Genomic DNA, 279214 nt, shown 5'->3' on the forward strand with positions numbered 1-279214 from the left:
TTTTTTGGGTAAAAACATATTTTTTATATTTATACACCCCTAAAAAGATTCAAAATAGTTACATGTCGAATTTCCAAAAACACATGAACTAAAAATCAATAGGAAAATTTTTTATCATATATCATATATTATATGGGTTTATCTATATTTGGGTAATCGTATAAGTAATCATATGGGTAAAATAAACTTAGAGTGTATTTAGTAATGATTTTGAAAAGTATTTTTAGTATTTTTAATACTTGAAAATTTTTATTTTACAAATATTAAAAATGTTAGAAATACTTTTTAAAATAACTGACAAACGCACTCTTATATTTCTTTGTAGTTGTTTTATTTTATTTTGATTTTGGACATGGAAAAAAATTTACTGATACTATATATATATATATATATTCTCATTTTAGTTAAATAGACACATTTTAAAGTGATAAAATCCTCTATGAGGTATCTATCTATTTGATCTTATAGTAAGATATAATGAAAATATTGTATTTGTACGAGGATAATATGAATTTCCTTCAATAAAATAGACGATTTTTAAAATCGTAAGACTTTTTTTAGGCTTGAAATGGATAATATCTATAAAATCAAAGGGGATGATTGCTTTCTTTTTGTATTTATTTCAACCGTCCAAATTACATCAAAATATAAAATTCAAAGTTGGCTAGGATAGCATAAAGTTTTTAATATCATATTATATATATATATATATATATATATATATATATATATAGATATACCCATGCTCTTGGTTGGAAGAAAATGTATAGTCAATTGATGAATGTGTGGGGTGTGACCTAGGCCTAGAGATAGAAGAAAAACTGTAGGTAGTGGGCAAAGCTCAAATCCACAATCATTGCACTCGTGGGTCTCTTCAACTTTTGTATACATAAAGAGAGAGAGAGAACGAGTATCTATCTATCCATCCATGACACCAAAACAAAAAACAAAGAAGATTTGATTTGATCGATTTAGTTAAAGAAAAGACGATTAGGAAATTAAAAATTTTAAAAATATTAAAAAAGTGGGAATTAATTAAAGAAGATAAGAATAATGATAAACTATAGAAAAAGAGTGAATAAAGCAACGTCCCCGTGTGCATTGCCCTCTCATTTTCACATGCATTCTTCACTCATTTCATTTGCCCGGCCCTCTCTTCTTCTTCGCTTCAATCTTACGACAAATCTACACACTTGGGCTTCATATTCTATGCTTTTGTGTGTAAATTATTATGGTGTAGACACCCACTTGATGCATGCTTTCTCTAAATCATTCGTACCAAGTCATTTTACGAACTTGTACCTGTCACCATCATTCACATCCTTTCTCTGAATTATTTTTCTTCTTAGATGGGTTGAGATTGAGGCATCCAAGGACGGGTTTTACTCAAAGTAGTGTTTTGTTTATGTCAATTTGATATATATTATTCCATCGTTACTTCATGGTTTTAGATTTTAAGTTACGGTACTCATTTTATGCATTTTTAGGGTTTGTTTGGAAGTTGATTCTTGTAAAAGTGGGTTTATAGAGTTTTTACTATTAGTATAAACGTTTAATTTATATAAAAAAAAGTACTTTCAAATATTAGAAAATACTTCTGATAATCTCAAATTATGTCGAACAGAAGTTATAGAGACTAGTTTAAGGTAATTTCAACTACATAGATTAATTACTATTACGAATCGACAAACAAAGAATATTTCTTAATATACCTAAGCAAACAAACTTATTGAAAGAAAACGACACTACTTAAGAAATTAATCAAGTCCATGAGATGATGTGAGATTCCTTCAAATTGATGGAGGCAAGAAATGAGAGAAGAGATTCCATTTACATCATGGATAGCCAATTTGGGGACCAAAACCCTACTAAAAGTCTAGAAATGAATAATTGACAAAGTCCAAAACCAAGGAAAAAAAAAAGGTGTTTGCCCATATTCATTCCTCATGATCCCAACTAAGAATGTACGCTTGGTGGGTGGATGTATACTTCATACATCTCCTTCACCACCACCACCACCACCACCACTTAGCTACCACCACCATCACCACCACCACCCACTATACTAGACAATACTAGACAGCATATAGCATCACATGTAAGGTATAATATTAAAAGCTCATCAAGATTTAAAAGACAAATGCCTAGAAATATATTCTCTCATCATTCAATCTTTGCTTACTCCCAATATTGTCTCTCTTGTCCCCTTGTTATTAATTTCTTCACCATTTTCTTCTTCACTAAGTTCTCATTTAATTTACTTAACTCACATGATTATGTTTAATTTATTTTCTATTATATATAACACGTACATTAAAAAAAAAATACTATAAAAAACATTTTCTCGATCGGGTTGTATCTAAACATAATCGATTTTCTATTAAAATTTTGATGAAAAATATGCTATTAATAAAAGCTATGCTTTTAGTAACCATGCATTATTAGAATAAATCTACCAAAAAATTCTAAAAATTCTAAAACTTCTCCTAATAATTTTAATATATGTGGTATATATATATAAAGAGGTTAACTTAAATCCACCCATATATGCACAGTGGCATACAAAAGCTTCAAAGGGTTTTACCAGAATATACTCAAAAAGAGGTGGCTTTAGGGTTTCTTACAAGCTCTGATTCTTTTTGTTTGCTTTCACATGATCAAAGTTGTCCACACCCACACAAGTATGCCTCAGCCTAACCCAAATGAAAAACACCAAAACCCATCAAGAAATGGCCACTGAGGAGTCAGAACTAAGTGGGAAGTGGGAAGTGGGAACACACAGAAGGGAGTGATATATTCACAAAAGTGATGATGATGATGATGATCACTTTTTCTGTAGTAGCAGTAGGAGTTGTAGTTGTTAGTTTTGATTGAGAGAGGTCATGCATGTGCCCTTTTGCCTTTGTGTTTGAGGTACACATCATGTTGTATAGGAGAACAGCTACTAGGGTAGGTCAAGGGTGGTGGTGGTGGTGGTGGTGGTGGTGGTGATGGAGGAGGAGGAGGAGGAGGAGGGATGGGTCATGGGTGGTGGGTGGTGGGTTTGATGGTTTCCTTACTAGAATCAAATTTCATTGTCAACTCTAAAAAGACCTAAACCTAAAAGATGCCTTCATTGAAGGGACTATGCTCTTTTGTATTATTATCCTTGTCTATCCCCGTTTCCATGTGTGGGTCACCCAAGCTTAGCCCTAGCTAGTTGCCGAAACCCTAATTTGCTGTCATGGGTCTTGTGTTCTTTTTTTTGGTCTCTGTCATGATAAAGTAAGAGTTTGCATAACTTGTTCAATTTTCATTGGCTCTTTGAAGATTAACCTATTTGTGGTTCTAGAAAAGACAAAAGTGAATAAAAAATAAATTTAAAATTAATAAATTATTTTTATATTTTTTAAAAAAAACTTGAGAAAAGGAAAAAAAAATATTAACAAAAATTATTTTTTATATTTTAAAAAAGCTTATATACCATCTTTTATTTTTTAAAAATATCAAAATTAATTTTTAAAAAAATGCTTTTAAATTTAGACCAAAAGTTGTATAATGTTTAATAAAAACCTTCTAATATGTTCAATCCATAAAGTTTTTATTTCAACTTTAATTTATTTTTTCAAATTTTTACTATTAACTTGTGTTTGGTTTGTAACATATAACACTAAATAATATAAGAGATTAAATAACGTATCTTATCTTACGTTTGATATAATAAAATAAATTATTTTATCATCCATTTAAAAAAAATAGTAATTTTTTTATATGAAATATAGGATTTGTTAGATAATATTTTCGAAAGCCATTCTCAAAAATAACTTTTGTCAATCATTTAAAAATTTGTTTGGGAATTTAAATATAAATTATTTTTTTGGCTTATTTATCATAAATATTATGTATATTATATATAATAGATAAATTTTAAAGCATTCGATAAATTTTAAAGCATTCTTTATGTATGAAAATAAAAATAAAAACACTTTAAATTTGTTAGTTAAATGTTTTTTTGAGTTAGAAAATTATTTTTTATTTTAAAAAATAGAAATTTATTTTCAAAAAAAGTTTAATAAACAATGATGGGTTTGTTTAACAAATACAAAAATATGAAACAAATTAATGAAATTGTTAAACATGTTTCCTTAATTAAAATAATAATAATTTTTATTTTTTAAAAAAAATTAAAATAAAAAGTATTTAGAAAAGTAAGGAAAACTGTCAGTGAGTTCTGAGTTGTACGGTGTGTGTTTCCCCAAAAATTTAAAATAAATAAAACAAAAAATGAAAGGTGGGGCCCAATGAGAGGTGCACGAGTGCCAATAATGAAGTGTGGTTCAGGTGTTCCCTCCAATAGAGGACTCCCACCCCCACCATCGCCACGTGATCCTCTGCCACTTGTCAGTTCTGGCACGTGCTCCTCTTCAGTTTTGGCCCCACCTCTTTCGCAGTTACCCACCTATATTTTTCAAAACCTCAAAAGCCTCGTCTCTCATTCAGCATGGAATATGACTTGTACCACCATATTTATTATTTACTCCTATTTTTCATTTTCTTTTTATTTAAATTTTATTTTCTATCTTTTCAATTACTATTCAAAACACTAAATTACAACTGAAATCATCTCAAAATTATTCAAGAAAAAATGTTTTCAAAAATAGTTTCCAAACAATAACATTCTCTTGCTTTGAGGAGTTTAAAACCCTAAAACAACTTTCAAAAATAAGTTTAAAACCCTAAAACAACTTTCAAAAATATTTAAATAAAACCTGTAAATTGATATGGGCTTTTGAGAGAAAGAGACACACCTGCTTTTCTCAATGCAATGGTGTGTGGGTAGGAGATTTGAGTTCAAATGAGAATTCTGAAAAGGTGAATGGAAATGAGATATGAAATGGGCATAGCCGTTGGGTAGAGCCAATGAGAGACAGAAACTTGAGAGAGAGAGAGAGAGAGAGAGAGGAAGAGAAAGGAAGAGAGACTCACACATTGTGGGGCTGTATAGAATTAAAGGTGGGTGTGAAGTGAGAACAGAAGAGAGCATGAAATCATGAAAAGGGGTGTGGTGGTGATCCCTAGGGCTTAAAAAAAAAAAAAATTAACATCTGCAGATACCTATAGACAACCCCCACAACCCCAGAATGAGACACAGATCAAACCCTTTCTTTCTTTCTTTTGCTTTTTTCTCCTGTGGCAAAAGGGGTTAAGGCCAGCATCCATATCATCCACAACCCACCTCTTATCTTTACCATTTCTCACTGGAACAGGACTCAGAGACCCAGATACCCATGTGGGTTAATATCAAAAGTGATGAAAGAGGGAAGGGAAGCAGATAACTTAATGGGAAATTGAAAAACATGATGCATTTAAATAGAAAAAGATGATTATGGGTTTTTCTCATTTCACAAAGTAAAAAAAAAAAACTAGCAACTTCTATAGCTAACACTTCTTCAGTCCCTTGGCAAGGGATTTGGAGACTGGGTGAGGCATTACTTTCTTGGTATCAGAAGTTTGTGGTCCAGTTGAGATGACCCAGCTGAGGCTGCTGATAGGCACCCACCTGAGGGCCGGGCGCTGCTGCTGCCACCCCAACTCCAACGTTACCACCCATGGGAGGGCCTAGATGGTGGGGGCTTGCCATTGCAGCAGGCTGTGGAGGAGGGTGGTACAGCCCGGGGAACTGCATGTGAGAAGATTGGGCTGCTGCTGCAGCTGCATTGAAGGATGCATGGCCTGTGTGGGAAGGCATATAAGCAGCATGAGGGGTTTGGGCAGGCATGTTGTAGTATGGAGCAGATTGAAGACCCGGAAGCTCCCTCGGGTTCTGGATCCAAATTTCCGATGTCTCAGCCTGTTAGGTCAAAGAACAAGAAATGGAGAACTAAGATTTATCCTATCATAGATCAAATTACGATATACAAAGAGAAATATGACAACTTCTAATTGGCTTATTAGTTCAAACTTAATTGAAAAGCCCATTATGCTCACATGCATATGCTGCTAGAGGCTCAAAAATACGTTCAAAAAAGCATGCTATTTTACTGTTTTTTCTATAAGAACCCAACTCAAATGTGATATATGGAACCATTTGAGTAGGGTGAAGTTCAACACACCATCTATGACCTAAGTGATGCAAAAAAAATACTAAATCGATGGCTATAGACACACAAGATGTGATTTTACCTGTGGATTTGGAACGTAAATGTTGCCATCTTTGTACTTGAGCCGGGATGAATCTTCAAGTCCAGTTGCACTGCCAACAACACCAGGAGCATTAATAGCATACCCAGTTGGATTAGTAAAATTTCCAAACCCTGTGGGACTGCCAGCAGGAACAGGCTTTAACTGCTGGATTCCATACTTGAGTCCGTTTGCACCAAGATGGGAGCTCCCTCCAGGCATCAGCAGGTAACTGTTGGCATTTGAAGGATGAGTGTAAGCAGGGTTACTAGAATAGCCAGGCATGGCCATTGGTGGGACGTAAACTGGTGAGAGGAACTGGCGATATGGCATTAGATTAGCAAAATGAGGAACATGAACTTGCTGATACATCTGGGGCACTGGTGGTTGCTGTTGCTGTTGTTGTACCATGGCTATTGATGATGCCGGGATGCTGTTAGCTGTATGTGAGGCTAAGGCCTGCAAGTGAAAATACACCATTAAATGGATAATTATTGACAACTTAATCTGCCAACTGTGACACACAAAATAATGCCTAGGGTGTCTCCCTTTAGTAGAACATTTTCCAAGCCAAAACAGCTAATACACAATTTTGAGAAGTTAAAGACATAATCCAGAGAATTAAAAACCAAACTTCTAGTCCAATGACGGTTTAAAAGGTTGAATGACACCAGTGCAAAGCATGAGGCAACTTGCCTTTGCCCGTTCAAAGCAATAGAAATTACAAAGGAAACACAATGCACAAGTGTCTGTACATGAAATAGGAAACAGACTATTTTGAAAATTTCAAAATAACATTGGGTTGCATGGAAGTTTTGTGGGTCAGGCACAAGGTAGACCTGGAAGATGACTCTTTAATGTTTGCTTTCTGACCATCTAGCAAAAAAGAAAATATTTTTAAAGTTTGGTGCAAAGGTTTGGTAATGGATGATCATTCCTTAAATCTTCATTTGTGCTATATCTCATTGATAGTTTAGATTAGTATAGAAATATAATTTTCCTTTCAAAAACAAATTCGAAAGTAAAAGTAACATGATATTCTAATTTACCTCCTGGGGAGATGGTAAACCCTGCCCTCGTACTGTTTCATCCATTGTGGGTCTGAAGTACGGAATATCATAACCAGCCTGGGGATCATATGCATGCTACCAAACAGATAGCAAGTCAGAATGTCTCATCACAAGAACCAGGATAGAATAAAAGAATTATTAATCATTGGACTAAACTCACAGGAAAACTCGGCAAGACATGATGTTCTTGCTGCTGTTGTGACTCTGGAGTATAAGATGGGCTACTTTCTCGAACCAATCCAATATCTGCATAGTTTTCCAAATTTTGAGGACTTGAAGACTCCTTTTTATCAGGCAATTGATGCTCAGAAGCTTCGCCAGATTCAGGTGAAGCAGTCCCAGAATTTATATCAATGGCAGCCAGATCAAACTGCTCGCTGCCATCATCACTGGAAGATTCTGGTGGTGATGCCGATAAACTGCCATTCACATTACCATATTATTCTGAGCTCAAGTAAATTGTTTGCAAAAAATATCATAATCTCTTAGGAAATTTTGATTAATTTTTCTATATAGCTAAAGTATGTGTTTATAAGCATTGTGGTAAAATTCACAGAACTAATATCATGATTTATGCAGTGTTAAGCCTATAGGATTATATTCAACACTGTATCCACACATACCTATCTTATTGTAACATCTAAGTCAGTCACTTATGATTCCTAAATTCACAGAATATTAAGGACAATTCTTAATTCCCGAAAACTTGAGATTTATACAGTACCCAAAAATCATGCTTATGCAAATCATGGTAATAACACCAACCTTGCAGAAGGTTCTGCACTTGGTTCATCTGCATTTCCAACAGCTTGAAACCCAGATGCAAAATCTGCTCCAAAGCTACCAAAGGTAAGCCGGCAGCGATCGGTCTCGGGGACTCGAATATGCTGTGCAATGATTACATTCTGATTCTCACTGATGCTTGCTTGTGAAAGCTTATCTTGTAATTTAGCTGTCTCTGATTCCAAGTCCTTCAAATTATCAGCACGAGGTGAAACAGATTTTGCAGGAGTTCCAATTACCCCAGGGATGATGTGACTTGACTTTTGACTCGATTTTGGTTTCCACTCCTTATTAGGCTGGGGAGCTGCATCAAAAGCTCATGTCATTTCTGCCTCAAAAGATTTAGAAACAAGCATAAATGAAAGGCAACAGTGATGAAGATAGATTTTAAACGGCTGGCAACCACTCTGGTTTCAGATACACACAATTAGAACTACAAGATTTCCGATCAGTATAAATTAGTGCACAAAAACAAGTTTAATCCAAGATCTATGCAAGCTCAACCTTACGAAAGAAATAGAAACAAAAATCCAATCTCTAATCTTATAAACAACTGAAAGATGAGAGACTTAAAAACTGTATTCCCAAAACCATCAGAAGTTGGCATATTATCATATTCAATGACCACCTCAGTAACATAAAAATTCATGGTTAACATACCTTTCTGATGACCCACAGGTTGTTGATGAGGCCGGCTACCATACTGATTACCCAAGAAAGATCTGTTTACTGGCATGCTGGGAATAACAGGATCAGGAACAGTTGTTTGCCTTGGTTGGTCACTCTTAGGAATTGCATTAAAAGGACGAAATGGTTCAGTAGATGGGGAATTCTCTCTTCCCAAAAGTGAACTGGGCAACGAACTGCTTGGTGCGGATGAATGTTTAACAGAGTTTTCAGTAGATTGTCGGCGAACACCCACCACCCCAACTTCACGCTTAATAGCCCCAACAATAGCAGATGATCGAGAGTCTGGAGATGGCACGTGAACTGGATCCGATGAAGAAGAATAAACCCCTACAACAGAACTGTTTGAGGCAAGTGATGCTGAATATGGTTGAGAATCATTTGGCTTCACTGCCTGCACTCGCGAAACTGCATTTGGAATGGTTGCTTGCCTCTCCTCTAATAACTCTTTCCTATTAGAGCCACTTGAATTAGCATCTTGTGGAATCCCAGGACGTGCATCAGTTGGCCCATTTAAAGATTGCGATGACTGCCGTCCACTTGAGGGCTTCTGATTGTTTGAAGTCCCTGTTGAGTTGCTGGAAGAGTTAAACAAGGAGCATGATGAGTCAATTTACAATGCATAGTATGCGCAAAAGTAGCCACTGAAAAGAATCCAGTTTCACAGAAAAAGTAAAACTGGTCAATGTTTTCAACATAAAGGTAAATAGTAACATGATAATTGAAAACATTGCCACTGATACATAAATAGAACTACAAAGGAAGAGCCAGACTATATGACAGGCATTGAAGTAGAGGGCCTTTTTAAACTCCAGGAAATTTCAAAATACCCTGTAGGAAGGCATTCATTTTATTTTCAGGGCTCCAGCCAAATATCAGGACACAAGCATGAGCACTATTTTTAAGTGGAAACATTTTCACAAGGAAATAACAAAGTGAAAACAACTTGTGCCCTATTTTATTTTATTTTCTAAGTCTGTAGAAAAAAACATTGGCAAGGTTTTAGCTGGGATAGTGCAACACTAATAACCAATACTCAATACCTCCTCTAAAATAAAGGGTACTTTTAACTTCAATGCTGAAAAACAAACTTGAACAGAATGTCATAGTTTCTGCAATATGAAGTTGATTTTCTGAATGCAAAACAACTTTATTTTTATATAGGACCTAAACCTAAAACCAGGACCTTGAACATAGATAAAACAAAGAAAAAAACATACCCCTTTTCAGAAATATTTGAGATAACTTGCTCATTGGCAGATGTAGCCAATTGTGGAGAAACAGGTTTCATATCTCTATTTGTAGTTTGATTAACTCTGTTGTCTCTCACAACACGAAACTCCCGGCCAATTCCTGCATCTAGCAAGATTCTAACCATCAGCTAGGGCACCAATTAAAAATGATTCCAGATGTATAGTCAGCTAACCATATACCATTATAAGGAGCTGACACAATCAATTTACAAAAATAAAAAATTTGGAACAAAATGTGCACAGGAAATAGAAAACATATAGCATGGAGTGAATCTGAAGTTGTGAAAATACAGTATAAGAAACATATAGCATGAAGTGAATCCTAAGTTGCAAAATCACGATATAAAAAGGCTACCCCTAAAAAGACAAGAAACGGAAACAAAAATTGTGCTTAATCAAGCAAAATAGAAACAAATACTAATAAAAAGGAAGAGGAATTGAATTCTAAAATAATGCAGGAATAGAACAGAGAAAAAAGATCTCTAAAACTATGGCAAGAAATAAGCATCAGGAAGCATCAAGCAGGTCAAGCATTTTATCAAGGAAAAAGAAATAAATGGAACCAAAACACTTTTAATAAAGCCGGGTTGAAAATAAAAAAATTTCTGAAATACATACTAGAAGAAATGCAGTATTGCTTTCTATATAAGATATTGGAATACAATCTAGACAGATTTTATGATCCAGATGAAGGAAACTCTAAGAAGCAAGATTTCAGATAGCTGAAAATCATTTTTCTTTTATTGCTCTTATACCAAAAAGGTCAGGAGTTCTGGATATAAGCGTATGATGCAATCCACCCATCTATTATCCCTTAACTATGCATATTTGCATTGAGCAACAGATGGCTGGTTTCCTTATGGAGATCGGCCAGTATTGCCGAATTGCAGCAAAAGGAAATGGCATGAACATTGATTGATACTTAATACCTCGCTTAGAAGGAAACATACAGTCAAGTAAAGCAATTCCAAGACAAACGAATGATAAAATTGATATGTTTTTGCATTACCAGGTACAGTACTTCGAGAGTAACCTCCCCTTCGAACATTACGATCAGGGAAACTACGAAATTTTCCTTGACCTACATTCTCAATATATATTCTTGGCTCTGTGGGACGCTTGTACCCTGTACTCTGAGGTCATAAGCATATGGTTATTTGTTACTCAAATGTCAAATTGAGATAAATTTCCTTAAATAATTAACATCCCTTATTAAGTTTCAAATATAACTTATATCTAAAAGAAAGCAGCAGCAGTAAAATTAGTTTGCAGAAAAAAAAGGTTATACAACCATTAAGGATATTACACGTCTTGCATAGAGATAGAAAAAAATTCCCTTGAAACAGGGAAAATGATTGTCTAAAACTAATTCTTAAGTCTCTGTCAAGTTTTACTTTACAGAATAATCTGCTAGTTTACTTCAGCATTCAGAAGAAAATAATTATCATGATAACTTATCAGTCAAATAAAGTGGTTCAAAGTTCCTAGAATGCAACAGATTACCAATTTCTTGCATAAAAACATAATCTTACTAAACTTGAAACAGTTGACTCGATTCCACTAATACAATTGATTTTGAAAAATATTTCAAAGCATTTTAGAGCTTGATCGAAGGATAACAGTTGAACAAAATTTTCATTCAAGTTGAAATATTATGTATTTCATATGAGAAAAAAGGAAATGCTGATCAACACATCCCATCTACAGAAATAACTAGTTAGTATGAAATAGTAAAACAAAGTTACTAAAGAGAAAAGGTAAAACCGAAGGAAAAACACAACCAATATCAAATGGTGCAGTACTTCTTCACATAAAGCAAAAGGCCAAGAAGATAAAAAAATTCACACAAAATAATACCTCTTTCTTCTTGTCCCTTTTTCTCTTCACCTCGTGAAATGGATCTAAGCAAGAGAAAAGAAGAGTGCCCACATTAAGATATTGCATGTATATAATCTGGTAAAAAGTTAACAAGAGAAACTTGAAAGTATCAACCAGAAGTAAAACAAATTAAAATTAAAAACAATAACAACAATAATAATAAAAAATATAAAACTATTAACAATATGCAACGCAGGCTTACAAAAAAGAACACAGCATTTATTTAAATAAATGAAATTTTATTAAAGAAAGATAAGATCACAAGATAGGAAATGGAAGAATGACCAAATGTGAAAGGAAAGACAACCTAAAGAATATGAGAGGCAACGCCTCAATTAAGTTTTAACCCCATTGTCTTAGAACTCGACATTAGCAGTAGCTGATAAACGAATCCATTAAAAGGCATCCTAACAACATAATCAATATCACCATCCCATTAAGGTGCACACATGCACCTTTTTCTGCATAGCCCTGCTCTGTTCTCCAAATTCCATCCTTACTACTACTCAAGAAAAGCACCAAATACTCATGAGCAAAACAATCAAGCAATAAGTTGCATTAGACAAAGTTGTCTTCGGAGTGTTTTTTTTCTTTTCCCTAAGTCCTAAACAATAGCACATCCAATGTACAAATTTCCACTTTTTTCTTTTCCTACATTTTTACAGCATCCAGAGACAACATTAAGCTAAAACTCAAGCACATAATTACCTTTTAATCACAAATATCAAATTGAACAAACTCCGCACATGCAATGAAAACCAACCAAGCACTCCCACCACACATTAAGCAATCATATTACACACAAACTAAAACCCATTACCAAACTGTGAAATTGGACAAACTCAGTGCACCGCTGACTATCAGTTCCACACTTCCTCAGTCACTATCCCACATTCCAACCAAACCGCATTTACCAAATAACACCGATGCACCAATTCCAGTCAAAATCAATTCAATTAAACAAAAACCGATTTATTACACACACCAAGTAATACTAAACAAACAAAAAATAGTATCCGTTCAAAGCACAAAAACCAGTAACCTTGATTAAGCAGTTTCTGGGCAACCTCATTAGGATCCATGTTCATCTCTCTTAGCATCACATGGATATCAAGATCTGAATGATCACCCACTACCTATTTTATCATTTGGATGGTTTTGCAGATGCAACCCGAGAAAATTTGTATCCCACCTTCAATTCTCAAACCAGACACCATTCACCTATTCTAGCAACACAACAAACCCAAATACACACCAAAAAAAGGGTAAAAGAAAAACTGAGAACACCACAATCAAAACCCTAATCAAACCAAACACTAATGGAAGAACAAAGGAGAGAAGGAAGAAGAAGGGCTAGAGAGAGAAGAGTCAGAAAGCTAGGGTTTTGAAAACTTCTACTTCTGAGAGACTTATAAAGATGCTTTGGAATTTCCGAACCATGGGTCTTGGGTTTCTTCCCCTGGTTTTCTCTTAAATTGTGAAAATACCCTTTTGTCTACTCCTACGTGGCGAGTTTTGACTCTGTTGATGCAAGTTTTGGAAATTTGACTAGCATATATAATTTGGGAAGGATTTTCATTAAACACAGATCACATGTTGTCTTTTTCAATAAGAGATAGACTGCATCCACAATTTTTAGACTTTACTAGTAATGTCATATAGTGCTTTTTTTTTTCGCATGGCTGAAACATCATTATAAAATATGTTTTAATTGAAAATGTAACACGCACAGACGAGATTATTAATAATACGAATTAGACATCACAGAACAAGAAAAATATGCCATTGACTATTAATGTTATCAGATACGATATAATTTTGGGTTTCTGAGTGAAGAAAGCAATCCAATAATAGATAGACTGAATCCACAATTTTTAGACTTTAATGGTAATGTCATATAATGCTAATTTTTTTTTTTCACATGGCTGAAACAACATTATAAAATATATTTTAATCAAAAACAGTAACACACACAGATGTCATTATTAATAACATGAATGAGAAACCACAGAAAAAGAATATTATGATATTAACAATTAATGTAATCAGATATGATATAATTTTTGGGTTTCTGCGTAAAGCAATTAAATTATTGGTAAAGAAAATAAATATGAATATGAAATATAAGATACTATAAAAGAAGACACAACCGGTAATATGGAATCCCATAACTTTGTCTGCAATAAATATACCAATTTTAGTGAAAATTTTACAGTGAGGTGTGATTTATACAAAAGTCCATGCTTTTTAAAGAAAATAAAAGAATATAAGATAGGAAACTAAAGAAAAACCAAAGGTAGAAGGAAAGATGGCCTAAAGAATATCAAAAGCAAATCTCAACATTAACATTAGATGACAAATAAATCCATTAAAAAGCAGCCTAGGAACATAATTGATATCTCTAATCTCTCATAAATATGCATATGCAGCCCTTCTCCACATATTGCTGCTCTATTTTCCACACTCCAACCTTACTACTACTCAAGAAAGCACCAAAAAGCTCATGAGCATAACAATCAGGCAATAAGTTGCATGAGGCTAAGTTTCCTGGAGTACTTTTTTTATATTTTCTTATTTTCAGTCCTAAACAATAGCATTTCCAATGTACAAAATTTCCAATTCTTTTTTTTTCCAACATTTTCCCAGCAGCCAAACACAACATTTTAAGATTAAAAAAAAAAAGCTCAACCACAAAATCATCTTTCAACCACGAACTTCAAATTGAAGAAACTCAGCAACTGCAACAAAACCAACCACTCTCTGCCACATCACATTAAGCAAAACCCAGATATCAATTCCACATACACATAAACGAAAACCCATTCACCAAACCCCCAAATTGGACAAACTCCAGTACATCCCTGACCATCAATTTCACACTTCCTCACACACAATCCCCACAATCCAATCAAACCCCATTCACAAAACAACACCTATTAACCAATTGCACAGCCAAAATCAGTTCAAATAAACCCATTTATCACACACCAAATAACACCAAAGCAGAACAAAAAACAGCTGCCCAAAGCAGGAAAAGGAGAAACCTTGATTAAGCAATTTCTGGACAGTCTCATTGGGATCCATGTTCATCTCTCTTAGTGCAACATAGATGTCAGCATCAGAATGATTACCCACTATTTCTTTGATCAATTGAATGGTTTTGTGGACCTGAGGTGGAAGAATTTGCATCCCTCCTTCCATTCTTGAATCAAACGCCATTGCTGACTTTCAAACCCTAATCAAACTCACCACCAATGGAAGAAGAAGAGAGAGAAGGAAGAGCGGCAAGAGAGGGTTTTCAAAATGTTTTACTTCTGAGAGACTTATAGAGGCGCTTTAAGATTTCCTAATTATGGATTCTGGGTTTCCGCCCCTGGTTTTCTTGTAAATTGAAAAAATACCCTTTTGTCTATTCCTATGTGGCAAATTTTGATTGGTGGTTGACGCAATTTTTTGAAATCTGACTATAGTTTTTTAGAATTTGGGAAGGATTGCAAAATAACCTGAATCATATGTTATAGACTAAGAGTCCATCTATGATTTTAAACTTTTTATAGTAATGTCATATAATGCTAGTTTTTGAAACACTATTATAATATATATTTTACTTCAAAATAGAAACACACATTATTATTAATGATAATGATAAGAAGTCGCAAAAAAATATTAAAAATAGTATATTGACTATTAATGTCACCAGATTTGAAATATGAGATATTGTAATAGCAGGCACAACATTTTGAAAATTTTACAGAGGCATAATTTCTACAAAATTTCATGTTATATAAAAAAAAATGCCAGAATACGAGATAGGAAACAGAGGAATGACAACATAGAAGGAAAGACTAAGGCCTGAAGAATATCAAAGACAAAACCTCGATTAAGTTGCAACCCTCTTGGCTAAGAAATCAACATTAGTACTAGCTGATAAATAAATTCATTAAAAGGCAACCTCCCGGTGTAATAAGTTTTCCACATAAGCCTGCTCTATCTTCCAAACTCTAACCTTTCTACTAGTCAAGAAAGCACCCAAAGCAATCAGGCAATAAGTTGCATGAGGCAAAGTTGTGTAGACTTTTTTCTTCTTCTTTTTAATTTTTTCCTGGTCCTAAACAAAAGGATATCCAATTTACAAAATCTCCAATTCTTCCTTCCTCGTGTTCCCCACCAGCCAAACACAACATTAAGCTAAAACTCGCCCCATAATGATCATTTTAATCACAAACTTCAAATTGAAGTAAATCATAAGATGAACTAAGCAAAACCCATATATCAATTCCATGGTCAATATCAATTCACATAAACCAAAACCCATTTAACAAACTCCCAAATTCGACCAACCCGGTACACCCCGAACCATCAATTCCACACTTCGCCACTCACTATGCCCACATTCCAAGCAAACCCCATTTACCAAAAAACACCTATTCACCAATTCCACAGCCAAAATCAGTTCATATAAACCACAACCCATTTATCGCGCACACGAAATAAAACCCAAACACAAACCAAGAAACAAAAATCACAGTCCGAGACTCGAAAAAAGAGTAACCTTGATTAAGAAGTTTCTGAGTAGTCTCATTAGGATCCATGTTCGTCTCTCTTAGCGTCACATAGATATCAGCATCCGAATGATTACCCACTATTTCTTTGATCGATTGAATGGTTTTGCGGACACGAGCCGGCAGAATTTGCGTCCCACCTTCCATTCTCGACCCGGACACCATCGCCGACTTTGCAACGATAACAGACTCAAAATACACTCAAAAAAAAAAAAAAAAAACAAAAAAAATACTCAAAAATACTAGAGTCCAAACCCTAATCGAACTCAACAGCAATGGAACACGACGAAGCAAAATAAGAGGAGAGAACGGCTAGAGAAAGAGGGAGAGGGGTATGGGAGCGAGGGTTTTGAAAACGTTTTACTTCAGAGAGACTTATAGAGGCGCTTTGAAATTTCCTAATTATGGTTTTCGGGTTTCCGCCCCTGCTTCTGTCTTAAATTTCGAAAATACCCTCCCTTCATTCCTGCGTGGCAGGGTTTGATTGGTTGTTGATGCAATTGTGGGAAATTTGACTAGGGTTTTATAATTTTAGAAATTTGTGATTAAACCCTAATCATATTGTTATCTTTTGAATTTGGGAGGATTGTGATTAAACCCTAATCATGTTGTTACCCTTTTTCACAAGAGATTGACTAAGAATCTATGATTTTTAGACTTAAAGTGGTGTCACATAATCCTAATTTGTTTCACATGATACATATTTTTAATTAAAAATATAATATGTATTTTACCTAATTTTTCTTTAGTAACTTTGCCAATATTAATGAAACCCTTATTGAAATATCATTTTTATTGAAACAAAACTAAGCATTTGTTCAATTGATGATATTGATTTTAATTGGTTTTGATTGGGTTTATTATTGTCCTTAGAAATAGAACAATAAAAATATGATTTCATAAATCAAATGTACAAAAAGGACAACAAATTTAGTATGAATTTATCTTGATAAGGTTGGCCCAACTCACCTTGGCTTTTAGATAGGTTTAAGCAATTAATTTTAGTAGTCTAGTTGGACTCAAGCTTGATTTAGGTTTACCAATTTATAATTTATAATCGTATTATGTGTTTGTTGTTTTATTTCAGAAAAAGATGAACATATTTATTTATTTAAAGAATACGATTATGAATCAAACTCAAAGTTTAAAAATTAAATTTTATGGGAAAGACTTCGAGTTAGAGATCAGATTAGATCGAACTTCGGGTTGATCAGCTTAGTTATTAGTGAAGGAATAATGGACTAAATTGGAATGGGGTTGTTGAATGTATTACTACAAGATCCAATTACAGTATAAGTCGACTTAAAATTTTGATTTGACAAAGGAAGAAGATACCATTAAGCTAAAGAAAAGGTTTCTTAAAGGCAAAAGCTTCATGAATCTTTTACACATGCCTCATTCTAACCCAAAAGTAGAAGACATTATCCTCAATTAAATTCCAAAAAGAATGTACTTTTTATGGAAAAACCCCTCATACCCACAAAAAGCAAGGCAAAAGGAAATGAACAAATCAATAAAATATAATAAATACTAAATAAAAAGTAAAAACTTGTACAAATTTAGCTTTAGAAGTATGAAGGTGACATTCCAATACATTTTCTAATTTTATTTTTAAAAATAAAAATTATTACACAAAATATAAGAAGTCTCGTATCAAAAGAAAAAATTTAACCTTTTTCCTTCTCTGTTCGATGTGGAATATCATGAAAAGAGATAAAAACTAGAATTTACTGTAAATTATATTTTATTACTATGATTAACATTTTACCATCATATTCAACTTCTGCAACCAATCACCAAACCCTAAAGCACCCAGCAGTAATGAACAAAGTCCACCTAAGAACAATAAAGGAACAAAGCCCAGAATTCACATGTTGAGTCCCAATGACACTGTGGGTATATGACAACTTCTATCAATGCTGCTGTTTGTACCCTGGCACATAGAAATACATAACAACACAGTATGATAAGAGGAGAGGGAGGAGGAGGAGATACAATTTCCAGGTGCCATCATCTTCTTCTTCCTGTAGTAGCTCTGCTAAATCACAAGTATTGTTCTTGTATCCTGGCTCGGTTCTCTTCCCACCACAGCCTCGCGTGCATTTCCCCAAACCTTTCTCGGCTGCATCAAAAAGAGACCAAATTAAGGACATTTATATTCAAGTCAATCTGACCCAGATTCTGATTAGTACATGAAGCTTGAATTAAATAACTAAGCATGGTTTAAAAATTTTGATTGCAGGCAGTGAGAGGTCTGGGTCATACTGAAGAACACAAACAAAGGCCTCATTTCAAGGGGGAATGTCAGGGGGGACCAGCTTCAGGCTTCAGCTTCACAGGTCAAACACAGACCTGCAAAGGCGTTGGGTTTTTGGGGAATTCACGAGAACTGAGTCCGAAACCATGGAAACTGTTTTTTGGATCAGTGTGGCTCCCATCAATCCTCATTTCTAGCCAGTCAGTTGCTTTTTGTTGTTAGTGTGGCATCAACCAAGGAAAAATATCTACCCAAAAGGAAAATGCAGTACAACTCGAGGAACATTGACATCCTCCATGTAAAGTTAGGTTCCAGCTGAGTGTAAGTCTGGTAGGGTCAGGAAGGCATGAAGTTATACTTTCCTTGCATTAGAAGGCAGCTCAAAATTGAGCTTTCTCAAGGAAATTGGTCAGCTCTTGAGATTTTGAAACCAAAAAATAAACCTAGATGAAATGAAAGCTAGGGCAGAATTGTTTCAAAACTATTTTTATCCAAAGATAATATGGTATCATCTCATTCCTACTCCAATGGCAAAAGCAAATTTCCTTCCAATGCATCCTATAAATTATTAGTATGGTCCTTTCCACAGTCCATAATGAGGGTTAGCAAGTCTATAGAGCTTGTAACAAAACTGTGTCATGGCCAATAACCTAGTTGAGGTGTTGTTCGAGTTTTATTACTCCATTAGAGGATTATGAATTGCCAATAAAGTCTACCAGTAAGGTATTGCAAGATTACTTCACGGCCAAATAAGTTCCATTGATTGTCCACATCTCAGAAACTGACTTACCTGAATCGGACACGTCTGAGCTCCCGAGTGCCATCTGGCAATGCTCTGATGGTGATGTAGACTCCTGGCTCGTCCTGCTCAACCCATTCAGTCTCCATATCACTGGCGTTGCTTATGGAGAGCTCTCCTGAGCGGTCTGCCTCTCTCGATGAACTAGTCCTTACCGAAGCATCCATTGATGATGTCTCGGTCTTTGCCCCGCTGATGCTGGAGAGTTTTGGTGTTGAAGCAAGGCCAGCCGAGTCATAGTAATGTCGGGATTGTAAAGGGTGGTGGTCAAGTGAATCGGATGAAGAGTAACCCATTCCTGTTGGGCGGTGGTGGAAGTTGCGGGGTAAGCGTTCTTTGCTCAGTGGCGGTGTCACAGGGCTGTTCTGTATAGATTCCATCCTCGAGCTCTGAAGGAGGAAGGAAAGTTTGTTTAGTCATTGAAGCATAATCACCCACAAAATGATTAAGTTTTGCATAAAATTTGAAAGCACAAATCAATCCATGAAATAGACTTGACATAAACTGATAGTAAATTGAAAACAAATATTCATTAACTCCTTGGCTGATCCTTTAGATGCAGTACGAATAAAACTCATTTTGATGCCAAATGGCTTGTTTTGATTTCTATGTGAAACAGGAAGGAGGGAATTCAATTACAAGAGCAATCCAAGCCACAAGTCTATCCCATGCGCCAAATTGAGTCAAATGACAATTTTATTGGTCTCCTCAACACAATGGAAGAAACACATCACTGGGGCTGTTAAATATCTGATTACTACCCGTGTTATGCCGTCAATAGTACACTTTTTTCACTGTGGATAGGGAAGAAGCTCACCTCATCTTCAGATCTTGGCGGTGTTGGAAGGGGGACAGCTTGGCGGTTGAACCTCTGAACATTGTATAATTCCATGACTTTGTCATAGTTCTCTGCCCACCACCTTTGGGCTTGCCATTTGTTAAAGATCTCACGACTGACCAAACAAATTAAAAGGTGATCAGGACTCATAACCATCTATTAAACAGTCACTAGAAGAATGCATGACAGATAAGTAAGTCACCAAATTCCTCCAAAACTCCATTTTGATCACCGTAAAGTGATGGAAAGGCAAGAAACTAAAATTTTTAATACATATATTCTCTTGATTTCCAACAAATTATAATAAAATTATAGTCTGCATCACTTGTGATAAAAGAATTTAAGTAAACCTAGTTTGGTTTTATGTATGCCCAGACAATGCAAAGTATAAAGCTCACAACTTTATTTTCCTAACTTCCTTAGCAACCAAATAGACTATAAGAGAGCTGTCTGGCCCCTAGAAGAACCTTATAGTTACAGTATAAACAGGTCAACTTCTACAATTAATCACGTGGCTAGTGCTCAAGATACTAGTATATGCAAATATGTGAAGTAAATACCCCTTCATCAACGGGTGGAGTGCACAGATTGGAGGCCCTCAACCTTGCAATCTCAGGACAAACAACTAAGCTTCTAGATTACTTATATGGCTATCGCCCAAGATACTAATCAATAAAAACAAGTTATAAATGCTATCCAATATGTAGTCAATAATCGCAATTCATTAATAGCCAACAAACTAAGGCCAACATGTTTCTTACCTAAATATAAACTAACAATTAATAGACTAAATATCAAATATAGACTTAATAATCACATGCAGTATCCAGGTATTCATGACTCACGAGTTAGTAACTGAAAATTACTTTTTCAGGAATATTTAATTGTAAACTTCAGAATATCAAGCTTGATGATCTATTTGAGGACAGATGTTCCCACATAATGCCCAAATATAGCTTTTCATATAACCATCATCACGATAATATTCACACATGTTTGGCTGCATAAAACACATAAGTGACTAGGGCCAAACCATGCAAGGAGTTCATTACTTTTTGCGTTGAGGACACCAAGATTGCCATATAACTCACACAAAATTGAGCAAAATGATTTCCAATCCTAGCTTAAAGAATGCAGTTAATGTTACTAAAATAATGGGTGCTGCTAATGAATGAGGTACCATGCAGGGAATCAAGGAGCAAAGAAAGTCATTTTCAGCTCTACTTTTTCAAGATTGGAATTCTCATATGATAATTTTCTCCTGCACTGTATCACCAGCTGCATTTTACTAACTGTAAGCCAAGAACTACAGTAGATTTTTCCCTCCAGGGGATCAAGGAACAGGGGAAGTCATTATCAGCTCTACTTTTTCAAGATTGGAATTCTCATATGATAATTTTCTCCGGCACTGTATCACCAGCTGCATTCTATAAGCCAGGAACTACAGTATATTTTTTTTCCCTCCAGGGAACCAAGGGGCAGGGGAAGTCATTATCAGCTCTACTTTTTCAAAATTGAAATTCTTATATGATAATTTTCTCCTGCACTGTATGTCTATCACCAGCTGCATTTTACTAACTATAAGCCAAGAACTACAGTAAATTTTCCCCTCCTTGTTCATTTCCAATTTAGGCACCTCTTTTTGTTGTCACTTTTCCGGGGACCAAGCCTAGTACGACTCTATTTTCCTCAGCAATTACAGACAAAAATGGCAGACTATTATAGCAAACTGACAAAACCACGTAACTTGGGCACAGAAAAAGACAAAACATAATAATGATGTAGTATATATTTGCCCATTCAGATCAGTCTGGGATTTTGAAAGCTGGTACCAACCAAAATTATCCCTTCCACTGGTTAAATAGATGGGCAACTCCACACAGTTTCCTCATGGACAAATGAGAAGATAGTAAAATGACTGATGTTACTTGTTAGTAATGCTTATGTAAAAATACAGATAATCCACCCTATGGTAACTTGAAATCCGCTGAAATAAAATACCCAGAATCATGAAATCTGGTCATATGAAAACCTTCATTCAAGAAAAATCAAATGAAGCAAAACCCAACAGACAATAAAGCCATACCCATTGATCCATATAAGAACAAGAAAAAGGACTTGGTCCCCAAAATTATATAAGCAACCAGACCATGCAGCACAGGTATACAATTGGTCCATATAAAAGAAATGCCGGTCCATAAGCAAAACCTGACTGGTGGTAAAGTGGGGGAAATTCTCCATTGACCAGATGTTCCATGATCACTTTTATCAGATGATGGGATATTTGCCAAGGGATTCCAGACAGGACCCACTTAATGACAAGCACACTTGACCAACAAGACCATCAAATGTCTTTACTGCTTTGATGTGCTTAATATACTGACAGTGTCCACAACCACTGCCTTCAGAAAATTGAAATGGAGTTCAACGCTGAATAGTGTCTCATCTCTCAAAAACGGGCTCAAAATCTGATGGGGCACTAATATCATCCCCATATCACAACACCTACCAAAATTCAATGAAATTCTATGGGGGCGAGTACCCGCTAAGAATGTTCAAATTTACCAATCGAGCTGGGTTCGGGTACATTTTCTCCAACCACATAGGCTTAAAGTTTCGGGTCACAATCCCTTTTCTTGATGGGAACTTGACGATGTTGAACTTGAACCCCAAGTACACTGTACACCAAGCCATTAATGAAGGCCCATGTAAGAGGCTAATAGCCATTTCCAACAGCAGCTATAAATGCAATGGTAAGAACTCACATGCAAATTCAGGGCAACAGTACATCACCGTAACAGCGAAATCTAATTGCAAAACGACATTTCACGATGACCCAACTCAAATTCACCCAAAAAACCCACTCGAATGTAAGCATTTTGATCACTCTCAAACAAATCAGAAATTTCAGAATCGCTTGAAAACAAAGAAAGTGGAAAGTACCACCTGAATCGAATCCGCTTGAGATCGTTTCCACCCTGAGGCATGGAAACAAAAGTGATGAGGACACCAGGCTCCACTTGGGCAATCCACTCCTTAGGCTCATCTTCCTCCATAAACACAACCGACTCCGCCCGGCCGCTGACCGAGGCCGGCGTGCCTTCTCCGCTAGAAAGCCGCTTCGATCTCGCCTCCATTTCCTTCCCCAACAGCCTGGGCGTGGAGCTCGAGCTGCCAGTTCTCCGGTACGAGCAATGGAACCTCGCCGAGTCCGACGCGGACTCGGAATCGGCATAGTTCCGGTCCTGGTTTTGCCCCGATGACCCAGAACAAGGCTTGCAGTTTCTGTACGCCCCGGAAGCCTTCAACGCCATGTCCTTGATCTGATACATAGAAATGGGTTACTGTTCCGAATCGGAAAATTCTAGAACCTTCTGAGAAATGACGACTGGGAAAGGGATGGAAACCTCAACCTCCGTTTGGTTGCTGAGAAAATAAAATTTTCAGAAAAACAAAGAAAAAAAAGAAAAATGTCCAAAAACAGAAAAAACTAAACTGAATTAATCCAAAAAAAAACCCGGAATTTGGCTGAGTGCAGTAAATTCTTTTACCAAAAAATAACATCCAAAAACTCATTCCTTTTATTTTCCTTCGTTTTTCTCAGCAACCAAACAGAGCTACTCCATTACCTGAGCAGTAAGGGCCTTGATGGCGTGCTTGGTGCTTGGAGTTGCAACAGCCTCTCCCTCTCCCTCCTCCTGTTCATGGAGAGATCTACCATTCACCTGCTTGGAACAAGCTATGCACGTCAACATCTCCAGCCCTCCACTTCTCCACCTCAAAACTGAATAATCACAAGAACCCACAAAAAGAAATCACTTCACATGGAATTTCTAACAGTAAAATTCTTGACCCATTTGCACTCAAGGGGTAGACGAAAGTCCAGATGCGGCTAGTGGTGGTATTGGGATCAAGTCAAGTGGGATGCCAAGTGATGAATATTTATTATATATGTTTGTGTGGGAAGTGAGTGAGTGCCAGGCAGAATGAGTGTGGAACACTCACTCTCTCCCCCCCGCACTTTGCTTACTCTCCCCTTGATCCTTGATTTGATTCTCCCCCCTTACAGAGACTACTACTACTACTTCATGGCTGGCTGTTTAGAGTATAAAACGGGGGTGGTGGGGGGTTGGTGAGGAGCTGTGGTAGGGGGGATGTAGGGGATGGGGTGTAGCGGTATCTGCGCGGGGCTTGTCTTGTGGGGTGTGGGGAGGGCTTTGGCGTTGGGGTTGGGGTTTTGAGATGGTTGCGCCACCCTATTTGTCCCCAATGGAAAAGCTGTCATTTGGGTGTAGTTTGTGGGGCTAAAAGGGTTGGTGTGGAGTTGTTGTGGGCCTAACGGGTCCTTGGTGTTTTTTGGTTTTCGTAGCAATGTTTTTGAAAATAGTTTACTCTTTGATGAAAATTTTGAAAAATAATTTTTAAAAACTATTTTACATGCTTTATAAAACAAATATTTATTTAAAAAATATAAAATATATTTTAAAATTTTAAATATATTTTTTACATATAATAATTTATCTTTAATCATTTTTCATATTTATATAATTATTTTAAAAAATAATTTTCTATCAATCATTTTTTATTTAAATTTTTTTAACTCAAAAATTAAAATAAGCATAAATAATATGGGCATGGTTGTGGTCATTACTTGTGTTTGGTTCTTGAAATGTGAGAGAAATAAAATAAATTAAAAAATAAAAACTATATTTAAAAGTTAAAAAATTATTTTCGTATATTTATTTAAACTCATTTAACTTATTTAAGCATTGAATAATTTTAAAAATATTAATATTATTCTTATTTTTAAAAATAAAAACATTTTAAAATATAATTCTCAAACCTAGTATTAGTAAAGCATAATAATCACTTTTTTTCTTTTTACACTTATTCATATTTTGACGTGGAAAGTTGAGATTTTGAAGAATTATTAAAGATGATAGAAATGCGATGTTATGTCGTATCACTTAAATTTACAAATTAAGGTGTGGATGGAATATAAAAGAAGATTTGGAATTGACATGTACGACATTTTCTTTTCTTCAATCATAAAATATTTTGGAAGTCAAAATGACTTTATCAAGATTATATAATTACAAGTAGAAAAAGTGATTCTATGCTTAAAAACTTTTTTGATTAAGAAAAAATAGTTCCCCAATTAAAAAAAAAAATAGAAAAGTGAATTTTGAAATGACATTAAAATTGCCCATTTCTATTAAAATTTTGAAAAATAATTATGACATTGATGTGACATTACAGCGAACCTTTGATTGGAATCATTGAAAGTCTTTGATTAGTAAAATTTAGGTCGATAAATAAAAATATAAAGATATAATATGGGTTTTTTTCTTAATTACAAGATCGCTTGAATGGATGAATAATTAATCCGAACAATATATATCATTTAGTTTTATATCTAGTTTATTAAAATCATCAAATCAGCTAATAAGCAATAATAAAAAAATAAATCGTCATAATTTGATATAAAAAAACTTTTACAAATGTAAAAAGAACTATAGCTTAAACGACCACAAATCAATCTACCAAATATAAAAGGAAAATATATGGATTTAAATAATTCGAATATACACTCTTAAAAGTATTACACCGATCAATATCTACATTCCTCTTTCACATTCTTAACACAATGCCTTATATCCTTAGGTGATCATCTCAACACCATATTGGTGGTAGCAAATTAATGCACCATGCCTTTTCACTAAAATAATTTATAAAAAGGTTCTTAAAAGATCGAAAAGTTAGAGTACTAAGGTTGAATAACGATGATCATTTCACACGCATGAAATTAGATTTTTATATCAAAACCTTTGATGAATATTCAATGAAAAGAATAACCAACTTTCAAATGTCTCTCAATAGAACGTTTGAATGTCCACCTATAATTTCCCGTACCATAGTCATTTCTTACATAGTAACATATTCAACACATATGTACTTTTAATTAATTTAATTATTAAGTGCCTTAAAGTCCATTATAATTGGTAAAACCCTCGAATCACATCATAGGTTGAATTCAATGTGATAATAGAACAAAAATAGTAATCTAATTCAACATACCAACATATGGGATTAGCATCAAATAAATGAAACAAGTGAACACGACAATGAGATTATGTACAAGGCATATAGTAAGGAAATTATTTACACACATGTACAAGGTATATTTTTTCAGTATAGTATCGAAAATGTACCTTCGATTATCATAGCTCGAACCCTACATTTTTCATAAAGATGTAAGTAAAAATTTTAGAGTATGTTTGAGAATTATTTTTTAAACTCAACACATTTTGCAATTTTTTGTCTCTTAACAAAAAGGAAATTTTTAAGAACTTGTGTTTGAAAACAAATTTATTTTTTATAACATATTTTAATTACTTCCATTTAAATAAAAAAAACTATCTTAAAAAGTAATTATACAGATATAAAGAATGATAAAAAATAAAGCACTAAAATTAAAAAAATATTTCTAAAAATTACTTTAAACCACAAAAAAATCTATTGAAAAAAAAATTAAGTTGCTAAATAGAACTTTGTTTTCGAAAACATCAAATAGCTATTAAGACCATTTTCAAGAATTGTTTTGCAAAAACGTTGTCAAATAGTTCCCTATCTTTTAGGGTTGAATTCATAGATGTGTATTCTTTCGCACATGCCAGTCACGTGACTTGGAATTAATGACATTAGGGGGTGCATATGATTGCTCCCATACTTGGTTGCATGAGGGTCTAGGCAAGATATCCAAGATCATCTCCTTGATTAAGCCACATGGAGGGCCTGAAAATGCTGGTGCGCCATAATCTGGTAGGACCCACCTCACAGTGACTGGTCCCCCCAGTGGGCCATGACCCAACCGAGAGTTAAGTTTATTAAAATATTGGGCTGGGCCCATCTCCAGTTATTTTCTCCTCAAACCCTGGAACCATTTAATTTACCATTTTACCCTTATAATTACTAATTAAATTTATTTATTTATTTACTTTTAATCCTTACCTTCGAGTTAATCCTTGCTTAATTCAATGATAAAAGAAGTGGAAGTGAATAATTATTAGATCGAAATTTTATTTTTGAGAATTATGTATTAAAAATATTTTTATAAAAAATAAGTATAGTTGAGTTAATTTAAAATTTTAATTAAATAAAAAATTTACTTTTTGTGATTTGTCAAAAGTTTAAAATATTATATATATATATATAATAAAGGAATTTTTCATACTCAAATTCTTAAGATTTTTTATGAAAACTAAAACTCGTCCAAAACAATCAACACTGGATAAATTCAGGGTATTATCAATGATAGGATTCGATCTTGATACTATATACCACATAATAGAACCACAAATCATTATAGTAAACAAACTACTAGTATTACAACACTCCAATTTTTTTTTTTTTTACTGCAAATTATTTATTTTTTATTTCAAATTATATAAGAACTATTTAAAAGGAAAAAATTATTTAGGATTGCTTTAAAATTTAAAATATTACTTTTATTTTTAAAAATAAAAATAACAAATAAATTCATTTTTTAATCATTTTCCATCCTTTATTTGTGATTATAATTTAATGATAGACTTTAAAGTTAGAATTAAAAGAGATTAAGATTATGTTTGATAATTGTTTTATAAAATAGTTTTTTGCTTTCCAAAAAAAGGAAAATATAATATGTTAAAAAAAAAAAACTTAGTATGGGGACGCGAGTATAAATGCGAGTATGAAAATGGCATGAGTTTCACAAGTGGACCCCGCAAAGTGGCGCGGCGTTGGTAACCGAGAACTCCCATAAAAGGAGGGCCGTTGTCTTCTTTTGTAATTTCACCTTTTTTTTTTTTTTTTTTTTACTTTTAGTTTATTTCATTTTAGGTTTTTTGTTAGGTTTTTGGGTGTTTGGCAACAAGGTTTCACTAATCTGTCCCAACTTCCAACATTTCGACCCCTTCCCATATTTGGCCAAACACGGCAATCACTCGTCTTGTCCCCCCCAACTTTCTATATATGGATTTTGGATGATATTTTAATTTTTAAGTCAAGGTTGCTTAATTAATTAACTAATAAAGGGAAAATTACATTTTCATCATCGAAAATTATTAAAAATTAGATAAACATACCCTTAATTTTCCGATATTACATTAACATCCCAAATGGTGAGGATGAATATGATAAGTAATTAGCAAAAAAATTATTTTTTTATTTAATATTATTTGATAATTTATTATTGTTATTATTATTATTATTATCATTTACACTACTTTATGATTTTAGTTAGCATAATACGAGATTAATTAATATTAGTATATTAAATAATAAATTTAATAGAATGATATTAATTAATTGTATATTAAATTTTCATACGATATATTTGATTTTTTTATTCAGTTAAAAGTAACATGTTAATCTCATCTAATATAATTAAATAACTTGTTATCAATAAGTTTTGTTGAGTCATATTTATTGATATTAACGTGTTAATATTTGACTTTTTATATTAAGTCAAAAAACAAATACCACCTAAAACTATATGTAATTGGTTGGATATAATAAAATAAGATATATATATATATATATATATATATATATATATATAAGATATTATGAAATTTATGATCATATGATATCATCCGTCCCTGCATGGTTACTAAATACCATCATCTATCTTTATACAATTATTAAATGGATATAAGAGAAATGATCGATAAGTTATTCTATTGCATATCTTATTCTATTATTAATCAAATATTACAGATTAATAGCATATAATATCTTGTTGTTGACCAAATGCAGAATGTGATATTTTGTCCTAATCGAGAAGGTGAAAGTCAATCAAATGTAGAATGCGTTATTTTGTCCTAATTGAAAAGGTGAAAGCCAATCAAATGTCGAATGCGATATATTGGCTCATCGATTTTTAAAAGAGATAAAAGTTATTTTTATTTTTAACCTCAATACAAGTTTCTATATATGTTTATATAATTTTATTCAAATAGCTTATAACTTTAATATATATATATATATATATTATGGAGAAAAAAAAATTGTAGCTTATCATAGAATATCATTTTTTACTTATACAAAAAGTTATTTAATGTTTAATAAAACTTACAATATCAATGTTATCAAACTTCAACTTTAACTTTTAATTAAAAAAAATGTCGAAGTTATACTAAGTACTTTATCTCACCTCGCATGTTAACCACCAAATTTGCCTAAACTTCTACAAATAAAAAGTCACACATCTACCCAAATCAATACCTATTAGTGGGCCCTCCTAAAGTTTACCCGCATGACTCGAATCACTATGAAAGATGTAACACTTCTATCGAATAAATTCCTTGAAATGCTTTTTCAATCAAAACACAAACCCTAAAAGTCACTCGGATCAATCTTTTCCCTCTTCTTTACTTTCAAGTTCGACTTATGAACAAAGATGACCTATATAGCTAAGCAACAAATGCGAGGAAGAATATGATCATACATAAGAGAATGGAAAAAGCTCCATAATGGGAATGCTTTTCTTTTTGGTGACAACCCTCCAATGTGCCAAAGTGATCCTTTTATAATAAGGTATGCATGAGTATGATAATATAGGCATATAGGCATATAGGCATACTTGCCTTGGTTTCTAGGAGTATATAATATGCTTTGTTTTCCTTTTTTGTCTCCTTGTAAACTAAGAATGGGGTAGTGGGATGCATGTCATGTGGGTTGTTTGTGCTTACAAGTAACCTTTTTTTTTTTTTTTTTTTTTCCTTTTTTAAAGTTTTAAAATTTTTCTTTTTCCTTTTTCTTTTTGGCATATTTTTAAATGAGGGCTTTATGGGGTAATATATTCTTTGCACGGGAACTCATTGCAAATGGAAAGGTACTAGGGCAATAGGTCCTATTGTACTTTTATGAGGGTGCCTTTTGCTTTTGGGTAAACCAATAGTTGTTTGATACTTTGATCTAATAAGTCGCATGTTGTTTGGGGTTTACAAGTGGGCTCTTTTATATTTTTTAATTTAGTTGGTATTTTTTTAAGGGTTTGTTTACTAATCTCAATGTGGAGGGGAGAATGAAAGGAAAAAAAATTGATGAGAAAAGGTAAAACAAAAAATAAAATAAAATAATTATTTGTATATATTTTTAAAAATTAATTTCACTTATATTAATTATTTGATAAGAAGACTAAGTAATTTAAAAATGCATAATTTTTTTTAATTAATTTAAATTATTTTTTATTTTATTTGGTATTTTTCAGAACACTTAAATATAAGAAAATTATTTTTTTTAATATTATATTTATTTTTAGTAGTATTTTTTGATAACCAAACATAACTTAAATGATTGTGCTTTCATATAAATTATGGGGTACTTTTCAATTGAGAGATGATTTCTTTTATTTTTTATTTTTTTGTAAAGAATTGTGAGAAATAGGTGAAAATATAAAAAATAATTTAAGAATTTTTATTTTATATGCAAGTGTGATGAGCTAATAAAACTATTTTTCATATTTGATTTTTTTTAACATAATTTTGTTATTGAAAATAATTGATAAGTGTTTATAAATACTAATTATTATTATTATTTTTTAAAAAAAAAGTTATCAAATGAACCCTAATTTTCATTACACTTGTTCTTCCCCTTTAAGATTGTCATCAAGGTGACACGCCATGGGCAAAAAGATGTGAGACGTCCATCCCTTGGATCTCACTGAATATAAGCTTTTCACTGGTCAAATCAAAATATAAAATAATAATAAATAAAAATATAATGTAATGGCAAATAATTTTATTATTATTACTTTAAAAAAAATATGGGTTGGTTTAGTGACCCAGCCCAAAGGGCTAAACTCTTTAGGCAACTGTTGTCCTTTAATGGGCCTAGTATCAGACCCAGTATTTGGTGGGCCTGCAACTCAGTTAGCATTATGTTACAAGCTCTCTAAGGTTTCCTTTGAATGCATTTATATATATATATATATATAGAGAATTTTATTATTATTATTTTTTAAAAATAAGAGAAAATTTAGAAAGGCTTTTAAATGCACTCCCCCTATTCGACATGGGATATTACAATCACCCATCATGTAGACACACCTAACAAGGTCAAAGGGTTGTAAATTGACTTTAATATAATTTGTAACGGTTTACATCAAATCATATAAATATTGTTTGCTTTAAATCTAAAATGGTCATCGGGACTTTAAAACACGTCTATGGGTTCATGAAAAGTTTATACTTATATAGTGTTAAAAACTTTATTTTATATCTTATGTGAAATATCAAGTCACTAACGCTAATTTTTTTATAAATAAATTAAATTATGTCACTTAATATGATTTTTTAAATTATTCTTAAAGTTCAAAGTTAAAAAAGCAAAAACAAAAACAAAATTTGGAAACTTGAAAACTGTTTTCTATATTTAAATTATCAAATAAAATATTGTTCTAAAATATGATTAAGAATTGTTTTTAAAATCTACTTTCAAAAATTATTTTAAAAAAACCATTATCAAAATAGCTATGGAATAAGCCAAAAATACCATAAAATATTCATTTACATGTACCATAAGTTTTTGATGTCTCGAAGACATGGGCACAAATAAATGTTGTGTAGGCCAAAATTATGATACTCACATTTATAACTCATTAAATAATATACATTCAAATCATGAAATGGTGCAATAAATTCTTCATCATGGCACTAGTAGGAGGGAGACGGAGACATTAATTCATGTTGTTCCTACTCACCTAATATGAAAATCATATATATGTGTCGTATAAGAAACAATATTTGAAATTGCTCGGAAAGTGTTTATATTAATTACACATTCGATCTTTTTTCAATGCCGCGAATGATAACTTTTAATGATAATCAACAAATTTTAGTGCAAAGTGATAAAAATCATCTTAATTTTGATGGGTTGGTCTGACCTAACCCGATGTTTATGTGTGTTTTGACAAATATTTTTAATATTCAAGTTGAGTTTGAATTTAGTTTTTTTTTTTTTTCAAGTTGAAGTCAATTTGGATTTGATTTGACTTAAATTCAATGTTAACCGTTTTCACTTTCTAAAAAAGACAAGTTTTTTTTTTCTTTCTCATTTACTGTTTAAATATTGGTATAAATAAACAAAAGCAATATGTTCTTGAAGAAGAAGCCCGACGAATTTTTGAAAAATATTTCTTAGAAATGATTTGTTAAGAGATATTTTCAAAATCTTTTCAAAATTAATTTCCAAATGAATTTTCAAATCAAAATGAAGTTCCAAAACTTTATGAGGAAAGCCAAGATTTTTAAATTTCTATATTTTCATTTTTCAAGCAAAAGATTTTGAATCTTCCTCAAAACATTAGACAGATGATCAGTGAAAAGGCTCAAGCTACAGGGGAAGCAAAGGAAGATCATATCATGCAATTTCTTGTTGACTGTAGCACTTTTGGAATTATTATTCAAGGGATGAGTTTCGCTTGGATTTCTCATTATGACAACACTTACAATAATTGTCCAAAGATCAATCCCTTGTGTAAGGAAATTCTATTAGAAAGGCATGACTGTAAGTATGCTCTTACTTACAGTATTTGCGAAGCCAATATTAACCGAGACAGCTACAAATCAATAATCATTAAGTTCAATAATGAGTCAATAGAACTAACTCCTTATTTTCTCATGGATTATGGAGTTCTTTATCAACTAATTTTCTCCCATCCTGATCAAACCGATGGATTTTGAAGAAAATTAACAATCTGTGTTTTAAATGCCTTCATCATAGATTTTAAATCAGTTGAACTCATTATAGAAAGCAAACCTCCAGAATGGTTGAATGATGGATGAGTTTACCTTACTCAATACCTCATCCTTCTCAAAGTCAATCAAATAAAACATCAATTGTTTGGTACAGAAAGCCCTTGGCCTTGTACTAAATTCAGCCTCAAAAAACAAATCAGACATTGAAGGTCAATAATGATTTCAAGAAATCTTGATTCTGAGATTTATAGTTCTTCTAACTATAATCTCATTACTAAAGACCACATTCAAAAAATCATTTTTTTCAACTAATCTTCCAGAAGTCCCTCTTCTTTTCCAAACTCAATTTACTTATCTTGTTGATAAGTACAAAAATGAATATGTTCTTGAAGAAGAAGCCTGACAAACTTTTGAAAAATATCTCTTACAAATGCTCTGTTAAGAGATATCAAGAATCTTTTGTACATTTGTATTTATCCAATAAAAAAAAATTAAAAAAAAATGTAAAGTCTGAAAGTGTGAAAAGTTTGTAAAGTAAAAAAAAAAAATAATAATAATAATAATAAGTCAAAAGTCATGAATAGTAGTGAATAGTATAATTTGTCTAATTTTGTCTACTACTTTATTTTGCAAGCAACATAGAGAATGGGAAAGCAAAGAGAATTTTTTCTCTTCTCAAGTCTCTGACAAGGAAAAGAAGAAATATTCTCCCTCTGCAGACTTCATTGCTACAATTGTCTCTACACGTGATGGATTTCAAAATTTTCAAGATTGAAGATTCAAGATAGATTCAAGTCCGACTTCATCATATATAAATAGAGTCACATCCCTCTTCATCAGGTAGAGTGCAAAAGAGGTAAGAGAGCTTGGAGAAGTGAAAAAAGAGAGAAAATGAGATAGTGAGAAATTGAGAATTCAAAAAAATTTCTCTTGTAATTTTTTTCCTTCAGTCTGTTGTATTCATCAATCTGAGTTATCCCTTTGCTGTCAACCAGCTTGTATTTATCAACTCTCTGTAATCAAGGTATATTTTCAATAAACAAAATTTTTAGATTCAAATATCTGTGTTTTTATGTTTAAATTTCTGCAATAAATTAGATAGAATTAGACGTTAAATATTTCATTTTTTATGCTTGGAGATCATTAGACATAATTAATTATTGCGTGCATGAACTGTTGTATGTCTTGTAATTATTGCGTGCTTGATGAATACGAGCTGGTTGACAACAGAGGGATGACTCAGATTGATGAATACAATAGACTGAAGGAGGAAAATTACAAGAGATAAAGTTTTTAAACTCTCAATTTCTTACTATCTCAAGCTCTTTCTTTTTCACCTCTTCAAGCTCTGCCTGATGAAAAGGGATGTGACTCCATTTATAGATGATGAAGTCGGACTTGAATCTATCTTGAATCTTTAATCTTAAAAATTTTGAAATCCATCACGTGTAGAGACAACCGTAACATTGAAGTCTACATATGGAGAATATTTTTTATTTTCCTTGTTAGAGACTTGAGAAGAGAAAAAATTATCTTTGCTTTCCCAATCTTCACGTTGCTTGCAAAGTAAAGTAGTAGACAAAAGTAGTCAAATTCTACTACTATTCATGACTTTTGACATATTGATTTTTATTTTTTTATTTATTTTTTTTATTGGATAAACACAAGGGAACAAATTTACAAAGATACAGATGCACAAAAGATTATTGAAATCTTTTATTTGGATTGACCCATAGGTCCCCCGTAAATGATTAACTCAAGGTCTACGTATGAATCATCTGATAAAACTGCATCTTCAGTTTCTTCATTTCTTGATCTCCAAATTGTTTGAGGGTTTGAATGAGTTCTTGACAATATTGCTCTAAATTAGTAGCGGCTGCTAATGAAGCTTGACATTTGCTTTTCAAAGTTAGGAATTCTTCTTGAGTCGGCCCTTGAGAAGAACTAGTCGAATCTTTTGAATTTGATAATCCTGGCCTTGTTGAGATTAATTGCAAAATCTTCTGTTGACATACAAAATCATGATTGAATTTGTCCTACCGTTTGATGCTGAATTTTTTAGAAAGAGATAATGGAAAACGAGGAGGTTGTTGTTGCTTCTTGATAATTTTCCATGAGATAATCCAAATTTTGATATGAAATCTCTCATGAAATATTTTTATGATAAAAATCATCTTAATTTAGATGGGTTGGTCTAACCTAACGAGTGTTTTGACAAATATTTTTAATATTCAAGTTGACTTTGAATTTAGTTTTTTTTTTTTCAAGTTGAAGTCAATTTGGATTGGATTTGACTTAAAGTCAATGTTAACCGTTTTCACTTTCTAAAAAAGACGAAGTTTTTTTTTTTTTTCTTTCTCATTTACTATTTAAATATTGGTATAAATAAATGAAAAGGGGTTTTGAAAAAACTACTATGCATTGATTTTTGAATAATACACTCTAATAAACTTAACCAACTCAAATCTAATCATATCAACTCAAGTTTAATCCGATTAACTCGAACATAAAAAAATAAGGTTGAGTTAGAGATCGAGTTGAGTTGAGTTTTGATTGATTGTTTTTTAGAGCGTTTGAGAGTAATTTTAGAAAGCATTTATAATATTTTTAACACTTGAATGATAAAAAATTTTAAGTATTAAAAATATTAAAAACACTTCATAAAATCACTACCAAACAAACTTTTAATTCGATTTGAATTCGGATTAGCCATCAACCCATCCAAATTACAATCCTATAAGAAATTCATATAACAATTACGTAAATAAACAGAACACTTTTCAAATATATTACATAATATATACTATGATTATGATACGAGTTTTTTTATTAATTTTTTACAAAAAAAAATAATTGAAGGAATTATTTAACATAGTTTAAGGATAACATTATTTAAGAAAAAAGTTAATGAATTAAATTGAAAAATGTTAATTTTATTAATTAATTAAAAACACAAACATGATGAAAAGTGAAAGTATTTCATATAATGACTAAGTTTTTTTTTTTAATTAATTATTTATTTATTACATAATGCGCTGAATACGGTAGATCAATGCTGAAAGGAAATATAATTTAAAAAACAAAAATCCAACGTGGCGAAATCCGATTCGTGCGTAGCGAAGCGAAGTCAAACTTATAATCTCCTGCATCGCCATAATTCACTGCATTTTCCGACCGACCAGTCAGATTACATACGTTATCCGACATTCAACCCAATTAAATGATGCCACGTACTCAAATAATCTATACTCTCTCACCCAGTGTCCCACGGCCATTTCGTACCACCCATTCTCAATAAAGACCACCTAACCCCACTCTTTATCCACCCCAAATCAACGTCCACTCCACACTCTCACTCGCCGTAAAGCCTTCACCGGAGAAGGCCGGCGTCAAATAAAGTACCGGAAACAAACACTAGAGCTATGCTTTTGTCCCTGGAAAATGAAAAATATTCCTTCTTTAAGGCTATAGAACAGTATCTGCTTTAGAAATTGGACTTCGGCTTAAGAATCTTTTCGTTTTCTCGGGAAAATAAACGTATAGAGCCACTGACAGTTTCGAATCACGCAAGGCCTAACTCGCCATTAATGTTCTGGTGAAGCCGATATGGCGCTTCTTCGAAGAAGAAAAGCGTCGGAGGCTGAGAAAGCTCAGCATTCGGGCTCGAAATCGGACAAAGAAATCGAGAGAACAGACGAGGAAAATGATAAGAATATTAATAACAGGAAGAAGGCAAAGAAGGCAAAATTTGAGGGAAAGAAAAAGTGGTCCTGTCTTGATAGCTGTTGCTGGTTCATAGGGTGCATATGTACGGTTTGGTGGATTCTGCTCTTTCTGTACAATGCAATGCCGGCGTCGATCCCTCAGTACGTCACCGAAGCGATCACCGGGCCGTTGCCGGATCCTCCAGGCGTGAAATTGAGGAAGGAGGGATTGACGGCGAAACATCCGGTGGTGTTCGTGCCGGGGATTGTGACCGGAGGGCTTGAGCTGTGGGAGGGGCATCAGTGCGCAGAGGGATTGTTTCGGAAGCGGCTGTGGGGTGGCTCATTCGGTGAGGTGTATAAGAGGTATTGAACCACTGATCGAATTTTCTGTTGTGGCTTTGGTTTTTTTTTAGTGTCTGTTTGTTTGCTGAGAAAATAAATCAATGTGGAGGAAAATTGACCTTTTAGGCATATACCTAATCAGCCTTGCAGACTTAACTGGGTCAAATAAGTTGGATCGATTTGGTGTTAGGTACCACAAGGTGAGGGTGGTCAAATGAGAAACTGCTTAAATTTTGTTGTTTTGTGATCCACAGATTTCCAGTGAGGCAAACTGCGATTTAGAATGATAGTGAGGTTATTGTTTGGTTTTGTGGTTCAAATAATGATTTTGTGACTGTTATTGTGTTAATTGCGAGGGCAAGGATGATTTGATGCATTGGAAATTTAGTAATTGTGATGGAAGTGTGATCAATTTTTTAGTGTAGGACTGGTTCAATTTGTTATGTGTGCAATGGCTTCAGTATAGGTGGGCTTGTATTTTCTTCTTTTAGTTTGAATTTTTACTAGTGTATTAGTCAATGTGTTTGTTCTTTTCTTCCGGTAGCACTAAACTGCAGACACTAGTCAGAATTTGTAATGAGGTATAAGTCCACAATTTTGGCAAGCCTATGGAGAAGTTCATTACCTTGAAAACAGCTTCTACCCTTTTGAGTATGTACTACAAGATGCACCAAACCACAACAAAAACACAAAACTAGATCCTGTAAGTTAATTGTCAAGAGAAAGAGGTGTCCTGCTTACCACAAATCTTTAGTCAAGTAAATGCACATTGATGTTCGAGGATACACTACATCGATATATTTAAACTATTGAAAACAAACTCTCATGATTTTTCCACATTGATATGAACATAGTCCTTAATCGATGTGCTGTCACCAATGAACAAGCATTGCTTTTAGTCCTTGTACTTATCGCTTGAAATGAATGTCCGGGTACAACTTCCAACAGGTACTATAATGGGTTCTCATTGTACTGAACCCTTTCCTATTCCCAGTTTCTCTCATCTGTAGATTTTACTTATGGATGTTAGAAATGGATAATAAGGTGGTTATATCATTGGAACATCTCCTTCCTGCAATTATTTATGCTACTAGGTGCATAAGTTCCTTTCTGGTTCAATCTTTTGCAGACCTCTATGTTGGGTGGAGCATATGTCACTGAATAATGAAACTGGACTGGATCCTTCTGGCATAAGGGTCAGGCCTGTAAGTGGACTTGTGGCTGCAGATTATTTTGCTGCAGGCTATTTTGTCTGGGCTGTTTTAATTGCTAATCTGGCTCGGATTGGGTATGAGGAGAAAACCATGTACATGGCTGCATATGATTGGAGACTTGCATTTCAGAACACCGAGGTAGCACTGAGACTTCAATTTCTTATTTTATGGCATACTATGACTTGAATTTCTTTGAAAATGTTAATCTTCTTATAACTCTAATAAACGATTGCTTGCATTGGCTTTAATGTTTCTTCTAAATTACTGATCAGGCGCGAGACCAAGCATTAAGCCGGATAAAAAGTAATATAGAACTGATGGTTGCTACAAATGGTGGCAAAAAGGCTGTCATTATCCCACATTCAATGGGTGTTTTATACTTTTTACATTTTATGAAGTGGGTTGAGGCACCAGCTCCAATGGGTGGTGGGGGTGGATCAGATTGGTGTGCAAAGCATATAAAGGCTGTGATGAACATTGGTGGACCACTTTTAGGTGCTCCAAAAGCTGTCCCTGGGCTTTTGTCTGCTGAAGCGAAGGATATTGCAGCTGCCAGGTTTTCTTTTTCCAGCTTACCTTTACTATAATTGACTTCTAACTAGGCAGTTACACAGTGTCTTTTGATGGGTTCTTTTGGAGGTGTATTTAGATTTTTCAGAGCAATAACTCTTTTCAATGTGGAATCTCCTTTCATAAATGGTGTGAGTTACTTCTGAATTATGAGCTGCCATCCATTCAATAACTTGTATTTATTAAAGTCCAATCACAATGAAGTGAAACATCAAGAACTCCAGTTGGCAATTTATCACCAGTCCATGCAGTAAAAGCAGGAATGTAGACTATCACTAAAAGTTGTGTTTTATAAAAATAATTATTTCAATGAATCATGCATTTTCTTGCATCTGTTAACTTTTTGAGAAAATTCATTTGAAATGCAGGGCAATGGCACCAGGTTTTTTGGATAATGATTTATTTCGAGTCCAAACATTGCAACATGTGATGAGGATGACTCGCACATGGGATTCAACAATGTCAATGATACCAAAAGGTGGGGACACTATTTGGGGTGATCTTGACTGGTCACCTGAAGAAAGCTATGTTCCCAGAAAGAGAAAGCAAAGGGACAATGATTCTCAGACTGCAGAACAAACTGACACAGAAACATTGGATTCTCAAAAAAAGAGTATTAATTATGGAAGGATAATATCATTTGGGAAGGATGTGGCAGAGGCACCTTCATCTGAGATTGAGAGGATTGACTTTAAGGTAAGGTTTGTTGCTCCATTAGAAACATCACATCTGAAAAATGTATTTTTGTAAACCCCTTTCTTTGTTACTTATCTAATTTCTCATATTAAGTGATTTGAAAAATACCTGGAGTTCAAAATGTAATGATGGAAAAATTCTACACGAACAGCTGCTAATGAAATTAGCAAATAAGAAGAAGAAGACTTATATCAGCTGGACTGGATTAGGAAAGCAATGCATTGAGGTGGTGAACTGTTGATATTGTGTGGTATAGATCAAAATTCAAATAAACTTAAGAAAAATAGTGTGTATGAGAAGCTGGTAGAAAAAAGAAATTACGTACTTGTTCTTGCATCATATCCTGCCTTCACTTAGTTGAAGAAATTAGGAGGATTAAGACTTTTGATTCTTTAGTTGCTTTACATAAGTATTTCGTCGGTAGTAAACCATATTGGTGAACTTTTGATTGACAGAATTCCTTAAAATTTATTCATATGACAGCCTTCATGTGCAAGTTTTTCAGTAGAATGCTCGACCAACATTCAAAATGTGCATATTATTATGCAGTTGTGCTCCAAATATACCTTTTAAGTTTATGGATCAATCTTTTCTCACTCCATTTCATACTGATGTGTTAAACTGACATCTGGCATGCTTACTACCAGACATCCATATGGACTCCTTAAGAAAATAGTAAATGTCTGAATGGCTATTTGTAAATGTGCAGGGTGCTGTTAAGGGTAATAATGTTGCAAATATTACTTCTTGTGATGTATGGACGGAGTACCATGACATGGGAATTGAGGGTATTAAAGCTGTTGCAGAATACAAAGTTTACACTGCTGGATCTCTTTTGGATCTTCTTCATTTTGTTGCTCCAAAAATGATGGCTCGGGGTGATGCTCATTTTTCGTATGGAATTGCTGACAATTTGGATGACCCTAAATATGAACACTACAAATATTGGTCAAACCCTTTGGAGACAAAGTGAGAATTTCTTTAATTCATTATTTCAAGTTATTTTTACTAGTCTCAATTTGAAATTTCCTTCTCACCTCACATTGCAGTATATTGTTGATCAGGTGATTACTTGATTATTTAATACACTCTCTTATTCACTTGTCTTGCTAATTTTCATAATCAAGGTTATTTCTTTCTGTGAATATGGAAAATAGCTTTAATTCCTAAGTAGAACTTGATTGATGAGAAAAATACTGGTAAAGTATCTTAAAAAATTACTGTTATTGCTGCAGCATGAGAAGATTAATATTTTCTTAATAGCAATTTTTTATGGTACAACATTTCCACTGGAATCAATCTGAACCCTGGATATGCTCACTTTGTTCACCTCATAAAGTGGTAGTACTTCAATAATACAACTCCAACTTTGCAGACATAGCAATTGACACCTCATCCAAATTGCAGATAGCTTGATAAACTTTACTTTTCCTAATTTTTTTTTTTCTTATTCTAGTGCATATATTGTTGTAGCATTTGGCATTATGTTGTCCCAGCTATTTTCTTTAGTTTTAAGCCTCCTCTATGTCACTTTTTTGCTATGTTAGTTTAGACATTTGAGTGTGACACTCCAGGAACTTGGTGGCTGGTCAAAGTTCATTAAGTTCATGCTTTAAAACTGCTGCTTCATCCATTGTCTGGTTCTGCAGATTACCAAATGCTCCTGACATGGAGATCTATTCTATGTATGGAGTCGGCATCCCAACTGAAAGAGCATATGTGTACAAGTTATCTCCTTATTCCGAATGCTACATTCCATTTCAGATTGATACCTCAGCTGATGGTGGAAAAGAAGATAGCTGTCTTAAAGATGGGGTCTATTCCAATGATGGGGATGAGACTGTGCCAGTTCTGAGTGCGGGCTTCATGTGCGCTAAGGGTTGGCGTGGGAAAACCAGATTCAATCCTTCAGGAATTCAGACTTACATTAGGGAGTATGATCATGCTCCTCCAGCCACTCTTCTGGAGGGTCGTGGCACTCAGAGTGGTGCTCATGTTGATATAATGGGAAATTTTGCATTGATTGAGGATATTATCAGGGTGGCAGCTGGGGCCACAGGAGAAGACTTGGGAGGTGACCAAGTTTATTCTGACATCTTCAAGTGGTCTGACAAGATCAACTTGCCATTATAATGTCAGATGGTATATGCTTTAAACTTTTAACTATTTGCCCATCTTTTCAAAATCTAGACTAGTGCCTTACCATACATTGTCTTTTAAATGTCGGTTTTTGAATTCTCATATCAGAACCTGTTAAGTTTTTCTTATTGAAGCCAGTATCTATCTATATTTGCGTTGCTTGTATTGCAATCCCATCTTCCCTTTGTCACTTTTTTTCCACCAAAAAACTGGCTGATGGTTTCATGCTTGTGTTGCAGATAATTGCACTTCTGGATGTCTATATCTATTTTCTAGCATTTGTAAACTAATTGACATCAGAGACCATGAAACTGGTTGCCAGCCAGGTAAACTACTTAGTCTCCCTCTTCTTCTTCTTGTTACCATTCTTATTATATTTTTTTTCTATTTACTCCCGTAGATTATTCAAAGTTTGTGAGATAGAACTTGTATTATTATGATTTTTGGAAGAACTTGTATCATTATGGTTTTTGGATGGTAAGCCAGCTTAGAGCCGCTCCAGACATGTAGATATGGTTTTTCTGGTTGTTGAAAGAACCATTACTGAGCTATATTTTGTTTAATCGTTAATGGATTACTATGAACAAAAGGGTACCTATTCTTGGTGATCTTGCATTTACCATCTCCATTGTAATGTCATTATGCTTCTCTATTTATACATGTGGATGACAGGAAAAACAAAAAACAAGAAGCTTTCCATTCCCCATAAGCTATATCTACCTTCTTCCTCTCCCTTCCCATGTAGATATTGTTGATTAGGGGCCCAATAGACCCCTATGGCTTTAAAACACATCTACCAATTAGGAGGAGACCCACTACATATATAGTTTTAAAGACTTTTTCCCTTAACCAATGTGAGATGTTACAATTGTCCTTCTATGTAGACACAACTTCCTCATTGTGTTCCATGGAATTGTTGGGCCACACGAACAAATATCCCTTGTTGGGTTGGATAGATAAAGTAAGGGATTGGTTTTGATACCATTCTATAATGACTTACTCCATCCTGTGTAGATATTGTCCACTTTGAGCCCAACAAACCCTTGCAACTTTAAAATGGATTAACTAGCTAGGAGAAGCCCACTGTATATATATATATATATGGTGTTTTGATATATCATAATCACCCCTCTTTAACACAATGACATCCTCGTTATATCCTATAGGATTATGAGGTCATACACATCCCTTATGGAGCCACTCAACATGTAAATATCGTCCTCCTTGAACCCAACGAAAAATGTGTCTACCTAGTTAAGATAATTCCACTACTTATATAGTGGTATGAATTTCTTCCCACATAACGTCATAATCATCCCCATGCAAGCACAACGTTCTTGTTGTATCCCATAGGATTGCAAGGCCTACTACATATATGGTAATTTATAAAAAATATAAGATAAACTCATACTTTTTATATAAAAGTTATTTTATTTTACATGTAGAATTGTAAAAGTTCATTGGTACCTAGAAACCAACTGTATGTTGAATGATTCCTTAATTTGAAGGATCCTTGGTAGAGTGGAGCATCTCATAGCTTGGGTTGAAGCTTAAGACTGAAGACGTAAACAAGATTGTCCTAAGCCACATTAAAATCATTGTTTATACTCTCAGACCCCAACTCTTTAATATTTTCTTGCTATTATTATTAGTTATTGTTTTGTATTTTTATTGCATATTATCTTGCTATTTGGTAAAAAAAATTTAAAGGTGACCATCACTTAACTCACTCTTCATATTGGGTGATTGACATAGTTTATTATAGCGGACTTTACAATTTAGACTTAGAAAAGAGGTTAGCATAGAACATAAGGAAATACCATTTCTAATAAAAACTTTCTTTTGACTTATTTTAGAAGTTATGTCATGTATAATAAAATTTTTAAAATTATAATTTTGGATTAGGTTATAAATAAGTTGTTTCATGTTACTTAATTTTTTACATTGCTTACACTTTTCTTTTAAATTACGGCTATCAATTTAGCCTTAGCTATTTGTGGAAGCCAGAAACAAAAAACTATCTTGAACATGACTTATATATATATATATATATATATAAACATCTCATAATAAAAAATAAAAAATAAAAACTAGATGGTGTTTATATATGCTTCTTATTTTTTATTTTTAAAAATAGAAACTCCTCTATGAAATATAAGAACTCTTATATAAAAAGAAAAAAATTACCTTGTGTTGTTATTTTTTTTCAAAAAAATTGTGGAAATGAAGACTTTTTACTTCTTAAATTTCAAAATTTTAAAAATGTGTTCTTAAGCACATAAGGTGTGTGCTTACTTTTTTTAATAAGAATTCTTAAATTTTGTGTCAATTTTTTATTTTTTAAAATAAAAAAATATGAAATATATCTTAACATACACTAAACAAATCTATTAATTATTAAAAATTAGAAGAAATTTTTTTTAAGTTGTAATTCAAAAACAAATAATATTTTTTTTTACATATATATATTTAAAATCTTAAGCTACTTACACCCATGATAATGTCAACTCGTACATAATTGAACTCAACCTATTTATTAAATAGGTTATATGAAGTCGATTGAACATAATTATTAAATACGTGGTGGTTGAGTTGAATAAAATTTTGGATATTTCTTATTTCACTGTGATATAAATATGATACAATGAAACATCGTCGCATTAAAAATATGTTTCTATTTTGAAATGTCTATAAAAAAAAATCAATAAATCATTGAAAAAAGATGAACCATTTGTGCTATTGGATTTCATTTGACTTGAAGTTGTTTTTATTTGAATTTTATAACACTTGAACAAACTCAATAATTAATTGAGATTATTATTAAATAATTAGGAAAAAAAAAAGAAGAAGCTTACTAATAGGTACATTTAATACCGTATACTATATGTGAAGACTAGTTAACCCAACCTAGGTGTACACCTAAGAGGGAAGCGGATGAATTAGGGGTTAGTCTAATTTTAAAATTTTTTAGCAAATTATACATTTAATAGCAATTAGTAATACAATAACAAGTAAATGGATAAGAGGGAAAAAAAGATGCAAATACAATTTTATAATAGTTTGGAAGGAGATCTTAAAGGAAAAGTGCTGGTGCTGGAATAACATGAAGTTCAAGGTGGGGAGGAGGAATAAGATCAGGTTCTGGACTGATCATTGGTGCGGCACTGAAGCGCTGTCCAATGCATTCCCCCTGATTTTTGCCCTGGCTGTGTGTAGTAATGATCTGGTGCACGATGTGTGGGACCCAAGGCTGGGCCATGGAGGGTGGAATATCAGGCTGATTAGAGACTCTAATGACTGGGAGCTGGTGCTAATTGAATACTTGCTCCTATTGCTAAGGGACATCAGAATTAGTCCAAAGGAGGACTGTGTGCTATGGAATGGAGGGGGTTCTGCCAGTTTTAGGATTCGGGAAGCCTACAATTTGCTGGCAGCCCCTAATTCTTGTGTTTTTCCCGGTAAAAATGTTTGGGTGGATAAGGTCCCAACCAAGGTGGCTTTCTTCGCATGGGAGGCTACTTGGGGAAAAATTCTTATGTTGGATAGGCTGCAAATGCGTGGTTGGCAGCTTCCAAATTGTTATTTTTTGTGTGGTTGTGAAGAGGAAAATGTAAATCACATTCTTTTACACTGTACAGTGGCTAGGACCCTTTGGGATATCGTCTTTGCCTTATTTGGGATCCAGTGGGTGTTTCCAAAGAAGGTTAAAGAGGCGTTGTTCTGTTGGCGGGGTCCTTTTGTGGGCAAAAAGAGGAGGAAGATCTGGAAGACCATTCCGTTATGTTTATTTTGGACGGTGTGGAAAGAAAGAAATAGGTTAGACTTTAGAGGGGGTATCTTGGCTATTCAGACTCTCAAGAAGTTTTTTGTAAGTAGTTTGTGGAGTTGGGCTAAGTTGTATAGGGGAGAGGAGTCCTCTTCGCTTATAGGCTTCTTGGAGTGGGTTGCGACCCCTTAAGGGCTGGTGAGGTGTTTTTTTGTTTTTGGTTCTTCGGCCGTGTGGCTACTTTGTATATTTCCTGTATGCGGTGCGGCCTTTTGGCCTTCTCTAATATATTTTCTGCTGTTGCTTATCAAAAAAAAAAAAAAAAAAGTTTGGCAATTACTAACGTCTACTTATGCTTCTTTTCAAGTTTAATGTTAACTAATTTGAGGCATTTTTGAATGAAAACCTTCAAATCCTTGTACACTTTGATTTTATGTTTCGACTAACTTTTATAATACTTCAAGAAAAATTATTATCTTTATGGGGTTATTGATTTATCGAGATTTTTTTTTTTATTAATTTAGCAAAAGTATTATGTTTTTATTGTATTACATACATTTATGACATAAAAAAAATGTGATAAAAAGTTAATATATAAAAACTTAAAAAACTGTAAAAAAAAAAAAAAAAAAGAGATGATTATTATCCATAAAAGATAAAAAAAAAAAGTTTTAAAAAGAATAAATGTAATATCAAAACTTAATAGTTTAGAAGACAAAAACATTTAAAGGATACAATAGTTTCGAGAAATAATTGAATCGAGAAAACTAGAAATTATAAAAAAAAATGCTTAATATTATATTATGAATTTTTGTTCGCCATTTCTTATGTACTTCTCCGATTATTAATCTATGTTTCCTTAAACTCGTAAGAATTTCAAAATAAATTATTATCTTATATATTTAACAACATTATTAATTTAGTATACTGTCCCTATTATTAATTTATCGAATATTTATTTAGGTGAACTGTGCACTCAAATAAAGTAATAGAAGCTCTTTAACGTGGGGTATTAATGATTTTTAAGAGTAAGTAATCTAAAAAATGAACTCCATGAGCTTAAGTAGACATTTGAAGTTAAAACTAGTTGTTAGACACCATTAAATTCAACTAGTAGATCAGATGATCGGTAACTACCCTTTAAGAGTTTACAAGTGACTGTTAGAGAGTCAAACTTTTCAGTTATGTTTGATTCCCGAAAAATGCTAATGAAATAAAAAAAAATATAAAAGAAAATGATTTTTTTATGTTTGGTTGTCATATGAAAAATATATAAAAAAAATCAAATATAATTAAAACTAATTAAAAACTTATGTATTTTTAAATTATTTAGTTTTTATATTGATAAGTTAAAATAAATAAAATAAACTTGAAATAACAAAAAAACAATTTATTAACTTTTAATCTATTTTTTATTTTCCTTAACTTTTTCTTTCTTTTTACCTTTCCTTTATAATTTTTTTTCTTGCATTTTTCTTCGAATTTTTTGGAACCAAACTCACATTCCATTTGTGATTTTCCATGCTTTTTCACGTATTAAAAAAAAATAGGACATTTGTTGTCCTATTATACATTAACTACGGAACTCATTAGAATCAACCCTAGATCAAAATCAAATCAATCTTGTCCATATGTCTTACCATACACCCTCCCACATAGAAGAATTTTTATTTATTTTTAATGGTTTTTTTCTCTTTATCAATAGAATAACTTTTTAGTTTTGTCGGGTTGTTGGCTTCTACAAAGCCAAAAGCTTTTTATCAAATTTAATAAAAGCTTTTTGTAATCATTTGGCTAATTTTATTAAAAGACTTTTTAATTAAGAATATTAATATTCACTTTTGAAAAATGAAAAGTTATTTTTTAAGTTTAATATGCTTTAATTAAATTTATTAAACGAGTGTATGAATTAAATAATAGCTTATTGTGGAAGTCTAAAAATTGTACTTCCTATTAAAGCTTTTATTTGATCCATATATGAAGTCATATAATGTTTACAGTTCTTATTATTGTTTTTTGAAAATTAGGAGTATGTTTGATCATGTGATTTAAATATAGTTTTTAAAAATTTATAACAGTGTTTCATATTTGAAAATACTTTTTAAAAATAAAGTGAAATAAATAACAATTTTTATAAAATAAGCAATAATTGTTTTTATCGTTTTTAAAAAAGAAAATATAACCTTATTTCGCCATATTTTTTAAAACTTGTTTTTAAAAACTGTTTTTAAATTTAAAAATAAAAAACATGTTTCAAAAAACATGGTCAAATAAGTCCTGATATTTTAATTTCAATTACAATTTTTAGCTAAAGAAAAAAACAAAAGTCACCTCAAATGGTTCGAAAAATATGTTTTTTCATAATATCTTCAACATCAATTTTATTTTATTTTATTTTTGTCTCAATAAATAATAATTCCGAATGAAGTTAGTCACATGTTATGGAAGTGCTTCCACGAGAAGTCGTGTTATCACTTTCTTTAAAAAGTCGAAAACATTTTTTTTTGTTGGAAGTGTTTGTACGAACTTATCCAAAGAAAAAATAACTTATCCAAATATGGGTTTTGGATTACGGCTATTATTTCTTCAACCACATGATTATTTAGAGAAATATTTCAAATAGCATATGATTTGTCGCTCTAATGTGACAACCACATGTTATGGAAGTACATGGGGTCGCTTTTTTACAATACTTATATTCAATTAATCTAATGCGACCATCTAGGCTATATTCATTTTTTTTTTTCCCTAAAATTAATCAATTTTAAGTTCATTTGATATTGTTATTTTTTATCATATATATATATATATATATATATATATATATATATATATATATATATATATATATTAAATTTAAAGGTTTGTTTAGTAACTGTTTTTGAAAACAATTTTGAAAAATAATTTTTAAAAATTGTTTTATGATTTTTATAAAACAAAAAACCTAAAATATTTTTAGAATAATTTTTATATATAGTGTTTTATTTTTAACTATTCTACATGTTTGTATAATTATTTCTTAAAATAATCCTTGAAAAACAAGTGAAAAAAAACTAAAATATATTTTCGTAGTTTTTTTTATTGTCAAACGTGTTTTCTATGTTTTTTTATTATGGAAGATAAAAAAATGTTTTCAAAATAGTTTTCAAACAGATCCTAACCTTGTCATTATTTGATAACCCTTTTAGTCTATTATTTTTGTCTCATTGTAATAACTATAAATTTGTTAATTTTAAACTATAAAAATTTAAGATATTTTACCATTTAACTAATTAATTAAAAGACATTTAATCTTTTTATAAGCATCTTATGTTTAAAAAACTATAATTAAGTTCCTTATAATTTTAAGAATAAGGTTAGAAGTTATAACTCAAAAACAATGAAAATAGTATTTAAGTATCTATTTCGGAGCTATTTTTCAGAACAATTTTTTATTCTATATAACAAAAAACATAAGAGATACGCTTGACAACCAAAATTGTTTTCTATTTTTTGTTATTAAAAATAAAAATATGTGGTTTTTTTAGATAATATCTTTTAATTGTTTTCACTCGTTTTCTAAAAACTGTTTTAAGATATAATTATACAAACGTATAGAATGATTAAAAGTAAAACGCTAGATATAAAAATTATTTTCAAAACATATTTAAAAATATTAAAAACAAGATAAATACACTCTAAATTTTCAAACAGATTTTTGTCCTACAAAAACTATAGAACAATTTTAAAAAATTGTTATAAAAAACAATTTTGTAAAATTATTTTCTATCACAGTTACCAAAGAGACCCTTGGTGACTTGATATTGAGGTTTTAAAAATATATATTATCAAGTTAGATAAATTAAATTAAATTTAACGATAGTTCCAACCTCCTTTTTTCTTTTTGGGTCTATTCGAAAGAGAATCTAATATTTCTTAATTGTAAAAATCCGAATACGATTAATCGTCTCGTGAATATCTTCGCTTCCAAACAATTAAATTACATTTTTCACTCCATATACCACTCTCAAGCCATACGTTAAGATTCAAATTAATTAAGTGAAGGTCGTGTTAGTTAAAACCGACTTATAAGCTCAAAATAAAAGTTATATATGAGTTTTTAAATCCATCCAACCTTAGTAAACTTCGATCTGAACTCATTAAACCTTGACTTGAATAGGTCGAGGTTCTAGGTAGCAAAGTGAAGGCTGTTTGGTCAACCTAATTTGCAAGTTCAAAATAAAAGTCACAAGAGTTGACTAGTTGATTTTTTTACTTTAACTGCGATGCATTGAAGTAGAATATAACTAACTTTTTAGAATCCATTGGAGTTTACCAATTATCACTATATCAATCCATTTTAAATTTAATAAATTAAATTGCATAGGGTGATATTTTAGTAAATTAAAATCTTATGATTAAAAGCACGGGTTCATCAGCTATAAAACCCATCAAATTCTACCTAGGCCAAAACCAAATCAATTGATAGTATCATTGATTTATCTCGATCTGAGATGATAGGATGACATGGAATAAGAGCGACATCATACATGGTATGTAAAAAAAAAGTGTTATGAATTTTTCTTAATTATGTAAACGTGTTTTAAAGTAGTAAGAGTTATATGAATATAAACTATATAATATTTTTACATGATTATGAGTGAATCGTTAAAAATAATATCATAACTAATCTATGACTTTAGTGTAGTGATTTGAGTTCATATGATTGGGGGAAATTTTTTTGATACGTTTTAAAGTCATGATGGCTATTTGGGCCCATAATGAAGAATATTTACATAATTATGAATATATTATTGCAATAAGTTAATTCGATTGATCATTATACGACATTTGAAATGCTTAAGAGTAATGTCATATTAGCTCAAACAATGGTGAGCATGTCGGTTTAAAGTTACGAAAACTCTTTAGGTTAAAACGAATGTTACTACAATAGGTTAACCTAATTGATTGTTATAGGATATTTGATATGCTTTCGAGTAATATCATATTAGCTCAAACCGCGGGTGAAAATGCATAATAGGCTCCCCCCTCTTTCATTACCCACAAACACCACCATAAATACTAAATACATAATTTTTTTCAAATTTAACAAATGCCTATGAAAAATCTCTAAACATGTTAGTGGATCACCGACACAAATTATATTCCAATTTATCTAAGTGGTCACCCTTTAATTGATTAACATTTAAACAAACTCAATTAGTTACACAATTATTAATTTAATAATTTGAATTAAACAAAAATTTGTCAAATTCCATGATTAAGAGTAGGGTCCCATGAAACCCTAGATTTTTTGTTGCAATCCTAGATTTTCCCAATTTCCTAATGCTACTCACAAAGCCTCGTTGCAAACATCAACTACCAAAAATAGAAAAAAAAAAAAAAAGAAAAATGGAAAAAAAAAAAAAACCAAAATAGACGTAATGATCAACCCCAGATCAACGACCAATCAAGCTCGGCCCATGGTTTTTACCATACACCGCAGCGCACAGGACAAGTCCCCCCTTGTTCCTCTTCACACAAACACCGCCCCCTATAATAGAAAACACGAAATTTTCTTTTTTCGATTCTCTGAAAACACTTTCGAAACCTTTCTATCGATCACATCCCTCTTTCTCTTTTTCTCTCTTCGATTTTCGCTGATTATCTTCGTTTCGGGTGTGGCATTGGATCCTTGTGATTCGGGCATCTGATCGTCTCCGAACCCTAAAAAAGCCCTAACTCGAAAACCCTAACTCACTGAGTCCGATCCCTTAATTTTTTTCTTTCTGTGTTCGTGCCCGGAGGAGGTTCAATTAATTATTGGTTGATACAGAGGGTGCTCGGTAAGGATCATTTTTGGTTTGGTCTTCTTGTTTTAGGGTTTAATTTCGTTGGTTGTTAATCGCCGATTCTCTGTTTGGTTGATGAGAAGACTAAGGAAAGGGGAGTAGAGGGAAGGAGAATTTTGAGGGTTAGTTTGATTGAAATTGTCGATGGAGCCAAGCAGTGAGGGGAGGTTTTAGCCTAAGGTTTTCAGAATTATGATTTCTTTTGTTTTCTTGCGTTTTCTCATTGACCAAACGGGTAAAGGGGTTTGTCTGCATGCCATTATTTTCACGAATTAAGCTCACTTGACTGAAAACAATTTCATGCATGTTCTATTGAATGTAGGGTCTGTCACAGCTTCATAGGAGCTTTTGGGCATAGCTCCTGTTGAAAAGGTAAGGTTTTTTGGTATTTTTTAAGCTTATTTTTGCTTTGATTTGTTGAAGTACACCTGTAAATGATGTGAAAACTTTTTGAAATATTATTGTTTTTGTTTGTTTATGTTTATTATGTAATTGTTATTTATTCAGAATCCACTGTAGAAGAAAGATGAACTTTAGTCGAATTTAGAACTTCTAACATCATTTAGAGCTTTGCTGACGTGTCAACATCTTACTATTGGCTTGGATAAGGGCTATTTGATTGAAAGGGATAAAACAAAGATGTATTTGGAAGAATAATCTTTATCTTTTAGAAGCATGAAATACCACCTTTTTATGGATGGAAACATCCTCCATGAATTTTTTTTTATCTCCATCTCACAGTCAATCACTTTTTGAAAAAAGTACAAGTGTAATTATGTCAGACTGATGTTATATTTACAATTTTCAGTAAGTAGAATTTGTTTTTTCAAATGTGGGGATCATCTTGGCACAAATATTTCTTCAGGTAATTAGCTACTATTTTGGTTGCCTATGCCAGAAAAGATGATCACATGACATTGGTCTTTCACACTTGTTCTGCCTTGGTTTATGGGATCATATATTATGAAATAGAGATTCTTGACAGGTGCCTGCCCTTTGTATGCTTGATAATTATTCTATAATAGTCTTTAGAATGAAAAATCATTCTATACATAGGTCACAAAAGTCATGATGCACTGTGATGCTTACAAGTTATCAATTCATGATAGAATGTGGAAATAGGCTCCTTTCACAAAGGGAAGCTGCTCTTACAAAGGCCTCAGATTACTAGTTATGGTGTAATTCTCTTGTCTGGATGGCTTCTCACCATGGGAAGGAGTAGTTTTTCATTTTCCTTCCCTCTTTTTGGCTATCTCTTGGTGGCTGTTGTATATGTTCTGTATACTTTGGTGCACTCTTTTTGGCTCTTCTAATGCATTTCTTGTTTGCCTGTAAAAAAAATGTAGTTCTCTTGTCTGGATGGCCTCTTGGTTTAGGCAAGTAACTGATATAGAATCACAAGTCAGTAGTTATCAAAGATCTCTGCATTCCTGTAGCCATCTCTTCTTATGCAATACTTACTTACCTATCAAAAAAAAAAAAAAAAAAAAAACTAAAAATCCTGTAACTATCTCCTCTCCTCAGAAGCAGGGAATAGGGATGCTAAAAACTCTTCATCATTTATTTGACTAGGAATTTAATGAAATTGAGAACGTATTCATCATGTTGCAGAGTTGCAAATACATGGTTAGAGAGTGATATGAATATTAGGAACTGTTTCATTTTTTTTTGATAGGAATATTAGGAACTCTTTCATGAATTCACCTCATTATGAATGTCACTGAAGATTGAATTTATGTTAGACAGTTAACTAAATAAATAGACATGAGTTATTTAACTTATATGAAAAACTGGTTAGAATAAAGATTCCAAACAAGAAAGGAAGGAAAAATATACGAAGGAAGGAAAAGATATAAAAAGGAGTGCAGAGCTAGGTTAGAAATAAAGAATTTAAGCCCATAGATATAAAAAGCAAGGAAAAGGTATGAAGGGAAACCTGTTCTCAATGTAGGCATTGTCTGAGACTTACGTAATTTTTATTCTTCTATTTGAAACTCCATGGTTTTTTCCTCCTTTTTCAATCAATAAGAAAGAGCCTTTCCCAACCCAAATTTACTTAATATTTTACCTTTTTTTTTTTAATTTCTTTTTTGGCGGAAAAGGAATGATGACGAACTTGAAAACTAGAATTTTGAAGATGACACATAAAAGCATGTATATATATAACACAATAAGTGCATATTGTCACGGACTTAGTCGTTCACTAAGCTCGTGCGGCACTTAGACAAGCCAAGACGCTTGACCTTGCTAAGTCAGCCTTGCTCCCAATGCTTAGCTTGCTAGGCTAAGACACTCTCGACTCAAAAGCTTAAGAAGCTTGGTAGGCAACTCCTTAAAGAATGGAAGCTCTTTATTACTCAAAGAAGCCTTTACAAGTGCTTGGAAGCTCACTTGCTTGGTTAGGAAGTGATTTGGGTGGTGCCTTGGCCAAATGAGGCCCTCACCTATTTATAGGCACCAAGGGAACTCTCTGGAACCTTGGAGGGTTCCTTACAAATCAAGAATATTCTAGAACTCCCTACACTAATCTAGGTACATCCTTATGTACAAGAAATCTCTAGAATTCTCTAGAAAGCCCTGGACTTCTCTCATGCCTTCCACCATAGTGTAGAGATGTGTGGACATCTCTAGGCATTTCTAGAACCTTCCACACTCTTCCCACTAATGGCTTAGTGTAGATGGCTCCAGGAGTCTCCAGAAGCTTCCCTCCTCCTATATAAGCTCATGGGGAGGGTCATTTGAAGCATCCTGTGACACTCTCCCCCACCGATGCCGTCGACGTCCTCGTCGTTGCCTCGTTCTGAAACCTCTCGATGTGTTTCCAAAACTTTCTCAAGGCATCTGCATGTTCCCAGCTTACCTGCCTCTTAGGTAGTCCTTTCCATCGGACTAGATACTCTATCACAGGAGGGACCCCTTGTCTCCTGGTGACCCGTTCAGCCAGGATATTCTTCACCTCCTTCTCCCGTGAGGCTCCAGATGGATGCAGACCCGTGCGCTTTCGATGCTTAGAGTGCTGCTTCCTCTTACCCATTGAGTTCACCTTTCCCTTGGTGACCTCTTCCATGTGTGTGCGGGCTACCTCAGTTTACTCCCCTTTTTCCTCCTTTACTTGCACCCCTGCTAGTAAGGAGGTCTTAGGCGTACTAGGCTTCGGGTTGAATTGGAGGGCACCTAGTAGCTGCATTGAGCCCATATGTGCTTCGTCCTCCTGCTCCCTCTCCTCGATCATGGCACTAAGCGCCTTCCTCTTTGGGCAATCCCGTGCCCAATGTGGACCGTCACATAGGAAGCATTTGGTTTTAGGCGTGAACTCCTTCCTTCCCGCCTTACCCCTTCTTTCTTGGACGTTAGGCATCTTGCCTGATCCCTTTTGAGGAGCATTGTGGTCCCTTGAAGCCTCGTCTCCCCCACCCATGGTGTGGCTATCCTCCCAAGACTCAGTCTTGGGGGAGTCTTCCCTCTTATAATCTGTTAAAGACTCTGCTACTGCCATGGCAGTGGCTAAGTCTTGAACACCTCGGCGTCTTAATTCCTGCTCGGCCCACCCTTGCAGGTTATCCATGAAGTTGAATAGCAACTCCTCCTCAGTCATGTTAGGAATCTCAAGCATGAGTGAAGAGAATTCCTTGACATAGTCGCGTATTGCGCCTATGTGCTTGAGACGCCTCATGTTCTTCCTAGCCAGGTAAGCCACGTCCTCGGGGTAGAACTGCCTCTTGATCTCCCTCTTGAAGTCCTCCCACGTCTCTATGGTGCAAATGCCTTTCTCCATATCGGCAAACCTTCGACGCCACCATAGAGTAGCTGTGTCAGTAAGGTAGAGGGTCGCAGTTCTTACCTTAGCCGCCTCATCCGTCAATGTGATAGCCTCGAAGTATCGCTCCATATGCCATAAGAAGTTATCCAACTCTTTGGCATCCCGTTTGCCACTAAACCCATGTGGCTTCGGCACCTCCACCCTACATGCCTCATGTGTGGCCATGACCCGTGCTGACACAGCAGCCTTGTAGATGGCCAACTCTTGCCTAACCTCCTGGTCTCGGGACTCCATTCGAGTGGCCAAGGCCTCTATCCTTGACTCCATGCTAGCAAGCATGCTCAAGACCTTTCCTTGGAAGGACATGAATTCCTCGTGTGACACTGGCTGAACTTGTGAGACTTGCACCCCCTCACGAAGGTCTTGGATCTGCTCCCTTAGATCCTCTAAGCCCTTCTCTATGCCTTGCTCGATCAAGTCCAACCCCTCCCGAGTGTCCGCCATGGCTAGCTCCACCTTGGCTAGCCTTGCCTCCATGTTGGCAACGGCATCACGAGATTTATCCTTCTTGCCCCTGCCCCGTGCAGTAGGCTCGGTCTCCCTCCCACGGGTTTGCTCGCTAGTCTCCTCCACGTTAGAGCCCGACATGCTTCCTTTGATATGCCCACCTCTTAACGGCGCTCTGATACCACTTGTCACGGACTTAGTCGTTCACTAAGCTCATGCGGCACTTAGACAAGCCAAGACGCTTGACCTTGCTAAGTCAGCCTTGCTCCCAATGCTTAGCTTGCTAGGCTAAGACACTCTCGACTCAAAAGTTTAAGAAGCTTGGTAGGCAACTCCTTAAAGAATGGAAACTCTTTATTACTCAAAGAAGCCTTTACAAGTGCTTGGAAGCTCACTTGCTTGGTTAGGAAGTGATTTGGGTGGTGCCTTGGCCAAATGAGGCCCTCACCTATTTATAGGCACCAAGGGAACTCTCTGGAACCTTGGAGGGTTCCTTACAAATCAAGAATATTCTAGAACTCCCTACACTAATCTAGGTACATCCTTATGTACAAGAAATCTCTAGAATTCTCTAAAAAGCCCTGGACTTCTCTCATGCCTTCCACCATAGTGTAGAGATGTGTGGACATCTCTAGGCATTTCTAGAACCTTCCACACTCTTCCCACCAATGGCTTAGTGTAGATGGCTCCAGGAGTCTCCAGAAGCTTCCCTCCTCCTATATAAGTTCATGGGGAGGGTCATTTGAAGCATCCTGTTACAATATGCTTAGTTAGAATTTAGAACTAAAAATCATGGCTAAGAATTGAAGAAGTTTATTTTTGTGGATTATATAATGAATCTATATATTAAAGTTATATTTTATTAATTTGAACTTGTCAAAGCTTTAACATTCAATGTTTTCTTATGATATGATGTAGTTTAATCGGTTATATATACTCTATACTTCATACTTTCAATAGATATACACTTGTATATATATTTTTTCTATTTATTTTTCACCATTTAAAAAAACTTACGATATATGATACAGAAAAATAAGCCTATCAAAAAAAAATAAAAATGATACAGAAAAATAAAATACATTTTACGAGTTAACAACTATGGTAGCAGCAGTAGTGGGCAGTTATGGACCAGTAGTTGCTTGGATCTGTTACAGTATTGTAATTGCTCGCTGCAGTGCTTCTATGATGTGAATAGTCCTGGTATGTTGTATTGGTCTGTGAAATGGAATGGGGCTGAACTTACAGACAGCCACTGTTATGTGGAGGTTGTAATGCAATGTTGCTGCAACTTTTAAAAGGCTGCATAGTGTATGGATGATTTTACTTTTTCTTTTGGGGTGTAAAAGAAGAAAAGGTTTTTTTTTCTTTCCCTCTTGTAATTGGTTTTTTTTCCTTGTCTAGGGGTTTTTCAATTTTTATTAGGTTCACTAAGAAACTATTAATGCATGAACTTTTAGATCTTTTGGTTGGGTGGTTACATCCTTCTCTCTGATTCATGGTGAGTGTCTGATGATGTAGGATGTCTCAGCTCTGCTTTCTTCTGTATTTCCCATGCTTTTGTTTTGGTTTTTGTTTCAGTTGGATTTTCCTCTCTTCTCCTTCGGTAGTATTTTGAAACCTAAAAAATTGTGTATTTATTCCATTTTTGCTGTCTTTGATCAGTTTGGGAATATTTTTTATCATTTTGTCTGACATGATAACAGCATGCTTCCGGTTTGATTATACTCATGTTACCTTCTTTTCTTTTTTTAAGAAAACAACCTTTGTGTGCTTTCAGAATGATACTATCTTATGTCTTGCTGTTGGATGACAAAATCAGTTCGAAGCTTTATTTTTACTAGAGATATCTTCTGAGGATGAATCTGCAACAAGTTGCACAGCCCAGACCTTTTGCTAACGGATTTGGCCGTCGAAGAGAAATGGGGAGTAGGCAAGATAACAAGTTGCAGTCTGGAAAATCAAACCCCAGCAGGTTACCAAATGCAGGTGAAAATCTGACCTTATTCTTTGTATTGTGTTGTTTTTTTTTTTCTTGTAACAGTCATTGTTACAGGTGTTTTTACTGGCACTAAAGGTGGAGGATATGAAAGCTCGTCACGTGATCGACTGGTATATTTAACAACATGTTTTATTGGACTTCCCGTGGAAGTCCAGGTCAAAAATGGATCTATTATTTCTGGAATATTTCATGCAACAAACGCTGACAAGGATTTCGGTATGGTTCAAGAGATTACACAATTGTCCCTTGCATCATAATTTTGTATTGGTTCCCTTGACCTTCTTTCAAAATCCAAGCAATTCTGTTTTCAGCCATTTGCTCATAAAGGTTTTAGCATTCACTTTGCTCATAACTTGCAGGTATTGTTTTGAAAATGGCTCGTTTGACAAAGGATGGTCCCGTCCGTGGACAGAAGGCTATTTCAGATTCTGTCAGCAAGGCTCCTTCAAAGATTTTAATTATACCTGCTAAAGAACTTGTTCAAGTTATAGCAAAGGTTGTGCTATATTTATACATTTCTTCATTCTGGTATACTCTGAATCAAATAAGGTTTTTTCCCTTCTTTTTATAGGCAAACAAAAGATATATTAAAAGTGCCAACCAAAAACAAAGGAGTGGACTCTATGTACACATGGAGACACAAGAGGAGTAACCAGTAACCTAGACAAAAAATAAGCAGCACCGACTACAAAAACAAACTAAAGCTGCTATCCACAATTTAGATCATCAATAAAGTCTAATTGGGAAGCACAATCCCTTCCCAACAATATTCTAGACCAATCCATAAGAGAGCTAATAATGGATTCTTTTAGCTGAAGGTTGTTGAGCTCCACACAATCAAAGGTTCTTGTATTTCTTTCTTGCCACATACACTAAAACAAACAAAGAAGGGCCTAATCACTATTTCTCTTATCTTTGCACGCTGCTCTTCAACTTGCGAGTTGCACTTTTCTCTTCAAAGTGACTCGCCCACAAGAAATCTCTTTGATGTTTTTCTACCCTTCTTTTCACCTTCACAAGAATCAGAAAAAGGGACATGAAATATAGTTGATTCAAGTAAGTTTCAAACGTTTAAGAACATAAATATTTTATCCAAGAACTTGCCAGTAGTCTGTGATGTAGATAGTTTTGGTTGAAGTGGTAAATAAATTTATATCTTGTATTTGTTGGATGAAGTGGCTACTATCGTTCTCCTAATTCCTTGATTGTTGCGATCTAATTGAGTTATTCAATTGTGCCAGGATGTGTCTGTAACCAGGGATGGGTTCTCAAATGAACTCCAACAGGATAAACTACAGGATATTATGCTAGACTCCATCATTTCTCAATCTCGCCATATTGAGATGGAAAGAGAGCTCGAACGTTGGGTCCCTGATGAAGATATTCCACAATGTCCTGAATTAGAAAAAACATTTGATGGTCCTTGGAAAAGGTTGTTACTGCAACCTTTTTTTTCCCTTGTGGGGTTGGTTTCTCCAGATATCTTGATAAATGTTTTAGTAGATTAGTGACTGTATACTTGACTACGATTACAAACACATCTGAACTTTGCTTATAGTTTCTATTATCAGACTATGTTTGATGTTTTCAACTTTCAACTACCTATAAAAAAACAGTTTTCAACTTTCAACTGTTGCCTTGTTCTAGATCTATGTTTTCTGTGATTTTATCAATGTTAGTTGGTCTATTCAAAACGGTTTAGCATTCCCCCCTTTAAATAATATCATGGGAACACATAAATGTGCTTTGTTTATGAGTTTCTTTATCTTTTCTTGTGTCTATGTTGTATGAAATATGTTAGTACATTGTTGGAAAAGAATAAGGGTTTTGTGGCATTTTGGATTTTTGTTTGAGGTGAATTGTTGGTAATGGAACATGGGTTCTGTGGCATTTGTGATTTTTCATTTTTGGTTTTTTGTGGGGGTCAAGAAGTAGAGAAGAATGATTCTTTTCAGCTGGTTTGGGGGCATTGGGGATTGGTGAATGAAACGAAGGTGATGAAGAAAGGGAATTTCAGAGTTGATTACTGGGTTTTAAGGACTGGTACAGTTGGAATGAAAAATTATAGAGGAAGTGATTTAGTAGGCTGTGAAAGCTGAGAACGGGCTGGGGGCAGGGTTGCGGGGCAGGTGTGTTCTATGAGTGGAAAGAAATGATTCCTTTTGGCTGGTTTGGGGGCATTGGGGATTGGTGAGTGAAAGGAAGGTGATGAAGAAAGGGATTTCATAGTTGATTATTGGGTTTTGTTGGATGGGATTATGAGGTTTATGTTTAAGTGGGGTTCTTGGAACTGTATAGTTGGGGTGACAAATTATAGGGGAAGTGATCTAGTTGGCTGTAATACTGGTGTTGTGAATGCTGAGAATTCCTCTAATGGGTTCTGTGGTATTGGGTTTTTTTTTCTTTCTTTTTCCTTTAATTTCTTTTTTGGGGTCAAGAAGTAGAGAAGAATGATTGCTTTGGCTGGTTTGGGGCATTGAGGATAGGTGAGTGAAAGGAAGGTGATGAAGAAAGGGATTTCATAGTTGATTATTGGGATTTGTTGGATGGGATTGTGAGATTTATTTTTTAGTGGGATTCTTGGAAATGTATAGTTGGGGTGACATAGAGGAAGTGATTTGGTAGGCTGTAATACTAATACTTTGAATGCTGAGAATTCTTCTAATAGGGTCAATGGCAATGGGTCAAGGTTTGAAGTATTGAGAAGTGAGGCATATGTAATATTGGAATGGGTTCAAATTATTAGAATTTGGGTTGAAAGAATGTTAAGGAAGACATGGATTTGGCATTTGGGTTGTCTGGTACAAGGATCAGTTTATGAGAACAGTTTCAAAGCTGGTTTTATGTCTTGAGAATTGATGAACTTGGGGCTTGTTGGTTTCTTAAACTCAGAGGTGTTGAAGTTTTTGGCATCTTTCATGAAGTTTTCTTCTGAAATTAGTGTCAAAGTAGAAGAGACAACTAGCAGACTTATTGATATTTGGACGACTGGATATGCAGTTTGAACAGCTCCATCCCTTTGATAGGATCTTAAATATAGAAATTTACCTGTCACTTATCAAAAAAAAAAAGAAAAAAGAAATTTACCTGTCAGAAAAATGTAATGTCTTCACTTCTGCACTAGCTTGTTGTTAAAAGGAGTGATGCGGTTCGAGGTGTGTGCACTATGAAGACCAGTGAAATAAAAAAGGGGAAAAAAGGAACATGGGTTGTGCATCAAGAAAATATCTGTTGGTGTTTGATTTATTGAAAAAAATAGTCCTATATAGAGTGGAATGGCCAAAGAGGCTGCATATTGCTGTCCCAAATAGTTGGAATGTGAAATAGTTGAGTTGTACTCAATATCGATATTCTATAATTTTTAAACATCCAGGTCATTTAATTGCAACCTTGTGGTCTCGAGCTGTCTGTTTTGTATATAGAATCTGATACTGTTATTAACTTTTATATTGTTTTTCTTTTATTAGGGGCTGGGATCAGTTTGAAATAAATAAAAAATTGTTTGGAGTAAACAGCACCTTTGATGAGGAGATTTACACAACCAAACTTGACAGAGGTCCTCAAACGAGAGAATTGGAGAAGGAAGCTTTAAGATTAGCAAGAGAAATTGAGGGAGAAGAAACCCATGATCTTCACTTAGCAGAGGTGAGATTACCTTGATATCAGTTTCTACCATCTCTTAAATCCTTTTTTATTGATCTCTCCAAATTTTTTACATCTCTCATGTTGATCTATATGTCAGGAAAGAGGCCTTCACCTTCATGCAAATTTTGACATTGATGAGGAGGCAAGATTTTCATCTGTTCTTAGGCGGGTTGATATTGGTGAAGACAATGAGGATGGAATGTTGGATTCGCACAATGATGAAACCTTTGGAGGTTCCTCTGGTTTGGCTATTGGCAGGCACTTCGCTGATTTGACCACTGGGAAAAGCAATGATGTGGCTCAAGTATCATCAAGCTCTTCATCTGTGGTAGTTCCTTAAACATTTAGTTTCTTCATATGGAATTTCAGTTATCTTGGTTAGTGGTAGGTTCTTGTTCTGGTCAGATTTCACTCAGTTCAGTTTTGTCATGTAGAGCTGTGGTCCTATCACCTATGCTAACTTTTCCAAAGCTTATTTGATAGGATAGGCTAAGCCCAATTGATGTGAGGTGAAATTGGTATAAGCTGAGTCTGAACTAAAGATTTCTATTTTTGCTTCTACTTGAGTTAAGCTCAGCCTGGTTCAACAGGATCTGATTAACAAGCCTACCTCCTTTTATTTTATTTTATTTTATTTTTTATTTGGAAATTTTCTTTCATCATACCTTTCTTCATTTTGGCATTAATTTGAAGTTTTTGGGACTTTTTACCATGTTTGTTGTCTTTTGTTGTGAAACTGGACATGTGCTGCATTTTGCTCAGCTTGTGAAGAAGTTTGTTAGCAACAGTTGAACTCTATTGCGCTTGGTTGGACTTCTCTACCTTCATCATTTATAATGCTATCTGTGCCACTTCAATGCCTTTGAACTATTTCTGAACTTTAGTTTGTTTAATGTCACTATAGATCCATTTTTTTGGTGTTGTCATCAGTTCATAGGTCTTTTTTGCTACTTGATTTCTGTTTTTGTTCTTTAAATCCATGTTGATCATGATAGTTCTCTTACTGTTCGATCTACCTGGTTATTTAGTTCCTTAAATCTCTATTTGTCCTTGTTTGGGAACCTTGGGATCGGTAATGGTGTCTACTTCTGGTTCTTTGGGTCCTCGTGCTCTCTTTCATTATGGAATCTTAGGATCAATCATGTGTCTGCTTCTAGTTTTTTGGGGCCCTTGATCTCTTTTGTTTATGATACCTCAGGATAATGTGTCTATTTTCTTCTCTCAGATAGTTAGGCTATGTTTAGGGCACCTTTTGGAAGGTTAAAAGGAGCATTTTGATTGGAAAAAGGCTGTTTGTGTGTTTGGTTATGTTTAAATCACCCTTTGAGTTAAAAACATTAGGACTTCAAAGGATGCAGAAGGTATAATACTGTAACATTTTCCAAAGAGCTTCAAGAAGTTAGAATTTCTTTTTAAAAAAAGTTCATTTCAATGGACATCTATTAGCTTATAAATTCTATAAAATGATATTTATAAATTTTATGAAATGACAAAATTTCGCATTTCCTTAGCTGGGAAGTTGTTCTAAAAATAGGGTGGCCAAAGACTCAAAAATCTCTTTTCTTGTAACTTCTGTACATATAGATCTTTTAAAAAAGTACTTTATTAGAAGCTACATCTATACAGAATGGGGCTTCAGTATTTGAGATGCCCTTGGCTTCTGTAGTTAAGATTGTTATCTTCTTGGTCAAGTTTGTGGCTCTTTGATGGAGGAGCACCACTATCATCCTGGTATTGTACATTCTAATAAAATTTCGTTAGGAATTAATACAAAATTTTGCAAATTAGGTTCCTATCTAACTCTACTAAGGTAGTTGTTGGTAATTTTTTTTTTCTGTTGCGGCTACTACAACCAAAGAGAAGATATTGGCGTAGATGACCCATCTGTTGTGCATTCTTAGTGTGTAATTACTGGGTAATACTCTTTTTGTATCTGTTTCTTTTGGTTTTTATTTTCCTTTTATTGACATGCAGGATGAAGCACAATCATCTCAGTCTGGTACCGGCTTGGACTTATACCACTCTGGCTCTCATGATCATGCTAGACATTTGGCTTTGGACAGCCAAAGCAGGTTTCTTATATTTTTGCTTATATAAATTGATCTTTCTCTTCCCCTAGGGGTAAAATAAACTGCTTGTATTGCCATGAGAAGGGATTTCTGAAAGACGGTAACAAATTATTTTCTTTATTTCCTAAAACTCATCTGAAATTTGTAGGGTTCAAGAAAACCAGTTCAGCGAACAGCAGGTAGGAAATAATCATGCTAAGGAGTTTGTAGAGAAGCAAACAGTGAGTTAAAATTTGACTGCTATATATTCCACTTACAATGTCACATGTGCCTTGTGTGATTGCTTCCAGTTTGGTTGTTTTTGAGTAGTTCCTGATACCCTTATTGTTTGTTTCTGCCCATACTTATGCAGTTAGCTGAGGAAGCTCAAACCTCAAAATCAGAAGGTAAGTGAACTTTTCTGCCAATGCCTGCAAATCAATTGATGAAAAATGTAGTTACCTGATGGAGACATTAGGTTGAAGACCTAAAAATGTTTCACATTAGACATCCTAAGTATACCACCTCCCTGTCTTGGTGCTGGTACCAAGCCTTGCTTATGAGGTGTTTTGCCCCTTATTATTATTATTATTATTATTATTATTATTGTTATTATCCTCATCATCATCATCCCTGTTCTTGTTATTCTTATCATTATTAGTGTTATTACTACAACTGTTATTGGTATTGTTGTTGTTGTTGTTGTTATTCACAAAACTCGCTCTCTCTCTCTCTCTCTCTTGTGAATATGTGGTGCTAAGTCTTGGCCTAGCTAGCCTCAATCAAGTTCACATAGGCAACAATGGAAGATTAGAACACACAATGATTATGAGAGAGCAAACTCCTAACCTGTATAGTCACTCATCATACAAGATTATAAAATTGGTGAGTGTTCCAATACTTAGCTACACAGAGAAAATCCCCTCAATTTCATAGACTTATATACGTATGTGACTAGTGACCCCCACACATGTACCTGCCCATTTGAATTCTAACTGCCCATTTGGATTCAAAGGAGTCAGTGGTTGGAGTTAGTTTAGTAGGCAGGTTATATAAGCTTCTAGCCAAAGTTGCTGGTTGATAGGCTTAAGAGGGTTGTTGGTAAGGTAGTATATGATTTTCAGCATGCTTTTCTAGAAGAGAGGCTAATTTTAGACACGACCCATGCAGATGAGGCACCATTGATTAAAGGATAAAGAGTCCCACACTTGGATTCATTTGTAAACTTGCCATAGAAAAAGCTTATGATCATGTTAATTGGAGCTTCCTTTTTGAAGTCATGGAGAAAATGGGTTTTTGGTGGAAGTGGGCAAGTTGGATGAAGTGGTGTATGTCTTTTGCCTCGTTTTTGGTTTTAGTAAATGGGACCCTCATTGATTTCTTCCAAAGCATCAGGGATCTGAGACAAAGGGACCTCCTCTCCCCTTATTTATTTGTCTTAGTGATGAAGGCTTTCATTTGATTGCTAGTGGAGACAAGGGAAGGGAGTTTCATCTCTGGTTTTGTGGTGGTAAGGAGGGTCGAGGTAGAGTTGAGGTGACTTAGCTAATATATTTTGATAATACTATCAGTTTTTACGAGGCTAATGAAGAACAATTGATGTATTTGAATTGGACTCTCATGTGGTTTGAGGTGATTTTTGGGTTGAAAGTGAATATGGAGAAGATCGAGCTCATTCCAACAAGGAGGAGGATTGACAATTTGTAAGACTTGCAAGAGAATTGGCTTTTTGGGTGGGGTTTCTTAATTCTACTTATTTAGGTCCTCCTTTGGGAGCCCATTTCAAATCTATAGCTATGTACTTATCAAAAAAAAAAAAAAAAAAAAAAATCCAAATCTATGGCTAGGTGGGATGTGTGGGAGAAATTTTAAAAATGATTAGTCTTGTGGAAAAGATAATACTTGTCGAAATGGGGGAGATTCACTCTCATAACAATACAAGCTAGCTTGCCTATCTATTGCTTGTCATTTATTGGGGATTCCTAGAAGGGTAAGTTTAAGGCTTGAGGAGATCCAATGAGACTGTGGGGTGGTGGAGTTTTAGAGGTATAACCTCCCTAGTCATTCGGTCCAAAGTGTGCGTGGATAAGAAAAAAGAAGGTTTGGGCATTAAGAATCTCTTTGTTCTCAACACAGTGTTATTGAGCAAGTGGGGTTAGAGATTTGCCTCGAAAAGGGACTCATTGTGGAAGTGAGTGATTGTTGTGAAGTTTGTGGAGGAAGGGGCAGGTTGGAATTCGGGGTGCCTAGGAAGGGTTATGGTGTTGGTTTTTGGAAGGCTATCAAGAAAAGGTGGGAGGTCTTTAAAAGAATAGTTTGTTTCAATGTTGGGAATGGGTGGAGAATTTAATTTTCATTGGACAAGTGGTGTGGCAATGCTTTGCTAATGGATTCTTTCCCCACCTTATTTGTCATAGCCAGCTTAAAGGAGTTGTGGGTAGTAGATATGTGGGAGCAAGATGGAGGGACGGGTCATTGGAGTCCCTGTTTCTTGAGATAGTTCCATGATTGGGAGTTAGAGGTAGTGGAGGCCTTCTTGTGAACAATTCAAAAGCATTTGGTAAGACATGATATTAAGTATAGAATGCCTTGGCTGGTTTGAAGGAGCTGCCAGAGTGCTTAAAGGATTTCCTGTATGTGGTTATTTGGAAATCATGGGTTCTTAAGAGTTGGCTATTTGTTATTTTTAAAAATGGGAAAGGATCTTGACATTCAGCCGTTTGAAAAGCAGAGGGGTGTCTTTGGTATGTAAAGGGAAGGAGGAATCCATCATTCACATGCATTTTCATCGTGTTACAACTAGAATTTTGTGGTGGTTGGTTTTTTGTTATTCAGGTTGCAGTAGGGGATGCATTCTTCAAATAGATTGATGTTGCTAAGTTGGAATGGGTTTCATGTAGGAAAAGGTCTTAATGGGTTTCATGTATGAAAAGGTGCAAGAGAGCTTGGTTGGCTGGCCCATTGTTTCTTTTATGGACTATTTGGTGTGAAAGAAATCAGAGAGCTTTTGAAGATGTGGAAATCTCAGATCAATAACTTAAATCCTTTTTTATGCATATGTTTATGGAATATGTTAGGCATCATAAAGAAGGAAATACTGTCTATGGTCAATTTTGTTGATTTGTTAGAAGCCAAGTGGATGTGGACAAGTGTTGTGTCCTTTGAATGCTTTCTTTCTTTGTTTGTTTCTATTGGCACCCTTTGTACACATGTACATTGGTGTGCCTTAGCCCTATACTTTTATATCATCTTTATTTTTTCATTTATATTTTTTATATGTGCTTATAAAAAAAATATAGGTTTTTATTTTTTATTTTTAGTTATTTATAGATAAAGAACAAAATATATTAAAAAGAGGCGCCATAAGAGCAACTCAAGATATACAATACCTATAACCAAAAGAACATAAAAAGGAAAAAGAACAATCAAATGGAAAAGGCTAAAACAACCTTAACAAGAGCCCAACCAATTAACAAAACTAGCTAAAGTTAGAGGATAATTATCTATGCACAACTTTGACTTTGACCAAGGGGAGTAAGCAAAAGAACCTTTTTGTCTCTAGATCAAAAGCATGTCATCATCGAATGCCATTCTATTCCTTGCCTTCCATACTACTATCCAAAAGATGTGTAAGAGAGCTACTCTGCAAATTTTCTTGCGCTTTTTGCCCACAAAAGAACCATGCTAACCTAGTAGAGTTTGTTTGACCAACGAAGGAAGCACCTAAGGCACCCTGAACATAATAAAGAGCAATTCCCATAAATTGTTTTAACACAGTGAATAGGTAGGTGATCTATGGTCTCTTCATTCTCATGGCACATATAATATCTATTTGTTAGGGCCCACCCTCTTTTTTGAACTAGATCCAAGGTTAAGGTTTTACCCCATGTTGCCTCCTAAGCAAAAAAGTTAACCTTAGGCAGCATTCATGAGTTCCAAATGCATTTTGAAGGGAAAGAAACGGAGTTGCTTGACTCTAAGGGGTTGTATGGAGATCTAATAGAAAACTTGCCACTCTCTATTTTAGTCCAAAGTACCATGTCTTCTAGATCCCCACAAACTCTCTTCTCATGCAACCACATCAAAAAGCTCTCCACAACATCCACCTCCCAATCATTGAAAGGTCTAGTGAAGCATGAATTTCATCCCTCCCTCCCCACTTCAATTGAGGAGTCCCAAATATCCTCCTCTCACGACTCTTCTGGGTTTGCTAAAGCAAACAAAGGCGGGAAGGACACACACTCATTATCCACTAAGAAAGAGATCCTACTACTCACAAGATCTCAATCCTTCTTTATTGCTTTTTACAACCCAACACCATACACTTCTCTCACTTCCCGAGAAAACCACCCCTCTTTCTTCCTCATACTTTCCTTTATTAGCTTGATTCCAAAGGGTCCCTCTCTCATTAACAAATCTTTAATTCCATTTACAAAAGAGAACCTTATTGAGAGTTGAAAGACACTTGAAACCAAAACCCCCTTTCTTCTTGTCTAAGCAAACAATTGCCCATCTTACTAGATGTGGTGTTCGCTCTAGAGCCCTACCTCCCCAAATAAAGTCCCTTTGAATCTGTTCTAGCCTCAATCTAATTGATCTTGGCATGCATAACAAAGACATAAATGTTTTTTTGATTAGTAAAAGTATTGTATTAAGAAGAGCTGCTAAAATAACAGACCAAGATGTACATAAATAAGGACACTCACCCCCTTATAGCTGAAATAAAAAACTGTTCAAACAAAATGTACAAAAAACAACCCCTCTCTTAACGGGAACCCACCCAATCAATGAAATCTATTAACATTGAAGGATCATCTTTTATAAACAATTTGGTCTCCAACCAAAGTAACTAAACAAAAGAAGCTTTCAGCCTTTACATGGACAACACACCTTCTTCAAAGGCAATTCTATTCCTTGCCTTCCAAACTGGTCAAAACAAGCATAAAGGGCCCGCTTTCCAAACTGTCTTACGCTTTTTGCCCACCCAAACCCCATTCCATCCCAAGAGGGTTTCCATTTCCGAGGAAGGAAACACCCAATACACTCCAAACAATGTGAAGAACAACTCCCACACATCCCTTGTCTTTTCGCAATGGAGAATAATAGACTTCTCATGCGCTTGGCACAAAAAACATCTATTTGCTAAAACCCATCCCCTCTTTTGAATTTGGTCCAAAGTTAGAACTTTTCCTCATGAAGCTTCCCAAGCAAAGAAACTAACTTTTGGCTGCACACAAGAGTTCCATATTATCTTCATTGGGATATAAATTGATGAGTCCGACTCTAAAGCTTTGTAAAGGGACTTTACCAAGAAGTTGCCATCTTTCGACTCCAACCGCCTTACCCCATCCTCCTCATCTAAAAACACTCTTTCCACACAAGCGCACCGACCAGTTTCCTCCCTCATCCAACTCCCAATCCTTGAAGGGCCTAGTGAAACGAGGGTTCCAACTCCTTCCCCTTTCCCCACTTGCTGAATCAGTCTTTACATCTTTTACCTAAGCCTCGTTGGGAGCAGCTAAGGCAAAGTGCTTCGAATTAGGGTAGTTTTCCCTCCTTTTGGAAATGTGTGTCTTCCACATAGTCAACCTTTTGTGAAACCTCTCTTTCACACCATCCCAAGCTTCCACTAATTTAAACAATGCACCAAAGGGAGGCCCAAGTAAGTGGACGAAAGACTACCCACCTTGCATCCAAACTCATACGCAAGGTCATCAATATTTTCCCACCCTTCCCACAGTAATTAATTCACTTTTATCCAAGTTTATTTTCCATCCCAAAATGGCCTTAAACCATATAAGCAAGCAGCAAAGGAAGGTTATCTTCTCTTGAGAGGCTTGGCAAAATATCAGGGTGTAATACGCAAACAACAAATGAAAAATCTGAACCCCTTCTCCGCTCCTTCCTTTCACTTTACAGCTTGATAAAAAACCTCCATTCATTGCCCTTTTTAAAAGGCAACTGAATGCCTCTGTTGATAAAATATTGGTACCATGACATGAAATTTGCATAGTGTTGATTGTAAGTATGAATATATCAAATTTAAAATTTAATGAAATAAAAGTTTATTTAGACATTAATATTCAATATGCATATTTTATTATTGACCAATATTACTAATTTTATTATAAAATATGCATATTGAATATTAATGTCTAAATGAAAATTTTATTTCATTAAATTTTAATGTTTTCCAACACATTAAATTACATTTAATACTAACAAGATGATCTATGATGTTCAAAAGTACTTTCAAATGTTAAAAAAATTGGAAGTGCACAATTGTTTTTTGCCCTTTTTTATGTAGTAGTTTTTAAAAAATATTTGTAATCATGTTTACAAGTTCATACTTGAATTTAAAACATAAATGAGAACATCTTGAGGATATTATTATAGTGATTTTTATATTTGCAATATGTAATTTGATGAAATTTGAATATGTATATTAACATAATTAAAATTTATTTATTATTTTTGTTGTAGGAGGTGGTTGAATTTTTTTGTCTTGGAAACTGACCACAGGGACAAAAACAATAATATATGTTTAATAAGTGATGTGTTATAAATAACACTTTGGTATGATGGTACTTATCATAATTTCCTCATAGGAAGACCCTTGCCTTTCATCTTTTAGTGCTAATTTTTTATATTACCAAAAAACAAGTGAAATATTGTGATAAAATTGATAAATATCACAATAAATTGCCATTTTCGATATTACCAAAAATGGGCAAAATATCATGATAATGTTGGAGAAATATCGCAATAAATTCTTGAAATGAATGGCCTAGATTCAATATCACTAATATTTGAAAAATTGGTAAAATATATTGATAAAATCAGAGAAAATTCCCATGTTTCCTTTGGTTGGTGCCAAAAATTGGCCCAAAATTCTATGATTTTTTCTGGAATTTGCATCCTTGCTTGCATGTGCATGGCAAACAGCCTTCTTGTCTTGAGCCCAAGAAGCATGTCTAGCCTACATCTGTTGCCAACCTTATAATGCTCAGTTTGCCCAACATCTTGTGTTGGCTCAACACCTTGCATTTTCTCAGCTCATAGCCTAGTGTTGTCTCATCCCATGGCCTTCTATTGCCCCACCCCATTGCCTAACATTGTCACAGAATAATTGATATTAGTTGAAAGAAATTAGCTTGTTCTTATTCTTATTATTGTTATTATTATTATTTTGATGATTGGGAATGGGGTTGGATGGTTGTGTAATGGGCTAGTCTTAATATTCAGAGTTAAAGTGATGTAACATGGACTCTCAAGAACAAAGAACCAAGTTGCAGCAGAGAGCAAGTTTTCAATATGAAGGTGTGGTGCACAGTCTTAGGACAAGTCAAATAGTTAATATTTGGTTAAATAAAACTACCTTTTGATGTTTTTGGCCTACAAATTAGCAACAAAACCTTATTTCGCTCAATTAGACATTGGATGCATTTAGGGTGGACTCTCAAACAAAGGACCAAGTTACAGAAGTATTGAGTTGCAACATAGAGAAGTTTTCAATATGAAAGACCAAGACAAATTGTACCAAAAAATGAGGTGCATAGGCTTAGGTCAAACTAAGTAATTAATGTTAGTAAAAAGAAAGGGTTTAATACACTTTACCCCATCAACCTATCCCGTGTTTTGCGCATTGCTCCTTTAGGTTTAAAATCGAACACATTGCATCCCATGCTTCTTAAATTACATCACTTTGCCTTGATCATTGAACGGTGTTAGTTTTAGTGGATGGAAATGTTACGTGTTGTGCACGTGACTGATGAATGAAGGGTAATCTGGAAAATTTCAGCCCCAAAAAAGCCTCAAACAGAGAGCTTTGTCTTCATTCTTCATTCGAAGCCCTAACCCATTGAAGCCTTAAAAGCCCTAAGAAATTCAAAGCCCTATAATCCGGGAAGTAGAGCTTTGTGAAGAAATGCAGTTGCAAGAGTAATGGAGGATCCTATTGTGGTAAGGAGGCTCATCTTATGAAATCTTGGCTATTGTGAAGAAACACTTTTGAAAAGGAAAATTCTTAGCTATGAAAAGGAAACCTTAAACACCTAAATTTATTCCCTTTCATGAAATTTCTCAACTATGAAAAGGAAACTGTAACTTTAAACACCTAAACACCTCAAATTTATTTTTCCCAAATTTTATTAGTTATCAAACCAAAACCCTAACCCTAAACACTCAAAATTTTATCAGTTATTCTCTTTGCTGATATTTTCCTAGCCATTAAAAAAGAAAAAATTGAAGCAAAACATTGGAAGAAAAACGAAATTTACTGATAAAATCCATTCCAATCGAACTCTCAGCCCTTTGATGTATGCATTAGGCATTTAGGGCTTTTAGGGTTTCAATGGGTAGGGCTTTGAACGAAGACGAAACTTGAGAGTTGTTTGGGGCTAAGATTTTCTAGATTCAACCTTCATTTGTCAGTTATGTGCACAACATGTGACATTTTCCATCCACTAAAACTAACACTGTTCAACGATCAAGGCAGAGTGCTACAATTTAAGAAGCATGGGGTGCAATGTATTCGATTTTAAACCTAGAGGGGCAATGTGCAAGACACGGGATGGGTTGAGGGGGCAAAGTGTATTAAAGCCAAAAAGAAATTGTCTTTTGATGTTTTTGTTTTACAACTTAACAATAAAACTTGTTTTCCTCAATTAGCATTCCTCAACAGAAGTCTAGTTCAAAGCTAGGAGATCTCAAAATACTAAAGAAGTTTCTTGGAGCACTTTGAGAATCTTATACCAAATGTTATAAAATTCCTAGATAGGATTTGGATGGATTAAGGACCTTTATTTGATGAAGATTAAGTATTTTTTTTGGGATAATTTTAGATCATTCAAGGAAAATGAAAAGTTGATGGAGGAGAGGGAAGAGATTAAAAAGAGAGAGATAAAGGGAGGAGGGGTAAGAGGAATAAATGGGAAGAACACATGGTAGGTTTTACATTTTTGTTGGTTGCTGAACCACTTCAACCAAGCACACAGGCCCAATGTGACAAAGGAAGAAGAAGCATCTTGGATTATTTTCATTTAGTAAATTTTTTTGTTTCTGATAAAAAAGAAAACATTCTTAAAGTGCTAACTGATGAAGGGTGGAAAGCTTACTTCAAGATCAGTTCTTAATTGAATTCTAATTTACTTTCAAGTAGGATAGTTACTTTGTTTTCTTTGGTGCAAATTGGTACTGGTTATTGTCTGGAAATATGAATTGATGCTAGTTAAATTTGCATGTGGAACTTTTCCATAATCAATATTTAATATTTAGATGATTGTTAGTCTTGAAAATTTGAACTTACTTTATTATCTATGGGGGAATTTTTGATGCAGATTTACAATCATTACTGGATGCAAAGAAAGATGGATCTGATAAAGGGGGACTATCCCCTAATGCCACCGCATATGCTCCATCTCATGGTTCATCAAAAAGTCAGGAGAATATGGGTTCCCCTGCTGAAGTCTCAGAGGGTCCTGTATCTGTCAGAACCATGGGAGAAACACAATCTGTAAACTCTCGTGGACGACCTAGTAGCTCAACGTCATCTGCTTCAGATTGTGTAGGTGCTACCCCAGCTTCAATTGGTCCCGGTTTGTCACCAAGCTCATCAGTGGGTTCATTATCTTCAGAAAAGTCAACACTGAATCCCCATGCTAAGGTGGGATAGATTTTATCTTTTGTTGTGCTTCTTTTTTTTTTTTTTTTTTTTTTTAAGTTTATATGTACTGAACTTAAAGTGCATTTTTTTGTTATTTGACCAAAAAAATATACATATCACTCTTATAAATATCTATACAAGCACCTATCATTTACTCTTATAATATACTTTTTTGCTAATCTCATTTCCATTGTTTTTTTGGTTTTTAACATTGCTATCAGGAATTCAAACTCAATCCCAATGCAAAGAGTTTCATCCCATCTCAAACACCTGTAAGGCCGCCATCCCCAGTGTCAGATGGTTCATTCTATTTTCCAACTAATGTTCCTGCCATCCCACATATGCATGTGCCTGTGGGGGTTGGGGTAAGTGCAGCAAGACAAACCAATATGTTTTGTTCCTTACTTAGCTTTCCTGAGCTTGAACTTCAAATCTAAGTGCTATCTAAGGTTTTTGTGGGGACATTTTGAAAGTTAAAACAATGCTGCACCTTTCGTCATTTAACTATTTGCTTGTTTGATTGCCATTTTGTCAATGTCAAACCTTTAGGTGAAACTTGCTAATTTGTCATCTTGTTTTACTTATAATGGCAATGTGTGATGGATGGTATTATCATCTCTTTTCACATTGATGCTATTTCTGTGAAACTACCTCTCTTCCTTTTTGGTTCTATCTGTTGGAAATGAAGTTTGTAGAGAATGTCTCTTATTGTGTTCTAAATTTGTCCTAGGGTCACCTGTTAATGGAGAGTGTTGCTTATTATGCAACTTAATTTTTCTTTTTCCTTTTTCCCCTGGAACTCCACGATGGATCTAGGTATGTGAAAGTGAGAACATGGTCTACAATAATTGTCACTGGAGTGGAAGGTGATACCCTCAATAGCCGTTCTATGAAGAAATCTGCCTTTTTTGTAGAGTGGCATTAAATGAAAAGCATAAAAGTATTTGAATCATTTTTAAGAAAAGAAATGGTCACTTTTATATAATTCCTCCAATGGGTGATAACATGTTCTCATCTTGATTTTTACTTATATTATGCTGTATGATATTGTTAATATTTTCTTTATTGGTGGGTGTGGTTTGTTTGAATCTTAATCCATTGCTGAATTTCATGATGTTCATAGATTGGACACTCATTTTCTGGACACCAGCCTGTCATATTCAATCCACAGGCTGCACCAATTCAATCACCACAAACATATTTCCATCCAAATGGACCTCAAGTAAGTAATTGTTGCTTTAAAACATCCTACTGGAGAGACCCAAGAAATTCTCTTGTAGATATTAACTAATCACATTCATCATATTGCAGTACGGCCAGCAGATGTTTTTTGGACACCCAAGGCAGGTCTTGTACATGCCAGGCTACCCCCCTGTAAGAAAATTGTCATATCTAATAATTTTATATTGGATTAGTTGTTCAAAACTTAATATATGTTGCTGTGGATAATCGTACTTTCCATTGAGATGCATGGAAGTTGCTTTTTATGTCTTAATAATCCCCAAGGAATTGGTCACTTTCTTCAAAAAGTGACACATAAATTTCCATTTGTCAAAATACCAGCTGGTACTTTTTCACATCCTCTTGCCTTCATTAAAATGGTTGAAGATAATCAGTGAGGAGATGCATTTATACCCTACCAAGTGTTAGTGGGGTCCCCCTTTTTTTTTTTTCTCTTCTTACTGAAATCAGTATCCAAATGAAGTGTTAGAAAAGTTGTTTTTTTTTCACATAAATGTTAACAGGTACAATTCTCATGTTCTTAGGCTATACACCTGGCTATATTTTGTAAATCCATGGATTGGGAACAGATTTCTGTTTCATTGTTTCCTTTTGTCCTGCAACTCCAGCACCAATTATAAGCAACTGATGCAAATTGAGTTCATTTTCTTGACAGGAAATGCCATACAAAGGAAGAGATTTTTAGTTGGTTGATTGATCATATCATATTCTCAGCAGTGATGCTTGCAAGGAATAAGCTTCTCAGAGGCTGCTTGGAGCAATTTTCCCAGAAAACAAAACCCAGCAGTCCATGACGATCCAGTAGGGTCCTGACCTATCATCAGGAAAAGTTGATTCTGGGATTTAATTTCATGACCCTGTAAACTTTTCGCCCATACCATGACTTGGGATTTCTCAGTTTTCTTGAACATGTACCTTTCATTTAACTGTTTTCATTTTGATAAAGGTAATCTGAGATTAACTCAGGGACCAAAATTAGTTAGACATTCTCTGATTGATTACTCATCATTTGACCTCCTATGCGCCCCACCAAATACAAAAAAGGGTTGAGGGGAAATTAAACTCTCTGCTCTGACCAGGTTGTGCCTATTGCCTCAATAGTCCATAGCAGAGCAGCCATAGGGGATGGCCTATGTTGTATCTCTTAAGCTTATACTGGATTTACAGAGGCCATGAAATTTTCAGGTTCTTGTTTCGCCCCCCCCCCCCCTCTACTGAGAGGCATGACTTCCTCAACGGTGCTGGTCTTGTTAGGTTGTTTCAATACTCTTTTTTCTTTAATGCAAAGTAGTATTATTTTCTGTGTGAATCATGTCTCCATTATTTTTCATTTGTGAATTGCCCATGTTAGGGTTTTGGCCTTACTTTTCCAGACAATTAGACTGTCAGAAACACCAAGGCCATTATTCCTCAAACAAAAACATCATCATCGGCTAGGTCCTTTCACCTCATGCCCACTTGATACAGGGGAGGCGATGCTGGTGTAGGAGGCCCAGATGACGCATTGCAGTAGCCTTGCAGTATGTTGCCTTCCTCAGCCGTGAACCCTAGAGAAGTGAGCATGGCCGGCCAGCAGTTGCGGGTGATGATGCTGATCGCCTGGCAACATTCAGGGCCAAGAACAGCCTGGCCGTTGAGGAAGAAGAGGATGATCTCATTTGTGCATTGCCTAATCTCCATGAGGGCGTTCCAGCATTCAACTATTCCTCCACTGGTTTCAAGTCTGGTGGTGAGGTCAAGTCCCGGGTTTGTAGGCAGGTCCCTGGTTGCAGCTGCATTGGCCATGAGCCAGGTGAGTGCCACCAGGAGGAAGAGAGTCTTGAGAGCCATGAGAGAGTTGGAGATGGTAGAGAAGTTGAGGTTGGGAGATACGATTTATAGAGGTGGTGAGGGGAGGGTAGAGGGCTGTCACTAAAGATGCAATTAATATCGCTATCATGTGGTCTTAATTGTGGGTCTAACCCAAAAGGCAGAGGAGAAAATGACGGGTCTTAATTCTGAGTCTCAACCCCTGAAATGCCTCAAATTGTCGCTTTCCGTATGCCCTTGCCGCTGGGGGATACGTTTAGAAATGAAGCGACATTGGATAACATATAGAAAAAACATGGTAGAAAATTTTATGAGACAAATTCCTCTTTTGAAACAAACAATACGAGGACAATATGATGGCACTTATGAATGTTTAATTGTTAAAGGGTTGGTTTGGAATACGTTTCATGTAAGACTTAAGTTAGAAGCAGCGCAAAGGCATGATTATTGATAGTAATATTACCCAAACTTTACACTAATAAAAACATAAACCTAAATACTATCTAATTATTAAATAAATAACAAATGTAACTCATTTAATAATTAAGTCATTCTATTTAATTAGGTTTTGTATAAGTCTATATGATCAATGTCTCGATTAATTTATTTAAAAATAAATTCAAAATGAGTGAAATATAAGTTAAATAGTTTAAAATTATAATAAGTTAATCAATGTAATTATTAAATGGGTCGATTCAGATAAAATTCCTATTATATAGATTAACTAAAAAACTACTTATTAATTATATAGGTTATGCATATTGACATGAATTTGACCTAAACCTAATTATATTTAATTCAAACTTGTGAAAAGAATATTGGATTTGAATTGTGTTGATGAATCGTATTCCCTTCTCTTTCCCTTCCTTTTCTTCTATGATATGTATTTTTTTTAATACAAAGCAAAACAAAATTGAAAAAGGAATCTAGAGACTAGGGCCATTGTGATCACCCATGATCAATAGTAGAAAAAGGAAAAAAAAAAGAAGAAAAAACACAAAGTAAGAATCATTGAGTAGTTGATTGTTCAGCTACTAAGTTCGAATTGAGTTCTTTGTAAATGAAACACGAACTAGTTAAATTATTTGTAAATGAAACTCAACTATAGTATACTTAAAGGTTACTATTATGATCGAGAATTTAATCTTAGTTAAGTTCTTTATGAATTGAACTTAGTTCAAATGAATCCTTAGCGAGAAAGAAAAGTTAAATTAAAGAGATAAATATGTTAGAGGATGAAATGAATAGGAAGATATGATTTTGGGGCCAAACAAAATAAGAAGGGGAAAAAATGTCCAAAGAGATTTATTTTTCTCAACAAAATTAGAAGGGATGTCATTTTTATAATTAGCTACTTATTTTGACCCATGTGTGCAAATAAATATTTTTTTTCCTCTTTTTTTGGAGCAAGCCGCGCGCAATCTTATAATTATTTGCCCGTCGGTCTCTGATATTCTTTGTAATTTTCTTGCAAACTATTTGGCTCGTCGGAAAATTGAAATCCCCTAGCTTTCTCCGTTACTTTCGAGAAGAGATGGGCATCGCTGGTCTGCCGAAGAAGGAGGCCAACGTGCTGCGAGGGCACGAGGGAGCAGTCCTCGCCGCTCGTTTTAACGGTGACGGAAACTATTGCCTGAGCTGCGGCAAAGACCGCACCATCCGCCTCTGGAACCCTCACCGTGGAATCCACATCAAAACCTACAAATCGCATGGCCGCGAGGTTCGTGATGTTCACGTCGCTCCGTAAGTAACACACTCCTCTGTATCTCTTTCTATTAGGTTACGATTTCACTGAGACAAAGGTTTGATTGAAGAATTTGAACAATTTTCGAGATCTTGTTGCTGGTGTTATAGGCGTATCTATCATTGAGTGCGTAGATATTTATAGTGATTTGTAGTTGAATATTTATAGTAATTGAGCGGGAAAAGATGTGTTTTATGTCCACATTTGGCTACTTTAATGTTTTGAAGTTTTGAAAGTTTGCATTTGTGGTTGAATATGATCATGGATTCGTGTTGCGGCATAGGGTTTTGACGAATAGTTATGTGAAGTCTTGGAGACAATGCAGCTAAATCCCGATGTCTTGGCTTGGAAAAGTGTAATATGTGTTTAGAAGGAGAAATTTCCAATGCTTAGGTAGTACCTAGTATCTTAAACTACCTTTCTTGTGATTTTATCACCAGTGATCTTATGCTACCTCAGAACCAAAGCCTTACACTGCCATTTGTGATGACTTATAGTTTAATCTGTTGCCCTCTTGAGATGGCAATGAGAGATTGGACCCAAAGGTGTCAGAATTAAGAGGATCCTATTCAGCCTCAGGGGATTTAGAGTTCATTTCACAGTGCTTTTAAAAAACACTTCTAGCATAAATAGTGTGCTTTTGAAGAAAAATTATGTATTTGACAAAATTTAGAAATCATTTTTAAAAAGTTGAAACATTACTTGTAATGCTTCCTGGAGAAGCACTTGTAGGAGATTCCCCCCCAAAACACTTTCTAAAGATATCACTTCTAATAAAAACACTCCGAAATGTAGTCTTAAGAGATTTTCTGAGGTGCCTTGAGGTGTTTTCCTTACTCGAGTCTATTTTGGCAAGTCTCATTTCTCAAGCTCCACTGTCTATTTAAAGATATCTTCAGATCTAGCTGTTTTAGTTTCTAAGTAGCTATAGGGATAAGTAGTCATATGGCTTGATAATTCACAATAGAGGTACGAACCTTATGCTGTATATAATATGCATATAGCATTACCATCTCTTGAATGTGTGCATAAATATGTATGTATATCCCAATTCAACGTCAAATGAAAGTCAAGTGAGTGTGGTTATCTTTTAATCCTATGTTATATAGACATTTCAAGGCATGTGAGATACTTGTATCTGATTGGGTATGGGATATGTGTCTGATATGCCTGCTAGTAAGATTTGAATCCAACATGTATGTTCAACAAAAATTCTCTGTCAAGTCTCTCTACTTTGCCCTAGAAGCGGGCTGTCCGTCTTTGTTTCCTTCTAGCTGCATTTGGAATGTGAATGTGCAGCCCAAGATTAGTTTCTTTGCATGGGAGGCTACGTGGGGCAAAGCCTTAACCTTGGATATGTCCAGAAAAGAAGACGGGCATTGGAAAATATATACTTTATGTGTCTTGAGAAAGAGGAGACCATAGACCATCTTCTCCTACATTGTTCAAAAACAAGGGTTTTATGGGATTTACTCTTTACTTTATTTGGGGTGTCTTGGGTGTTGCCTTCTTCAGTTAGAGAGACTCTCCTAATCTTTTGTGGGCAAAAAGCGCAAGAAGGTATGGAGAGTTGCTCCTTTTCACATTTTTTGGACGGTTTGGAAGACGAGAAATAGATTGACATTCAAAGATGATATGTTGTCAATACAGAGACTGAAATACTCTTTTGTTTTGGTTTGAGGCTAAGTTGTTTATAGTTGATTGCCCTCTAACTATAGTTAATTTTATTGATTAGTTGGCTCTAATTAAGAATGTTTTTTGGGCCATCTAGGTTCTTTTTGGCCTTATTGAAGGTGGGTGTATTGGTATTGTATACCTTGAGTCGCCTTTTTGGCGTCTCTTTTTATATATGAAATTTTCTTTACCTATCTAAATAAAAAAAAATGTATGTTCAACAAAAATTCATATTTTGTTATTTGTAACCTTAGATTCATGTTGAATATTTTGGCATGGTTATGCCCTTCAATTTGCATGAGGGATAAAGTGAGGGGACAGGTAAATTTGATTATTTAGTCATGTCCTTGTGTCCTAAGATTTGAGAATTAAGCCAATCTGACACTTAGGTCCACACCAGTACCTGATACTTGTACTGCAGTCCATTGAACATGGTTTAACCCTATTTGCAATCACTGATGTCTGGTTGTATTGCAGGGACAACTCCAAGCTCTGTTCTTGTGGTGGCGACCGACAATTATTTTATTGGGATGTATCAACTGGCCGTGTGATTAGAAAATTTCGAGGTCACGATAGTGAGGTATGCTTGTTTGCATTTACTAAAGGTTTTTCCCATCACTCTGTTTTTTAAATGATTCCATTTTGCGTAGGTGCTTGTGGAAAATTATGTAAGATAGTTGTTTCGTCTCCATCGTTTGGTTCAATTTTTGGGTAGAAGGACCCTCCACCATTTTTTAACTCTTTTTCTAACATTTTGCTAACATTTCCTTTTCCAGGTGAATGCTGTAAAGTTTAATGAATATGCATCTGTGGTAGTATCAGCAGGCTACGATCGTTCTCTGCGTGCTTGGGACTGTAGATCTCATAGCACTGAGCCTATTCAGGTTAATTTTGTCCTTTTTTTAATAAATTTTTGAGAAACTTTTTGTAATCAACCTTTATCTTTTTATACTGAATTATTTCCCTAAAGTTTGCTTATCATGCAGATCATTGACACATTTTCAGACAGTGTAATGTCTGTTTGTTTAACCAAAAGTGAAATTATTGCGGGAAGTGTAGACGGAACTGTTCGGACATTTGACATTCGTATTGGTAGGTATGTTGTGTTGTAGTGACAGAATCACAAAGTTCAAAATCTTTCTTGCATTTAGAGATTTTCTTTTTTCTTTATTTATTTATTTATTATTTATTTATTAATGTTTCGAAGAGACTCTTCATTGGAGGTGCTTTATACTTTCCTCTCTACAAAATGGAAATAACATCTGAAACACTTTTTCATATCAAATAGAGAACTTTCTGATGACTTGGGGCAACCTGTCAACTGTATCTCAATGTCAAATGATGCCAACTGCATATTAGCCAGTTGCCTAGATTCCACACTACGCCTTCTGGATAGGTAATTTTTTATACTTTCATGCATACTTATTGTACGCATTTTGTTTGGCGCTGGTTGTTTTAATGCTTCTTTCTAATCACAGGTCTACTGGAGAACTATTGCAGGAATATAAAGGTCACACTTGCAAGGTTAGCATGCATATTCCTGGTACCAACTCTTTGTAATGGTGCCTTTTAATTTTTTAATTTTCCTCAATGTCAAATTTGATCTTTCTTTGTAATAATTAAAGTAATGGTTCAGGTCATTCTTGCCCTTACCTTTCTATTATGCCATAACCTACTTTTGTCTCTCAAGCCATTCATATCAAACGCATAAGGAAAGTTTAAATTGAGTATTAATTATTTATGCGATCTTTTTCCCTTTTTGGCGTGCTTCTTATCAGTCTTACAAAATGGATTGCTGCCTTACGAACACTGATGCCCATGTAACTAGTGGGTCTGAGGATGGCTTCATCTTCTTCTGGGATCTGGTTGATGCATCTGTGGTGTCAAGCTTCAGAGCTCATGCCTCAGTGGTAAAATATTCTTCTTTAAGCACTGCATTACCTAGTATCATGTTATACCTTTTACTTGTACTGATTCATATTTATCAGTGGAGTTTAGCTTCTCCTGAAGGCTTCTGAATTTTGCAAGGCCTGTGCGTGTTTAATAAACTAGTTACTCCGACATAAAACAATGCAGATCCCTAGTAATTGACTTCCTTTTTTTATGAATGTTGTGTTCCGCTCATACCCTCTGGCTGTGTCTTAAGCTTTGATATCTGACTTCCTTTACGGACTCCACTTCTCATGCAAGATGGGGGAATTGGAGGGTGGGGTTGGTGTTATTCTTTATAGGATTGCCCTATAACCACTTGTAGTAAAAGTACTCTAAAATGCAGCAAGTTGCATACATTGTCCAAAGGGAAAATGGTCAAGTACAATGTGTGTTGATTTCTGGGTTGGGTGACTAGGAGTTCTGGCCTTGGCTTCATTTTTCCTCTCATTTTCTGGAAAATATCAGAATAAAAAATAACAAGTTTTCGTGAATTCGTTTGGCAGGTAACGAGCGTTAGTTACCACCCCAAGGACGACTGCATGATCACTGCCTCTGTCGACGGTACCATCCGAGTCTGGAAGACATGAAAAGCTCCATTGCCACCAACTCATTACCCAAAGGTCTTCCTTTTCCAGATGCTGAAACCTATTTCCTTCTTTGAATTTATGAATGAAACCATTCAAATTTTTTGGCTTATGTTGATAAAAAAACTATAAAAAAAACCCTTGTAATTTGCATGCATTTATAGTTAAAACACTTCTCAATAGCTGAATTCCCTTTGACGGTGTCCTAGAACCCCTAAAGGTCCGACTTAGGTGAAGTAGTTGAGGTAGGATGTGGAGGTTTCAATTAGAGGTGACAATTTGTGTTAGTGGGTGGGTTTATATCATGTCAAAGTTCAGACATTTGATCAAATAAGTCAACCCAAATACAATATGAAAATGATTGAGTGAACAAAACATAAACTTATTTAATAATCAAGTTTCATTTCAGAAGCTGATTGAATTGAGTCTTGTATGAGTCCATATAATCAACCTCCTAAATTGACATTTTTACCATTCAATTAATCTATTTATTTAAAATCAAATTTAAATAAATCAAATATGAGTTAAATATGTTAATAGTTATAATTAATTGAATTAGCATGATTATTAAATATATTAATTAAGGTAAATATAAAATTGATAAAAATTTAATCCAAACCCATGAAAAATAGATCGGTTCATCTTGAACTTTATCAACCTCGAGTTGATTATAGTTGGTTTTTTTCTTTTTAATTATCGAGTGGATAGTGGATTATTCTAACCTAATCATTAACATTTCGACTAAGTTTTGAGTTGTTTATTTATTTTATAATTTATAAATTTGTAATGTTAGGATGTTTGTGGCATTGAGACAGATTTTAGCTGCTAACATACGAGGATTCAACCTCGACCATCCAAAATAAAAAGCATAAACAGCAGCATGCATTCAAAATATTCGAGCTAATTATTTGATTAGATTAGTTCTCGAGATTAGGCTTGAATTTTCTATGATTTAAATACCAAATTCAAATTAAAAATCATCAACATAGATGAGAGCCCCACATGGGTTTTTCTTTAATTATGATTTTTGGTTGGTAAAATGCATGTTCTTTAATATGAAGGTCAATATATTATTGCAATAATTTTTGTTGCTTTCTTATTCATGAAGAGGAGTGCAAGAAGCACAAATTTGAGTGGCAGTACCAAGCAGTTGACTATGGTTTTTAATTAAAATATATCATGACCTTAAAAATTATCAAACATGAGTCATACATCCTCAAACCGACACAAAGTCCACATGGGTTTTTTATTAATTATTATTTAAAACATAAATTTTTGGTTTTTGTTTGGTAAAATGTATCTTTTTAATTTTAAACTCATTTTATTAATGACATTATTTTTGTCATTTTTGCTTGTTGAGTAGCCATTCTTATCTCTGAAGTGGAGGGGAAGAAGCAAAAATTGCAATGGAAATAGAAATAGTTTGAGTATGAGTTTAGCTAAAGTTGATTAAAGATGATAGTTTATTTGTTAATTTTAAATAAATTCGATACAGAAGAAAGAGAAAAAAAAAATGAAGAAAATTGAAATATAATATAAATATTTATCTATTTTTAAATATTTTAGTTCTTCATAGGAGAATTTGTCAAAGCCAAACCGGGAAGCAAAAGGAAAGAGTCCAATATAAGTTTGATTGTAAATATTTTATGTTATGTGGGTATTTTGGTCATTTAACTTGGGCAAGGGCCCCTCTGTAAAATCTTACTGGTGAATGGTCAATTTCACTTGACTTGGGGCATGACCACAAGGAGGACAAGTTGACTCCGTCAAGGCCAAGTAAAAGTCTGAATTGCCCCTAGCAATTTTTCTTAGAAGTTCATCTTGAAATATGCTGTAATTTTTTTTTATTATAAAAATTATATATATAATTACGATTATAATTATTAATAAAATTAATATCTTAACCGTTTCAAACTTTATTTTCATTATCTTAAACACTTTAATTACTCATTAATTCTTTCAATTAATTTTTTAAAAAATTATATATATAATTACAATTATAATTATTAATAAAATTTATATCTTAACCGTTTCAACCTTTATTCTCATTATCTTAAACACTTTAATTACTCATTAATTCTTTCAATAAATTAAAATAATTTTAATAAGAAGATAATATAATTATTTTAAATTAATTATATATCATTTATTTGTAAAAAAATTATATTCCCATCCACCTAAAACTCTCAACACCCATTTCATTTCATATTCACCAAAAATATATTCTATTAATGCATGCATAAAAATATTTTTAATATACCTAAAATACCCTTTTTATTTGTATCTTTGATCTTTTTCTACCTTTGTCTTGTGTCTTTGAATTTTTTTTTTATTTATAAAACTTACTATAAAAATATTATTATATTTTCTTTACATGTATATATTTAGATTATGTTTGGTTTTAAGAAAAAAAATATATAAAAGAAAATGATTTTTTTATTGTAATATGAAAAATATCAAGGAAAATAAAATATAATTAAAACTAATTATGAATTTATATATTTTTAAATTATTTAATCCTTATATCAATGAATTAAAATAAGTAAAATAAACTTGAAGTAACAAATAAAAATAATTTATTAACTTTTAATTTATATATATATATATATATTTTTTTTTTTTTTCTTTGTTTCCTTTGTATTTCATTTTTTTTTTGTATTTTTCATTAAAACTTTTAGAAATCAAACATAGTCTTAGTGTTTATTATGAAAAAATTTAAAAATAATAATAATAATAATAATGATATCTCGAGCCCTTAAAGGTGATGGGAGGTATAATATTGGGGAAGTATAATGTCGAATATCCTTAAAGATTTATAAGGGTATTTTGATATTTTCACCTATTTTGTCCTATAAAAATTCCTTTTCTACTTTGACGTAAACTTTCTTAATTCACACCGGGGATAAAATAATTAAAAAAAATCAAGGGCGTTTTAGTAATTAAATGTAGTTCATAGGGTCCGCAAAGTCAGGTAATTAGAAGAGATAAGGAAGACGTAACCTCACACTCGCCCCCAAAAGCACGTGCTCAAAGTCATCAAAGCTACACTCTCGGCGTGCACAACACGCTCCTGTAAAAGGGCGTGGTTAAAGACGCGACAGTGAAAATTAAGGGCGGCTGTGAATAGTTAAGGAACTTGTCGGCTTTGTGAGTGAGAATTAAATACTAATTAATAAAAAAAGGTGAAAAGAATTGAATAAAAATAATAAATTATTAATATAATAAAAAAGTTAAAATAAAAATGATGAAGGTGGTGGTGATTAGTCGCGGAGTTGTGATGATATTGAGAGTTTTAATGGTAGAATAGCCAGGGAAATCTCAGCAAAAAAGGCCTAGAAAAAAGAGAGGGAGTTTGAGTTTGTGTGGGAATGGAAAAAGGGAGACATGCTCGTGTTTATACCAACAAGACTACCATCACTCGTGCTTCCTTTGAGACTAACCCGAATCTTTAAGGTGACTTTTTTTCCCTTGTTTTAAGGGGCATGGTCTCTTATCTCATTCTCCTGTCTCTTCGCTTTTTTTTTTTTTTTTTTTTTCTGAAATTCTGGAATTTTGATTCAGTTTGTTGAGTTTTATCAAGTGGGTATGATTCTCTTTTGTGTGTAAGCATTTGGAGGCTGAGGTGGTGGAATTGCTGTTGTTTTTCCTGGTGGGGTTGTGGTGGGGGGTGGTGAGAACTGAGCAGTTGTTGTTGTTGTTGCTGCATGTTTTGTTGGTGTTTGAGCTTTGGTTGTTTTGCGCATTCAAAAATTTTCTTTTCTTTTCTTCTCTTCTGGGATTGCTTTTGGGTGTTGTAAATTTGAAGTGGTTTCTACTCTGGGGTATGGGGTTTATGTGATAGTAATGCTCCTTCCTTTTTTTTGTTTAAGGTAATTTGTTTAGCCTTTTTAGAATTTGGTTTTTCATGGATGATTTCTGCTGTTTATCTGAATCTGATGTGTGTAATCCTACCCAAATTTGGTGGGTTTTGGCATGAAGAATCTTGTTTTTTCTGTTTATTAGTTTATGTATCTGCTGATGCTTTTGATGATTCTGTTTGTTTATATCTTTCTACTTATATGCAGTGATTTAACCTTATCTCCCAATTAGGAGCCCACCTTAATGTGCATCCATGGGTCGTCAGAAAATTTAGTTTTACAGTTTCAATATGTTTTTCCCCTTGGGAAAGTTATCTAATACAGTAAAACACCAATAAAATAATACACCAAAAGAAATTATTAGCAGGGTTATTAATTTAGAGAGATTATTATGTTTCTATTCTACTATATTCGTTCATGTATGATTAATAAATCAAAAAACAATAGATGTGGTCAAAAGTTAATCGATAAAAGCCTAAAAAATTGTAAAAAAGAAGAGATGATTATTAATTTTTAGAAGATAGAAAGACTATTAAAAGGAGGATATATGGTGTCAAAACTTAATAGTCTAAAAGATAAAAATGTTTCAAAGATGTGATGGTTCCGAGAAAGGATTGAATTGAGCTTAATGCTGTATTATAAATTTTTGTTTGCTATATTTTTATGCACCTTTTCAATTATTAATTTATATTTCCTCGAGTCCTTAAAGGATTTTTAAATAAATTATGATCCTGTGCATTTAATGAGGTTATTAATTTAGTACACTGGCCCGAATTGGGTCCATAAGATTTTATTATTTAATTGAGGTTATTAATTTATTGAATATTTATTTATCGAGGTTTTATTGTAGTGTTTATGAATTTGGGATTGACAAAAGTGATTGGACTTATGAAGACAGTATTTTAACTAGGCATGCAGAGGAATGACCATAATTCCCAAAGTTCTATTTTAAATGAGTTTAAGATAAAAACGAGATTCATTCAATTAAGGGTTATTAAATAAATACAAGACTAATTTCAAATCCTATGAAGATTATAATGATACTTTTAATTTTAAATCCCCTATGGGTGGTCTATAAAATGGAGGTTCCTGAAAACTTACACCCTATACACTTTCATTGGTTGAGAAGAATATTGTAATGAAGAAGGAAGTGGAGTTCTTTGTGTTGGAGAAGTTGGTGGATTTGAACTTTTAAAGTTGCAGTGAAGCAGCATTCAGCATAGTAAACAGATTTGTTTAGTGGGCAATGTTTTTGAAGCAAAGTTTTGGAGTTCTTGAATGTGTTTGATCTGTCCTCCTGAAACTATCAGTAACTGGTTCTTTAGGATGGTTCTTTGTACCCAATGCTGATTGTTGGTATGGAGATTTTCAGGTATCAGTTGCACTTTAGGCATCGTTCTGTTAGTTTCAAATGTAGTTGTGTCACATAAAAATAAGTTAAACTAGACCTTGTAGATAATGCATAACGGTCCAGAAGCAGGGGAGTATGGTTTTGTGTTGGAGCTCATCTAATGTGGAAATGTTCAAGATTTTGAACCTTCACATCCTTAACATGCTTTTTTCAGAGGACAGGTGTTTCCTGTAATGAAAATCTGTTGCAATATATCAATTATATTTTAGTGGTTACTCTGTTCTTGCATATGGACTGATTGTTTCTGTCTCAGTCAATGATTGAGACATACTGCTGCCAACTCTTGGTGTTTTGCCTTTCCAGGCGTGCTCTAAAAGTAAAATTGCTTTTAATAGTGTATGGTATTTACTTTTGATAATTGACTTTCAGAACAGGACATCTTTAATCAAATTCTGGTGTCATCATGCAGAAAAACACTTAGTTGGATTTGCTCAAGCTGAAAACAAACTAGGACCATCTCTTTCGACACCATCAAGCTCAAGTAAATTTGTATCATAATTTGGTGACTCTTCAAAAAGAGTAGGAAGCACTTTGGAAGAATGCAACGCTTGTGTAAGAATGATTTTCATGTAAATTCAGCTCGTCCAACGTCACCATGTGATGCCAGTAGCCCACATTGGTGGACTTCAAGTGAAACAAATACTCAACAATCATCTCTGCCCAAATTTTCACGCCTCAAGATAGGAACTCAAACTATAGATTATCATAGTACCAAGGAATTGGGCTCCCAAGTTCGAGATCAGGATTCACCCTCAACTCGGTCAACTGGTCAGTCTTACCCTGGAGTGCTTCACTGGGGAGGAAACAACACTCATGGGCAAAGCATATTTTCAGCACAATTAGGTAGTTATGTACTTCTCTCTGTACATTCTTCTTTTTTTTATTTCCTCTCTCTCTCTCCCTTTCTTCTTTTGGGGGGAGGGGTGGAAAAGGATATGCTGCTAGGTTTTTGTTTATGTTCTTTTTTCTTCTTCTTTTTTGGGGTCTGGGCTGGGGGCAATGCTGCAATGTTTTTGTTTATGTTTTTTAGGAGTTAAAACAAAGCATAAGGTGTCACTCTCCTACTTTTTTGGGCTTTACCTTTAGCCTCTTTTTGATATATCACTTTTGCAACAGTGTGCTCCAAGTCATAGAGCAGATTTAAATGCAGGATAAGGCTGTAATGGTCCACCTGCAGGTGTGTCAGTGTAGCATGTCATGACACATCGATAAACCTGTTGTGCAATGATTTAATATCTGTAGACAATGATATGGTTTGGGTTTTCCTCTGCCATATGGAAGAGTCCCTAACGTTCCTTTTATTCAGGTGTCAGTACCTGTTTAGCTTAGGTCTGTGTCATATAATTCCCACTCTTTTTTGGATGAGCATGGCTTTATTGTGGCAGTATCCTTTAGATCAGTCCAATTGTGAACATTTTTTCCCTTCCACTGAACTCACCTCCTCACAGTAGATGGTGTACACAAGGTAACACCATGTTTCATTGCTGGACCACCCCTAATGGTGCTTGGGCAAGCAGGCCATGGATTAATGGTGTTTACTGGTGTACCACCTCTGTGCCGATTTGTACATTTAAGACCTCTCAAAAAATATTTATAACGCTTTGAATTAGCTGTTGCTTGCCATTCTTGAAGATCAAACCTGATTTCCCTGAGGATGCTCATAAGGAGGTCACTATCTATTTATCAAAAAAAGAAAAAAGAAAGAAAAAGGAGGTCACTATCTCCAACCCTGAAAAAAGGTATGATTCAATCCCATGACTTTGGTGCAACCAACTGGATAATTTACTAGCTTAGTTGGCCAGCACCTCTAAAAGAACTATTTTCTCCTATGTTGTGAATTGTCACCCTAAAAGGGAATTAGCTCTCCTTCGCATGTACACACGGGTACACACATTCATACACTCAAAAATGTGTTCACACACTCAATGACCCAACCTTATGGATCAATTTAGTGGATCCGGGTCTTTGGCGTATTTCCCAGAGACTTCACAGCTAAGCTAGCTCACAGCTCCTAGGAACTTTTTTGCCCTCACAAGCCACAACTTGTGAATGTCAGAAGGACATGCTTCCGTATTTAAAAGGAAGAAAAAATTAAAATGTTTTAAGTTTCAACATGATTGACACCATTTTAATAAAAATATAGTTCCACTACCATGCTTGGCTTTGGGTATAAATAGTCATTCCATGTTCCTTTCTATTACATGTTTCCTTCAATTTGTGGAGCTGAATTAAGTTGGTGTTGGTTAGTTCTAACTAGACTCTCAGATGTGAAAGGACTTATCTAAACGTATTTCAAGACTTGCACCTCGAATTAATGGGTTTATTGTGCTTTTCTTCTTGTTAGGCTTGCAGAATGTCTAATTTGGATGTTCTTGTGCTTGCTTAGGATACAAGGAAACTCATGGGAAGCCCATGGTATCAATCGGAAATCAGGATTATCTCTTCACTCCCTCACAAGTTGATTGCAACCAATTGACTGTAAGTGGATTCTTACTCATGGTTTTGGTGGTTGTGGGGTTGGATGTCAATATTTTGATTTTTATTTTTCCGATGTCAGGCTCGCCTTCCAATCACTGCCACCGAGATATACCATTGCGACTTACTAGCACCTGCTTATGGTACAAAGGCTATGGTAAGTACTGCATGGTGTATAAGCCTGATTCTGTCTATGTTCTTATCTATCGATCTATCTACACATTGATATATAGGACTATATGACCATTAGCAATTGGAATTAGACTTATTCCCTTCATTTTGATTCTTCAACACGTTGAATTTTTTTTCCCTAGTTATACTCATTTTTCTTTTTAAGATGATATGACCCGATATGACCATTAGTGATTGGAATTAGACTTATTCCCCTCATTTTGATTCTTCAACAAGTTGAATTTTTTTTCCCTAGTTATACTCATTTTTCTTTTTAAGATGATATGACCCAGTTTTACCCTCTATATAACTTGACAATTTTTGGGTTATTCTGAATCATTACTAAATGTATACTTATTCATTTTTAGTTGTTATTGAAATTTGTATTGCACTTTGTCATTTATATTAGCTTCCGATTTACACCCCTTTTGAAATTTAGTCCTCAAGGGAAAGTAACGGACATGAATGGAAGTAGACTTCAGTTCTTTGCGAGAATTTAAATAGGAAGGAACTATATATTCGCATCTCTTGCCTTTGATGCTATGAAAACAAAGAGCAATACAGGAAATTCAAAGTTTTTCAGTGTTGAGATACAATTCCATCTGGATTTTACCAGTTTATTTACTTTGCCTGTTGTTTATGTTTTGATCTCGAATACCACCTTATGATGACTATGAAACGTGCAGCTGTTGCTTTCACCTCTAGTTACTGCATTTTTTTCTATATGTGATCACCTTTCTGGTCTATTTTAGGATCATTTTTTTTTAGTGTAAGATCAACATATTACATTGATTAGCTTTCTGCTTTATATTTATCATCATTTGAGAAAATCAGCCACTTGTTGGGATCAATTTGTTTGATCCAATGTTAAGAAAGGCTTTATGGACTTGTGGTTAATATGAAACCTCTGGTTGCTACATAAGTTCTTTGTTGGAGAATTTATTGTTGTGGTTCCTAACAGTGAAATGGTACCTTTTAGGACTCCTTTCTATCTTATCTCCATGTATGACCAATTAACAGGCCTTTTATGTGCTTAATTAGTTCTAGACACGTAAATACTTCTTTCGATTTTGTTTAAAAAATGACCTGAACTTGTGTTTCTTTAGGCTTAGTTTGCTTTGACAGTAAGTTGCCAAGGGCTACCAGTTTCTTTTCTTTTTGGGGAATCTCAAAACTTGATATAAACAAAAATATCAACTGTTTTAGTGCCACAAACACCTACGCACAAGGGTTCTTAGAACCATTTCCATGATCTAGTTTTTCCCCAATACAGCAGATGCGCCTTAATGCTAGCCACATAACTGTAAAAGAGATCCAGTAAACAAGTATGGAGACTTGCCATTTGTCATATGCTTCAAACTGGTTATGCTCTTTTTGGTACGATGATTTCTTTGTGTGCCTTTCTTTTTATTCTCTGCTGAGTAACTCTAGCCAAAGGTGTGACTCATCAAAGTCTAGAAACCATCCTTCCCACCGATAGCACCTCCCCTATATATCCATGCTTTTTCATTTTTCTAATTTGTAGTGAATTTGCCACAAATGGTATGCTGGCCTTACAGATTCTTTAATGTCATAAAGGAGGTCTACTAAGTTTTCCTGTCCACAAATACCTTTTTTATTTTTTTTAGTGATTTTCTACTTTGCATCTCCTTTGCTGTTATGATTCTCTGCTTTACCTATCCTAATTAATATTTTATAGCAGCAAAGTTTCTTTTTTTCTATTTCTTAACCCCAGATTACTTCTTTATGAAGTCTAAGTTTCCAAGGCATAGATGCAAATTCAGTATTACAAAATGAGATTATTCTTATAACCCTTTTGAATCAGGGATGGACAGCTTAATGTTTTCTTGATTTTTTTTTTTTTCAAATATATGTGTGGGTTTCGATATAGATTCTGATTTTCTTGTCCTTCAATCAATCCATGACCTGAGTATTTAAACTGTATCACTTCCAGTGCTTTTGTACCCAAGAATGTGTTTCTTCTGCTACCCAATTATGACTTGTTTATCAATGAATCATCAACAGATTCATCATCCTCAAATGATGGGAATGGCCCCTTCTCGAGTGCCATTGCCTGTACTAAATCCACAAGAAGAGGTCATTTTCATCAATCCAAAGCAGTATAATGGAATTATGAGGCGGAGGAAGCATCGCGCCAAGCTTGAAGCTCAAACCAACCCTGTCAAAGCTAGAAAGGTTTGCCCCTATTTGACTCTGGCCTCTGGCTTCAAAGCAACACGCCAATGATGGTACTGTGATTGTTTTGACTGATACATTGTTGGGTCCTGTTTTGAAACTTGTGCAGCCTTATCTCCATGAGTCTAGGCATCTCCATGCCTTGAAGAGGCCTCGTGGAGCTGGTGGACGCTTCCTCAACATGTCCAAGCTCCAAGAACCCAAGCCTTCTTCTCCCTCAACAGATGCTCTGATTGCAGGCTCAGCTCAGCCACGTTTCAATGGAAATACTACATCAGAGTCTGAAGTTCATCAGCCAGAAAACAACAGAGAAGGGGCTTCCACCACCTCCTGCTCTGATGTCACTAGCGGCTCAAACAGTGATGACGTCTTTCTGCAGCCAGAATTCAGGTTCTCCTCCACCTACCCTCCTCACATTGGCGGATCCATGAAAAGGAATGATTCTGGGAGCAATAACTTAGGTGGGTCTGGCCTCGGGTGACAGACGAGGCAGACAGTGGATGTGTCAGCAGCTTGTGTTCATCGTCCATCGAACGATCCGGCTGCTGGTGTCCCTTGGAAAGTCATCCTTGGCTGTGTTTTCTTCATTAGTTCATAGCTTTGTCAGCTGAATACAAGATACGGAGATTGTTACTAGCTGTTATTTCACTTTTTTTTTTTTCCATTTTGTTTCTCTTCGGAAATACAAAAGTAGATGAATTTGGATAAGATGGTGGTTTAATACAATATGATTTGAATAGGGTATTGGTCTGGTGTCTGCATGTGAATCTTGTTGCATGTAGACCGTAGAATTTCTTATGAATATAGTTTCAGATATGAGAGCCCAAAAATCACTTTGAGCTCCTGTTTGGAAGGCTGGAAAATTGCAGGAAAATAATATAAAGACATTAAAGCTTCAATTTGTTTGGAAATGTTGGAAAGTTGCAGGAAAAGAAAATAAAGATACTGAAGATTCATATTGTTGGGTGTAGGTGTAGGAATGCTAGTGTAAATATTCAATGTCAAAAAAGGGTCTATTTTTTTTACTTTTTTCCAATGTTTTCTTGGTCTTTCTATTTTAATTGAATTTTTGGAACCTATAAAGTTTTTTTTTTTAGTCTAGGTGCGTGTAAGCTGGTTCGGACATCTGCTGTTATAAAAAGAAAAGAACCTTTTTTTTTTATTAAGCTTTGGAAAGCCTTTGTACCCCTTTCCCTTTTTTTTTTTTTTTTTTTTTTTTTTTTTTTTTTTTTTTTTTTTCTCTCTATTTTTATTTTAATGTTAATTTTATACTTTTTAATTTAGGATAATTTTATTAGACGTCACTCTTCACAAAAAAAAAAAAAAAAAATTGAAAAAAAAAAAGAAAATTTAAAAAATTTTATTTATTACTCAATTATAAATTTATTTTATAATGATTTGTACTTTATATTATATAATAAAAAATTATAATATATTTATTTGTAAGTTGTTTTTATTAATATAAAATGATAAATTAAATTTTTTTATAATTTTATTTAATATTATGAATATTTAAAAATAATAATTATTTGATTTATAAAAAATTTACATTTTTTAAAATTAATTAATTTTTATATATTTTTAAATTAGCGAGTACAAACCCGCTTTTACGAATAATTTTCATTAAATTCAAAAAGTTCAAACAAAAGGAAAGACTTGGAATTTACATATCAATGGACTTCATTGCCGACACCCAGCTGTCACAAAGTGAGCCTCACAGCCACAACCTACATTGCTTATGGTCTCTATCATGTGCCACTTGCAGCTTTACAGCATGATCAACGGTCTATCTCTCCCCACGTGTTACTCTTGGTTCGTCAGATTTACTGACTCATATTTTCACTCCGCTTGCGATCAGAGCCTAGTACCTACAGTTCGGGTCGGGTCCACGTCCCAGTCCGACACTGTCCTTGTTACCAAACACAAAATTGAAATGGAATTTGAAAGATCACAAAAACTTAAAACATAAGGTCGTGTTTGGACACTATCTTTGAAACAATCACAAAATGCTTTTAAACTGTTTTTTTGGGTACGATTGCTCGGAGAATTAGAATTAAAAAATTATTTTTCAAAAAGAAAAAAGTATGTTCTTTGCAAGGAACAAACGCGGCCTTACTATCGTATACCTCCCGCTCACATTAGCATTTCCGCTCTGCTCCATTTGGATTTCGGACTCGACACCGCTCTCTCAAATATAGTTAACCCGCAACAGATTCAAATCCGTCTTCTTCTCCACTTCTCACCCTGCTTTTGTTCTTCTTGAGCTTTGAAATCCCCATAAACACCCCCGGAAAACCCGAAATTGCCACATCTGTATTCTCCTCCATTTACTCTCCGAAACACAGTCGTTTTGACTCACTCCACACGCTACTCAGTCATGGACGGAGGCGCAAACTACAATCCCCGCACTGTTGAAGAGGTTTTCAGAGATTTCAAAGGCCGCAGAGCCGGCATGATCAAAGCCCTAACTACAGGTTTTCTTTTGTTTTTTATTTTTTAATTTGAGTTTGAATTTGAATTTGAATTTGTTTTTGGAATGGTTTTGTTTTGAGTGTTTTTGTTTTGGTCTTGCAGATGTGGACGAATTTTATCAGCAGTGTGATCCCGGTAAGGGTTCTTATCACACTTTTTTTTTCTTTTTTTTCTTTTTTTTCTTTTTTTCTATAAAAGTTCTGTAAGTGATTGTTGTATTAATAAAATTTTTCACGCTTTTTTATGTTTGCATGTGTTTGAAAAATTAGAAAAATGGGTTAATTTGCTTACTTTTTCTGGTCCCGTTAACAGATTAGGGTTACCCGGAGGAGATTATGGAGTAATGCTGCGATACTTTTGAATTTTTTTTCTTTCTTTCGGATTCTTTGAGCATGCGTTTGTTAACTTTCAATTTAGTGCTTTCTTTTTGGGTATATTTTGCAAAAAAAAAAAGAAAAAAAAAAAAAAAAAAAAAGAGAAGTGCTGCAGTCTGTTTGAGAGAACCGTGTGTTAAACAAATTTCTATAACAGGAAAGGTTTGAATACTTGTTTTTCCATGTTTCCATATCAACTTATTTATTTATTTATTTATTTTTTAAATTCGTGGATAATTCTTGCCATTTTTCATCTTTTGAAAATGTTTTTGGGAAATGGACACAAGTTTTTGAAAACAATAGGAGCACACTTGTACTCAAATTGGGCATTGTGTTTAGGGGTTCAATTCTAGCACAATGTTCTATTGCATTTCCATTTGCCACAGTGTTTTGGGTGCATGAGCACTAACAAAGTATTTAGTTAAGTACTGTTGAAGGAAATTGAGTTATTAGACTTTTATTTATTTATATTTATATTCTTTTGAAAGACTGGAGTCAGCATCCCCAGCAGGGAAGTGGGATTCTGTTCTGTGTTGGATATGCATTTTATGTTCTAGATATTGGTTTAAATATATCGTATGCAAGGAGATAAAGAATCCAATTTCTTGTTATTCAATGAAGATCAAGTGAAGGTGTTATGGGTGCTTGAATTTGGCCCCCTATGAATCTAACATTTATTGGCATTCAGCCAAACTGCTTGTGGTTTTGTGTTTTGGATTTTACCTGTGCGATGGGGGTAATAAAGAAGCCTGCTCCTTGGGACAACATGGGGCCTTGTTATATAGTGTGTAATACAGTTAAGATTGTTATATAGTATCTGTTGTTGGTAGCTTGAGTGTGCTAAATCCCTCCTTTATATATTGATTGGGAATTTTTAATGTCAGCATTCTCTTCAGTTTCTTCCATAATAACTCGAGACTTATCAGAAGAATGAGTTGCTGTTGTCATTTTCAAAACTGTTTATGTAACCTGAGCTGTTTCTGTAGTTATTTGCTTCCAGCTGAGCCATGTTGAGGAGGAAATGCCACTTGCATGTAACTTTAAGTGCATCTGACAGCACACAACCTTTGGTATTATTTGCTTTAAATTCCATCTGCCATCATCCATTTAAAGATTCTTACCGATGTCAGATTGTTGGATTGGAAGTTCCCTGCTAATAGTTCCGTTTGCAACTCCTTCATATTACTAGACAGGCTTTGGGATTCTTTGCTTTAAATTCCCGTTTACATTGATCCATTTTAAGATTCTTATTGATGTCAAATTGTTGGTCAGAGGTTGTCTACTAACATTACCCCTTCGTATTACTATTTTACCATTATTTAATTATGGAATTTAGGGTTACAGCAGAAAATGGATTTCCTAAATATTATAGTACTATAGTAGACATTAGGTACTTACTATTATTATTCTTCCATATCCTTACTTGGCTCGGTGCATTTGAAGGGAGTGTGCGTGTGGGGGAGTGTGGTTTGGTGAAAGTTTGGAGAGAAAGTTGAGGGAAATTTGTTCTGTGGATACAGAATCTTGTTTCGGATATGAGATATTCCAGCTCTTATTACTAGAAGGCCTGCCTTCTATGATTTTAACTTGGCTACATGTATTTTGCACCTTACAGAGAAGGAGAATCTGTGCCTTTATGGATTTCCAAATGAACTATGGGAAGTCAATTTACCTGCAGAAGAGGTGCCTCCAGAACTCCCAGAGCCTGCACTAGGGATCAACTTTGCAAGAGATGGAATGCAAGAAAAAGACTGGTTATCTTTAGTTGCTGTCCATAGTGATGCATGGTTGCTTGCTGTTGCCTTCTATTTTGGTGCCAGATTTGGATTTGATAAAGCTGACAGGTTTTTCATTTCTCCTTTTCTTTTTCTTTCCTTAGATATAATTGCTGCAAGAGTTTAGGTTTTTAAGGTTTTAATGAAGAAGGGATAGCATGGGAACAAAGTTTCCCTTTTGCTAATCTCATGAGTGAGACTTACTCTCCAAATTTATTTTATGTATTTTATGTTGATTTTGTTTTAATGATTTTCTAGCAACTCACCTATCATGAATTTCCTGGTTTTTCTTTGTGATGTGGGGTGGGGAGGTTCTTTCTGCTTGCCTCATTCCAAGCTGAATTGGGACAAATTTTTTGGTGGTGGATTTTTTATTTGAGAGTGGAGACAGTTTTTGCTTGTTACTCTGTTTTTCTATTTTCCTTTGTTTTTATATTAGCTAGGCCTTGAACTAAATTCCTTTCCTTGCTTGTCAGGTATCATTTTTTCTTTCCATTTTTAGATCTCTTATCCATTTTGGTGTCTAGCTCAGCCATCCTTTATGGTGTCATTTTCTTTTCTACTTTTTGCTGTATGCTTTTTCTTTACACTCTGTCATAGCTCAAGACGGATTTTATTTATTGATCCATTTTTTGTGCATTTCCCTCCTTTTTTTGGGTTGGGTGAGGAGGGGGTGGAGTTGGTTATGTTAGCTAGGCCTAGAACTTCTGATATCTTCCTTTCTTCCCATGAAATCATACTGCCAACCTTCCGCTAAATGGGTCTTTGAGCTGTATGTTCTTGCTTATCGTCTCACATATCTTTTGGTAGTTTAGATTTAGTACTATCCAGTTTGCTCAATGGTCAATTGGCTAGGCCTGGGATATTTGGGAAGCTAAACTTTGTGGAAAAAACCTGCTTCCATAGAACCTGTTTCCATACCTTTTTGATAATCTGGGGGAAAACCTTTGGAAAAACTGGATTCTCTTTCTTCTTGAATTGATAGCTATTTATGAGGACTTCTCAGAGAATTTCTGGAAATGTTCAGGATACTTTTTTTTTTTCGATAACCGTGGATATCCGGGCTAGCTTACGCGCATCTCAACTAATCTCACAGGGTCTTGAAGTTAACGACTGGGTAAACCTCCAGTGGCTTTGAGGGGACTCGAACTGGTGACCATTGGGGAGCAAACCTAACCTCCAGTATCCTTGTTCAGGATACTAATAGGGCGTATATTTACTTATGAAAAATTCTGGGCACAAGATGGTGCTACTCTAAGTTCTCAGATCTTAATTAGGGCGGCACCTTTTCATTTCACCGTGCTCTGTAGTTCTTCACTACTTGAGGAGGAAGGAGTCTCTGTCTGCAGGGAATCATTTTTTCTCAATCAAGCGTGCCTCAACAGTATTTTATTAGTTGTTTGCTCTTTAGTTTGGTATGATTTTGGGGTGACTGTCCTACCCTTATTTCCTAGTCCCTGTATTTTTAGTGGGCATGCATTGACACATTGACATGGGAAGATCTAGTTAGTTCATTCAAGGAATATTTGGTTTTCCTCTGAGTTTCCTGTGCTTTGTTGATGATGCATAAGTCTCATGCACTGAGGTTAGAAAACTGCATGTGCTGTTCATCCCGCTTGTTATGCCTCATTACATAATGTTCTGATGCTTTTATGTGAGTGCACTGGACCTGGTTTCAAATCTTAATCTAGCACTCAATTAGAGTAGCTCAAATATCTTGATTTATTGTCTGCCGATGCAGTTGCAAGTATGTTGATACTGGAGAAACCAGCTGTAGCCTCACAACTTATCTGAAAGATGAAGCAAGTTTTACTTGGATCTGTCATTTCTTCCCGCCTATCACATGAGTAGCTTTTTAATGAGATGCTGTATTCCAATATCTTATCTTCTGTGGTGCAGGAAGCGGCTCTTTAATATGATAAATGATCTCCCAACCATATTTGAAGTTGTGACTGGTACTGCAAAGAAGCAAGTAAAGGAGAAATCATCAGTGTCCAATCACAGCAGCAACAAATCCAAGTCAAACTCTAAAGTGGTGGTAAGATGGATCCTTTTATCTATCATCTTTCATCTTTCATTTTAGACAAAAAAAAAGTGGAATAGATGTTTGGGTATTGGTTATGGTTTGGAGTGACCTACTTAGAGGAGGCCACTGTAGCTATTTTCTTCCAAAATGAATCCATCAATTTAAACTTGGTGTAGTAGGTAAAATAAATTTGTAAGTGACAGAGTACTGTGTTTTAATATAACACATATATCTTAGGCTTTTGGTAAAAGACCACATGTTAAACCCCCTGGCTGCAAAAGAAATTTTCTGAGCAACCAGTATTCTAATTTTGTAGGTGGTTCAGTGTCTGTTCTATTCTAGTCTAGGCCATATGCATTTATCCTTAAGCCAATATGCTTACATAGTTTGATTTATTTAAGGAGCTGAAGCAACTTATCCTCTCAATTTCCCAAATATCAGCATGCCTGTCATTGGCCCCATAAATTGATGTTTTTGCTTGTTCACTAGTCATGCCAAATCACTGGTGTCTTACCATCTAGAACCAAATGCTTACTCAATTAGCATGAGCATGGTATTTGTCCTGAATGCATAGGCCTCATTTCCAAAAGCATCAGATGCATAGCATGCCTGTGGTATATCTTTTGTACATGCTTCCTCTACCCTGTTTCACTCTGTATCATTTGGTCCATTGTTTCATTGGACAGCCACAGCAGCAACAGCCGCAGCAGCGGGGATCTGATTCTCAGGGAAAGTATTCTAAGACACCACAGAAGGATGAAGATGAGGGCTTGGAAGAGGAAGAGGAAGACGAGCACGGCGAGACATTGTGTGGAGCATGTGGCGAGAACTACGCATCAGATGAGTTCTGGATTTGCTGTGACATCTGTGAGAAGTGGTTCCATGGCAAATGTGTGAAGATCACCCCAGCTAGGGCTGAGCATATCAAGCAGTACAAGTGCCCATCATGCAGCAACAAGAGATCTCGCCCCTGATATATAAAACTAATGATTATATGGTGTTTCCACCGTTGTACTCTTCTCAGTGGATCATCTTTAACTGCCTTGCCAGTCAGGTTCCTTCTTTCCTTCCTTGGTGCTGTATTTAGCGAGACTTGTGAATTGAATTGCTACTTTAGTTTCGGGGATCTCAGTTGATATAATACTATTTATTTGTAGTTTGGTGAAAATATGCTCCTGTTTAATTTGAAACATCTTATTCTCCCTTGTTTTCCGACTAACCCCCCCACTCCTTTCCCTACACGAGCACATGCTTTCCCATATGGTTGGTTGATGTTATGATCTATTTCCTACTCAGTGGGAGCTGACGACTCCTTGGTGTTTCAACCGATGGTAATCCTGTGTTTTTTTGCCTGGCGCTTGAATCCTCTATTAGCAAGCTTTGGCTGTTCAGTTGGGACTACTTTGCAGGAAAAATAGGAATTTGAGTCCTTGATTTTGATAGTTTCTGATTGTCTGTGATCTAGGGTTTCTATTACTCATTTTTTTTATTTTTTTTCATGCAAACAGCTATGCACTGGCCTTTTTTTTTTTTCTCTTTTTTTCCAATTTGTTGGAGTGGGTGAGGTGGGCTTAAATGAAGCGATAATAATGTCTATAGGAGACCCAGTCGATAGGTGGTTGGTGGTTGGATGGGCGAGGGGTTATTGTTTTTAGCTTTTCGTTTTCTTTGGTTTGATCTTGCTTTTGGTGCTCATGTATACGAACTATGTATTTTGGTGCATAATTTTTTTTTATAGGTGTTGTTAATATATCCCTTTAGCTTGCTTATAAAAGCACATGAAAAAAATGCAATAGCCATGCATTGGAGCTATGTTTTTATGTGACATGGGATTTTTATTTCGTAGTTATTTAGATGATGGGTCATGTTTCTACGTGTAAACAGCATTAATAGTTGATTCAATTTCTGAAGAATTCCAAACAAACCCAATGACAGGGGTCTCTTTTTTCTTATAGATGATGACAAAATTTCCATTTCCATTTCCCTACAACTCATGAGTGTATGGCAGCTTGCCTTAAATGATAGAAGGTTTTTTTGTATAATCAGAAATGACTCATCATCATCAGAATGGGAAACCCAAACTTTTTAAAATAAAAAATTTATTGGTATGGAAATTAAATTAAATTAAATTTTATTAAGGTTTTGATTCCCTTGATGGTATTATGATTCAGCTTTATTCCCTCTTATCATACCAAAGTGCAGCCTAGTATCAATAGCGGTCTAAGTGAGAAAGGGACATCACAGATTGACAGGATACAAATCAAAGGATATTGGTAAAAGGTACAAGTCAAAGAGACAGACCAGAGTGGCAGACTCCAAGGAAAACAACTCAGAAGTTATGATGGAATGGACCCCTGATTCTTTTTCAGCTCAGAACATACGGATCAGTACTGTCCATGTCACCCAATAACCTTATCCATTCTGAGCAATGCTTTTCTACCAAAACCCACAAACAATAGATTCATGAATTTATATATAAACATTGGCAAGACCCATAAATTTGAGTAGCGCACATGGGCAGCAAGTGGGGGTTTATAGTATAGTTTTTTGAACTGCCTCCCGCTATTGCAACCATGCTTTAAATCCAGGCAGACGGGATATAACCCACATGATATCTACTGTTTCTTAAAATTTTCCACTTGCAAAAAGCTACCTGCTCCACTGCCCTATACCCCCCACTATGTATAAATATCCAAACCATACATAAATTAGCCAGTTTTTGACTAGATTTGCGCCCTTTAAATAGCTTCTTCTGCAGAACTAGATTGGCAGATCAAATAAGAAAAGGAGCATTTTCCACAAAATGCTAAGATAATCGTAACTACCAAACAAAAGATCCGAACCGTTGAATATGTATAATAACATTTAAACCTTTGAATTATAGTACAAATAAATAAAATCAAAGTTCGGGTATACAAACATATGAGAATAGAGTGTAAACAATGAAACCAAATCATTTGATTGATAGATGTTGGAATTAAGATTTTGAGAGATAATGCTTTTCCCTTAGCCCTAAATATGTCAATTCAAGGTTCCATACACAAGTACAATCCGACAAACTGAAGTGTCCCATTATTTGATCACAACCTAATAGTCATAGGCAGCAAAATCAAACCGACTGGTCTTAATCCAACTGATATCCGAATGGGGTAAATGATCAAACGCGCCTGAATATGAATAAAACCACATCTTAGGAGTATGAAGATTGGTTAGATCGCCATATATAAAACAAAATGGATAAGTGACAATAATTCATGGGTATGATAATGTGATGGGAGCATATAAGACAAGGTGGCTATCAGTCATTAATTGTTTATCTGATGGTAGCTATAGCGTAAATTCTAAGACAAATAAAGGTGGATATAGTAGGGCCACTTGTGAATATAAGTCTTGAATCATGCCCCCAAGATCCAAATCCATCCAAGTGGTGGGTAGCCCCACCACTTGTCTAAAGTTGTACAAAATAAATAAAATACACCCAAAACAGAATTACCTAAACTTTCCTCCACCCACCGCCATGTGGGTATTAATCAATTTATCAGGAAATAAAAAAAGTTGATGTGACCCCACCATGATGAAAGGCAGCATGATGAACGGGAAAGATTAGTCCAACAAAACGTAGTGCATAATCTAAAGTCTATCCAAGACAAGATTCCAATGACCCATTTACTTCAAAGCTAAGATGGTATTCAATTCTAAATACAAGGAATCTTGAAAACTCTATTGCTTGCAGATGGAAGCAACTGAAGACAACCCAAACACGCAGGACCCATTATACACCCTTCTATTTTAGCTTCAAACAAACCATATGTCATGTATAACACATAACACAATTTCATATGAAGATAACATAGACGATGTGCAGTGGGAAAAAAAAGAGGTATTTATATATAAAGAAAACCTGCAACAGTTTACATTGATTAAGGTAGGCAGGCAAACAAAGAAAATGTAAAAGGAGATGAACAAGAACAAGTTAATAGAAAATTAAAGGATTGAAGTTAAAAGGGATTAAAGAAAAACCCCGTTCTTTTTTTCTTTGGGTGTCATTGTTTCTCCTCTGTTCTTCACGTTAAGGCCTCTTGATTCTTGGCAGAGAGCCGTTTCAGAAACTCATATGTAGTGATCATTGTTGTTGCAGACATGGACATTGAAGCCCACCGAGGCCCCAAACCTCTGTAACAAGCCATCCATCCACCTTCTCTAACCAAATTCCTAACTGTCTGCCCAATGGTCGGTCCGCGCCGCCCATTCTCTTCCCCGTCCAAAACTTGTAATCGCGTCTTAATTGTGTCGAGGGGCATTGTGATTAATGCCGATACACCACCTGCCATGGCTGCACTCACCCCCTGAACCGCCATTACCGTTTTCGAATCGGGCCTAAAGGTGCTTACACCATTTTCACCAGTCTCGTCATCTTTCTTGCACAAATAAACACCAATTCCACTCCATATGAGCCTTTGTGCAACAGAGTAAGATGCCCACCAAACCGCATTCGATGGAGCATAGGTTAATATCGATATCCCAAATCCTCTATACAAACCCCTTGGCCCATCTGTGTTCAGAATCTTCCTAAATGCATCGATCCCACCAAGGTATTTACACGAAGATGCATTCGGAATTTTCAATTTTTCCCCAGGTCCACAACCACAACCACCACCACCTTGCACCATAAGTCTCTGGCTCACCACATCAATTGGGGTCCAAACAAGCTGTGCTGCCATTGCAGCGCTCAAACCCGCCGCTGCATTGGCGATGGCCGCCGCAGTCGGTTCCGGAAAACCTAATCTAACCGTCGCTGTTCCAACATTACTCTTCGTAACCTCAAGCGCAGTCATGTACAGTGCTCGAGCTGGGATTGTACCCATTAGAGAAGTCCCAAATCCTCTATACAGAGCTCGAAACCCCTCGTGCCTAACAATCGAAAACGCAGTTCTGATAGAAGAAACTTGAGATTGAGCTATCTGCTGCCTCGTCTTCAACACCACCACCGGATAAAGCGTCGCCGATACACCTGAAAAAAGCGCGGCGCCGAGGAAAAAGAACTTCGACTTATCAAGCATTTCCCAGTCAATATCAGCCGGTAAATGAATCTCTTGTGCCGAATCCTCTTCGGCCGCACTCAAACTCATCTTCGCCACCTTCAACGACTCACTCCAATTCCCCAGAACACCTACACCTGTACAAACCCCCAAACTCTAACCCTATTCCCCAACTGTACAACCACCAAGAAAATACTAGACAACAACTATAATACAAACTCAAATCAACGACTCTCAGGGCTTTTTTTCCTTTTGCGAAGCCAGATTTTGGATCGGACGTGGAACACAGCGAACGGATCTAACATTTCTCGATTCTCACCGGACATTCCGAACCGGACTCGATCATCGTCGTCGCAGACCCTGTGATCTCCGAGCGACGACCGGAAAACCTCGCCGGAAAGATCGGATCTCGCCGGATAAACCTAGGGCTTGTTCGTAAACTACACAATTGAAACAAAATTATCTATTTATATATCTATATATATCTATATATAGATACAGCTATAGTTAGACAGAGAAAATTCTAGAGACATAAAAAAGAAAGAGAATATGTACACTGGGAGATGGAGATTGGGGAGGGGGAGACGGGCGTGGGTAACCGGAAATGCCGAGGCTTATTTTAAGGGGAAATATGAAGAGAGAGGCGTGGGGCGACTGACACGTGGCGGTCACCGGTTAGGGGAGATTTGGTTAGGGTTTTTGTCAGGGCGGGATGTTCGAGCCTACTGCTCGACAGGTTGATGACGTGTCATCCCTATCCGGAGATTACATTTGGTGTGGAGCTCGCTTGGCCGCCACCTATCCCCCTGAGCCAATCACAATTTGCCACGTTACAAAATCTGTGCAGTGTTTTTCATTTTTACCCTATCTAATTTGTAATAATTCCAAATTTTTTTATAATTTGTTTTTTTTGGTATTTAGTAACTTTTTGACATGTTTCATCATCATTTATCATATAAGAATATTGATATGTGGACTGAACTTGGGCCCTCTTGGGTTGGGTTGGGCTTGGTCGACCTTGGCTTAGCCCAATAAGGTCTTTGGTTTCCAATGATCCTTTTATTAAACAAGCCTTTCTACTGGAACTGTTCGATAATTTGGAATAACTAATAAAATAACTTATCATATCTCATACGGGATGAAATATCTTATGTCTTCTATTATCCTATTCTATGTTATATCTAATCAAATACAGGATAAAATATCTTATATCTTCTATTATCCTATTTTATGTTATATCTAATCAACCAAACATGACTTAATTGATACAAACTCCAACTTATCCTTTACGAGAAGGGTGTCGTATGAAAGTAAAAATAGGTCTATATTGAACAACTCGAACCCAAATTGAGGGCTCATTAATGTCCATATAATGTAAAGTATAAATCTATTTATTTTTATTCATTAAAAATATCTAAAAAATTAATTACTATATTTATATATGATTTTAAAATAAAGATAGTAATTTAATATATATATATATATATATTTCCAAATTTATCAAAATACCATATTTTATCAGTTTATAATTATTAATTATATGAGTTAAAAAATTAATAATTAAACCATGATTAGAGTTTCTAATTATGTTTGGTTGCTAAGAAAAATGTTAGCAAATTTCTAAGTTTAGTTTCATTGATTTCTCTCTATATTTTATGTGGTGAATTTTCTAATAAGGTGGATTTTCTAATTATGAATTTGTGATAAAAAAACACCAAAAAAGCTTTGCCAATGCTCTATATTAATGATAATTGCGATTGTTCCACAAATATATTTACAGCTCTTGAAATCCCAGAAAAGAGAAGACTCGTACCTCTACAATGTCAAGTTGTGTGTCAAAACTTCGGCTCTATCTTCTGTAACCTCATTCACATAATGTACAGTTTCCATCAGTGGATGTGACTTTTCTCACCTCAAGTACCTTCAACTAGCAAAATTCTCTCTTATTGTAAACAAAATTGTAAAGCAACTGGAGCCAATGAGATGCCCCGCTTCGGTGGAGTTTACGAGTAAAAGCACGTATGTACGCAAATGAAACGAATCCGGGTTTTTTCATAATCCATGCAGTTTACTGGGTTTGATAAGAAGCATTAGGCAAAGCTCTTGATCGAGTCGATTCAGTCCCTTGAATGCTGCATAAGCTCAAACCACTGCAGCAGCTCGAGAGAGCAACCAAGATGATAAATATTAGTTCTTTGAACAGCTCTAGTATGCAGTTATGGGTTGAGGTTTAATTGCAAAGAGAGAGAGAGAGAGAGAGAGAGAGAGAGAGAGAGAGATAACAATACCTGTCTCAATAAATCAGCCAGTGTCCTGGGAAGTGCTTCAATGTTCTTCAGTATGATGTAGTAGGGGAAGGGGAATGAATCTAGATACTTGGAAATTTTCATGTTCCCACCTTGAAATGATACTTCCTGGAGACAAAAAATGGCAGAGGGGCCACACGGTTAAAGATGTGTATGGCAGAGCTCGAAAATAGCATGAGATGAGATTGGAATTGAACAAGGAAATACCTGGAGGTCCATGATGGACTCTTGTGGGCTATCTAGAAGCAGAAATGCGACCATACGCTTTCGACTCAGGACATCCCTAACGCAGCGCTTCAAGTTCTCCTGTCATTGATCAGAAAAGATGTAGAATAAGTTCTGGGATGATGACACCAGGTGAGCAGATTTGTGTTTTGGTCAAAATTGATGTTAAAGGTGAGGCATGAGGGTACCTTTTCGATGAACCGACCATCTGCTATGATCAAGACAAGCTGCTGAAGTGGGTTCTGTCCAGATGGGAGTCGAGCATTTGCAACAGCAGTGTCTAGCATGTTGTTCAAATACTTCAACAGATCAACCACTGGTTCATCCTTGATGGTATTCTCTTGCTTAAATGTCAAATTGGAGATCATCTGTTCCAGCCAAATTAATCACAACAAAATCAATGAACACATCTCTAAACATGGAATGAAGAGAGTATGAAAAACAGATGATTGAAAAAAAAAATCCGATACTCTTTTTTCTGTATTCATGCATGAGAAGATAATCATGATAGTTTTCAGTGTCCTAACCTTGATCCCAGCCTCTCCAGTAAAAGATTGATCAAAATCATGTAGTAATCTTACGTTTCCCTCCTTTCCATAGCTGGCCACAGCCAAGTTCCCCACTTCCAGTTGGGACATGGCCCGACATACTGTCACTAAAGCTTCGATAGCAACATCCCCACAACAGCTCTCTGACATACTCCGAGAATCGTCCACAGCAATGACAACTTGGTAATCACGCTTGTTGGGTCGAGTCCGCCTCAGCCAGATTTTATCTTTCCTGTAATGACTCGCTATGTATGGAATTACCTGATATTTCCCCAATTATGCAAAAAAAAAAAAGAAAAAAAAAAAAAACCTCTCAGAAGTAGAATAAATCTAGGCACAGAAAAATCAACAGAGTTTTTATACTAAAATATGTATATTATATTGCTGTTTACCTTCTTCATGTTAATCCTTTTCCCAGTCTTATAGTCTCCTTGGAGCTTGCTAGCTAGAGTAGGTTCCATAACGAGACGCAACTGTTCGGCCAACTCCTGAGACAACCTTGTTGTGAGCAGCTCATATCTTCTCCAGAGAGCAGCTGCATTGTCTTTCATATCACTGGATGCTTCCTCAAGATTCTTGGCTTTTCCTAGCTCATCACTCACAGAAAGTTTACTGAGTTGATATATGTCCTCATTCAAGTAAGATCTCTTGATGGAGACCAAACTTTCTGACACACTTCCAGGATCACTATCATCCTGACCGTGAACTTCTGGGGATGTTTCCTTTGGTGAAACCTCTGAATCTGAAATCTGCATCTGCTCCTCTATCCTTTTCTTGAGATTCAGGGCAGAACTCTTAATAGGGTCTGTTTCAGAATTTTGTTTCTCATTCTCCTTAGTGAGGTGTTCTTTTTGTGCCATAACCCCGTCAACATCGGGCTCATTTTGAGTGATATTCTTGTCAATCTGGTCAAATGTTGCAGGTCCCAATGCCTGGGCAGTTCCTTTCTCAAACTCAGAAACATATCCATATTCATCTGCATTCTCATCCTCCACATTATCCGGAGCCTCTGTGTTATCTTCCTGCAGATCAGAAGACACTCTGGCTCTTTCTTTCCACTCCTCAAGTGCATCCCCAACATTACGGTAAGGGTTTGCTTGGGTTTTCTGAATGGATGAAGAATCTTGCTGAGGCAATTGAGTTTTGGGTTGATCATTGGTGAGTTTCCCATCCATAGATGAGTCAGCCACCATCATCTCCATCTCAGAAGTATCATTGGAAGGTAAGCCACTTATAGGTGCAAGGTTATTGTGAATATCACTGCTATTAGACCATTTTGTTTCTGGTGCCATGTTTCTTGAATCTGCAGCCTGCATGTCATCCTTTGGTTGTGTTGCAGATTCTGCATTGGGCACATGATCACTAATGAAGTCAGAATTTCCTGGTCCCAAGACATCTTTCCTTGGTGCTTCTAAATCCATGTCAGCTTTCTCTTCATTACCCTTCCCCAGATCATCGCTCTCAGAATTTCCATCCACTTGTCCAGATTCTGCCTCTTCAAGATTTTCATCTGCTGCATTGGAATCTTCTTCCTTACCATCACCATTCTCAGTAAACTCGTCATGCTCTTCAGGATGTGCCTCTTCCATGGGATCTGCACCCTCTTGTTCATCCATGTCCAAATCTTCTTTCATTGGATTTGTCTCATCAAGCTTTAATCCTGAAGGATCCGCAAATGCTTCCTCTTTGTCCATGTTCATGTCATCCATGTTCTCTGTATTGCCAAGATCATCTTGGCTTCCAATCTCATCGTTTTGTTCGTTAGATTCATCCTGATTAAGCTGTCCAGGTTCATCAGCAGCAGCGGCAGCATCATCTTCCTTTGCTCTAAGCTCCCTAGAGCTTGCATCCTTGTCCGTGACTGAAGGCCCAGATTCATATTTCTCCTTTGTGTTATTGGCATTTTCATCTGCATCCTTATTCCAGAGTTTCTCATCAACAATCTCACTGTCAGCTCCAGTTTCGCCCATTGCAGAATCCAGTTGCTCATCCCCACTGTCCTCATTGTCATCATCTCCAGATTCTTCACTAACACTGAATGTATCAGCAGCAAAATCCTGATCCATCTCAATCCCTTTATCATTTTTACTAGGGACTTCATCTGACACATCTTGTTCTTCACTTGGCTGTAGAAGAATAGAGGAGAAAAAGATGAGATGATAGAGCTTTCAGTAATTAGTTGGAAAAAGAGGAGCTGTACAGTGTATGAAACAGTGTGAACATGCTCTAAATTATAACCTTTTCAGAAGCTCCAAGAAGCTGGTCTTCATCAGTTATCTGATCGCTGACATCCTTTAATCCCACACCCTCCCCCATACCTGTTCCTTTTGCATCTTTAGATGTATCATGGCTATTGTCATCTATTTGGTCTTCTGTAGGAGTGCCAAAGCCTTCAGAATATAAAGAAGCAAAAACATTTGCAAGCACATGAGTCATCATTGATACCTGCATGCAAGTAAATAGATCTAGTCATAATGACATTCAGGATTTGGAATCAACTACTGTCATAAATAATCCACAATCTAAGGCTCCAAACTATTTAAGCTTTTGTCCCCCAAAAAGAGAAGGAAATACTTTTATTAGGAAAGGAATATTTAAGAATATACAAAACGATATGGTGTTTTATCCCCAATATTAAGCATCCTTATCCATAAACAAACACTTACTGACTGTACATGGACAAACTCAGTCATTTTGGTTTTATTTTAAAAGACCTTGTTAAAAGAAAGATACACCATGTAATGAAAAAGATAAAGAAAGGATCATAACAAACTATAGATGTTAAGATGACTGATTACCTTTTTATGCACATCTAAGAAATCATGGAGAAGACCATCACTGAAGCCCGATACTAAGTCCAACAACTGATATAGATGCTTAAAATATGTTTCAACTTGGAAGCATAAACTAGGAATTTTATTCCCAGAATGGTTCAGCAGTTTTCCCTGAGTAAAGCACATTACAAGAGACGGTAAAACAAAACGGATAAGAAAAATCTGTACAAACTGCTTTTATGACAAGATTAAGATGACAAAACTTACTGCATAAAAGATTGTTTTATGAAGTTCATCACAAATACTGTCCAACTGCAGATTCATCACATATGATTCAAATAAAACTTTCCACGAGGTAATATTGTCAGATGACCATTCTGAAAGAGCACAAGTATTATTCAATGGGCCTAGTTTTTGAAATGCATCCATAATATGTTTCAATGTTCTTTCAAAGGCTCCAGAAAACCCTGCTTCAAGTTCAGAATGATTTTCATCACAAGGACTCAGCTCACTCCTCCCCTCCAGAGCATTATTGAACTGTTCTGCCATTGCTTTCCCCTGCAAAAGTACAAACAATTTTAGTTCAAGTTCTCCTCCAAACACCTGCCTCAATGGAAAGCTAACATGTTGAGGAAAGCTTTTGCTAGATTAAGAGGGATCCTATCTTCTCAAAGATCCACTGTCATTTGCTGGCAAATACGTAAAAACCAATAGAAAGGAGCAACAAAGATGCATGGGATACTATGGATACCTTCTTCATTATATCTTCAAAACGATTAAGCAAAACCTCTTGCACTGATCTTTGATCCACTTCTTGCCTCTGGAAAGCACACAAGCACTCCTCAAACTCCCTTATGACCTGGAAGTTTTGAAATACCAACTGCTCCATTTGTTTTGTAATAACAGGAGGATAAAAGGAAGTTGCTACTGTGGTTAGGGCCCTATTACGGCCGAGAAGATAATCATCCAAAGATTCCTGTTACAGAGTTTGAATAAAACAGTTGAGGAGGAAGGGCTACAGTTGGGATATGGGAGAACGCAATGGATGAACAAATGTGCACCTTAGATTTCTGAAACAGTGGAACAAATTTCTCAATGAAAACAAGAACCCTGTTTGCTGAACCTTTGACATGTTGACAAGTGCTCAAATGGGTACTCTCGACCGTTCTTAGCAACAAAGATTCTTCATGTAACATGGAACACAAACCATCGAACAGTTGCTGCAAAATATGTGAAGAGAAATTAAAACCATCACCATATCAAGCTCTAGAGAATCAGAAAACATTCTACATATGTCAAGCAGGATCCAAAACGTGGAAGCTTACCTTTTGTTGCCACATGTATTTAAGTATGGCATGCTGGTTTGGGGCAACAGAGCACTTGCTATCAGTTCCATTATCACAAGCAGTAGAACTTGAGTACAATTTTTCTAAAGATGCTACACTTTTTCTCAGGTCTTTCACATGCTCGGAGAAATGATAAACTGCATTCCGTTGCTCCTGCTGTATTATTATGAGATGGTCGAGAAAGGAGACTGATCTATTAACCTACATAAAATTTTCAAATGAAGATAAGCTTGTTAACCATCCTTGTCAATAGAGAGCAAATGGCTGTAGCTCTCATTAGCTGGAAAGTAAACCAGTATGGTGACTGACCAACCAAGTCAGAATTTTGTTGATGGCATGCAAAACTATCAAACAGATTGTAGTATCAACTAATATATAATTCAAGGCATCAACCTGTTCAAGCGTAAAATCCTTGTGAAAATTCAGGCAAATCTGTCGCAGAAGCTGCACTGAGGCTATGCTCTTGAAGTAATATCGGTTTGCCGCACTCCATTCAACATCAGAAACTTCATGGATCAAACTCTGTAACTGGCTGCAAGCAGCTAGATCAACATTTTGATAAGGCAGCCTGCCCTGCATTGGTAACAAATGCTGCACATCATATGATGGCTGTAGCAACCAACTTGACTGGTTGGATTTGAGTTGATCCTACAAGAAGACAATTATCAGAATAAAATCCCCCTAGAACTTGTATAACACAAGATGGACACACACAGTAACACCTTAGACGTTCAAAAAAGGCGTTGAAGGAAAATGGAAAGGTTCTTTCTAGAATCCAAGTAAACTTCGAAAACCACAAAAAGTAGCATTCATTCTTTAGTACCTCGAAAAATATGGATTTGTGCCGAGAGAGACCACAACTTTCTAACAGCTTTAGAAGTTCAGACAATGCCCTCCTCTTCCCTAGATTCTTGCTTACATCCTTCCAGAGATCAGCACACTCTGTCACAGTTCTGCATACATGTTCAAGTGTAGACCTTACTTCCCTCCAGTGTTCCAGGTACACAAGACATGGTGATGGTGAAGCTAAGTCCTGCTGGGTGGTATTCTCAACATCTACACAAATTTTAAATCCTCATGGTTTTTGAAATTTGATAAATTTAAAGCACAAAAGACCAACTGAGGAAAGAAGGAAAACCTTGAGCATCCTCAAAACACAAAAATGGGATGTTAAATTCAGGTGTCTTTCCCAGTTGCAATGTTTTCAAGGCAAAAGCTACTTTCTTCCTCCAATCTGGATACCATGCAGATCTGTACCAAGAGAAATTGTGTCAAATTCCAAAAGCAGTCTTTTTTTTTTTGTGGGGGGGTGGGGGGTGTTTATTTTTCCATTTTCTTTTGGGAATACAGCATGCTGAAAGTAGACAAATATTTTAACCTATTTTTATCACTGAACTCTGTCAGATCAGTAGCTGCATTTAACTCCTCTCCATGCTTGTCAGGAAAATCACCAAGGCCCTTCAGCTCCTGTATAGATTTAGATTTTATCCCCCTTTGTGTGGCATCCAGGTTAAGAATAAGCATTACAGGTTGTTGCAGTAGATCCTGTAAGAACAAAATCAACCATATTGCAACTATCAACAAGGAATGAAGCTGACAAAGAATTAAGGTTGTGATTAACACAGTTCTGGTGCAGCAGCATGCAAATTATGGTGGTGAGCAACACAAAAGTAGTCTCACACACAAGCAGAGAAGGGTAAGAACCCTTTTTGTTAAGTTGACAGATAAGGGAAGGGTAAAAAGATGGTGAATTTGTATATTTACTAACTGCTCTGCCATGAATAATTTGCATTCTTTGGCATAAGCAACTGGTCAATTTAATGAGGACTGCAAACAAGTCCCATCACAAAAATTTCAGCTTCAAAACTTTGCATTTGGCTAGGGGACTTGTAGTTCAGTTTCTCTAAAATAGACTAATCTTGCCCCTTCAAATTAGGCTGATGCTTGTGATTGAATGGTAAGGTATTCAAAGCCAAAAATTTCTGGGCCACTTAAATTTGAGATGGTGTGCACAAACCAGAAATATGGAATAAAGAGCTTGTGGATCAATATAAGGGTGCTCACTTACTGGTCTTACTCCCAAATGGATTCATTGAAGAGTGAAAAGAGGAGTATGATTTGTGCTAGCATACAAGAAGATACAATGCAACATAGAAATGAAAGAGCTTTCTCGAACTACTGTTTTTTAAGTGCTAAGCAGAAGAAACTTTAACAAGAAGGTGGAAACAAATTTCTTTAACAGTTAACACAGTATCGTAAAGGATTCTCTAATCAGCTATAACCATATGTAGTCATTGAATGGACATATCCAGATATAGATTGATATGCAGAATCTTTTGTGAGGAAGGAAATCAGCCAGAAGCATTGACTCAATGAAATCCAAACAGTGACAGACCCTTAGTTGTTGGGAAAGAGAGGCATTGAGAATGTAAAACTTGGCATGGTGGTAAATTAATCCTAAGATCAATTCTAAAAATTATAACAAAATTTATAAAATTGATCAATCATAAATGAACAAGGTTACATAAATCTAAAAGTAAAGAGGAAGAAAAATAATCCCACACAACTTAAACGTTAACATAAGTCAATAGAGCAGAATAGTAACCATTCTAAGGCAATACTTAATTCCCCTCAATAAGTTCCACCAAAACATAAATTTGCAATTTGTCAATATTTCAAAATAATATTGTCAAATAAACAGAAAAAGTATTGAGTTTTGCAAACATCAGAATCTGGTAAACAGATGGATTTTTTTTTTCCTCCCTATCCAACAAATTTTTGTTTCTTATCTCATTGTACGAAGAACACAGTAAGATAAACGTAATGTTTGATGTTAAACAAAATGCGAACATCAGGCAGCAGGGGACTATAATATTAGTATCAATTGGTTCTTTGTGAACACAAACTCTAGAAAATGTGAGTCCTTGGAAACAAAGATTTGGATATGAACCATCAGAATATGATCTGTACACTTGTAAATATACAGCAGGAATAGTCCTTCAGTGATACATGGAATGAAAGATGGAAACTTGCCACTCAATTTTTGCACTCATCAAGGACAAACTTTGTGACAAAATATGTAAGCCACATTACAACATGAGTATGGCATAATCACCATTGAAAACATCGATAACTAGCAAGTTCAAAAATTCCTTTAAAATGTAAGGATTATAAATATCATAACCAAGGAAGCTACTTGAACATGAAGGAAAAATGCACTCTTGTTTTGTTTCTTCTTTTTGTTAACCTTTTCCCTTCTAACAAAATGTTTCCTATCCAAAGACAAACAAAAACAAAAGAACTGAAGAGGAAATAAAGTATGTCACTCACAGTGTATTTTTGAATAAGCTTCCTAAGCTTCTGCCGAGTCTTTTTCGAATTTTCCATGGACAAGTAACTCTCAGAATGCTCCCATCGGCATAGCTTTAAAAGTTCTTTCAGTTCTGTCTCAATGTTTTTTCTATTAGCTTGTACATGCTCCAGAGCTCTGAAAAGGTGAAACATGATAAGCAATCATATGAATGACTTGAGAATTTCAAATCATAAAATAAACAGGGGAGGAAACTCACATCGGCAAGAATTGCACATAATAGCCAAACACATTGTATAAAATCTTTAAGTTTTCCATCTGGAAAGGACTGCACAAAACTATAGGAATCAGAACTTTTGAATCCAAAAATAGAAAATGATTCAACACAATAAAATAATTATTAAATAAAAAGTCACAATTATTTTACCTCTTTTTTTTTTTTAATGGGTAAACGCAAAAGAGAATATATTGATTAGAAAAAGGAAGCCCGGAGGGCAACCCAAGGCATACATGAAGTATACAGCAGGCACCAAAAGGCTAAAAAGAGCAAAACATGAGGGAAAACAAAAAACCTCACCTACAGCCCAACCAATCAAAAAAGTCGATTAATGTTAAAGGGTCAGCATCTATATACAACTTTGTCCAAGACCATAAACTTCACACAAAAGTATACTTCAACCTATGTACTGAAAACTCTTTATTGTTGAATGCTATCCTATTTCTTTCTTTCCACACCGCCTAAAAAATGTATAAAGGAGACAGCTTCCAAGCTTTTTTGCGCTTCTTGCCTAGAAAAGACCCAAACCAACCAAGGAGAGTATCCCTTACCAAGCAAAGGGGAACACAAGTCACCCCAAAGAGAGCGAATAAATAATCCCACAAAACTCGTCTATTAATCAAAAGCATCCAGTAGCGCCACGCCGATTAGTCTTCGTGCATTGGATTAAGATATGATTAGTATACTCCTCTTTGGCTAGACAAAAGAAACATTTATTACCAAGGGTCCAACCTCTCCTTTTGAGTTGATCCAAAGTTAAAACTTTCCCCCACGAGGCTTTTCAAGCAAAAAAATCCACTCTAGGTGGAACATAAGAACTCCAAATTATTTTTCTTGGAAACCGGACTATACTTCCCGGCTCTTCAGCACTGTAAAGAGACTTAACTGTGAAAAACCCACTTTTTTTTTTTTCTTTCCAAATCACCCTATCCTCCACTTCTGCACTAACTCTCTTTCCTTGGATTGTCATGAGCAACCACTCCACCAAGACTACCTCCCAATCATTGAAAGCCTTAGAAAAACGAGGACTCCAACTCCCCTCCTCAACCGAAGGGTCCCAAACCTCCACCACCCACTCCTCTTTTGAAACCGCCAAAGCAAACAAAGAGGGGAAAGAGCTGCACAAAGCCTCATCTCCACACCAAGGGTCCAATCAAAATCTGATTCTTCTTCCATTACCTAAGGAAAACACAATGTAGTTGCTCAACCGAGAACCTTCCTTTCTAATCTCCTTCCACAACCCCACACCAAATCCCTCACCTTCGTGGGTATACCAACCCCTTCTTCCACTCCATACTTGCTACTAATAACTTGATTCCAAAGAGCTTCATTTTCTACCATAAAGCGCCAACTTCATTTTCCCAAAAGGTTCTATTAGGAGTAGAGAGACATTTTACACCCAATCCCCTCTTACTTTTATTCGAGCAAACAACTGCCTACTTAACAAGATGAGTCTTCCTCTCCAAAGCCCCACCACCCCAAAGGAAATCTCTTTGGATTTGCTCAAGTCTCAATCTAACCGATCTAGGCATGCAAAATTGACATGTAGTAAATAGGCATGTTAGACAAAGTGCTTCGAATGAGAGTGAATCTCCCTCCTTTAGATATATATTACCTCTTCCACAAAGCTAATCTCCTCAATAACCTCTCCTCCACCCCATCCCACACCGTCACTGATTTGTGAGGTGCACCCAAAGGAAGCCCTAAATATAAGGAAGAGAGCATCCTCACCTTACACCCAAGCTCAAGGGCTAGCTCCTCCAGATTCTCCACCCTCCCCATTGGTAGGATCTCACTTTTGTCCATATTAATTCTTAAACTTGATATGACTTCAAACCATATTAACACCCAACTTAGGTGAGTTAGTTGGTCCTCGAAAGCATCATAGAAAATCAGTGTGTCATCAACATACAACAGATGGGTGAGTTGAACTCCCTCACCATCCTTCCCTTTAACCCTACAGCCTGTCAACAGGCCCCCACTAACTGCTCTATTGATCAAACAACTCAAGGCCCCCATACCTATTACAAAAAGATAAGGAGAAAAGGGGTCCCCTTGTCTCATCCCCTTGGAGCTGTTAAAGAAACCTATTGGTGTGTCATTAACCAACATCGAGAAAGATGCTATAGAAATACACCACTTAACCCACTCTACCCATTTGTCTCCAAACCCCATTTTCTTCAACACCTGGAGTAAGAAATCTCATTTTAAATGGTCGTATGCCTTCTCTATATCAAGTTTACACATCACCCCGCATTCATTGTTTTTCAATAAAGAATCTACAACCTCATTAGCTATTAGCACTGCTTCCAAAATTTGTCTTCCCTCACCAAAAACATTTTGAGACGAGGATACCACCTAACCTACCACTTTCTTCAACCTATTAGCTAACAACTTGTATAACCCTCCCATCAAACTGATAGGTCTGAAATCTCTCAGGTCCTCAACATCTCCCTTTTTTGGGACCAGCACCAAGAAGGTAGAGTTTAGACTTCTAACAAACCTCTCATGCTCCTGAAATTCTCGGAAAAAACTCATCACCACCTCCTTCACCAAATCCCAATTGGACTGCCAGAAAACTAAGGAATAACCATCTGACCTCAGAGCTTTGTCCCTGCTTAGATAAAAAAGAGCAGAGACAACCTCGTTAACAGATAAAGCCTCTTCTAGCCTAGCTACCTCTTCTCCTACTAAATTGTCAAAAACCAACCCATCCAAACTTGGACTCCATTCACCAGGATCCAACAACAGCTGTTGAAAAGCACTAACAACACCCCCTTGAATCTCCCTCTTCTCATCTATCCAAGAACCATTAATTTTAATCTTGGTCAAATTACTCATTTTATGACAATTCGCCATCATTTGGAAAAAACTTGTATTCCTGTCACCTTCCTTCAGCCACCACACCTCTTTAGATTTTTGTCTCCAGGATATTTCCTCCATGAGAACCCATTTCTTACATTCCTCCTTGGCCTCCTTTCTTGCCTCCACTTCCTCCACCGATAAGGCTCTAGATCTCTCTTGAGTATTCCAGAAATTGACCTATTGTAAAGCCAAACTCTTGTTAACTTCCACCTTCCCAAACACCTCCTTATTCCAAGTTTTCAAATACCCTTAAGAGCCTTCAACTTTGCTGCCAAAATGAAACTGCTAGAACCCCTGAAATTGAGCCCTTGCCACCAGTCTTTTAATAGGTCCTTAAACCTCTCCTCCTTCAACCACGTATTCTCAAAACGAAAAAGGTAAAGGACCTCTCCTCACCCCTCCCCCATCTAATAGGATCGGATAGTGATCAGACACTAGTCTAGAAAGAGTGCTTTGCACCACCCCACTGAACCGACTTTCCCAATCCTCAGACACCAAGAAATGATCCAATCTTGACATGGTTTGCCCATTAAGTCCACCATTCCAAGTAAACAGGCCCCCCTACAATGGAAGGTCCCTCAGAGCCACAAATCATTAATCACCTTCGAAAATCTTCTCATTGCAACCGCTAACCTCCCTCTTTTGCTATGCTCACTAGGGAACCTTGACACATTAAAGTCCTTTTCAATGCACCAAGGGTCATCCCACAGCCCACGGATAGCCCCCAACTCCTCCTAAAAAAGTTCTCTACATTTCTTCAAAATGGGAACATAAACCCTCGTAAAAACCCACAGAAATACCCCCACTCTATTATCCCAAAAAACCACCATCCCTCTGGTTGTTCCCCTCACATTAATTGCGCCCCACTCCAAAGGACATCTCCTGAATCTTAGTCTCCCGAAGACAAACAAGGTCTGCCTTCTAAGCCCTTATTAAAACTTTAATAACCTTCCTCTTATTACTGTCATTCACTCTTCTGACGTTCCAAGACAAGAACTTTAACTTCATTTACAACTCAACTCTCTATCACCTCTTCCTTTGACCTCCCCACTCTCTCTGTACCCTTCTTTGTAATTGATGACCATTCTAACTTCTTCAGTTCTCAGTTGAACTTAGTGGTCAAACCAACACCCTTCCTCTTAACCCGTTCCTTTTTTTTTTTTAATCATCTAAAGCAAACTTAAAAATTCCCCTTCAAACCCTTCTAAGGAAAAACCCAAATATTTGTTGAACTTCACCAAGCTGCTCTCATTCCACTGGTCTCCAAAATCCCCTACTTTTTTAGTAAGCCTTGCATCCACAGCCTTTTCTGCTACGTCCCTTCCTCCCCCTTCCTCCATAGCCTTTTTCCCTCCTTCTGCCATCTCTCACTCACCACCGTCAGCCAAGACAATGGACAAAGGATCCGGGGAACTCTCTTCTTCTGTCGCCACCAACCCACCCTAGCCAGATGACCCCCTCACCACTAAGGCCCGGCCAAAAACAAAAGGAGTAGAAGAGAGAAATGGAGTCTCCACACAACCATGAAAAAAAAAGTCATACCTAGAGACCTTTTCCAACAGCGCCTTGTTTGTAATCTCTGCCCTAGTGACCTCCGACAAAGTCGACTTAATCTGGGTAAGCAAAGGAACTAGTGCGAGCATCGGGTTCCCCTCTAAGATATCAGAGACTGACCTTCAACCACCATTGACTTCTCTTTGGGACTCCTCCTAAGCCCTAGCTTCACAGTCAGCAACAAGAAGAACTGAAGCTTTAAAAGGGCCATTGATCCCCAAACCACTTTTACTAAGCCCAACCCTCATCTTCCAGCCCTCCTCACGACCCACTAAAGAGCTTTTTAAACAAACGGGCCTTATGCCCACCACCTTTTCACCCTTCCTTTGCCAATCCTCAAGTCCAACATCATATTGGGCCTTTACTGAGCAACCAAGGATGGGTGAAAACCAGAAACATCATGCAGAACCTAGGCACAAAGCTTAGTAAGGCAAAAACTCCCTAACAAACACCAGTGATAAAGAAGCATCTTGCTTAGCCAGCCTATGCACTATTGGTTTGCCAGGCAAGGGATCCACTTTAAGAAACTGCCTAATAAAAGGAAAAAAATAAAAATAAATTGTGTAACCAATTGTCCAACTTCCAAGGACCTCTTCCTTTTTGGAGAAACCTATGAGATAACCGTGGTCAAATCACTTTCCACTAAGTGGCTGTCAAACCAAAGAAGTTAGAGTCAGACTTTCAATTTATGTACAAAGTAACAAACATTCTAATTAGATTAACATCAACGATGGGATTCATTCATTCATTCGTTCATTCAACGATCGCCCTCTGCTCCCACATGATCGCAATTCCTAGACTGAAAATTCTAAAGTGACACCCAAAGGGAGGAGAGAGTAAGCAGATCCCATAACAACTCAGTTGTATTTATCCTCAAATTTCTAGCATTTCTTTCCAGCCAAAGCACCCAAAGAAGAGAAAGTGTGGCCACTCTCCAAAGAATGCTCCTCCTGCAAGACCCTTCAAAACCCTGGACTGCAATCAATAATGAACCACAAAGTCTAGGAGGAACCCAAAGAACCCCTGCAAGCGCAAAAATCCTGACAGATTTAAGGTCTCAAACGTGATAAGGTGCAATGCTAAAGTTGAAGGGGAGGGCTAGCAAGACAACGATGGTGCCCACATAATAAGTTACCCTTTCATAATACCATAAGAATGATATAGACCAAGAACACGTGTAAAGCAGCTTTATTTCCAGATGATATATCAACTTCCTTCTAGGAAAATCTATAGAGGCAAAAATTACAAAAAGATTCCCTAATGGAAGCTTCAAACACAGTCAATCATATTTATCACATCTTACCTCGAATAAATTCCCAAAGATATACCAGTGCTAATCTGACCATGGAAAGCAAAAAGAAGTTCAAGACGTTTTCTGAATTCACCAATGCTGGATGTTTGAATGAACTCCTCCAAACTGCAGGTTGTGTTGTGTTAGATGATGGCTCCAAATGCAACAAATTCATAAAAGAAACTTCTGATGAAACAAGTTGCAATAAATATGAGGCTAGATCATAGGTTAGCACATGCCTCTGGATTGTTGATTGATTATATGTAGCGATATCATCAGACTGCCTATGTTGAAGAACCGAGTATAAAGGAAACCACAACTGCAACACAAAATAGGACCCAAAAAAGAAAAAATAATCTATCATACAAATATAACACAAATCCATTAATTAAAACTCCAAGAAAAGAAACAAAGAGAAGATAGCAGCAGCATGACTACTTTAAACATGTTGAAGCTTTTAGGATTTGAGGCTGTAATGTATATATCATGCACCCTATGTGTAGCCTCCTTTGGGCTTACATCTGGAGGAAATAAACATGCGGTGAGGTTCAAACACATGACCTACCGTCAAACAAAGTTCTCATATCATGTTAAATAACCAATTCTCTAAAAGCTTAAGCTTGTAGGATTTGGGGTCATAATGTATGTCACACTCTTAGCATAACATCCAAAAAATTAAGGCATATTCAGGAGTTTATAATCCATAATATTAGAATTTTGGATATGCATGCTATTGGGCCTTGTAAGCATATCTATACTTTCGAGTAGATTGAAGAACCGAAGAGAGTCATAAAATCACAGTTTTAATATATTATGTACTACAAATACAGATGGTACTGCCATTTTTTCATGCAGCTTGTGAGGAGTTATTCCATTACAGCATTTGAAACACTACTTTGGTCACTCAAATTACGATTGAACAATAATAAAAAGCTCACATCAGCTTTCACAAGTTCTGGACATTTCAGTCTTCCTTTCTTAGTTCATTGATGGGCTTCTCTTGCCTTATTCATGTTATTCTACCAGTTCTATGCAATCAAATTTTCTTACATTCTTCTTGCTGATTTGCTTAGATTTATATCTAATGAATATAAAATTGCATTGAAAGGAAAGTAAGTTTTCCCTTCATAACCACGAAAAGCTATTATTTACCTTCCCACCATTAATCTCATACTGATCCTGAACTTCATCGAGCAAGGCAGGCCAAGAATCAAACTCGATTTTTTTCCATAAGGATGCCAAAAGAATAATAGGTTCCAGTTGATCTAGAACCCAAAAAATTAATTAATTAATTAATTGGCACAACTGCTTCAAGAAGCAAAAGGAACTTGATAAAGGTAAATGTACTGACCAGAGAGAGAGAATTTTGAGCCATTTTCTTGTAATATTCGGATTCTGTTAAGCAGGAATTGCAACCCTGAAAGAGCCTTCAGGAAAGAAAACACATTTTAAGGAGCAGTGACAATAGACATAAATAAAAACAATGATGCATACAGATGAGGACAGACTCCCACAGAAGATGAGTCTGTTCCTTAAGATTTTATAAACAGTGTTTTCAAACATGCAGGCTGGACAGAAGGATCTAACGCTAATGCACCAATGATTACCAGCTCAAACTTTTTTTACTCTTGTTTCTATGGGAAAATGAGTGCAATATAGAAAACATAATTTTGGGGTCTATTATAAGAGCTATATTATTAGAGTTCATCAACTCAGATTTTATTCTTTGTCATTTTTTTGCATCATGAAACAGATTAGTCAAGCATTCAACCATGATGAGTCCATTTTCCACTAACAAAACAGTTAAAGCATTCAATGATGATCAGTCCCTTTTCCATTAGGCTCTTCAGTCTATATCACTGAAAGAAAAATTAAAGAAAAAAGACAAAAAAGAAGGAGCAACTAGCAAAGGTTACCACCTTAGCAAGAGGGGTGCTTGAAGGAATAGCCAGTAACATTTCTATAACACCCAAGATTTTCTGGAGACCGGGATGATCTTCCCACTCATTCAAAAGTGACAATAACCGCTTTTGAAGAGCAGTTAGTAGCTTCACCATTTTAGCCATCATAGAAGCATTTGAATCCTAGGCAATAAGACGGAGAAAGTGATGATCTGACAATATAGGAAATATGACATTTGAACTAGAAGGTATCAGAATTTGCAAACCTTATAAAAATTATATGTATGGGCTACTTTATGATATGAAACAAGCTTTGGCTCATGCTCTAGACAAAGTCGAAGTAAATGCTCTGGCACCAGTTTAACATCCAAACTGGAGGACAACAGACCCTCTAAACCTGGAAAGAAAAGATAAAGCAAGAGGTTAGTTTCTGTAAGCAAAAATTAACATGCTGAAAAAATAAGTTCAAAGCAGAAATCACCTTTAATCATCCCTACTCCCAATGCATAGGAGTCAATGAAGGAATGCAATCTGTCTGCATCAGATACCTGAATAACTCCAGACTGAATCCAAACACTAATATATCAGTGGCAAGCTCTGGTACAGCTAATGTGAAAGAAACAGACATATAACTAACTAATACAGAAAGAGGGACAGGACATCTCTCCAGGTCTTGTTCCAGGAAATATCCAACTTACCCCCAAAAAATGAGCTTCATAAAGATGAAAGTATTTTTATTAGAATAGCATTATGTGTAAAAGAATACTAAACAGGGGGAAATAAAGATACAATTATGTGCAATGGTTGTTCATTGGAGCAAAAACTCAAAACAAAGTTCAAAAATATTTCCAAAAAATGTAAAATGCATTCCTCAATAGAAACTAGGGAGGCAGCGTAACTGAAACATCCATAGTTTTAAAAAGCTGCAACATGTGCCTAAGGTGCAAGACAAGGTGCACACTTGAGCAAAGTGACATGTGGCTTAGGATGAATATCAATTTTATAAAATATGATTGAAAATCCAATCCAATCCAATCAACTAAAAATTTAAGATTCCAAACATTTAAAAGAGGCATTCAACCAAAAATTTTAAAAAATAATAATAAAATAATAATAATAATAATAAAAGTGATTAAAAAGGATAAGTAGATAAGGTGCGCCTCTCCAACAAGGCACAAGTCTTTGCAAGTGAGGTGCTATAACTAAGGAGTGGTTGTGCCTTACTATGGTCAGACATGACATTAAGCCCAAAAGACAAAGAACGCATATTGAAATTTTTTCTTGGTCAAATGGAAAAGCAAGGGTACATAGAGCCAAGGACAGTAAACAATATTAAAGGCCTCTTTTCATGTGTTTCTAAGCAAATCACCATAAAAATACCTTTCAGACATCCATGAGATCAGAACATCTGCAACATGTAAAAATGGTAGTACACAGAAATGAGGTGACACAGACATGTTCTCTATCATTAGAAGAGCATATACGGAGGAAAGCAATTCAAAAGGCCTTCAAAAACATCTTATGTTTTGTGTCGGTATAGGGCATGAATATACATCCAGGAAAGATCCAAGAACTCACGTTTAAAACAAGATTGACTGATCCAAATAATCGATTGTGGATATGGACCATGTTGCTCAGAATGGATTCCTGCATGAGGCTCCATTCTTCCTCCAGTTCCTCATTAGCATCCTTCTGAATGGACAAAGAAATTGTTAGGAAAAGGAATATAAAAAGGGAAAAAGAACCAACCAGAAAAAAAATAAAATAAAATAAAATTTTGCAAAGAAAGCATACAAACATGGAAATACAATTTGAATGTTGTTAAACTACCAAATTTCCTAAAGAGCCTAAACTGTTAGAATATTGGCCTACAGTGTGTATCAGGCTAACATCATTAAGTGCGACCCCATATCCGCACATGAAGGTAGATCAGTATCAGTTATGGATTATAGATAAACAAATGAGGGAATAAATAGTAGAAGAGATTCAAACTAAACACCTATACTTAGCCATAGCTCTACCATGTTAAGTTATCAACTTTCCTAAATGTTTAAGCTATTAAGATCAGACTAACAAATATACATATAACTGCATGGAAAAGGTCACCTTCTCGGTAAATTCATCCTCAGAAAGTAATTCCTGCCATTCTGAAAAACTTTCATTTGCAAACGTATTGCCAAGAGTTGAGATATCAATTTCAATGATGTTTTCCATCTTAAAGGCACGAGGCTTGAACTTGTATTGTTGAGCATCATAGTCTTCTTTGCCTTTTACTTGAACTTTCATATTCATCCAAAAGCATGCGATTTCATCAAATATCTTATTTGACAGCTGATTCAGAAGATATATTAACATTAGATAACAATTTTGCAGTTTTTAAATTCTCCTAATAAGTTGAATTTCAAACAACTCAAGTTCTTTGAAATTAGGGGAACTTCTCACCATGAAGGATGCATTATCAAACAGATGTGCATTAGCTACAAAATGTGCAACACGGACAAGAATATTCTGACGAACAGCAGCTTTTAGTTGCAAGACAGAAACCTGCTATCAGTGGGAAAATGAATTAAGCTTCAAGAGAATAAAAAACACCATCTAAAACTATGCAATAAGAAAGAGTCACCCATAATAAGAAATTTGAAGGAAAATTTTAGTCCATGCCAAGGCAACATAACCATTGACCATGGGCATTCCAAGAACTGAAAAATTACAAACCGTTCTATCAGCATTCAGGCCTCTTGTAATCGTAACCAACTTTTCTAACACATTCATATCCAGTGACCAAACATTTGAAGGAGAACCCACACCATACGAAGGAAACTCAAATTTGACCTCAACAGCAATGGATTCACCTGCATTGTCTCTTGGGAATCTGATGAAAGAATAAATTGTTGCCTGCCATACAGTCCCCTTCAAGTCAGCAATTGAGAAGAAGAAGAAAGAGAAGAGATATCCATGCTACCATAACCTACCAGAATCCCGTCCATATTGTCCTGCATTACTCTATTTTGAAATCCTTTCTGCAGGGAACTAGATAGAACAAGTGAAAGGCCCAATTTCATTTCATACACTGCAACTTGTACTGGCTGAATTATATCAGTATATGCTGCATATTCATCTGATAATCGATTAACAAAACAGGTTGCTGTTTCCTGAGAAATCAGAGAGATAATAGATCAGATATGCGTGTACATATACACATAACTCAGGAAAAAAGCATAAAAGAGGCCAAATATCCAAAATGCAATCATCAGTAATATATACCATACCTGCCAGTTGCATACTTCACCAATCATCACTTGTAAGTCCATGACTTCAATATTCTTCATTAGGTCATCAACCAGGTAAGTAACACGATTAAGAAACTCGCCAAACTCATGTTTCAAATCCTTAAATTTCCCAGGATCCGAGCGGAACACCATCTGGGAGCAAGAACAAACCCTTTTAACCAGAAAAATATAAAAGACAGCCACACTATAGTGTTACCAACTCTAAAACTGTGAATAGGAAGGAAATTAGAGTTGGGACTTTTTTTCCCTGATCAGAAAAAACAAATCATTAATATAAAATTCAAAATACAAGGATGGGCTACCCTTTGAGGAGATTACAGAAACCAACATAAACAGTAGACAAGCCAAAAATCAAATGGAAGATAGATTAAGAGATTACAACTAAGGTGGCATGAACTGCCCTACAAAGGACTAACTGTGAGCACCTCACTTAGCTAACTGTGTGGATTATTTAGCAAGTAAAGAATCAAAACAAACATATGTACTTCTTAGAAGAAATAAGCACAAAAGTTTGCACCATTTAAAATTCTGCTTTTGTTTATGTTGAATATAATGTATATATAGTGTACAGTCTTTCCTTTTTTAATATAGGTTACATGTATGGTAGTTAGTTCTCCTAGGCTTGTATATATATATATATATACTTCTCAATTGTAAGTTGTCAATCATATGAATGAGAATTAAGGTTTTCTTTTCTCTCTCTTAACAGTTTATGATAACAATGACATTTAAAAAATCACAAGAATGAACAAAAATAGTATATTCTTCAACAAATGTATTTTTTAGTTGAAGGGTTAACAGTTTGAGTATTCAATTGCATGTTATATTTCTCATTCAAGAACTTACAGCGAGGAATTACAAACCTATATCAACAGCCCTATACATTGGAGATATCAACATATCAACAAATATTTAATACCATGATTATAGACAACTCTTATTGATTTTGCACGGTTTAGAAGCTTCAGAACAGATTTAAATTACAAATAACAAGGACAGCAATTATAGAAGATCAAGTCAGTGAAAAGTGAGAATAGTTTTTCTGTTAAAAGATGAAGAACTAGTCAATAACTTAAAGCGATAACTGCCATCATCTAGGTGCCCAAATCATTCTAACCATATAATTACATTACCATAAATTAGAACTGGAAAAAAATTATCCCAACCTTTTTCTGCAGTCTTTCACGCTCAACTTTAAGGTTTTCCAATGCCTTTGCTCTTTGTTTATCAGCTTCTCGTGTTGAAAACCAACCGACTAAATGGTCACATTCTTGCCGCACCTACAAGAAGTAATGTAGCAAAACCTAACTTCATTTATCATCTTAGGAAATGCAAACTATCATACCAAATGTATGTCTTCATGTTGAACTTAACAAACATGCATCACACAGAAAAAGCCAGCCCATGCCCGACAAGATTTTGTGCTAGAACATGCCTATGCACACTTGTATCCAAGATAGAAAGATGACAACACTCCCCAATACCCACAACATGCTAAAAATCAATCCAGATTGTATTGCAAGCATTTCAGTTGGAGCATGGTTTAGTAAACTTTTTTAATTGTCTAAAAATAATTTTATTAAAAAATAAAATTTTGATTTTCTAATTTGCAAGGGACCATCTGGTGCTCAGACAAAGGAATGAACAACTATACAAAGGAAGATAATTTAGTGAAGAAAATATATGCATAAGCTACTAAAGTCCAACCAATTCATGTCACTTGGAATATGTAGGAAAGCACTAACCAAATATTCATGAAATCAAGAAACTCCTCCTAGCATCAACAGAAAAATTGCCAATGAAGAAGAAACTGCAAAAATCTATAGACTTTATATAGCATACATCCAAATTATAAATGAATAGACTTTATATGCAACCAACCTCAGGTATGATCAACTGTCAGGACCATGTTAACAGACTTCTCAAATTTCAATTTTCAAAATCATGTTTGCACTCTAGATTCTTCTCATCCATATTTATTAACATGGCAGAACTTTTTTTTTTTTTTTTGGATAGGCAAAACAATTTAATAAATCTCCTAAGAAAAAGAGGATGTACATCCCAGTACATGGTGCATATATACAATGGAACCATCACAAACCAAGGAAAAAAAGGGGGGGAAAAAGGAACTGGACCAAGTCATGCCCAAGCTACCTAGCAAAGAAGATCCATTAACTCCCCTCCAACCACCAGCATGAGATACTTTTCTTCTCTGACTCTGATTAATCTTCCCCCTCAAATCTTCTGTTTATTTCTTTCAAGATTACCCAACATTAACAAAGTAAAGCTACTTTGGAACTTCTTTGGGTCTGTTATCCAAGAAGCCACCATGCCATCCAAGCAACAAGTCTTCGATCGAACAGAAAAAACCCAGGGAACCCCAAAAAAATGAAAAACAAAAAAAAAGGGACTCCAAAAGCTAGCAGCTTACCCATAAAGGATCATAATGTGACTGGAGGAACATGTGTTTGCATAGAAAATATCCGGTAACCATGGCCCAACCACACTCCACACCTGATCCATAGAATCTTTTTCCCATGTCACTTTTCAAACAAAGAATTCTGCCTTGGAAGGGATATAATTCTCCAGTTTTTTTTGGCAGGAAAAGAAATCACTTCACCTGCAACTGGAAGCTTGTAGTAGAATTTCAAATAAAACACTCCCTTCTAGAAGCCTTCCATATTGACTTGACTTTCACATTGGTTCCAAGTTGTCTCTGAATGTAATAACTTCAAAATGACTCCACCCCCTCAAACTCCCAATCAAAAAGACCTTTCATAAAACCAGATATCCAACCCCCTTTAGGCCCATCTCAAACTCCCAACAGTCCCCTATGTAAGTGTCCTTATGACCGGCTAAATTGAATAAGGAGGGAAGATTGTCTTCAAAAGATGTCTTGCCAGAATAAATTATTGTGCAATGAAATGTAGATAATAGGCAGAAGCAAATACGAATTTTATTGCAGAAGCAGATCTATGAACTTGTACAACAGAAATTTAACACAAAAAAGGGGATCAAATTATATATATCACAATAAATATACCTTAGTTTCAAGTTCAAGAGAAGAAATCTTTTCTTCTAACAGTGAATACTTGATAGAGTACTTCATAGCAGGATCCAGGTCACTGCTGCTAAGCAACAGGCAAAAACGTAGCCCTCCAATTCGTGACCATGCACAACCAAGATTATAGAGGAAGTCTAGAATGAAAAGATAAAAAATAAATAAATAAAGTCAGCATATATAATAAAATCAAGATTCAGCCCGAAGTCAACAAACACAAGCATGCATCAAAATAAATTGTATCTTGTCTTGAATCCTCAAAACTTCTGGCCTAAAATAATCAGTAGACAATGTAATCACCAGTAGATGAAGATTGAAGATACAGTTCTCTGAGCACTGGTTCAATGAATGAAGGAATCGAGGCAGTCAATCTGTGGTGGTTTGATGATGCAATAAGTGAGCTGAGAACCTTGATATTCTCTTGCTGTGACCAATGAAACAGACAGTCAAAATGATAAATATTCCTTTTTTTGGTGAAGCATGACAAAATTCTTTAAAATGAATTGATAATGTTAAATAAGGTAACTTTGTATCATATAACTGTATGCACATATCACAGTCTTTTCAAATCTCAGATAGAGAAACTAATTCAGCAAGACAACACCCCTAAGGTAGCAGATATTATCTTAGGACAATACTAATTAACTTTTTTTATTTTCCTTAATAGCAGGATACTTCAAAAGAAAAGCGTACCGAAGCATTAGTCTTCTGGAATGATGAAAAAATGAACTTCATTGTGGCATAATTATCAGCATCAAAGGTTTTTTGATGTGTATATATAATCTGGAAGCAGAAAACTATATTAAAAACAAAACCAGATAATTACTCCTAGCACTAGTAAAGTATCTCCAATGCAAGGAAAGTTAGATACCTGTTGGAAGAGTGCACGAGCAGCAGACAAAAGAAAGCCATGTAAATCAGTCCTCGGTGTAGAACTTTTCCAAAGATTATGTGAAGCAACTCTAAGCTTCAAACAGTGCAGATGATAATCCTTGATTGCAAATCTACTCTCCCTGAATTGGAAGCAAAAAGAAGATACAAGAAATACATAAGAAATACATGAATTTGCATCACAAAACACAATTTTCTTAATATATAATAAATCCCAAAACAAAACACAAAATAAGCAATTATCATATTTTAATTTAAAATGGAAACATGCAAGCACCACATACAACATTGTCTGGGAAAAGCATCTCAATCAATGAAACAGACCTTTCCTTTTCAATACAGGTGTCCAAGCACCAAGATCATCCAGTCTAAAATTTCTTCCACTTTCACATTGGACATAAGTTATATTGAATGATTTAATGATACTATAAAAAATTTTCCATACTGAAAAGACATTACCAGGGCAGTGTGTAGTACACCAAAATGAAGCAAAACATAGAAACAAAGATTAGAACATGAAGGAAGAACTAATCCTATCCATATCAGAAATAGTTATCTTACAAAATCTGAAAAATAGTCGCCGTCTTCACAGGCTGAACAAGCATAGCAGGCAGTGGAATATCATAAGCATCAATCTTTGAAAAGTTCTGTATGACCAGTAAAACAGGCAATAAAGTAAGGGCCTCTTCTATTGACAAAACAAAATATTACTCCAGTAAACCACATTATTTACCTTGACACTAGCTGGATGATTAATCCACAAAGATGAATGCCACCTAAACCACATCTCAAGGACAAAACTAACAATTTTTGCACTGACTGCAACACAGAGAGAGCATATATCATCAGCTAATAAAAAATGATATGGGTTGATGAATCAATACAAGAAGCATACTGACCTGCATTTACTGACTCCCAAGCATCTAGTGTCCATAAAAATTTTTGATGTGGTAAAAAGATTGTGGGAGGTCTGGATGAGAAGTTCAATGAAAAATTCATTGCATATTCCAGAAGGTCAGATGCACTGGACAAAGCCTGTTCAGAACATAAACAAAGCAATATGAAACTGCATAGACAAAAACTTAGAAAGGAATCATCTGAACTCCTATACCCACATGTAACATATGAATAGATCAAATTCAAAAAAGGATAATACAAGGATTAAACTAATAGCATGGTCCATTTGAGATGGGTTTTTAAATTAAAAAAAAAAAAAAAAAAACAGAACCCCACTGGATGTTTTAGAGGAAAAATTATATTGTAGTCCAGAAAATATAGAGGCCTTCAGAAATTGAGCAGGGTTAAGAATCCCAAACCCCATATGTCATAACTAGATATCTACGTGGAGCTTTCCCTGGCAATGTACATAAGCGGGAATGAACAGTTAAAGACTTCATCTAAGTGCCTTCCCTGGATTTTGTCCCTGAGGCTTGACTCATGTGGCAAGAGGTAGGAATGGGATAGGAAAAGTTCTAAGTTCAACTCAATGTAGAAGAAAAATGTTACCCATAAAAAGAGAAGATTTCCTGTAAACTGGAGAAAATATGCCTACCTAGTCAACATCAGGGATAAAAATTTCAGGAAATTTTGTGTAGAGGTCAACCCCAGCACAAAAAAGGGTTGGAAATCTTGGCCAACTGAAAATAAACCAACATCACCAATAATCCTCTGATATTTCCCGATATTTCTTTCAGATTTCTCCTTGTTATATATATACTTTATTAATAAAATCATTCACCATCTCCATACAAAAAATAAAATTTTAATGAATTAATTTCAATTATCATATTTTCAAAATCCATTTAACAGTGAGTACTTTTTCTATTTTTGCATAGTAATTAAAAGTTAATTTTAAATTTGAAAAATAATTATACATATATCATCTTTTCTTGTATATTCTTAAATAAATACAAACTAAATGAATCATCACTTTAAAGTAAATGTGTTTTCAGATTTTGTATATTATTGCTGAATGTCACAAATTTGATCGTACATACATAGTTTTTTTTCAATAAAACAACTCCAATAAATATATTATTGAACTTGTAATATGATTTCTTGGAGTACAAATTGGTTCCCAAAATTTATTCAACTCATTTGAAAAGGCTTTGAAAATTATTTGGAAAAATGTTATTGGAGATAGGTTCTTAAACTAACTTTACTTGGTTTCTTTATGTTTTGAACATCTATAAATTGAAAGGGTACCTAGAAATTTGGTAGGGTTTCCTCTTGTGTGAGACTTCATATTTTTCTTTGGAGGTTTTTTTTTTTTGGTGGGGGGAGGAAGGGGAGGAGTCTATTAAAAATCAATTATTTTCATGTTCATTTATCCCTCATTGAGTTTGAAACAAATACCAAAAATCTCAATCTCAAATACAATATGTTCATGACTTCATGGTGAAGAGTGATGTCCTTGGGAGTTCCACAAAGGCTAAGGCACATGCTTCAATATAATTCCAAAGTTATATATCACCAGAAGGCAAATGGGTTAGCATGTCATCAAGGAGTCAGGACATTGAAGAAGATCGAAGTGTGAAGTTGAATTGGGCCTGGGTTTAGAGCATTGGTACTCGAGGTCTGGTAAAACTTTATAGGTAGAGTGACACCTTAGGAGGTTTCCACATATGATTCCATCTATTCAACTTTCTGCATTATGGTCTGTGAGTGTTACTGCAGGCAAGTTGAATTACTGGTAACCCATAAAAGGATTAACAAACCTATTAAACAAACTATCAAGAACCGTAAACCAAATCAAACCCTCCAACCTTCTTTTTTCCCTTCCCCACCCACTTTCAGGTCAATCTAAATTGCCAAGGAGGGACTTCTCAGCTACTAGAGTCATCACTCAACCAGATAAAAGCTATAGCATGAACAGAATAATTTAATTGATCTTACTAGTTGTAACTCTTTGGCATCAACCAATACGACCAACGATAGTTCTTGAAGCAACTCCATATCCAGAAAAAAACTTGTACTGTCAATTATAGAATGGGTTTCCTGCCAGCTATCAAAGCCAGCCTTCCTGCACAATACTTCAGGGCAGAAAACACAACAAGCAACAGGATTTTCCAATAAAAATAAATTCTCTTCAATACCACATTTTGCTTCCAATTTGTGCTTTTCATGTTCAAACCTTTCCAAAAGCATCTGTCAGAAATGAACTCAATCCCATTAGATTGATAGAAGAAATAAATGCAAACGACAGCATCATCCCAAGGTATCAAAGATGCAAATCGCAAACCTGATGCATTTCCTCCAACTGTTGAACCACAGTGGCATCATCTTTATCACATCTACCAGTAATATATGACGACATGCAAACACCTACATAATATTGGATCACCAGAAAAGCACATGCATCAGGGAGAACCATGTAATGAATGTGAAAATGTAGAATACAATTAAAAAGGAGAGCAAAGAATAGGTAAGAATATTGAAGTATTGTCAATATAGATTACGCATTGTTTTTGCCCCATCGGAATAAATTAATAGGCAATGTCATACACCATGTTACGCGTATTCACCACAGAAGGCCAAAATTTTTATTTCATTTGTTATCCATCTGCATTGCACCACTTGTCTATGTGCATGTGACAAGTGGATTTAAAATATATATTGGATCAGAAATAAACATTCATTTATATGGATTTAAAATCACAAGTGAAAGATGAGGAATGCTTCCCAAAATTTGCGAACTCTAATCAAAAGAAGAAGAGGAGAAACCTTCTCCAAAATACTAGGAAGTGTACATCATTAGAATACCACAAGAAACTATATATATATATATTGGATCAGAAATAAACATTCATTTATATGGATTTAAAATCACAAGTGAAAGATGAGGAATGCTTCCCAAAATTTACGAACTCCAATCAAAAGAAGAAGAGGAGAAATCTTCTCTAAAGTACTAGAAGTGTACATCATCAGAATACCACAAGAACCTACACAACAAAAGCTTCTCCACATCTCTTAGGGGTTGATGCAAACCCCACCAATGTTCCTCCCTTTGTTATCCTAACTCTTTGATCTACATACCACTTTCCATTGAGTTGAATCACATTGAGGGGAGTGTCTTTAAAAGCTTAAGCAGTAGAGGCCCAAAAGGAGGAATATAAATAAATTAGATCCCATATCGTCTTTAAAGTCCTCCACTTTCCCTAAAAAAATTTTGCATTTTTTTTTACGCCACACTATCCAAATCAACAAGAGAAGGCGATTTGTAATAAAACTTTGCCTCTTATAGTACTCTCTAAACTTCTTAAAGAGATATTCATCAAGTCCCTTATACTTTTAAAGAGGAACCCAATCTAGCTTACCTGATTTGAATAGCTTGTGCCAAAGCTCCAAAGTCAACACATAGTGTAAAAAGAGATGACTAATTGATTCCCCACTTCCCATGCATAGAATGCAATGTTTAGGACTAACGCCTTTGAAAGATCTTATCGCCTAAAGCAAGTCATTGGTATCAACCTTCTTATTAGTCACCAACCAAGCAAAAGCCTTGACCTTTGATGGAGTTTTAGATTTCCATATGAATTTTTCTAAAGAGGAAAGAACTAGAGTTGATGGCTTGAACAGGGTGAAGAAAAAAAGATTTTATTGTGAATCAGATTGAAGACAATACTAACCAAATTCTCACGTCTAAGAAGATGGTGAGAAAATCACACAAGCAAGAGATGACAAAAATCTTTCAAGATTCTCTATCTTTAGATCAATGAGGTTTCAAATAAAGTTAAAGGTATACAAGACACCGAGAATATATGAAATAGAGGAATCTCTGGTTGTGACAACTCTAAAAAGATTTGGAAATTGAGAACAAAAAAATTCATCTTTCCACCACAAGTCTTCTCAAAAACAAACTTGGACCCATCTCCTGCCTTGAACCTAGTATGAAAGGAAAAATCCTTGGAAATCTATGTAATGTCTTTCTAAGAACAACAATGGGACCACCTAACTAAAATGTTGGCATGCCAACCATTAGGGTGTGTTTCATAGATACTTAATATGACCTATGCCAAAGAGTAGTACTTTCCCTTGAAAACCTCCAAAACCACTTCCCCAAGAAGGCTCTATTTCTAAAAAAAGAAATCATCTTGAAACCCAAACCTCCTCCCTCCTTAAGCTTACATACTTGATCCCAACTATTAAGGCAATCCCTCTTTCCCTCCCCAACCCTTGGCTAAAAAAAGTGTTTTTGCATTTTCTCAATCCTAATCACTAATGATGATGGGACCTTACATAAAGGGGGGAAGTAACCACGAATGTGAGACAAAAAGGACTAAACTAGAGTTATTCTTTTTCCTAAGTATAAGCAAGTTTTTTTCCATCCATCCAATCTCTGTGAAATTCTACCAATCACTAAGTCCTAAAAACACTTGCCTTAGGGTTTTCCCCCTTATGGAATACCTAGGTAGGTTAATAGCCACTCAGAAACTTTACACTTAAGCATTTATGAATGTAGTGATCCAGTCGTAGCTCATGTTAATTCCTAACAAAATGCTCTTTTCTAAATTGATCTTATATTGTTAAGTTCTTAAGGGCACTCAAAAACTATCAAGATGCACTTAAGGTCATACAAATCTTCCTAGCAAGCTTTTGAAAAAAAGATGATGTCATCTACAAATTGCATGTGTGACACCTTAGTTCTACTTCTCCCTACTAAGAAGCCTTCCAAGATACCACCTTTCTCCACTCTTTACAACATCCTACTTAAGAAGTCAGCTACTACCTGAAGAGAAAAGTGGAAAGAGGATCTCCCTGCCTTAAACCCTTAGTTGCTTTAAACCATTCTCTAACATTTTCATTCACTAAGACTACAAAATTTGTTAAAAACATGCAACCCCTCATCCAAGTCCTCCACCTCAGGCTAAATCCCTTCATTTCTAATGCATAATCTAGAAAGCCTCAATCCACATGATCATCGGCTTTTTCAAAATCAATCTTCCAGACTACTCCTTCCTATCTAAATTGTCTTTTCTCATTCACCATTTCATTGGCTATCAATATTGCATCTAGAATATCCTCGCTTCACATACGACCTAATAAAATTTAAATTATGATCTTACATAGAATTGTGACTAAGCTAATAAGCCTGAAATTTGAAATGTTGTTGGTCTAACTTCTTTTTGGCACAAATGCGCTATAAAAGTGGAATTGGTGCTTTGAATTATTATCCTACTATTTCAAAACTCCATGAACACTCTTAACGAATCCTCCTTTACCACATCCTAACACTCTTGAAACATAGCTATAGTGAAACCATGAAGCTTTGAAGCCTTTTCCTTATCTAATCCAAAGACAGCTTTACAAACCTCCTTTTCAATGAAGAGGCAATCCAACCAATTAGCACTTTACAAACAACCTTTCTAGTAAAAGGGCAATCCAACTAGTTAGCACACTAAAAATGGGACACCAGTCCAGCCCTTCTAACCTTTAAGAAACTTCAAGGGGTTTGAATATAACTTTTCCCAAAAAAAAAAAAAAAAAAAAATCTCTTCTGAGATGCTTTCGATATTATCTAAAGTTGTCCTTTCTACATTTGCCAAGGACTTGATGAACTTCTTGTTTCTCTTTCCATTAGCCACCCAGTGGAAAACTTAATCTTAGAATTGCAATTCCCTTCTTTTACTCTGTTAGATAGTGTACAGTTATATCAGTTATTTACTTTTCCTTTTCTTTCCTTATTGTATTGTGGGTCCCACTAACATGTATATATATACCCAAGTCCAATGTGTATTTGTTAACAGTTTTTCAATAACAAAAATTAGGGATTCTCCCTATTCTCTCTTTTCACATGGTATCAGAGCTTAGGGAGAAAAACCTAATTATTTCCGGTTTACTCGTGAATCAATTCTAGGAAACCTTTCAGTGACCGTGTTTCATTCCGGTCACATTTCCCATCTCCTAAAACTTTCTGATCAACCGTATCGCCATCAAAAAACCCTCACCGCCGGCGACTTTTCCAACGAAGTCCTTTTCTGACACTGACCATACCATCAGGTGCGCAAGGAGGAGATCTTCAAGTTTTGTCAAAGCACCGAAGGAAGATTCTCAGCCACGTACCGGCCACGCGCGTTTCTTCTTCGGCGGCCTGAACCTCATGCGCCGGCGCATGGAGCACTTTCCGGCTACACGCTTCCACCTCCAGCCTCACCTGACGTCGTCTAGCCACCTTCCATCTATGTTTGTCCCTTTCGAGCCTTGCAAGTGCATTTTTTGGGGTTTTTTTGTCTCCGTCGGCCCTCTAATCAGCCTTTCCAGCGACCTCCGGTGACTTTCTCTCCACCTCGAGCCCTGCACGTGTCTTAGGAAGTGTTCTTCTACCTTTCCAGTAGTGTCATATTTGTTTTTCTTTACTATTTGGTCTCTCACAGTCGTGGATCCTCGATTTTTCTACTTTCAACCGCGATCTGAAGCCGTATTAGGACTCTCTTTGATCCAAACATATTTCGTTCTCCAGATAAGTAGATATGGCTACTACAAGTTCCATTTTTTCCTCTGTCATATCTAGATCTCCTATGATTACTTCGAAGAAATTGGTTGGCAGTGAAAATTATTTGTCCTGGTTTGCCTCTGTGGAGCTTTGGTTTATGGGTCAAGGTTATGAGGATCACCTTGTCACGCAGGAGGCAGATATCCCTGAGGTTGATAGAGTACAATGGAGGAAGATAGATGCACAGTTATGTAATGTGTTATGGCAATCAGTTGATCCTAAGATTTTGCTTCATCTTCGGGCCTACAAAACATGCTTTAAATTTTGGAATTAGGCGAAAGGGTTATACATGAATGACATCCAACGTATTTATAAGGAGGCTTCTTCTATTGTCAATGTCAGACAACAAGACATGGATTTATCTACTTATATTAGCCAGATTGCCTCTCTTAAAGAGGAATTCTTAACCGTGATGCCTCTTACTACTAATGTTGGGGATTAACGAACACAGATTGACAAGTTCTTCATGGTTCTTATGCTTATTAACCTCCATCCAGATCTTGAGACCGTCCACGATCAGATTCTTGGCAGTTCCTCCATTCCATCCTTGGATGATGTGTTTGCTCACCTCCTCCGTATCTCCTCCACTCAGACTTTGCCATCTGATAACACTTCAGATTCTTCTGTGTTAGTTTCTCAAACTAACTCTCGAGGAGGACGCAGTGGTAACCGAGGTAGAGGCCAACGTCCTCATTGCACCTATTGCAATAAGCTTGGCCACACTTGTGATCGGTGTTATCAGTTACATGGGCAGCCTCCCTGCACTGCCCACGTGGCCCAGTCATCTGATTCTCAGCCTCCCAGTTCCTCCACATCTCAGGGTACTTCCCTCACTGACAGTGAGTATGATGACTATCTCCGCTATCAGGCCACCAAGTCAACTTTTGTTGCTTCTGTTGCCCAGACTAGTGATGCTTCTGCTTGTGTTACTCACACATCTTCTCTTGGACCTTGGATTCTAGATTCTGACGCTTCTGATCACATATTTGGTAATAAGGATCTTTTCTCTTCTATTACTACTACCTCTGTCTTACCTACTGTTACTTTAGCTAATGGTTCCCAAACTATGGCTAAAAGTTTTGGTTTAGCTCATCCTCTTCCTTCCCTACCTCTCCATTATGTCCTTTATGCCCCTGAGTGTCCTTTTAATTTTATTTCCATCAGCAAAATAACTCGCACTCTTAACTGTTCTATCACTTTCTCTAATAAATTTGTGACCTTGCAGGACCGGAGTACAGGGAAGACGATTGGCATAGGATGTGAGTCTCAAGGCCTCTATCACCTCACCTCGCCTTCAACTCCTGCAGTTTGCATTTCCACTGATGCTCTCCTCCTCATCCACAGTCGCCTGAGCCACCCTAGTCTATCCAAGTTCCAGAAAATGGTCCCTCGTTTTTCATCTTTGTCGTCGCTTGCGTGTGAGTCCTGTCAGCTTGGGAAACATACTCGTGTCTCGTTCCCAAAGCGTTTGAATAATCGAGCAAAGTCTCCTTTTGAACTTGTCCACACTGATGTTTGGGGTCCTTGTCGGACCGCGTCTACTTTAAGATTTCAGTATTTTGTCACTTTCATTGATGACTATTCTCGATGTACTTGGTTATTTTTAATGAAAAATCGAGCTAAATTATTCTCTATTTTCCAGAAATTTTATGCTGAAATCCAAACCCAGTTCAATATTTCTATTTTCTGCACCATTCACTTCATTTATGTCCCAACATGGGATCCTTCATCAGTCTTCTTGTGCTCATACTCCTCAACAAAATAGAGTAGCTGAACATAAGAACCGACATCTTATTGAGACAGCTCGTACTCTCTTTCTCCATAGTAATGTTCCTTTTCGTTTTTGGGGGGATGCTGTTCTTACAGCATGTTATTTGATTAATCGTATGCCCTCATCTGTATTACACGATCAGATTCCTCATTCCCTTCTTTTCCCTGACTAACCACTTTATGTCCTTCCTCCTCATGTTTTTGGTTGTACTTGCTTTGTTCATATTCTCACTCTTAGACAAGACAAACTTTCTGCCAAAGCCACAAAATGCATTTTCTTGGGATATTTCAGACTTCAAAAAGGTTAGCGTTGTTATTCCTCTGAGACTCATCGCTACTTTCTCTCCGCTGATGTCACTTTCTTTGAGGACTCACCATTCTTCTCCACCTCTAAGTCTCTTCCTATTTCTGAAGTCTTACCCCTTCCCATTATCTCCCCACCTGATGCAGTGTTTTATCGCCCACTTTAGGTTTATCATCGCCGTCATCGTGTCGTTGTTCCTCCTTCTTTGGCCGAGGTACCTGCTGACTCACTTCCTATCCCTTCAGCTTCTCCTATCCCGGCTCTGCCTCCTTCAACTGACTTACCCATTGCTCTTCGGAAAAGTAATCGATCTACTTGTAATCCTCATCCCATTTACAATTTTTTGAGTTACCATCGATTATCTTCACCCTATTCTGCATTTGTTTCTACTATATCTTCTGTTTCTCTTCCCAAGAGCACCCCTGAGGCTCTTTCCCATCCAGGTTGGCGCCAGGCAATGGTAGATGAAATGACTGCTTTACACTCCAATGACACTTAGGATCTTGTTGTTTTACCCTCTGGTAAATCTACAGTTGGTTGTCGTTGAGTCTACATAGTTAAGGTTGACCCTAATGGTCAGGTTGATCGCCTTAAGGCCCGCTTAGTTGCTAAAGGTTATACTCAGGTTTATGGTTCTGATTATGGTGACACTTTCTCTCCTGTTGCCAAGATAGCTTATGTTCGTCTATTGCTCTCTATGGCTGCTATGCGTTCTTGGCCTCTTTATCAGTTAGATATTAAAAATGTTTTCCTTCATGGGGGATCTTGCTGAGGAAGTTTATATGGAGCAACCACCTGGTTTTGTTGCTCAGGGGGAGTCTGGTTTAGTGTGCAGGTTACATCGTTCTTTATATGGCTTGAAACAATCTCCTCGAGCATGGTTTAGCCGTTTTAGTTTTGTTGTTCAGGAGTTTGGCATGTTCCGCAGTACAGCAGACCATTCTGTTTTCTATCATCATAACTCTTCGGGGCAGTGTATTTATCTGGTAGTTTATGTGGACGACATCGTCATTATAAGCAGTGATCAAAATGGTATTCAGAAACTAAAGCAACACCTTTTCACCCACTTTCAGACTAAAGACTTGGGGAAACTCAAGTATTTCTTAGGGATTGAGATAGCTCAATCCAGTTCTGGTGTGGTTCTTTCCTAAAGGAAGTATGCTTTAGACATCTTGGAAGAAACCAGTATGTTAGACTGTAAACCGGTAGACACTCCTATGGATAAAAACGTCAAACTTATACCAGGACAGGGGGAGCCTTTAGGAGATCCTGGGAGATATCGGTGACTTGTAGGTAAACTGAACTACCTCACCATTACTCGTCCAGACATTTTTTTTCCTATAAGTGTTGTTAGTCAATTCCTACAGTCACCATGTGATAGCCATTGGGATGTTGTAATCCGCATTCTTCAATATATCAAAAGCACACCAAGCCAAGGTGTGTTGTACAAGAACAAAGGTCATACCCAGGTTGTTGGTTACACAGATGCAGATTGAGTTGGCTCACCCACAGATAGACGTTCCACTTCCGGGTATTGTGTTTTTATTGGAGGTAACCTAATATCCTGGAAGAGTAAGAAACAAGATGTAGTGGTCAGATCTAATGTTGAAGCCGAGTATCAAGCTATGGCTCTGGCAACATGTGAACTCATATGGCTGAAACATCTTCTTCGGGAGTTGAGATTTGGAAAGGATGAACAGATGAAGCTCATCTGTGACAACCAAGCCGCTTTGCATATTGCATCCAATCCAGTCTTCCATGAAAGGACCAAACACATTGAAGTTGACTGTCACTTCATTAGAGAGAAGATCGCATCAGGATGTGTGGCGACTAGTTTTGTCAATTCAAATGATCAACTAGCAGATATTTTTACTAAATCTCTTAGAGGTCCTAGAATTAAATACATTTGTAACAAGTTTGGTGCATATAACATATATGCTCCAGCTTGAGGGGGAGTGTTAGATAGTGTACAGTTATTTCAGTTATTTACTTTTCCTTTTCTTTCCTTATTGTATTGTGGGTCCCACTAACATGTATATATATACGAAGTCCAATATGTATTTGTTAATAGTTTTTCAATAACAAAAATTAGGGATTCTCCCTTTTCTCTCTTTTCACATACTCATCTTACCGTAGCCTTTGGTCTCCACTACACCTCATCCCTTAACAACAAATCCTCCATCTCCTCTTTCCTTGAGAACCTAAGAATTAGAAGCTCTGGAGATAAATTCCCTTTTTGCTCATGAGCATCAATGCTAGCTATGCCTTTGAGGCTATTCTTTTTCCTCTTTTTTAAATCTCCAAAAGATATCTTATTCCATTTTTTAAGTTGTGTTTTGATATACTAATGCCTCTTTATAAATCTATGACCATCCCACCCCTCAACCTGAAATTCCTTCCACCATAAGCTATATTTTTCTTTGAAACTTGAAATCGTGGTGGAGTAGCCACATGTTTTCAAACCTGAATGAAGCTGGTCCCCACTTGAATGGATTGGTATCTAAGACAGTCACCAATGCATTTTACTATAATAATAGCACTAGAAAAATCAATTTGACAGTAGTAGGAGAAACATCAAAAAATAAGCACCAAATTTAAGTGATACCAGCAAAAGATTCAATGGTGAGGATGATATCCTTAACACTTTCGTAGTAATAAATCCAGTTCAACAGCCCAATACAGAATAAACAGATAGCAAAAAGTCATAAGAGAATGTGAACATTGGAACCTTGCATTGCGAGGAAGCGAAGGTCAGGACTGGAAGATACAACAGCATCAATGAGACGATCATCCACTATCACAGAATAAAAGAAAAATCAGTTTAATGAATTTACTGTCCCTGACATAAAATAAAAAAAACAAAAAAAAACAAGAAGACATACCTTGCTCCCATGATTTGGTCTTCGTTGGCCAAACAAACTCACAGAAACATAAAAGTTTATGCTGTTTCCAGTACAGATCAGCAGAAGAGGGCATATTTGGATGACCGCCATAAACCCATAGCAGAGACTTTTGAGAATGAAGATGCCAAAGTGAAACTCTATCAAGATCTCTGACCTCCATCTATGGCATGCAAAGTAACACAATTTACCATAAAATACATCATATGAAAGAAGGGAACCTTCTGCATATCAACAAGACCTTACCAGTAAATGTTTAACTGATTTTGGAAAGAAATCTCTCAGTTTCATGGCATCCTTCATCAAGGAATGCCAAGATATCAGCAAATAGTCAAACTTGGATGAGGTAACACTATTCCAAAATAGAATGTGATCTTCAAGGAGGTTAGTGAGCAATTGAATCAATAAATCAAATGAAGGAGATTCAACAAGTGCATTAAGCACTTCATCTTCTAACACTTGTAGAGATCTCAACACTGGTATATAACTCCGAGATTCATCAGTGAAATTATACCCACTCTCAGCATTCCACTGTTGAAGACTGCGCCTCAGTAGTCCTATGGAATTAATAGCATTGCAGAGTCGTCTACTGGATATTTTTGACATGTCATCTGATCCAATTAAATCAACTAACTCCAATGAAAGCATTGGAATTGACTGTGAGTCTAAATCCACTTGGTGATGGGATATAAGCTCACGGTAGCAGCCAATTATACAGTTCCAAATAGGATGCTTTAACTCCTCTTTGAGTTGAGTGAGAAAAGAATTGAAAAACTGGCAGAAGGGAAGTAATCGAGAATTAAACCAGCTAAACCAGAGAAGATACAGCTTAAGATCACTTTCAGTGGCCTGTTCAATTGTCCAGTTGGCAGCAAACAAGAGCATCTTATCGATCAATGCTGCATTAAATTTGGTTTGCCTATCATAGTTTACAAGCATCTCATTTGAAGCTTTAGGGAACAAGATATGATTTAAGATCTTCACATTCATTAAATCCATCCTTGGATATACACTGGCAGTTAAAGCTTTGCCCACAAGGCACCTATCCCATGCAACACCTAATTCACATGAAGCATACTGAGTCCCAAGGAACTCAAGATACATGCAGTTTTGTTTCACACCAACTTCTCTTGAGTGATACACTAAGTCCCTTATCCTCAATGGCCTTGGCCATCCTCCGGGCAAACACAAAGAACATCCTAGTGATGAATCAAATTCTGAAAATTCAACTGCTGATAAATAAGAAGTTCTTGCATGTGCAATAATATATTCTCCCTCAATTTCCCCTAAAGAAGATAGATATGTGTGTTCCCAACTTATTTGAAGGCTCCACAGAGGCTGATTGCCATTCATGAGAAGTTGCAGGAATAACTGAACCCAGCGTGCTAGCTCAAGATATGTAATGTGTACATTAAGTCCTAAACCTTCATCCCTAGCATAGATATGCGCTTTAGCCATTGCCTCAACCAACTTTTCACCAGGGATATCTGATAAAACAAGAAATCTCTTCACGTCTTTTAGTTCGAGCTCCTCAAAATAGTAGTCACTTTCCTGATCAAGTGGCCAGTACGGCTGCATCATAAAAATTTCAACTCCTCTATTTCGCATTGCTCGTGATACATCTCCATGGCTTGGGTTAACCGTAAGGAACATTCGAAAATTGGGGTGAGGATGAACAACCAAAGGTTTTCCATCAACAATCCCACACTCATTAACTGTGATTGATCCACAAGGCTCAACCAAAGAATTAATTCTATCGAGAACCTGCATTAAAAAGAAATAATGTTGATTGTAAAATTTGAGACATACACATGATAGCCATATAACAGAGAAAGGATATAAAAAATTTAGAAACAAGAATTTATCAATATAAAACAGTTCACATACTGTGGGATTGCAAAGATTTGCATTCTCTAGAACAATCCATTCCCCATTTTCCAAAGCCTTTATCAGTAGTCCAGTTACCCATTCAAATTTTGCTGCAACTGTTCTTTTCTGCTGATCTTCTTGCAACTTTAAAATTGTCTTCAGAGTTCTGTTCAGATCCTCACATGACCAAGACACAGGCAATTTATTTTTCTCCAGGTCTACCCTTAGGTGTTCAATGATCTCAACAAGCAAACATAGAGAACTGCGGTTACACTTCCAATCTTCCATATAAGTAGAAGCAGAAGTTGATGATGGACCACAATCCATACTTGACAAGACAGCAAGCCATCCAGTAATCATATCTCTTCTTTCACTTATAAATGCCTCCATTGAAGATTCTAGTTGCAAACTGCAGTACTCATTTACATAACACTCAACTTGACCAACAACAGAGCGAAAATTGCGGAAGGCGTTATATTGTTCAAAGCATCCAAGTAGTTCAGATATGTCAGTTGCAGATGAAAGACTCAGTTCATTTAGCACATTGCCAGTCAAATGAGCAAGTAACCTTATTAATGAAGTTTTACCCGATGATGATGGACCAACCAAGATGCATAACCACTGACGCTGTACACAATGGGCCACAGCTTCCAAGCTTTGACGAATTCCGGGCAAAATTTTAAGCTGACTGTTTGAAATTTTAGATGACTGAAAATGATTCCTTCTAATGGAGGTATTCCCCACAACTAAATATCGATGATTGAGTTGAACTCGTGGATAAGGATTTATATACGGCTTCACCTGAAAAACTTGTTCATAGAGCCGCAGGACTTCTCTGCGGTCAGCTGCCATTCGCATTCTTTGAACATAGACAATGTTAAGGAAGCAATCAGGTTTCAACTTTTCAGGTGCACCTAAATGTAATATCATGAATGTTATGGAACCAGCAACATCTCGGCATAATAAGAATAATTTGGTAAAAGAAAAGATAAAAAGCAAGGAAATGTAACCTTCTATAATCTCACACGACCGAATCACATCACGAAGATTAAACTCCCAAGGGGATCCATCCTGAGCAAACTTGTGATTTAACATGATATCCTCATGTAATCGCTTATTAAATAAAATAAGCTTCGAAAGTATAGGCCTCTGGATTGATGGATAGAGTGAACTACAGATGAATAGATAGTCATCCTCCACCAACTCATCCACATAAACCTGGAACCAAAAAAATGAAACTTATTGCCAAAAAGGCCCTGCATTTGTATATATAATCATGTTCAAACCCATGACACATCCATATAGCTCCAAATAAGAAGACAAAAGAATACCTTAGTGAAACGGTTGAGAAAGGACCTTGGAAGGCCTTTCCTGCCACCACCCTGAGAAGAAGGATTTTGACAAGCAAAAACTCTGAAAGATGAAGGACATTTAAATGTAACACCTAGCTCTGGAATAAAGACCTCAGCTCGATGATCCAGAATTGCATTCAAACCCTAATAAAGATGAAATTCTGTTAGTAGTCAACTTTTGCATGGGATAAGATGCAAAAGAAGAAATTTAAACACAAGCAGAGGCATCAAATTAACAAGTACAGAGAAAATGCAAGGTGGTTCATGAAGTACCTCCAAGACAGACTGTGGAGCAAGATTAAGTTCATCCAGCAAAACCCAACTTCCCTTCTTTAGAGCCTGCAGAGTGCAGAAAACCAACAGAAAAAGTGAAGCAGCCATCCTAAGTAAAAACAAGAAAGACAACACAATCCAAAATAAGAGACTTCAACCTGCAAGAGTATCCCATCAGACCAGGCAAACTTTATCCCTTCGCTACTCTCAACTGGTAGATCTGACCCCAATAGATCCATTATGTCAGTCTGCAAGAAATATGGGCATGATGTAAGAAGAAAACTACTGCTTCAGTGGTAATACGCAAAAGTAAAAGGTTACATAAAAGAAAAACAGACATGGAAGGACAACAAGAAAAATTAGGGCAGTCATACCTGCTCAGATAAGTTTATTCTTACAACAGGATGCCCAGAAAATTTACCCAGGGCAACAATTAGACTTGTTTTCCCAACGCCTGGACTACCTTCCAATAAAACTTGGAAATACAAGTACAATTTATGGTGTTAGAGACGAATTCATACTCCAGAGAGGATAGTTTTTCATAAGGGTGAGGAGTTTGTGGTAATTGTGTTTGTGCAAAATTTGTGGGGTTTGAGGAAGAAGAAGCAGAGTCAGTATGAAGACATACCAGGCTTCGCAAGCTGCATAGCCCGCAGTACCCGAAAAGCATTTTTGCAGGTAGTTGGTGCCAAAAATTCAAATCCCTTAATTTCACAACTTTGATCACCTGCAAACAAACAAGATTTTGTAACAATTTTTTTTTTTTTTTATCAGAAACAAAGATATAATGTATATTGATAAAAAAGAGCAAGAGAACGATGAGGAATCCTCCCCACAAAAAACAAGAATCTGATCAGAATATGACTTAAGCTCCTTCACCATACAAGGAAACCTATAAAAAAAACTAGTCCAATTATGGCTATATATCAGAACCAATAAGAGCTCCTCTCATTGTTATCCACCCCTTTTGAATTACAAACCAAATGCCAATTAAGTTGAATAACATTGAGGGGAGTGCCTTTAAATGTAGTAGTACAAGAGGCTCATAAGGAAGAATTGAAGTGGAGTAGATTTCTATACCCCATAAGTAGCAAAAGGCAACTTTTGGGCAAGATGCCAGCTTTAAGTGGGCTAAAGATGTAATTTCAAAAGAATTCAGCTTCAAGCCACTCAAACTTTTCTTCCAGCAAGATGTAAACAAATCATAAGGAAGTGACTGCAATTTATCAATGTATGTTGATGTTCTAGTCCACAAATTAATCACAGTTCCAAATGAGTGCAGTATAATCTAAAGTACAAAATGAAAACAATGCTACCAAGCACTAGATTAGATGAAAGATTAAAGAAAAATTTTAACAAACTTTCTATTGCAAAGAGCATGCATGTATTAAGAGCTTTTAAGTTTTATATGCTCCTCCCCACCCAATAACAATTGAACAAATTAAAGACAATAAGAAAAGAAAATAAAATAAAGAAAAAAATCAACAATCAAAGGAAGAATTTGTAGCAACTAGATACTTATTACAAAATGCAAATCATTACCTTTTTCAATGTAGAATGGATGGATACCAAAGTGATTGTCAAGCTGCATATTGTTACTGCATGAAGAATCTGCTGTTGTTCCAAGATCACCCCAGCTATAATTTTCCATTCTGGAAAGTTCTGAGACAACTAAACAAAGATCTGCCAACTGTAGCAGAAAAAAGAAAAAGCATCACTAGTAACTTACTCTAACACCGTACAATGTATGATAAAATTATTGTAGAAAACAACTTATATAACTCAAAAATTTACTAAAATGTCCAAGTGCAAAATAAAAGTGTACATTCCTCACACATCATTTAGACACTCCAAACCATTTCCTAAGGTTCAAAATTATTACTACTGGTGTGGGGGGTTTTGGTGTGTGTGGGGTTGGTGGTGGTGAGTGTGGGGGCTCAATGGAGACTGGTTTCTCAAAAACCATTAGGAGATCCCTAGATTTGTAAGTGGTGACTAAGCTTTCTATTCAAGTCAGGATACCATAGTCATCAAAAACATTAGCAAGAAATATCACAAGACATGAAAACAGGAACATGCCTCAAAATAGTATGATCAAATGAGGAAAACAAGAGTAGCAGGAGAAATAGTGATGAAAGCAAGTAGAAAAACAAATAAAATGGAAGGGAAAAGACAATAACAATGCATAGGAGTCCATGAAAACATGCTAAACTACTTCATCATATTCCTTTATGCTTCCTCAATCATTTCCCACTAGAATTCTCCTTTTCCAAATTCCTGTGTGTATTTCTTGTTTCAGACAAAAATCACATTTATTTCCCACAATTGTTATATAGAGAACAGCAATCCACATGAGAGACATTTTCTCAAGCAACAATGCACAACAGGAATCTGTTTTTCCATCGGAAGATCTTAGGAAATAACGTTTGTTGTCTAACAGGCCCTTATTTCCCTCTTTAAGTGCAATCAACTTGAGTCATCGCTCTCCTTAGCAATGTCATGATATTCAAACCAACAAATCCAGCCACCTCTAATTCAAACAAAGCACTCATATCTGATCTAGGACAAACAAGCACAAAATATCTTGAATTAATGAAGCAATGAGTACAAGGAGTGCAAGAGAGACCAAAAGAACACCTTTAGCTGTTCTACAAGAAAAGACAGACAGTTCTCTCTTAGCTTCCCAGCATCCTCTTTAGAAATACCAGTTCCTGAAAAAACATGTGCAAAAGAAAATGTTAACAGATATATTTAAAGAAAAAAAAAACACAGATGCAAACAAGAAAGGTTACTGGTCAAATTCAAAACGAGCAATGATGTACAGAACTAAAGTAAATAAATAGATAAAAACAAGTTACAGCCAGAGAAACACCTATTACCCCAAGCCATGCTTCATTTGAACTCAAAAATAGATACTTCCATTGATAGGTAGTATCATCCCAGATTCCATATATATTTTAATCCATGGTTACATTTTATTACACAGAACAGAGAACATAATACATAGAAAAACCACCACAAGCCAGATTATTGTAGAAATGCTTAGAAAGAATTTGATGTTTTAGAAGTTTTGACACATACTGCATCAACTACTTTTACTTACTGTATGACATAGTCTCGACATTTTTGGTCATGTCAACACAGGACAGACATGCAGGTTAAAGAAAATTAGAATAGCACTAAGTTGTATTAGCATTTTTTAAAGCATTGGAATTTTTTTTATCAGGACCAAGCATTGCACTGCCATGAAATAATTTAAGTATAAAGAAGGATGAGAACTCCTTCCCCCATAACAGCTTTATATCAATATGATCAAAAGCAAGAAAAGGGGATTCCGCATGTAAGTAGCGAATCACAAACAAAAGAGATCAAATGTTTGGCCCCCCAATTTGCCAAGAAGGCCACCACTTCATTAACTACTCAAAGAATCCTACAAAAGGAGCAACTCAACTCTGAAGCAATATAAAAAATTTGGGGAAGCCACCTAATCCAACTTCCATGAATCTTTTTCTTTTTCAACAAAGGCATGACTATCACAGAATTTCCCTTTACACCCTCAACTTGGTTAGTTTCAAGCCTTCCAACAACAAGGCTAAACCCTGCCTCAATGGCTAGACCCTCTACAGCATGTTTCAAGAATGCTTGTACAAGAGTTCCAAGATGATCCATGAGCGTTCTTTTGTAATTTTAATAAACTCCAAAACTAATCAAAATTATATTGTAGCATGAAAACAACAGACAACCTAAAAAAGGGTATCAGTTGGAAACATTATAAGAACTTCAAACCTTCTAGAGTTACAAGGAGAGAAAATGCATAATTAAAAGAAAAGAGTTCATCCATCAGGGAAACAACCAAGCCACAGAAAATTTCCATTATAGAATCCTACATCAACTGAACTCATCAAGTACTAAAGGTGGATTTATCAATAAAAAAATAAAAAATGTTGGCATCTAAGATCATTCATTTGTAAAAGATTAATTAAGACGAAATTAACATATCAGACAACAAGAACATTGTCTGAACATGGAAGACAATATGCAGCTAACACAAGGCAAGGATGTACCCAGACTAAGTCCATCAAGCAAAACAAGGAAAGCCCCATGCAAGAAAGCATAATCAGGTTGTAGACTTTTCTCAGTGACATTGATGAAAGCAACCCATGAAAGAAGATCCCTCACAGTTAGCGCTCTCCCTGTCTGTAACTGGTTGAACCACTGCAGAGAAGAAAATATCAAGCAACAACCTAGTAAATAGAACAGTCCAAGACGCGTACAAATAAAATGAGAAGAACAATGGGGTATCAATACAATAATAAATAACAACAAAACCAGTAATATCAAGTAATAACCTAGTGAATTAGCTTGTTCAAAGAAGCTTAGGAATTCCATTATTATTATTAATAACTTAAAGAATCCCAGTAGCAAATTCATGCAATATACCTGTGAAACAATATAGGAGCAGAAGGAAAGCAGATAGATTCACAATGGAGGATACCAGCAGAACAACATGTTTAAAGACCAAATTGGGATTATGAAAATACAACAACAAACAAAGAAAAAAATCTCAAAAAATGGTCCAAGGAGCTTCATAGTGATTAACTGCATTCAGAAACACAAATATAACCAAAAACAAATCATCCAGCACAGACATATGAGAAAAACAAATCATCCAGCACAGACATATGAGAAAACTATCACTAAGGCCCAGTTTGCAGTACTTTTTCAGCAATCTGGAAGTATTTCGTCAATATGAAAGTGTTTTGGTGCATGTTGTTAGGAGACTAGAGCATTTCAAACTGAATAATTTGTGAACTTAGGAGCTCTTCTAGCCAAGTAAGAAAATAGGGCCTTTTGCAGACAGAAATTCGACAAGAGATTTTGAATAGAACACTTTACTAGAATAAACAAGTGCATCAAACAGATAGTAGAGAAAAATTCTAGCCACCATTATTACTGCTGCCATTCCTCCAAATAGACATTTTGAAATGATGAAACTGATGTACAAATATGAGTGTCACATACTTGAGACTCATACTTTATTTAGAATCAATTTCAGCAGTTTTGGTGCATTGACCTAACCAGATATAAACCGCTTAGATGAAACAGTAGCACTTCCATTTATATAGGCTTCATGTGCAAATGCATCGAAGTTCAAAAAATGTTTTAACAAAGGGACAGAAGTAGTTAACATTTAGCATATTTGTATGCTAAATAAAGCTCCAAAAAGATTCCAGTGAACAGCCACAGAACATTATGTATTAGCAACAAACTTTAATATAGAACACACAAAAATTAGTTGAATATTGTGCTAATAACATACCATGAAATGCAAATTTTAATGCACAAAATATTAAAATGATGACAAAATTGATCACAACCATCAGATTGTGAGATAGAAACTCAATTAGCATAAACAATTAACATTGCCAAGACAGGACTGAACATTTATGAACCAAGAAAATATAGTTTATTACTGCATACATGCAATTCATAATAAAGCAAGCAGTACGGAAGTGTAAATTTTCAAATAAAAAAAATAACAGACTTGAATATGGATTAAGGGGATTATCTGACTTCTGTGACCCAAAATTTCGATATAAGTAATAGGCGCAAAACATTAATCAAAATCGGCATATAGCACTATCAGGTGAGCAATTCTCAAAACCCATCATTTAATAGAGCAGTAAAAGAAAAAACCAAAAGAGCAATAATGAAAAATTGGAATGGAACATACTTCCCAGAAATTGAGCATTGGGCCCACGATCCACAAGATTTTGGGGTTGGAAAATCTGCAGAAACAAGCAAATAAAAAGGAAACAAAATTAAAAAACAGTTTCAATTTAACTAACCGCAATTATCCTTAGAGAGTAAGCATCTCAAAATTCACATACCTCTGCAGAGCAATACTTCTAAGCTCATCTAGATCACTAACACAAGGAACCCATATCTCAGTAAACCGATTGCGAAGAGCTGGAGATAATTCTTTCTTTCCATAATCACCGCCAGGGTTCATTGTAGCAAGAAGAAAAAAATTTGGATGAGCAGTTATTATCTCCAGAGATGACCCTCCTTTCTCAGCCAAGGCCTGCAAAAGGGGAGAAATGAGAACTGAAGGGGGGGAACTGGGAAGTAGTAATAGCAAAATGAGAACACAAGTAAACCATTAATTGCAGCAGAAATAGTAGCACAAGTAGCAAAATGAGGAGTGAAATATATCATAAGTAATGATAATTATAGCAAGAGTAGTGATAGTGGATGGGGAAAAAAGCAGCAGATCTTCAAAATTAATTAATTAATTAACCGTTATACAAGGAAATGAGAAAAGAAAAAGGGGAAAACAAGGAAAAAAGAAGGAAAACAACAAACAACAAGAAGGAGATATATTAAAGAAGCATTAAAAGAAGCAAGGTTCCTAATAAGATCACCCACCAGTTTCCTTTCTGGCTCCAAGACACTGTTCAATCGTTCAAGTACGCTATCATCAGCCAAGGAAATTTCATCAACAAGAAACAGATCACCGTCCTTCATGGCTTGTACAAGAGGTCCATCTTGCCACATAAAAATGGTCTGCCACTTCTGATGCAGCTGAGCTAGGTCCAGCTTCATCCGCACAAAAGTATCAAGATCTTGTCTAGTGACATCAGCCCATGGGGTAATACCTTGTTGGTAGCTATTTACAATTACATCTAGTTGATCAAGAGTCTGAGAAGCATGACCAATATCTGACGAAATAGACTACAGCCAACGAAATACATGAAAAAGTACACATAGTCAATTGCGAGAAAAGCAAACCTCAACAAGTGCATGGGCAACAAAGAAAAAGAAATACATACAATATCCCCGGGAAAGTCAACAAAAGCCTTCAACATCATCAGTTGTTCAATTAGAAACTTGAATTCCGAAATCAATCTTGATCTCTCTCGAATAGGATAGAAGCCCTGTGTAATATTTACCATTTAATATTAACAAAGAGATTAAACTTTTAATAAAGGCTTACAACTTGCAAAACCCAGCAACAGAGAGATTACAGTCCTGGAGAATAAAAGGAATCAAATATCAAATACAATAAAATTGGGAGAGAAAAAAAAAGGATAACCAACCCCAAGAAAATCAGATGTTTCTGTGTACTGGTGGCAATTCAAAATGTGTAATTTTAACCCCAAAACAGCACTCAGTAACTGGCAAATTGTAGTCTTCCCACCACCAGTTTCACCAACAAGAAGGATGGGCTCACGCAATCTGTAGCAGCGCTCAACAAGAAAGTACAACCTCCGCATACTTTTTGTCCAGATAATACTGCAATAACAAGATCATTAGTGATGATATTTTTTAAGAAAAGCACAATCAGGCAGTACAAAAAATGATGCGGCCTTATGAGTTCATACTCTCCAAGACTTTCAGAAGCCCATGCGTGTTTGCCCGAACTGAAAACATTGTCTCCTACACCAAGTTTCTGCAATTGCATAAATAAATAAATCATAAAAATAAAAAGCCACTGCAGGATATTCAGGAAATTGTTCGAATCAGACAGCTACAAGAAATTTTTCCTAAGAACACAGGTATAGTCAAAAGGGATAAATCTCAACTCTCAACTGACAGTCAAGTAACAAAAGGCAAGGATTTTACTATAAGGGAAAAAGTTTTACGTCAAGGAATCACCAAACAATTTGGGGTTTACAACTCACAATTAATGCTCTTCAACATGCCGTATAGGACTGAACATATGATTTTCCCTAGCTAGCCCTGCTAAAAATGGTTAAGGATTGTCTTCCATATCCCAACTTTCCTTCCTCAATAAATTTCTCCTCCAACAATTTGGATACAATAACAAATAGCGAACTCCAGTCAACATGTATCTCACACAAAACAAAATATGAGAGCACAATTAAGCAAAGAAGTAAAAACACCAACGCAGAACAGAACTGTTTCAGCTATTTGCCCTGAACAAGTACAAAGTTTCCGTCCCAACTTCAAACAAAATAAAATAATACTTATAGCAGAGCATTAAGATTGTGTCAGATGGGCATCAAACAGATTATAAGGACCACAAGGAGTTCTATTGAATCATGCTGCAACAAGTCAAGTTTAGGAATGAATCTAATGGAAATCTAAATCCTTGCCAATTTGAAAGATTCCTTTTTCTTTTCATTGCTGAAAGGGAGCAATGGTGAGTTAAAGAAAGAATTGGGAAAGGCAAGCAGATTCCATCTATAAAGGAATACGATGTGTCACCTTAATGGATTAGCTACTGAACCATCTCTTATGGCAATCATGAATCTCAGTGTAGAGGGAATTTCTTGGTTGTCATCTCTGGGGTCTCATCCAATATCAGAAGAATTATGGACCTTTCCAGGGGTATGGTGAACACTAACACAATTGACAGATAAGCTAACCAATAGAAAGTAATTCTTGAGGTACTAATGATCAATTTGCCAATCAGCACATTGTTGAAATACAAAAAAAATAAAAATAAAAGCCAACTACAGATCATAATGCACTAAGGCCCCTCATTGTGCACCTTTCTAATTGCCTAAGAGCTCTTTATGACAGTTAAAGCTTCATTCAGCATGTAGGTATGTATTAAAGCACTTTATGGTAGTAAAGCTAGTTGCTTGAAGGCTATTTCTATTCAAGTTTGGGGTGAGATGCTTATGTAGAAAAGCTCACTGGAAGAGGATCCACGATTTAAGTTCTGTTTACATATTGATAGATACCACTTCTTTCCAGAAATAATTCTTAAGAAGCAGTTATCAAATTAGTATCTACCTTGTCAATACATAATTTTTTTTCCCCTGAAAAAGCGCTTTGCCAACATTTACAGCTGCACCAAACAGACTCCTGATCCATTTGTGACATCTTAATGCAACACAAAAGGCAAAGATAAAACTGAAAGTACAGAAACACAAAAGGCAAAGATAACTGAAAGTACAGAAACACAGAAGGCAAAGATAACTCAAACCACAGAATATAAATTAATACGTAGATCATGTCCGCATATAATAATGCAAGCACACATGCAACAAAATGCCCACATAAGAGAGGAAGGGAAAGGAGGGGGGGAGAAGAACCACACCTGATGGTACAAGTTATCTTTGACAAGTTTAACCCGGAGATGTTTCTCTAAAACTGCTTGAACAACCTTTTTCTCACCCTCATCTCTGAGTCTTTCTGCCAAAAGGTAATAACCATCTCTGGCCAAATCTTCATATGAATTCCCAAAAGTCCTGAAACGATCAGCCCACCGAAACAAGTCTCTAGGAGTTATGAATCCATGTTTTCCAGCAAACACTTTGCTACTCTGCCGATGCAACTCTAACTCCTTCATAACTTCAACCATTTTCTTAGCATAGCTTTCAGGGATTTTGCACCGCTTGTCTAATATTGTGCTCAACTCGTCTTCTGGGATCTCATCAACATGAATCTCCACAAAACGGTTACGAAATGCTCGAGAAAGCATTTTACGTCCTCCATAGAGAGTAGGGGGATTTTGAGTAGCAAAAAGCATAAAATCTGGGTGTGCTGGTATTGTTTCTCGTAATTCAGGCACAAAAAGTTCTCTGTTGTCATCTAACAATCGGTTCAAGGCTTCCAGCACATCAGATGGGGCCAAGTTAAGCTCATCCAGAACTATCCAATATCCATTCCGGACGGCCTTAACCAATACACCTTCATGAAAGACCAGCTTCCCACTAGCATCAGTCACATAGGAACCCAAGTATTCTTGAAGGTCCGTGTGTTCATGATTATTGATCCGTACAAATTCATGGCCAGTTATTGCAGCAAGATACTGCACAAGACTCGTCTTTCCACTGGAGGTGGGACCCTGTAAGAGAACAGGATATCGTTTGATCAAAACAGCACGAGCCAGGTTCCTGAGATGCTCCCTCACACTTTTAGTTAGAATATAGTTCTCCAAGAAATCACCAGAAATTGTGCTTCCCCTAACCATCAAGTATTCATCAAAAGGTACTTGTGGAGGTATCTTTCCTCCTAATACTTTTGACAAAATCATTTGGTTCATTAACTTGGCACTCGGCACATCTAACAAAGTGAGAAAGAACATAGAAAATCCATCATAAATTGCTTTCTGAAATCCAAATTTTCTTTTTGCTTTGTTAGTATATTCAATTGCACGATAAAGGGACCTTAAACTGTACTGGGGCTTCTGATTAGCCCCATCCTGCAGCCTCTCTTCAGACTCTTTCTTGGCTGCTTTATAGAAAGACACTATTTTATCCACCAAGTCTCCACTCAAACAGCTGTCATCTAAAGATTGAGTAATAAATAGAGTCAAATCTTTATCATCCAACACATCATCAACAAAGTATTCTGTAAATCTACTTCTTAAAGAGTATGGCAAGTCCCTCTTCCCAGCATCAGTTGCAGGATTCATACAAGCAAATAAGCGAAAATTAGGATGCCTAGGTATATAACTAGCATCCCCTCTTTCAGCTAAACAAAGTGACCCATTCACATCTTCAAGAACACCAATAACTCTTTGCAATGTCTCTGGGGGAGCCAAATTTACCTCATCAAGCAAAATCCAGTCACCATTTCGAAGTGCAGTCACAAAAGCCCCTTCCACAAATTGAAATAGCATTCCAGATGAGGCACCAATTTGCCCACGAGATGTATCAAGTTTCACAGAAAAATCCTCCCATGCTTTGAGTACTGTTTCATCCAAAGATTTCTTCCGCTTTTTACCAGAACCAGACTTTCCTATCTCAGCTGACTTCCGAAAAAAGTCAACACCTTTTTTAAATCCAGTCATTAACATTTTCCAATTCTTATCACTTAGATGATGCTGTAAACGGGCAAGAAACTCCCCGTTATCCTGAAAATCAAGGTAAAAAAATACAGTCATTCGTACAGTTGAATAACAGCGAACAAGAAGCAGGTAGATAAAGACTTTCAAATATTACCTTCACAGAAAATGTTTTAGAGAACAGATTTTCAAAGTCCTTATAAAGAGGGATGCAAACAAACTGCGCATCCATAGGCTTAAACCCCCCTAACAAATCTGCCACATCACTTTGCTGACTCAAATTCTGGAACAAAAAACAAACTGCAGCAAATCAGAATTGCTGTAATAGATGGCCAGTGTACATAAGTATTCATCAATGACCCCACAGTTAGACACACACACAGAGACAGATATATATATACATATATATATATATATATATAGAGAGAGAGAGAGAGAGAGAGCATCCACAAACATACCAAAACAGTAAGTTTCTGACCAAGCCTCATGGCCAAATTCTGTACAAGTGTGGTCTTCCCGGTACCTGTTTCACCAACCAACAGAACAGGCTCATTGCACTTAACAGAGCAAGCTATTCTCTCAAGTAAATGCAGAGAACTACGAATCTCAACAAAGAGTTTCTTTTGGTGACGTAACTGCAAGTATCACAAAAAGAAAAATCAGAAACGAAGCTTGAGACATAACTATACCGGATTAAAACAATGCCAATTTGCTTGCACTTACTACTCTTTGATGACGATGGAGTGTTACTCGTCCAATTGTTAAATCTGTTCCCAAATCCTGCAGTTCAGTTGCAACTTTTAAAAACTACTGATGTACAGTAGTTCTACAGATAAGAAATCATGATCTGAAACAACAATAACCTGAATTACGGGTTTATTGGGAGGGTAAAAGGCCTCTGCAACTGAGTCTGATACAGCCCACATCTTAGCAAGTTCTCTCATTATAGTTAGCCGGTTTTCAGCTGAAGCAGAGAACACAGCAAAAATATCTACAGCCTGAATAACACAATGCCACAGTTCACACACAGACCAACTAGTAATAACATATAGAGTAGATTCTTCAAAATGAACCAAAAAAATATTCAGACCTCCAGAAAAATGCATTTACAGGCATCAGCTGACAAACCATCCCCAAGGAAGTGAAAACCTAAAGCTGCTATTCTCTTACACCATTTAAGGAGATCCCTAACATTGAGAACTAAAAGATTCAGTCACTGAAGATCAATTGAACTCAACGAGAAAAATGGCATTCATTACCTCAACGAGAACCTGCTGAGAGAACTGAAGGATGGATGATTTCCGGACTGAAATCCCCCAAGTTGGTACAGAGGGACATAGTTAACCCTCTCAAAGGTTTCTGCCAGAGACATCAATCAAATTTTGGTAAAACGTATAATGTCATTAATCTGAAATCAATAATTAATACATAGATCTACAGCACCTATGAGTTTTCCAGCAACAGGCTCCAATTCTGGATACCATGCTTTCACTATACTTTGCAGGTCCTCATTACTTGGGTGCCCAATCATTACTCTCCTCCAAAGAACACCAAGTGAGTTCCCACCTGTTTCCACAAAAGAAAAATGAAAAAATAACTCATCTAGTTGAAGTTTTTTTAAAGAGAATGATAAATAAATTTACTTGGTGTTTAAACTTTTATTAGTAATTAACTGTAAAGTTTGAGATAGACAGCAAAGAGTAGAAATTTTATTTGAGAATATAGAAACTTTTGTGCTTAAAAGCGAGGACTATTAATACTTATCAATGACTACTTTGAGGAAATGTATCACAGGAACATAGAGGGAGGGGAGAGAGAGAGGGGGAGGGAGGGAAGGAGGGTGGGAAAGACCAGATGGAAAGAGAGTGCATAGACCCACATAAACCCAACAAGGAGTATCCATAGAATATGACTTTTGATTTTATTGCACATATACATCATAACAATAGAAAGAAAGCAGGTTCATCAACCCAGGAAGCTAGAAGAAGCCAAAAAAAATTTCCTTTTTTTTTTCCCTCTTTTCATGGGTAAATATATTTTTACTTTTTTTATGCCCACCGAGACTCCAACCTGGTATCTCCCACAATCCCACCCAACCCCTTACCACCTGAACCAGGCCTGAAGGGAGGCTAAAAAATTAAGTAATATAAGGTATGATATATTTTAGCCCCATCAGCTGCATAGAAACCAAATAACCTGGTTAGCAATTGAGACAGCAGTGATGACCATCTATGAGAATGACCATCCTGAAAACCTGCCTCATCTGTCTTCACAATGCAATTGCATATTAAAACTCCAGGGTGAGGTTTGATAGAAACAAATGGCAATGGATACAATTACCTTTATGACCATCAACACATTGGATAGCAACAAGCACATAATCCATAAAATAGCAATTGCCAAGTTGGCAAAACATGTTACAGCCCATGAACCAATTGGCATGTTGCATCTAGCCAATTATTATTCTCAAACCCCTCCACAGATTAGTGACAAGAATGACACATTTTGCATTTAAAATTTAGTAGCCACTCTTATAAAAAATAATTTCAGAAAAACAAAAAACCCAAAAACCTCATTCAACAGATTTTTAATTTTGAACTTTTGGGATGAACAAGAGAAAAAATAATCTTACGAGCAAATAGAAATAACAAGAAGATCAATATAACATTTGGAACAGTTACTTGATATTTGGGAACATGTAGAAAATCGCTAATGAAGGGGTATCTAAGAAATTTCATAGATGGTCCACTCAGAGTAAATGTCTCTTATTCAAACAAGGGCATATATTTATTTTGAAAATGAGATGAACAAATTTTATGTTAGTCCAAAGCAAATCATGTAACGCCAAAGTTTGTCCAACTCAATCCCCACTCCAAGGAGACCTTTTGATTATGGGAAATTCAGATAATATATGACAAGGGAAAGAATCAGGTCCCCCACTAGAATCCATTCCTGCCCGAAGTAAAAGACCCATATCTGTAATGAAATTGAACACCAATGGCAATTTGGGCTACACAAACACTTAGGTGGAAAAACAAATCCCTAAACATAGAACTAGGCAGATCAATGACAATAGCCAAATCATATACCCATTGCCAAAAATTCAACATGCAGCAATTTTTTTGCAGAAAGACGGTAGGAATGTTGACCTTTCTAGAGGTCTGGTCTGCTCCGCTAATCGGAGGCAGCTGCTTGGCTAAGCAATAACCCACCATATTGAAGGCTTTTGTTGAGGACTTCCTGTCCTCTCCACAACAAAACCCACCTCCTAGACTCCGCTTATCCTCTCCTCCATGTACCACACAAAAAACCCCACTCCCCGAGGCTATAGACCTTTTTTGATTTCTAGTTGGGTCTTTGAAGGGGATGTCTGATTGTTTTTTGCAGCAAATTTTTAGGCCATTTTGTTTGATGGATGTCCCATCCTTCTTCATTAAAAAGTATGTTTTCGCTAATTATCATAAAAAGGCATAACCTATTACACAAACCTTCTCTCTTGCAAGATATATCAACATTAGAACTTGATATCGTGGAAAACAGCCGAAAGCTTTCTGCCACTCTAATTGCCTGCCAAAAAGCCCACCATGCTTCAAGAGTTACTCATGAAAAAGGAAACAAAGAAACAACTAAGAATGCATTTCTAGTATATCACTAAATAGTAGAAGAAAATTTAAATAGATAGAAAACCAAAAATAGAAGTAATTTATTCAACAGTCGGAATCATGCCGACAGAATATAGCATTAGAGTTCAAGAAGATAATGCCTCAGAAAGATCTCAAAATGGTAATGTTTATGATAAGCAAAAATAAAAAAGAGAGAACATATTTGGAAGACAAAAAGAACTGTAGGAAACTAAAAATAATAATAACTAGTCAAGCAAGCTCAGTTTTCAAAAGTACCATATAACTTCCAAGGATTTCAAGAGGAATGTCTGGTGAAAGATTCATCTCACATGAATGGAAGAAAAATGCCATGTCCAATAAGGAGAATAAGTTGTGTTATTAGTTACGTAGCAAAAGGCTAACAAGAAAAATGTGAACCTTCTGTCAAACATGATACAGCAAAAATGGGGAAGCTTTTAAATTACAAAACGCTTATTGCCTATTAGAACAAAAAGTAGACTGAGACATATCAGATTACAATTTCCCATAAGTTAGGATCAGCAGACACATATTGATGTGAGCCTCAGTATTTCCCATGTTAAAAATGTGCAACATAACAAGTTGGAAGCAAGTATAAGGTAATCACCTCCCCATGACTGGTTAAAAATGAACTTGCACCTTCCAGTAAAGGTAATAAGATGGATTGTACATCTGATGGTGCTTTGTCAATACCCTCAAAGACAACCCAAAACCCATTCATAACAGCCTGTGAAATTACAAATATCAAGGTTCTAAAATTGAGGATAGAGAAATCAATCAGTGCAGAATTATTCAAAAAACAAACAAACAAACAAACAAACAAAAACAAAATCAATTCTCTGAATCAGAAGCAAACCTGGGTAAGAGAACCAGGTTGCCATCTAAATTCACCAGGCCGCTCCATACAGACATAACTCCCAATCAATGTTTTGCCATCAATTTGGTCATCCATGTGAATGGATAAAACTGAGAATAAGACAAGAAACAGTTAAAGAAGAAAATCCCATTAAAAACAGACAAGACAGAATCCCTAGGAAACACTTGCAATACAAACAACCTAATCGATTATAAGATAGATGATACTATTTTGCAAATTCTGAATTCGACTGACAGCAGTAGCATTAATAACAAATTAAAGCAAAAATAACCTATTCCCATACTAAAACCTAGCAAAAATTAGTCCTCAGTAAAAGGATGACATTCTAAAGTTATTCTCCACAATTGTATCAATTTCAGGGCAACCAGTCTTTCCTATTAGAATTTTCATGAACTGATATCTGGATAAAAAGTCAGAACTTCAAAAAGCACATTCAGTTCTGTCATAAAAAATCAAAAAACAGAAAAAGAGAAATATTTTCTATAAATGGATTCACATAAAAATAAATAAATAAAACCCTCATTTTTAGGGGGAAAATTTAAAAGGACAACATTTCGAGTTTCAACAATAAGTGGCAGTACTTGATTGCTTAGTTATTTGCAACAAGCAAGCCCCTTGCCTACGCATGTTTTTGTGGCATGCAAAAGTAATCATATTGTCAGACTAAAGTGAGAAGGATGTACTATTAAAAAACTACAATTTAGTAACAACACAGAACCTATAGCTAGAACTTGACTGAAATTACTTTTACAAAATCTATTAAATTTACTGGTTAACAGTCGTCATTAGTCAGTGGTGACCATTGAATAAGTTTCTTCAGCTTGAGTTCAATTAAAAGCCCAGAATGTATTTGCACCATCATCATCTTCAAATAAAGTATTTTGCGGAAAGGCATAGATTACCAAATAGGTCGGTTAAGAAGTACTTAGATATTAAGAACTGATATTAGCAAAATATTTTAAAACCTTAAAGCTCAAAATACCTTGGTTCCCACTATCTCTGGCCAACTTGCTAATAAGAGCGGTTTTCCCAACACCAGCAGGACCATACAGAAGCACAGGCCACTTTTGGCTCACCGCTAAAAGGACCATCTCATAACTTTTCTTCAAAGACAATGTCAAGACAAGAGGATTGCCGCAAGAATCTGCATTCCTGAAGGTACAAATTGAGAAACAATATGCAAATTAGGAAGACAAAGAACACATAAACACAAGTAGGCAGCACTGTCCACAAACAGATTACACAAATACAAGAACACATAATTCAGTTTTCTTTTTATAATTCTTACCAAGTTACAAGTCTCCGGATCCTTGTTGATGGTTGAGCTTCAGGGAACTGTGATGATGAAACAGCCAGATTATTAAGGCCGAAAAAGCGCAGACAGTTTTCTTGATCAAAATCAATATCTGGGTTGATAGAATCTGATTTCTGCTGTTTAGATGATTCAAAATACCATCCAGCCTTCTCCAGAGCTACATCCTCACATAACTCCTCCCAGCTGAAAATCAGAAAATAAAAAAATGATAAAATATTAATAATAATTAGAAAACTACACAAAATTTTAAACTATAACTTACAATTAGAATCAAGCAAAAGATGAAAAAAGAAAAAGGAAGTAACAAAAATAAGCATTAAATAAAAAATGAAACAAGAATAAATGAGATAGAACTAACCGTAATAAACATCCTAGAGCTTCTTCAGCCCCAATACCAAAATTGGCGATTGCCGTATCATTCATTTTCAAAATGACAAACAATATCTGTAACCCACACCATCTTATGTCTGAAATGTTCTTTACAGATTTATCATCATCAACCATGTCAAGATTTGCCAACTTCTGTACAAGATCCAAGAAACAAGACCAATCCCAAAGTCTTGAGAAAACATCAGGCTCCATCAAGAGAAAGCGATAAGCTGTCTGGACAGAATTTAATAAATGCTTTCCAGCCTGTAAAACAAAAGCAGAAAGCATATGGAAATTTCCAGAAAGAAGAAAAAACCAACAGAAACTGTCATCATAACAGGTCACCAGAGACAGAATTAAGCTCATATTCCCGCCACAATATCTTCAAAAGTTTAAAAGTTAAACAAGAAATCAGTTGTACAACAACCCCAAAGAAAAGCATGATACAGAAAATAAAAGGCTTCAAACCCTACAAAGCAATAAATCCTCACACAAGCAAGGCCAGTGATTGAGCACGCATTAGGCAGTTACTCAATACATATGTCACAAACAAGTACAGGTGATGAAATTGCACAGTATTTATTGCACTGCTATGCTAAACCCATCTTTTCTATATGAGTAAATAACAAAGATAGAACCTGAAGGCTCTAAAAGGGAGCACAAGCCAAGTATATGGTGAATATACAAGGAAGCCAGATCAGGCCACCATGGAGCTAGAAAGAATAGGGAATATATTAAAAATGATCGAGGCGTTGTGTATAGTGAAAGTAATAAAGATGGTAAGGATATATCTAACAAAAGCAAGAAAGATTAGTTTGAAATTAAGCACTAAGCACAATTCAGCATGATTATCTGCATTTGCCCAGGATGATGTCTGTCAAGCAAAAGAAAGTAATTGAGAATTTACTCCACAAGCCAAGGAAAACTTTCTTCATTCATCACCATCAATTCATGTGAAGAGGCACCCTCAAATATACATTAGAAATATCATTCATAAGTATAAATCCAAAAATTCAATAGCCTTCACAAATTGCCAAATATCAAATTCTTAATATTATTAAATCTAGTTTCATTTTATCCTAATCCTAAATAGGACTGTAAAGAGTAGTTTAAGTATCAAGATAATCTAACCAACCATCAAGAAAAGCTCAAGACCCAAAACAATGAGGAGGTGCCTAGCCCAATACCACCTAACCACAAATCCACACCCCCACCCACAGAAAAAAAAACAATCAAAAAATAAAAATAAATATATATATGATTAAAAAATAAAAAAGCCTAGCCTACTCCATGTGTTATGCACATGCCTATAAATGAATTTTATAACACTGGAGAAAGCCCCAGGAAAAAAAAATCGTTCCTTTGACTCGTCCATGCCATAAAGGGGATGATAGGTTGAATTGGAATAGAACATAAAAAACTTATCAATAGAATTGAATCAGAAATAATGTAAAAATACCTTAGCTGGCAACTCAGAAATTGATCCTTTAATCAACATCCGTTCAAACGGAGGTGGAGCAAATCTGAAATAACTTAAGGTAGACCTGCACCAAGAATCTGAGGCATGTTATTTGGCTCAATCATTTAAGCATGGCAAAATTTGCATAACCTAATTTCAGATTTCCAATTGGCAATGATGAGCATGTCCAGCAGCATTCAACAATGCAAAGAAGTTGAAATCGTGATGTAAATGTATCCCATAAGAATGCAATTGTTTCAACAAACACAGCTACCAGTATACACACAAAAAGGTATTCATCTTAAATTCACCTGGCAGAGTAAAAGCCAGCATGTCCTACCACACACATCAAACATGATCAGGCACAAAGAACAGGTTATGATCATGAAAAGGTCATGCAAACACAAAATATCATATTGGGCGACCTCGAAAATCACTCTTTTTTTTTTTTTTTTTTTTTTTTTATAAGCAAGCAGAATATATATAAGAAAGGCAAAGAAGCCTCAAGGCATACAGGAAGTATACGAGACTACCACCCCCTTAACAAAAAAACAACACAACCCAAACCCTATTTGGAGGCTAACCACTCCAAGAAACCTAATAGGGAATTCGACTCCATAACCATGTACACTTTAGCCCACCCCCATACATTGTATACAAACGAAGTTTTTAATTTCTGGTAATCCAATACTCCTCCCTTAAAGGCTAGCCTATTCCTTTCCTTCCATATAGACCAGAAAATGAATAACGGGATTGATTTCCACACTTTTTTCCTTTTTCTCCCCACAAAAGAACCTTTCCAACTACTAAGGACCTCCTTTACAGAATTTGGAAAGACCCACTGTACACCACACAACGCAAGAATGATGTTCCACAACCCTTTTGCCACTGTACAATGTATAAGTATATGATTGATTGTTTCCTCTTCGCACCCACACAAAAAACAACGATTAGGAAAACTCGAAAATCACTCTTTATCAGAGATATTCCCCATGTTCTAGTGAAATTTAGCAATATATGCCAGGTTGACTGGCAAAGTAAGCTTCCAATTTTTTTTATTTACTATAACAAACAAAATCTAGGATCTGCAGTTAGAAGACATTTATTTCTAATTTGGCCTTTAACACTTCTTTCATAATATGACAAGCCAAATCCAGAATCTACAGCTTATAGGTCCAACATGTGCTCAGAACAAGATATATTTCCTCTAAAATAGAAGAAAACGTCCACTATCCAACTACCATACCAACAACAAAAGCAGAAAAAGGATCACAATGGATAATTATTCTTAGGTCCTATGCAGTAATTATAGAATATACAACATTTCAGAATTCCACGAGCTTGCACCACTCTGGTCACAGGCTTTTGCACAGCTGGTGGCAAACAAAAAGGTCAGTAATAAAAAATTGTTACAGTTGAGGAGGCTTTCCAAAGCCCTGTAACAAGAGTGATGAATTCTATGTACAGCTAGCAGAGAAACAATTAATAATTTATTCCCCCATTCCCCAGTAGTGTATTTACTCTTTGGCACAAATTCACTTTGCAGACCACTAAGGTTTTATCATTTTTTCCAGTGCATCAAGAACAGCTTCCTCTAATGGATAGACATGATTTTTATTCTTCAGGTGAGATGACCAGAGAGAAATGTTGGAACTTTTTAGTACAGATGTGAACAGAAAAATCAACTCCGAGTCTTCTTTCTTCCCTCTATTTGCACCTCAGTATTCCCAGAGTTCCACGGGATTTAACGAGCTCAAAGCATTTGGACTGGAGACACCCAAACGGCCAGCCATATGTACCTCATGAGACCCGGCCCATTCAAATCAAAATAGAACAAGCACCTACAACTAAGGCGAATGGAATATCAACCACAGGGTGAGATGATCTTATAATACAAGGGCAGGTGACTGCTCATGTCATGAAACTTATTCATTTTGATGAACATAGCTGCAAGTGGACTGGGTTTGTCTTCGAACTGACTATGACCAAAGTCATGGCTACTTCAACCAGAAAAAAAAAAAAAAAAAAAAAAACTCCTATTCCAAATCTGCTTCTTGGAGAAAAAGCTGATCTACAATCAGCCAAATCATGGAAGCCACCCTTCCCCTGCCCGCATATTGTTCCAACAGGAGGTCTTAGGAAGTTCATGCAAAATGGACTTCTTCTCCACCAGGTTACCTCAAGCTAAATTTTGACAGCTACTTTTTCGGCAATCCAAGACATTTTGGGGTTGGGGGTGTCTTTAGAAACCATCAGTGTATTGTGGTTAAAGCTGATTCCAAATTTCCCAGACAGCCAGAGAAGGATTGAACACTGAGGGAAACCTTTCATTTCTAGGGTGTGGAAGCTACTCACTAGGCTAGAGACTTGAGTTCCCCATTCTTGGATTCCTTGAGCAGCTAATCAAATTGATCATTTGGCAAATTGAGTGGCCTCTCACTAGGTGTCTTTTGTGGGGGAAATTTTTACCACTTTTTTTTTTATAGATAAAGCGAAAAAAAACATATTAAAAAGGGTCAGCTCAAGGTATACAAAAAGTATACAGCTACCACCAACCACCACCACAATAAACCAAAGTTACAAAAGAAAGGGAACAAAACCAACCCACTCACACCCAGGGCAAAACCAATCTAGAAAGCTAAAAAGAGTTAGAGGAACATTATCTTAACACCCCTTTGCTTCCAACCAAAGACAAGAAACAAAAGAACTTTTTAGCCTTTGGATAGAGAGTTTTTCCCCCTCAAAGACAATTCTATTTCTTGCCTTCCACACTATCCAAAACAGACATAGTGGTCCTGCTTTCCACACCTTCCTGTGCTCCTTGGCTACAAGCGACCAATGCCACCCTAAAAGAGTTTCTTTAACCAACGATGGAAGCACCCAAGACACCCTAAAAAGGACAAACAACTCCCACAAGGCTCTTGCCATCTTGACTCACACTTTTAGATTTATTTGTACTTTGAGTCTTTCCATACTCATATCTCCTTTTCTTTTTTGTTAAGACTTATTTATCCTTCTTTGGAGAATAGATCCTTCTTTTTACATTGCCATTTATTTTCCATGAAATCAAATGCTTGCTTCTGATAAAAAAATAATAATAAAAATCAATCCTCTCAAAGCTATGATTCTGCAATAATGAGTCTCTCACATTATTTTTTTTGTTATATAGGTAAATTTTTGTCCCCATTAAAACTTGAACCTGGAACCTCCCACAAACCCTTCCCATCCCTTTACATGAGTCTCTCAGATTATTGTACATTAGCATACATAAGAAATATCAATAACTTCTGCCTGTCCTCTCTCCTATTATAACTATAGTGGTATCATTGCTCCAAAATATATGACTCAGGCTTTGTTGGCAACCTTGAGAAGAATAACTTGAACCAAAAGAAAAGTTAGAGAAATAGATCAGAAAAGCAAATGTTTGAATCAAAAGAGAAGTTAGACATCACATTCAGAAAAGCAAATTCTGCATAGGATTTGAGCAGAAATACAACACTTCTTTTTGCTGCTTAATACCCCTTTTGTACAATTTAATTCACCCTCAACATTCTCAGATATGAAAAAGATAACTGAAATCTTTTATCCCATTTAATTTGTTGAGTCAACTTTATACCTCCAATATAGCCGCCTATATATTATTAGAAGATATAAAGAACAAAGCATCGTATAATCCATCTACAAGCTTTCCCGCACCTCGGTAACAAGCACTTGGCAAGTGGTTTAAGACCAAATAAGTAAATAAATGTATATGAATGTGCATGAAAATGTTTCTGCTTACCCCAATAAAAAAGGTGCCAAATCAAGGGCTCGACAAAAAGCCAGACAGGCAAGCTCATGAAGATTCAAACCCCAACCATTTCTAGCAAAAAACTCAATAACACTTGCATCTCCGGCATCCTCAAAATTTCCAGCTTCTCCTAGAAGTTTGTCTTCTTCAACTTCTGTCAATGTACCATTAGAGTTGTACCTTAAATTGGGTACCAGACGAAGCAATGCCACTGCTTTGTCCACAATCTTCCGACATATGGGACGAAAACATCCCATCATTGGTATTGTATATTTTGGGTGTATAAACAGCTCCGCTAGCAAATTCACTACCCTTTCTTCTGTCATCATTTCTCTCTGGCAACCAAAATCCAGAAAATATATAATTTAGAAACAAGATGACACAGAGTAAAATTTATGACCCATTAAACTTTAGCTCTGAGAAAAGAAAAGAGAAAAGGGCATAAATCATCATGTTTTCAGTTCTTTGCTTCCCAGTAAAAGCAGAAAAGATAAGCTCAGATAAGTCCTGTACAATCCCTGCATAGATTTTACTTAAGTTTATCGTTTTCTTAGAAGCAAAACAGCAAAAGATTATAGACACCGAATTCATTTTCCTTCTCTTCCCTCTAGTTTTCTCAGGGGAAAAATAATAATTCGAAGAGTAACCACACGTACCTTTTTCAGGAGGGAATCAAACTGGGGAATACATGCAAGCTTGGGACAGCGAGCAAGAAACCTCTCAAGCTGTGATTCAAGACTAAAGCTCCCATCGATTGCCATTTGGAACTAAAATGGCTACTCAGAAATGTATTAATTTAATATATAAAAGAACAAACAAAGCAATTGTGTAAATATAAAAACTGTTGTTAAAGTTATAATTGCAAAAACAACGTTTTACAGTACACAAACTTGAACCCAGGCAACCTGCATTACATAAACAACAAAATGAAATAAAATAAAATTATCAGCAACAAATTAACAACACATTAAATAAATTCTATGCTTGGCAGCTGAGAAAACTGAGCAAAACAAACGAAAAAGAAAAAGAAAAAAAGGAACTTCCAAACTACTATTTTATGCTATTCTGGTTTCCAATTAATGAAAAATTCACCACGACCAATCCGTCGTATTGAAATTCAAAATTTTCAATTTCTCTCTATCTTCTCTCAGCAACCAAACAGAGTATAAACACACAGGAAACATATTAACTAATCAAAACAATAGTATTTAAACCTTATACTACCAATTAATCAATTTTTAACATTGCGCAAATGTATTCTATGGTAAAAATTGTCGAATTATCATAATCAAGTGAACAATTAAGCTCTGTTTGACTGCCAAAAAACCACGAAAGAAGAGGATTAGCGGATTTTCATTTTCGTCAGTTTTCTCATGAAGCAAACAGCTACAGAGTTAGGGTTTTAGAAAACTGACCAAAATTCCATGTGCCTGGAAGCGATGGTGTCTTCTGTCTTCTAGGGTTTAGGGTTTAAAAAGGTGGTGACATGAGAGGTACAAGAGCATTGCCTGAAGTTGAAACGGCGCCGTTTAGTAATAAAGGGTCCAGTCACTCATCCAACCCGAATTCCCGATCCGATCCACTGAAATATGATTACCCGTACGACGCCGTTTTATTAATCTTGATCGACCAAAACGCAGCGTTTCGAGGGTATGATTGAGGAAAACGAAATTAGGCCACAAGAGTTCACTCAGGTCAGTATAGGCTGGGCCTGGACCGGGCCAAGAATTGAACTATTGGGTTGTGAATGGGTTGATTTCTAATACTCAGTTCGCTCCTTTTAGTTGTGTTTTTAACTTTGTCTTAATGAAAGTATTTTTTAAAAAAGTATTTTTATATTTTTTGAGAAACTACTTATAAATAATTTTTAAATTTTATTAAATACCTTATTTGTTTTCAAAAACACTTTTTAGGTCAAAAGTGTTTATTAAAAACATTATCAAACAAGTTTTAAAATGTGTTTAACAGCGATTTTGATAAGTGTTTTTTAATATTTGTAACATTTAAATTTTTTTTTTTCAACTATTAAAATTATTATTAAATGTACTTCTAATCACACTTTTAAGTGAATTTTCGAAATCATAAATTGGATAAATAATTTAGCTTTTAAACATGTATTAATTTTATATTTAATTTGCTCTTATTTTCTTTTTTTTTTAAATAATTTTTTATGTCACGAATATAAATTTTTATATAAAAAAATAGACTTTCCTTATACCCATAAAAATCACTTTAAAAATATTTTAATTTTAAGATAGTAAATTTTTTTAATATCTAACCTTTTCATCATTTTTTTTAAAATCATTATATTTTTTATACAAATTTTTGAGAATTTTTGTATTTTATACAAAAAATTATTTTTTTTTTTATCATAAAGAAATAATAAAGAAACCGATTTTTTTTTATTGTTGAAGTATCAAAAAATATATATATTTAAAAATAATTAAAAAAATGTTTTAGTAAGTATTCTTAAAAAGCCTTTTTTTTTTTAACTATTTTCGTTGCCAAAACGGGCCTACAGAATTCCAGAAATCCTCATCTCACATGAGCTTCTCTGGTAGGTCAGCCCACCACAGAGCCCAGCCCAACAACATCTAGGGTTTACAAATGAGCTTCTCTGCACACCAGTAGCCACTATAAAATCATCTCATTAGGGTTTTGAGATCGTCTCTGACCTCCACACTACCCTAGGGTTTTAGATTCTCTCCCTCCCTACCTCCGATCTCCATAACCCCATCCGACAATGAAGACCATCTTGTCCTCCGAGACCATGGACATCCCCGACGATGTCAAGATCAAAGTCAAGGCCAAGATGATCGAGGTTGAGGGTCCACGAGGCAAGCTCAGCCGCAATTTCAAGCATCTCAACCTTGATTTCCAGCTCATCAAGGATGAGTCTGGGAAGCGGAAGCTCAAGATCGACGCCTGGTTCGGCTCTCGTAAGACCACCGCGGCGATCCGCACCGCTCTCAGCCATGTTGAGAATCTCATCACCGGTGTCACAAAGGGGTACAGATACAAGATGCGGTTCGTATATGCTCACTTTCCCATCAACGCCTCCATCACCAATGGAAACAAGGGTATTGAGATCCGGAACTTTCTTGGCGAGAAGAAGGTGCGTTTCTTTCTTGGTTTTGTATTGGATTTGAATGGGATTTTCATTTGGTGACGAACTTAGTATGCGTTTGGTTGAGCTTTTCTTCATGGCTACAGTTGTACAGTTTAATTAAAATCCCCGGAAATGCCCAGAGTAAATGTTAGGTTTTTTGGTTTGTGATAAACTCGAATGGGTCTAGGGGGTTTCACTGGATGACGGTATTGTTGTGTTTGATTTTTTACTGGGTTTGGGATGTATTATAAGGAGGGCAGGATTTTCCATTGGATAATGATCTTAGGCGTTGCATTTCGTTTCTGGCTAATACTTTGCATCATCAATTTTCACTGTCTTTTTGTTGGGTTTATGATGAACTCTAAGGGTCTATTGTTTTTCAATGAATTATGATATTTGGATGCTATTGGCTGCATCTTCTGTAGCTATGGTTTTGCAATTAGATTTAAATTTCAATTAAAAAAATACTAAAAGACAATATAAGTTCAATTTTAGATTTTCCAATGAAATCTAATTTTTTATAGATGTATGGGTTTTGAGAGCCATGCTGTTTTGTTTCCCTGGATGATTCTATAATTTGCTGTTCTGATATGTGGTTCCCTGGATGAAGTAGATGAACTCAATACACTAGCATCTTCATAAAGATGCCTTTATGAAGGATTCTTGAGGTGATTTGCTGACAAATCAATAATGATTTGTTAGGAAACATAGGTAATAATATTGGGTGTAATTGAGAATCAATGTTTTCTCAGCCTTGCCATTTTTCTCAGCACTTTGTTCAGGAGCCTGGTTTTTACTTTGTTGTGGATGCATACTAAACTAAGAGGATGTAATAGGTTCTAATTCGACAGCTGAATTGTTGGGGTTCTTACATTACAAATCCTCCAAAAATATCCGTTGATTTCTTCCATGATAGGATACTTGGTGGCAAATTTCTTTCTTACTCTTGTCATTTTTCTTCATATTCTTTTCAGTAGCCTGGTTTTTGCCTTGTCTGGGATGCTCACTAAACTAAGAGGTTGTTATAGATTCTAATTCTACCACTGAATTATTGAGGTTCTTAGATCATAAATCCTCTAAAAATATCCATTGACTTCAAATTTCGCCCCCATGATATATTGCCTGTATGTTCAGAATTGACTCAATGCTCTTTCTATGGTTCTCTTCAACTGATTTGCCTTTGTGGAGTCATTTCAGGTAAGGAAGGTCGATATGCTTGATGGGGTTTCCATTCTCCGGTCTGAGAAGGTTAAGGATGAACTGGTATTGGATGGAAATGACATTGAACTTGTTTCACGATCTGCTGCCCTCATCAATCAGGTTCCTTTCTCACATACTCCATTTGTATATATGAAATACTCATTCTATTTTACCCACATTTTCTGACAGTCCTATTTGTATTTGGTTGACAGAAATGCCATGTCAAGAACAAAGATATCCGGAAATTCCTTGATGGTATCTATGTCAGTGAGAAGGGGACAATTGCCGGAGAGGAATGATTTATCAAATCATAGGATTATTGTTGGTAGCTTGCGGGATTAGTTGTTTTTTTTTGGGTCACTTTTGCTAGTCGTCACATCTTTATCCTCAAGTTTTTTTGTGAACACCTTCTATAAGTTTGTTTGACAATTTTGTGTTATGAAAGTTGCCTCCCTAAATGATCTGGTTGTTTACTACCAGACACAATGTTTTCCTACTATTTTGCCTGCATATATTCTCCATTCTCCTAATTTCTGTGTTTGATTTGCTTAGTCTTGTTTAGGAACTTCTAGGCCCTCCTTGGAAATGATTTAAAAAAATAGTTCTCATCTCTCGAAAAACACTTTTTGAAAACAAATGTTAAAAACAGTTCTCAATTGTGAAATTGTCTAGGAATTCAAATATGAAAAAACAGTTTTATTTTTTGGCATATGTTTTGTGAAAGTATTGCACATTTATGTACAATGAAAAAAACAGCCTATCAAAGTGTTTTTTGTTTTAGAAAACTGTTTCTGTTTTATGTCTTAGAGAACTGCTTTGTTTTATAAAATTGTATTCTGTTCCAAAGCCCAGAAAACAGTTTTCCGGAAGAGTTTCAACACAGACCTCTTAATCAACCAATTTTGGAGACAATTCACTCTCTCTCCCAAAAGTATAATTTGAATTTATTAATATAAATAATTATCCCTATTGGTTTCAATTGGACAGGCTTTATTGATTACAAATTGATGGGCATCTTGGTCTCTATAGACTTAGGAGTGAGAAATTTAGCAGGTGGAAAAAACATAATGATACTAAAAATAAAAATGTTTTTATTATTTTTCCCTTTCTTATCAATTTATTTTTATATTTTAAAATAAAATTAGAATATGTTAAATTTGTAAAATAATATCGTCAAATCTTGATAAATTAATATCCTTGTGACCCAAAAATATATCAATTAAGCTAATATTAATTAATTGATAAATTTATAATTTATTAATCTATCGAAATATTATCTATTTTATTTAAATATTGTATCTAGTATTGTTTTATTGTAATAAACAAATTAAATATTTTGTATGTAAAATTCATAGTCTTATATGAAATTATACATTTTTTTAATGCTTAACTTATAAATATGTCAAATTATTATATATTGGTTCCAAGTTGGAACAAAAAAAAATAATTTAATTAAAATTAAGAGTTTGATTGATCATGGGATTTAAAAACAATTTTTTGTTTCTAAATTTTTTTAACATTATTTAACTATTTTTCTCTTATAATAATTTTTAGAGAATAAAATTTGTTTTTAGCGATTTTTAAAAACAAAAAAAAAAATATAGGTCCATTTGATCATGTTTTTTTAAATTTGTTTTTAAATTTTATTTTTTATTATTTATCTTAAAAATAAATTTAAGAAAACATGACCAAACAATACTAATTTATCAAGGTTTTACTATATTTTTGAATAAATACAATTTAGAACCTTCATTCATTTTCCCTCATCTATTCAAAATTCAATAGCATATTCTTCAAAATTACCAAAAGAATATCACTTCATATATTTTTAAAATTTGACAAACAAAATATTTGAATTATAGCATGCATTTGACCCAATTTATAGGGTTATAATAGTCATTTAAATGGTTTATTAAAATCCTTTAAATAATTATTAAAATCCCTCAAATAATTATTATCTCTCTCTTTTATTTTTGTTAAATAATATATGTGGATTTTTCTAGGAAAATAAATATTAGAAAAATATAAAATAACACTATTGAATAAACGTAGAGGATTAACCAATGATTTTGAATGTCGAAAACCCTAAAACACCCAAAAATTGTCACCTTGGCTGAGCCATTCGTCCAGCCCTGACCGGGCCAAGACCCAGACCCATCAAGTTTCTTGGGAAAGGGGTTTTGCCTAGTCTCCCAAACCCCTCTTCTCCTCTCTCCCAAAACTTCCCCCCAACATTTTTCATTTCCATTTCCAGATCCAACCCAAACCCAGAAACAAAAACAGAAAACAAAAACAGATATAAGAGATTCAGAATTCAGAAACACTTCTGCAACAAGAAAAATGAACCTTTGCAGAGCCGGCAGGAGCTCTCTCAACGCCCTCAGAGCCTCCAAATTGGTCTCTCCTCACAGACCCATTTCGCCGCTGCTTCTCAGGCACTCTCATGTCCTCCCGCCGCCATTCGCCGCCGCTGCCGTCCGACACCTCCGCACTGGGCGGGAGCCACCCATCAGGTACCCTATAGTCGGTACCCACTGCCATTTGTCAAAGTTCTTGGTTCAAATTGGTGAAATCGTGATTGTTTCTGCTATATTGGTATTAAAATTTGATGGAAGTGGAATTTGTTTGGAGTTTTTTTGTGATTCAAATTGTTAGCTATGGAATGATGCTTCTGTGAAATGGGGTATTGGAATATTTCTCGAAAGGGACGCTTTGATAATCGAGCATTTTGGGGAGTACCTAAGGCTAAGAGAAGGCTCAATTTTTATTTTTATTTTATTCGAAATTTTGACTTGACTCATTGAATCATGATTTTATGAAGTGTTCTGATGATAAAACTTGACAGAGATGAAATTTATTCATTACTTGTTCGTGATTCTAATTCTTAGGTATGAAATTACAATTGAGCATTTGGGGAAGAACCCCAAAAGTAGGCTTCAAATTTTTTATTTGATCATTCAGAAATTTGATTGAGATGCAATTTATTGTTTGTTTGTTTGTTTGTGTTTCAAATTTTAAAGCTATGAGATTCAACCTCCAGTGAACTGGGGAGTTCGAATAGTGCCTGAAAAGAAGGCATATATAATTGAGCGGTTTGGGAGGTATGTGAAAACTCTTGAGTCTGGAATTCACTTGCTGATTCCTCTTGTGGATCGGATTGCATATGTGCATTCACTCAAGGAAGAAGCAATTCCAATTCCGGACCAGTCTGCTATTACCAAGGACAACGTCAGCATATTGATTGATGGTGTGCTTTATGTGAAGGTATTCAGCTTGAATACGGTTTTTTGTTGGTGTGAGTACGTAGTCGGTTTTAATGGGGTGGTGAGTTATTACCTGTTGCCTGCAGATTGTGGATCCTAAATTGGCCTCCTATGGTGTGGAGAATCCTATTTATGCGGTTATTCAGCTTGCACAGACAACAATGCGTAGTGAGCTTGGGAAGATTACTCTCGACAAGACATTTGAGGAACGGGACACACTCAATGAAAAGATAGTGGTTAGTTGTGCAGGAGTAATCAAATATCAAGGGAAAAAATTTCTTTTATACTCGTTATATTCTTTTAATCAGCATAATATATTCATGTACATGTGTGGAAGCAGTTGGATTTAGTGCTTAATTTTGGTAGGCTATATTTGCTTTGTGTTGCAACTTGCAAGCATGTCATTATTCAAGTTTGCTCTAGTTTTTTTTTTTTTGTTCAACTTCTTACATGCTAACAATATGTTGTTTTGAAATGATTGTTTTGTTTTAGTTGGCCATCAATGAGGCTGCTAAAGATTGGGGCTTGAAGTGTCTCCGTTATGAAATAAGTAGGTGACCTTTTATCTAAATATTTCTTATGGACTTTCTTTGCTATATCACCCATAGCAGCATTCCTATATGCCTCATTGTTCTCTTTTCTTTAGGGGATATATCTCCTCCTCGTGGAGTGAGGGCAGCTATGGAGATGCAAGCAGAAGCAGAACGTAAAAAGAGAGCTCAAATTCTTGAATCAGAGGGTAATGGATCTCTGTTTAGTTAAATTGATATTAGAATTCTTTCTGTGAGGTGAATTATGTGGTCAAGCAGTAGATTTTGTTGTTACTCAATCTAAAGATTTTTCTTTTGTTTGTATGCTAGTGGAAATTCATTTGTTTCATGTTTAACAGGAGAAAGGCAGGCAAACATTAACATTGCAGATGGGAATAAAAGCTCCGTGATATTAGAATCTGAAGCTGCAAAGATGGACCAGGTTAACAGAGCTCAAGGTTGGATAATATTCTTATCAATAAATTCACATTATTTCTTCTCATCTTATGTTTTTAAGTTGCGCATCAGCCTTTGGATGTATGTTACATAATTAAACAAAATAATACACGTAAAATGGAATAGATATTGCAGTTTGAAACTGTGGTGTAGAAGAGAAAGAAGGATTGAAGACAAGTTACTATTGGATTAATATTATGCGTTCAATAAGACTCTTTACTCTCTTGGTATTGAGAACAACTTACAATAGGGTCGATATTATGTGGTTTATGAGATTCTCAATTTTAGGGCTTATTTGTCAACATTTTTTAAAATAGTTCTCTGTTCTCACAACTCAGTTTTTGAGAACAACTTTGAAAAACAGTTCTGTTTTTAGGAACAAAATTTATTTGGCAACTTAATTCTAATAAAGTGCAGAAAGATAAGAAGAATATGATGATGAAGTGGGGCCTAGGATTAGGGTTAAGGTTACGTAAAAGTGATTTCTCTGTTTGTCCTTGGTTCTTAGAATAGGTTACAAAAAGCAAGTGAAAAACTCGAATTTCTTCTAAACTCATTTTTTCAATTTGGAAACTATTTTAAAAAATGGTTACTCTTTTCAAACTTAGAATACGTAAGAGTGTTTGCTTACTCTTTTCAAAAAAAGGGGAAAATATGTTACAATCAGAAAACAGAAAAAAAAAAGTATTTTATAAGAGCATTTTTTAGTTGTTTTCACTTGTTTTCTATGAGCAATTTGAAAATATAATTATACAAATATGTAAAATGATTAAAATTAAAGCACTACATATAAAAAGGCTTTGATTAAGATGCAATATCTTTCAAAAGATGGAAGGCAGACTTTGATTAAGAGCACTTTACCTAGCTTACCCATTATAGTATGTCCCTTTTTGTTATCCCTAAGAGAGTGGTGTATAGATTGGAAAAGATTCAAAGGACTTCCTTTGGGGAGGAGGGACTTTGGTTAACAAGCCCCATCTAGTAAATTGGCTGGTGGTTTGCTTGGATAAACAAAAAGGGGGGTTTGGGTTTTAGAAGCCTTTTGATTCTCAACAAGGCTCTTAGGGAAATGGTCTTGGAGATTTGCGAGGGAAATGAATCTTCTTTGGAAACGGGTGATAGTTGATAAGTATGGTTAACAAAAGGAGGGACTTTGGTTAACAAGCCCCATCTAGTAAATTGGCCAATGGTTTGCTTGGATAAACAAAAAGGGGGGCTTGGGTTTTATGGGCTAGAGGAGAGGGGTTGGTGCTCAAAAGAGGTGAGAGAGAGGTATGGAGTGGGGGTTTGGAAGGCAATTAGAAATGGATGAGAGGCTTTCAAAGTTAAAACTAGTCTTCGGGTTAGCTCAAGGAACCAGGTGAAGTTCTGGAAGGATAGGTCATGCGAGAATTTGTCTTTGAGGGATTCCTTCCCGTACCTTTATTCTATAGCCTCTTCTAAAGATGCTTAGGTGGTTGATGTGTGGGATGGAGCTAGTTGGGGTCCGAGGTTTAGTAGACAGTTCAATGGCTAGGAGTTGGAGGAAGTAGAAGCCTTTTTTGGGAGGTTGCATGATCACTCCATCTCTTTGGATATTGATAATGTTATGGTTTGGACAGACACAAAAAAACAATGATTTTTCAGTTAAGTACTTCTACTCCTTGGCAAGTAGGAGAGCAGAGCCTTTCCCTTATAGTATAGTATAGTTTGGAACTCTTAGGCTCCTGTAAAAGCTAGCTTTTTTGCTTGGGAAGTAACTTGGGTTAAGATATTGACTTAGAATCAGTTTAGAAAGAGGGGATGGAGGATGCTTAATCGATGTTATATGTGCAAGGCAAAAGAAGAAACCAACAACCATATTCTACTGCATTGTCTGAAAGCTCGGATGTTGTGGCAGCTGATTTTTGCCTTATTTGATATGCAGTGGGTGATGCACTCTTTTGTGAGAGGGGCGCATTGGCAAAAAATGGAAAAAAAAATGCTTGGAAAGTGGCTCATTTATGCCTTTTTTGGTCCATTTGGAGGGAGAGAAATAAGAGAACTTTTGAGAATTGTGAAAGTTTGGATGAGACAATTAAATTTTTTTTTTTTTATATCTATTTTGGGATTTGATTAGAATGTACATTGGGGATGGGTCTATGTCATTGTTAGATTTTGTGGATTGGTTAGGTTCCTCATAGGGTACGATTGCTTATTTTTGTGTATTTACCCATTCTGGTTTTTGTTGCTTTGTACACATTTGGCATACTTTTTTAATGCAATCCTTTTACCTATAAAAAAAAAAAAAAAGAAGTTTTTTTTATAGAACTACGTGTAAAAGTTATTTTTAAAGAATATTTGAGAACATAGAAAACAAGTTAGAATGTTTCAAGATTCTGAATAGATTTTTGTTCCACAAAATATCAAAAAACAATTTTCAAAAAGTTTTGAAAACTGTTTTCAAAAACACTTTCCAAATAGAGGTTTAGTTTCTACTTGGAAGTTTGAGCAAGGCTAAGTTAAACATCTTATACAACTTTGGAACTATTCCTCTCTAATTTGCAAGTTCTAGAATTTCTTTATCATCCTTTTTATTCACATGATTGAACAGTTTTACATTCAAATGCTAATGAATAACTCATTTGTTTAAGCATGAAAAGTTGCATAATTTACAGATTACCATGTCAATCACAGAATTAGGCATATACTTTTAGTCATTGGTAGCATTTGGTTACTTGTGCCCTGATATCTAAATATTTATATAGATATGATGTCTTGATATATAAGCATATAATCTCCTACTGCACTCTAATCGTTTTGAACTAAAACAGCTTTGTTCTATACTGGAACATTTAGGTTGTAAAGAATGCAACATGCTGGTGAATTTTATTCGGGATTGGTACATGGATGTTATATGTGGGGGAACCAAATCTTCATCAGATTTTCCTTTTCCATAAGTGGATGAGGGAGAGACTAGTTCATTTCCTATTGAACTGCATATAAATGGCAACATGTAGAGCGCTTTGCATTTCTAATGCTTGATTTTCTTGATGTAACAACCATTTTATTCTAGCCAAACTGACAACACTGAGGATTACAATGATGTCAATGCTCTGTTATTAGACGAGGTTTGCCATATCACTTGTGCATCTTCTGTTTCTCTTTATTAATGTTATTGTATTTTTCAGGAGAAGCAGAAGCCATTCTTGCTAGATCACAAGCAACAGCAAGAGGAATTGAAATGGTGTCGCAGGCCCTTAAAGAAAGTGGGGGTGTAGAGGTGAGTTTCTTTTGTTTTCTTGATCCCATTTTGTAGTATTTTGGACATCTCTCTTCTCTCTCTCTCACTCACTCACACCCAAACACACATACAATTTTAGCATATGCCCATTTGAGTTACAAATAAATTCTGATCTACTGTGAACTTTTCCAGATTGAGGTAAACGATCTTTAAATTGCATCAATGTCTTTCAAAAGGCCAATGTGGTTTTTATGAATGAGACAACATGTTCAGTGATGTGTAAATTATATGAAAATATAAAATGTTACGGAAAAGTGTGTGAACTGTACAAGTTACCGATAACGTTTGTTAAGTGAAGGAAGCAGCTTCTGTGTATGGAAAGGACTTTACCATTTAAGAAGTGACCATTGAAATGATGGAACCCGCTATTTTTCTTTGTCCATTTAATTTAACATTTACTACTACGTATATTTACTCTGTTTGTGATGCCTAGCATCAATTCAATTTCTTATTTCAAGGTGAAAGCCAATTCTTAAGAATTAAGTTGATATCCTGTTATCTGATGGTGGGATGTGCAGGCAGCAAGTTTAAGAATAGCTGAGCAATATATCCAGGCTTTCAGTATGATTGCCAAGGAGGTAAGGAACTGACCTGTTAAATACCATACTCGGGTAATCTGATGTCGTGCTCAGCTGATTTACTAAAGTATTTCCCATTTCTCTCTTCTTTTTTTCGGCCATGCTTTCTTAGGGCACAACCATGTTGCTTCCTAGCACTGCCTCCAATCCTGCCAACATGATAGGTCAAGCTCTCACCATTTACAAAAGCTTGGTTGGAAACGTCAATGGTGATGCCCTTTCCAAGGACTCCCACCCAGGTTCCCTTGGAAATATCAAGGGCGACACCTCATCTGGAGAAACTGGAGCTAGGAGCCCTGCAACTCCACGAGGGTCTGATGCAGCTCCCCAGACTAGAGAAAAGGCCGACACAGCTCGCTTTGGTGGACCAGAATTTTCACTCCAGAGCTCCAGGAAGGTAGAATAAATGGACTCCTCACAACTTACCCACCAAGGGAAAGCAGGTAGACTCACCACTTGGTTTTCTTCCTTAGAGACAGGAAATCGAAATAGGAACCATGATTTTGAGAATATCATGCTCTTATTCTTTTGGAATTGGAATTTTGGGCTTGTCCATGTCTGGGCAAACAGGATGTTTTTCATGGAAAAAGATTTGCAGAGGAATGGAAAATTTTTTTAGCCATGCTGTTGTGTTTTCCCACTCTGGGAAAAATTGGTGGTGTTTTCCCAGTTGAATAAAGGTACATTTACTTCATTTAATTTCTGGTGCAATATGCATAACTGAAGGCTACTTCTCTCACCATTTGGTTTGAAGCTTAAGACTCTTATGTGGGTGGTTGTGTTTGCAGGGTTTCTCTAAAAGCTAAAAACAATGTTTGAATTGTAAAAGCAATTTTGATAAGCTATGTTTGGTTCCCGAGAAAATGAAAATGAAACGAAAAAAAAAAAAAAAAAAGGTGGAAAAGTGGAAGGAAAGGAAAAGTGAAAAAAAATATAAATCAATAAAGTATTTTTATATGCTTTTTTAAATTCATTTTAATTATTTATTTTATTAAATAAAAATTAAATAATTTACAAAACACAAATTAAAAAAAAAAATGACCTTCCTCTTTTGAAAACATGAAATAGTCTTTTTGAAAAAAAAATATATATATTTTAACAATTTTTATCTTTGTTTTTTTATCAAACACTTGGATCAAATGTTCAAGATAAAAATATCAAAATTTTGTTTTATGAGATATTTTCAATGCATCAAAATTAATTTTCCAAATGTGTATTATTTTATTATTTTTAACCCAATATTTTATAAATATAACATCAATGGATTGAAATTTCATTTACAACATTAATATTAAACCTTCTATAATGGTACCAAAGAATATTCATTTCATACATTTTTATTAGGGCTGTAATTTGGGTGAGTGCTTTGGGTTGATGACTAACCAAACTAAAACCCAAATTACAAAATAATTAACTTGACCTCTGCTTAAAATTTTCAATCCAGATTCAATTTAATCTTAATTCTCCGAGCTTGGATTGAACTCAAATCAATTGGGATAAATTCGAATTAGTCGGGTTACATAATTTTTATAAGATATAAAAAAAAAAATCTATATATTTATGAAAATTTAAATAGTGAATGGTATAAATTTTCAATATAGCAATAAATAATTAAAAATAAATTTATATAGATTTCAAAATAAATAAAAATATATATAATATAATTTAGTATTTAATATATATATATAATATTATTATATAAGATAATATGTGTTATAAAAACATTAGGTTAGGTTTGAGTTGGGCTCGATTCGTCTGAAATTTAATGAAGACTTAACCCAAATTGACTTAAGTTGAAAAAACCTAATTTAAGTATCGAAAAGATTAAGCTGTGTATGAATGGGAACCTTCCAAAAAATGGATTTTTTTTAATGAAAAAGTCAAAAAACAAAAGAGGGTGTAGGCTGTAGGGCTTTGGATTTAAGGGCGTGTTTGGATGAGAGTTTTAAATCACCAAAAACATTCGTTTCTGGTTCGTCTCTCTGCCCTCTCCTCCTGAAAATTGTCTCCCAAATTCTCAGCCATGAAACTCTCTTTCTCTCTTTCTTCCTCAAATTCCAAGCCAGTTTCTAGGAAGCCAAACGTCAAACGGTCGGATGACGACGCGCCCCGACACGAGTACGTCACTGAATTCGACGCATCCAAAACCCTAGCAGATACTCAAACGAAGAGACTCATCGTTCCGCCGAAGGAGAACGAATGGAGACCGGAGAAGAAGATGAAAAACCTCGATCTTCCCCTCCAATCGACGACCGAATCCACCGATATCCGCTTCGAGCTTGAGTCATCCGATGCGGCCGCGGGGGATTCCAGCATGTTGTACGGTTTGAATATCAGGGAGAACTCTAAGTCTGAAAATGAAGTTGCTGCCGCGAGTCATCCTGATGAATCGGTTGAGGCAACGTTGTTGAAGAAATTGAAGCAAGATCTAAGAAGGTTACCGGACGATCAGACGCTGGAGGACTTTGCTGAAGTTCCCGTTGAGGGTTTTGGCGCCGCTTTGCTCGCCGGATACGGATGGACCGAAGGGAGAGGGATCGGTAGAAACGCGAAGGAAGATGTGAAAATTGTTGAGTACAATAGAAGCTTCGCCAAGCAAGGGTTCGCCTTTTTCAGCTCAGCGCAAAAGGAAAATTCGGATTCTTCTGGCAAAATTCGAGCGAATAACGCTGCTGAATCGAAGGAAGATGAGAATTTGAAGAAGTCGAAAGACGAAAGAAGAAGAGATGAAAAGAGGGATTCTTTGACCATTCATCGAGAAACGAGAGAAAAGGAGGATAAAAGGAGGAGAGAAGAGGGGCCAAGGGGCGAGAGATTAAAACACGAAAATGGATTGTCCAAGAAATCGAGTAGCAGAAGGGAAGAAGAGAAGAGTAGCAGAAGAGAAGAAGGGAGGAGTAGTCGAAGAGAAGTAGGGAAGATAACGCCGTGGCTTACTAGTCATATTCGGGTTAGAGTAATTAGCAAGGATTTCAAAGGAGGAAGGTTCTATTTGAAGAAGGCCGAGATCTTGGATGTTGTTGGACCAACAACATGTGATATTTCCATGGATGAGAGTAGGGAGCTGATCCAAGGGGTTGATCAAGAACTCTTGGAGACTGCCCTTCCCCGTCGTGGAGGTCCTGTTCTTGTTTTGTTTGGCAAGCATAAGGGTGCGTATGGAAGCCTGGTGGAGAGGGATTCGGAGCAAGAAACTGGTGTTGTTCGGGACGCTGACAGCCATGCTTTACTCAATGTGCGCCTGGAACAGATTGCTGAGTATGTTGGAGACCCAAGCTATATTGGATACTGATTCTTTCACAGTCACGAAAAATAAACTCCAATTCAATAGACTTGTCTCAGAAGTAATAGGTAATTTAACCTATATATTCTGTTTTCTGTGGTAATTGATATGTTTGTACTCTATAGATGCCATAAAGCATTTGGTCTTTAATTTAGGAAGCCTTGTTTTTATGGTACTTTTAGTCTGAAAACAATGAAAACTTTCTTGTATGACTATTCCTCTGATTTAAACTAGGGTAGATGGAACTTTGTATTTTTTTTATGATAGTTTTGGCCTGAAAACAATGAAACCTTTCTTGTATGAATATTCATCTGATTTAAACTAGGATTGATGGAACTTTGAATTATGAGAGAAAGAGAGTTCGTTGACAGTATACATCACCCTTCTCATTGAAATATTTTACAGCACTATACTCAGTATGCACCTTATATATATATAAGGTGCTTGTAAAAGACTAATATATTGTAAAAGTGCTTGTAAAAGGCGCACCAAATATACACAGAGTATACAAAATGTGCTAAAAGGCAAGCAAAGGGAAAAGAGAAACAAACCATAGCCAAATACAAAAACAAAACCCTAAACTTCTAGAAAAGCAGAGGGCACCCATATGACTAACTTAGAGGGCTTACAGTTTCTTCATGGATATGGAGAAGAGAATCATCTTACTTATAGCATAAAACCCTCCAAGCATCATGCAGCGGAAGCCTTTCCAATTTTCATATCATATGCTAGTTGTGATATGCTACCTTTATCCACTCTATGAATCCTTATGAAACTAACTATCAAAAGAGAGAAGAGAAGTCCTTATTCATCATTTTTCAAGTGACTGATCCACTTCTTTAGTCAACAAAGCATTATTTTCTTGTTAAGACAAAAGCCGCACTTCAATTCCCACCACCTGAAATGCACATCTCTTTTGGCTTTGTAATTGTTTTTGCAACTGCTTCTGCTCGAATATCATCAGTCCTTACTGCTGCAGTCAGTGGTATAGGACTCTTGATTACATCGCATGAGCAAGCAATCTCATACTACTTCTTGTCTAGTCCTTTCTTTCTTATGCATTTAAGTTTTTATCAGTGTTGTCAAAAGCAAAAGGCGTTATCAAGGCGATAAGACTCGTTTTCGCCTAAGGTGAAAGGTGAAAAACAAGGCGATAGGCTAACTATAGCAAGGCAATAAAAAATATACATATATTTACCTATTTGATTTTCAACCAATATAAGTATTGTTTCAACAATCAACACTATTAATTTTTCATCACTCACGATGTCTTATAAAATTAGCAAAATAGTAATAATTATTGAAAATGTTAAATATTATACCCCATATTATAAAAAACATCATATTGTTTAAGGATATTCATCCTATCTAAATGTATATTCTAATTTTTCAAACATCTAAAAAGCAAAAAAATAAAAAATAAAAAAAAAAATTGAACATTCTAGAGAAGCTTTACGCATCATCATCATAGTCATTATTGAAATTAAAATTGTCATTACTTCCATCAAGACTAGATTGATAATCCTCCATCTTATTATCTCTATGATTGTTAATATAATATTTTATCTTATACTTTGTTTAATCCAATGTTAGATTGAATGAAATTATAATCTAAGTATGTTTAATCTTAATTCATGGTCAAAGGTGACTGCCTCTATGCCTTGTGCCTTTTCACAAGGCGATTGCCTAGGCGTTGCCTCTTTGAAGTCGCCTTGCCTAGGTCTTCGAAAGGCGACCTGGCCTGATGGCCTAGGTGACCCAAGCGATCGCCTTTGATAACACTAGTTTTTATTCTATCATTTCAAACCTTCCCACCCATTCATGTGAAATCCTGATATCAACTGAATTATTCAGTATACAGATTGTTTCTTAACAGTTCAATATTTTTTTTCACCATAAGTCATGAGTGATCTTAATGCTTTCTTACAAATTTTCTCATGTAATTTGGTGGATCTATGTCAATTGTATGACTCTCTACAAGGATCTGTCACTGCAATTGCCTTGAGTGTGTTTATGGTTTCCTCACACATATGGTGAGAATTGTCAGTGTACATAGGGGAGGGTTTTGGGAGTTGATGATGTAGGTCCACACTTCTTGTTTTTTCTCATTGGAGAGGGCATTCTCTCCCCTTTTGATTCAACCATAGGGTTGCTTGTCAATGATAGTGGGCCCTTGAATGAGCCCTTGGGAGTTGGTCCTGGCTGGGAGAATGAACCTCAATCAAAGGTGGGGATTTCTATTGGGTCTTTGGGAGCTGGAAGTCGCCACTTAGGATAATGTTTCAAGATGGTTTGGGGTTGGAAATTTCCAGAGAATGCTGTGAATGGTCCTATGGTCAGGTCTGAGGTGCAGGAGTCTTCTAAGGTGAAATTCAGCTGCTGTTCGGTGGGGGAGGAGCATCCACCTTATGTCCTCTTTGGTAAGCTGACAAATTTCAGTAGCTTTGTGAGGATGCTTGTTGCAGGTTTTGAAAAGGAGATTATCCCCCTTTTGAGGAAGATGGAGGCGAGGAGAAGGTGTGGTGTTAATGCATCTGGTGGAAGAGGAAGTCAAACTTGACATCCTGTTTCGAAAGGGATCTCTGGAAACTGGAATGCTCAGTTAATTACAAAAGTGCACCTTTGATAGATAGAGAGAGGAGCAGTGGGGATCCGGATCACGTTGCATGAGGTTGCTAAAATTGCACTCTCAGAACATTATGAGGGACAATTTTTGTAAAAATGCTCAGGGGGCTGATCCAGTTTGTTTTTAGGAGTCAAAGGTGCTTCAGTTGTCAGTCCTGATGGTGAGAAGCCCAGGAATGGATTGTTTTTTGGTTTTGGGAGCAGTGGTGGAAAGAGGATTGGCTGGGTGCCGTTTGGTCTTCTAGGTTATTAGGGTGTTGGTTTCTTTGGATCTTTTTCTTTGCTGTTCTTTTTTCTTTCTGACTTGTCTTTTGGCTCTATTTTTACACTCTGTGTGTACTTTGCTGTGCATTTTCCAAGTGCTTTTAATATATTTTCTTATTTTACCTATCAAAACAAAACATATAGTTTAAAATTTTATCAAAGCTGATGTGAAAAGCCTTTTCAAGATTTTATCCACTCAACAATCTTTAGTAGACAATCAAAAAGGAAAAAAAGACAATTCCTTGTTCATCATTTTCAAGTCACCCATTCATTGCTGGAGTCCACTAAACATCATTCTTTTGTTAAGAAGAAAGCAGTACAGACAAAGTTCCACACCTAAAGTCATGTCCCTTTTGGCTTTGCAGTTGTTCATGCACCTCCTCCAGCTTGAAACAAATCATTCCATACCAGTGCAATCATTAATCTTCCAATCTTGATCACATTGCCTGACTAAATAATCTCAAACTAATTGTCTTGTCCTTTCTTCCATTTGCATTTGATTTTTATTGTATTTCTTACCCTCACGCCTTCCATGTCAAATCCCCCACCACATTATCCAATATCTTTTTCTTTTTCCTTTTTCCTTTTTCTTTTTTTTTTGTGCTCTCTGTATGCTCCCGTTGTACTGGGTTTGTCTCTCCTATTTTTGTTTTGCTAGGCGCTCCTAATGTTAGAGTCTATTTGCCTACCAGAAAAATTATACAATAGGCATAATGTTTCTTAGCAAATCAAAATTCTTTATTGTAGATCGTTAACAACCTTATAGCTTTCTAATAATTTTTTCCATTGACTTTTGAGTTCTATGCCAATTTTACTACATTCTAGAAGCACCTATCATTCTGATAGGGAACTCATTTGTTTCCTCAAATGTTCCCAATGTCCTTGATCATGTCACTGTATCTAGATTCCCCTCGTTTCTTTCCTAAATCCCATTTTGTCTCTTTATGGGCACTATGTGTAGCTTTTTTATTAATCTAAGTTAATTAAGATCTTATGAAGATATTGCTCTCTTAGATCCATCTGTATGTGATCTAAGTAGCTTCTGTTGTTAGTCTCCCATTAATAAATCTAAAATGAGCTTCTAGTGCTGTTTTTTCATGTTTTGTTTGTATCTTTGTTGAATTACCTAAAGGAATGGCCCTACTAGGTTTGTGCTTCATGTGTTATGAAATGATTATGTGAATGATAATGCTAAAGTAAGGCATGCAATTGAAGCTAAGAAAAGGTATATTGACTTTCATGTTCAGTTTTATTAGGACAAATCATGATCATGAGTGCTCACCATGACTGCTTGCAGTTTAAGGATATCTAATCTCAATTGAATGATAGTGCTTTCCATTCCATTACTCAAATGGAATTTTCGGTGCATTTCATAGAATTTGGTGTCCAAAAATCTTTCTACCAAAAATCCATGTTCCTTTATGCAGGTTGAGGCAGTAAAAGCCTTCTCATCAGATTTTGCTCCTTGATATTTTGTAGCTAAAACTGCTACTGTCTCCTTGTAAGCCTGCTCATCATCACCCTATAGCAACTCCCTTGCAAGCAGCTTGGAAGCACAAAACAAGAGGACCATGTAGAAATCTGGCTGCAGTATGATTGAATTCCTGGCCAGTATGGATTGATTCATGGGCAGGCCTATGGAAGCAAGATCACACCAAGATCACACCCAAACACATGCTCTTATCTTGCAGAAACCATTAGATTGGCGGATTCATTTGGGTTCTCGGGTTCCTCTCAAGAACTATGACAAACCCAACATCTGTCGGTGCTCAGGTTCGATTTCAACAAACCTGCAAGGAGGGATGATTTTGGGGCAGATGAGAAATCTCTCTTTTCAGGCCAAGGCTGGCAGTCTACCTTCTTGGGCTATAACCCCTGATGCTTGAGGTTCTCCTCTGAAACTTTAATCTCATAATGGTGGGTGTTGAAATCAGAGTCATAATCTGGGGAACCCTGGTATAACGAGCTGGCTGACTTATGATATTTCTACTATAATAATGCCAATCATAAACTTCAACCCAAGTAATCATATTGATTTTTTACAATCATAGTTTTATCCACGATGTCTCCTCTGATGCTTAGTGCCTTGCACTATGCGTTGTCCCCTTAAGCCTTCTGTCTGAGATGGTTGAGGGCCATAACTACATTCCCCTCAAGTCTTGTGAGATGGTTGAGGGCCATAACTACATTTTATTATTGAGAAAACTACCTGTACGTCACCGACACAAGTGTTTGCTTGAGAAGCCCCAGGGTCGATGGATGGATGGGTAGATGGAGAGCAGCTTGGAATTTAATTTGGAAACCCATAACATGATCCGAAGTTGGAATTCTTAGGGCCCGTTTGTAAGGGATTCTAGTAAAAAATGCTTTTAGTCTACAGGGCTTTTGTCGGTGGACAGTAAAAAATAAATTAGAGAGTTAAAGTGCTTTCATTAAAATCATTAGTGTTAATTAAAAGAACTTAAAAAAATGGCTTTTCGCAAAAAAAATCCCTAAACACGTTTTCATTAGAATCATTAGTGTTTGGCTGTAAATTTTGAAGAACTTCGCTTAATTTTTATAAGAAATTATTTTTTAATGTTAAGAAGTGTTTTTAGTGATCATTTATGGGTGCTTTGAATATATTATGTTGATGACGAAAATAGAAAGAAGATGGAACTTTGGAATCCAAGAAGATGTGTGAGGTTTTTTAGGGAAGGGAATGGGTGGGAAGTCTTCATCCCTTAGAATATGACACCCGACACTTTTTGGTTTTGGTTGGTAATCTCTTATTCGATTCAATGATTCATACACACAAACCCCCACCTTATCTTCTCTTTTTCAATCATGATGTTGACAATGAAAATCATTAGACCAAGTTAGTTTCCTAAAACCATTCATCGCCCACGATGCAGCCAATTTCAGACGTTACCAACTTTTCTAAAAGCAATTGCTATTAAAAAAGGCGCATATCTTAACTTTATAGTGCATTCACCCAAACGCCTACGATCAATCCTCCGATCTATCAACAAAACTTATTAAATAGATATTGGTAAGACAATTAATATTCATACCTTCTTGATTAATAAAAACTAGTAAAAAAAAAATCTAATATATAACACAGTTATTCATACTCTCATTAAGATAAATCATCGTGTTAGCGAGAATATGAGAGTTATTCATGTTCTCATTAACATGAACTGTCATGTTAGTGAAAATATGAGACTTATTACTTTTCGTATAAAAGTTCCTTTCGTCTTTTAGACAAGTTATACTGTGAACAACTATGGTTATCAATTACAACTTCTTTAATAATTTTTCTAAAAAATAAGTTTTATTTTCTAAAAATCAATAATGACTTAGTATATATGCATTAAATTTTGAGTCTAGATTCAAATAAGAAAATTCAATTTAAAGGCGAAGAATGGTGGTAGGAAAATTGTTTGTATGACCCATCATTTCTATTATGAGTTATAAATATTTTAAAATTTTAATAAATTAAAATCTTAAATTGTATATTTGATGTATTTGCAAAATTATGCAATTTTAGATGCGATTAATAAATAGCAAAAATAATCAGGATATAATATTTTTAAACTTTATTAACAATATGTATGGGAAAATATAATAATTATTATTATTTTTATTTTTGCAATGATTTGCATTAGCTTGGTCTCCAATCAGGTTATCATCACATTGACTATACACTAACATGGCAAACAAATCTAATCTATCAAGCGGGATCCACGTACAACACCATCATTAATTAAATCAACGGCTATGATTGGCCCTTATGCTCACAGCTAGCATTGCGGGCTGTAAATCTAGGTTCTTCCATTAGACCCCTGCCTCCAATGATGGCCAAATAGAAAATTGCCACGTGTAAATCTATCCCGAAAGGAACATTATCCTAGATCATCGGTCTACGCTCCATAACGGCACGTGACGAACACGACACTCTCCAAGATATTGAAATTCTCGAAACGTGCGGGACACAATCATGTGCTGAGATTGGTCACGTGTCCCACATATAAAATATCATTGGTCCGTACACTTCACGCTCTACAGACACATTCCTTCTTTTTATTATTTTACATCGTAACACTGAATTTTCATAAAATTTTATTTTATTAAAATATTTATGATTTTAAAAAATATTTTATAGAAGCTCTATATCAACTTAACCAATAAACTATTTAATATTTAATAAAAAAAGTACATTATTCTAATTTTTGCTTCCACTAAAGCTAAAAATAAAATACTATTCTTTAGAGTAAAATTTTGTAAGCTTTGGTCTTTGAAAAATAGAAGTAAAATAAATAAGAAAAGTCAAAAAAATAAAAAATAAATTTAAAATTAATAATTTATTTTACATACTACTTTAAAAACTTTTCTTATATTATATAAAAATTAAATAATTTAAAAATATATAAATTTTTAACTAATTTTAATTATATTTCATTTTCTCTTGTATTTATCTTATTAAAACTAAACATAATAAAATTATTTTCCTTAATTTTTCGTTCTTTTCTTAATACTTTTTGGGAAACCAAACATAATTGTAGTGTTTTTTTTTCATTAATATGTATATATATATATATATATATATATATATATATAATAATCTCCAATATTTAAATTAATTTTAATTATTTCTTCCAATATAAGAAAAATATAAATTAATTTATTGAGATTGGTAAACAATTTGAAGTCAATAACTTATATTTCAATTAAAGTTAATTTATTAAAAAATCAATGGCCACCAATAACTTATATTTCAATTTAAACTAGTTTATCACACAAGTTGCTCTTATTGCAAGTAAAAAGTCATTAAAGCAAACCAATAACATTGGTCCAATGACAACTAATAAACTATAAATTATTATGAAAATTGTATAGAATTTATTTTATGATGACCATAAAAATATTGTCACACAAATATTTTTATTTTCAAGCAAAAAATAAATAAAATTGTTAAATTCTAAATAAGGAAAAATATTTGTTATATATATGATGGTATAGCTAATATTTTATTTTTAAACATTAAAATATTTTTTTTGTGTCAGGTAATTTTATTTAAAAAGTTATAGATTTTGAAATAACTTAGTTTGTGTTTGTTTTTACTTAAATTTAAATAGAAATTAAAACTAATCAGTGTTTGATAATATTAAGTATTGAATTGTTTATTTTTTAATATTTTATTTTTATTAAGCCTTAAAAAAGTAAATAAAAATTAATATGTTATTTTTTATGTTTAGAAAAATACAAATATTTTGAATTTTTATATTTAGTTAAAAATTTATAATAAGTCATGAAAAAATAGAAAAATAAATAATTTAAAATCTGAAAGTAAATTACTTTTAATAGAAAATTTTAAAAAACAAATACTCTCTTAATCTATAATATATATATATATTCACACCAATTTAGATATACTTTTAATAAATTAACCACTATTTTTTAAGTTAAATTTTAAATACGTTTGAGTGATTTTATCAAAGGAATGAAAACTTTATTTTAATTCATATAGACATTCCTTCTTACATTTACTTAAAGTTTGATTTATCAAAGGCCATGAGCTATATTTTCATTATACATAATAATAATAATAATAATAACAATAACAATAACAATAATAATAATAATAATAATAATAATAGGTTCTCTTTGAAATATTTTTAAAAGTAATTTTAGAAAATTAGGTCATAATTATTTTTAAAAACAAAATTATATTTGAGAATTTAATATATGAAAAAAAACTATTTACTCTATTTTCACACTTATATACTATACAAAAATAATAATTAATATTGCAGCTAATCGTATTTTTATTTTAAATGTTTTTTGTAAAAATATTTTCTTCATAGTGTTTAAAGTGTTTCTAAAAGAAAAAAAAAATACTATAAATGATTTTTCAACACTACAACTCATTATTTTAGATTTTAAAATTTGTGAAATGCTTAATTTTTTTTTTCAAAACACTTTATAAGTTAAAAATGTTTTGTATAATCTTATTATATGAACTCATATTTTTATTTGTAGTATTTTTAATGAAAATATTTTTCTTCATAAAAGTTTGATTGTTTCTTCATAAAACACCATAAGTAAACTTTTAATATTACAAATAAATTTTCAAAATTTTAAAAATATTCTCTAAATTTTATCAAACATATGATTTTTTTTAGAAAAAAGGTTTTTTAAATTAAAAATTGTTTTTTTAAACAGTGTATGGAGTCTAAGCTACTTATACAATTTATTTTTAAAAATAAATATTTTCCATTAAATTAAAAAATTATATTTTTATTTTAAAGAATAGAGGAATTGAAAATTTGTATCAACATGAATAAGTCTCACGCTGTTTTTATTTTTATTTTTTAAATTTCATATTAGATAAAAAAGAAAATTTTTACTATCATATAAATATTGATGTTTAATCTTGTAGAGACATTTTAAGTGTGAGAACTCATCTGGGTCTAACCGAAAAATAACTATATGTTTGCTTGTTACATTTTTATTATTTCATTTCTCTATTTTTTTTATTATTTGGAAAATGTTTAAAAAAAATTAATTATTTTTTGTGACATTCAGTCATCTTCGTTTTTTAAAATAGTTTATTTTTTATTTTTATTTATGTTTAAAATTTTAAGTAATTATTTTTTGAGAAAAAAGAAGAAGAAAAGAAAATGAATTGAAAGTCATTCTCGAATCTCCAACCCAATCAGCAGTGTTGTTTCTATACCACCCCCCTCTCTCTCATGATTTCTCACAGTAAACTTTCTCTCTCCAGTTTCTCTCTCTAATAACGCCGTTTGAATCGGTCCAACTATTCACAGCAATCACAATACCCCTTTTTTATTTTCGTCTCTCTTTATTGTCATCCTTTTTTTCTCTCTAGGGTTTGTGAATTTTTGTTCTTCTCCATCATCACCCTCACCTTCTCTCTCTCTCTATCTATCTATCTATCTCTGTTCATTGATGACGACTTCTGTGAAGAACAACTTCTTGCCTCCAGGCCTCGTCTCCAATCTGCAGGAGGTCCTGCTCAACAGAAAGGGCGGCAGCGAAAACGACCCCTCCAAGAGCAACGATGAATCCACCCAGCCCTCTTCTTCTGATGCTGTGGAGGCCAATTCGGATACCGAGTGTTCCAAGCCTGTTGTTCTGGTCACCAACGCCGATGGTATTGAAGCTCCGGGTCTGAATTTTCTGGTTGAAGCTCTGGTTCGTGACGGCCTCTACAATGTCCACGTCTGCGCTCCTCAATCGTGGGTTCTCTTTAATTTTGCCAATTGTTGGATTTTGTGTTGCTTTTTTGATGTGGGTATGTGGGGTTCTTTTCTTTTGTGGAAATCTGTCAGTTCATTTCGATTGCTTCCTCTGTTGGTTCTCTCACATCATGGGTTTTCTTTCAATTTTTCTTGGTTTTAGTTCTGTTCTGGTGTTGATTTACTAAAGTGGGTATGTGGGGATTTTTGTTGTGTAAAATCTGTGACTTATTTTGATTACTTTCCTTTTTTTTTTTGTTGTGCTAGTTCTCTCACAATCCTGAGTTCCTTGCAGTTATGAATTTCCATTTTGGGGTTCTTGCTTTTTTTTTTTTCCTGATTACAGGTTGTCGTTAATTTTGGTTGCTTTTGTTTTGTGATTATTTTTTATGCCAATTTCCTGAAAGGGGTATTTTTAGTTCTTTGATTTATGTGGAATCTTGTGATTTTATTAATTTGGCATTGCTTTGGTTTAGGGACAAATCAGTGTCTGGTCATTCTGTGACACTACGAGAAACTGTTGCTGTGACTTCTGCTGAAATTAACGGGGCTACGGCCTATGAAGTTTCGGGTAGAATTGCATCTCTTTGCTTTCGATTCTTAATTTTGTCAGCACAAGTCTCCACAATCTGTGATTTAATTTTGTTGCAAGTATCATCATTAATCAAATTGAGCCATTTCTAAGTGTTAATTTTAAGCTAATCTTTTCTATGTTTGTAATATTTGTCAAAGCATAGAATTAATCTGAATTCACTGATATGTTAGTATAATTCACTTAATATGTTTATCGAAATCTTGCTTTTTGATGTGCGTTTTGTGTTTGCCATCATATTGCTATAGTAATAGACTTTGATGTTGATTCTTGTACTCAGGAACTCCCGTGGATTGTGTCTCACTGGCTTTATCTGGGGCATTGTTTTCCTGGTCAAAGCCTTTGCTGGTATGAATTGACATGCTGTCACCAATAAGAATATTAGTGATTGTGTTATCCACCACTTGTTGAGGATTTATGTTTTCTTATTGTTCCAATGTTCAGGTGATTAGTGGAATCAATAGGGGTTCGTCTTGTGGTCATCATATGTAAGTGGTTTGTTGCCTTATTTCTGGATCTTCTTGTTTCTTTCTTGTCACTGCAGGGCAAGCCCTTTGTAACATATATCAATTTATGCAATCTCTTCCACTCAGTGTGTGAATTGAGTTGGTTTAGGGTGATTTGAAATTGATTTCTTCTTCTGGCCCTTGGTTGAAGGCTAAGATCATTTTTTCGCATGGGAACCATCCAGGTTTTACTCAGGTGTTGTTGCTGGAGCTAGAGAGGCATTGTTTTGCGGTGTGCCATCTATGTCGATATCACTGAATTGGTGAGCTGACAATGTTTAGTCATATGGAAGAACTCATTTCCGTTTGCTTTTTCACTGTTGGTATGTGTAACATATTGGTGTTACAATATTCTAGGAAGAAGGATGAAAGCCAAGAAAGTGATTTCAAGGATGCAGTCACTGTCTGCTTACCATTAATAAATGCAGCTATAAGAGATATAGAGAAGGGAGTTTTCCCCAAAAGTTGTTTGCTGAATATAGAAATTCCTGCCTCTCCTTTGACAAACAAGGTTTGTGTCTTTCAAGTAAAATTATAGTGCCTACTTTTCATGTATCATGTGTTGTTGATTATGATCATATTACCTTCTTTGCTAATAGCTAAAAACATCAGTTATTATTTCAATTTCCTGAGTGGTCTGAGGAGTTAAAAGGATTGAAGTTAAGAAATTCATGTTATATGCACCTGTAGTGGTGTTACATTATGATTAGTCATTTTTTAGAAAATATATCATATCACCTTCTTTGCTAATAGCTAAAAACATTAGTTATTATTTCAATTTCCTGAGTGGTCTGAGGAGTTAAAAGGATTGAAAATAAGAAATTCATGTTATATGCAACTGTAGTGGTGCTACATTGTAATTTTATTTTCTAATGAAATAGATATATGATAAGTATTATTAGTAGAGAAAAGCAGTTAATTTGTCTAAGTTTTCTTAGAATCTGCCTCCTCCCCCCCCCCCCCCCCCCCCCCCCCCTCCCTTCCCTTATATGGGGTGTTATTACTTTGTCCTAAAATATTAGGAATATCCTCAAAGTTAGAGCTGATGGATGCATTTTTTCCTCTAAAACAAACTCTTGTGAAGATGAAAATTTTCGACACTTAAAAACTAGAAACTGTCGCAGGTTGGTTCGTGGTTTGTTGCAAGTGAAGAACCTAATGTTTAGACATTGAGTGTCACCTAGTATGGGAGATCTGCACTTAATCTCGACAAAATTGTCCTCTTCTCTTGTATTTTGTTTAAAAATGGAACTACTAAAATGCAATGCTAGTTACCTAATGTTTCAGACATTGAGTGTCACCTAGTATGGGAGAGATCTACACTTATTCTCTGCAAAATTGTCCTCTTCTCTTGCATTTTGTTTAACAATGGAACTACTAAAATGCAATGCTGGTTCTTCTTCTTCTTCTTCATTCTCATTTGTTAGCGAATTGTTTTGGGAACTTGCCAAGACGATTTTTGTCTTCATTCTCATTTGTTAGCAAATTGTTTTGTGAACTTGCCAAGATGATTTTGAAGTGATGTTAAAGCATAGTTGCAATAGATTCCATATTATTTATTGTCTAAATATTCCAGATTCATGGAACCTTCAGTAAGAAACTGTTACTCTGGGTTGACTATAATGATGGATTTAGGCTATTTCTGTTGTTTCCGATGCTTAAGCTTGTGTCTTTCTAGAGTTGTTTATTGAAGGTACATGGTATCCACATGACATTCAAGACTTTATGGGACATGGGTTTGAAATAAGGACCTATGTGTAGAAATGCGCATGTGTTGCTATGCAATGGAAAAAGAGGAAGGGGAAGGAAAAAGAAACGGTAGTACTGTTAGCATTGATCAGTTAGTTGATGGAGTCTAGCTATTGACTGAAGCTCATCAAACACCGATATTGCTTCAAACTATCGGATTTGGAAATATGATTCTGTATGATCTTGGTGTTACACTTTTACCATTATTGGAAGTTATAGAGGAAGGGTTGGTTAAAAACAATTCTTGGGTAAGGTGGCAAACTAGAAAATTCAGGAAATTTCATAGTGCAAAGTGATAGGTTCTCTTGTTCCTTCAGTCCTTTGTGACAGCATCTTCTTTTCATTATTCTGCATGTACTTGCTTTCACTTAGCAGATGTCCTTCTATTTTGTGGATATACTTAGCTGCATATGGCATGTACTTGTCTTCAGATTAATGCTCTATTTTGACATGGCTAACTGTACTATACCTCACTTAGGCACCTCATCGTTACTATGCCTATTTTTCATTTTGGTTAAGAACATTGGTTTTTTTTTTTTTTGGTTCATTCTTTCCTCATTCTTTACTCATACTTTTTTCTGTAATATTTGGCTGCATAGGGCTTCAAGTTGACCAAGCAAAGTCTCTGGAGATCTACTCCGAGCTGGCAAGCTGTTTCCACTAACAGGCATCCTGCAGGGTTCATGTCTAATCAACAAAGCTTGGGTATCCAGCTTGCACAACTCAGTCGAGATGCCTCTGCTGCTGTGAGTTGCTTTTCTAACTTGCATCCAATTTTGGTTTTATTTTTTGCAGTAACTTTTTGTTGTAGAAGGATTATAATCGCACCCTTTCAACATTCATTCTTAGACTCTATACCATTTTTGCTTTCAGGGAGCAGCTCGCCGTTTGACCACTCAAAGGAAGAATGTGGAAATTGTTGAATCAGTTGGAGTTGCAGGAAAAACTGATTTTAATCGTGTAAAGAAGTACTTCCGACTAGAGGTAAGAAAGGATGTGACTGCTAAAGGTCTGTTTGGATGCAATCCAAGAATTGTTTTTTACTGCCGTGATAATTATTTCTGTGGTCTTATCCAGAATATGGAAAAAGATGAACACACTTAAGGTTGGGGCATTTAAATCAACCTGAAAACCTCAACTATGTCTTTTAACAAAAATATTTTTTCAGAAGAGGGGCCGGTTCTATATTTTTCATAAGAGAAGATGGCTTCTTCTTGTTAGGAATCTGAACAGTTAAGTTGCTTCTTGCTAGAAGCTATTATATGATTTTGGAAAAAGGTTCTTATGAAATTGAGCTAAAGCCATATTCCAGCAAAGTAGCTGACAAGTATTTTGAGAAGAGGGAGAGCTCGAGTTTCCTAAAATTTTTTGCTTCTTTATGTGTTACTTTATTTTCTTAATGTGTGTGCTCTTATTCAGATAGCAGTTACAGTCTACTTTCCGCTCTTTTGTTTGTTTCATGTCGATTGATTTTAGCTGTTTTATCTACTGATGAACTAACTTTTGGCCATGGGGCACGCATCTATTTGCAGTTTGTTGACAAGGAGCAGGAAGGTTTGGACGAGGATCTAGATTTCAGAGCACTTGAAAATGGATTTGTAAGTTAGAAATCTCCTTTTCCCTTTTATTAATGGGTTATATATATGATATCTACACAGTATCTTTCCCTGAAAACTGGGAATCACTTGTTGTTACCAAGATATCAAGGTAAAATCAGATTCACTTTACATTTCATGAGGAGTCCAGCGGACTCGATTACAATGCTGTTCATCCTGCATATTTAGGCTTGCCCAAAGTCGTTTTCCTTGGTTGCTGATTCTTATGTAACAACAGGTTGCAGTCACACCTCTATCTCTTTCTCAGCATAACGAGTCAGACATTCATACGACTGCCTCAGAATGGATGAACGCTGCACTACAGCATGGGGAGCAATAAAGCTTTCCTGGACCAGCCTGAGCAGTGGCTTTGTACATTTGAGGAGCAGTTCAGTTGATGATTTTAATTAGCAAAATTCAAAATGTACGTCGATTCTGATTGGTGCTCTGTCTTGTTCTTTTCCTTATTTATTTCTTCGTTCTTTTCCCTCTTAACTCAGTTTTTTTTCTTAATCTTCTATTTTTGTTATGGAGCAAATGCTTCCCATAATATGTTTGGCTGTTGTAACACGATCCGTCTTCTTTGTTTCTTGATACTGACAGAGTTGTGAGTTGGTCAGTCGGTCAGTCAGTCAGTTTGGAAGAACTGGGGTTGGGTTCTTTGCCCTCTAAAAAGAACAGAACATTGGATGGGGTGGGGCTTGTTTGTTTGTTTGGGTTGTAGTTGTTGATAGAGTATGTAATTGAAACTGGCCGGGTCTGATTTATTTGATCCAGAGCTTTGCTAGAAGGTTGTTGTTTCTTCTATCAGATATACCATGGAAAACATTCTCCTATTTTTATCCTCATTTGGTGTGTTTGGAACTTAATATTATCAAAGGATTCTCTCCTTTTAACATTATTGCCTCTGTTCGTTGGTTGCTTGGCCCTTGAATTTCTATCACCTTTTATGTTGGTTTGATCTTGGGGTATTTGGAAGTGCTTTTGGTAAAAGTGCTTTTAGCTCATAATTTTTTTTGTTGGTAGTACTTCTGTCATACATGGATTTGTGAAGTATTTATTAATGTTTAGATATTAAAAAAAATATAGATTTATTTTTTATCTTTGAAAATATTTTAAATTTAAGGTAGTGAATTTTCTTAATATCATAAAATTTTAAACATTTTTTTTTTAATGTAAGTTTTTAAGTTTTACTTTTTAATTGAGATACCTTTTGTAAAAGTTATAAAGATTTCATTTTTAACCATGTTTAATTTCACATTTAAAAAAAAAAAAAAACATTAATGGAAGAATCCATATGAAAAGGGATCTAAAAAAAATATGAATAAAATAAATATCAATAAAGCAATGAATTTGAGTTCCAAAATAATATTTTGCTTTTTATTTTTTAAAATTGGGTTTTGATTTGAATTATATTTTTATTTTTTATTTTATGTTTAATTGTTGACGTTACAATCGAGGTGATTCAATCCCAAATTTATAACAATGCTTTTAAAATTATTTTTAGATATATTTAATAATCCATATGACAATGTTTTTAGTTTAAAAGTGTTTTTGAAAAGTTTGATAAAATTTAAGAAATATTTTAAAAAATCTGAAAAATCTATTGTAATATCAAAAAATCACTTGAAGTGTTTTTTTGGATAAATATATAAATGATTCACACTTATAGTCCATTTGATAGTGATTTTAGAAAACACTTTTAATATTTCTAACACTTAAAATTTTTTATTATTTAAGTGTTAAAAATGTTTTCTAAAATTACTCCCGAATACACTCTTAATAGAACCATTGTTAAGTCAGAGTAATGTTATTTTTGCTTAAAGCATGAGCACTTGAATGAAGAAAGTGAAAACATGGGCCGTTTCTATATGAGCAAAAGGAGGTAAAAACTTAAAAGAGGAGAAAGCGGAGAATCTAAAACGGTGTCGTTTTGATGGTCAACAGCATTTATCCTGACAAAGTCATGAAACGAAGAAAGTGAAAAACATGAGCCGTTTCTATGTGAGCAAATGGAGGTTAAAAGCGGAGAAAACGGAGAATCTAAAATGGTGTCGTTTTGATGGCCAACAACATTTTTGCTCACGAGTCGTATAATAAAACACAGCTGTTCCCATGGTGAAGGCTCAGATAATATATTATTGTTTAGATATTAAAAAAAATAAATTGGAATACGATTCACTCTCAAGATGCCTTGGTGGTGAAATGGTAGACACGCGAGACTCAAAATCTCGTGCTAAAGAGCGTGGAGGTTCGAGTCCTCTTCAAGGCATAATATTGAGAATGCTCATTGAATGAGCAATTCAATAAGAGATCTCGGATCGAATCGATATATCAATATCGATTCGATCCGAGATCTTGGAATTGGAATAAGTTCGGCAGCGGATCACGAAATCTTGGTGATCTTCTCTATCTAATGAATGGGGAGTCCGCTTTGAAATCGTCCGCTCTGCACCCACCTCCCGAGTATATGCTTCAACAGGAATCACACAAGGGTAGATTGATACAATAGAAACCTCTGGTAAAATGCCCGTGTGTTTGATGAGTTTTGAGCCAAAATAATATATTTTTTAAAAATAATTCCATAAAATAAACCTCCTTTCAAAATGATTTCCAAATTAATACATCCAGGCTAGGACATCCATGTGAATTGAGATTTGATTTTTATTTTTTTTATTTTTTTGTCACAATATATAAAATTGTAGTTAATGATTATGACTTTAAATTTAAGTTTAAAAAAAAAATTCAAAATCGAATTTATTAGCTACGCTTTTGTAACTCAGATACACACTAATTTTTTTTTTATACTCCACAATATTTAAATTTTAACTTAATTTTATCAAATAATCTTAAAATTTAAAATAAGAATTAAGGAATAAGTTTTAAATCAATAATTTAAGTATAATTTAACTTAAAATTAAATTAAATAATTAAGTAATAAGTATTAAGTTTATATTTTGGATGAAAACATGATAAATTGAAAACATGAGCCGTTTCTATATAAACAAAGGCTAAAACAGAGATAACGGAGAATATAAAACGGGGTCGTTTTGATGGCCAACGGCATTTATGCCCATAAGCCAGATGAAAGGCAATACTGCCCGGCCCGCCCTTAAAACGCTGCGTTTGGGATTTTCCTCTCACTGAGTCCCTTCCAAAGCCACCTTCCTCCACGGCTCGGATTCAAAAATGGCCTCCAAAACCCTAATCCGTGCGGGAGCTTCGCTGATCAAGGGGTTATCGAATCGATCGCTTCTTCATCAGAATACTACCCCGAATCACCGCATTCTTCTATCCGGAAGCGTAGGAGTCACTCCGCAGCTGTTCCCATCTCTGGCGAAGCCTCAGCCCTCCCTCCATTTGCACGAAACCCTCGATTCCCAAATCCTAAAAGAGCTCGCTTTTGATTCTCAAGCATTGTTCTATCCCTGTGGCCTGCCTTCTCTGCGTTTCTTCTTACCGGATGGTACACTCTCTCTCTATTCTGATGAATTTTATTTGAATTTATATTTTGGTCTCTGCGTGAGGATAGGGATGAATAAATGGGGTTTATGGGACTTGTTGATTAACAATTTGGGGTATGAGTTTTGTGTATTGGGGTGTTTGGTGGCTGGGAAAAACTGAGGAAAAGGGAGGAAAGTAGATGTTGTATCATGTATGATGAGGGTTTTGGGAAATCATAATAGTTCTGGTATTTTTGTTTTATTACGGGTATTGATTGGAATGGGTTAAATTACCAGGGTTTATGGGAATTGCTAATTATAATAGCTTGTTGATGATTCTTGAGTTATACTGGATTTTTTGGTTGCTGAGAGGAATTAAAGGGTATAAAAAAATTCGATTAATTCTATTTGGGGTTGAAGTTTCAACTTTTGTGTTGGATTTCTCATTAGTGTGTTCTAAGGACTGAATGGCTGTTTCTCGATTGCTTTTCCTCCCTGTTTTTTTTTTGCTTGGGAATGGGGTGTAATAGATGACTTCCCTTAGCCAGTCTTAAAGCCTAAAGGTGATATTTATTCCTCGAGGAACCCTCTTGACGTGGGCAGAGTTTGTATTGTAGGGCTAGTGCAAATGAACTATTTTTCCAAGAGATATATTATTATGTTGGAAAATTTTGTGAAAGATACCACTCCTACGCTCTTAACTTGTAACAGTTGGCATGCGTTAGCCATCATATATATATATATATATGCATCTTTGGCTTGTTGTCTTTCATTCTTTCCTTCTTGAGGGGATCTTCTCCTTCCACAAAGAGAAGATCTCGAGTATCAATCTTCTTCTAATTTAATAAATTTCCTCTATTACACATGGTTGCTAGAAATGTGTGGGTTTCATCAAGTGTGGTCTCCATCTGGTTCATGTATTTGTTTTCATTGTTGGGATTTGTGGTTTATAGGAATCTAAACTTTAAGGAACCCACACCCCCAAGAAGAGTCTAAAATGTCTTATAGAATGACTCGTTGACCATGATAAATTTGAGAACACTTATTTATGAATTGGAGTCCACAATTTTCATCTAGTACGCTTGGTTTGTGTAGAATTTTATTAGAAAGTTAAGATTTCATGCTTGAGTCAAAGATATAACTTCATTAGAATGAAATGGTGACCCATAAGAGTCTAAAAAGCCTAATGGTTGGAATAAGACTTTCCTTTTAGTTGACTGATTTTTCTTCAGAATTTCAGCATGATCTGTGTTTTGGGTTTGCTTGTATTTTTTGAGTAGCCTGTTCTCCGTCTTCTAGTCCTCCCTGCCCACTCTGACCCAATAAAATATATCATCTAGTAAGAGATCACTTAGGTTTGTAAGAGGCATGAGAACATGGAACTGTTCTTTTAGATTTTCCTTTGGAGGGACAAGATTTGATTCCTTATTCTATTTGCACAATCATCTATGAGTTTGTGGTTGATAATGTGCTGGTTAATAATTTGGTTGACAGTGACTTGCAATCTTTACAAGTGTAGTTACCATGAATGATGAACAAGTATGTCAGCAGTCTGAGTCTCTGGGTTTTGTGAGTTTTTTGTGTGTACCACTTGATTTATCGGCCAGTGAGGGGTTCATTTTCTTGTATGTCCTCTTCAGAATCACACTCCTAACCTTTTAGGCAAGAGCTTGCACCAGTATCAGCAATAAATTACAGACTCTGTTCTCTGTGCCATATTCTGAATTTTACTTAAACTGTTACTTTCACTCTGCAGGTGATTCATCAAGTGAACCAATGCTGTTGTTTCCTAAACGGACATACCAACCTAGTCACATCAAGCGTAAGAGGACCCATGGATTCTTTGCTCGGTACATCTCTCTCATTCTTGCTCCTATGTTTAAATTCAGTTTGTATTTACTTGCTGTCAATCCGAGAAAAATGCCATTGCCCCAGCCTTACACCCTTGTGCATGGTTTTTATATGAGAACTCAAGCACATAAGTCAGCTGTTGATTTCACATATTAGTGGTTAAGCTTATTCCTTGTAGAACCTTTTTATACTTTATCGTGGTTAGTTTTCTTCTTGGCCAAAGTATATTTGACCAATTGTGATGGGATGCCACTAAGCTTCTTTATTGCTCCAAGTCTAGAACTAGCTTTGTTGCAACAGAAGCTGATGAGGTTGCCCATCATTTAGCTGCAATATTTTGCATTAAAGGCTAGATACTGTTCAGCATGGTCCTCCTCCTTTTTGGACCAAGGATCTATCTTCAGGCCCTGTTTCTGTGATGTATTTTTTATTATCTTAGATTTCACCCATATAAGAGCATGAAAAGTTAAAAAGTAGAAATGTGTAGAGTTTACTCATGCAATCGTTTTAACCAAATGAGCAGGAAGGCAACCAAGGGCGGGCGGAGAGTTATTGCTCGCAGAGTAGCAAAGGGTCGTTCAAGAATAACCGTGTAGCATCTTCACCTCCATCCATTTTCTCTGATGCAATCAAAATCTAAAAGCTTGCCGACATCGTCAGCCTAAGCAAATATGGACTTTTATGTGGTGGCTCAGCCAACAGTAACTAGGAACTCTTTTAGGTCTTCCTGATTTGTGCTCTCATCACAGATTCTGCTCCTTTCATGTGTAAAACAACTAGTTATTCATAATGATGCACAAGTGTGTGAGTTTTGAATTGCTTACTTGAATTAAGTAGCTTTTTTTTTTTTAAATTAATTAATTTATTATTAGTTTGAGCTGATCTGTTTCAAGAGCAATCAGAGTATGATGTAGTTCTGGATTTGATGGTCCTGATTTTCTGAGTGTTTACAAAAATAAGAATGTTTCAGAATGACCCATGCTTGTACATGGCATTCATGCCTTTCATTTTCCAAATGGTTTCAAGCAGCAATTCTCCTTGTGATTCCTGGACTTGGTAAATTGGGTTAGGTTAATGTCCACTGGAACTAAACCAACCTATACCCAGCCAAAGCCACCCAAAATTTCAGCCTAGTACTCAGTGGAATAAAAACTAGGAATTTCCAGTCTAGCTTACAAAGCATGTACATTATTGTTCTATACACAAAAAGGTAGAAAACTCAAATGCATACTTGTTGAATGAAGCCATCAGTGATGGATCAGGAAACCAGCAAGTCTTGGGTCTGATTCCTCTGAAATGTACTCATGGTTTGCTAGCAGTTTTATGATGAGGAAGGATTTGTCATGTAGCCCAAGTTCTACAGGATTAGGTAAAAAGAGAAATGTACCATCCATTTGGAGATTGGCATCAGCAATTGGAATATGTGGTGCCAACCCAGCAATGGGAATATGTGGTGCAAACTCTGAATTATATTTATGTAGGTCTGCCAGACTCTCCGGGGAAACATCAGCAATGATGCCCACTTAGAACACTGTTGTTTTTCCATAACTTGTACAAGTGAAAATGGCTGTGGATTTGGATTTGAATTGGAACTGTCATCCATGTACTAGCCATTAAAGATGGTTTGGCTAAAAGGAAAGAGAAAAGGGCTCTGATTTCACCAGTGGGTTGAGAGAGTTACAGTGATCAAGCCCAGAGCTAGACCAGTGAAAGCTTGAAGGAAACCAACATGAGTTTTAAGGTTGTAGACTGTAATAAAAGATACTAATTTTATAGAATTAGTTCTATCATTGTCATTTGGAATATCATTGATTCTTTGAATTACATAGGCCCCATAATTTTAAAAAATAAAAATAAATAAATAAATAATAAGTAAAAGATGATATAATGACATATCTCGTAATTTTTTATATTATATATCGTATTTTGTAAGTATGCTTAAATTTTAATTTTTATCTAAAATATATGGTCTCAAGGATGTTATTGTGCTGATTTTTTTTGAAATTCAGACACATTCAAGCTTTAAAAACCTAAAGAATATAATGAAAGTCCTTCAAATGAATTGAATTTTTTTTGAAAATTTTTTGGCAGCCAAAAGTTGACTTTAAGGGTGACATTTTCATTGTATGTTGTCCCCATATAGAGGTGTACTAGACTGAGAGAGAGAGCTTGCAGGGGAAATCATAATGAAATGGGTGATGAAGTACTACTACAGTAGGAAAAAGAAGAAAGGTGATGATATCAGATGTAGAGAACTTTACTACTGAGAAGGAGAAAGGAGACATGAAATGAGATGAAATGAAATGAAATGAAATGCCTCTTGAATACATTATATGTAGTTAAGAAGCATACATGTGAAAAACCCTAACATCTTTTATGGAAGCCATTGCTCATTGAAGACCCTGAAACTAGCAACATTTAGGTTTTTTCCAATTGGAGTTGTTGCTCTTCCCCTCTTATATATGCAAACTCTAAAGAAGTAAATGCATTCTATCAAATGAATATAGATATGCACCCTCATCAAATACATTTATAATGGAAGAACAATTAGTCCAGTACCATGCTCTCTAGGGTTTCTTAGCAATGCCTCGACCGGTATCATGATGACGACGACGACGATGATGACGATAATGATTATGATTATTATTATTATTATGATGGTAATGATGATATGATGGCCTCGATGTAGTCGAAGTGGCTGATCGGCACGTGAGGGGCATGGGGATGAGAGCCTGATGGGAGACTTGGGAGTCTGGCGACTGGGTCTACTACTTCATGTGGAAAAGATGAAGATGGCAAGATTCTATCATTACCACTGATGGTTTCAGAGAGTTTTGGCATCAGGGGGGCCATGGAAGGACTGTTGAAAGATGGTAAGGAAAAGTTGGGATTGATGGGCTTGGTTTCAATGAAATGGGGACCTACTTCATTGCCCAGCAAATAATCTTCCTGATTGAGGTGAGGATGGCAGCCCAATGGCCATGTAGGGTCATACGAAGAAGGATCTGACAGTGGTGGAGCAGGAGGGGGCTGAAAATGAGCAAATTCAAGATTGTAATTTGCCAGATCAAACCCTGATTGGAGCATTGATGTTGGACTTGGGAGATAGAGCTGATGATCTTGAGGACTCGGGATCAAATTAGGGTTTCCATTCAGTGAGAAGAAGGCTTCAGGAGAAGCATTAGGGTTTGGGATATCAGGAAAGGTGGCCAAATCAGGAACACCATGAGAGACTAGCTTCTTCTTTATGCTTGAATTCCAAAAGTTCTTCACTTCATTATCTGTTCTCCCTGGTAAGTGCTTAGCTATCTGAGCCCATCTGCAGAAAGAAAAATAAGAAGATGAAAATCAGTCTTTGCATGGAAAGAAAGAATAAATCAGATATGAAGGCAAAATAGTTATCAAGTACCTGTTGCCTAGAATTCTATGGAGTTCAATGATGAGAGCAGCTTCTTGGGGAGAGAAGCTCCCACGTTTTAAGTCAGGTCTCAGGTAATTTATCCATCTCAGTCTGCAGCTCTTTCCACATCTCTGCAGACCTGCCACCATCAAGATTTAACCAGAAGAAAACAAAGAGAAAGCCATGAAAATATTGTGGGGTTAGCCTGCAAAAGTGATTAGAGAGAGAGAGAGAGAGAAAACTAAGGTAAAACCAAGAAAAGTTTGTGCAAAGGTAAAGAGGAAATCATGAAAAAAGTCCAAAAGTTTTAGAGAAGAGAGTGGAGAAAAAGAGAAAGAACAAAGAGAAAAAGCCTTGACATATTTAGGGGAGAGAGAGGGAGGGAGGGAGGGAGGGAGGGAGGGAGGGAGAGAAAGAGAGAGAGAAAGAAAGGAGAAAAAAAAACCCATGAAACATTAATGGATTCTGAAAGAACCTACACCTCCAGAGGGAAGAAACAGTTACCTGCAAGTCTTGGAACTGAGCTCCAGCAGCCATGGCCATAGGAGGAAATGTAGTTGATGAGTTTCTCATCTTCCTCAGGTGACCACAGCCCCCTCTTCACCTTCTGTTTGTTACAGCATGAGTGATGCCCCATCTCTCTCTCTCTCTCTCTCTCTCTCTCTCTCTCCGTGTGTGTCTCTCTCAAACAACCAATGCAGCCAACGCCACCAACTGGGTCAGTCACACTTCTTCACCATACATCTCACACAAGCAAAAAATAAAAAAAAGTAAAAAAATTGAAAAAGAGAGAGATCAACATCATAGAAAACGGACCCCAACTTTTAGCCTTAGGCGCCAGAGCTTTTCTTTTCATTCAGACCAAAAGAGAAAATGTGGAGGAAACTGGGGGAAAATTTGATGATGATATGAACTCAGAAGAAAAGAGTACACTGAGTGTTGTGAATTTAATGTGTGAGAGGGGCGTACCCTTTTGATGGCCCGGTTAGGGTTTTGTGGGCATATGGCCTAAAAGCTGCTCCATCCCTCTGCTGCCACTGCATGGCTTATAATGGATTCTTCCAAATCATCCCCCAATTGGCTCCTCCCACCATCCCACGTGTCACACATGCAACACTTGTGGGTCCCACCCCTCCCGGTCCCACTTCGGTCGTATCGCCCCCAATCATCAGTCGACACATGGACACACCTCCACCCATTGGATGGTTGGGCCCAATGATATGACAGTATTTGTGATGATTGGGCATAAAGTCATCAGGTCCAACGGCCATGATTGCATCTAAACATTGGAGAAGGGATAAGGTGTGGAGCCACCCCCATATTGCAACTAATCCCAACCCTTGATTACTTGAGTATCATCATCATCACAGCAAGGAAAAAGGGCATATTCCTTGATGGGTTTGTGCTATGGCCCATGATATGTCTGAAACGTGTAACAAAAATAGTTACAGAAGAAAGTGACCCTTTCTAAATTTTTGGTCTCCCTTTTTAACCAAAAGTTCACACCCACGATCAGATGTGAAATCTCAACATACCAGTCTCATCCTGTTTTAGTATGTCTAGTAACTAAAAATTTTCACCTCCTTACCATATTTCCCCTATGTCAAATCTAAGAATTTACTAAGTAATGTATTTATCAATACATATAGATTTTTCTACTAAAGCAAACTTTGGTTTTCGCTTCCCCGCATGAATCAAGAAGAGGGCGTGCATGTCAAATATCCACTTCAAATGACATCTTTCAAGAATATTCCATGTGTACAATTCAAAAATACCATACGCTGTTTGAAGTAATATAAATGACTAAGGGTAAGTCGAACAATCAGTCCTACAAGATATAACTTAATTAGTTTATATTTGAAAATTATTTAATCCCGTTTTATAATATGTTGACATTTATGAAATAATTTCATTGCATTCAAGGTAACTTGGTCCAATAACTTCTTAACATTAACATGACTGAAATAAATCTATTGACCAAGTTTGATTTTTATTTGATTTATCAGCTAAACAATAATGGAGATGCTATACCTCTATAATAATGTTAGATTACTCTATACACGAGCATCATTAAGGTTTGAACTTCATGGGTTATGTGAATCAAAGTCTAATTTAACGAATATTTTACAAATAATAATGAATTATTTGACTCGGGATGGACATTAGAAAGACAATCTATTATTAGTGTCGAGAGAATAATGCGTACTCTAACTTGGTTAATTGAATTTTTAATAAGTGTCACTTCTTGATAAAAGAAGGGGAACATATGGGTCCATGGTCATTGCCAAATGAAGCAACACTAGCATTGGAGAAGGAGGAGCAAAAGAGTGAAATAAAGAAGCCGGCCTTGACCAATTTTATTCATAGATCATGACATATGCATGCTTTTTATTGTTTACATGGTACTAATATATTTATTTTTTATGATTATGCTGGAGACAGTGAAGATGAATGATAGAGAATTCCCTTCAAAAAGTCTCATGATTTTGGAAAAGAAAGTGGCATTGATTAAAATATATTTATAAAATATATTTGGGAAAAAATTTATTTCCAAATATTAGAATTAACAATATATTAAGGCTGTGAGAATGTGGCCTTTCCACCCCCACTCATATCAATGGCATCTTTTCTCTTCAAGAAAGCATGGAAGTAAATAGAATTAACATGTTTTTTTTAGAAGTTCTATCTGGCTTTACTGAGTTCATCACATTATTCCTTTGGATGCTACCATCATTAATACATTGTTCTTAGTTTTCTTCTTAGAGAAACCCCCCAACCACTTCTCACAAAATATTTATTCCAAGATGGTGATATCTCTGATTAATGCTCCTGTCTTCTTTGTAATGAAGCTATGTTTCCTTTTTCTTAGTATAGAAAAAATATGTATATATTCTAGTGAAATCAAAACCCTAAATTCTTGAAATTCTTTAGATGGTCTAAATCTAAACTAAATTTAGCAAATTTGGAGATTCAAAGTAACTGCAAATTTTGATAAGAATGTAAAGTTTTGATAGGGGGTAGGGTGCCTATTTTGCCTACTTCATGTGAGATTCCAAAATTTTCTTTTCTTTTCTTGTATTTTCTTTTCCCTTTTTATTCTTTTCCACCAACCTAATTTGAGCTTCTTCCAAGCCCTAGCCTTGGTTTTGGAAAGACTCCCAAATGGGATTAGTTTTCCAAATGTGAAAAATTGGGCTGAATTAATCAATTTTTAGACTAATGATTTAAATAATTCATATTAGTCAACTTTAAAAATCATCGAGTCATCAGATCGTTGTAAAAATACCGAAGCTCAAAACTTATAAGCATTAATTGTAAGATTTAGTTAAAAATTTTAAACTTGAAACTTATTCAAATCCTCATATTTTTTTCATGAAAACGTAAAATCATCGTAAAAATATTTTTTTATTCACTCATTGTCTTCACAAATCACCCATCAATGCCTTCAAATTTGAATTTCAAGAAAGTTTGATTTCTTTCCCCCCTTTCCAACCAACCCCTCCTTTTTTTTCTCTTCTTTTAATTTTTACATTTATTTATTTGTTTTGAAGGAACATAAATATGATGGAGGGCCATGAGCAATAGGAGAGTACCCCTATACTAGTTTTTTCCTTTCATTTGAAGAAACAAGTACAAAAGAGAGAATCAACATATTTTTAATGGCCCCATAGGGCTACATTTATTGTGATGAATGATAAAAAAGCAATTGGAAAAAGTGGGTTATTGAATCATGTTGTTGGATTCCTCACAATATGGTAGTAAAATTATTATGGGTTTTGTCTAATCTAGATTGGTACCTTTTATATTGAATTTATATTAATTCTTGTAGTAGTCAAATTATTTTTTGTGTCATGATTAAGGCAATTGAGTGGTTCTATTTTGACTTAATAAAGCTTAACATTCAATAGAAAAATCATAAGCATGGCGTATCACAAGTTTCCTAAAAGTATGATTGGCATATTAATTTTAAGTTCTTAAAACATGAAAATAATATTAATTTAATGCATGTTTAAATTTATTTTTTATTTTTTGTTTTAAAAATAAAATTTTTTATACAAAAGGTAGAAATTCTCCTATAAAAAGTAGGTGTGTATTTGAAAACACTTAAGTTTTAATATTTGAGAAAGTAGAAAGTTTTTGCTTTTACAATTTTTTTTAGTTTTCAAAAATGTTTTTAAGAATATAAGGTAAACTTTGTTTTTTTTGTATAAAAAGTTCTTGTATTTGTATAGGAGTTCTTATTTTTAAAAATGTTTTTTTTAAAAAAAAGTATATCAAAATAATACCCTAGTTAAATGATTGGAACTATTCATATTCCCTCTTTTTCTTGCCGACAAATGATGATAATTAAAATTGAATGTGATTTTTTATACTAATAAAACCTCAAATTTCATTTTAATCGTTTTATTAGTTAGGTGAGATATTCTAATATATCATTTGAATAAGTTTTAATGATTCTAGAACTTAAAATGTGCTACACATTTCAATGATTTTTTACTCGAGTAACCTTTCCTTTTCCATCACATCATTTTCAATCTTAATTTGTAATATTAACCTTAAATAAAACACGGTTACAATTATCATCGTCATTGTCATCACCATCATCATTATTCATCTTTAGAGTAAAAATTCAAATTCACTATAAGGTAAAAAAACAAATACGAAGAGAGATAATGTTCCCGACTTTGGAAGTTATGAAAATTAAAACCCCTAAAACCATAACCTTTGTAATAAAAATGCAAGTTTGATTAGGGTTAAAGGAAAAAAAAGATAAACCCTAAAGCAATGTTGCCTTTTTGTAGTAAAGGAGAGTTGGCCAAAGATCTAGGATTCACATATTATTCTTGCTTGGGGAAGAAAAAGCTTGAGTTTGGAATGCTTGTGATGGAAGAAAAAGGACCAAAGGAGATTCTTGAGTTATTGTTTCACATGCCACATTTAATACCACCCAATGTCTTTTGCTTTATTTGTTGAGCCATCAGCCAGTGGATTTGGAAGATTTTTGTTTTTTCCCAACATTTGAAAGAATCGAAGTTAGAGTCCATGAAAGAATGGTAATCAAATTCTTTTGTCTTCTCTGCAGACAGGATTGGTTTTGGTATGGGCCATTTTCAATCAAGCTGATCACTAGGAGAACTTTGATTCTTCTACTGTTTTTGGTAGTCCAAGAACAAGAAAAAAAGGGTTTTGATTGACTAATTCGATTTAATTTACCAAAAGAATTACATGGCATGCCAATGTATCCATCGTTATTCACGGAACATCCTAATACCTTGATTAAAAGCCCCGAAAACTGGATACGGAAACCTCGGGATCGGAAATCAATCATGGCTACCAATTTTATGAGGGACACACTGATCTCATCTCTTTCACTTCAGTGAAGATAATGGTAAGAAAATGAAAATTTCATAGCCTTAAAAGGTAGTGAAACAAAACTGCAATGTGCCCCACATGAAAAGGATGTCAAGGAAAATGGCCAATCTATAGACCCCAGTGTCCCTCCATTGTCTTCCTTCACTTCATGGCAACCCCCATGAAAGAAAGTCCACAGATTTACTCAAAATTGAAGAAAGCTAGCTTCCCATTTAACCTTTTTTTTTTTCCTGTTCTTTCATTTTGGAATCTCATCTCATCATCTGATATCTCAAGAATTTTACAGCTTTTGGTAGCATCCTGATTTCTTGCCTTTAGAATTGGCATATTCTCCCACATGGGGATCATTTGAAACCGATCGATCATCAGTCCTACCGCATGCATGCATTGTAGACAAGTCAAGGCCATAACTGATTCAGGATACTATCACAAACTTCTCAAAATGTGTCCTAGTTCTTGAAATTGACCCTTGAACTATTTCTTTGTGTGGTCTATTTGAAACTGCAGGTTTTTTCTTTTTTTTTTCTTTTTTTTCTTTTTTCTCCTGTCTTTTCCTTTTTCTCTTTATCCTCAAGGGATGGAATAATTTGTGATGTTATCACATAATGAGGATGATTATCATGCACGTGGCCTCTATCAGCCTCGAATCGCGGGGTTGATAGAGGCTGCATTCTAATCATGGTGATTGGATTTGTCCTTTTACCTCATGATTCTTACCAGTTTTTCATAATCAGAGGGGGGGAACTATCAAAGAAGCACGTAGCTGGAAGCCACTGAAACTAGGCTTTGGGGGTCTGAATTGATTGCTTCTGATTGGGTGGGGGGCGGCGGCGGCGGCGGTGTTCAATCAAGTGAAATCAAAGCCCATCTCTAATTTGGGAAAATTTTTAAAGAATTCAGCTGGAAAAGATTTGGGAAAATTCTTAAAAGTCAGCTGTATCAATATCTTCATTGATTCAGCTGAAACTATGGACAAAAATTTCAGTGACAGTCTATGAAAAACAAGTGGAATGGGCAATCCTGGCAAGTCCTATTGAACCTAAAGAGTAAAGAGAGTTCACTTCCATGGCTGCCAATGATAATGGAAACGGCTAGCATTCAAGACCAGGCCCTTTACTTTACTTTAGGCTTGCCTTATCTGCTTGAGTGCTCCAGTCCAGTGCTGGAGGGCTGGCTTACTGGCTATAGTTTTATTTTTTGAGGGGGGTTTTGAGAGCATAGAAGTCACGAATCCCTCGTATCTAAGCCCAAGTCCATTAGAGAGCCAAAACAAAGACCTTATCTGAATCAGAAACTGGCTTCTGAATGGCCGTAAGATCATCACATATGGTTTTCAATTTCGAACATAAACAGGTTTGGAACCCTTTGCGACATAGCTGCAATTGACACTGTAGTTGAAGTTCTCGGTCCTTTGAAGATTGGGCAAACGTTTTTTCTAAGCACATCCAAATATTACGAGACGTTCTTAGTCTTGTCGTTGGACTAAGATCGTCTTCGGTCATTCCAAAGATCTTTCCTATATAGCTCTACAAGCTTGCGACCCTTCTGAACCAACTTAGGCCTACAAAGTGAGATGATGGCTTTCGAGAAATCAATTGTAATGACCCCACTCTCAATCGTGTAAATATTATTCATTTTACACCTAATGAACTCTCATGATTTTAAAACACGTCTCACAGATTGTGGAATCAAACAAACAGATACCCCTTTATGAGACCAAAAAAACTTCTACACTAAGATTGGGAATCGTGTAATTTGGATTCTTATAATGGTATCAAAGTCAATCCTCAACCTCAATGTGAGTGTTTGTTTGTTTAGTCCCGTAGGATGCAATGTGAAAGTCGTGCCTATATGGATGATGATTATAACATCCTATTTCGAATGAGAGGGAAAAGTTTGTAATGCTATATATGCATGGATTCCTTATAATTTTATACAAGCACTTTAAAGACAAAAACTTTTGAGTCTAGAGAAGACAATATTTACATTACTGGGAGTGAGTTGTTACCTAGGCCATGTGTTTTGGTACTGAAATCATGGAACAAAACAGAGAACCATGAAAAAATGCCCCATTCAAGCCCTTATGCAAGACTTGTGGAGTTTAAAGAGACAAGACAATTCACTCTTCAATCAATCTACACTGATTCACACCAATCCAAGCATGGAAAACAAGTTCATGTCTCAAACCAAAACTATTGTATAGCCACAATTGCTGTGTAAACAAGTATAAATCCATAATCCCAAACCAAAACTATATTCTAACAACCAAAACTATAAATCCATAATCCCAAACCAAAACTATATTCTAACAACCAATTCTCACACGACTTTTTCCAATTAAGTGGTTTCAGTATCATTAAGACAACAAGGTGTTGCCCCTGCTCCTCAATCAGAATAGACAATTGTTGGCTTTTATTCTATTGAATCTATCCAATTGTATTGTAGGGTAAAGGTCTTTGCAGAGCTTAGCTGATGGGGTATAAGAACCAGTACTGCTCTTTGTATCCCCAGTAGAGATTGCCATTGATTTCATATGTAGCTGAGCATCCTCCATTAAAGGCCTTGGAGGAGAAGAATACTTGGAGGCTTTCTGCTTGGCCTTGATTGACTCTGTGAGATTCATGTAGCTGGGTCTGCTTGTATGATTCTCCTCTACCATCTCCATTACTGTATTGCTAGATGATGAGGTTGATTCTGAGCTTCCATCATAGAGAAATTCAGAGCTCGGGTCGGAAGATGATCGAGAAATTTGGCCAACAACCGGAGATCTTGGATACATCCTGGGAGTGAGGCTGTTGTTGTTCCTTTTAGGTTTGAGTATGCTGTGCTCAGAAGAATTTGATCGAAAACCGGCGGTATAACAATCTTCACTTCTTCTAGACAATGGAGTCATCTCTGGCCGCTCGGTCTGGACTTCTTCCATCAACCGGTTTTCCCACGGCTTTGCTGCCATCCATCTTTCCAACCAGGTCAATCCTGGGCTGTTATTGTCCTGCTTCTGCTGCTTGAGAGAATTCGCCGATTTGCTTGTTCTCAAATATGGGCAATGGTTTGTTCTTGAGGGCTGAAAACAAGAACAGATTTCAATGCTCAATCCCAACACATTGGGATCTAATATCTCACCAAGAAATACTACAGAAGAGCCAAAACAAAGTTTGCTAACTGTTTTCAAAAACAGGTTTTTGTTTTGTAAAACCAAAACAATAAAACAAGTTTAACAATCAGAAAGTATAAAACATAGTGGTTTCAGATAACATCTTTCGGTTCTGAGAATTGTTTTAAAAAATAATCATAAAAATAAAAAAACACAATGTGTAAAAGTTATTTATAAAACATATTTAAAAACATTTTAAATTCCAAATTAGATGTTTGTTTTACCAAATGTCAATTGTCAAATAACAATTTTCAAAAATTGTTTTTCAGAACCGTTTTAAAAAGACAGTTATGTTTGTTTTTTCTTGAAATCATTACCTTCTGAGAGATGGAGTAGGAAATTGCTCTCTCCCTCTTGATAGCTCCTTCTTGCCTCATCTGTAACTTTGTTCTTACTTGGTCCACAGTGCCCCTTCTATCACACCATCCTTCCTGAAAATTCCCAAGACTAACCATTACTAAATGAAAAACAACACAAAGAATTGAAATAAAAAACTAAAGAGCCTATAATTATAGTACCTCTGCCTGCTTAATGGGATCTGGCAGGTTTTGAAGATGATCAGGAACTTTCTGCTGTGCCTGCCCTTCTGAGGCCATGCTCACACACTGAGCCCTGACTCGGGCCTGAACCCGAACAAGTGCCTGCATACACCTAAGTGTCACAGCCGCCTGCTTTCTGACCTGCCGGCCACGGACTATGGCCTGAAGCCTCACCAGAGCTTTCAAGGCCCTCAGGGCCCTTCTTGCCTGCAATTTTCCCATTTACCCAGATTAAAATAAAAAATAAAATAAAAAAGTATCCCGTGAAAGAGATTGAATTCGGTGAAAAGAAAAAGCATCTGAAACACCCAATTAGGGAGCAGGGCAATCAAATTCTACCCAAGAAATTATTGAATGATTCAAAAATAACAGTTGGTACTAATCAATTTTGAAGCAGCTCAGTGACACCAACCTTCAAATTTACTTGAATTCAAACTGATGAAATTAATCTATTCAAGAATCTGAAGAATTGGGAATTCAATTTCTTTGATTTCTATACTGGTAGTTCATCTCAGACCCTGTTTTCCATTTTGTTTTGTTTTTTTTTTTTTTTTAAGAATTTGCAATCACCAAACACATTTTATCTGGCATTTCTAGTCAAACAGCTCAAGGTTGTGCATATTTGGACTGAATTCAAGTTCTTTTTTTTTTTTTTTTTGGATAATTGAGCTAAATTCTGAGTAATAGGGCATGGAAAAGAGTAAAAGCAGCGAAACCCATTTACCAGAAGGCCTCGAAAAGCGGTCTGGATGCGAATCGCAGCCCATTCTTGGCGAACCACCATGAAATCCTTGGGCGGAGCTCGAACAACGGCAGCCACAGCAGCAGAGAACCCATTACCAGCCACCACTGAAGAATCGGACGCCTCTGATGCCGCCACGTTCTTTCCTTTCAAACCCAAACCCCCCGAAGAGCTCCTCCACAGCCTCCATTTTCTCCTCCCATTACCACCACCCTCCTTCTCCTAAAACCCACAGAAGAAGACACATCAAAACCCCGAAAACAGCCAAGAAAAAAATATATCAAAACCACAAATTCCAACTCACATGGTCTTTGATCTGGGCATTTTTGTGCCCAATCAGTGATTTTAGCCAGTTCCCTGAACCACCCATGAGACAAAAATCTGTTTTTTTGAAGTGAAGAAACACGAGAATAGAGAAAAATGTTATCAGAAAATGCTTTCTGGAAACAAGATTTACACGCAAAACAGTGGAGAGAGAAGAAGGTGAAGGATTTATTAACAATTTAAAAAAGAGCCGTTTGAATTTTGAATTCAAAAAAAAAAGGGCAGTCCGTAACGGACAAGAAGACTTTTTTTTATTCCTATTTGTCTCCTAATGACGCTCCTTTAAATTTCAATTCATTACCAAGAAGTCAAATCCAAACACAGGATACGACGTCGTTTTATCTTGACCCCATTCAACTTACCATTTGTTTTTCAAAACGGTTTTAACTTTTAACTTACCATTTTAAATAAACTTTTATTATTCAAGTATTAAAAAGGTTAATTTTTGGGGTGTTTTATATTCTATCTCCTCATAATCAAAATTTAATACTTTACCCTCCAAATTTATTAAAGAACAATACTTAGCCTGCAATTACAAAACCGCTATAAAATTATAAAAGGAATTTCTCAAATCCCTCCAAAATATAAAAGCCATCAATTTTTATTTTTTTACCTTATGAAGGTGTTGATAGAGATATTTGCATATCTATTAGCTATTTTTGCGTGCCATCATAATTTTGAATTTAGATGATAAGTGTTTTTATTTACATTTCAAATTTGTTTTTTCATTTAAAAGGTAAAAAGTCGAGTTTTAAATATAAAGATACAAAGTGTGAAGCATGTTAAAGATTGAACAGGTAAAATGTATTTGATTATAAAATTAATTAAAAACTTATGTTTTTTTTAATAATTTTTTTTTTCATTTTCCTTCACTAATGCACGACCAAACGTACTCTTAACTTCTATGGTCAATATGACCTTAAAGACGTTTCAAAGTTGAATTGGGACTTAATGGTGATGCTTCAGTATGTGACCCTCTTCTTAGCTTCCATGTTGAATTGTTCTACTCATAAGAAGACTAGGTCATCATGGATGAGAAATGTTTGAATTTTTATTTTCATTCAATAATTATTTTGAATTCTACAATGGAAATTTCTTACAAGGATGGAGAAACCCACCCAAAAAAGGGGAAAAACAAAGAGGAGATTGAATCAAACATTTGAGTAAAGAGATCAATTCGTCTATGACTATCTATGAGTTAAATGACCTGCAAGACAAGTAAAGAAAAAAAATGCTAATTGCAGGAGAAAAAAATGGCGCAAGCCCTTCAACCTTTTAGGTTTATAAGGCCTAACGCATGTCATGGCCCAAGCCATGACGCGTGATGTGTGACACGACGTGTGCCAGTACCCGTGCCATGACTCGTGCCTCAAAAAACCACCATTTGGTGAATTGGCTCTGTTTTAGTTAGAAGTAGGTAGATTGACCCTTGGGCTAGGGAGTCCCATGTAGGAAAGTCTAGGGGAGAGGTGGATCTTGGGGCTTGGCCTTGGTGAGGGGATTGGCAGGACTGGAATGCTGCTGCTGCCAAAGGCTCCTGGCTTGATCCTGGGGGATAGGTTGACTTGCTCCAGTGCCCTGATTTTGAGATCTGCAGGGTAGTCCCTTAAGACCCTGATTCGCGGACCAGCCCCAGTAGTCCATTGGCACGACAATCGTTTGCCTAGGCCAAACGCCGGTTCTATGTCGGTTCCAATTCTGCCCACGTTGTCCTCTTGATGAATTGCTGTTGGTTTGGCCTCCTGGGTGATGACCCCATCTGCATCAGCTGCTTCAGAGACGGTGATGCTTCCTGAGGGAAACCTTGGCGAGTCTGATGACTTCAGCTCACTGTCTGCAATTTTGAGCGTTGGGTTGTCATCATCTACTGCACATCTCTGCAGAAAACAACCTTAAAAATGAGCATATATATGCATATATCGTCGCATAGGAGTCCAGGAAGATGGTTGAGAGGAATTTACCTTCACATTGGTCAAGTCTACATGGTGCTCCTCTAGGAAGCTGATGAACTCCATGAAGTTCTCCTCTGTTGGGTGATAATGGCCACTGTAAGGCCATATAGCCTGAACAAATTGCAGGGAAAAATCAAGTTAAAGGTGTGCTTGGGTGATGGTTATGGCCATGCCTGAATGGTATAAAGCATACCTTAAGAACTCCATTATGGGCAACCAGTCTTCCAGCTGCAGTGGTAGCTCCTCCAGCGAGAAAACTCGAGTGCTGAAACCGGCCTTTCTTCTTTTCTGCTACATACATATTCCTTGAGGTGCTCAGGACAAAAATCCACTTGGAACCCTCAACGGTATTCACAAGCTCCCCACTGCGCCTATAGACAAGCTTCCCATCGTCTACAATCACTTCATATGTTTCCCTCTCTTTCTGCAAGAGCAATAGATTTCACAGCATTAACAAAGGCAAATTGGGTTCATCATTTCTTGTAACAAAATTGACCTTTGATAGAAAATTAATGTGGTATAGTCTAGCTCAGAACTGAAAGCAAACTGATTTTTTTTCATAAGAAATTCATTATGATGATTTTGGGGAATATAAGAGGGTGTTCACTGATATTTTGTCTGTAAGAATTCAAGTATATTGTCAGGTGGTCGATACTTACCGGAGCAAGGTACTTGATGCATTGTCGCTGTAGAACAGCTCTCGAGCACTTCTCAAGGTTTAATTCCTTGCCATCTCCAACATCCAACCTTCATTTTCACAAAGGAAGAAGTTAGAAAAAAATTCATTCTGTTAAGACTCTAAAAAACCAGTCATTAGCGTGTTTTTACCAGTAGAAGAAAGGTTGGGAGCTCTCACTATGGAACCAGACATCATAATACAAGTGTAGGTTGTGTCCATAGCGATGGCGTGGATCAATCTGCGCAAAACAAGGAGTCATTATTAGCATGATTTTTCTCCATTTCTAAAATTTTCTGAGTAACCAAGCAATGAATTTGCAGAAAAAAATATCAGATGGTATGGAGGAGTGTGGACTTAAAACTTACTGCTTCAAGCCAATGTCTCAGTGCTAGTTTCTTAGCCTTCTCATCCTTGGACAAGCCCTTCCCAACCTACAACCACGAAAAAAAATCCGAAGATCATATACAAATACTAAATAGTTTTTAGCAGAAAAAGTAGTTAAGAGTAGACCAAAAGTTCACAATGACTGAAAGCAAAATGGATCGTTAGGATGGCATACTGATAAAGTACCTTGGCTGCCCTCGTACTGGCCCGTGCCCAACGTGAAACTGCAGTTTCTGGTTTCTCAATGTTAAAGAACGACACAGAGCTCCTCTTCAGTGTTGCAAAGTCCAATGCCTTCCACCTACAACATCAGCAGAAAGATCAAGACCGAGTTCCAAACCAAGGACTAAAATTAGTTTCAAGCAAAACAGAGAAAAGAAAATAACAAACCAGAGCTCTTCAACAACTACAGCGCAGTCTGCAAGGTTTCGTCTTGTTCGGTAACTCTTGTAAACTTTCTGCAGCTTAACTGCGGCAGCATCAAGCTCACTAACAGGCCTTGGAGAGAACAAGACGGCTGGGTCAGGTAAAGTCTCTGCAGGGTTTGTTTTCTTAGGCAATTCGTCACCTTTTTCCCTTGAATCCAAATTCTCTCCATCCAGCACTATACTCTTGAATGAAACAGTAGTTTCAAGCCTTAGCTTTTTGAACTCTGGTTTCCTGAAGTGTATCGATTCTTCAATAACCACCTCATCAGAGCCATCAGATATAGTGATGTTATCAGAATCCCTTTTCTTGAAACTAACAGTTCTCAGCATTGTCTCCCCGTCATTGGAGTTGAAGCTGATGGATCTTACTATAAGTGTATCTACATTTTCTGTTGAACCAAACAGCCTTGTTCTCAGGCTTTGTGTTGGGATAGATGAGGGCAAGGAAAATGGCAATCCCATTGATTCACAAGTAGTGATTCTTCAAGGACCAACCTGTTTCACAAGATTGTTTATCAATTCAACTATGCTTATTCAAAAATTCTATGGGATATATGACATTAAAATTCAAAGAAAAACCAAAGAAACATCGATTCAGTCGATTGATCAAACAGAAAGGACCCATTCATATATCAGCTCAAATTTTCAGAAAATGAAGTTTTCAGCCCAGAAAATTTGACATTTTCCATTTCATCCTAGGTGAAATCCTGTACCCATGATTGAATTCATTACCAACCCAGTTTGAGAAACCCCAAAATCTCAAAGTTTCAAACTCACATTCCACAAAATTTTCAAATTTTCCAAGTTCAATCCAATCTAGAAAATCAAACAGAGAACCAAAAAACACCAAAATGAACAAACAAAGAGGAACAAGTCAAGGGTTTTTACCTGAAACCTCTATATGAAAAGCAGGTGAATCTGGTTCCCAACATCACCATTCCCCCCCATATATATACTGACCAATTCAAGGGGAAAAGGACCCATAAAATATTAAAAAGCAAAGGAAAATAAAGTCCACATAGACTCATCTTCTAACCCAACAAAGACTGGAAAAAGGGAAGAGGAAATCAAAATTATAATATTAATAACACAGAATAGTCATAGAAGTGTGTTCCCCATCAATTTGAGCTGGGCTCCTTTGAATGGAAAATGTTGGTATGAAACAGAAGGGCTTGCTTTTTCCAGCTTGTGTGCCACTCGGGGGACTTTGAAGTTGAAGTGTTCAAAGATTTGGCATGCTTGGAAAGAATGTGAACCAAATTTCCATGTACAGAGGGGGACAGAAAGAGACAGAGAGAGAGAGACAGAGAGAGAGAGAGAGACAGAGACAGAGAGTGTCAAAGGGAGAAACCCCCGTGTATGTTTCCAAAGACTTTCCATGAAAGATCAAGCTTTGGAAATAAAACTAATCAACTCTTGACTAGAAAACTAAACCCCAACTCTGTCAAACACTCAAGTTAGATTTTGTCTATCATTCTCATGTGGTCAATTTTCATGTCAGTCTTCATGCATGATTTGCCCTGAAATCAATGCCAACTAACCCTAGTTAGTCCTATCCCTACGTCAGGTTCTATTTTGAATGTCGTTGAATAATATGATAATACATTTTTAAAATAAATAAATCATAATATTTTTATAAATAAATTAAAATTTCATAAATTCCAAAATAATATTGAGTCAACGTTAGGTATGATGCTTACAAATGGTATAAAGTATGCTTTGTCCCTGCTTTGGGTTCGATATTGTCGGGAGTTTTACTCTAAAGACTAAATTAATAAGAAAGTGACATTCTTATAAATAAATTTAAAAATAATATTAATTGAAAATTAAAAATTAATTAATTATGATGTTAGGTTAGTCATTTATTTTAATTTGAATAGGAATCATATTTGAATCATACCGACAAAGAGTCAACTAGGAATCGTATTTGGATTAGCATTTTTAAGTAGTTTTTGTTTTTGATTTACTTTTATAAGCTAACAACACTTTTTAAAATTGAATAAAAATTTTTTACCCATTTCACTGTGTTTTCTTAAATTTGTTTTTAAAAACTGTTTTTTATTATTTAACTTGAAAACAGTTTTTAAAAAATAAGTTTCAAAAAATATGGTCAAACAGACCCGTGTTTTTCTTTTATTTCTAAAAACGGGTGAAAATGACTCTTATTTGTTTTCTAAAATTTTTTTTCTGTTTCACCTTGTTTTTTAAAATTATTTTCAAATAATAACGATCAAATAATATTAAAAAAATTAAAAACATTTTTTTATTTTTAAAAACGAAAAATTGTTTTTAAATCATACAGCTAAACATACTCTTTTTCTTTGACATTTTTAATAAAAAAATTAATTTAATATTATTTCCGTCCAAATGAACAACTTTTGATTTATGAAGAAAGGTGTTTCATGTTTAATGAATCATGATCGGTGTTCCGTATGTAACGAAACTGTAACCTAACGATCACCTTTCCGCTAAATAAAACTTCAGAAAATTGTTTCACATTTTATATAATTATATCCGAGTCTTCATCTATCATTACCACTTCAAATAAATAAATTTTAAAACCGAATCAAACTTAAACAAATACACAAATCGAGATTAAAAATAAATAAATAAAACTAAATCATAATTAAGTTTCAAAAGTGAGAACCTTTTGTAGATATTGAGGGAGTCAAAAGTGGGCTATGATCATGTTTACACTCTATGAAGCTTGTCCAATTAACCCACCAAGAACACGCTTTGTGGACTAATTATCTCTTAATTTACCCATTAAACAAGTCTTATAATCTTGCATGGTCCCCATCAATCTCCAAAATTCTAATTTCAACAACTTCCTGTCCATTTTTGTACTGTGTAATCTTCGGAAAAAGGTTTTTATTTCATATGCAAAAGTACTATGTATTTTAACAAATATTTTGTTGGGTTTTTTTTGGAATTGTATTTTATTTATTTTTTATTAAAAATAATGATAATTGTATTTTATTTTTTTTTACATTTTAATTAAATATAATTTTATTCTATCTAAATACTCGTATTCTTGATTTCATGTTTGGTTCAGGAAAATACCAAAAAAAAATATTGTGAATTTTTTTAGTTTATATGTAAAATGGGAAAAAAAAAATATAATTGTAGACCCCCATTTAGGTCTTTCTTTTCTGCAGATCTTTTAGCCACGTGTCACCACCCCAGCGAGCCACGTGTCGCGCCCTCAGTAGCCACAGGTGAATCAACCTTGCCTTTTGAAGTGCCAATGGAAGGATGACACGTGGAGGGGTCTTCTAGAAGTTTCCTGCCAGCTGCATGGGAGCGGATGAGAGAGAAATAGGGCAGGCTGCAGGCTGGTAGTGGGGTTTTTTTTGGGGTGGCTGTCTCTGCAGGTGGTTAGAGGGGCAGATCAGGGATAAAGAAAAGGGGATTTTTGCTTTTTTGGGGGAGGCAGGCAGCAGGAAAGGGGGAGAGGGTGCGTTTCTGTTTTAGAGAGGGTATCCTGGGTTTTGTGGGGGACGACAGAGAGCTTTCAAGGAGAAAGAGGTTTTGGTTTGGTTACTTTTTGGGCGGAGAGAGCTTTTAGAGAGGGGCTGCCATTAGAGAGTGACAGCGAGCTTTGGGTAAGAAAGGAACCAGAGAGAAAAGAGAGGGAGAGAGGGTTTTCCAGGGAGAAGAGGTTTTCGTTTAGCTGTAGAGAGAGAGAGAGAGAGAGCAGGCTACAGAGAGAGCTGGGAGGAGAAAGAGAGGATTATTGAGGAGCAGCGTGGAGCTTTTGGAGAGGGGGACAAGAAGCTGAAGGAGAGGTAGTTTTTCTGAGAGCTTGAGGAGAGCTCAGAGGGAAACTAGGAGGAGTTTTGGCTAGGAGATCCAGAGAGAACAGAGAGCTCGAGGAGGAAGAAAAGCAAGGTATGACTGACATGGATCCTTCATTTTCTTTATCAGTACGTAGTTTCATTCCTTTTGCTTGATAGTGCCTGTGACTTGTTTGGTTCTCGGATTCCTTAGCGGCTACCTTGTTTGTTTTCCTTATGATGATTTGAGAATGGTTCAGCTCTGTTTTAGTTTTCATTATGCCACATATGGGAGTTCTGTCTTGTTCTTATCTCTTTAGGACGTATTTTAACTCACCCACCTACAGCCAAGCCTGTTGTCTAAACATGAAACATGGCTCTGGTTTGGTTTCATTGGTTTGTGATCTGTTTTGTTTTTCCATTCCCCTGTTCTCGGTATCCTACCTTGCTGTACATCGGGTTGTATGTCCCTATCTGAGGGATTGATGGTAAAGCTATCATAGAGCTAAGCTTATGAGGGTTGAGGATGAATAAAGCTCCTCCAGATTGGTTTGGGTTTGCGCAATGATCTCGGATATGGAGGAAACGTAGGTCATGCAATTCAGGGATATCGGGTTTATGCCGGTCACAAGAAATACATAACCTCGAACAAAAGACAGATGATTCCTTACCTTCTGAACCTCCTTTCCCTGAAGCCAAGTTCAACAGAGTGCTGTCAATGGCAAATCTGCACCGTTCTGTTGTTGTTTTCTCATCACTCATTCTGCAATACTTGAAGCACTGAAGAGGAGGAGAATATAAGTAGCTGTCCTGATGTTTTCACTATGCACGAGTATGATTTCGAAGAAGGTCCACCTTCAAGCTATGCGCAGTTATAGATGGTTGAGCTGTTGGAATAAACAGTTTTTACATCATCGTAAATATGGTGGTGCAGGGTTTGTTCCCAGAGAAAAGAAGGATCCAGTTTTCATAAAGGACTTTTCTGAAAAGTAGGCCCTAGTTGTAGGTCCCTAGTGCTGGTTCATTTCATCTGAGAAGCACCTGATACATGGATTCTACAGCATAGCGCTCACCTGCAGTCCTAGGGTCAAAGTCAATTTTAATCAAGTATCTGCATTCCGAAAGAGGCAAGGATTTCGATTAGTCTACCCATGTGTTAGCTTGTATATCACGTGGTTTATTTTGCAAGCTTGATAAGAACACCTAACCCATGGGACCCACACAGTTCTGGATGGTATTGCGTAAAGAAGGTATCCTCGTTTTGACTAGCTGCATAACGTGGAAATCCCGATATTGTGAAGAAGCCTGTGCGGATAACTTAGCCCCGTTAACCAATGTGATGAAGATCTGCTATAAAGCAGCTGGCAACCAATGGCCGAACTTCATTGCTGTCGATTTCTATAGAGGGTTTCAAAAGATGCATCAAGGCTGCCTCATCTGTTTTATGCCATCCAATTCCAATAAAAATCCCGATATGACAAAGGAACCTTTTGGTGTTGAACTTGTTAGCAGTAAGTGAATAGAAAAGGGAAGACATCTATTGGTCATGGTCTCTATCTTTATCATGAGGACATGCTATAGAATAATAACATGTTCATACCCCTCAGATTCAGTTTGCTCGCTTTTGACATTGGGAAATTCTACTATGACTGTGATCTCATTTGGTTGATGGAGCATTTGTATCAAGCAGTGGCAATAATCGTTTTCAACATCACCAGCAAATTCAAGAGCAAGGAGGCAACCAAGGTGGAGGGCGAAGGTGTAGACCAGTAGAAGAAAAGGAGAGAACAAAGCTGAGAGAGCGGCACCGGAGATCTATCACTGCAAGGATCTTGGCAGGCCTTCGAAGGCATGGGAACTATAACCTAAGGGTCAGAGCAGATATTAATGATGTGATTTCAGCTTTGGCAAGGGAAGCTGGCTGGGTTGTTCTTCCTGATGGAACCACCTTTCCTTCAAGAACTCAGGTCCCTAGGCCTGCTGGTGGCGCCTCTACTGCAGTGGTGACTTCATCATCTTCGCACTTGACGCAGCAATAGACTCCACCTACTTCCCTTAAAGGAGTCTCCTCTGGTTATCGGAGCTCAGTGGGATACAATGCGTCTCGCATGAAAGGTGTTTTTGTGCCTGCATCATCTCTTTATGATGTATCCCCAAGCTCTAGGTCTCACTCTGCAGTTGTAATGGGAGAGAAGACTGCCAAATATTGTAACTTGTTTGTTGTGGCATGGACAGTCTTCATGGCTGATGACAGTCATTATTTCAACAGTAGCATCCTTCATCTGCAGTGTTGTAATCCGGTGTTCTTCTTTTATTTTCATTTTTCTTCCACTGGTTATTGGGCTCGGTGATTCAGATTCAAGAACAGAAAATTGGGTTGTTGTCAGATTGGAGATTGTTGAGATCAAATAGTGTAATTTCAAGAATTTTGAGCTGGGTTGTTCTCCTTTCTTCGTTTTGTTCCGTTTCAATCTGATATTGTTTTCGGGTGGCTGTTGTTGTGTTCTTCAGTCGGGTTACTCCAGATTCAGGTCTAGGGAATTGGGTCGTGCTCAGATTGGGAGTTCCGTGAAAATATGATTCTGGCTTGTGATGGAGACTTCATCTTCTCCTCTGTAATTCTCTGTTTATGAAGCTACTTTTTGGAGGAGTATTCTCAACTATAGATTTATTTGATGTCTTTTGTTAGATCCATATCGAGAAGGTGAAGTTTTTGCGTTGAATGCTTTGTGTATAGAACAAATTTTCCAGGAAAGTAAAAACTTTCTGCCCCAGCAAACAACAATTCTCAAAAGGAAAGACCCTTTTGTTTTCAAGCATAGGGAAAGAGAATTAGAGAACTGCATAGAAGTAATGGAGTCAAATCTTCAGCATCATCAGCATCAACAGCAGCAGATGAACTCCAGCTTGATGCGCTACAGATCTGCACCCAGCTCATACTTTTCCAATTTCATTGATGGAGAAGACTGTGAAGAGTTCCTACAGCACAGGCCTTCAAGTCCTGAAACTGAGAGAATTTTCTCTAGGTTCATGTCCAGTGGCGGGACAGAAGATTCATCTTCTCATACTGTTATGAATACGAGGCAGAATTCTCAGGCAATGGCGCCAGAATCAGTGGTAGTTGTGAGCCAGCAGAATCAGTTTATGGCGTCGATGAAGCACGGAGCGGAGGTTCTTCAGCAGCAGCAGCAGCAGAATGGTTATGCTTCTGGTTTGCAAATGATGTATCAGACTTCATCACCTATGCCACATCATAATTCAGCAGCTCCTGGTCCAGTGGAGAATTCTTACAGTGCGGTTTCTTCAATGGGGATGGATCAGTCGCAGCAGATGAAGATTGGTGGAGGCAACAATTCGAATCTTATTCGACATAGTAGCTCACCTGCAGGACTGTTCTCCCACCTAAATGTTGAAAATGGCTATGCTATAATGAGAGGCACGGGCTCCATCACGGACTCGCGCTACACCACAGCTGCCAGTTAACACGCATCAGCTTGAGGAATCGGCATTTAAGCAATCTAGATGCCACTGGGAAGGTTCAATTTCGAGAAGAAGAAGAACAGAGAAAGATAAATCTGATAGAAGGGTTTCAAAACAAGGTTGAAAGTTCGGAGCACATGCACAGAGATTGTTCTTCAAATCTCAGAGCCAAAGAAGCTGAATGGAGCTCTCAACTGGAAAAATTGACAGGGGACTTGAGTGACTATAGGTCAAAAGTGGAGAGTAAAGATGCGGTTATAAAGGAGCTCAGCATGGAATTGGAAGGTTGCTATTCTTCACTTGTGCAGTTGAAGTTTCAGAGTGAGGAGGCTTCTTTGATGGTATTGGTGTTGAAATGGGGCTTTCAGAGGCTCAATTAAAGCTTGCTAGTGAAAAGGATGAAATGACCCTACAAAACAAAGAAAGGGAAGAGAATATCTCTCATCTCATGAACAAGTTGGAGATGAAGAATGCTGCCCTGGTTAAAGCACAGGCTGATATAGAAGAAGAACGTGAGAAGGTGGCGGCACTGTTGAGGAGGGTTGAGTTACTGGAACTCATCGAACAGCAGCAAGTACTCATGCAGAAAGAGTTGGAGAGATCTTTTTGTGTCATCCGGACCCACAGCAGTCATCTGGACCTTCTCAGTTGTTGGCATCACCAGTGCACAAGACCCTTTGCATGGCCACCTTAGGGCCACATGTCATCCTCCCTAACTCTTCCCTTTTGACTTTAAAAATAAGTTTCCTCAACCTCATTTTCTAAAATGTTTTCTTTAATTCTGTTTTTTTTTTTTTTTTTTTTTTTTTTAAATTAATTAAATTAGTTTCAAATCTTCAAGTTTTCTCACCCTTAGCATTTTTCTTAGGTTCCAAAAATCCGCTTTTCAATAAAATAGATTTCCATTTCTCTTCGGCAAGTCTTGTTCATATTTTTCTCGTTTTTTTTTTTAAATGTTTTAAAATAAGTATGAATTTATTTTCCGTAATTCTTGGTGATAGAATTTACGAAATTAATTCATACAAAAATAAACGGGCTTTGGTGGGGGCCCCACACCAAATAAATTTTCATCAAAATAAAAGTGAATTTGAAATAATACCAGGCATGATATTGGTGCTTTCTTTATCTGATTGGGTGATAAGAGTGATACACTTTATGTTCATTACTATGCACTAACCCAGTTTTGTGATAGCGCGTTGCCGTTTGCTGATCAGGTACGCATCCACTTCCACTTCGATTATCCTCTGTTGCATATTCTGATACTCATATGTGCATGATTGATTCAGGTATTCATCGATTTTCACATTGATTGCCATGTCAGCTTCATTCTATCAGTAGAGACCCGACTTTAGGGACTTAGAGGGGTGCTACGGTCTTTACCGTACCTTCCCGATAAGTAACCTGACCCCCGAACCCGATCCGGTTTTTCACAGACCGCTTTTTCCAAAATAAGGAGTCACACTTAGGGTTTTTCTTTCTTATTTTGTTTACCCTTTAAAAATAAAACAAAAATAAGTGGCGACTCCAAGTCATTTTCAAATAATCAAATAAAAATCAATTTTTCAAAATAAAAATCGAGTTCGCCATCGAGTGGGAAACGCATTAAGCATCGAAATGCGGGGTCCACAAAATGGCGACTCCGCTGGGGATGATTTAGAGGGTCAAGCTTGAACTTAAGATGAAGCAAACATGGCATTTGATGAGTCGATCAGTGAGTACCTGTCTTATGATTGCACATTGGGAGTTTTTTTTTTTTTTTATGTATGCTCGGATTTTATATCCACTTGAGACTTTGACACGTCGATCGTGTTGATTGATTTGTATTGATTGAGGATTCTGATGCCATGATTTCTTCTGTGTTTCATTGATATATTCGTTTGAGACATTGACATGCTGGATTATTGATGACTGATCTTATTGCTTTGCTTAGCACGTTGACCCTGATTTTGTCATGATTGTTCTGATCACTGCACATGTATAGACTTGCCACTGTATATCACTCAGCTTGACATGTTGATTCTCTTACTTGTATACTATTTTGATCGTCTTTGAGCATGATTTTTGTATCACTATTCGTCTCGATTGTTGTATTCTCGCTTATCTTGTGTGTACATGATGATATATCTGAGCTTTGCCTGATTGCGTGATTGCATGACTGCCCTCCTTCTGCTTGATTGCATGTTGCTTTTCTATGTGGGTCGCACTTTTATCCCCCTACCTCCAACTCTCTTGGTTTCGGTCATTCCTTTCATCTCGGTTCTCACTATTGCAAGTGTGAGGCCTTCTGTGTGTTTGCTCTCTGACCGAGCCGGAGATTAGGAGTAGGGTCTAGCGACGGGCTATATCGATGTACGGGAGCATTCTGGAGGAGAGCGACACTTTGATGTCGATTGGAGTCCGATCATTGAAGACCTGTATAGCCCGGAGCTAGGTTTCATGGATATTTGTGTGGCCAGTGTGTTTCCTTTCCCGTTTTAGCTTCATAGGGTTTTCGGATGCACCCACACCATTCACTGTGCACTCTAGTTGACTATTGAGCGTTGAGAGTTTGAGAGATTTCACCATAGGAAACCCCCTGGGATGTCGAGGTAGTGCATGTGTGGAAGTGATGACCACCTTGCATGGAAGCGCCCCGTCTCTTCTGAGGCGTGCAGAGGGTTGCATACCGCTGGAGGGTATGATCGCTTCTGCTAGGGATATTTTAAAGTCCACCCATATCCATTTAGAGCCACCTTCACCTCGTAGGTTGAGCCGTAGATCCTTCGATTAGGATTCCCTCCCTACACGTGGGTGCATCTGAGGGCTTTCCGTGCCTCTGTAGCCGCAGTTTTGGATCCGATTTTCCCTCTGTTTAGTCTCCAGTTGAGAGTGTATTGAGATCAGGACGAGTTTGAGTACGGTCGGACCGCTCATCTTCACTTGGATGTTTTGCTTGTTCCTGTTCAGATTATCTTTTCTTCTATACATTCCCCGAGTCATATCCTTATTCCGTTCTTCGTGCTTTCTCAGGATCGGACTTTTGTTCCTCGTCTTGATATACCTTTGTGGATCAGAGTAGAGGAGGAGTACTTTCAGGATCAGGATTTTTACTCTCAGTCTGGGTATAGTTTCGTGGATCAGAGTTGAGGGCAGATTAGTTCGGGTTTCAGATACACCAGATATGGATCAGCAGCTCGTCACGGTCGATCAGTTCACGGCCGCCATGGCTTCTATCCAGGAGGCTTTGGCTAGCCTCAGACAGGAGATCGGTGGTCAGCAGGGTAGACCACCTACAGTTCAGGATGAGACGCCATATGACCCACACCCACCTCCACCACCCCTACCCGTTCCTTCAGTGCATCAGGCATCACCATATGTATTACACGGGATTTCTGAGATCGCTCCACCCATAGTCGCCCAGGCCGCTGTCGTTGATGACACACATGCGCGCATGGACCGCATCGAGCAGCGCGTGAGGCAGTTGAGAGTGTCTGATGGAGCTGCTGTATGGGATGATTTGGAGGGTATGCCGGTAGCCAGCTTGCCGGCTAAGTTCAGGATGCCAGATATTGAGAGGTACACTGGTATCGGTTGTCCACGCATCCATCTTCGACTGTATAGCACCGTGATGAGAGCTCATGGACTAGACGAGCTTCAGATGATCACTCTTTTCCCCTTATCTCTGAGTGGGGCGGCTCAGCGCTGGTTTGCGTCTCTGGAGTCCTCGAGACGCCCGTACATGGGATGACTTGGCCCAGGAGTTTCTACGACAGTTTTCGTTTAACACTGTCGTAGATGTATCGAGGAGAGAGCTCGAGGCTCTGAGGCAGAGGACAGAGGAGTCCGTTCTTCTTTCATTTCCCGTTGGCGCGGGAAGATTGCTGAGATAGTGATAGACCATCAGAGAGAGATCAGATTCAGATGGTTTTGAGGAGCCTACAGCCGAGGATCGCCAGACATGTGGTTGGGGTCCCGTTCGCAGATTTTGGGTCTCTGGTTATGGCTTTGTATGATGTCGAGGACGGCATCTCGAGAGGTTTATGGACAGATTCTTCCCCTAGTGACATTAAGGGGAAGAAGCCATTTGTAGGACCGAGGTCGACAGATGTCAGTGCTATCAGTTCGTCCAGTCAGAGGCCTCTTAGGCGTCATCAGCCGATTCCACAGTTTTCCGAGCCTCATTCTTCTTATGCATCTCAGCAGTTCAGGCCACGGGCACCTTCCCGGCTTTTGATCAGACATATCAGGCTCAGCCATTGACTCTGCCTTACTATGCCGCTCAGGGCATTGAGAGGCCTCCTGTTTCATATACGGCCACTGGACAGCCATGCTACGCTGCACAGTTCGCTCCAAGGCCCGCACCTTCATACCCTAGGCCTCGAGCTCAGCAGACCTCTGCGCCTTTTGCTTTGAGGACGCAGAGACAGTTTTCACAGATCGGCATGCCGTTGAGCCAGGCTCTTCGGAAGCTCATAGAGGCCGGTTTGTTGACTGCACTCACCCCTCGCACTACCCTCAGCCTATTCCAGCTCAGTTCAGGATGGATTTACACTGTGCTTATCATCAGGGGCCTGGACATGAGACCGATCGATGCACCCGCTTTGAGGCACGCTATTCAGGATCTGATTGATCAGGGTTTGGTTCACTTGGGCAGCCAAGTGTAACCCAAACCCACTACCGGCCCATACCACGCATGCAGTTCCTCCACCAGACGGAGGTATTCATTTCCTGGATTTTGCTGATTCTGATGACCATATCTGTATGATGAGCTGGGATGACACAGATCCAGAGCCCATAGAGTTGGGGGATATTTACGAGATGAGCGGCATGTCTTTGGGGCCTCAGGTGCCCACTCCTTTCCGATTAGTTCCTGAGGCAGCATCTGTACAGGCTACTATTTCTGAGCCTCTGACATTCACACGCTATAGTGTTCAGGCGCCGTACATTCTGATCCCTGATATCGAGGAGGTTCAGGCCCCACATATTGATATTTCTCAGACTCCGGATGTCCAGTATATTCTCCGAGGGGGTAGAGTGATGCGACAGCCACCTCCAGCCGCGGCAGCTAGACCAGTCGAGGGTACCTCTGCATCCCAGGAGGAGGTCAGAGCAGAGGATGATGAGATTCTGAGGCAGTTGCAGAGCACTCAGGCTCGTATTTCTATTTGGAGCCTCTTAGCGTCCTCCAGTACTCATCGGGATGCACTGACTCGAGCTCTGAGCCAGATCAGAGTTGATACCACGACTACTCCCGAGGGACTCATTCATATGATGACGGCTGGCAGAGCCACTTGTATCGTCTTTTCTGATGACGACTTGCCACCTGAGGGCTCGGACCACACTCGTCCTCTCTATATATCTGTTGGCTGCTCAGGTCGCCGAGTTCCATCTGTCCTTCTGGACAATGGCTCGGCCCTGAACGTGTGTCCTCTGGCCACCGCCATCGCTCTTGGATACGCACCATCTGATTTTGGTCCATCCACTCAGACCGTCCGAGCTTATGACAGCACCCGTAGAGAGGTCATGGGTACATTGGAGATTGAGCTGTTGATCGGTCCGGCCACTTTTGTTGCCGTATTCCAGGTTTTGAGGATTCCTACATCCTTTAACCTACTTTTGGGCCGCCCGTGGATTCACCGAGCTGGAGCCATTCCTTCTTCACTTCATCAGAAAGTGAAGTTCATCCATGAGGGCCAGATAGTCGTCGTACAGTCGGTAGGGGACATGTTCATTTCCGCTGAGCCCGTGCTCCAGATCAGCCATAGCGATGACGATCTTTTCCTGACTGGATTCACCTTCGATGAGGTACAGACCGTGGAGCTAGAGGACTTTTGCCGGGACTTCGTTGCTATGTCTTTTGACCAGCATGGCAGCACTGTAGTACTTGATATTATGCGGGGCATGTCCTATCTTCCTGGCATGGGATTAGGGCGTCGTCAGCACGGACCTCGCGAGTTCATAGCCATCCCTGATCATGATGTACCGTTCGGCTCGGGTTCATCCCCACTGAGGCCGATTATCTCTATATGGCGCGATTGCGCAAGGAGAGGGTGAGGGCTCGACTGACTCATACGCCTTCTATTACCCTGTGCGCCCGTACACCAGGAGCCTGGCAGATTATTTTGTGAGGGCATCGGAGCCGCATGCACCATCTGGTGGGATCATTGGAGGACTTAGCACCACTCAGGAGGCCGAGCTTCAGCGCCTTGTCCAGCAGCTACGATTGAGAGATGGAGCCCTGGTTCTTCGACTTCTGTGTTGATTGCTCCTTCCTCTCCAGATCGCACGAGCCCTCATGACACTTTGCTTCCCTGATGAGATCGATGATTATGGGGCATTTGCCGAGATCACCGACAGAGTGGACGGAGCTGTGCCACCATGACGAGTATATCGACGAGATGCTCGCCCTGAGCCTGAGCCAGATTGAGGAGACTATTCAGCCTGGGCTTGCTTCATCCTTTGACCTTTTCGGGGTATCCTTCGTCGAGATCGTTGAGGAGATCCAGACTGCCCTTGCTCCGGAGATTGCTGAGGATGCTATATCTGTTGTTGATTTGATTGATAGCCATGTTGGCATTGTTGAGGGAGTGTCCGACTTTGTGGACTCACCTCTTTCATTTGACGTTCTGTCGGGGTTCGTCTCCCGTTCTGACATTGTTTCCCATGATTCATCTATGGATTTGAGCATTTTGAGTATTTGCCTGCGTCTCGTGATATTGCTTTATCTGCACCACCTTCACCCACATCACAGATTTTTGATATTGATGATGAGATTGCACAGCATGATTCAGATGATGACCCATCTCCCGATCCCGATTCGGATCCCGTTGATCAGAGAGTTTCACCTGCTGTAGGGGACACAGAGATTGTTGATTTCGGCACAGCAGGTCAGCCTAGGGAGTTGAGGATCGGATCGGATTTGTCTGTTGATGAGAGGGACAGCCTCATCCAGTTGCTCAGATCCTACTTGGACGTTTTCGCATGGTCCTATGAGGACATGCCGGGCCTTGACCCATCTATCGTCCAGCATCATTTGCCACTTCTGCCCCATGTCAGACCGGTTAAGCAGAAGTTGAGGCGATTGCATCCTCGTTGGAGCTTGCAGGTGAAAGAGGAGATTCAGAAGCAGCTCAGTGTAGGATTTTTGTCAGTGGTTGAGTACCCGGAGTGGCTGGCCAATGTCGTCCCTGTTCCCAAAAAGGACGGCAAGGTGAGAGTCTGTGTTGATTTCCGAGATCTCAACAAGGCCAGTCCTAAGGATGATTTTCCTCTTCCACACATCGACATGCTAGTTGACAGTACGGCAGGTCATTCGATGTTGTCCTTTATGGACGGATTTTCCGGGTACAGTCAGATCTTGATGGCTCCAGAGGATATGGAGAAGACGTCCTTCATTACCGAGTGGGGCACTTATTGCTACAGAGTCATGCCATTCGGATTGAAGAACGCAGGAGCCACTTATCAGAGAGCAGCGACCACGCTTTTCCATGACATGATGCATCGGGTGTCGAGGTTTATGTAGACGACATGATAGTGAAATCCCGGGATAGATCAGATCATTTAGCAGCTCTGGAGAGATTCTTTGAGAGGATCAGGCAGTTCAGATTGAGACTGAATCCCAAGAAGTGCACTTTTGGAGTGACTTCTGGGAAACTCTTGGGGTACATGGTCAGTGAGCGAGGCATAGAGGTAGATCCGGACAAGATTAGGGCCATCCTTGACATGCCTGCACCGAGGACAGAGAGAGAGGTCAGAGGCTTCTTGGGCAGACTTCAGTACATCAGTAGATTCATCACCAGATTGACAGACATCTGTGAGCCCATTTTCCGACTCTTGAGGAAGAGTCAACCTACTGTTTGGGATGATCAGTGTCAGCATGCATTTGAGAGGATCAGAGAGTACTTGTTGTCGCCTCCAGTCTTGGCACCTCCTACGCCAGGCCGTCCTCTGCTCCTATACTTATCCGTCTCAGACGTGGCTTTGGGATGCATGTTAGCTCAGCTCGATGATTCGGGCAAGGATCGAGCCATTTATTATTTGAGTAAGAGGATGCTAGACTACGAGACGAGATATGTCATGATTGAGCGTTACTGTTTGGCATTGGTTTGGGCCACTCGCCGACTGAGACATTACATGACCGAGTATTCAGTGCATTTGATATCCCGTCTAGATCCTCTGAGATATTTGTTTGACAGACCCGCCCTGGTCGGTCGCCTCATGAGATGGTTGGTACTGCTGACTGAGTTTGACATCCATTATGTCACTCAGAAGTCCATTAGAGGGAGCATTGTCGCGGATCATCTAGCTTCTTTACCAGTTTCTGATGGTAGAGCCATTGATGATGACTTCCCAGACGAGGATGTCGCTGCTGTGACTAGTCTATCGGGTTGGCGCATGTACTTTGATGGCGCGGCCAACCATTCTGGGTACGGGATAGGCGTCTTGTTGATATCTCCTCATGGTGATCACATTCCCAGATCTGTTCGTTTGGCATTCTCGGATCGTCATCCGGCCACGAACAACATTGTTGAGTATGAGGCTTGCATCTTGGGATTAGAGACAGCTCTAGAGCTTGGCATTAGACAGATGGAGGTGTTTGGTGACTCCAATCTGGTATTGAGACAGATTCAGGGCGAGTGGAAGACTAGAGATGTGAAGCTTAGGCCTTATCACGCATATTTGGAGCTACTGGTCGGGAGATTTGATGATTTGAGATATACCCATCTGCCTAGAGCGCAGAACCAGTTTGCTGATGCCTTGGCTACTCTAGCTTCCATGATTGCCGTACCTACTGATGCCACTGTTCGCCCATTGTTGATCGAGTCGAGATCTGCTCCTGCATACTGTTGTTTGATTGATGATATGGAGATAGACGATGGTTTGCCTTGGTACCACGACGTATATCACTTTTTGAGACTCGGCGTATATCCTGAGGCCGCCACGGCCAAGGATAGGAGAGCATTGAGACAGTTGGCCACCCGATTTGTGATTTGTGGTGAGACACTATACAGACGATCACCTGATGGGATGCTGCTATTATGTTTGGATCAGGCCTCCGCCGACAGAGTGATGCGAGAGGTTCATGCGGGAGTCTGCGGACCACATATGGGAGGGCATATGTTGGCCCGTAAGATCATGAGGACTGGTTATTTCTGGTTGACTATAGAGACAGATTGTTGCCAGTTCGTCCAGAGATGTCCGAGTGTCAGATACACGGAGATCTCATTCACGTGCCGCCCTCCGAGTTGCATGCACTCACTTCGCCATGGCCATTTTCCGTATGGGGTATTGACATCATCGGGAAGATTTCGCCGAAATCTTCCAGTGGTCATGAGTTCATCCTGGTCGCCATCGATTACTTCACCAAGTGGGTGGAGGCCGCCTCATATGCGAGATTGACATCATCCGGAGTTGCTAGTTTCATTAGATCACACATCATCTGTCGCTATGGAGTTCCTCATGAGTTGATTTCAGATAGAGGGGTACATTTCAGAGGAGAGGTTGACACCTTAGTACAGAGATACGGCATTCGGCATCATAGATCGTCTGCGTACAGGCCGCAGACGAATGGGGCAGTAGAGGCCGCGAATAAGAATATCAAGAGGATATTGCGGAAGATGGTTGAGACTTCTCGGGATTGGTCAGAGAAGCTCCCCTTCGCGCTGTGGGCATATCGGACTTCTTTTCGCACCTCTACAGGAGCCACACCATACTCTTTGGTATACGGCATGGAGGCAGTGCTACCAGTTGAGATCGAGATGGGATCATTGAGAGTAGCACTAGAGCAGCAGATTCCCGAGACGGATTGGGCTCAGGCTCGATTTGATCAGCTCAATCTCCTGGATGAGAGGAGATTGAGAGCAGCAGATCACGTTCGTGCATATCAGAGGAAGATGGCCCGCGCTTTCAAAAAGCGGGTCAAGCCGAGACCATTACATGTAGGTGACTTAGTCTTGAGAGTCATCAGAGGATTGATCAGAGATCCGAGAGGGAAGTTCAGACCCAGTTGGAGCGGACCATATTTCATCAGGGAGTTGACTCCAGAGGGCGCTGCATGGCTGATGGATTTAGATGGAAACCAGTTCTCAGAGCCGACCAATGTGGATCAGCTAAAGAGGTATTATGTTTGAGTCCATGGTCGCAGGATGGGTGGCCATCATTTCGGTTAGCTATATCCCTTTATTCCCCTTTTGATATATATAGACTATTGCTAGCCCATTGAGCCTCGCACGCGCATTATAGCCTTTCTTTCTTATTGCCTTGCTCACACTTTCTCACCGGGTTAGGGGCCCTTTAGTGCATGCATGCATCATTGTTTAGGAGTTTCATGAGCCTTGGACTTAGGGGTGCATTTTCCTCATTATATTCTCTATATGTTTACATCACTGCACTTTCATCTCACCTCATCAGTTGTGTTATTCGTCTCATCTTGTTTATCCTATCTACTGCTCATTTGCATCATTTTCTTCCACCCCGAGTGGTGATCTTCCTCAGTTCACTACATGGGGGGTAGTCATGTCATTTCCACTATCTATCCTACGGACGTTGGTCCAGGGATCCTTAGTTTGAGAAAGTCACATCATCAGAGAGAGTTCATGTTACATTGACATTTGAGAGTATGTTATCCTTTTTTGATGTCATCTTCGGGATTTCTTGGTTTGCGTACAGAGCATGTATACTTCTGTAAAAAAAAAAAAAAAAAAAAAAAAAAAAAAAAAAAAAAAAAAAAAAAAAAAAAAAAACGCCTATGTGTATTATTTTCTATCATTGTGTATGTTGATGTTCGAGGGTCGTCTGATTGATTATGTTTGTTGATGAGAGTTCGTATGTGAGCTTTCCGGGATCCCTCATTCTTTGTATTCACTTTTGTCATATGTTTTGAGAGTGAGATGAGTGACTTTCTCTTAGGAGCTCTGGGTCATCGTCCATTCCATCATCGCGTTCGTTATTGACGTGACTTCCCTGCATATTTGATTTGAGCGGATCATCACTCATTCTCGTGTTTAGTGCTTCATCATCATCATCGTTTCCACTTCTGATTCATCATTTTCATTCCACATTTTAGCTTTTTCTTACAGTGACCCATTTTCGGGTTTGATATTCTCTTCACATCACCATTGTATATCTCATTATCAGTTTGTTCTGTTCCATTTGTTTCCTTATCGACACTATGTTCACATTAGGCACCATTGGGTCCATGGCTCACGGGATTTACTATACTTGTTGCATTTCATACATGAGGGCATTGGGTTTTGATCATCGGGTATTTGAGCTTAGTTTCCCTTCGTTTCTATCACCCTATCACCCTAGCCTACGTTACGTCCCGTGTCTTAAGACCACCCTGAGGCCATGGGATCGGATATTGTCTTCTACGGCTTCTATGTGGACAGGTGTTCGAGATTCGGTTGACATTTAGATATTTGCCATGCATCCTCTTCTGGGGAGACACTTCTCAGATGTTTAGATTCGTTTCGACCGTGTTTGGATTACCAGGATCACGTGTTTGATGAGGGATGATTCGATGTCACCTGTTTTTCCTGATTTGTCGCACGTCTGATGCCATACTGGGGCATATTCCGTTTCAGGTGATGTTTATGGATCTTCACAGAGGTCACATGTTCGATGACATATGATTTCATGTCGCCCGATTTCTGACCTGTCGCGCATCTGATGCCCATACTGGGGCATATTTCCGTTTCGATTGAGATTTACGGATATTCACGGAGGTCACATGTTCGATGATCAGATGATTCCATGTCACCCGACCTCAGACATATCATACATTTCGATGCCATACAGGAGCATATTTCCGTTCGGATGAGATTTACAGATCATGAGGGAGTTGCGTGTTTATCCTTATTTGCGAGATATATGCAGAGTTGATGATATATTCGCTATCCTCGCGATGATTCCTTAGTGGGGCCTATCGAGAGCCATCTAGCCTGGCCCGCACTTTTAGACGCCTGGATGACGTCATGCTTCCTTCCGAGAGACGCCCCTTGGCTTTGTGGGTTTGATTCAGTTGTAGATATGGTTGACTTGGATCACGCATTCGATGACGGATGATTCGAGCACATCTAGTTTTCCGACTTGATGCCACACTGGGGCATATTCCCCATTTTGATCGAGATTTATAGATCTCCACTGGTTTGCATGATCATCCACGGATATGAGATACACGCCAGGTTGATGATTGGTTTCATTTTGTCCTGATACTCCGAGGAGCCTCTCTTGAGTTGTTCTGCCAGATTCGTACTCTTTGATATAGACGTGATTCCTGGACGGAGTTATCTTAGGTACCTGGATTTTCCGCGTCATCATTCCAGTGGGGTACGTATCAGCTTTGTTACGCACTCCCATGGTGTTATTCTCAGGTCATCAGGGCAGATCGGATACGTCTGATGCCATACTGGGGCATATTTCCCTCGTTTAGCCATGGAGTTGATCGTTCTCTCACATGTCCATCACAGTTTCCATCACTCGGCCGAGTTATATTGTATTCGCCTCACTGACCATTATTCCTGAGCCCTTCATTGATATGAGCTCTCAGTGGAGCGTTGTTCGAGACTCGTAGAGTCCCGTTCAATCATTTCCAGCGGTTTGAGATTCGCAGCGTCCTGCCACACTGGGGCATATTTCCCCCCTCATCATTTCCTTCCAGTTTGGCGCTCAGAGTCGCCGATCATTCACAGCTTCGGCATTCAGAGCCATCGTCGGTTTTCAGATAGACGTTCAGAGTTGCATTCTCGGTTTCGATGTTCAAAGTTGTTATCACTTCTCAGTTTGACGTTCAGAGACATCATCATCACTTCTCAGCTTCGGCATTCAGAGCCATCATTACCTCCCAGCTTCGGCGTTCAGAGCCATCATTGTCGCTTCTCAGTTCTCGGCGTTCAGAGCCACCATCACTGGGCCATCACCGTGTTTTCAGTTCGGCGTTCAGAGTCATCACCATTCCCTAGATCGACGTTCAGAGTCGCATTCTCGGTTTCGGCGTTCAGAGTCGTCGTCACTTCCTAGATTGACATTTAGAGTCGCATTCTCGTTTGGGCTTTCAGAGCCATTACCATCACCTTGTTTAGGCTTCCAGAGCTATTTCTATCATCTTGTTTAGGCTCCCAGATCCATTATCATCATCTTGTGTCGGCTTCCAGAGCCATTGTCGTCATTTTGTTTAGGCTTCCAGAGTCATTTTTCTCATCTCGTGTCGGCTTCCAGAGCCATTGTCGTCATTTTGTTTAGGCTTCCAGAGTCATTTCTCTCATCTCGTGTCGGCTTCCAGAGCCATTACTGTCATCTTGTTTAGGCTTTCAGAGTCATTTCTGTCATCTGGTTTAGGCTTCCAGAGCCATTATCGTCGTCTTGTTCGGGCTTCCAGAGCCATTTCTGTCATCCCGTTTCGGCTTCCAGAGCCATTTCTGTCGTCTTGTTTAGGCTTCCAGAGCTGTTATTTTCTAGTTTAGCGTTTAAAATTAGCTTTTTGGTTTGGCTCCCAGAGCTATTGTTTTCTAGTTTAGATTTTAGGGTTAGTTTTTGGTTTGGCTTCCAGAGCTGTTATTTTCTAGTTAAGCGTTTAGAGTTAGCTTTTTGGTTTGGCTTCCAGAGCTGTTGTTTTCTAGTTTAGATTTTAGGGTTGGTTTTTGGTTTGGCTTCCAGAGCTGTTATTTTCTAGTTTAGAGTTAGTTTTGGTTTGGCTTCCAGAGATGTTATCTTCTAGTCTAGTTTCGGAGTTAGTTTTTTTTTGGTTTGGCTTCCAGAGCTGTTCTCCTAGTTTAGTTTTTAGGGTTAGTTTTTGGTTTGGCTTCCAGAGCCGTTGTTTTTCTTAGTTTAGCGTTTAGGGTCAGTCCCATCATCCAGAGTCGCAGTTCCTAGCATTCATATTCTCTGGCATGGCACATCTCACCTTCATGGATTTGTACTTATTCCCACTCTCTTCACCTCGTTACCCTGTGCTTATCACATATTCATCTCATAGTCCATATAGGGCAGTCTCCTTTAGACGCATTCTTGTTCATACTCCAGGGTGGTTCGACCGCTACTCATCTTTGACATCGATCTTCGAGTCACTTTTGGGGACGTCTTAGAGGGGGTCTGGATCCTTAGTGTAGCTTCAGAGGCATTTTGTGACATCTTTTCTCTTAGGATAAGAGCCTTTGTGTTTGTCTGCTAGCCTGGGTGACTTTGCGTTTCACCAATGTCCCTATGGGGGTCTCTTTGATTCTTCGGTAGAGTTCACTTCATTCCACTCACTATTCACACTTGTTTTTCACTCCATTGTTCATGTTCCTTACACTCATGAACTCTACCGAAGAGGGGCATATTTGTAGACCCCCATTTAGGTCTTTCTTTTCTGCAGATCTTTTAGCCACGTGTCACCACCCCAGCGAGCCACGTGTCGCGCCCTCAGTAGCCACAGGTGAATCAACCTTGCCTTTTGAAGTGCCAATGGAAGGATGACACGTGGAGGGGTCTTCTAGAAGTTTCCTGCCAGCTGCATGGGAGCGGATGAGAGAGAAATAGGGCAGGCTGCAGGCTGGTAGTGGGGTTTTTTTTGGGGTGGCTGTCTCTGCAGGTGGTTAGAGGGGCAGATCAGGGATAAAGAAAAGGGGATTTTTGCTTTTTTGGGGGAGGCAGGCAGCAGGAAAGGGGGAGAGGGTGCGTTTCTGTTTTAGAGAGGGTATCCTGGGTTTTGTGGGGGACGACAGAGAGCTTTCAAGGAGAAAGAGGTTTTGGTTTGGTTACTTTTTGGGCGGAGAGAGCTTTTAGAGAGGGGCTGCCATTAGAGAGTGACAGCGAGCTTTGGGGTAAGAAAGGAACCAGAGAGAAAAGAGAGGGAGAGAGGGTTTTCCAGGGAGAAGAGGTTTTCGTTTAGCTGTAGAGAGAGAGAGAGAGAGAGCAGGCTACCAGAGAGAGCTGGGAGGAGAAAGAGAGGATTATTGAGGAGCAGCGTGGAGCTTTTGGAGAGGGGGACAAGAAGCTGAAGGAGAGGTAGTTTTTCTGAGAGCTTGAGGAGAGCTCAGAGGGAAAACTAGGAGGAGTTTTGGCTAGGAGATCCAGAGAGAACAGAGAGCTCGAGGAGGAAGAAAAGCAAGGTATGACTGACATGGATCCTTCATTTTCTTTATCAGTACGTAGTTTCATTCCTTTTGCTTGATAGTGCCTGTGACTTGTTTGGTTCTCGGATTCCTTAGCGGCTACCTTGTTTGTTTTCCTTATGATGATTTGAGAATGGTTCAGCTCTGTTTTAGTTTTCATTATGCCACATATGGGAGTTCTGTCTTGTTCTTATCTCTTTAGGACGTATTTTAACTCACCCACCTACAGCCAAGCCTGTTGTCTAAACATGAAACATGGCTCTGGTTTGGTTTCATTGGTTTGTGATCTGTTTTGTTTTTCCATTCCCCTGTTCTCGGTATCCTACCTTGCTGTACATCGGGTTGTATGTCCCTATCTGAGGGATTGATGGTAAAGCTATCATAGAGCTAAGCTTATGAGGGTTGAGGATGAATAAAGCTCCTCCAGATTGGTTTGGGTTTGCGCAATGATCTCGGATATGGAGGAAACGTAGGTCATGCAATTCAGGGATATCGGGTTTATGCCGGTCACAAGAAATACATAACCTCGAACAAAAGACAGATGATTCCTTACCTTCTGAACCCTCCTTTCCCTGAAGCCAAGTTCAACAGAGTGCTGTCAATGGCAAATCTGCACCGTTCTGTTGTTGTTTTCTCATCACTCATTCTGCAATACTTGAAGCACTGAAGAGGAGGAGAATATAAGTAGCTGTCCTGATGTTTTCACTATGCACGAGTATGATTTCGAAGAAGGTCCACCTTCAAGCTATGCGCAGTTATAGATGGTTGAGCTGTTGGAATAAACAGTTTTTACATCATCGTAAATATGGTGGTGCAGGGTTTGTTCCCAGAGAAAAGAAGGATCCAGTTTTCATAAAGGACTTTTCTGAAAAGTAGGCCCTAGTTGTAGGTCCCTAGTGCTGGTTCATTTCATCTGAGAAGCACCTGATACATGGATTCTACAGCATAGCGCTCACCTGCAGTCCTAGGGTCAAAGTCAATTTTAATCAAGTATCTGCATTCCGAAAGAGGCAAGGATTTCGATTAGTCTACCCATGTGTTAGCTTGTATATCACGTGGTTTATTTTGCAAGCTTGATAAGAACACCTAACCCATGGGACCCACACAGTTCTGGATGGTATTGCGTAAAGAAGGTATCCTCGTTTTGACTAGCTGCATAACGTGGAAATCCCGATATTGTGAAGAAGCCTGTGCGGATAACTTAGCCCCGTTAACCAGTGTGATGAAGATCTGCTATAAAGCAGCTGGCAACCAATGGCCGAACTTCATTGCTGTCGATTTCTATAGAGGGTTTCAAAAGATGCATCAAGGCTGCCTCATCTGTTTTATGCCATCCAATTCCAATAAAAATCCCGATATGACAAAGGAACCTTTTGGTGTTGAACTTGTTAGCAGTAAGTGAATAGAAAAGGGAAGACATCTATTGGTCATGGTCTCTATCTTTATCATGAGGACATGCTATAGAATAATAACATGTTCATACCCCTCAGATTCAGTTTGCTCGCTTTTGACATTGGGAAATTCTACTATGACTGTGATCTCATTTGGTTGATGGAGCATTTGTATCAAGCAGTGGCAATAATCGTTTTCAACATCACCAGCAAATTCAAGAGCAAGGAGGCAACCAAGGTGGAGGGCGAAGGTGTAGACCAGTAGAAGAAAAGGAGAGAACAAAGCTGAGAGAGCGGCACCGGAGATCTATCACTGCAAGGATCTTGGCAGGCCTTCGAAGGCATGGGAACTATAACCTAAGGGTCAGAGCAGATATTAATGATGTGATTTCAGCTTTGGCAAGGGAAGCTGGCTGGGTTGTTCTTCCTGATGGAACCACCTTTCCTTCAAGAACTCAGGTCCCTAGGCCTGCTGGTGGCGCCTCTACTGCAGTGGTGACTTCATCATCTTCGCACTTGACGCAGCAATAGACTCCACCTACTTCCCTTAAAGGAGTCTCCTCTGGTTATCGGAGCTCAGTGGGATACAATGCGTCTCGCATGAAAGGTGTTTTTGTGCCTGCATCATCTCTTTATGATGTATCCCCAAGCTCTAGGTCTCACTCTGCAGTTGTAATGGGAGAGAAGACTGCCAAATATTGTAACTTGTTTGTTGTGGCATGGACAGTCTTCATGGCTGATGACAGTCATTATTTCAACAGTAGCATCCTTCATCTGCAGTGTTGTAATCCGGTGTTCTTCTTTTTATTTTCATTTTTCTTCCACTGGTTATTGGGCTCGGTGATTCAGATTCAAGAACAGAAAATTGGGTTGTTGTCAGATTGGAGATTGTTGAGATCAAATAGTGTAATTTCAAGAATTTTGAGCTGGGTTGTTCTCCTTTCTTCGTTTTGTTCCGTTTCAATCTGATATTGTTTTCGGGTGGCTGTTGTTGTGTTCTTCAGTCGGGTTACTCCAGATTCAGGTCTAGGGAATTGGGTCGTGCTCAGATTGGGAGTTCCGTGAAAATATGATTCTGGCTTGTGATGGAGACTTCATCTTCTCCTCTGTAATTCTCTGTTTATGAAGCTACTTTTTGGAGGAGTATTCTCAACTATAGATTTATTTGATGTCTTTTGTTAGATCCATATCGAGAAGGTGAAGTTTTTGCGTTGAATGCTTTGTGTATAGAACAAATTTTCCAGGAAAGTAAAAACTTTCTGCCCCAGCAAACAACAATTCTCAAAAGGAAAGACCCTTTTGTTTTCAAGCATAGGGAAAGAGAATTAGAGAACTGCATAGAAGTAATGGAGTCAAATCTTCAGCATCATCAGCATCAACAGCAGCAGATGAACTCCAGCTTGATGCGCTACAGATCTGCACCCAGCTCATACTTTTCCAATTTCATTGATGGAGAAGACTGTGAAGAGTTCCTACAGCACAGGCCTTCAAGTCCTGAAACTGAGAGAATTTTCTCTAGGTTCATGTCCAGTGGCGGGACAGAAGATTCATCTTCTCATACTGTTATGAATACGAGGCAGAATTCTCAGGCAATGGCGCCAGAATCAGTGGTAGTTGTGAGCCAGCAGAATCAGTTTATGGCGTCGATGAAGCACGGAGCGGAGGTTCTTCAGCAGCAGCAGCAGCAGAATGGTTATGCTTCTGGTTTGCAAATGATGTATCAGACTTCATCACCTATGCCACATCATAATTCAGCAGCTCCTGGTCCAGTGGAGAATTCTTACAGTGCGGTTTCTTCAATGGGGATGGATCAGTCGCAGCAGATGAAGATTGGTGGAGGCAACAATTCGAATCTTATTCGACATAGTAGCTCACCTGCAGGACTGTTCTCCCACCTAAATGTTGAAAATGGCTATGCTATAATGAGAGGCACGGGCTCCATCACGGACTCGCGCTACACCACAGCTGCCAGTTAACACGCATCAGCTTGAGGAATCGGCATTTAAGCAATCTAGATGCCACTGGGAAGGTTCAATTTCGAGAAGAAGAAGAACAGAGAAAGATAAATCTGATAGAAGGGTTTCAAAACAAGGTTGAAAGTTCGGAGCACATGCACAGAGATTGTTCTTCAAATCTCAGAGCCAAAGAAGCTGAATGGAGCTCTCAACTGGAAAAATTGACAGGGGACTTGAGTGACTATAGGTCAAAAGTGGAGAGTAAAGATGCGGTTATAAAGGAGCTCAGCATGGAATTGGAAGGTTGCTATTCTTCACTTGTGCAGTTGAAGTTTCAGAGTGAGGAGGCTTCTTTGATGGTATTGGTGTTGAAATGGGGCTTTCAGAGGCTCAATTAAAGCTTGCTAGTGAAAAGGATGAAATGACCCTACAAAACAAAGAAAGGGAAGAGAATATCTCTCATCTCATGAACAAGTTGGAGATGAAGAATGCTGCCCTGGTTAAAGCACAGGCTGATATAGAAGAAGAACGTGAGAAGGTGGCGGCACTGTTGAGGAGGGTTGAGTTACTGGAACTCATCGAACAGCAGCAAGTACTCATGCAGAAAGAGTTGGAGAGATCTTTTTGTGTCATCCGGACCCACAGCAGTCATCTGGACCTTCTCAGTTGTTGGCATCACCAGTGCACAAGACCCTTTGCATGGCCACCTTAGGGCCACATGTCATCCTCCCTAACTCTTCCCTTTTGACTTTAAAAATAAGTTTCCTCAACCTCATTTTCTAAAATGTTTTCTTTAATTCTGTTTTTTTTTTTTTTTTTTTTTTTTTTTTTAAATTAATTAAATTAGTTTCAAATCTTCAAGTTTTCTCACCCTTAGCATTTTTCTTAGGTTCCAAAAATCCGCTTTTCAATAAAATAGATTTCCATTTCTCTTCGGCAAGTCTTGTTCATATTTTTCTCGTTTTTTTTTTTTAAATGTTTTAAAATAAGTATGAATTTATTTTCCGTAATTCTTGGTGATAGAATTTACGAAATTAATTCATACAAAAATAAACGGGCTTTGGTGGGGGCCCCACACCAAATAAATTTTCATCAAAATAAAAGTGAATTTGAAATAATACCAGGCATGATATTGGTGCTTTCTTTATCTGATTGGGTGATAAGAGTGATACACTTTATGTTCATTACTATGCACTAACCCAGTTTTGTGATAGCGCGTTGCCGTTTGCTGATCAGGTACGCATCCACTTCCACTTCGATTATCCTCTGTTGCATATTCTGATACTCATATGTGCATGATTGATTCAGGTATTCATCGATTTTCACATTGATTGCCATGTCAGCTTCATTCTATCAGTAGAGACCCGACTTTAGGGACTTAGAGGGGTGCTACGGTCTTTACCGTACCTTCCCGATAAGTAACCTGACCCCCGAACCCGATCCGGTTTTTCACAGACCGCTTTTTCCAAAATAAGGAGTCACACTTAGGGTTTTTCTTTCTTATTTTGTTTACCCTTTAAAAATAAAACAAAAATAAGTGGCGACTCCAAGTCATTTTCAAATAATCAAATAAAAATCAATTTTTCAAAATAAAAATCGAGTTCGCCATCGAGTGGGAAACGCATTAAGCATCGAAATGCGGGGTCCACAAAAATTAAAATTAATTAAGATTTATGTGTTTTTAAATTATATATAAATAATTTTTTTTTTTTTTAAGTTTTGTCAACGAAACAAGCTATCTACCATGTTCGTTGGTTGGGGAAGAGAGCATTTTCGTCTCTACAAATTGAATCGATTCACTTCTATTATGACTATCTTGTTACGACTCCAATAAAAGAAATCGAATATACTACACATTAATAAAATCACTAAAAGTCATTTGACTTTCACTATACAAAAATATATTCGTTATTTCATGTAAAACCAATTCCCAAAATGTGGTTGAGGGTCAAATTGATGTAATTGTTAAATCATTAACAAAAAATTTAAGTTATTAGGTGATAATTCAAAACCCTAATGTTATATTTGGTTTCCGAAAAATACAAAAAAAAAAAAAAATTTAAATGATTTTCTCATATTTAGTTTCACCGTAAAAAATATGAAAAAAAAAATCAAATATAATTAAAAATAGTTTAAAAAAATTTATATTTTAAAATTATTTTCACTTTTTCTTTTCTTATATTTTTTTTCTATTTTCTTTCCCTCATATTTTTTTTTTCAAATTTTTTCGAAACCAAACATAACCTAATAATAATGATGTTATAAAATAAAAAAATTATTTGTATTTTAAATGATGGAATATAATTATTATTGTTAATATTTATATTGCTTTTGGGATTGTGATTTGGTATAGTATAAAGGCACGTTCAAACTTAATTAAATGGAAATCACTTAACTATGATTGCAAAAGTGACAACGTTTTGTGCGTGGTGACTGGTGAGGGCACGATGCTAACACTTTTTAGTTTTTACCAAGTCTGCCGTCTGCCCAATGACACGCTTTGTCTGATGAGCCCCATGAACCCTTTCAAATGGCTGTGTGCATCATGCTTCATTATCATCCATTTCAATCTAATTTTTTTCCAGACCTGTTTCACGTAATTGTAACTTTTTTTTTTCATTAATTTATTTTATTCATTATTATATTAAAAAAAAATCATTTTCTAGAACCAAAAAATAATATTTAATCACAATAGAAATTTCTTAACGCTATATAAATATGAGATTTTCTTAATCTTGAAAAAACGTTTTGAAGTCGTGAAAACTATTTTCGATTCAGAGCGGATGATATTTGTACGATTGACCTTAGTATGAGGGTTTGTTTGGTCTCGTGAGGGGTGTTTGATATTTACATGATTAGGTGCAATTCGTTACATATTCAAATAATTTAAATTAAAATAATTATTAAACCCTTATTTCTCAAGCATTTTACCGAACGTTTTTATATCGTTTAAAGAGAAGCTTTGGACACTTAAAATAATTTTTATTCTTAGTTTTAATTAGAATTTAAAACTAAAATCAATGACTACAACTTAAAAAAAGGAGAATTAATGCTCACATTTTATTAAATATAAAACAATTTATGTGATATCCCACGATAAAAAGTTCTTAACGTTATATAAATATTGATTCTTTTTAACTTAGTAAATGTGTTTTAAAACTATGAGAATTTATTTCACCTTATAAGGGATGTGTGTTCATTTAATCCCGCAATATCGTGGAACACAACAACGAATGAGAAAGATTTTTTTATATCATTTAAAGGGAAGTTTGGGTACTTAAAATAATTTTTATTCTTAGCTTTAATTAGAATTTAAAACTAAAGTTAATGTTTATAACTTGAAAAAGAGAATTAATGTTCACATTTCGTTAAATATAAAACAATTTATGTGACATGAAATTTTTTAACGCTATATAAATATAGATTCTTTTTAATCAAGTAGACGCATTTTAGAATTTTAGGAGTTTGTTTAATCTTGTGAGGGGTGTGTATACGCTTAATCCCGCAAACTCGTGGGTCACAACGAGGAGAGAGAAAGTTTCTAACATTATATAAGTATGAATCTCTTTTTAACTTTATAAATGAATTTTAAAGTCGTGAATGCCAATTTGGGTTTAAAACGAATAATATCTACATAATTTTAAACTCAAAATAGATAATATTCATATGATTTGGTACATATCCTATTTACTTATTGAATTTTTAAAAATCAATTTTTAATTTAAAATCTTTATTTACGACAAGATACATCGTACAAATATTAGACGTCTAAACGTTAATCATGCTTATACTTTCTTTAAACCCATCCAATGGGTTCTAAATCCCGAAGACTAAACAGATTTAACCCATCGAACAGGATCAATGGGCCCATTAACCAAACAAATCATATGAACATAAGACAACCAAATCCCGGACTCAATCCTAAGCTAATCAATCATACTAAATGAAAAAACTTACATCCCATCTTGCGCCGAAATTTAAGTGGGTCAAACGTTCTTCTTTTAAACTCGTCCAATGGTATATGTCTGAATGAATTCAACCCAAACACCACACGCTTTGTAACAGAGGGGCTAGGGACATTGAACCCATATTGAATAAGGTCAATGGGCCCATGAAATTGGGCCCATGAAATGAAAATTTCAGCTCACATTTTTCGTGACACGGCTTGGTAAGTAGGGGGCAATTGACCCAAAAGCATCACGATCGAGGAGCCAAATCACTACCAAAAATGTAAATGTGTGTGCGTGTAGGGTGTCAAGTTAGCATGATTTTGTGTGTGTGGTGTGGGTCAAGAAAACACACTCCAATTGAGTTTGGTGTTACTTGTCGTCGTTCCTTTTCCCATTCATGCTCTTTCAATTCTTGTGAGAAACATATGCCCAAATGGGTTGTTTCCTTGTGTGTGGTTCTTATGATCCTCTGACGTTTTCATGACATTTTTTCTTTATGTAGATTTGTGTAAATTTGAATGTTTATTAGGGTTGTAATTTAGGTCGGTTTGGTTAGATTTTCGTATACCTTGAATGTAACCCATCTTTATTGTTTTAAAACCCGAGTTAAGTTCGGGCGAGACTTGGGTTGGTTGGATTGAATGGGTTATAGAAGTTTAGATTTGGTTGAAAATATTAAAATTTAATAATAAAGAAAATCGATTTATTTTTTTAGAAAATAAAATTGTGTATAATATGATTAAATTTAATACATTTTTTAAATTACTTGAAAAAATGTAAATTGAATATTGTTATATACTATAATATAAATTACAAATATTATAAATATTAAATCGTGTCAAATTAAGTTCGAATTATTCAAATTCTTTATTCAATTCTAACTTGAACTAAGTTCAGGTTGAGAAAATTCAATCCGAATATTAAAAATATTTGTTCAAATTCTCAGATTGGATTTCACTTAAATTTAATCAATCTATCCAACTTATATCCCTGATTTTTAAGAAGCGAACGAATGAGAAAGGGGTTTGATTAGTTTACAAACAATAAATTTTTAAAATGGTACAAAATTATTAAAAATTTAGCTATTTTAGTTTCATGAATATATTAAGTATAAAAAGAAATGGTGTTTGATTTATTATGAATAATTTGAAAGAAAATAAATATAATTGAAATTAGTAAAATTTTAATTATTTTTAAATTATTAAATCTGTATTTACATTATAAAAGAGGAAAAATTGAAATAAATTTATATATATATATATATATATATATATATATAATTTATTAATTTTACATATATATTTTATTTTCTTTTATTTTTCTTTTTCCTTCTTATTTGCTAATCATTTTTCTAAAATAGTATTTTTACTTAAAGTGTTTTTTTCGATATTTTTTACTCAAAATATTTTTATAAAAATATTTTTTTTTCCAAATATTTTTAATATAATCTCCTATTCTCTAAAAAATATTATAAGTGTTTTTGATAATTTTTTTTTTAATTTTTAAATTTTGTTAAACACCTTTTTATATATTCTTTTAAGATTAAAAATGCTTGTTAGAATCATTGTCAAACTGATTTTAAGAAGTTACTAACCATCAAAATTATTTTATCATAAATGTAAATTAGATATCCCTAAAAATTTTCCTAATTTTTTTCCCAGAATTCTTGAGAAAATTCTACGGTGGAAAATGTGACAGGTGTGAAAATGTGAATTCCATGGCTAAAACACCCAAATGATTATGTTTTTATTTCTTTTCATAACCCCTCTCATGTGTCCTTAATCGCGGCCTCCATTCTCTCTCGTTCCCCGATTCAAACCACAAACCCACAAAATTTCCCAGGAGTTTCCCATGGCAAACACAAGTCCTGACCACACTGATTCTCCTTTAGGTATTTTTCTTCAACCCCTTTCCATATTTTTCATGATTTTCACGGAGAAGAATTCCATTTTCACCATATAATTTAACTATTTGATAATATTTACTACTTGTCGATTCTTTCGGGATATTTTGAAATCTGTGTAAGGAAAAATTGGAATTGTCGATGGGTCAATGCCCTTTTGGGTGAATCTCGTTTACTGCTAAAGATTATTGCTTGGGCCTGTGAATCATTTTGAGAAGAAAGAAAATTTTCATATTGTTGGTGGGTCAGTCAAATCCCTTTTTGGGGTGAATTGGTGAAGACCGTGTTAGGGTTTTTTGAGGTATTCAGAAAGTGAACCATTGGGTATTAATCACTGAAAAAAAAAATGTGATTTTGTTGATGGGGTTTTATGCAAAATAATCTCAGTTATTGGCAAAGATTGTCTTTTGGGTTCTGTAGGGTATTCAGAAAATGGTCCAGTTGAGTCTTAATCTCTGAAAATAGTTTAATTTTGTTGATGGGGTTTATCTAAAATTGGTTTTTTGATTCCTAAAAGAAGTGGTCATCCAAATCACTAACTAGTGATTTCCTTGTCCTGATGGTTATGAAATTCTAATGAATTATGACCCTCCTGTATGTTAATTCATGACATTTTCCCAAGTTTGAAGCAATCCATTTGATTGCCAAGAAAAGGAAGGATAAAAGGAAAAAGATGAAGTTAAAAATCTGTGCAGTAGTAGATTTTCAGGTGTTTGGAACCTAAGAAACAAAGAACTTACTCAGTGCACCTATTATGACTGAAATTTTCTTCCATATTTTCCTCATTCCATGACTTAACTCTTGAAATCCTTGAGTCACTTGTTCAACTAAGCATAGGGAATGGGAGATATAACTCAATTATGGAGACCTTGAATCAGGAGTTGATTTTGGCTACATGAATCTTTGACGAAACAAATCATATCCCGAAAATTTTATGTTCCCCATGAGCACATTGTTCTTTAATGAATGTTTGACAACGAAACAGTAGAATCTTGCTGATGTTATCTTGTTCAATTTTGGAAGAAAAAGGCGTAAAAGAACCAAATCTAATCGAAAGAGCTAACGAAGAGATCAAGGCTGTAATTGGTTCACCTCGCCATGACAAGGAAACGCATGGCACAAGTGATGACATTGATGAGGACACTCCAATAGATGAAGTGAAAGGCCCGAGCGTGTTTGAACGAGTGAAGGAAGAGGTCGAGGCAATAGTTGAAGCAATTCATCCTAAGAAAGAATCTAGAAAGCACGAATCATCCTCAGAGTAAGAAAGTGGATTTGAGAAAACCCTCCATTCTTGGGATTCAATAGAAGAAGCTAATCCTGAACTTTGGATGGTGTTTAACTGCTTTGATATGTATGTTTTCCTTGCTCTGCAAATCTAACTACTGGGATCTAATGGAACATATTGTAGATTGATAAAATCGAACCTTCCTTCCTTTCATGTGCCAAAACTTCTGTGAAGGAGGAATTTATATTCGATGATTCTGCATGTTCTTTGTAACAAGCTTATAATCCACTGAACAGGTTATTTGGCTTGTTTGTAAGAAAGTGTTTGATTTTGGTCTAAATTCTCAACTATGATGTCAAAGTAATTGGCTGTGAATCTTAGGTTATGTGCTAAGATGTATTGTGGGAAAGCTAAGATCTCTAGAATTTTTTTGCTTGAATGTGTTATAAACTGAGAAGAACGTGGTTATATACTTGGCTGCAAGTGTGAATTTTAGCTCTTGAGGTCTCTCATCAAACTCTGTTAGCAAGGAGGTGTTGATCTTCAGATACCAAAAAAACAGTGAAAGGGCCCTTGGAATTTGCCACATGTATACTTTTGTGGTAAAAACATTGTGATATTCATGGGCCATGGCCAGTACTAGGCAAAAGAGTCAATGGGGAAGAGCAGGGCTCAATGAATTCTTCTGTGCATCTGTGTGTGCAGAGTGAGGAGAGTACTGCCCAGTGAATAATCAAATCAGTGTCACACTCAAAACTGACCATCTCAGTCTAAGAAAGAACACTTAGTGCTTATAATTGGTTATTATTTGCTTCCATTTCACATCTGCTGGTGATGTTTTATTAACCTTGTAATCACATCTCTCAGCCCACAAACCCCGCCATTTAGAATGAGATATTCCCTTTATACACATTCCAAATTAACCATTAGAACATTACACCACTGCCGTAACCTACACTCACCAGCTAGAGAGAGAGGGTGGAGAGACTGAGAGAAGACTATTGGGGGAGAGAGAGAGAGTATGATGCAATCAAGATTTCCATTTTCAAGGCTTGCTTCCCAGGTTTACCTTCATAGGTCACACCAGAAAAAAGAACAATATATAATAGGTTTTAGCTTATACATTTCACAGATTTTCATGCTTGCTTGTTTGGTTTCTATCAAATAAATGGTGTTAGTCTGTGGGTGGAATCTATTACTCCTGATGGTAAGAGATGCTTCGCTTAAGAGATGTAAAAGGAATATCCATGATCAAGTACAAATCCTGATCTTTAATTTTCATTTGGGTGATGATCCAAATGAATGGCTCAGATTGGATGAAGTACACCAACCTCTGTGTTCCCCACCTAACAGATAAAGTTGACTCCAAGTATGTTATTTATTATCTTATTTAACTAACTCCATTAATCTTTTTGCAGTGCAGACATTGATGCTTTTTCCTGTTTAAATAAATGTGTCTCTGCCACTGGATTTTTTCTTCCTTTTATAGGAATCAAACTATCAGAAAAAAAGGCTCTGCAGTCTAGGCAGCTAGAGATTTCTCCTACATTCCAGAGATATATAGGGTGTATAGCAGGTTTCTCAGACCCCAAAAAAGGAGCTGTTATACTGGGCTCATGGACCACCTCAAATAGTAATATTTTAGACTGATTTGAGAGAGTAAGAGAGGGTAGAGAGTGGGGGTGGCTTGTGTTGAAAGGTAAGAAATCAAGGTAAGGAGGGAGGAGGACAGAGAAAATAGATTAACCGTAAGGTTTTTTCAAGTGAGTTGTCAAATGGGAAGGAAACTGGAATCCCTTGTCTGTGAAGCAAAATCTCTCTAGCTAGTAATGCAAGATCAGAGAAACTAAGAGAAACCCAAGAAATTTTAGAGGTTGTGCCTTGCTTTTTGGGAAATGGGAATGTGTTTTGGTAGCTCCCTCCTTGCTCTTCTTATACCCAGTAATTATGCATGATGGCCTCTAAAGTGTGAATGATTCAATCCTCTCTCTCTCTCTCTCTCTCTCTCTCTCTCTCTCTCTCTCGCTCGCTCGCTCGCTCTCTCAGCAATCATAATCACCATCATCATTTGAACCTCTGAAGAAACCATGAAGAGGAGGTCACTTTGTTGTTTTGTAATGATAGTTCTTCATATGGTGAATTTGGTTTCTGCAACAAGCAGGGCTTTGGCACCAGGTATCTCTTTTTTTCTAACACCAACATTAGAAGTTCCCTTGTTTTTTATTTGATCACATGATATGTTCAAGCACCCAAGTAAATGTTTTCCCCTGTCATTTCAACTAAATCTCCATTCTTCACTTCTGCAACACACCCACGTTGGAGTTTTTTACTCTCACTTGATGCTTTCAATTTCTGTGTCCAAAATCTTCAAACTTTTTTTATTTGATCATATGATATGTTGAAGCACCCAAGTAAACGTTTTCCTTCCTCATTTCAACTAAATCTCCATTCTTTTCACTTCTGCAACACACCTCACATTGGAGTTTTTACTTTCACTTGATGCTTCCAATTTTTGTCCAAAAGCTTCCTTTTTGAACTTCAGCTTTACCTTCTTAAAACTTTTGGCTGCAACCCATTTGCTGGGTCATCACTCTCCAGAGATTCAGACCCTTTTTTGCCTTGAAATTGCTTCTCCTACTCAGCTTATCATTATAGTTTCTCAGTGAAAAGCCTCTTCTTAACTCCTTCCAGGCTTTCCAGCTGTTCTGCTTCCAACTTTTAGCCACCCTCTTTCCTGAAAAGCTTTTTACCCCCCTGCTGATTTTTATTTTTTTTTTCTTTCCACCTTTTCAATGTCTCTGTACTAACCCTTCACTTGTTTTGACAGCCACAGGCCCAAGTCCCCAGCCCTTCCAATTTACCCTGAGTAGCTCAAAACAGGTCTCTCTCTCTCTCTCTCTCTCTCTCTCTCTCTCTATATATATATATATATATATATATATTTCTCTCTGTTGATATATTATGCTTCTTCAGGGTATCAAAGGCATGGAAGGAGAGGGAGAGATGAGTGTAGAAGCATACTACAAGGGGCAGAGCAAAATAGGGTCAAGGCCACCAAGCTGTGAGAACAAATGCTATGGATGCACCCCATGTGAAGCCATTCAAGTGCCCACAACCACCAACCATCTGGGTGTCCAGTATGCCAACTATGAGCCTGAGGGCTGGAAATGCAAGTGTGGACCCTCCTTCTACAGCCCATGACCATCCTCTTGCTTCTCTGTACAAACACTCATATTCAATATTCATCTCCAATGACTATGATATTAGGGCAGAGTTAAATATATGGTTTTGATGAACGAATATGTCTTTTGGGTGCCTATTGTGAAGAATTGGATCACTTTTCATCATGCAAGATCTTGAACCTCATGAATGAATCCACTTCTTATTTCTAATTAGTAGTCCACCATATGTACATTATCCATCTAATTTCAACCATAGAAGACCTTAGAATTGGTTTATTTTTTTCTTGGACTATGTTCGGTTTCGGAAAGTATTAAGAAAAGAAAAAAAATCATATTATGGAAAGAAAAAAAATATGAAGAAAAATGGTTTTCTCGTTTACTTTCACCCTTGAAAATATATATATAAAAAATCAAATATAATTAAAATTTATCAATTTTTTTTTATATATATTTTTAAATTATTTAATTTTTATATAACAGAATGAAATAAAGAAAATGAATTGGAAAAAATATATAAAAAATAATTTATTAAATTTAAACTATTTTTCATTTTCTTTCAATGTTTCTTTCCTCGTATTTTTTCTCTCACATTTTCCGTCAAAATTTTCAAGAACCAAACTTTAGTGAATTAAGTCTTGTTTGATAGACAAGAAGCTTGTTTATCCATTTGTGAATAAAATAAATTGTTTGGGTATTAATTAAACTCTTAAAATTAATTAAAATTTTTAAATATTATTAATTAAATTATATATATAGTAAAATACAATTATCTAATTAAAATTATTAAATACTCAATTCAATATCGATTTTCAACTATCATAGTAGTTGTACAAGATTTTTGTGCTTTTCAATCCACATGGCTCAAAATGTTTTGTCTTGACTCTTGAGATACATATGGTTGGCCCATTTTTAACATTATTTTTGCCCATTTAACATATAGTGGATCAAATTGCAGCCCAATCAGTCATGGGTTGGGCTCTAATACGTGGGCTTCTTTTGAATGGACCAGTCCTTGACTTTTATGAAATGACCAAATTGCCCTTCTTCTTTCACCATAAAGGCTACCAACTCCAATTCATCTTTTTCTGAAATCAACCGCGATCGAAGCTGAGAGTCGCATTTGGATCAATGGCGAACTTCTCTACTCACGGAGTAAGTACTTGGAATTCTTTAGATTCTGTTTGGTTTCTGAGAAAATTTAGGAGGAAGAAAAAGATGATGAATTCGGAGTCGTGCGTTTCAAAATCTCGTTTCTTTTTCATTTCCTTCGTTTTTCTCAGCAACCATACGTGGGAGATGCGGAAATTATTGTGAACGTGTTTTTAATTTTCGAATTTGATCAGTGAGACTGATGTGGTTTCTTTAATTTAAATATTCTGTCTGATTACTGGAATTCCTGCAATTGCATTATTTCTCCGATTGGAGAAAATGCAGAAAAGAAATGAAGCGAATTCAGGGTTGTAAGATTCAAATCTCGCTTTCTCTTCCAGTCCTCCTTCTTTCGTTTTCTCATCTACCAAACGGAGGAAATGGGAGCATTTATTATAAATGTGTCTTTATGCTTTGATCTTCATCTGTGAAAGCTCTAGTATTGTTGCACTTGGATATTTCAATCTGATCTCTGCAATACCTGCCATTCATGTATTTTTTTTTTTTTTCATTGGAGCCATTCATGTATGCTTGAGTCTTCAAGGTAGACCTGGTTGTGGAGAAAATTCAGGAGACAGAAAGGAAATTGAAACCGAAATCATGATTTTTTTTTTATTTTTTTCACAGCAACCAGCAGGAGTAAAAAACAAAATTTTACTATAAATGTGTTGGCATTTAGATTTGATCAAGTGAAATTTCAGCATTGTTGCGATTTGGATGTGTGATTTAGAATGTATTATATGTTTGCAATTTGGACCAGATCTGGTCTGAATGATCGTTGGGAAGCTTCTTCAATTTTTTTCTTCTTTACTCAATACTCTTTCTGATTGTGGGGAAAGCGTAGGAAAACAAAGTCAATCACAGATTCATACTCGATTTCTTCATTGTACCATTGTTATCATTGAATTCACTATTCTATAACTCTCCTTTTTCCTTATATAGATTGTTACAGATTTCAAAAACTGAACATTCATAAAGGCCATTTATTTTCAGTGTAATGACATTTTATTTGAAGAACATTTGTGGATGATAAATTTATGTGCAGTTCATACTTTCTTTGGAAACTCTTGCACTAATTTTATGTATTCTACCTACCCAAAGGTATATATGTTATTTCCAGCACCAAGAAAGAAATTGGATCCAAGTTTCAGTTTAGATTTGCAAATTTTTTTCTTTCAATCTTTTTTATTTTGTTTGGACATGCATTCATCATGTTAATTGTTTTCTTCTAATCAATTCAGATTTTGTTTTGTTTTCTTTTCTTTTATAGGCTTGCCCCTCTATAAAAAACATTCTTCTTCTGGATTCTGAAGGGAAGCGTGTGGCAGTCAAATATTACTCCGATGATTGGCCAACAAATGCTGCAAAATTAGCTTTTGAAAAGTCCGTCTTCACTAAAACTCAAAAGACAAATGCTCGGACTGAGGGTATAATTATAAAGTTGAATTCTAAATCAATAGTTTCTCTTGTTGTTTTTGTTCAGGATTTTAGAATAATTTGTTAGTTCTTGGCATTCTTAAAATGTTTTGTGTCAGCCTTGTTGGATGTGTTGCTACTCAGTAATTAGATTTACAATTGAAGGCTCTGTCTCTTGATTACCATTGCTATTATTATTATTATTATTATTATTATTATTTTATTTTTTTTGAAACTTTTACCTTTCCTTAATGTTACTGAAGAAATTATATTAATGTGTGTGTATACATTGCCCATATTGCAAGGATGGTATGACATTACAATTTTTGGAAGCACCTGGTGGGATGAATTGTAGTGTTGACTCATGTACAGTAATATCTATGCTCATAAACCCATGCTTCTAAATTTGTTATATTTATATTTTTTTTTTTCCTCTCTCCCCTACTCTTTCAGACACACTCAAAGATAAAGCACCATAAACATTTAGAGCTTGTTTGATAGTGATTTTAGGAAGCGTTTCTAGTCTTTCTAACATTTGAAAACAACTCTTTTGATAAAAAATTTCAAGTGCTAGAAAGGTTAGAAGCTCTTCCTAGAATCACTACCAAACGGACTCTTAATTGAATGACTAATCTTTATTAAATGGGATTTCTTGAACAAGGGCAAAGGTCCACAGTACCAATAACCCACAATATAATAATTGTTTAATAAAGTTTATTCTTTCTTGGTTAGTACTAAAAAGTGTTTCCAAATTTTCCTCATTTGATTAATCTGGTTCCTTTTTTTTTTTGTAAGCCCCATCTACATGGTTTTCCTCTCAAGTTTGAAGTTTATCAACATCTATTGGAGATTTATGCTGTTATGCCCTTGAGTGTTGATTCCTATTCATCAATTTTTTTTTAATGTAAATGTCAAAATATTTCCATTTGTTTTTAATTCAAGTTCTTTACTTCCTACATTTATATTATGCATTTTGCAGTTGGTCAAATGAGTTCTATTTGATGTTGCAATTGTTTTCTTTATGTTTAATTGGAATAAAATTTTAAATTTCTGGCTGTAAGCCAAATAAGAAAATCTATCTTCAACAAGTGAAAAAAAAAAAATCTCCTGTATTCTTAATTACTGCACCAATTATGAAGCAGAACGAGTAGGAAACACTGACACCAAATAGTCACTTTGGACATAGTGTCTATCTACAATTTGTATGTTGGTCCCTGGCTTTCAGCTTGCTGAATTTGCTAGTTTAATGCTTGTTTTTCCTATCATTTATATCCTAAAGACTTCCAGGCATCAAAGAATATAAACCTACCATGCTATATATCGATTTACACTTTGTGTACCAATTCAACACTGATATTTGGTTAATATTTTTCTCACTCCCGTGTGCAATTATACTACTCCTTAAGAGCTTAAAAGGAATTTTCTGTTCTTGAATTTAATGGACACCTGTCATGCACCCAATGTTAAATATCTAGTTTTCTGTACTATTCAATCTCTTTTAGAGATGAAAGAGTAAAGCTATGGCTTGCTCAAATTGCCTAGATTAGACTTGTTTATCATATTGTTGATATCTGCAGCGGAGATAGCAATGTTTGAGAACAACATAGTTATCTACAAGTTTATCCAGGATCTGCACTTCTTTGTGACTGGAGGTGATGATGAAAACGAACTCATCTTAGCCACAGTTCTTCAGGGCTTCTCCGATGCAGTTGCCCTTCTCCTCAGGTATTGTAATCATAACTCTGGCCTTCACTTCTTGATTTCATCTCTGATGATCTGTAATTGATGCTTCTTTGCCACCTAAAACATCATCCCATTTTGTTAGGAACAACATTGACAAGAGGGAGGCACTTGAGAACTTGGATCTCATTCTCCTATGCCTTGATGAGATTGTTGATGGAGGGTATGCAATATGCTTCTCATGTTCTCTCGTGCTTTAAAATATTTCAAAATGCCCTTGTTTACACATGAACTTAATTTAGGATCTTCTCATAGCAAGTGCGCATGTTATGATATGAAGCTGGCATGTAAATATCCATAACGTTTACAACAAAGTGAAATTGTACACTCCATCTATGTACAATCTGCTCTCATATTATACGAAGATGTTTGGATGGATGAATGGCAGGATGAAAATAGGCTCAGCCAGAGATAAATGCAATCTTTGAGAAATTGATTTGAACATAAATTGTAAAACAGAATGGTTTTATTTTCATGTATCATCCAAATTGCACGAGTTTATGCTCCTATTTCAAAATTTTATAAATTTTTCATTTGAAATTTTGAATCATAATTTTGGTTTCAACCTGGTAGATGAAAATTGGTGCGGTACACTTTAAAAAGGATGTTCATTCTGCAATAAGAACTGTTGTTAACCATCATTGCCTACGACATATACTGCAAGTAGAACCCACTGCATAGTCCATTGAGTTATACCGGTAAATAATGTTATTCTTTGTTTGGCAGGATGATCCTTGAAACCGATGCCAGTGTTATTGAGGGAAAAGTAGCAGCTCATAGCATTGATGCTGGAGCTCCATTATCTGAGCAGGTGACATGACTCTCATCTTTCTGTCCTTTCTTCCCTCTCTAAAATATAATGCTATGTTTGAAAGTATTAAGGAGAGGAAAAACATAAATAGCAAAGAAAATTATTTTCTCCTGTTTGGTTTTACCATGAAAGATATCTTTAATTAGAAACTTATGCTTTTTCAAATTATTTAATCTTTATATAGAAAAGATAAAACAAAACAAATGAGTTTGCATTAACATATAAAAATAATTTATTGACTTTAAATTTATTTTTAATTTTTCTTCATTTTTTCTTTTTATGTACTTTTTTGCTATGTTTGGTTCCCAAAAAGTTTGAGGGAAAATGTGAGAAAAATAAAATAGAAAAGAAAAGTAGAAAGAAAGAAAAAATGAAGGAAAATAAAAAATAGATTTAATGTCAATAAATTGTTCTTATTTTCTACTTCAAACTTATTTCACTTATTTAACTCTTTTATATAAAGATTAAATAATTTAAAAATATATAAGTTTTTTGTTAATTTTAGTTATTTATAACTTTTTTTTTCGTTTTTCCCATGGTAAAATCAAATACAAAAAAATAATTTTCCTTGACATTTTTTTTTCTTTTCTTAGTACTTTCTGAAAACCGAACTCTAAGAAGGTATTTGTTTTTTTAGCTTTTTACTGAATAGAAAAAGTAATATGTTGGTTTTTCCTTACTTTTTAATACTTAATAGAAATAAAATACTACAAAAACGAACAACCTAATACTTATCACTATTAAGCATTAAAGTTCTATTTAGAATTAAGTAAAAAAAGAAAAACCACCTAACCTTCCTCTCTATTTTCTTTCTCTCAAATTTTTCTAGGAACCAAATATACCATAAGTAAACATCCACAACAGATTTACCAAATTCCAACTTGAAAATTGCAATTGGAAAACACACAAGAATATAGTAATTATGATCACTAGAGAAGTTAAGTGAGTCCAACCCCACTAATTCACCTCTCTTGTGCACCTACATTGGTGACGACGATGATCGACTTCCCTTATTTTACGACTCAATCCGACCCTAATGTTATCATCTCTCTTCTGCAGACTCTAACCCAAGCATTGGCAACAGCACGTGAACATTTGACAAGATCCCTTCTCAAATGATACGCACTGCAGCAAATGAGTTGGCTTCCCTTTCTTTTGTGATTAAATTTTTCCTCAGTGGAACACCCGTTCATTTCCCTTTGGTTATATTTTGCTTGACCCTACTGGAAAACGAGGATCATGCTGTCAGGCCCCCTTTATGGCCTTCCTCCTCTTTACCAATTAATTGATTGATCATTGGATTTGAAGAGTTTGTGATTCACTGAATATAGCTTATATTATGATTCGGTGAATAATATTCAATGCTAGATACAGATCTTCAAAAGGCCAACTTATCTTTTCTGGGATTGGATGCAGTGAGGAAAGCAGGGCTGGTATGCGCGCAGATAGAGTGGCAACTAGATGATCCCATGGCCATCAGTCCTTGACAAAGTGTTTGTGGGAATCAATCGAAGTGCTCTTGCGCTATTGCTATTTGCTAGTCTTCCATTCACCGTGGCAGGCTGCCAAAGAGAAAAAAATTAATGCCTTTTCCATGGTTTCCAGGTATACTCTGAGATCCCATCTGATACATCATTCTCTTTTACAACATGTCAAATATAATAATAATAATAATAATAATTAAAATCAAATTATTTTTAAAAACAATTTTTTTTGTTATTAAAATTAGAAAACTGTTTTTTTGATACTGGAAAATATGTTTGGTTATTTTTCCCTTTCTGTAGAAAATAGTTTTTTGAAAAGGATTGGTATCTTCTGATAACATATTTTTATTGTTTTTTAAATGTTTTCACTTATTTTCTAAGTTGTTTTAAGGAATAAAGTATGGAAAATTAGTTTTAAAATGTTTTTGAAAAACAATTTTTAAAAATAGCCAGATTTATTTGCCATGTTTCCTATCATTTTTTAGAACATTTTATCAAAAAGCATGTCAAAATATCTTAAATTTATTATAAAAAAAAGACAACCTATTTTGATAATAATTTTTTCTTTAAAAATAAAAAATAAAAAATAAATAAATAAAAGAGGTGTTTTTAGTACAAATTCTCGATCACGCCTCAACATGAATAGAGACAATTGGCTTATGGTGAACACTCAGCCAAGCTGGTTGTTTACGAAGAGGGGCCCCCATCGACCCCTCGTTTCATCGTCCAATCTTGAAATTTTGGTCCCAAATTTCATCATTTTGTTGGGGTCATAGACTCATAGTCATAAAGAGTGGATGGGTGGAGTCGGTGAAACCTAAATCTGCCGCCACAGGCGTGTGTTTGGCGTGCGTCTGATTGATCAACGTCCTAAACTCCACAATGAATGTCCTGTGTCGGTTGAAAATTATTATTAGAAGCGTTTCTCTCTAATTTTAGAATGTAAATCAGTTTTTTTAATTAAGAAAACCAGTTTTCTTTTAGAATTTATTCTATTAAAATTTGTTTTAAAATATATTAGTAAATGGGTTAGAAATTATATCTATAGTTTGTGGGAATATAATGTTGTCTTTTAATTTATTTTTCATGTTTTTAAATTTTTTTTTTTCAAAATATTCTATTAAAAAAACCTTAAAATACTTAAATTTATCCACAAAAATCACTTGGAAATAAACTCTCAAAATTTATTTTTATTTTAAAATTTAAAAAATATGCTTTTAAAATCAATTGCAAAATATACAATAGAACTCTTCGATCTTGTTTGATAATTGTTTTTTAAAATAATTTTAAAAAGAAATTTTGAAAATCATTATTTAATGTTTTGTAAAACAAATGTTCGTTTGGAACTTAAAATAATTTTAACTTGTTTTTTATGTTTTAAAATATATTTTTAAAAACTTTTATATGTAGTGTTTTATTTTTAATAATTGTTCATATTTGTATAATTCTTTTTTAAAATAATTATTAAAATAAATAAATAAAAATAATTAAAAAAATATTTTTTGTCCAAAATAATTTTTTGTTTTAAATCAAATATGTTGATTTTAATCTTTATTTTCATTCGATGGATCCCAATTATCTTAAAATCAACAAAAATTCCTTACACATAATCATTATTACTCCTAAATGAAGGCAAGATTTATATGACAACCCTTCAAATTATATTCTCTTTATTTATAAATAAAAATAAAGCTAAGATCTCCAAATGCAAATTAAAAAACATGCCAAACAAAGCATTCCCTTTTTTTTCCAAAAAAAAAAAGAGGAAGTACCTTCGAACTTACTTAGATCCATGGGTGGCACTGGACACCACATTCTTTGTTGCTTTACAATTAGAAATGTCTCCCATCATCTCTTGGACCCACTAAATTAAACAATCATATTACCATTGACTAATGCTACCACTTATCATACCCATCACGCTTCGTTTCCAATTTCTTTTTTTTCCAAACAGAGTTGGAGTCATGTCACTACAAAGAAAGTGAGAAACAAATAAATAAATCCATAAACAAAAGCCAAGCCATCTCTTAGTCAATTGTCTTGGTCCATTCTATAGTTGTGATGTCCATGTCCACCCTCTAACTCATCTCCTAAATTTTATTGAAGTGATGTTCGTGTCAATAGTAAAAATCACTCACCGCCACCCCACTTGCAAGTTGCGAGGGATTGACCCATCACTACTCTTATTTATCCATACTAATAAATGTTTTTTTTTTTCCTTTGTTTTCCTTATTCATCCACTTCAAAATCTCTTTCTAGAAGGTCTAAAATAAAAACAATGGAAACCATTCTTCAATATATAACTTATAAATGTTTTATTTTAATTATTTTTTGTATTTATATAATTATTTTTATTTTTTTAAATAATCCTTAAAAAATAAGTGATAACAAGGCAACTAAAATGGATTTTTCAAAAAAATCATATTTTTGGAATAAGTTTTTTTAAAAAAAATATATTTTCTATTAAAAAATTAGCAATGGTGGTGTAAAAACTTAGGAAATAATTTATTTGTTTTAAGAATAAATTTTTTTTTTTAAAACAGTTTCCAAACATAATGCAATCATTTATGTGATTTTTACCATTTTTTTAGGTTCAAAATATCTTTTTTTTTTTTGTGTGGAAGTAGTATTGTTTTTTTAAAAAAAATAACATAACATAAAAATTAATTATTTTTTAAACTACAATGCTTTTAAATTTCAAATAAAACCCATCTTTTGTAAAAATAAGTTCATAATAGAAAATGAATTTGTCTTTCAAAATACGAATTTAATACAAAAATTTTAAAAAAAATAGTGGTGAAAAGTATCATATTTTTATATTTATTTTTTGAACAACGTCATCTTAACAATATTTTTTAAAAAAGATTCCTCAAAACTTCCCCTTAATGGCCCACGATGTACTTCATAGCTTCAATTCCAATATCTCAAATCAATCTCAATTGACTATTGCCATTAAATCCTTATTAATTATCTATTAGAATGCCCGGCCTTCCCTCACTCATTTTTTCACAAAGTTGGTCAACGTTCATTTATGTTTTTTCAAATAAATCATTTATTTCTCTCATGGCAAGGAATAATTTAAATTATTTAAGTCTTTATATAATCGTCTAACGTCTTAGGAAATAGACTATTTATGCATATTATCTCAAAATCCCATTAATAATTTTTTTAGGTTCATCTTTCAAGTCAAATCGCGTATTGATCATCGTAAATAAAGAAGACTCTAATATAATATTAAACTTTATAAAGACTAGGATAAAATATTTCATGCAAACTTTGATATAATATTATATTATCAATTACCTTAAATTTTAAATGTTAGGTAATACATCGATATAATAAATCAATTTAAGCTAAAGTTTTTTTTAATTCTCAATTTAATATTTTATTTGGTTGTCTCAATATATTAAATAAATAAATCGTGCTCTAATAATAATAGAATTTTTTTATTAAATTTTTGGTTAAGAACTAATATTTTATATAAATTTAAAAAAAGAATCAATAAATCAAAAGTGAGTCTTGTGTATCATAGACAACCATTTTCGTGATATTAAAAAATTAAAAATAAATAAATAAACAAAGCCCCACTTGCAGTAGTGTCCGAATGAAACATGGGGTCGTAGGGACGATACCATGGACGTCACATGTATGAGAACATTCCACAAGTCTTCTAAATTGTCAGGGAAAGGCGTCCTTCATGGTGGTCTCCTCATCGGACGACCCAGATAGACCGGTGCCTAAACTAAAGGCTGTCACACGTTTACGTGTTTGACCAAGTCTCGCGAGTCTACGCGCCAATCACCAACCTTAATTTTAAAGGTTCCTCCGCCCAATCCTATGATGGTACCATGTGGTCACCTTGACCTTTGCGGCTCCCTATCCCACTCTCCATTCCACAGCGCGTGGTCACACTCTCCCAAAAAAGGTTCCCATCCGAAAAATTCAAATATATTTAAAGTACTAAAAATGGAAAAATATTTAAAATATTTATTTTATATAAAAAAATTAAATAAATAAAATAATTTTCTTTTTAATCGTTTTAAAACTGTTTTAAAAAATACTAGTGAAAATAACTGAAAAAAAAATACAATAAATTTTGAAAATAGAATTACGTGGACAATATTCAAAATGCAACTCACCAAAGGGCGCGTGAGCATAGGACTTGTAGAACACGTTTTAAGCATTATAATATTATTTCCTATTTTCCATGGAAAAACACGTTCAAATCCAAACAATCGGAATTGGAATGCCATGAATTTCCACAAACCGTGTACTTGCAAGTTGGAAGAAGATTCATTTACAACCAATTACATGGTAATGAAAGTAAAATATTGGTTTCGCCACTTCATATCTCTATCCATTTACATTATTAAATTAGATTTCAACACATCCCATATCCCTGTCAGCCTATAATAAAATACCTATTCAATTTATATCATTGCTTACCCCGAGGTTTTTGGTTAAATATATCTGGTACCCGTAAATATAGCTAAACTCGATAGATTTTAAATTTCATTAAATACTTTATTTAAAATAAGGGAGATGGATGATGAAATTTCAAATATATGATGATTAGATATATTTAATCAAAATCTTGAGAAATGTATCGTCACTATCATTGATGTCGATATCTTAAGAACTTATTCGAGTGTACCGTAATGAAAGGAACATTGGAATTTGTCGGTGGGTATTTCACTAAATAAGATTCTTTAGTTCCTATAGAACCTATTACTAAAATAGCCCTAAAGAGAGATGGGGGTTAGAGTGAAAGTTTCATGATAAGGGAAATAAAAACTATTAGTCTCACGCAAGGTTTGTGAATAAATGATTGTCTAATAATAAGTAAAGAATATTTGTATTTCTATTAAATAGAATGTATTGAACTCATAATTTATTAGATATTTTTTTTTATGAATGTCAATTACTTAACCCAAAAGAAAAAGAAATAAAAGGAAAAGAGAACAAAAAAACAATGTGCTTTGAAAAAAAAAATTCAATAAATTAAACCTTAAGTGATGTTTGGTTATTAAGAATTTTGAAGAAAAAATGTATGAAAAAATAGAAAAGGGGAAAAAAATAGATTTAAATTTAATAAATTAATTTTATTTTGTATAAAAATTAAATAATTTGAAAGTAAAGCAAATATGAGATTTTTTTTTCCCTTATATTTTTGGAAACCAAACATGTTCTTAATCTTTCTCTCTCAAACATATGAAAATTTTGGAAAAAAAAAAAAGATAAAGATAAATGTAAAGATTAGAGGGATAATTAGTGGCTTAAGATAAAGATAATAAGTAAAGTTAAAAAAAAAATGGTGAATCGACAACCCAAAAAAAAAGAAAAAAAAAAACCCTCATAATGTGCTTTGAAAAAAAATATATATTCAATAAATTCAACATTGTTAAGATTATAGGATTTTTGGTATCATGTTAAAAACACTTTATAAAATAGTGATAAATTCAACATTTTTAACATGTTTTTTTAAATATATTAAACGCTTGGTGATGATGAATACATTTTTTATTTTTATCTTTTAAAACAAAATTTTCTTTATAAAATAAAACAACTCTTATTCAAACTAAAATAAATAAATAAACAAATAAAATCAAAACTTTTTTTTTAGTTTTAAAAATATAAGATAAATTATTACTTTTTTATATTTTTATTTTTAAAAAACAAAAAATAAAAAGTATTGACACTCCTTATGAGCATTGATATTAAAAATCGAATCTAATACTATTTGTAATGATCCATCCCTAATGTTTTCTGACTTAAAGAGACTTTTAGAATTTTAAAACATCTCTATAAAATTAAGAAAAGTTTATACATATACAATTTTAAAAACTTTTTACCTATCTGATATAGAATATTATAAATAAAAATAAATGACATTTGAATATAAAATTATGAAATTTGAAGATTTACATTGATGGTGTATTTTCTAGGACTATTGAAAGTGTTTTGTTTAGATGCTATAGCAATACCATTTTCTTTAATAAAGTTCCTAAAAATTACAAAAATACCAAAGCGCCCAAGTCTCATCATAAAGCAATTTGATGGTTGTTGAGCCAAGTGAGACCCATTAAAAAAAGGCCAAAACCAAGAAGAATACAAAGTACTATTTAAGTATTTATTTTATTGAATTTATTATTATTATTATGATTATTATTTTGGGTAATGGCAGTCAAGATGAGAATCTACCCAAATGGTAGCTTTATAGGTTGGAGTTGATAGAGGATAGTCATGGTGGAGGGCCCCAACCCCTCCCTTTACTCCCTAAAATCAAACCATGTGGGTCACCCTCCTCTCATTTTTACCATTATTATGTGCCATTTCCTTCAAATGGAAGATTTAAAAACCAAACAAGTGGGAGGGATTGCTTAGGTTTAAATGGCAATGTATTCACCAATTGAATGAGAAAACATCCCATTTTTGGAATCTTATCTTCATGAGATTTTCAAACTATTTTCCATTTTTAATTATTTGAAATAGTTCCAACAAGTGCCCTTAATAAATAAATAAATAAATAAAAAATAGAACCTAGATCTTTTTTGTTGACATTTTGAATTAAAATATTTCATGGGGTGAAATTAATTTTAGGATATGGTAACTTTTTTTCAAAAAACAATTTTTGAGAACCCTTTTTTAACTTGTTTTGTAAAATAAAAGTTTATTTAAAAACTTAAAATATTTTTAATTTATTTTTAAATATGTTTAGAAAATAATTTTTATATTTAGTTTTATTTTTAACAATTTATGTGTTTGTACAATTATTTTAAAAATTAAATGAAAATAATAAAAAATAATTAAAAAATATCCTTTAAAAACACCTTGTTTTCTGGTCCTCAAGTATTTTTTTTTTTAAATAAAAAACTGTTTTAAAAAATAATTGCTAAACAGAAGAACTTAATATTTTTTCTAAGTGATAATTTTTTTTCCTATTCATAAGTCTTTTAATAAAATAAAAAAGGATTTTTATTATGAAAAATCTATATTATTAAATCAATCTCCTATTAAAATATCAAAATTTATTCGGATCATTTGATATATGATGAGAAGGAGTTGCAAATGTATAAGATATAAAATAATGAAATGTATGAAAAATAATTGAATCATATCTATACATGTGGCAACATCTAATTAATGATATTTAAAAAAATATATATTATTGGAAACGCGTTTTTATATACATATTTAGAAACTTTTTTATTATATTCAATAATATATTAAAAAAGGTTAAGATTAAAATAATAGACCTCACCAAATATGAACAAAAATTTTAAAATTTGTGGACCCCAGTGGAAGTCAATGGTAGCCTTTTACAAATTTAAAGCCACCATTTATTCACTTTTCGAATCTGCCAAATCCACATGGAGGAGGGGAGTGGGTTGCCTACTCATCAATTGATTCAAATGTTTTTTTTTTTTTTTTGAGTAAAAATAAAAAAATAATATATAGTTTTTATTAAATGGGGTGATGTGGATTGAATCTTCAATGAACAAAACCACACATATGATTTAATTTTTTTGTAAAAATAAAATTATAATTAATTTCATAAAATATAGAGTAATGCTTGAAAATTTCTAGAAATAAAATGAAAAAAAAGAGAAAAAAGAAATATTGTGTGTTGGAAAATATGTCTTAGAAATAGGAAAAAAAATGCCAAGGTATCATTTTAGATCAAGTTAAATTTGATTTTTTTTAATAATAAATAAGATAAAAAAATTTTGTTTTATATTTTATATTTTTATGTCGAATTTTTTAGGCCAATCCCTTAAAAAAATAACTATTTTTAAAACAGTTTTTGAAAAATATTATTTTAATATTTTGTTTCTAAAATTTTTTAAACCTATTTTTTAAAATTTTAAATGATTTTTAAAAATATTTTTTTATATTTAGTGTTATAATTATTTTTTTAAATAACTTTTTAAAAATAATTAAAAAATATTTTATAAAAACACTTTATTTTTTATTTTTAAAAATTGGAATCGGGTTTTTAATTATCACAAGTGTTTTGTCAAACATAATTTTTTATTTTAAAAAAAAACCTAATTAAAGATGAGAGAGGCCACAGGTGGCCACGTGTCGATCGCTGAGTTGGGAAGCTCAGAGCCTCAGACTGACCATGTGCTGTGTGTCTCTGACACTGTTCACTACCCACGATGCCCTAATGAGGAAGGTGACATGGTGGCTGCGTGTTCTTCAACTGCCACGTCTGCATCATGTGCCCTCATCCGGAACCTTTTCAATACCCAAAACTCCCTCTACCAGCTTTCAATTTTTTTTTCCCAATTAAAAAAAACAAAATTAAAATTATAAATTAACTTGCCCATCAAGTAAAATGGCTTTAATAAATTATAATAATTATAATATATTTTAAATTAAATAATTATTAATATAAAATCATTTAAATTAAGATAATTATTAATATATAAATAAAATAAATTAATTGACCAAACTTAAATAATCCATATATTTATGAATTCAATCTCTTATATATTTTTATTTTAAGAATAATTCATTTTTAATATAAATACCTTTAATTATTTTAAAATTTTATATATAAATTTTTTAAAAATAATTATTTTTACAAGAAAAAATGATGACATTATTGTTAAAATACGATTAAAAAAAAAAGAAGAAAAGGGTTATAATTTTGAAATTGGGTTTTTAACGACTCTTCTAATCAAAATTACTTTGAATTGATTGAAAAAAATTAATGAAATTTATAATATTGAAAAATATTTTTTAATATCATAGAAATAATTTTAAATATTTTTTATTTTAATAATTTATAATAAAAGGGGATAAAATTAATGATAAATGTAAAATAATTTTTTAGGTTTTTAAAAATATGTTTCGTCAAACTTTATTTAATGCTCGTATTAAGTGAATTTTTAAAATTTTTTAAGAATTATAATAAAAATAATAGAAAATAAATTATATATATATATATATATATATATACACATATGTATCTTTAAATATAGAGAAGAGGAGCGAGAAAAGCTGGCATTGGTTTGGAGTCCGGACGCAGAGCGGGCTTTCATCGCCCAAAAATCTCTTTCTCTCTCAACAAATTGTCTCTTTCTCTCTCTAGATTCTCTCTCCCTCATTGCGATCTCTCCCGCAGGTCGCTATTTTTCTTCTGTTTTGATCTCCGTTGCCATTCTGCCTTTTTTCACATGGGACTTCTCATAATTCCTCCTTTTCTCGTGGGCGCTTCTGCTGATTTCAGGTAAATTTTCCCTCGTGGGTTCTTGGAAAAATATTATTATAAGCTTTTTCAGTTTCTATTTTAGTGCTCTGCTTTGGATTTGGTTTTTGTGGGGTTTTTTTGGTTTGATTTTGCTATATATATATATATATATTTCATTTTCACGGTTTTAGCTCCGTAGGGTGTCTCTTGTTTGCCTGCATTTTTATTTTATTTTTATTTTTATTTTTTGTTTTCAGCTGTTTTTCCCCCTTTTTAATTTAGTTTTGAATTTTATTTCGTGTAGTTTGATTTTGCCCCCCTTCTTTTTGGTGTTTACTTTTGATTTCTTGCTTTGTGGAAGCAAGGTAGGTTGAATTTAGGTGCGTGTCGGGTCGTGTTGTTGTTAATTAGGATATCTGTACACTTTATTGAAGATTTTTTCTCAGATTCGTGTGTAAATTTCTATAAAATCCTCAAATCTTATGCCTGTGAAACTTTACAAATCTGGGTATGCAAGCTTTTTGAATGAAGATTTGGTAATTTCTGGTTGTGGGTAAGAAGTCATGGGAATGTAGCGTGTGCAATGCATTAAAAGCTTAATTTCATTATTGGGTTTATTTTTTTTGCAGGCTTTTCTGAGCTGCAACTTATCAAATCTATGATGTGCTAAGTTAATTTTCTTCTGGGTTTGTCTAATTTGGTCTTAACGGAAGATTTTTCCCATACGGGTTTCCTTTAGCATTGGCAGTTGAGGGGGGATTTGGTGGTTTTTTTATGGTTTTATGTCACCTGTAATTAATTTGAGCTGAAACCCTAAGAGATGACACGGGGTAGGATAAGGGCAAAGCTCAGGCAAAGCCATCTTTATACATTCACATGTTTCCGACAAGGTACTGCCGATGCGGAGGCGCCGCATTCATTCGATGGACCTGGATTCTCACGAATTGTGTATTGTAACCAACCTCAAGTTCACAGCAAGAAGCCCTTGTATTATACCTCAAATAATATATCAACCACAAAATATAATATCATTACCTTTCTGCCCAAGGCTATCTTTGAGCAGTTTCGAAGGGTAGCCAATTTGTACTTTCTTTTGGCTGCAATTTTGTCGCTCACACCAGTTGCGCCGTTCTCTGCTGTGAGCATGATTGCTCCTCTGGCATTTGTTGTTGGGCTTAGTATGGCAAAGGAAGCCTTGGAAGATTGGCGTAGGTTTATTCAGGATATGAAGGTTAACACCCGGAAAGCTAGCATTCATAAAGGGAATGGTGTATTTGGTTTTAAGCCGTGGCAGAGGATTCGTGTTGGGGATGTGGTGAAAGTCGAGAAAGATCAATTTTTTCCTGCAGATTTGCTTTTGTTGTCATCGAGTTATGATGATGGGATTTGCTATGTGGAGACCATGAACCTGGATGGCGAGACAAACTTGAAGGTAAAGAGGTCTTTGGAGGTTACTTTGCCATTGGACGATGATGGGACTTTCAATGATTTCAGAGCAACGATAAAATGTGAAGATCCTAACCCAAGCCTCTACACCTTTGTTGGCAATTTTGAGTATGAGCGTCAGGTTTATCCTCTTGATCCTAGTCAGATCCTCCTCAGAGATTCAAAGCTCCGGAACACAGCATTTGTGTATGGAGTGGTGATATTTACTGGTCATGATAGCAAAGTCATGCAGAATGCAACACAGTCCCCTTCAAAAAGGAGCAGAATAGAAAGAAAAATGGATCAAATCATTTACATTCTTTTCACCCTCCTTGTGGTGATCTCATTGATCAGCTCTATTGGATTTGCTGTAAAGACAAAGTACCAAATGCCCGACTGGTGGTACTTACAGCCCAATAATACCACAAACCTTTACAATCCCAAGAAGCCAGCATTGTCAGGAATTTTCCATCTTGTCACTGCTCTTATACTTTACGGGTATTTAATACCCATCTCACTCTATGTTTCAATTGAAGTCGTGAAGGTCCTGCAAGCAACATTCATTAACCAGGACATACACATGTATGATGAGGAAACTGGGAATACTGCCCAAGCACGGACATCAAATTTGAATGAGGAGCTAGGCCAGGTCGACACAATCCTTTCTGATAAAACTGGCACTCTGACATGCAATCAGATGGATTTTCTCAAGTGTTCGATTGCTGGTTCTGCGTATGGTTCTGGTTCTAGTGAAGTTGAACTTGCTGCTGCAAAGCAGATGGCTATTGACCTTGAGGAGCAGGGAAATGAACTTTCCAATTTTCCCATGCATAAAAACAGTACTGGTGATTCATGGAATAATACAAGTGCTTTAGGAGCAACAGAAATTGAACTGGAGACTGTCGTGACTTCCAAAGATGAGAAGGAACATAAACATGTGATCAAGGGGTTTAGCTTCGAGGACATCCGTCTCATGGGAGGAAATTGGTCAAAAGAGCCCAATGCAGATGTCATTGAATTATTTCTTCGGATACTTGCAGTTTGTCATACTGCAATTCCTGAGCGAAATGAAGAGATTGGGGGCTTTAATTATGAAGCAGAGTCACCAGATGAAGGAAGTTTTCTTGTTGCAGCTCGAGAATTTGGTTTTGAGTTTTGTAAAAGAACGCACACAAGTGTACATGTTCGTGAAAGATATGTTTCTTCTGGACAACCAGTCGAAAGGTGAGGATATGAATTATTTTTGTTATTTTCCCTTGAATTCCCAGTGTCTTGGCATCTTAGTTGTCTCTTGAAAAATTCTCAGGGAATACCAAATTCTCAATCTGTTGGAGTTCACTAGCAAAAGAAAACGAATGTCTGTGATTGTGCGGGATGAGGATGGGCAGATTTTTCTCCTTTGCAAGGGTGCAGACAGGTTTTGTCTCACAATCCATTCTTATTTATTTTGTTTGTGTGTCTTTCTCTGTATCTCAGTGTTTATGAGGGCAAATAATCTTACTATAACCTCTACAATTTGATGGATTTAGCAGTCAGGATATTTCATAGCCTAGACATAGAGCATTTAAACTTTATAAATCTTGGTTGGATCTTCTTATCTTTTTTGTTTACACCTGCTTTAATCTATGTGAATGCGTTTTTATTCTGTTTTTTTTTTGTTAGCTCCATTATTCCTTTGCTTGGATTGTGCAGCATCATCTTTGATCGTTTGGCAAAGAATGGAAGGATGTATGAGGAAGCTACTACTAGGCATCTGAATGAATATGGAGAATCTGGGTTGCGAACATTGGCGCTTGCTTACAAAAAGCTTGAAGAGTCTGAGTATTCTGCTTGGAATAGTGAATTTATGAAAGCGAAAACTTCTATCGGGCCTGATAGAGATGCAATGCTTGAAAGGGTATCAGATGCGATGGAAAGGGAGTTGATCCTTGTTGGTGCAACAGCTGTAGAGGACAAATTGCAAAAAGGGGTATGTGTTATTGTTTCTTCTTCACTGTATTGAAGATGTTGTCTTTGGCATCCCCTTCAACTTAGTCTCTTTTTCTTTTCTCTCCAGGTGCCTCAGTGCATAGATAAACTGGCACAAGCAGGTCTCAAGCTCTGGGTTCTAACAGGGGATAAGATGGAAACTGCTATCAACATAGGGTCTGTCTCTAACCAATTCAGTGGAAGGATTTTCTTAATGCACAGTTATTCTTATCTATGAGAATTAACTTGTCATTGCAAGAAGCTCCATCAAATCACCATAATGAAATCTTGTTTGTTTTGTGACGCAGATTTGCATGTAGTTTGCTTCGACAGGGCATGAAGCAGATCTGCATAACTGTGAATCCAGATGTGCAAACCCAAGATGGCAAAGAGGTACTTGTTACTTTTTAGAATGATGGGAAATTGACTCAGGTAACTGATTTCATTCATGGTAGAATTTGTTGTTGTTTACTACTGATCAGGCTGTCAAAGAGAACATTTTGATGCAAATTACCAATAACTCTCAAATGATCAAGCTAGAAAAAGATCCGCATGCTGCTTTTGCGTTAATTATTGATGGGAAAACTCTAGAACATGCTCTAGCAGATGATATGAAGCATCAATTCCTGGGGCTAGCAGTTGACTGTGCATCTGTCATATGCTGTCGAGTATCTCCTAAGCAAAAGGCATTGGTATGATTATTTTTGTTTTTCCTATCATTTTTTTTTTTTACTTTCTCTTCAAAATTGTTCTTTGCTCATTAGTTTTTCAAGTTTGTGACATTTATAAATGTGTTTGTCTTTGGCTTTGGCTTTGGCTTCATTGTTTACCTTTTTTTGCACCAGGTAACGAGATTAGTAAAAGAAGGAACTGGAAAAACAACTTTAGCAATTGGTGATGGTGCGAATGACGTTGGAATGATTCAAGAAGCTGACATTGGTGTTGGCATCAGTGGGGTGGAAGGTATGCAGGTGGGTAGCATATCTAACAGGCTCTTTTTGCATGCATTACCTAGAAAAGCACCAGCATATTTTTCTACAATTTGGTTTTGTTTGAACACTTCAGATTCCTTTGATATGTAAGTCCATTATTGAAGACACCCAAAATTCTAGGGGAAAGAATGAATGTTGGGTTGGACAGCTGGACAGTGACCATGTGTCAACCATGCTTGGCATCTATCCAGACTTTAGTCAGGAATAACATGTCTCAGCACCCTATTGTCTTTAGTTCTTTCATCTGTGGATTTGACAAGAATATACAGTGAATTCTGCTCCAGCTAAGTTACTAGCTTTACAATTGTTTTCTATGCCTTGACTTGACCTCAGGTTTCAGGGGAATATTTTATCAAACCTTATTTCTTCTAGCGTGACAGAAAAGTCATCTCTAGAGAATTTTATGAGAACTGGCAGTGTTGATTTGCATTTTTTTTTCCTTTCCCACCACTTGTCTCCACTGCAAAGCAGAACTAGTCTCACTGTCACCTGGTAGATTCGGTCCAATTGTACAGACCCCTTCATGTCTAGATACAGAAGTCTTTAGCACTTTATGATCGATGTTCATCCCTGTCAGGTTTTGGGGGGTTTAGGAAAGAGCATATCATTTTTCTCTTCAGAAGCATGTATTAACCCTAGATGTTATGGCCAGACTTAAAAACTTTCAACGTTATGCAGGCTGTGATGGCCAGTGACTTCTCTATAGCTCAGTTCCGCTTTTTGGAGAGACTTCTGGTTGTCCATGGCCATTGGTGTTACAAGAGGATTGCTCAGATGGTAATAACCAAGGGGTGCTGTTTTGATGTTTAATTTTCATGCTTTTGATGCAATTTTGTGCTCGCATGCACAATTCTCATCTACTTCACCCTCACTTCATGTGCAATGCTCTGTATGCAGATATGCTATTTCTTCTACAAAAATATAGCTTTTGGCCTCACTCTCTTCTACTTTGAGGCATTCACAGGATTTTCTGGGCAATCAGTCTATGATGATTGGTACATGCTACTATTCAATGTTATCCTTACCTCATTGCCTGTCATTTCTCTAGGGGTTTTTGAACAAGACGTTTCTTCTGAAGTTTGTTTACAGGTGAGAGTCCACCATTGATGCCTTCACTTGGAATTTCATCCTCTTCCATCAAACCTTAGTCACAATTTTCACACTTGCAATTCCTTTTTGCAGTTTCCAGCACTGTATCAACAAGGACCCAGAAACTTGTTCTTCGACTGGTATAGGATATTTGGGTGGATGGGAAATGGTCTCTACACCTCCCTCATCATTTTCTTCCTGAACATTATCATCTTCTATGACCAGGCCTTCCGCTCTGCTGGCCAAACTGCTGATATGTCTGCAGTAGGCACCACAATGTTCACTTGTATCATATGCGCTGTCAACTGTCAGATTGCCCTCACAATGAGCCACTTCACATGGATCCAACATCTCTTTGTCTGGGGCAGCATCACCACTTGGTACATCTTTCTCCTACTCTATGGCATGACATCTCCATTATTTTCTGGGACTGCGTACCAAATCCTCGTAGAAGCTCTTGCACCTGCACCAATGTACTGGTGTGCCACTCTCTTAGTAATAGTCACCTGCAATCTCCCTTACCTAGTCCACATATCCTTCCAAAGATCTTTCAACCCCATGGATCACCATATCATCCAAGAGATCAAGTACTACAGGAAAGACGTCGAGGATCAATACATGTGGACTAGGGAGCGGTCTAAAGCCAGACAGGAGACCAAGATCGGATTCTCAGCAAGAGTCGACGCAAAGATCAGGCAGTTGAGGGGGAAGCTGCAAAAGAAGCAATCACCCACAGCCACAAATGTTCAGACACCCTTGTCATAGCATATTGTTCATGATTCTTCCTTTTTTTTTTAATATTTTGCTAGGGTTTGAGGCCTTCTGCAGTTTTTGTTCTCCATTTTTTTTTTCTTCACTCTGTGGCCCTTTTGTGATTCATTTCCTAGTATATTTTTTTCCTTCTGTGTAGTGGGGTTTGTTGTAGTCCCCCATTCATTACACTAGGCTTTTGAAGCTGATGTATGTACAATATTTATAAGAAGCTTTGATGAGAGTTACAGCTTGTGAAAGATCATCAATATCATGATATTACCTACATTTCTCTATATTCTTGGCCATCTTAATCTTCTTGTGTATATCAAAAGAACTTCAACCATGAGCTTTTAGGTCCCAGACATCTTAATTCTTTGCTTTAAAATGTTTTATTCTCTACTTGTCAATTTTTCTGAAAGGTTAATTTGTTATTTCTTCTTCACTAACCCTCTATGCGTTTCATAGGAAAAGAAAAAAAAGTTTGTGTAATTTGTCAAAAAGCGAAGGTTCTTCTTATAAAGCTCGACCACGATGGAGATGTTCGCCTTTGAAATGAAGACGGTCATAAAAGTTTTTATTTTTTATTTCTTATTAATAGTTATAGATTGTTTTGAAAAGTAAAATTATGTTTGAAAATTCAAGTATGAAAAACAGTTTTCTCGGCAGTAGAATATCAAATTTTCAAAATAATTCTTCATGTTTAATTGAAAACACCTCAAATCTATTCTAAAGACCGGTATATTTTTAAAACAAAATTTTAAAAAACTATTTTTATCAAAAGTTTTACAAACAAGTTTCTATTCTAAAGAAGAAAAAATAAAACAGTTTTCATGCAGAAATGTCTGATTTGGTAACTATTTTAGAAAATAGTTTCAAAAAATAATTTTTGAAAGTTATTATTTAATGTTTTGTAAAACAAAAATATGTTTGAGAATTTAAAATACTTTTAACTTGTTTTTAATATTTTAAAATATATATATTTTTAAATATTTATATCTAGTATTTTATTTTTAATTATTCTATATTTTTGTATAATTATTTTTTAAAACAATTTTCGAAAAATAATTGAAAATGATTAAAGAGATGTTATTTAGGAATATTCATGTTTTATGGTTTTAAGAACAAAAAATAAAAAATAGTTTTTTGGTCGATAAACCTGTTTCCCTTCCTGACTTTTTGTTTTGTATGATAGAAAGTCGTCCTAAACT

The 279214-nt window shown here is 35.8% G+C and overlaps 24 protein-coding genes across 41 annotated transcripts; 16 read left to right on the top strand and 8 right to left on the bottom strand.

Annotated features, from left to right (window-relative positions):
* Positions 1-5316: 5316 nt before the first annotated feature.
* On the bottom strand, positions 5317-16754 carry LOC117922054 (GBF-interacting protein 1-like). Of its 6 annotated transcripts, XM_034840047.1 has the most exons (11): positions 16383-16754; positions 11810-11853; positions 10962-11085; positions 9920-10058; positions 8673-9277; positions 7995-8316; positions 7390-7648; positions 7209-7304; positions 6341-6618; positions 6163-6232; positions 5317-5830 (listed from the first exon to the last, which is right to left on the bottom strand). In XM_034840047.1, exons 1-11 carry the CDS (start codon positions 16555-16557, stop codon positions 5483-5485), a joined length of 2460 nt encoding a protein of 819 aa, XP_034695938.1. In that variant the 5' UTR covers positions 16558-16754; the 3' UTR covers positions 5317-5482. The 6 variants fall into 6 exon arrangements, with proteins under 6 accessions (XP_034695938.1, XP_034695937.1, XP_034695935.1 ...); XM_034840046.1 differs by having other exon boundaries at positions 6163-6618; positions 9920-10052; XM_034840044.1 differs by having other exon boundaries at positions 6163-6618.
* Positions 16755-18118: 1364 nt separating this feature from the next.
* Positions 18119-24463, bottom strand: LOC117922786 (protein Brevis radix-like 2). The gene is made up of 5 exons (XM_034841001.1): positions 23916-24463; positions 23233-23609; positions 20266-20401; positions 19440-19837; positions 18119-18514 (listed from the first exon to the last, which is right to left on the bottom strand). The coding sequence occupies exons 1-5, from the start codon at positions 24039-24041 to the stop codon at positions 18436-18438; spliced, it is 1116 nt and encodes a 371-aa protein (XP_034696892.1). The 5' UTR covers positions 24042-24463; the 3' UTR covers positions 18119-18435.
* Positions 24464-36350: 11887 nt separating this feature from the next.
* On the top strand, positions 36351-42319 carry LOC117922549 (phospholipid:diacylglycerol acyltransferase 1-like). The gene is made up of 7 exons (XM_034840696.1): positions 36351-37099; positions 38208-38430; positions 38565-38848; positions 39231-39558; positions 40268-40527; positions 41208-41700; positions 41937-42319. Exons 1-6 carry the CDS (start codon positions 36636-36638, stop codon positions 41689-41691), a joined length of 2043 nt encoding a protein of 680 aa, XP_034696587.1. The 5' UTR covers positions 36351-36635; the 3' UTR covers positions 41692-41700; positions 41937-42319.
* An 8688-nt stretch (positions 42320-51007) lies between these two features.
* Positions 51008-75471, top strand: LOC117922763 (polyadenylate-binding protein-interacting protein 4). Of its 5 annotated transcripts, none has more exons than XM_034840980.1 (16): positions 51008-51288; positions 51617-51666; positions 57342-57550; positions 57618-57779; positions 57923-58059; positions 58805-58995; positions 61031-61208; positions 61306-61536; positions 63183-63280; positions 63426-63498; positions 63630-63663; positions 72595-72920; positions 73142-73192; positions 74044-74142; positions 74232-74294; positions 74818-75471. In XM_034840980.1, the coding sequence occupies exons 3-16, from the start codon at positions 57421-57423 to the stop codon at positions 74845-74847; spliced, it is 1803 nt and encodes a 600-aa protein (XP_034696871.1). In that variant the 5' UTR covers positions 51008-51288; positions 51617-51666; positions 57342-57420; the 3' UTR covers positions 74848-75471. The 5 variants fall into 5 exon arrangements, with proteins under 5 accessions (XP_034696871.1, XP_034696867.1, XP_034696870.1 ...); XM_034840976.1 differs by having other exon boundaries at positions 51009-51288; positions 73142-73285; XM_034840979.1 differs by having other exon boundaries at positions 51009-51288; positions 57639-57779; positions 73142-73285.
* A 134-nt stretch (positions 75472-75605) lies between these two features.
* Positions 75606-75992, bottom strand: LOC117922388 (egg cell-secreted protein 1.4-like). The gene has a single exon (XM_034840527.1). It carries the CDS (start codon positions 75990-75992, stop codon positions 75606-75608), a length of 387 nt encoding a protein of 128 aa, XP_034696418.1.
* An 872-nt stretch (positions 75993-76864) lies between these two features.
* On the top strand, positions 76865-82087 carry LOC117921640 (WD repeat domain-containing protein 83). The gene is made up of 8 exons (XM_034839589.1): positions 76865-77714; positions 79867-79969; positions 80166-80273; positions 80376-80485; positions 80678-80785; positions 80868-80913; positions 81168-81299; positions 81825-82087. Exons 1-8 carry the CDS (start codon positions 77506-77508, stop codon positions 81906-81908), a joined length of 900 nt encoding a protein of 299 aa, XP_034695480.1. The 5' UTR covers positions 76865-77505; the 3' UTR covers positions 81909-82087.
* Positions 82088-85192: 3105 nt separating this feature from the next.
* LOC117921411 (nuclear transcription factor Y subunit A-3-like) lies at positions 85193-92814 on the top strand. 5 transcript variants are annotated; one of them, XM_034839241.1, is made up of 6 exons: positions 85193-85358; positions 87583-88016; positions 89560-89651; positions 89731-89805; positions 91845-92015; positions 92125-92814. In XM_034839241.1, exons 2-6 carry the CDS (start codon positions 87713-87715, stop codon positions 92494-92496), a joined length of 1014 nt encoding a protein of 337 aa, XP_034695132.1. In that variant the 5' UTR covers positions 85193-85358; positions 87583-87712; the 3' UTR covers positions 92497-92814. The 5 variants fall into 5 exon arrangements, with proteins under 5 accessions (XP_034695132.1, XP_034695133.1, XP_034695134.1 ...); XM_034839242.1 differs by lacking the exon at positions 85193-85358 and adding an exon at positions 85424-85774; XM_034839243.1 differs by lacking the exons at positions 85193-85358; positions 87583-88016 and adding an exon at positions 88044-88912.
* Positions 92815-94170: 1356 nt separating this feature from the next.
* On the top strand, positions 94171-99881 carry LOC117922178 (PHD finger protein ALFIN-LIKE 4-like). Its single transcript, XM_034840217.1, has 5 exons — positions 94171-94489; positions 94590-94622; positions 96477-96705; positions 98536-98674; positions 99349-99881. The coding sequence occupies exons 1-5, from the start codon at positions 94393-94395 to the stop codon at positions 99634-99636; spliced, it is 786 nt and encodes a 261-aa protein (XP_034696108.1). The 5' UTR covers positions 94171-94392; the 3' UTR covers positions 99637-99881.
* A 1669-nt stretch (positions 99882-101550) lies between these two features.
* Positions 101551-104350, bottom strand: LOC117922564 (solute carrier family 25 member 44-like). The gene is made up of 2 exons (XM_034840710.1): positions 102683-104350; positions 101551-101829 (listed from the first exon to the last, which is right to left on the bottom strand). Exon 1 carries the CDS (start codon positions 103789-103791, stop codon positions 102727-102729), a length of 1065 nt encoding a protein of 354 aa, XP_034696601.1. The 5' UTR covers positions 103792-104350; the 3' UTR covers positions 101551-101829; positions 102683-102726.
* Positions 104351-105410: 1060 nt separating this feature from the next.
* On the bottom strand, positions 105411-168922 carry LOC117922337 (midasin). Its single transcript, XM_034840450.1, has 77 exons — positions 168173-168922; positions 167508-167851; positions 163727-163811; positions 162257-162531; positions 161872-162081; positions 161566-161735; positions 160563-160672; positions 160314-160433; positions 159554-159632; positions 157509-157631; positions 157325-157424; positions 157156-157252; positions 156929-157063; positions 156789-156845; positions 156524-156700; positions 156223-156348; positions 154374-156134; positions 152686-152753; positions 152401-152596; positions 152134-152238; positions 151730-152035; positions 151192-151385; positions 151035-151089; positions 149365-149515; positions 147938-148011; positions 146843-146990; positions 145929-146027; positions 145675-145775; positions 145459-145548; positions 145301-145366; positions 145007-145171; positions 144686-144893; positions 143694-144589; positions 142053-143570; positions 141789-141969; positions 141635-141700; positions 132582-132664; positions 132236-132487; positions 130240-130375; positions 130074-130159; positions 129902-129987; positions 129321-129462; positions 129143-129232; positions 128750-128873; positions 128432-128586; positions 126555-126668; positions 125368-125520; positions 125071-125250; positions 124814-124993; positions 124541-124642; positions 124205-124429; positions 123677-123790; positions 122580-122661; positions 122365-122495; positions 122117-122281; positions 121549-121624; positions 121350-121462; positions 120437-120516; positions 120210-120323; positions 114470-114538; positions 114231-114387; positions 112279-112445; positions 112039-112151; positions 111724-111956; positions 111294-111548; positions 110880-111101; positions 110616-110774; positions 110306-110530; positions 109822-110112; positions 109579-109725; positions 109019-109225; positions 107173-108906; positions 106760-107041; positions 106421-106600; positions 106215-106313; positions 105990-106115; positions 105411-105851 (listed from the first exon to the last, which is right to left on the bottom strand). Exons 1-77 carry the CDS (start codon positions 168275-168277, stop codon positions 105819-105821), a joined length of 16443 nt encoding a protein of 5480 aa, XP_034696341.1. The 5' UTR covers positions 168278-168922; the 3' UTR covers positions 105411-105818.
* Positions 168923-170173: 1251 nt separating this feature from the next.
* On the top strand, positions 170174-172324 carry LOC117922339 (60S ribosomal protein L9-like). Its single transcript, XM_034840453.1, has 3 exons — positions 170174-170631; positions 171823-171945; positions 172038-172324. The coding sequence occupies exons 1-3, from the start codon at positions 170260-170262 to the stop codon at positions 172122-172124; spliced, it is 582 nt and encodes a 193-aa protein (XP_034696344.1). The 5' UTR covers positions 170174-170259; the 3' UTR covers positions 172125-172324.
* Positions 172325-173939: 1615 nt separating this feature from the next.
* LOC117922338 (stomatin-like protein 2, mitochondrial) lies at positions 173940-180613 on the top strand. The gene is made up of 9 exons (XM_034840451.1): positions 173940-174338; positions 174846-175089; positions 175175-175324; positions 175581-175638; positions 175735-175827; positions 175978-176076; positions 179224-179315; positions 179855-179914; positions 180027-180613. The coding sequence occupies exons 1-9, from the start codon at positions 174166-174168 to the stop codon at positions 180318-180320; spliced, it is 1263 nt and encodes a 420-aa protein (XP_034696342.1). The 5' UTR covers positions 173940-174165; the 3' UTR covers positions 180321-180613.
* A 1233-nt stretch (positions 180614-181846) lies between these two features.
* On the top strand, positions 181847-188134 carry LOC117922238 (protein MOS2-like). Of its 2 annotated transcripts, none has more exons than XM_034840291.1 (2): positions 181847-183265; positions 187514-188134. In XM_034840291.1, exon 1 carries the CDS (start codon positions 181938-181940, stop codon positions 183204-183206), a length of 1269 nt encoding a protein of 422 aa, XP_034696182.1. In that variant the 5' UTR covers positions 181847-181937; the 3' UTR covers positions 183207-183265; positions 187514-188134. The 2 variants fall into 2 exon arrangements, with proteins under 2 accessions (XP_034696182.1, XP_034696184.1); XM_034840293.1 differs by having other exon boundaries at positions 187566-188134.
* A 4725-nt stretch (positions 188135-192859) lies between these two features.
* LOC117922413 (5'-nucleotidase SurE) lies at positions 192860-198673 on the top strand. Of its 2 annotated transcripts, XR_004652487.1 has the most exons (11): positions 192860-193330; positions 193807-193901; positions 194203-194270; positions 194367-194410; positions 194614-194691; positions 194786-194939; positions 196777-196923; positions 197051-197161; positions 197710-197775; positions 198011-198196; positions 198376-198673. XR_004652487.1 is itself a non-coding variant. In XM_034840550.1 (10 exons), the coding sequence occupies exons 1-10, from the start codon at positions 193041-193043 to the stop codon at positions 198110-198112; spliced, it is 1155 nt and encodes a 384-aa protein (XP_034696441.1). In that variant the 5' UTR covers positions 192860-193040; the 3' UTR covers positions 198113-198673. The 2 variants fall into 2 exon arrangements, 1 of the variants encoding a protein (XP_034696441.1); XM_034840550.1 differs by having other exon boundaries at positions 198011-198673.
* A 2206-nt stretch (positions 198674-200879) lies between these two features.
* LOC117921592 lies at positions 200880-203987 on the top strand. Its single transcript, XM_034839519.1, has 3 exons — positions 200880-201238; positions 202972-203065; positions 203590-203987. The coding sequence occupies exons 1-3, from the start codon at positions 200962-200964 to the stop codon at positions 203660-203662; spliced, it is 444 nt and encodes a 147-aa protein (XP_034695410.1). The 5' UTR covers positions 200880-200961; the 3' UTR covers positions 203663-203987.
* Positions 203988-205365: 1378 nt separating this feature from the next.
* Positions 205366-207421, bottom strand: LOC117922556 (transcription factor MYB61-like). Its single transcript, XM_034840703.1, has 3 exons — positions 206971-207421; positions 206476-206605; positions 205366-206385 (listed from the first exon to the last, which is right to left on the bottom strand). The coding sequence occupies exons 1-3, from the start codon at positions 207101-207103 to the stop codon at positions 205719-205721; spliced, it is 930 nt and encodes a 309-aa protein (XP_034696594.1). The 5' UTR covers positions 207104-207421; the 3' UTR covers positions 205366-205718.
* Positions 207422-213896: 6475 nt separating this feature from the next.
* LOC117921676 (protein IQ-DOMAIN 1-like) lies at positions 213897-216725 on the bottom strand. The gene is made up of 5 exons (XM_034839623.1): positions 216579-216725; positions 216257-216496; positions 215512-215739; positions 215311-215424; positions 213897-214903 (listed from the first exon to the last, which is right to left on the bottom strand). The coding sequence occupies exons 1-5, from the start codon at positions 216642-216644 to the stop codon at positions 214229-214231; spliced, it is 1323 nt and encodes a 440-aa protein (XP_034695514.1). The 5' UTR covers positions 216645-216725; the 3' UTR covers positions 213897-214228.
* A 1031-nt stretch (positions 216726-217756) lies between these two features.
* LOC117922534 (IQ domain-containing protein IQM1-like) lies at positions 217757-220503 on the bottom strand. Its single transcript, XM_034840674.1, has 8 exons — positions 220004-220503; positions 219800-219914; positions 219595-219660; positions 219379-219467; positions 219210-219297; positions 218744-218974; positions 218560-218661; positions 217757-218475 (listed from the first exon to the last, which is right to left on the bottom strand). Exons 1-8 carry the CDS (start codon positions 220501-220503, stop codon positions 218002-218004), a joined length of 1665 nt encoding a protein of 554 aa, XP_034696565.1. The 3' UTR covers positions 217757-218001.
* A 6167-nt stretch (positions 220504-226670) lies between these two features.
* LOC117922389 (transcription factor bHLH122-like) lies at positions 226671-227300 on the top strand. The gene has a single exon (XM_034840528.1). The coding sequence runs from the start codon at positions 226671-226673 to the stop codon at positions 227298-227300; it is 630 nt and encodes a 209-aa protein (XP_034696419.1).
* Positions 227301-245108: 17808 nt separating this feature from the next.
* LOC117922393 (transcription factor bHLH122-like) lies at positions 245109-245738 on the top strand. The gene has a single exon (XM_034840532.1). The coding sequence runs from the start codon at positions 245109-245111 to the stop codon at positions 245736-245738; it is 630 nt and encodes a 209-aa protein (XP_034696423.1).
* A 5679-nt stretch (positions 245739-251417) lies between these two features.
* On the top strand, positions 251418-253106 carry LOC117922086. Its single transcript, XM_034840102.1, has 2 exons — positions 251418-251558; positions 252594-253106. The coding sequence occupies exons 1-2, from the start codon at positions 251519-251521 to the stop codon at positions 252833-252835; spliced, it is 282 nt and encodes a 93-aa protein (XP_034695993.1). The 5' UTR covers positions 251418-251518; the 3' UTR covers positions 252836-253106.
* Positions 253107-253266: 160 nt separating this feature from the next.
* On the top strand, positions 253267-256145 carry LOC117922085 (EPIDERMAL PATTERNING FACTOR-like protein 2). The gene is made up of 3 exons (XM_034840101.1): positions 253267-254973; positions 255626-255678; positions 255772-256145. The coding sequence occupies exons 1-3, from the start codon at positions 254886-254888 to the stop codon at positions 255997-255999; spliced, it is 369 nt and encodes a 122-aa protein (XP_034695992.1). The 5' UTR covers positions 253267-254885; the 3' UTR covers positions 256000-256145.
* Positions 256146-257048: 903 nt separating this feature from the next.
* LOC117922084 (coatomer subunit zeta-1-like) lies at positions 257049-262486 on the top strand. The gene is made up of 6 exons (XM_034840100.1): positions 257049-257132; positions 258400-258556; positions 260123-260270; positions 260371-260448; positions 261012-261096; positions 262156-262486. The coding sequence occupies exons 1-6, from the start codon at positions 257109-257111 to the stop codon at positions 262213-262215; spliced, it is 552 nt and encodes a 183-aa protein (XP_034695991.1). The 5' UTR covers positions 257049-257108; the 3' UTR covers positions 262216-262486.
* A 9100-nt stretch (positions 262487-271586) lies between these two features.
* Positions 271587-278301, top strand: LOC117922059 (probable phospholipid-transporting ATPase 4). 3 transcript variants are annotated; one of them, XM_034840057.1, is made up of 11 exons: positions 271587-271818; positions 272409-274428; positions 274511-274621; positions 274897-275173; positions 275261-275349; positions 275481-275565; positions 275628-275864; positions 276018-276143; positions 276843-276941; positions 277062-277253; positions 277347-278301. In XM_034840057.1, the coding sequence occupies exons 2-11, from the start codon at positions 272600-272602 to the stop codon at positions 278016-278018; spliced, it is 3717 nt and encodes a 1238-aa protein (XP_034695948.1). In that variant the 5' UTR covers positions 271587-271818; positions 272409-272599; the 3' UTR covers positions 278019-278301. The 3 variants fall into 3 exon arrangements, with proteins under 3 accessions (XP_034695948.1, XP_034695949.1, XP_034695950.1); XM_034840058.1 differs by having other exon boundaries at positions 275655-275864; XM_034840059.1 differs by lacking the exon at positions 276843-276941.
* Positions 278302-279214: the final 913 nt, after the last annotated feature.

This window comes from Vitis riparia, chromosome 9 (assembly GCF_004353265.1).
Source record: "Vitis riparia cultivar Riparia Gloire de Montpellier isolate 1030 chromosome 9, EGFV_Vit.rip_1.0, whole genome shotgun sequence".
Lineage (NCBI taxonomy): Eukaryota > Viridiplantae > Streptophyta > Magnoliopsida > Vitales > Vitaceae > Vitis > Vitis riparia.

Bases quoted from the DNA above. Each gene is read 5' to 3' on its own strand.
- LOC117922054 (XM_034840044.1), bottom strand. From the start codon at position 16,557: ATGGTGTCCGGGTCGAGAATGGAAGGTGGGACGCAAATTCTGCCGGCT. The intron at 10,059-10,961 runs GTAATGCAAAAA...GAATCTTGCTAG, and splicing joins CTCTCGAAGTACTGTACCTG to ATGCAGGAATTGGCCGGGAG. The intron at 7,649-7,994 runs GTTGGTGTTATT...TGTGAATGGCAG, and splicing joins AGTGCAGAACCTTCTGCAAG to TTTATCGGCATCACCACCAG.
- LOC117922786 (XM_034841001.1), bottom strand. From the start codon at position 24,041: ATGTTGACGTGCATAGCTTGTTCCAAGCAGGTGAATGGTAGATCTCTC. The intron at 23,610-23,915 runs GTAATGGAGTAG...TCTATGTATCAG, and splicing joins TCAAGGCCCTTACTGCTCAG to ATCAAGGACATGGCGTTGAA. The intron at 18,515-19,439 runs GTAAGTCAGTTT...TTTTTGATGCAG, and splicing joins CTCAGACGTGTCCGATTCAG to CCGAGAAAGGTTTGGGGAAA.
- LOC117922549 (XM_034840696.1), top strand. From the start codon at position 36,636: ATGGCGCTTCTTCGAAGAAGAAAAGCGTCGGAGGCTGAGAAAGCTCAG. The intron at 38,849-39,230 runs GTTTTCTTTTTC...TTTGAAATGCAG, and splicing joins AAGGATATTGCAGCTGCCAG to GGCAATGGCACCAGGTTTTT. The intron at 39,559-40,267 runs GTAAGGTTTGTT...GTAAATGTGCAG, and splicing joins TTGAGAGGATTGACTTTAAG to GGTGCTGTTAAGGGTAATAA.
- LOC117922763 (XM_034840976.1), top strand. From the start codon at position 57,421: ATGAATCTGCAACAAGTTGCACAGCCCAGACCTTTTGCTAACGGATTT. The intron at 63,281-63,425 runs GTTTCTTATATT...TGAAATTTGTAG, and splicing joins GCTTTGGACAGCCAAAGCAG to GGTTCAAGAAAACCAGTTCA. The intron at 63,499-63,629 runs GTGAGTTAAAAT...ATACTTATGCAG, and splicing joins AGTTTGTAGAGAAGCAAACA to TTAGCTGAGGAAGCTCAAAC.
- LOC117922388 (XM_034840527.1), bottom strand. From the start codon at position 75,992: ATGGCTCTCAAGACTCTCTTCCTCCTGGTGGCACTCACCTGGCTCATG.
- LOC117921640 (XM_034839589.1), top strand. From the start codon at position 77,506: ATGGGCATCGCTGGTCTGCCGAAGAAGGAGGCCAACGTGCTGCGAGGG. The intron at 77,715-79,866 runs GTAAGTAACACA...GTTGTATTGCAG, and splicing joins CGTGATGTTCACGTCGCTCC to GGACAACTCCAAGCTCTGTT. The intron at 81,300-81,824 runs GTAAAATATTCT...TTCGTTTGGCAG, and splicing joins TCAGAGCTCATGCCTCAGTG to GTAACGAGCGTTAGTTACCA.
- LOC117921411 (XM_034839241.1), top strand. From the start codon at position 87,713: ATGCAACGCTTGTGTAAGAATGATTTTCATGTAAATTCAGCTCGTCCA. The intron at 89,806-91,844 runs GTAAGTACTGCA...AATCATCAACAG, and splicing joins CTTATGGTACAAAGGCTATG to ATTCATCATCCTCAAATGAT. The intron at 92,016-92,124 runs GTTTGCCCCTAT...AAACTTGTGCAG, and splicing joins ACCCTGTCAAAGCTAGAAAG to CCTTATCTCCATGAGTCTAG.
- LOC117922178 (XM_034840217.1), top strand. From the start codon at position 94,393: ATGGACGGAGGCGCAAACTACAATCCCCGCACTGTTGAAGAGGTTTTC. The intron at 94,490-94,589 runs GTTTTCTTTTGT...TTGGTCTTGCAG, and splicing joins GATCAAAGCCCTAACTACAG to ATGTGGACGAATTTTATCAG. The intron at 96,706-98,535 runs GTTTTTCATTTC...TCTGTGGTGCAG, and splicing joins GGATTTGATAAAGCTGACAG to GAAGCGGCTCTTTAATATGA.
- LOC117922564 (XM_034840710.1), bottom strand. From the start codon at position 103,791: ATGAGTTTGAGTGCGGCCGAAGAGGATTCGGCACAAGAGATTCATTTA.
- LOC117922337 (XM_034840450.1), bottom strand. From the start codon at position 168,277: ATGGCAATCGATGGGAGCTTTAGTCTTGAATCACAGCTTGAGAGGTTT. The intron at 111,957-112,038 runs GTTTTCCTTCTT...AAATTTGTGTAG, and splicing joins GTGTTTTGAGGATGCTCAAG to ATGTTGAGAATACCACCCAG. The intron at 110,775-110,879 runs GTAAGCTTCCAC...CATATTTTGCAG, and splicing joins AATACATGTGGCAACAAAAG to CAACTGTTCGATGGTTTGTG.
- LOC117922339 (XM_034840453.1), top strand. From the start codon at position 170,260: ATGAAGACCATCTTGTCCTCCGAGACCATGGACATCCCCGACGATGTC. The intron at 170,632-171,822 runs GTGCGTTTCTTT...GAGTCATTTCAG, and splicing joins ACTTTCTTGGCGAGAAGAAG to GTAAGGAAGGTCGATATGCT. The intron at 171,946-172,037 runs GTTCCTTTCTCA...TTTGGTTGACAG, and splicing joins CTGCTGCCCTCATCAATCAG to AAATGCCATGTCAAGAACAA.
- LOC117922338 (XM_034840451.1), top strand. From the start codon at position 174,166: ATGAACCTTTGCAGAGCCGGCAGGAGCTCTCTCAACGCCCTCAGAGCC. The intron at 179,316-179,854 runs GTGAGTTTCTTT...TGGGATGTGCAG, and splicing joins AAGAAAGTGGGGGTGTAGAG to GCAGCAAGTTTAAGAATAGC. The intron at 179,915-180,026 runs GTAAGGAACTGA...ATGCTTTCTTAG, and splicing joins TCAGTATGATTGCCAAGGAG to GGCACAACCATGTTGCTTCC.
- LOC117922238 (XM_034840291.1), top strand. From the start codon at position 181,938: ATGAAACTCTCTTTCTCTCTTTCTTCCTCAAATTCCAAGCCAGTTTCT.
- LOC117922413 (XM_034840550.1), top strand. From the start codon at position 193,041: ATGACGACTTCTGTGAAGAACAACTTCTTGCCTCCAGGCCTCGTCTCC. The intron at 194,940-196,776 runs GTTTGTGTCTTT...TTGGCTGCATAG, and splicing joins CCTCTCCTTTGACAAACAAG to GGCTTCAAGTTGACCAAGCA. The intron at 196,924-197,050 runs GTGAGTTGCTTT...TTTTGCTTTCAG, and splicing joins GTCGAGATGCCTCTGCTGCT to GGAGCAGCTCGCCGTTTGAC.
- LOC117921592 (XM_034839519.1), top strand. From the start codon at position 200,962: ATGGCCTCCAAAACCCTAATCCGTGCGGGAGCTTCGCTGATCAAGGGG. The intron at 201,239-202,971 runs GTACACTCTCTC...TTCACTCTGCAG, and splicing joins GCGTTTCTTCTTACCGGATG to GTGATTCATCAAGTGAACCA. The intron at 203,066-203,589 runs GTACATCTCTCT...CCAAATGAGCAG, and splicing joins ACCCATGGATTCTTTGCTCG to GAAGGCAACCAAGGGCGGGC.
- LOC117922556 (XM_034840703.1), bottom strand. From the start codon at position 207,103: ATGGGGCATCACTCATGCTGTAACAAACAGAAGGTGAAGAGGGGGCTG. The intron at 206,606-206,970 runs GTAACTGTTTCT...TGATGGTGGCAG, and splicing joins CTCAGTTCCAAGACTTGCAG to GTCTGCAGAGATGTGGAAAG. The intron at 206,386-206,475 runs GTACTTGATAAC...TTCTTTCTGCAG, and splicing joins CATAGAATTCTAGGCAACAG to ATGGGCTCAGATAGCTAAGC.
- LOC117921676 (XM_034839623.1), bottom strand. From the start codon at position 216,644: ATGGGTGGTTCAGGGAACTGGCTAAAATCACTGATTGGGCACAAAAAT. The intron at 216,497-216,578 runs GTGAGTTGGAAT...TGTGGGTTTTAG, and splicing joins ATGCCCAGATCAAAGACCAT to GAGAAGGAGGGTGGTGGTAA. The intron at 215,425-215,511 runs GTACTATAATTA...GGGAATTTTCAG, and splicing joins ATCCCATTAAGCAGGCAGAG to GAAGGATGGTGTGATAGAAG.
- LOC117922534 (XM_034840674.1), bottom strand. From the start codon at position 220,503: ATGGGATTGCCATTTTCCTTGCCCTCATCTATCCCAACACAAAGCCTG. The intron at 219,915-220,003 runs GTTTGTTATTTT...CTGATGTTGTAG, and splicing joins GTAGTTGTTGAAGAGCTCTG to GTGGAAGGCATTGGACTTTG. The intron at 219,468-219,594 runs GTAAGTTTTAAG...TGTTTTGCGCAG, and splicing joins TGAGACATTGGCTTGAAGCA to ATTGATCCACGCCATCGCTA.
- LOC117922389 (XM_034840528.1), top strand. From the start codon at position 226,671: ATGGAGTCAAATCTTCAGCATCATCAGCATCAACAGCAGCAGATGAAC.
- LOC117922393 (XM_034840532.1), top strand. From the start codon at position 245,109: ATGGAGTCAAATCTTCAGCATCATCAGCATCAACAGCAGCAGATGAAC.
- LOC117922086 (XM_034840102.1), top strand. From the start codon at position 251,519: ATGGCAAACACAAGTCCTGACCACACTGATTCTCCTTTAG. The intron at 251,559-252,593 runs GTATTTTTCTTC...CAATTTTGGAAG, and splicing joins CCACACTGATTCTCCTTTAG to AAAAAGGCGTAAAAGAACCA.
- LOC117922085 (XM_034840101.1), top strand. From the start codon at position 254,886: ATGAAGAGGAGGTCACTTTGTTGTTTTGTAATGATAGTTCTTCATATG. The intron at 254,974-255,625 runs GTATCTCTTTTT...TTGTTTTGACAG, and splicing joins AAGCAGGGCTTTGGCACCAG to CCACAGGCCCAAGTCCCCAG. The intron at 255,679-255,771 runs GTCTCTCTCTCT...ATGCTTCTTCAG, and splicing joins CCCTGAGTAGCTCAAAACAG to GGTATCAAAGGCATGGAAGG.
- LOC117922084 (XM_034840100.1), top strand. From the start codon at position 257,109: ATGGCGAACTTCTCTACTCACGGA. The intron at 257,133-258,399 runs GTAAGTACTTGG...TTTCTTTTATAG, and splicing joins CGAACTTCTCTACTCACGGA to GCTTGCCCCTCTATAAAAAA. The intron at 260,449-261,011 runs GTATGCAATATG...TTTGTTTGGCAG, and splicing joins GATGAGATTGTTGATGGAGG to GATGATCCTTGAAACCGATG.
- LOC117922059 (XM_034840057.1), top strand. From the start codon at position 272,600: ATGACACGGGGTAGGATAAGGGCAAAGCTCAGGCAAAGCCATCTTTAT. The intron at 275,350-275,480 runs GTCTGTCTCTAA...TTTGTGACGCAG, and splicing joins GAAACTGCTATCAACATAGG to ATTTGCATGTAGTTTGCTTC. The intron at 277,254-277,346 runs GTGAGAGTCCAC...TCCTTTTTGCAG, and splicing joins CTTCTGAAGTTTGTTTACAG to TTTCCAGCACTGTATCAACA.